The sequence below is a fragment of the Eleutherodactylus coqui genome, chromosome 12 (assembly GCF_035609145.1).
Source record: "Eleutherodactylus coqui strain aEleCoq1 chromosome 12, aEleCoq1.hap1, whole genome shotgun sequence".
NCBI lineage: Eukaryota > Metazoa > Chordata > Amphibia > Anura > Eleutherodactylidae > Eleutherodactylus > Eleutherodactylus coqui.
This window is the reverse complement of record NC_089848.1, coordinates 63026258-63314615: the sequence shown is the minus strand read 5'-3', so window position 1 is coordinate 63314615 and position 288358 is coordinate 63026258. Positions and strand designations below refer to the sequence as shown.

General features: G+C 44.3%; 2 protein-coding genes across 7 annotated transcripts in view; both read right to left on the bottom strand.

The window, feature by feature from the left end:
- Positions 1–88579, bottom strand: part of GSDME (gasdermin E) — a 111924-nt gene extending 23345 nt beyond the window's left edge. Inside the window, exons 1-8 of one of the 2 annotated variants that reach the window (XM_066585349.1) lie at positions 88508–88579; positions 82477–82711; positions 75510–75702; positions 48699–48864; positions 33751–33868; positions 14522–14710; positions 8063–8190; positions 4025–4211 (exon numbers count right to left, since the gene is read on the bottom strand). In XM_066585349.1, coding sequence (XP_066441446.1) covers positions 4025–4211; positions 8063–8190; positions 14522–14710; positions 33751–33868; positions 48699–48864; positions 75510–75702; positions 82477–82693 — 1198 coding nt within the window. In that variant the 5' untranslated portion in view covers positions 82694–82711; positions 88508–88579. The remainder of the gene's footprint in view (positions 1–4024; positions 4212–8062; positions 8191–14521; positions 14711–33750; positions 33869–48698; positions 48865–75509; positions 75703–82476; positions 82712–88507) is intronic. The other variant, XM_066585347.1, reaches the window with a different exon arrangement.
- A 12995-nt stretch (positions 88580–101574) lies between these two features.
- On the bottom strand, positions 101575–282567 carry OSBPL3 (oxysterol binding protein like 3). 5 transcript variants are annotated; one of them, XM_066585261.1, is made up of 24 exons: positions 282413–282567; positions 247274–247404; positions 202090–202316; positions 182181–182297; positions 178778–178831; positions 177579–177692; positions 171036–171203; positions 168020–168146; positions 165280–165383; positions 161520–161615; positions 157006–157159; positions 153559–153683; positions 148705–148806; positions 139354–139488; positions 132617–132710; positions 129405–129649; positions 127553–127690; positions 125315–125378; positions 118782–118860; positions 117210–117354; positions 112448–112592; positions 110567–110693; positions 109876–109998; positions 101575–105132 (listed from the first exon to the last, which is right to left on the bottom strand). In XM_066585261.1, exons 3-24 carry the CDS (start codon positions 202180–202182, stop codon positions 105036–105038), a joined length of 2646 nt encoding a protein of 881 aa, XP_066441358.1. In that variant the 5' UTR covers positions 202183–202316; positions 247274–247404; positions 282413–282567; the 3' UTR covers positions 101575–105035. The 5 variants fall into 5 exon arrangements, with proteins under 5 accessions (XP_066441358.1, XP_066441362.1, XP_066441359.1 ...); XM_066585265.1 differs by lacking the exon at positions 148705–148806; XM_066585262.1 differs by lacking the exons at positions 247274–247404; positions 282413–282567 and adding an exon at positions 231370–231479.
- Positions 282568–288358: the final 5791 nt, after the last annotated feature.

Below are 288358 nucleotides of genomic sequence, written 5' to 3'. Positions count from 1 at the left end.
CCTCGCCCAAAGAAGTTCAGGGTGCAAAAATAAGGTGATGGCGTCTGTGTTCTGGGATAAGGACTGTGTGCTGCTAGTGGACTACCTTCAAAATGGTTCCACCACCAATACAAAGTGTTACATTTAACTTTTGTACCAATTGAAGGCAGCTCTGAAAGCCAAAAGGTGCAGCAAGCTGTCCAAAGGAATCTTGTTCCTGCAAGACCACGCCTCTGCTCACACTGCACAAGCTACCACGGCAAAACTGGTGGAGCTAGGCTTCCAGCTGGTTGACCACCCACTTTATTCACCACATCTAGCTCCCTCCGGCTATCATCTGTTTCCAAACCTGAAGAAACACCTCAAGGGTACCAAATTTCACACCGTTTCTGATGCCATGGCTGCTACGGATGACTGCCTTGAGGCACAACCGAAATCCTTCTTTTTGCAAGGCTTACAGAACTTGGAATACCGATGTAAGAAGCATGTTGACATCAGTGGGGAGGATGTGGAATAAATGTAAAGTTTCATCTTCCTATCTCGTTTCTTTCTGGGTAAAGCCAAAGACTTATCAGCACCCCCACGTACAGGAGACGGATACCAGTGATCACCGGCCAAAGTGAACCTGTGATTGTCTAAAGCAATAACATGACATGGATAGTCCTAAGACGAGTTACAAAAATGGTGGAAAGTCTAAAGAACAAAACTTCTAAGGAAAGACTTAAAGAACTTAATTTGTATGGTCTGGAGGAATAAAGGGAGAGGGGGGACATGATGGAAACTTTTAAGTGTGTTAGAAATATAAATATGGTTCAACAGGGAGGGGTTTTTAATCAGGAAGCTAAAAACTAGAACAAGGGGGCACAATCTGAGATTAGTTGGGCGGAAATCAGAAGCAATGTCAGGAAATAAGATTTTACTGAAAGAGCACTAAATGTTTGGAACAAACGTCCAGCAGTCGTGGTTGGAAAAATCAACAATAAATGAATTGTGACTGAGGCAAGTACAGATCTACCCTAAGAGGGAAATAATATAAGGCAGACTGGATGTGGTCTTTTTCTGCCATCAATTTTTCCATGTCGCTGTGTCGGGACGCTGTTGCTGTAGAAAGCAGAAGGTAGAAGGAAGCAGATGATCAGACACCGTTGGCACACGAGTGACAGAGGATCGAGTGAGGAGAGTAAGCTTTCTTTTATGTATTTCTACAGAATACCGAGTACTTTTCAAATTCTTTTTTCCTCCAGACAACCCCCTGACGTCTACTTTTCACTATATTATGCTGGCTTATCATGGTCTTGAGTGCTGTAGAAGCCGTCGGCGTCCCACGGAAGCTGAACTCCAGTTGGGAAATACTGGTCTAAGAAACTTTCTGTGAGATAAGCTAGCTGAATTCTAGGCAGATCTGCATTAGATACATTAATGTACTGCAGCAAACTAGGAGGATGTGTGCTGCTGATGTATCAAGCTCACAGAGGATTGCTGCAATTATAGCCAGTGCAGACAAAATCAAAGCTGGGAAAAGCATTTAGTCTGTATATTTTCCGGCCTTTGGATGTAAACAAGAATGTTCTCATTAACAGACGGTGAACATTGATCTTGAAGAGGATCAGTAAGGGCGCATTCACATTCTCAGGCGAGACTCGCATTGCACACCACACATTCTGGCCGTATGCTGTGTGATTTGTGGCAGTCTGCACATCTACATTTTTCTACCCTTGTATGAAACGTACACAAAAAAAGAACGAGCTTCGAAAAGAAAAATTGCCCATATAAGTACACCCATTGCAAGTAATAGGTTGTATCCTTATGTGAGGTTTGTATTAGAAACTTTTATACCTTTTCATGAAACAATAAATTTAATTAAATAAGTGTTACGATCGTGTGGGCAAACTGAGCACGGGGCCCACTCAATTGTGACCAAGGAGGACTGGGTACGCACACGGGTTTCATGCAAACTGACCCTGTGCTACACGGGAGGAATGACATGGCCCTACCTAAGCGTGGACATTGCCCCAATAAGGGCAGTCCAGCGGTCTTCGGATCTCGGCCCTAGCTGATCCTAGGAGCCACGCACCAGAACAGGATGCATTCACATGCCACATGACAGGGACTGAACAACAGGATAGACAGAGCCAGAATACACAACATACAGCAGCCACAATGTAACCACTAGTAACAGATTGGAAGCTGAATATAAATACCAGGCATTAGTTGACATTTTGTACAAAACGTGAAAGCTAGCAGGCCACTTCACAGCTCCTCGTTATACCGCTAGTCCCTACATTAACCAGGAGTCCAGCAGAACCGGACACAGTTCACAAAGAACGCTGCAACAGGACAGGACACAGATAGCAGGTCACACAGCAAGCTAACGCAAAACTGACAGAATATAAACGTGCAAACGGACATAAACCAGCAAGACACAGATCACACAGCAAACTTCAACAGACAAGGATTCATGACTGCTCACCCTGAACACTAGACAGAGACTGACCAGGAGCTGGGTTTATATGTGAACACAGACCCAGGAGATTGCCTAGCAGGAAGTACCACACCCAGCCAGCTCAATCATTAACCCTGAGAGTGCTGTGCTGCTAGAAGCACAGTAGTACAACGTATCTAAGCAGCACACGTAACAATAAGCTTTATTGTCGGATAAGTTCCTTAATGTTTTTGCATGTTTAGGGGTTCAATACGCAAGCAAAAATCTGATGGAATAATGTGACTATATACATGTATGTATGTGTGTGTGTATATATATATATATATATATATATATGACAAACAAGGTGTTTTTTAAGTCCCAACACGTCACCTCTTCTGTTGGCCATAGACGTATTAAGTGCCCAATGCGGTCTTTAAATCCAAGGAAATCAGAAATGCGGGAGACAGAGGCTCGGCTCCTCCACAATGAAGTAAACATTTTAACAGCTCGTGTGTTTGTCATTTGTTCTTGTTTAGTGAAAGGTTACAGGTCAGATTTACTAATCTGTACAGACTTCTACTACAATAAGGCCCCCCTCACACAGGCGCTTTTTCTCTTAGATTTCTTCTAATCTCGGTACAATGCTCCCATTGTTTTCAATGGGATCGCTCATACAGCCGTTGTCAGCGCCGCGATTTTCGAGCGGTGCAGGTTCTATTTTTGGGCATTTCAGCGTTTTTAAACGCTGCATCGTCCACTGAAATGGATGGGCAGCATTTTCAGCGTTGCTGAAAGTGGCGTACAACATGGTACCGTGTTTTTGGCAGCGCTAAACGCCCTAGCTACACTATGTGGAAAAAAAGCAATACTCACCTAGGAGGCGCCGTTCGGGTCCATTCCACTGCTCCCTGGCATTCCAGCAGGCTTCCTGTGCACTTGTCAGCGCCGACAGAACATCTATTGCTAGCATGGAGGGTTGAAAACCCCACCTCCAGCAGGAGATTGCTCTGACTGGCTAAGCCAGCGCTTGATTTCCTGATTTGCTGCCAGCAAACAGCTGATTTTGCAAGGGGCAGCCATGGACAGCTAGGCATTTCCCCTGCTGTAGCTGCACAGATGAATGGTGGTCCATGTAATACGACGACATCTCAAGTCCACCAAAATAGGAATCGCTTGTACAAAGCGGCTGTCGGCACTGGATCAAAGAGGCAGGTAGACCCCCTTCTGTGATGTGCATATGCCCGGTTTGGGCATATTGACCAAGGTGAGATTGCCCCCTTAATGCCATTATGCCCTGTGGGTTATATTTTCAAATATTATAATATCAGTAAGGGACTTTGTATTGCTTAAAACTATTATCGCGATGCTAATATATATCCTGAAACTGCTGCATCAATGTGAAGCAGATTTATACCGGAGTGCCTACAGATATTTATAGACAACCATTACGTTCTTGTCAAGTGTAGAAGAAAATACGGTATGAAAAAAAAGGTGTTTATAGCCGACTGTAAAATGTTCTGCCGCCAAATGAAGGAAAAACATTTAATAAATCAATTTTTTTAAGTAGGAATCTTAAAATACACCGAAAAAAAATTAAACTAAAATAAAAACATGCGTTACCATCCAGCGCACTGGTGAGGATGTGGAAGGCTGCGATCAGGTCCTTGGTAGACGGTTCTGTTGGCTTCTCATCCTGCAGATCATATCCTATTAGGGACAGGATCCTCCGGGCACGCTCCTTATCAGGCAACTTTAATTCACTCAAAAACTTCAAACCGGGTTTAGATCCTAAGCAGATCCCTTCTACCTACCGGAGATACAAGAATCACGTACCAAGAATTAATCAGCGAAAAAGAGCCTAACATCTGATCTCTGTGTACATTTAGCTCCCTGCTTAGCGGAGCAGACGGGAACAAAATGAGCTGTATTTAAACAGTGGAAAAGCAATGATGCAAATGGAAAAACAAGCATGTTAATTATGCCCCTCAGCTAGATGTAAGCTGCTGAGTCTATAAAGTACAAAATCTGCTTTTGGTCTGGCTATGATTTTTGGTTAAGCAATTTGGATTTCCAACTTCATCGTAATTTACAGCACAGCGTTTTCTATCAATGTGCAATTTCTGAATTTATTAGATTGATATTCATGAATATAACTAATGTGGCTCCGTTCACACTGGCGTCATGGCCTCCGGTTTTACGGGATCCACGATTGATATAATCGGTCTGTTATGATCCGCTTATAGTCATTTTATATGCCCCTCCTCCCCACTGATATATATATCTGGGGTGGTCTAAAGTTATGAAGACACCTGGATAAATGTAAACCAGTGGTTGGGAACGTCATCCTGGGTGTGGCATGTGTTATTTTTGCAGCCATATCTGTCTGTAATAAAGAGAAAATTGATAATAGCTTTGGCAGGAATAAAAGGTACCGTACGTCACATTTAATATTTGGATTCTTCATCAAATTTTCTATCAGACACATATGTCACATGCAACCCTTCCCATTTTGACTTGGTTCCAAGATTGTTCAAAATGGCCACCATGTTGGACACCGCCCTTCTCAGATTTGCTCTCTTCCCCTTAGCATCATGCCACACACAGGATAAAGTTCCCAACCACCATTTTCCATTTATTCAGGTGTCTCCATATCAGTTTGGCGGGCTGCCCTTCATCCAAAAAGGTGGACCACATTGGTACTGTCACCCTGGGCTCCTCCGGCGTTTAAAAGCCACACTGCATGTGAATACCACCTGGTATCTTGGCTAAAATCCATCTAATACCTTGCAATTATTATATATTATTCACATGCTGTGCGGCCTTTAAACGCCGGGAGAGCCCGGGGTGACGGTACCAATGTGGTTCACCTTTTTGGAGCCCGCCAAACTGATATAGCATCATTAATAGGTTGATAGCCTGCATGGTGCACTATATGTACCAGAAAGTTGGACACCCTGTATTTACTACTCTGTGTCGGATTATACACCAAGCAGCCACTCCCTCTTTATTAGGAGGTTGTGCGAGTAGCTGTCTTATCGGTGTCCTCCACAGGTGTAACTGGCTCCCTCATTTGCTGTTTTGGCTGCCTGCATGTTGAGGTGGTGCACGTCTGCCCTCCTGTATCAGTAAGCATATGGCCATTTTCTTTGATTGATTGTTCGCAGTTCCAAGGCAATACTTGGTAAAAGCAGCATTTATTGTCTGTATGGATAGGTCTATATCTTTCATACGCTGTCTACCCCCGCTTTGTGATGCAGTTATTGGTATTGAGGTTTTTACATTTCTTTACTATGTTTAGTATGCATCCATAGAGAACAATAGGGCTCTATCACGCATAATATGTAGTATAAATAGAACGTGCTGAGTGTAACAGTGAAAATCTAAGTATTTGAATTGCTGCGATGTACCACGTGTTATACACGCGTACATCGTGTGCGTGTAAAACAAAATTCGAATATGCTTGTGTGAGCCGGCCTAATACACCACAAAACTTTGCAGCAATAACGTGTGTGACGTGTGGTATTTGAGTTGCACAAAAAAAAAAAAAGAATGCTTCTTCGCAAACTGTCATACGGGGTTTTTCGAATGTGTCCTCAGAACAGGTCATCAATATCGATCAATCTTTAAAAAGATTAAGTGCTCAAACCAACCTCTAATATATCTTCTTTCTCAGGCCTGTGACGTTAGGTTCATTCGTCTTGTAACATTTCCACAGCTCGGTCCTATTCAACTGAATGGGACTGAGCTGCTATATTAGGCACAGCCGCTATAAACTGTAGGGTGCTGTGCCTGGTATGCAGTGATGAGGGTAAAGCACTTGACCGGGTGCTGCAGTCTCTTCAAACATCAGATCAGTGCGAGTCGTAGATGCCGGACCACCCCAATCACATATTGATGACCTATCTTAAGGATCATACAATAAACAACCTTCTGCAGACGTTCATGGAAAACTTAACACCATTATAATAAATGAAGGAATCCACAACAAGCAAAATAGACTCAGCAATTAATAGTCAGTTTTTATTCACCATATGTGAATAGATCCAGAGCACTAAAAGGGTTGTTAGTAACGAAAAGCCTTATTTGTTGTGAAAAGTCCTGTGGGCTGAAACATCAAGCTTAGGCCGAAGGCACACGACTGGATCTGAATTGCGGAATCCGTGATTGTTACCCGCGCGGACGATCTGCGGTATTTCGCACCCATTTAAAGAATAGAATGCGATTTCTGTGGGCAGATTTAAAATCGCAGCATGTTCTATTTTTCAGCGGGACCCGCACGGACGGCTTCCATTGAATTCAGTGGAAGCTGTCCAACCCGCGTCCCATCAGCAATTGGCAGTCATTATTACCTGAATGCTTTTTATCTTACGTGGGTACTCGCATCATCATCTAGCGACGACACGGGGCAAACAAAGGTTTAACCCCTTAAGGACCAGGTTGTTTTGTTCCTTAAGGACCAGACACTTTTTAGGGATTTTACCCATGTGGCGGTTTTACTGCTCCATTTTTTTTCGTTTAGCTACTAAAATTATTTTTGCTGCGTTTTTTTTCCCGTGACATATAGGACTATTTTTTAATATCTTTTTCACTGACTTTTTTTCCAGTTTTTTAGTTTTATTGGGGGTAAAATGCTAATAAAAATGATTTTTTAAACATTTATAGTTTTTTTTTTTTAATTATTTTTATATTTACACTAAAATAAAGTACAGGAATGGGTTCCTCTATATTTCGGACGTTTTGATATATAGTATGTATGGTTTTGGTTTACAGGGCGCATACGGCAACGGTTTTTGTTGGCGTCTGCTTTGTGTTATTCTCTTTCTTTTGTATGTATTGTTGTTTTATTGTGTTATTTTGTCTTACTGATGTATGTAATTGTGTTTTTTTACTATCTACGTCCCCCATGATGTCATATAAGACCTCTGGGGGACATTCATTTTTTTTTTCTTTATTTGACACTTTCCCACTATAGCTAGGGCGTCCATAGGAGCCCTAGTTATAGGGGAAAGCAACCCCTGTGGTGACATTAGTCACCTGCAGAGCTGCCAGGGTCTAAGTCTGACCCTCCAGCTCTGCATAGCAGGGAATCCCAGGAGGTCACATGACCCCCCGAGGCTCCCGTAGTGAAAGTAAATGCTACTTTCAGTTTTCCCCATACAGTGCTCACTGAGCACTGTATATCGGGGAAGCAGAAGGCAGGAAGGGTTAAAAACCCCTCCTGCCTTCTGCTCCGGGTTATCAGCTGTCACTAACAGCTGATAACCCGTTCCTACCTCTGACTGATTGCAGAGGCAGGAGACTTAGAGCACCGCCGTATTTTTACTATCGGCAGTGCTCTAAGCCCAGGACCAGCCGCCGTAAATTTACCGTGGCTGGTCCTAAATGGGTTAAAAAAGAAAAACTGTATTGTGCATGACCCACGGCGAGCCGCTGAAGTCAAATACAGGAGAAATCAGGGTCGCCGGCCGCGGTCAGCGCAATTCAACTGGAATGCTTGAATCCACATTTAAGATTTAGATTGAGTGTTGCGATGTCCGGTAATAGGACTTGGTAACAGGCAATAATGACTGATATTAGTCACATCAGGAAAACAAAACCTTCAACAGACCCCATATTGATCATACAATACAGTTACTATACACATTCAGCTCCTCTTACCACAGCCTGTATTTGAGAGACTGTCTGCCCGTCATCTAATACTTCACAAAGCAGATTACACAGCTCTTCACGATTAGACCCGGGAAGTTGTTGGAATAAGGCAAACTGCTTTGTAAGCTCCAATATACCTTTCCAGGGAGAAAGGGGAGAAGAAAACAAATCAAAGTGCCATTTGCGCTGCTAGGAAACAGCCGTATAACATAAACATAGTAATAATATCTCACTAAACAGTCTTTTAGAAATTCACAAGTATTTAATATATTTTGCAACATAATGTTCTAACTTGTTTCATAAAGCTGCAGATATTGCTTAACCAGTTGTGTCCCCCCTTGCTTAGTTCTCCATTGGTATCCAATGGTTACGACTAGAGATGAGCGAACGTACTCATTTCGAGTAATTACTCGATCGAGCACCACGATTTTCGAGTACTTCCGTACTCGGGTGAAAAGATTCGGGGTGCGCCGGGGGGTGGGGGGAGACGTGGCGGAGCGGGGGGTAGCAGCGGGGAACAGGGGGGAGCCCTCTCTCTCCCTCCCTCTCCCCCCCACTCCCCGCTGCAACCCCCCACTCACCCACGACGCCCCCTGAATCTTTTCGCCTGAGTACGGAAGTACTCGAAAATCGCGGCGCTCGGGCGAAAAAGGGGCGTGGCCGAATAGGTTCGCTCATCTCTAGTTACGACCTGTGTGTTCATATGTTTTACTGGTCAGGCATTCTCAGTGCCTTAAAATTCTGCAATGCTAACAGTTTGGACCGTTCTGAATGCACACTTGTCAGTAACTGACAATGAGGCATTGTGGGGGATGTAGTTTTAGCACTCCCCAGTGGACAATTTAAAAAAAAATGTGGAAATCTCAGGCTGTCCGGAAAGCAGCAGTGGCGCAGGTAAAAAACTAAGTACTGAAGTTTAGTTTGAAGATTTAGATGACCATTTGGAACAATATTATTGCTCTCAGAGTCGTTCTAACTATTTTTTTCTGCTCTACCGCATATGTATTTTTACATATATTTTTGAGATGAAACTTTATATGTGATTAATAAAAGTTTACTTTTAGGGGGATCCACTCAGCGTTGTTGCTTTTGGCAAATATATTGGTTTTGGTACTGGAATTTTACTAAGTACTGCAGTGGGAGGTCTCTCCAGCAGGAAGGTCCTGAACCTTATTAGGGACCACATATATACTGCAGTGTGTACTACGGTGTTGTGTCGCTCAGAGAGAGGATGAGCGTGACGGTCTGCAGAACGAAAAAAAGGCTTGGTACCGTATTAGCCAGTAGAGTAAACGGTGATTGTTCTCAGCAAGAGAAACCAAGTAATCTTGTAGATATGAGACCTTTTATTGGCAAACAAAAATACATCATGGTAATGTGAGATTCTGAACCAACGCAGGGCGCTTCTTCAGGCTTAAATGTAATAGATCCAAAGAGGCGTGCATATATATACACACATACTTATGACAAGGCACAGACATGGATGTGATTGATTTACACTTAAAAGAATACTGCAACAGAAACACAAACATTTTTAAATAGTCACTGACAAGGGAGTGAAGGTTTTAAGTTCCCTGAATTAGTGTTGGGGGGAGGTGGAGGGGGTCACCAGGCCAGCAGTGTTATCTGTTCTATAGATTTCTCATACTTCCCACTCAGAATTGAATCTTGTATTGAAAATGTCAAATTATAAATTTATATTCCCACATTCTTCTATGGCTTTGGGACTTGAAACTTCCCTTCAGTATCATAACTTTCATATCCTCTATGTTGTGCCCATGACTAGAAAAGTGCTCCACCACAGGTAATACTGTCTGTGCCCTGTAATAAGTATGTGTGTATAAAAATGCATGCCTCTTCGGAGCTATGTCATTTAAAGGGGTTCTGACACGAATCAGATTTTTATGCTTTAGCAGGCATTGTTACTTGCTCTGCCTAATGGACACAGGGAACCCACGATCAATGGCTGCTAAAGCATAAAAATCTTACACTTACCTTTGTTCCTGATGTTGTTCTGTAGCGGGGGTCATCTCCCAGCAGGCTCCTCTTCATCCTCTGACGAGCCGCCCCCCTCCGGGAATCCGCGCAGGTGTCAGGACGGGACGCATCTCCACTGCGCATGCGCAGAACTCCGACTTCAGCCAGGACGGACGGGCCGCCCACAGCAAGCACTGCTTGTGACGTGCTTGCTGGGGGGGGGGGGGGGGGGGGGGCTGTCCGTTCACCTCGGAAGTGGCTGACGGACGGAGCAGAGCAGGAAGCGGTCGTTTTGACTGCTCCTGCTCTGCTTCTAGAAGCCACCAAAGAAGATGCCCGACGGAGGGGACATGCCTGGCGATCGGTCCTGGCCAGGCAAGGTGAGGTGAGTAAAATTATTTTTTTTCGTGTCAGAACCCTTTTAAGCCTGAAGAAGAACCCTGCGTTGGTTTGGAAGCTCATATTAACATCATGTATTTTGTTAGCCATTAAAAGGTATCATATCTACAAGACTAGAGACTTAATTCACACATGAGGTATCAAAGTCCTACCAGATAAGACTGAACTATGATAGGGGCCGAGACCAAAAAGTGCACGTGATGCGTACGTGCTTTTGGATAGTGCGACACACTGCGGAGTGTTCTGGTGTCAGGGACTGTGTGCGGAAATCCGCAGTTTAGTTATATATGGACTAGTGTTCAGAGCCAAGTTACTGTGATCGTATCATGAGTCACTAGTTGACATATAAGTATTGTGCATGGTTACATTGTGAATCATGCCATACGTGTATTGTAATTTTCCAGGGGCCTCGAATAGTGATAATTGTTAGTAATATTCAGGATTGCATAACCCTGTTCTTTTCTAGTTTCTTGTTTAAAATAAAAAGTTAGTATTTTGTAACTTTGTCGTCAGCATTGTATCCTGTGACTTGTGGAGCACATCCCCTCCCGCAACACAGGTAACCCCTTTATGAGAGTGGTCTGAGATCTGAAGTTTGACAACTCCTTTAATATTCTTGGGATTATCCCCCAAACTAAACATTCAGAAACGGTGAGAAAGAATGTACGGTTGTCTGGGTTTCAGGGATACAAGACAGTATGTAAGTAATGCTTCCAATGTGATAACCACATTCTAAAATGACTCGGGGTCAAGACCTGACATACCGACTGTAAAGCAGGACTCACTGGTATGTAGTCCTGCTTAGGTTAGCACGTAGTACATGGCACATACAAATGCTGCGTGCAAAGTCAAACCTGTTAAGTCAGATTTCTCTTCCCCGTTGCCCGATCCCGCATTTATTTATTTTCTGTTAATAATGTTTCCCTCTTTATATAGCGGGGCGTCCGGCTGACATCTTTTTAAAGCAACAATAATACCTAAGCTGATGTTCAAAAGCCTCAATTCATGGAAACTCTAACCCTGCCTCTTATCACCTTGGCAAGCCTCCAAAACTACTCCTAGTCATAAGCTGAAAATAATACAGTGTTCTCAGCTGGATGCCAAGACCTACAGGTAGTAACACAACTGAAATGTCTGAATTTGTCCCCAGCAACATTCCTTATGCCTCAACTTCATTCACTCAGGAAGTTACAAACAGCATCAAAACAATAGGAGCTTTGCCGATATATAGTGATTGCAAATAGTCAACTATAACAAGCGGAACACGTTGGCAAAACAAAGCATCTAAGGGGTTAAACAATACCGGACAGATTTTTTTCTTCTGCTTCATATTGGGTTTCTGGTTATGGGAACAAACTCCGCCTTCCCAAAGTTTGCATATGTACAAAAAAAAAAGTAGAAAACATGTTCTTTGTTGATAGTAGTGAACAGTGAAAAACAATCATTGAAGAAATGAGAAGGTTATGGCGGATCAATTGCATGAAAATAAAAAGCTTCTGCCAACTTTAACCCTTTGCAATCCAATTTTAGATTCAGGGTTTCCTAGGGGTTTTTCTCTTTCTGCCATTGTACAATAGCGCCATCTGCTGGCTAGAGCCAGTACTGCGGTATCGGACATGCTGGAGAGGCCCCCCGACAACAAAGTGGCCAATAATATACAGTAAGAAAACCCTGCCGGACGTCTTCTGACATCAGAGCTGTACAGGCTTCAATCGGAATGTCTTTAGATGTCAGACAGTGAGTGGATTGGAAAGGGTTAAAGGTGCATTCTAATTTCAGCAAATTAATGTTATTCTTTTTATATACTTTCTTCTTATTTCATTCCAGTTTCAGCAAATAAAAGGTTATTCTTTTCCTATATATTTTTTGCATTAATTTCTCATGGTTTGCAAGATCTCTGCTTTCGTGGTAAAGGAGTAAATGTCTATCTACAGTAAATGCAGAGTACCTGCTCTCCAGACTGAGTGTTCATTATTTTATTAAACCTTTACGCCAAACATTCGGCACAGGATGCTGTGAACAATTTCAGGCTTTTAGTGGAAACAGCAGTTAGAGAAATTGTACATTAACATGGCTTGTACTATTACATGCTGTGGTTCTGTGATGGGCTGGTGAGTAAGAAATGGCTATTGTAGAGCGCTTTACTTAAAGCAGCATAGGTCGCTTTAAAGGAAGTTTATGTTGCATATAAAATCGACATTATTTACCACTTAACTACTCAAGAGCTTCAGGGACCTCTGCACATCGGACACTTTGCAACTATTAATTATTACATTATCTATTTGTAATTAATCACCTCATTACCATTGAAAGCGCTCTTCTCAGCACCTGAAGACAAATGCAAAGTAGGACTGTAGAGAACTCGCTCTGATTTACTTTGCCAATAAAACAACTTTTGTTGTACTTGGCTTAAAACAGCTGGGTCAGCATGGAAAGAAATACAAAAACGTGAAGGACTGATCAATCCCCACGGGTGACCAGGCTGAATTGAACGGGTTTACAAGTGATGGAACTTAAATCCAGACAACACAATGGGGCTTATTTATCATTCAAAATACAACCGTTTTTGGTGCAAATTACACCAGAAAACTGCCTTACATGCTTAGACCAAATTTATCATGTGTTTTTTAGAACACTTTCGGAAAGTTTTTCCGACCTGTCCGACAAAGGAGCAGGGCCTACATCGCATCAAATTGAATTTTTGGCAAACTAAGCCAACTAATAGGGAGTCTAAACTTAGACTGCACAGTCTTAAAGTTTGGCATATGGCGCAAGTTAAGACTGTCTTGCCCAAGGGCAGGTTCATATGAGTGTAAATTAATAATGTATTATGTGCGTTTAATACATGGTGAATGGAGTCAATGAAAGTACATTAATTTTCATTGATCCATTCACACTTGCGTATATACTTTGCGTATAATAGGCATGTTAAAAAGAATGCAGCATGTTCTATAGCACTACGTATTATGCGTAACAGAACTCTATTATTCTTTATGGGTACGTAATAAACGCTGTACATATGCAATTGCATGGTGTATGTCCAGAGTTTATACACAATGTTGTGAGATACGCTGTCACACGCCGTCAAAGGTCGTGGCGATAGGCTGGGCTCACACAACAGTAAAACGCTGCGTTGTACAGGCATTTTACCACACGCTCGTATGAGCTTGGCCTAAGTTTGATGCCTAACTTTTAGACAGCTTAGTAAATAACCCCAAATGTTCTAAACATGCGGATACAGACTGTATGAAGCACATATCCAAGAAACATTTATGGGGTCCATTACTGCTCAATTTTCATACACATCAGTATATAGAATTATATGTGAACCCATATAAGGGGTGGGGAATGTAGGAGTCAATATGGTAACTTAACAAATAATAAAGATGACAATTAATGAGGCAGCAGGTTGTCATTTTCCCTTATTTAAACCCCAACATCTTAAATAAGAATAAATTAGGGCTGAAAGTTTACAGACAGTCTATATCCCAACACAAAGGACTGCAGTACTTACCTCCCTCAGCTTCATCAATCCAGTACTGCACTCCCGCTGTTCATCTGGTGTCTGATGACAGCAGAAGTCAGGTGATCACTACCTGCCAGTCTGGAACTCCTGGCATCATGGCACCTAGGATGTGAGCACTGATACCAGGAGAACAAGTGGCAATGTTGTAGCCTCTGATTAGCAGCTGTCATCAGAGGGTGAACAGTAAGTGGGCTCTGGGGAAAACAGTACTTTGCACTATCCTGTGTTTAGTTGCGATGCCGATTATCACTACTCTTCCAGATTTCGTTCATGTTTTGCATTGTGCTTCGCCCCAATGCTATCCTACGTTTTTATCTCCATTCCGGTCTTAGAATTTATAGCTATTTTTACTTTCTCATATATTAATTATTTTGTCCTATGACTAAAAGTAGACCAGATGTTTTTGGCCCACTTTCTCTCTTACTATCAGCAGTGGGTAAGGATAGTATTGTTCTGAAGTCTGGGAAACAAACAAACAAAAAAAAAGAAGGATTTCTATTGCAACTAGGTTTGTGCATGAAAATTGTGAGACATTTGAAATGCTGGCAGTGACCGTGAGAAAGTACCTGGATTTAATACAGATAGGGCAGCATTGCTTGGAACAGGTTTGCCATCCACAGGCACATCCGTGAACCCATCCACAACATCAAAATCACGTGGTGAAGGAGCGTCATATAGAACGGAGGTACAAGATTGGTACTTTATACTTGATTGCTTATCAAAGCCTCCTTGTTTCTCAGATAATAAACAGAATTCTGTAAGAAAAAAAAATAGACACCTGAGAGAACTGGTGATACGTGACAAGGCGGATTTAGTATTTTTTTTAATTTAAGAGTTTTCCGTTTTTTTCTTTAATCTGTCCTTGACCAAACATAATAACAGAGCCTATACCCACCTCTCTAAGGTTCGTACAGCTCCAGCACCGATGACGCTGTGTCTACAGATTGCAGTGATCCTATATAAGGGACATCACAGGCACCTGCAGCTTGTTACAGACCTCAGCAGTCGATCACCTGACTGGCTGCAGCAGCTTGTATGGTCTCATTCACAGAAGCCTCTGTAGCCTTCAAACAGACCCAGAATAGAGTACAGGGATATAGCGCTGGACATGCAGGGAGCCAGGATAGGAGAGTATAGGACCTTTTATTATGTTTGGCCATAGGGAGCAGGAATTTAAAAAAAAACAACTTGAAAACCACTTTATAAAATATTAATTTTGTTCTACATATCCCAAAAAATACAAATTTAGACAAGAAGGTCAAAATAATACAAAAACAGGAAACAATTTCACAAACCAGTCATTCCTAAGTAACAAAAGAAAATGAAGCGCAATGCAAGATACAGATCACAGTAAAGGGGATGGCCGTGAATTCAGCAAAATAAAAGCCAACTGTTTCAGCAGTGCAATGTAAGTACCATTCCTAAGTAACCAATAGCATTTTCAGTCTCCCTATCAGGATCCCCACCAAATTTCATTAAGAGTAAATGGAGGCACGAGGCCGGTCATGTCTACTACAGTGTAATAGTTCTCCAAAGAAATGCTCATTTTCTCTCTGTTTCTAAGCGTTCTAAGCTCAATAAAGTTTTCAATTGGTCTATTAAAAGTTTGGGTTGTGGGCATTGAGGCTCGGAGCCTGTGGTGTTGCGGCCCGCATCTTTTGAGTATCCACAATAGTACGGGCTAAACAGAGTAAGCTCTCTCTACTATTGCCAGTCCTTCATAACATAATGAAAAGTTTTGGGGCATCAACATTACCCAGAGATTATTAATCAGATCCCCTATTGGTGTCCCATAGGACCAACCTGCGTTTTCAACTGCCATGATAGGAGTCATTTTTACTTAGGACAGATCATTACTTCTCTTCCCATATGTACCAGGGCAGACAAAGTAGCGTTTAACTTGTGCATATCAAATACTTTATCTGCCTTTAGGCCATTTTTGGGGCGGATTTCTTTCCTAGTGTATCATCGTAATTTACCCTCGGCTTTCCAATCAAAAAAAAAAGCTTATTTTCTATACCCTGAGGGAATTCAAAGAGGTTCCATTAAGGCAAGTATTTATAAGCCCTTAAAGACAGATAAAGCTTCTTGCACACCGCGCCTTCCCCATCAGGATAGCATCTCTAAGCACTATTGACGTCTTCACCTTGGAAGGCAGGGAGCTCACAATGTCGTATGTATTAAAGTACACAGATCTTAGGAGTTACAGAAGTCAGAGTCTAAGGCCTCATGTCCACGGGGAAAATCAGGCCTGCCGCAGATTCTTCATGCAGAATCCCGCAGTGGGTCCCTCCTTTCCCACGGACATAAGGCCTGAAAAGAAGAATTACTTACCTGTCCGAACACTGCGGATCTTCTTTCCTCGGCCCGGCGGATGTGCTCGGCACGCCTGCACTCTCTGTTTTTTTTTTTAACTCCTGCTCTCCCGCTCTGGAGAGCAGGAATTCAGCTGCGGGTGTGCCGTGGATCCGGACGGCTTCCATAGGCTTCAATAGAAGCCTGCGGGAGCTGTCCCCGCAGTAGACCCGCACTAAAATGGAGCATGCTGCGGGTGTTTTCCCGCACACGCACTCCACGCCTCAAGGGAAAATGACATCCCTATGGGGCGCGGATCACGCGTGCGGGACACCCGCTGCGGATCTGTCCCCGTGGACATGAGGCCTAAGGCAAAATCTAAATATTGACTAGGAGGCTCTAATCCAATCACTCACACATATGATAAGATAAATTAAAACCACGGATTAGACAAATTTATTCTACCTTCTTCCATTACATACAATGTATAAGAAGTACTAGAGTAAAATGAAAAATGTGTGTTAAACACAACCATGATTACAAGAGCCCTACAAAACGAACACAAACCATTAATAAATGTATATAAACTTTATTAAAGTACATAAGCAACATTAAAAGAGCACATAGACTCATAAACGCCATATTCAGGTACACACTAACCATCAACCATCTATATAAAAGTGAAGATGTGTTTGTTCTTCATAGGCTCCTACATGCCTTCAGAGTTTTCAACCAAACTTGGTACACATATTCTTTATGATCAACATGGAAATACTGGGGGGGGGGGGGGGGGGGGAGCGGTTCACCAGTTCATTAGGCCGCCTGCAAACCAACGGATTTTTGCTGCGGTGCCCGTACCGCGGATCTGCAGCAAATATTGTCCATAGCATGCTATAGGAAATTGATTCTTCCTGCACACTTGCGGAAACCAATTGCGGTTTCCGCGAGTGGAGGAGAAATTGCAGCATGCTCTATTTTCGTGCGGTGTCTGCACGAACGGCTTCCATTGAAGTTGATGGAAGCCGTCCGGACCGCAATTGACATCGCAGAAAGGTGGCGAATTCCGCGTCATCGGGATGACATGGGAAAAGCAGAAGTTTAAAAAAAAAATTTTTAAATCTGTACTGTGCATGTTCGACGGCGACTCAACGTGACCATCCAGTACAAGAGAAACAGATACGCAGGGTCGCCGGCGGTGGTCACAGCCAGAATCCGCTATGGTAACCTGCAGGCGGCCTTACTAGAGCAACATAAGCAAAGACAATAGACTACGTGCAACAAGCATTTTCTTTGTTACAGTTTCAATAAATGAGGCTTATTGTATAATTTATGGTAAAATACGATGCTTTGCGATTCAGCGTAGGGAATAATTTAGTCGTGTAGTGGATCCTCCAAAAAAGGGGAAACCCATCAGACAAGTCCAACTAAAATTACTGTGAGCGAGTGAACGTGACCAACGACTTAAAAATAAGCATGAAAGAGCCAGGACGTCAAGGGCTGCAGAGACTCCGAAAAAGTATCAAGCCTGAATTCAAAAAGAGGGTGAAAGAGTCAGTGTCTTGAGGGCAGCGAGGCATTACAATTTGTTACTGGAAGATTCTCAATAGGATCCTCAGAAGGACTATGATCAACATCCGAATGTGATTACTGGATGAATGGACCAAATATGTAGCTACTGTCACGCCAAGAAATTTAAAACAGAGCCTCCTGGGATGTGTTGTAGGAGTGGAAACCCAGACGATGCTGGGTATAGAAGCTAGTAAAGTACAAATGCAATGTAGACATATCTAAGACATACGAGCAGTTTATAAATAAGAGAAAGGGCTAAATATATAACATATCCACTTTAGAGGTCACATATTACCGACCTGAATATAGCCGCACCCCAAAACGCTTTTCTCAGACGCTTTATCAAGGGGTTTTCAAGAAGGTAGTTGGATAAGATGTCGCCTGATCAAGTCCTTTACTGCTTTAAGGGATTAATTTGATATGCACTCACAGGTGCCCCTACCTTGAGGCAACCTGAGACTGCCGCAGACGTGTTGCAAGCAGGCTGGGCAGCAACTAGACAAGCAGTGCACTCACCCAGCCTGCAGCTCTGGTCCCCCAACGGCCGCCTGCTGTGACCCCTGACCTAACCACCTGGTGTCTGCGTTCTTGCACTACACGCAGCGCAAACAATGGGGGAGAGGTCAAGGGTCACAGGAGCTGCCGATGGACCGCAGCTACAAGCTAAGTGAGTGCACTGCTTGTCAGGTTGCTACTACTACTGGGGCGACTGTGGGGGTCACTTTTACTACTGGGGCAACTATGGGGGTCACTATTACTACTGGGGCCACTATGGGGGTCACTATTACTACTGGGGCCACTATGGGGGTCACTATTACTACTGGGACCACTATGGCGGTCAGTATTACTACTGGGGAGACTATGGGGGTCACTATTACTACTGGGGCGAATATGGAGGACACCATTACTAATGGGGGCACTATTACTACTGGGACGAATATGGGGGACACTATTACTACTGGGGCCACTTTAACTACTGGAGGCACTATCACTTCAGACAAGTCTCAATGGTTCAATTATGTGTTGGGTATCTTGTGTATCAATGCCTGTAAAATGAGAGGGGCGTTATTTCACAGTTCGGCTCAGGCAGAATGAAGACCTGTGGCACCCTTGTATACATTGCATTACTACGTGAAAGAATCCCCCCACCACCAGAATAGTATTATAGAGAGAAGTCAGAGATGTTGTTATCTGAAAGTTCAAGATCTGCTGAATTTCCTTTGCAGATATTGCATTATTATGAGCCATGTTATTTAGTTAAGGGTAATCCTATCTGAATACCTCTTCCCCCTACCTCGGTCCACTTAGCCTCCTGCATTTAAGGATTTGTGGTATTCACCCAAGATATCACTGATTTCCATCAGATCTGAACCAGTGGTACTATCCGGTCCCTTAAGTTAAGATATCACATGTAGGGTTTGTTTTCTCTTTGCAAGCTTGCAAGACTCTCCTGGTTGTGTTACTATATAAGAAAGGCTTGAGCCAGCTCATCTGTACATATTCAATGCCCACAGATGTTCCCAGGGCAAAGCTCCACAAAATGGCAAAGATAGAAGTAATCCAGCAGCAGGAAAAGTCATTAAAACCAGAAGTTTATTTCATCAGGTTAAAAGCCAACAAAAAGTTCACATGGAGACAAATGCAGTTCAGCAGATTCTGTCTCCATGTGAACGGGTTGTTGGTTTCTAACCTGATGAAATAAACACCTGCTTTTAATGAATTTTCCTGCTGCTCAATTACTTCTATCTTTGCCATATCTACTACATGAAACACTACCGCAGTCTTGTGTTCTAGTAAAGCTTTCTCACCCATCAGTCCACAAGTCAAAGTATCTCTAAGCAGAGAACCACATTTTCTTATGTTAAAGGGTCTGTGATGAAAGAAAGTCCATTTACGCCCTACACAACTCCAAACCAAGTATAGAATACTGGAGCCCAGTTGTCTTCTTCAAAACATGAACATGTTCTATTATATACCACTTTAAGGACCACTTTCATTATTCCCCAAAACAGCAAGGGATTCTCCATATGCGTAGGATTGGTAGCCATAGATTCTGCCCACCAACCTCTCAATAAGGCATCAAGAATGCCTTTTTTGCCAAAAATATTGGGAACTTCCTAAGGGAAATCAATAAGTGGACTCCCTGTATATCCCTGTGGGATGATACAAGCTAAATCATGGCATAACGCTACACAAAGATTGTAATCTCTTGTCTCGGACTTTTATGTGAAAACTTCAAATAAAGGCATAAGATTTGTTGCATGTTAAACTGGCTATATCTACTTAATTGAAAATAATATTTTCAGTTGTACGCCCTTACAGCAAGCCGGACCCAAGTAAAAAAAAATTCCAATCAAATAGCAGAAACAGGAATTTTTTTCTTTTTTCTCTATAACATTGCAGCAGACAAGTCACCACCTACTGTCTTGAGCAAGGGATAAAGCGGCATCTTCTATTCCAAGAAATCATAAAAAGGATGCTGTTCAACACTGGATGTATATATTATATAAGCTTAGATCACCATATGGGCCTGCAGCCATAAGAAGCAGATGCTTCCCCTCAGAATCTCTCCCTGGGGCACCACTGTATGTATGAATTACACAGGTCTGCAAAAAAAAAACTTTTTTAAAAATTGTTTTGATTTTGTTAAATCATCTTTATGTAGTTTTTTGCACAGATTTAAAAAATGACGTGGGTTTTTTTCTATCACGTAAGGCTTGCCTACAAAATAAAGTTGAAGTATTTGGAAAAAATACAAAAAACGGAAATTTTTTTGTTTTTATTATTTTAACATGAAGTAAAAGCAAAAAAACCCAACAACAATACCTAGCTAAAATAAGCATAATAGTGATACACTTGTGTTGCAAAGTTATTATAAGTCTTTGTAAAAACGTTTTCTTTTTCCATCAAAGCTTCTTTTGGTACTTTTTCGGCTGTGTTCTTGTGAATTTTCCCTTTTTAACATCCAACAGTAGTCTGCCATCATGTTGACATTCCATCGACCTTGGTATCTGCGCTCCATTTCTTTTAGATCTTGATGGAAACGTTCTCCTTGTTCCTCACTTACAGCCCCAAGATTTTCTGGAAAGTAGTCCAGATGTGAGTGAAGGAAATGGACTTTGACACTCATGTTGCAGCCCAAGATTTTGTAGTTTTGTAACAATTCAGCAACCAAAGTTTTGTAGTTTGGGTCTTTTTTATTTCCAAGAAAGCCTGTTACAACAAGTTTAAATGAATTCCAGGCATGTTTTTTCTTCCATTTCCATTTTAGTGACAAAGATTTCATCTTTTAAACGTTTTCTTATGTCAGGCCCAACAAAGACTCCCTCTATTAGCTTAGCATCTGATAGACCAGGAAACTGTTCACAAAGATACTTGAAACACTCTCCTTCTTTGTGTAATGCTTTCACAAACTGTTTCATTAGTCCCAATTTGATATGAAGTGGTGGAAGTAAGATCTTTTTAGGATCCACTAAACTTTGTCTTTCAACATTTTTAACTCCAGGAATAAGAGCCTTTCTGATTGGCCAGGTCTGCTTGACATAGTGTTGTTTCCTGTCACGGCTATCCCATTCACAGAGGAAACATGGAAACTTTGTGTAACCACTTCGTTGACCTAGTAACATGGAAATAACTTTCAAATCCCCACAAATGGTCCATTTATGGTCAGAGTAGCTGAGCTTATTAAGAACAAACCCAAGATTTTCGTAGCATTCTTTCAAATGGACTGAGTGTCCAACAGGCACAGAAGTATATTGGTTACCATTGTGAAGAAGTACGGCTGTCAAACTCCTTTTTGACGAATCTATGAAAAGTCTCCATTCCTCTGGGTCATACGTTATGTTGAACATTTCCATGATTCCAGGTACATTGTTGCAGAAAACTAGTTCACCCTCTTGTGTAAAAAAGGGGACAAATTCCTTTTCTCTAAGTCGGTACCATGAAAATGAAACACCGGAGGCTAACATATGTCTTTTTTTAAGTCTAGACCCTAACACTTCCGCTGAATCCTTTGGTAGGCCCAGATCTCATACTAAATCGTTCAAGTCTGATTGAGAGAAAAGTTCAGGGTCATTGGTACCTGGATCATAGCTGTCATCATTATCGCTGCTACTAAGTGACATTTGGTCTAAATCGTCTAAAATATTGTCCAGGGTATCCGGAGGTGAAGGAATAGGCAAGTCAGGTCCATGAGGAACAGGGCGAATAGCCGAACGCATGTTGGTTGGGTATGAAATGTCCTTCCTGTTTTTTAAATTGAAACCTTGCACTGAACAGGAACAAAAATAACAGTCATCACTGTGATTCTTAGGCTCTCTCTAAACCATGGGTACTCCAAAACGAAATGATTTCTTCTTACCTTGAAACCATTGTCTCAGTTCTTCAACACACACAGAACACACTATATGGGGAGCCCAACATTTATCTTGGTCCCCTAATTTCATACCAAAGTATGCAAAATACACCTTCTGAACAAAATTAGAAATGTTCCTTTGCTGCTTCTTGACGGTATAAGACCCACAAATATAACAGAAACAGTTAGGAGAGTTGACACATCTTCTAGCAGCCATTTCTTCTAAATACCGTATCACAAAACTGTTTGATGCGTACACCACAGTGGCTGGCTCCACACTGAGTCACTGACTGCAGTCAAGGTCACGCCTAGCAGACAGTTTAGATTCGTTGTCGTACGCGTACCGAACCTGAAAAACCCTGAAAATTTCAGGTGAAATTTGTGACTTATCTAGGGGTGATGGAATTTTTTCACTATTTTTACCGTAATCAGCACAAAAAATACTGTTAAACCCACTAATTAAATATGCTACAATTTTTTCATCGCAGACCTGTGTTATTTATGTATTAAAACAACCCTCCAGGCCTGTAGGAACAAAGATGGCCGGACCAGACTCTCTGACGCATTAGTATTAGAGATGAGCGAACATGCTCGTTTAGTGCAATTACTCGAACGAGTATCGCTATTTTCGAGTAACTGCCTACTCCGGCGAAAAGATTCAGGGGGCAGCGGAGTGGAGCGTGGGGTAGCTCACCCCTGAATCTTTTCACCCGATTAGGCAGTTACTCGAAAATAGCGATACTCGTTCGAGTAATTGCACTAAACGAGCACGTTCGCTCATCTCTAATCAGTATGCATCTTCAGTCTAAAACACTACACCTGCTTTGATTATCCAGTGTTGCGCATATATGAGCAGCACTGGCCAGTCGGAGCAGCATATAATCTCTGGCTACTTGATGCACACTGTGCATTAGTATGCACTGGTAGTCTAAGACAAGTGGTGTCCGGCTTGTTATGAAGGCTGCATTCCTCGCATTCTCTTCTGGCCGGGTCAGTGAAGGTCACGTCCCTGTGCTGTAGTGTTCACTGGCTAGGAAGGAATTCTGACCTATTGCCGAGACAGCAGGCATGAGCAGTCTCTGCAGTAGATCGGCATTCCCCTGCTGGCCTGTGAACTGTAATGTATATTGGCTGGCAGGTAGAAGACTGCTTGTGAATGTACGTAACCTCACAGAAAGCACACAAATCGGCCAGCTGAATGTGAGGTGACCCCCCAGACTGCAGAAGACAGGAGAAGATGTGTGAGGTGAAGATCTGGTAAGCAGACTGATGGGGGAGGAATAGGTAAGTATAGAATTTGTTTTTTTTCCTTAAAAGACAGAACCCCTTTAACCCTTTCCAATCCACTGTCTGACGTCTAAAGACATTCTGATTGAAGGCTGTACAGCTCCGATGTCGGAAGACGTCCGACAGGGTATTCTTACTGTATATTACTGGCCCCTCTGTTGTCGGGGGCCTCTCCAGCATGTCCCATACCGCAGTACTGGCTCTAGCCAGCAGATGGCGCCAATATAATGCCAAAAAGAGAAAGCCCCCTAGGAAACCCTGAATCAAAAATTGGATTGCAAAGGGTTAAGGTCAGGACTCTGGCCTTTCTATTGACCATCAGAGAACCATACACCACTCCGCCCATAACTTTTGCATTTTAGAAAAGTATGCCTTGGATAGATGGGCTGGCACCCTGAAGGCTAATGAAGCTCTCCCAAACAATGTGGCCCCTGTCCATCGATTTTACAGTTATTGCACCTTAAACGTTGGAAAGACAAATTAATAACCCACAAACCTAGAAAGAAGGAAAAAGGCTGGAAAAATGCAAATCCTTATATTGATGTGTTAAGGACTTCCTCTTGTTAAGGCCTGTCTTACATGAGTGTATAGTCATTGCGTAAATTACGCGTGCAAGAAAAACCACAGCACGTTCTATCTTAGCGGGTATGATGTGCACAAACACTCCAAGATAGTACATGGCGATGGGCGGTACTGGCTGCATGCCGCACCCTGCAAGATACGCCGGTGTGAGCCCGGCCTAAGGATGTGTTAAGGACTTCTGGTTCCACTCATTCGTACAGTTGTATGCGTGAGATGAAGAACAGGTGACAAAAGAGGAGGCTATCTCCTATCAGTGTCTAACCAGAGAGTTGATACATTTTACCAACGGCTATTGATGTGCACTTATACAGAAAACGATAATTCTTCATTACGGGTTTTAACTGGCAACTACAACAAGACATTGCTGCTTTAAAAATGTCTCAGCAGGAAGCAGCTACATTATTTCATAAACTATTATGCATTTCCAAATATAGAGGATGTTTTTGGATCAGTTTGTTGTTTCTTGCACTGGTAATGAAAATTCACCCGGAAAGGAAACCTTTCATTACCATCACACCCTGTCAGACATCACGCTGTTCTCACACAACCCTCACCGCAGGCAGAGGTATAAATGACACCATGCAGTATGACAGCCGCACAGCGTGGAGATGGCCCCCTTTATACAGACCACTTCAGAGATGACAAGTAGACTCCTCCCATCATCTCAAGGTCACTCGATATGTTTTCCACAGTAAGTGATAATCCTTTGTTTGCCCAAAACCAGTAGGATTTTAACCCGTACTGGGAAGATGCTACCGTTGTTATCTCGGATTTAGAATCTAAAGGAGAATTTAAAAAGATGTAGCAAGAAAAAAAAAAAGCAAACCTTGGAATCTTACTCATAAGGGTTAAAGGGGTCTTAGCGTAAAAAGGTTATAACTTATCCACAGGAAATGGGTTAACTTGCTGATTGGTGTGGGTCCAATGAATGAATGAACGGAGCAGCCGCTACACATCAATTTCGATGGGACTTCTCTATGGGAAGTGCTTGAACTCTATCTCCAGCAGTCCCACTGAAATGTATGGAGCAGCGCTGTGCATGTGCTACCACTGTTCCGTTCATTTGGGAATACTCCGGAGCCCCGTTCTTGGGATTGGTGGGAGTCCCCAGCAGTCTAAAGCCCCTTTTACACGGTTATTGTGCAAATTGCTTGATAGATCAAGCAGCCTACGTGTTAATTGGGCAGTGTAAATGCATGCAGTGAAAGATCCTTCGTGCAGAGCATAAAATCATTGCTCTCTGCCGCTGCATCGTTCAGTTTAAACAGGCATGGGTTCATGTATGAACGGTGGCCTGTTTACTGTAAATGGCAGTGAGCAGGCCGGAACGATATCCAACCACTCTGCCTCCATTCACTGAGAGATGATTGACCCTGTCTGTAAGCATAGAAGCATTCATCGGATGGTTGTCGGACGCTTTAATGCCTGCCAGTCGTCTTGTGTAAACAGCAAGTTATTCCATATCCTGTGGAGAGGGAGAATTAGTTTTTTGCGGTAAAACCTCTTTAATGCCCACCTGTTGTATTCCGCGCAGACAGAGCCCAACAAAGCGCAGCTGCTGAATAAAACAAATAATTGTAAATGCTATTGATTTTTTCTTATGCTCACTGTAACCCCTTAGTGACCAGCATATTTTCTGCCTTAAGGACCAACTGATTTTCACTGTCGTATTGGAAGAGCCATAACTTGTTGATATAGTCATGAAAATTGGCAAAATGTAACTGTTATTTTTTGGGGGTTGTTTCTACAGAGTTCACTATTCAGTAAAAATAACATTGTGATACCAAGGAGAGAAAAAAATTATATTATATATATATTTAATTTATTATACAGTAAAACCTCTACTAATGTTGGTAAACCGTCCGAAAGCAATCCGCTTTACCTGAAACCATTGCTACTCGAGGTAATTATTTCCATAGGTATCAATATAAATCCAATTAATTAGTTGTAGACATGCCAAAAAACACCCCAAACCACATTTAATAGAGAATAATAATTGTTTTTAATACCAAAAACAATAACAATAGTAAATGAATATAAAAGAATGCTGTAAAGAATAAATGAACATTTAACATGGTATTGAATATGTTATCACTGTGTTATCTGTGCTGTTACATAGGACTGGCGACATGATCTTTCCTCAGCGTTATCACTGTGTTCTCTGTGCCGTTACATTGGAGTGCAATTGTACAGTACTGTAGGTACTAGTGCATTACCTTTCGCCGATGATGGAGAAGGGTGGGTTGCATTAGCAGCAGGAGGAGATGCCGAGCAGGAGATCACATGGGTTCAGCAGCAAGGTCACGTGGGCCGGCACACACCAGTGTTATTAGAGGCAACCAATGTTACTAGAGACAAAATTTTGGCTAAAAAACCGGCCTTACACGAAAATTGGCCTTAGTAGATGTCAATGCTAGTAGAGGTTTTGCTGTATATCTTTTTTTTTATCACTTTAGCACATAAATAACACATCTTTAAAGAAAAGCAATTTAATCTACGTCGCTGCATAACCCATAACATTTTTATTTTTTCCAGCAAAGGAGCTATGTGAGGTGTTTTTTTTTTGTGGGAAGAGTTGTAGTTTTTATTGGTACCTTTTTTAGGGTAGATATATCCATTAGATTGATTTTTATTATGTTTTTTTTTTTTATTATTGCTTTCTTGCCCTTCAAGGGGACTTGAAGATGCGATTGTTTAAATTGCTAGAATAGTACACTGCATTACGTATGTAGTGCACTAGTAATTATTAAGAAACTATAGCACCAGTGTTTCTGGTGGAGCAATTCGCCACACAGCTCTGCTACATACACGTCACACACACAGACACACACACACACACACATACAGCTCTGCTACGTAGCTTTCGCATATTTCCTGCATGACATTTACAAACTTCAGCTGGTGGCTAAGGGAAAATCGTGGCTTGTTGCTGTGTGATGTAAGCTGCATTAGCTTCACAGCGGCGTCGTTCCAACATTGGACAACGATTGACGATTAGATGAAGACTGGACTGGTGTTGGCGGCATTAGCACTGGATTTGAGATGATATCATGTTTAGGAGATGTGTAGATAGTGGGTTAAGACTATGCTTCACTGTTGGTCAATATGCACCTCCAGCTATGTATGTGGACATTTGTGAGGATTCTGCACACAGGTGTCCAGTTACAAACTGCCATATTGAGTACTGCCATATCCATAGCAACTGAGGCCACGGAGGTTTGTGGGGGATGTAGTCCACCCATAATCCCTCATTCAGCTCAGAGACTATGTGACTGATCACATGAATGTGACATAATCACAGGACCGGTCAGCACACGAGCTATGCATGTGTAAATTTGTGTGGTATGATTTATTGGAGTCTCCACACAGGTGTGCAGCTGTCTCACAACCAAGTACAAAACTTCCAGACTGAATACTGCTATATCCATAGCAACTGAGGCCACAGGTGTTTGTGGGGGATGCAGTCCGCCGATAATCCCTAATTAACTGCACAAGGAGGATAAAGAACCTGTGATGACATCACCATCATGTGACCAGTAGATGGAGCTAAGAGCCGGTAGCCGACATCACAGGTGCGGTCAGGCTCTGCATGTAACTCACACATCACACACGGAATGACGGATAAGTGGTCGTTAGCACTTTGATTCTACTATGGCTATAAAATCAGACTATTGGGCTGTGCCTGAGGCCAGGCCCAATAGGCTGAGTTACATAGCAGACATGGAGGCCCTTATCAGGCCTCTGCCATGAGAACCCTTTGGTACTTCGCAATCGCATTGTGGGGTGTCAATGGATGACTGAAAAAGACCCCTTTTCCTGTCATCTACTTATATATATCAGTTGCTATTCATCTTGGCATGTAAAGAGTTAAACTGATAGGATTTGAGGATTTTCTGCTACTGGCAGTTAGAGCAGGATCCTGTCGGTAGTCAGCAAGACACCGACTTAAAGATATGTATGTGCAGGTTTAAAAGTCCATTAGTGAAAATCAGTAAAAAGTCGTCGTTATTGGCTGTACATCTCTCAATGTGAAAGGGGAATTTGCTGTTGCTAGTGAGGGCTTTGGCTTGATATGGGTCCAGGACTTCATTGGCGATTCTCGCTGTCCACGGCACACACAACAGTCTCCTCCAACACCACAACTTGAAGGCATTGATCCTTTATCTCGGTCTTCTTGATTACATCCAAGTCTAGGAGCTACAGGTAGCTATGGAGAAGACAAGTGTACCGACTAGCTTGGCTTTAGCTGCCGTGCGGATATCCTTACTTGTCCAGATGGCATTCATGCTCACCACTGCTTTCCATTCAAAGACCTACTCCTCTCTTATTTCAGGTGTCGAGTCCTCATTTCAATCTTTGAGCCAAGACAAATAAAGTCGGATTGTGTTGTTTTCTACATTGTGGCTCTTTCTGAGGCATTACTTCATCTTTGGAGGTCGTCTTCACCTTCATTTCCTTGATGTTCAGACGCAATCAATCAGTACAGGGAAGTAAAAGTGGGATGTGGTGCCTGTTGGAAAGCGACACCGCATAATGAATGCCGCCTGTGATGCAGCTATTACAAGACTGAACCCCTCATTTTCTTGGTACTACAACAGATTTTCACATAAAATTTTATTGCCACGGGTTCTCCACCTTTAATATAACGTAATGTGAGCCATAAATGTAGACGGCTCAATGTGCATGTTAATCATAAACTAATAGGACAGGGCGCTGTAACTACGTGTGATACCAATAAGAAAACATTATGTGAGAAAGCAATCCCATTTCCCAGAAGAGGCAACACAAAGCACTTAAGCCTTGTCCGTTGTCAGGCAGCGTAATTACACAAAAGCATCCGATTCACTTATAGGACTGTGTCCTTCGTAGCTACATTATACGGCACCTAACTAATTCCACTTTAACCCTTTCCAACCCCCTGTCTGACATCTAAAGACATTACGATTTAAGGCTGTTCAGCTCCGATGTTGAAAGACGTCTGTCGGGGTTCTATTACTGTATATTGCCAGCCTTTCTGCTGTCTGAGCCTATCCAACGTGTCACCTCATGCAGTACTGGCTTTAGCCAGCAGATAGCACCATTTTATAACGTCAGAAAAAGAGTAAGCCCCCTAGGAAAACCAGGATACAAATTGGATTGGAAAGGGTTAAATAGTATCACAGAGCCCATGAGTTAAAATTATAGTCACACTAAAAACGATTAATTTCTAATGTAACACTTTGTATTGTTTGATCCTGTTCTCTCTCATATTTCAGTGTGAAGGGTGGTAAAATAGATACATTTTGGGTGAAACAAACATTATTTATCTCCCTCACCTTTCCCCCATCCAGTCCTAATGCACGGGTTCACTACTGACAATGGATAATTTGCAAGTCGATAAGATGCACCTCTTTAGAGGAGCACAACCTGTTCAGAGATCCACAGCAGATGATGGAGGGATCAGGAGGAGTTGGAACCTATTTTCTCTACCTTATGTCTGCCGGACTGTAGTACGCAGCGCCTCTCACAAAGTGACAAATCAGTATTTTCTGTTTTCCTTTCTTTCTTGTTATTTTTAAGATTAGTGTCCCATCATACAATATCAGCTATTACTCTGCATGAAAATACCAAGGGACTCAATAAACAGAACTTCCTAATTCCTCCTTATTTTTCTAAATTTCTTCTCCTTATTAACTGTGACAAATTTTTTCTCGCCAAAAACTTGAACTACACTAAGCACAGACTTGGCCCACAACCTGTTGATAATAAATGTTCATGTACCCCGGCTGTTTTATCACCATCATAACACCTACTCTTACCACCCACTGTCACCCAGGCCCTGCCAACCACACAAATCAACATGCAGCGCCTTCTTATTAATACGGTTCCTACAATCTTACTATTCCAACACATTTTCATGAAGTTCTAAGTATGACAAATCGGCCAGCCCAATCCTTCGCAACAACCTTTTAAAGGGTCACTACTTTTATATGCAAACTGAGGTGATAATAGCTGCAAAAGACGTAGGCAAATGTAGAGGAATGCAACGGTCTGTACATAATGAGGGACATTTACTAAGGCCGGCATCGGAAATGCCGGGCTTAGTATAGCTTTCCATCAGCGCACAATGCGTTTAATACATGAGGAATTGTACGCCTTTTCATGTATTACCTGCATCCCGGCAGCTCCATGTGCCTTCAGAGAAATGTATGCCAGGTCCGACCTGCCGTACATTTCTGGTATAATTACTGCTATTTTTTGGCGTAAATTATACACAAATCCCCCTCCCCCCTCACCCCTTCGACAAGCATTGTTATCTTTAAAAAAAAATGTATCAGGGCAGCGCAGAAGGAAAAAAAGGTAAAAATGTTGTGCACATAACGATTTGCACAACAATTTACAACTTTTTAACCCTTTCCAATCCACTGTCTGACGTCTAAAGACATTGTAATTTAAGGCTGTACAGCTCCAAGGTTGGAAGACATTCGTCAGGGTTCTCTTACTGTATATTGCCAGCCTTTCTGCTGTCGGAGCCTATCCGATGTGTCACCTCATACAGTACTGGCTTTAGCCAGCAGATAGCGCCGTTTTATAATGGCAGAAAAAGAGTAAGCCCCCTAGGAAAACCAGGATACAAATAGGATTGGAAAGGGTTAATGCCAGAAACTGTCATAAAAAGGTTCACAGATGTCCCCCAATGACCCAAATTTGATTCTAGTAGTCTAAAGCAAATCTGTCATCAGAAAATTACTTCTTGTGTAAATTAAGTTTTTATGTTAAATACATTCTTTAGCCCCTCTGAGATCAAACCCATTTATGCATCAAAGGGGTTGTCCGGCTTTAAACGATTGATGGCCTATCCTCAGCACAGATCATTAACACTGGGTTCTCACATGCCGGAATCCCGGAGGAAATCCCGCGGCTTGGCTGCAGTGAAAAACAGCAAGATTTCCGCCGGGAAAGTGCTGCTTCAAAACCCGCGGCACTTAGACGGGGGTTGTGAAGCGGCCTGGCTGCACGCTTTTCTGTTGCGGCTGGGGCGTCCATAGAGGAGAGCGCGGCCGCAGCGGAGTTTAAAAAAAAAAAGGGGATATGCTGCTGTTGGAGTATCCGCAACGGATTTGCTGGCCCATGTGGACGAGATTTCTGAGAAATCTCGTCCACATGACTGGCCAATCCCGGGATTAGCGGCCGTAGGCATATTTGCACCGGCGAAATTCCGGACCGCAAATCCGCCCTGTGTGAACCCAGCCTAATAGTAGATTTGTGGGGGTATGCCTCCTGGTAACCTCGCTGATTAGTTGTTCGCTGTGGTGGAGCTTTTGTACTCTGATTCTGCAGGAAGCAGACAGCTCTGTCTTTACTGCAGTTGCCAAGCTCGGTATTGCAGGCCAAGTTCACAGTGAAATGAATAAGAACTTTACTTGCAATACCAAGTCTGACCATTGCAGTAAGAACAGAGCTGTCTGCTTCCTGCAGAAATCAGTTTAGTACACAAGCGAACAGCTGATCAGTCCAGAGTGACAGACCCCACCAATCTACTATTGATGACCTGTGCTGGGGATAGGCCATCAATAGTTTACAACTGGACAAACGCTTCATTAACCACTTTAAAAGAGAATAACTCTAAAAAGGTTTTACACCATCACATATTGTGATTTATCTAGGTAAAATTAGACAGATACAATTTGCATACATTAAAAAAAAAGTTGAGGAAAATTTATAAAAATTGTCTTAACAATTATCAACTGCAGTATGTCAAATATGCCTATTTGTAAACATACATATTATACTCATTTATTTGTATCAGATACAGATTTCCAATTGTTTATTCTGGAAGCACATTTGAAAAATGTTGCACATTTCTGAACAATTTAGGAGATGTACTACATTTTGAAATACATGGTTTTTATTTTAAGTTATAATTTTTTCATTTATGTAAATGGAACTGATGATTAAATGATGCAAGAATTCATATCAGAAATGTATTCAAGGTTACGCTCACGTAGCAGAACTGATGCAGATTTTCCATGTCAAATTTTCACATTACATTACTGTTGCAGATTTTGATGAGGGGTCGCAATACACTTCATAAGAAAGGGTTAAATAAATACACAATACCCCTTAATAAGAAAACGGTTAAATCAGCCTTAGATCTGCGTTACAAGGCGCATCAAAATCCACACCAAATGGTTTGGTTTAGAAACAGATTTGCACCAACATCTGCAGTGCAAAATAGGATATGGTTTTTGGTGCAAATACATGCGAAAATCCGCTGTGTGAACGAAGACTATTATTTTTAGATAAAAATTCTTAAAAAGGAACTCCACACAATCACTAACGAAATAGTATAGGTGATTATAATACAAGGGGTTAAATTGGGGTTATTGTGGCATTTCACAATACTTTGATTGGCAAAGGGTTGCCTTCTCCAATGAGACATTGACACATCGGGCAAGAAACACCAGAGAACAAAACACCCTGCAACCATTGTAGGAAGAACACAAGCCGTTAACCGCAGCGTTATGGTCTGAAGAATTTTTTGTGGCATTCTCTGGGCCGCTCTTCCATGTGGGGGGTACTCTGAACCGATTTGGTTATGAATCCATTATTGCAGATGACGTACACTCATACATGCTGCTTGTCTTCCCTGGGGCAGATGGGATCTTCCAGCAAGACAATATGACCAAGTCCAACAGTGGTTGGAAGGGCACGACCAAGACTTCCAAGTACTTCCCTGGCCCCCTAATTCCCCAAATTTGAACACAATTGAGTATTTGTGGGACCACCTTGATCATGGTGCTTGCTCCATGGATCCTCCTGCTAAATGAGGGGAATGGATGTCCTGAGGGAACAGGAATGTAATGCAGAGTTGGGAAATTTCTACAGCAGGTCACAGAACTGCAGGTTGACAGGCTGGTATACTTGTCTCAACGTGACTCATGTCCGCTGCAGCAGATGTCCGTTGGTGATGTGAAAGTATTGAATTATATTTTAGGCAGTAGTGCTGTGTGTATAGCAAGAAGTACATGTACAAGAAGACACGCACTGTAGTGAAAATTTTATGCGTACGTAAGTACGGAAAACTGCATTCGCGACCATACGAAATTCCATTCCCACAGTCATTTGCAGGTCTCCTGCTGCGGATATCCGCATGCAGAATCCGCCCCGCTCCTGTCAGCCCGGCCTTATTTTCATGAACTAAAAATAGTTGAAATACCACCAAGAGTATGTTAAACTGATTACAGCTTACTAAATCAGGGGTTCTAGGTCACACCACTACTTATTATGTGCTCGTTCTTTTTGGGTTTGCTTAAGCTGCTGTAGATATCCATATCCAACACAAGAGAATGTAAAGGTGGATTTACACTACAAAGATGATCGCTCAAAAGATGGCTTTTGGGCAATCATTTTGCATAAAGTACTACTTGGTACTAATGACTATCGCTTTGTTCTGCATCGGGGCTGACAGCTGAGACAAAGCAATCAGCTGTTATCAGCTCTTCACAGGCAGAGCACAGCATGGGGTCCTGCTTATCAGCTGTTCTGCCAAACTATGGTTTTCAGGCAGAACTGAATTCCATCATTCAGCCTAACAATGAAAGATGGGCACATTTACACACAACGATTATCGCTCAAAAGATGGCTTTTGAGCGAATTTTGATCGATAATCGTTGTGTCTAAATAGGCCTGAAGATATACATAATACAGACAAAACAATTAACTCACCAAAGTGGCCGTCTTGTTTTACAAGTAATTCCACTACACCATAAGCAATAGCCGTAGGAGCAGGGATTTCCAAGACTGTGTTCTCGTCCTTAAAATTTACATTTTCTGTTACAGATACCTGTAAATTAATCATAAATGAACATTTAAAAATGTGCTGACATTTTAATACAATTTGCATAAATCAATAGTACAAGCAAATAAAGCAAGTGTAAGAAACTTTGTATTGTATCTTAGTAGAGAAAAATGCCTTTCTCCACTAAAGAGTCATTTCTCTAATTTTCTGCACTGATCATTCACTCTGAAATACTCCTAAAAGTTAGGAAGTTCAGCTCATAGAGGATCAGTTTATATGCTACCCATAGAAATGAATGAAGCTACAGAGTGAGAGGCACTGCAGCTAAAAGCTCCAGCAAGTATTTTATCTTACACTAGTGCTAGATTTGCAGCTACACTGCTCGGTACTGCTGTATAATTTCCTCCATTATGTGGTGGCTTCAAAGATAGAGGACCAGGATCTTCTCTATGTGTATAAGAGACATCATAGCAGCTAGTCTACACCCACCAGCTTAGGGAAAACAGAATTCTAGATGGGGAATGCAGAGGAAATAAGTCTGATGAACACTCCCTTAGACCTCATGCACACAACAGGTCCGGAATCCGCTGGTGAAATCTGGCCCTGACCGTGGCAGGTGACTCTGCACACCTGTGTGTGCAGACAGTCTTCCTTGCCGGCGTCTCACCACTGGGCATGCGCGGTACAGATTTTGTTTTCTTTAAACTCCTGCTTTTCCTACGGAATCCGCAGCCCGTCTGCAATATCAATTACAGACGGGCCGCTGGTCGGATGGCTTCCATTGACTTCAATGGACGCCGTCCTTACAAGAACCACAGGAAAATGGAGCATGCTGCGATTTTTCATCTGCGAGCAGAAACCGCAAGTGCAGAGGATCATTTTTTCATAGCATGCTATGGAGGCTTATTGCTGCGGAACCTGGAGGCAGACAACCGCTCCGGATTCCGCAGCGAAAACTCGCCCGTGTGCATGAGGCCTTATGCAAGTCATATAATGACCAGAAATAGAGCTACTCCATATTTTTATATTATATATATATATATATATATATATATATATATATATATATAAACATACATATATATATATATATATATATATATATATATATATATATATATATATATATATATATATATATATATAAACATACATACATATGCCAGCCTATTCAGAAAGGTCATCTGAAATGACAGGTAATCTTTACAATGATCCAGGATTAGCAAAGAATAATGATTGATAATAATGATTTTTGATGCACAGAATAAAGGTTAACATGCAATTATACTGCATCATTGTGTAGAAGAAATCTACACAGTTGTAGATGCCAGGAGGCTGGGCGATAAGAGCTGCACACGGGAGGATTCACTTGCAGGAGCTGAAGTCAGCTGTGAATGCCGAGACGGTGAGCTACTCCGTATATACATTTTCTCTGTATACTACATCAAAATGAATAAAAGTCATACATTTTTGTAAGTGTAGGAGAAAAGCGGGGTTTAATAGTAAACCACAAATGAAAGAATAAAAGTCTGGCATCCCAGACCATAAGGGGGCTGACAGCCCCAGAATTAAATTTAAAAAAAACAACTTTAAATCTATACAGGTTAATAAAGTAAAGAGACCTTGTTCTCATTTAAATTCTTTTTTCTGACGGGCATATGAGTCCTTAGGGTGGTTCTATCAGTGACTGACAGCTATCTTTGTCTGAACACTCATACAGGAAAGACTGTTAATCACCGATAGGACCGCCCACTGGACTCCTAAGCTTAAAATGAGCAGAGCTTTAAATAATGAAATACAAGTTATTTTGAATCTTTCCCCATACAACTATATATCAATCTGCTCAGCTTCTCCTGCTCTATAACATCATGCCCACGGATCCAACTGCATTTACAACGTGACAAGTTCACATTAACCCTGTTGATTGACTGCACTGATAACATGAGAGTGCGGGTGAGTTGGGACTGGTGGAGGACTGTAACCTGTCAATTTTGTGAGTAAATCTCTGAAACTCACGTAAGTTTTGAAATGCAAATAATTGAAAACGGTATAAATGTTTTTGCAGTGCCATCTATTGGAAGATAAACTTCTCTACAAGTCAATTCCCAATCTTTCAACAGGCCTTGCAACATGACTAAGGATATGAGCTAAGCCAGACTAAAAAGACACCCATATACAGCCCGCCATTTAGGGGTTCAGTGATGTGTATAGGGAGGTTTATCCTTGTGTAGAGGGTCAAGTAGGCATAGGAAGACTTAAAGGCCATGCTTTGCCCCCTTGGGAAATTTGGTATGTAGATGGTATAAGCCTCATGTCCATGGCAAAATAACATTTAAAATCCGCAGCATTTCTCCCGCACACGTGTTCCGCGCCCCATAGGGATGCATTGGACACCCGCAGGTAGTTAAATACCTGCGGATGTCATTTTCCCATGAAGCTCGGATTGCGTGTACGGGAAAACACCCGCAGCATGCTCCATTTTAGTGCGGGTCTCCCGCAGGCTTCTATTAAAGCCTATGGAAGCTGTCTGGATCCGCGGCACACCCGCAGCTGAATTTCTGCTCTCTGGCGTGGAAGCGCAGGAGTTAAAAAAAAAAATAAAAAAAATAGAGTGAACGGCGCTAGCACATCTGCCGGGCCGAAAAAAGAAGATCCAAACGCGATGGAGGGCAGATCCGCAACATCCGGACAGGTAAGTAATTCTTCTTGTCCGCGGGAAAGGAGGGACCCGCTGCGGGATTCTGCATGGAGAATCTGCGGCGGGCCTGATTTTCCCCCGTGGACATGAGGCCATAAGGTTTTGAAACAGACTTGAAATGTCTTAGTCCTGCAATTACAGCTATCCATGTCTGCGTTGACCAGTTGTGTCCTAGGACATAAAGGTGACTGACATTCTGGAAAGCGCCGCTGTGTTGTGCCTTTGTGGCGACGCACACTGGAAGAGAATTTGTTATTATGAGATTTGCCCTGCTGACATCTTCTTACAATCTAAATTATAAGGGAGTTTGCAATTCCGAGAAGCACTGCCCTGCTGTCCTCGTGCCATGACCCGCTGTCCTCATGCCACGACCCGCTCGCATTATAGAGGAGCTTCTTGCTGTGAGAAAAGTGCCGCACTGTTCGGTCCCTGCTAAGACTCACACTATTTGGGAGCATGCTATTCTGGGAAGTGTTCTGTCCCTGCTGAGACATTATAAAGGGAGTTTTCTATTTTGAGACGAGTATCACAAGGGACCTACTGTAAACCGTAAGGGAACTACAATTCTGAGAACTGCTGTCAGGCTGGGTTTCCTTTTCCACTTCATAAAAGGGAAATTAAAAGGAATATAAAAGTTTAATCTGTGACGCGCGATGAAAAATCCTAAATAGGTTTGAAAGCTCGCTGTAACATCATCTCTCTTTGTTAGCCGTTATAAAGGTATCATATCTACAGGATTACTTGGTTTGTCTTACAGGAGAACAATCACACTCGGCTCTGCTGAATAGCACAGCACCAAACGCTTTTCTTTTTCGGAAATAGTAATGGGTGACGGCATATACTGTTCAAGCAAAGTCAAATGGGTTAGAGATTACTCCAAACTATTGTAATGTGGCTATTACATGCAATGTTTCTTCCTTGCAAAACGCAGATTTGTCCATTCAGGTACCTGCCGCAATCAATGGCGTTCTGTCTGCAGTAAGAAAAGCAAACAAACAAACAAAAAACATACAATGTTATCAAGGAACTTAAGTGGGTCGTCCAGTTGTAAACTACTGATGACAAATTTCAGAATAGGCCATCAATAGAAGATCGGCAAGGGTCTAATGCCTAGGACCCCTGCCAATCAGGTGTAAGCTGGGCTTTTATGCTCCTGCATAAAACAGATTTCTGCTGGAAGAAGATGGCTCTGTTCCGGGTGTAGTGGCCAGGCTTGGTATTACAGGCATTGAAGTGAATAGGAAGTTTGCCCACAATACCAAGCCTGGCCACTGCAATAAGGCGGGGCTCACATAAGTGTGTAGTGACAGCGTATTACGCTTGCAGGTTTTGCATGCATATTACTCTACAACAATCTCCTATAGGCAGCCATGTTACGACTCACGCAAATTGCGCTAAACATGCGCACAAGAAAAATCGCAGCCTGTTATATCTTGGGGCATATTACACACGCATATATACCAAGATAGTACATGGCAATGGGCGGTATGCAGCCAGTACGCAATGTTATTGCGTATTGGCTGCATGCGTATCTCTCGCAGCCAACACACAGCGAGATTTGCTTGTGTGAGCCTGGCCTAAGTAAGAACGCAAATGTCTACTCTCTGCAATAACCAACTTAGTGCAGGAGCACAAAGGTCCCGCTTACAGCTGATTGGTGCTAATCCCCGCCGATCTACTATTGATGGCTTATTCTGCCGATTGATCATCATTGGTTTACAACTGGACAACCCCTTTAAGTTACAAATGGGCAGTGTACTCACAAATATTACAATAAAGAGGTTTTCCCATTACTTAAAACGGTTTCACAAGCACTATGTACTTTCTAGTTGCAGCTGATCATGGCAAGTGACTGCTGCAGCCAATCACAGGCTATAGAAGGTCATTGCTGTGGCTAGTGATTGGCTGAAGTGATCACATGTCTTGGACAGCAGCAACCAGGAAGTACAGAGTGGCTGTGAAGTAATTTTAAGTAATGGGAAAACCCTTGTAACAAGGTAACTCTAACAAAAATAAGGGAGAGAATTGTGGCAGCAGAATGCAAGATAAGTGAAACCGAAGACATATTCATCATCACTAAAGAATTATAAGCATTACAGAAACGAAATAAATCACTGGCAGCCAAAGTCGTAGATTCATAAGATCGAGAAGATCTAATATTAGTAAATTGCATTTCACTGAGGGTTCTGGAGAACTAATTTGCAACAAAGAAAACTCACCAAAAGAGACTTAGCAGATATGTTTGTTTCGGAGTGTGCCTATAGGATACCTCTAAGGGTTATACACCAGGGAGGTATTCGTGTAGTAGGTCTCCACCGGAAGTATAGGTAAGCCGGCCTCAGTTGCAGGTAAAGCTCAGGTCATGCCCCCAAAAGCTCTCACACACACCTCCCCAGATTTCACAAGCTGACGCCCACACGGAGCCTTTGCAGCCGCCCCCCCTCCCAGTGCTCTGCTCCCCCCTGTCCGCCTGTGCAGCCGCCCTCGCCCCCCCAGTGCTCTGCTCCGTGCCGTTTGTGAGGAGCCACAGCTGCTAGGTGACCCTGGCCCTGGCTGGGGGCTGCTACGTGTAATGAAATGCAGCACTCTGGTACTGGCAGCTATGGGCGTGACCTGAGCGCTCCCTGCAGCTGAGCCCGGCCAACCCATACTTCTGGTGGAGACATACTATACTAATACACACCAGGGTATCATCGCAGGCTGATATTAGCAGAAGTGTTGTTTTCCTTAGATAGAGAGGCAATATTGAGGTTTGTAAGGAACTCTTCCCGTAATAGGCGCCCAATCAGAATCTTTCAAGATTTTTCACAGGAAGCACAAAGGAACAAAGACATCTGTATGGGAATGCAACAGACTGTCAAGAGATGTGCTTGACTGCCTTGCTTTATTCCACAGAGATTAATGGAGCATCTGCACGCAAGATCAAACGCTGCTACATTCATAGAGGGGAACACCGAATTCCTGTTCTCACAATTGGTGGGGATTCTACGATCAGGCACTTTTCTCCTATCCTCTGAAGAGATAACTTGGTACAACCCCTTTGAAGGGTTTGGCCAACCTGGCCCAGCCAATTAGCCGAGGGATGCAAACTTGGCATCTCAATCCCACAATGGTTTGGCCCAAATGAAGGAGTCACATACACTGAACAATCACTGCATTAGGAATAGATGGTACATGGCATCTTGTGATCAATAACAAGGTACCACGATGGTCGGGTCACGATCTTTGCTCTTAAATAATGTACCGACTTCTCTGCAGAACAGCAGAAGGCAACAGTTGGCAGTCAAGGGTGACTTCGACCACAAGCAGACTGTAGCTGCCCAAAGGTGTGGTGCTAGTATTCCTGGTACAGTTGCATTTATTGGCTGATCCTACACCATGGTATCAAGAGTCTACCAAGACTGGTTGAACAATGGACAGACATCTAAAAGAAGATCACACAGCAGCAGGCAATGTTTCTTGGATCCTAGAGGCGAGCTTTGGGTGACAGATCTCGTATCTCATTAATAATGTGCCACAGTGAACCAACTGACCAAACAGTGCAACAGTGAGGAAATTAGACAAATGTCCAGAATGACCATGCAGCGTACCTTGCATTAACTGGGGTTCAATATCAGAAGATTGACAATGAGACCCCTGATGACCCCACTTCATCAGCAACAATGCCTCACATGGGCATAGGAAAGAGGTCAAGGGACCTCCCAACGTCATCAGCAACGATGCCTCACATGGGCATAGGAAAGAGCTCAAGGGACCTTGGACACACGGCAGAAGGTTTTCTGGAGTGAGAAGTCCCATATCCTGCTGTAACATATGGCTGGCCAGGTCTACATCTGGCATGAACAGCATGAAGCCGTATCCCATGGGGGCATCGTTTGTATTAAACGACGGTGGTGACAATGTCAGGCTCTGGGGTGTATTTGCCTAGCATAGCCTGGGACCATTAGTCATACTACAATCCTTGAATAGTGAATGTTAAAGGAACCTGTTAGTTGACCATCTGCACACATAGCTTCAGGAAATCCTTCCCAACCAGGACAATACTCCATGTCATCAAGCTTGGATCACTAGGGAGTGGTTGGGGGACTACAGCAATGAATTCTCCACACTGCCTTGGCCCCTAAACTCACCAGACTGGAACGACATTAAACATGCTTGGGATATCCAGAAAAATGCTGTGAGATCTGCTCCCACTTATCTGCATAATGTGAACCAACTGAAGGAGATGCTGCAGCAAGTATAAGTAGAGTTCAGTATGGAGGATGTTTACCACCTTGTGGAATCTGTTCCCAGACATCTGCAAGCCGTGATCACCCAATAAGGTGGACCACCCACTTATTGAGTAGGTGTTCCTAATACAGTGATTGTTCAGCGCAGAATATGCTTTATTATCAGGTTGTGGTCATTTGCAGACGCATCTCTTTTTGGTTTATAGAAGGGAATCACCCCTCTATAACGTTTATATCCTGTAAGAGCATATGGACAGGGATTGTTCTAATAAGACGCATCTGAGAAGATGGTGACATGGCCTATTTTGGACTTGAGGAAGCAATGATTTTGGGGGGATTTTCATTTACACTTTTCAAAAGCCATACCTTTTTTTATTTCTCCGTTGACATGGCCATCTGAGGGCTTATTTTTTGTGTGGCGAGTTTTAGTTTTTATTGGTACAACTTATATACAATGTATTGTATAACTTTTAATTAATTCTTTTGGAGGACGGATGAGAAAATAAAAAATTCTGCCTTTTTTTTCTTTACATGACAAAATATTTTCTGCAGATTGACACGATTACAGCAATAGTCAGTTACATTTTTTTTGGTTTTTCAACTTTACACAATAAAAACCCTTTCTGGACATTTTGTTTTGCATCGCTGCATTCAAATATCCCATAACTTTTTTATTCTACCATCAATGGAGCTCTGTGAGGTTTTGTTTTTTGCACGATGAGCTGTAGTTTTTATTGGTACTATTTTAGGGTGCATATGTCTTTTTTTAAACTTTTTATTGAGTTTTCTGGGAGACAAAATGAACAAAGAAGTATTTTGCCTCCATTTCCTTGCCTTTTTTCATTGTGTTTAAAGAGCAGGATAAAAAGTCTGATCAATTCATTGTACAGATCATAATGGAAGCAACAATAGTTTAATTTCTTCAAACAAAGAGGGAAAATGCACAAACAAGGTTTTCAACTATTTAAACTTTTTTATTATTTATTTTACACTTTTTATGTCCCTGTAGGGGATATGAACCTGCGATTCTATGATTGCTCTGATAATACATTACTTCTGTACTGTAATGCATTATCACTTCTCATAGCATCACAGGCCATAGCAGACCAGGACACTATTGCTTGGTGTCCGGTTGGCAACCAATTGGCCTTCCGCAATTACAGGAAGGACTGCAATTAGAGAATGACCAATGACATCACGGAGGGTGCACCCTCCCTCTGTGAATACTTTAGGCAAAATGTGGTGGCCTGGACACAGCGCCTCTATATGCCTTGATCTGATGGACCTATAATGCTTCACAGATGGTGATAGTTGAAACAGAGTGGAAAAAGGAAACCCTGTCCCTTTGCAATGACATCAAATGAGAGCATGCATGGAATAAAGGCTGGAGAGCCAGATGGGCCCCCAGAGCAATTAACAGTGGAGATGGAGAGAAAGAGAAAAAAATCCCTGCGCTAAGGGTAACCTCAGGAGGGAACACCTTGTCAAAAGCCCATACGTGGGTATGGTCAAGTGCAATGACTTCTGAAATGAGGTGAACAGACTTGTCTCTGACGACTTGAAAAAGTCAAAGTAGTGCAACGCGTTTCGGAGCTCTCATGGCTCCTTTCTTAAGCACAATACGACCCGTTGGTCGCTGCTCCTGTGACACACGAGTAATCCCTAAAAAGTGTCTGGTCCTCTAGGACTAAAAAAACCCTGGTCCTTAAGGGGTTAAAAGACTATAAATTAATAAGATTATGAGTTCTAGTGTAGTTTAGATTATCTGTACATTCTCCTATGGGGAATGTACAGAACTTATGCTAAGATCCAAAAAGTGATTTCTGAACCAGCGTATTTTGTTTTTTCACCTTCATCCTGCAACATCGTAAAACCGGTCTTCGGATTCCAGGTGTCAAAGCTTCAGATATCAAAAGCATATTTAGTGACTTAGTCAGTATTGTGTTCTGGACAACATATCATTTACCATGCAATTTGCATTGTGTCTAATTAAGAATAGCTCTGCCGTTGCTAACGTGCAATCATTTTCTGGCTAATACAAGGACACGAAGACACAGGAGATGCTTGGAAGTGGAAGAGGACGGAACATCTGTTCCAATCACTGGGGTCTGACATAATTCCTCTATCATACTTCCATCATCCTGCTGTCTCTTCAACGCCAGCCATCGGGATTTAACAAAAAAACTGCAAAACAGAATTTTTATGTCCATCTGTAAAGTAAAACCTAGAGGGCTTATCACTATAATAAAAAGCTGTCATTTTATGGCCTACAGATTTAGGCATGTCAGAAAGCAGGGAGCACAGTATTAACCACTGTGGTGTAAAAACGAGAGCCAACATAGCAGTGTGTGTTCCATGAGCGCACACGCCTATTTCCTCGGTCCGTGAAGAAGAGAGTTCACTTTCAGCATTTGTTGGGGGATTTGCACCGAAATTCCTCAACAAAGTTCAATATAAAAACGACTGAATGGGATTTATTACCAAAAAGCCCCAAAAATCTGCAGCAGATTTTAGGCATTTCAGATCTCAGCACAGCATATTCTGTTGCAGTTTCACAGCACGGATTTCACCCATTGCAAATGGCTGTATAGTCTTATTCTATTGATAAATATGGGCCGAACTATGAGGCTACTTACCATGAGGAATCCAATTCTGAGTTACAACCGTTTCTGTAAAGACTGTGTGACAAGCTTTCCGGCCATCAATAAAGGCTATGGACGCCTTTTCATATTTTTAGTGCATAATATGTATTATGTGGAAGAAAACATTTCTGCATTTGGTTTTAACTAATTAAGCCTTTTTTTGTTAGCACTTTTTTCTGCAGCTTGCGTGTATTACAACACCGTGCAAGCTGTTGGGTTCCGCTAGTCCCAATCCCAACAGGCAGCTTCCTACAGTCAGTCTCTAGCTGCTGCACTTGTCTGGTGGATAGGCATCTAGCATCAAATCATATTAAAGGGCCACTCTAGTGATTTTTTTATTCATTATGTAACTATCCCCCAGTATATATATATATATATATATAGCTAGTATTACCTTGGTCCGTCATGCCCTTTATCAGATACTCCCTGGAGTCCTCCTCCTCAAGTGGTCATGTGATCTCCTTCTGACTACCTGAGATTTACCTGGCTTTATCTTTCTTTCAAGAAGTCAGTTTTTCAGTCAGCATCAACCCAATTCCTGTGTAATGATATTACATAGACTCTACCACACAAGCTCTTCATAGGGGGTCACAGAAACCACCATCACTGTTACTCCTGAAGATTAGAGGCTTCTATCACACAGTTATAATGAAAGAGAGAGATCGAAGTCAAGGAGAGCGCCAAGCACCTTTAAAAGGTGATCAGTGTAGTATAGTGTGATAACTCACCTGGTGCCAGACATGTCACCCTAAGTGATCATATCAGCACCCAATATCCTGGTAGGCTTATAGTAGTTACTTTATCCAGAAATCGACAAATCAATAGACCGACATAATCCAGAGTACTGGAGAGCTGCAGGTCCTAAAAATACTCCGTTCCTCGTAAGAGGTCGGATAGTACAAATAAATAGTGAAAAGAAAAAAACTATAGACCTGCGCTGCTTTACTTGTAAAAGACCAATTGTAAATCTCAAAAAATCAGTCTCAAATAGGAGACAAAGAAATTTATTTATACAAAAAAAAGAGGTCACAACCTCATAAAATGACAATAATACTTGCGGAATCCTTGCTGAACAGCACTTACACCGAGCTTTCAGGCATTTATAAGTGCCTGCCACCATGTTCAAAGGTATTGACCTCTGTTCGACACGATGGGGTTTATCCGGGTTTGAAGGGGCCAAGATATTTTTGTAGGGTCTTATTTTTACGGTAGATTATTTTTGGGATATCCAAAATGTTATCCTGAAGAAAAGGATCTTGCTTTAAGATAGACCAATGTTTTTTCATGATATTTTCAATCTCCTTATGTTGCACATTAAATTTGGTAATAAATAAAGGTTTTTTATTATTAAAATCCTTCTTTACTTCACTCTTGTTTATATCAATACTATCCTTCTTACTCATGGGTGGTTTCTCAGGAGGTGTATTGTGTAAGTTTCTTTCATATGCAGACATGACCAATTCCAAAAGGTAACCTTTTTCTCTAAATCTAGTTATAAGGACTTTTGATTGTTGTTCGTAATCCACTATTGAGGAGCAATTTCTTTTAATCCTTTTGAATTGCCCTTTGAATTTTACTAGCCATATCAGCAAAACAGAGGTAGTTTTTTTTAGATTTAGTCATATCATCTGAAAGAGGTTGTATAAGTACAAAAACACATTTTAAGCCAACAGATTGCAACAGCTACCTCAATTTTGGTAGCTGTCACCAAAAGAGTTGGAAATTTAATATACCCCAAGGGCAATTCAAAAGGATTAAAAGAAATAATGTGCAACATAAGGACATTGAAAATATCATGAAAAAACATTGGTCTATCTTAAAGCAAGATCCTTTTCTTCAGGATAACATTTTGGATATCCCAAAAATAATCTACCGTAAAAATAAGACCCTACAAAATATCTTGGCCCCTTCAAACCCGGATAAACCCCATCGTGTCGAACAGAGGTCAGTACCTTCGAACATGGTGGCAGGCACTTATAAATGCCTGAAAGCTCGGTGTAAGTGCTGTTCAGCAAGGATTCCGCAAGTATTATTGTCATTTTATGAGGTTGTGACCTCTTTTTTTGTATAAATAAATTTCTTTGTCTCCTATTTGAGACTGATTTTTTGAGAATTACAATTGCTCTTCTACAAGTAAAGCAGCGCAGGTCTATAGTTTTTTTCTTTTCACTATTTACAGTTATAATGAAGGAGATGATAGCTAATCCTCCCGGCTGTATAATTAGGGTCAGAGGCGTAACTTGAAGATTCAGGGCCCCAATGCAAAATCTGTAACAGGGCCCCCCAACTATAATGCTTTATTCATAGTACTAGGCTCCCTATATGGAAAAGATAGGTCTTATGGGGCCCCTAAGGGTCTAGGGCCCAGGTGCAACCACATCCCTTATAGTTACGCCCCTGATTTGGGTCTGTAGTTCATTCAGTTAAATACAGATGGTAATGAAAGTGTTCTCCCAGCAGGCCAAGATGGCACTTGCGTCTAGCTGGTCATGTGATGCTGTTCTAATGCATAATGGGAGTGTTAGCAGAGCACAGAGAAAGTGAGCAGGGAGAAATTTCAGCATCAAGATGGTGCCTGATAAGTATCAGGCAGGAGGCTGCACTGCAAGGAAGTCACTGTAATATACATAGGGGGCGTCCAGAGCCAGACAGGCAATCAGGATAGGGGGCCGGGGGGAAAAATGTGTTTTTGGCAGAGTGGTCCTTTAAGTTATGCAATTCACTGAAAAATATGCAAAGGCATCAATAGTCTTTATTAAAAGGGGTATTACTAACTTGGCTAAACATGACTACGATGGGAAAACCTCCTGGTACAAGGAAGCCAGGAGGATGGAAATGCTACACTGCTTGTGTATCTACCATCTACCTCCATCGGGCTTATGGAAAAAGCAGCCTATTTGGCTGTTTCCTTAAGCCTGACCACCCCATATAGCTGTAGGAGGCAAAACTAGAGATAAATGCAGGTTCTACAGGTGGGGCCTACAGCTATCACATTTGTACAGCATATAGAGTGGATATGCCATAACAGTCCATATAAGAATACCCCTTTAAAATTTCCAAAGGGATAAGATACCATGAGGAAAAACCTTTGTCTTTATGACATAAAAAGCACACAAAAGTACAGTATGGGCCTATACTAGTTGATACCTTATTACATCTGTAATGCACACATGTGTGTAAGGCATAAGCTAAAAAACTATGACATGATTAAGCCTTCAAACAAATATGAAAACCGAATTCCAGTGATCAAATAACACCCTTAGGCCGCCTGCAGACGAGCGGGTTGGATCCGGCAGCCTGCAGAGACGAGCGCATACTCACCCGCGCCCGGCGGCCCCGGCTCTTTCATGTGCCGGCTGCCGGCGCATGCGCAGACCGGAGCCGGCGGCCGGGTGAGTGACGTTTCTGTGCGAGGCTCTGCGAGCACCGCACAAAAATAGGAAAATAGGACATGCCGCGGTTTGTTTGCCGTGCGAGATTTTGCGCGGCCAAACCGCAGCCGTCTGCATAGGAGTGCGTATTGTAATGCACTCCTATGCAGGCTTTCAGTGGTAGAAATCCCGCGGGATTTCCGCCCGTGTGCAGGCGGCCTTAGCTACATACTTAACCCCATAGTGACCAAGCCTGTTTGCACCTTAATAACCAAGCCAAATCTTGGAAATCTGACATGTGTCACTTTAACATAGAATAACTCTGTAAAGGTTTTGCATATCCAAGTGATTCTGACGTTGTTTTTTTTCACCACATATTGTACTTCATTTAGGTGTTAAAAATAGACCCAATAGAATTTGTGTATATTTATTAAAAGCGCCAAAATTGTAAAAATGTTGAAAAAAAATTTGACGTTACAGTTGAAAATGTGAAAAAAATGACAAATCTGTGCATACATACTGTACACATTTTGGTAAGATCTGTAGTTACATCTCTTTACTTTATTCTGGAAGCACATTTAAAAAAAACTTAGTTTTTTTTAACCATTTAGGAGACGTACAAAATTAACATTGATCAACCCCTTAATGCTACACAGCGTACAGTTATGTTCTGCAACTTCGGGTTATGTATGGAGAGGGAACACGGATCGATCCTGCCAGCGAGATTTGACACCTCTGATATTTCTCACAGACACGTGGCTCAGAGATTCAAATCAGAAGAAAACCTCTTAATAAGGATTATTGGTTGTGCAAAGGTCCTAGCCCGACATGAATTAGATTTCCGGAATCGGACGGGTCAGCTGGTGAAAACGCATCTACACAGATTGAGGCGCGCACACCCCAAAACACCTCCAAATGGCATATCCACGGAGCTGGGTATAATTTACAGGTCATGCTTGGTATCGCTGAGTAAATAAAATCATGACTGGAAACATGCCAAGCATATATTCCCGATCGGAGGATCTCTTGCAGAGATATGGGGAATTATGTTTTTTTCACAGGTACCCTTTTCACAGGGGCCTCTACCCCCACCCCTGCCCGAATGACATCGGAGAGGGCGGGGGGAGTTCAGTTCTTGGGAAACCTTTAAGAATCAGGGGGTCACAGGAACAGATTGTCAGACCTTCAGAGATACACTGAGGCGTAAGGACTTTCCTGTTTCTTCCTGTGACTCGGCACAAAAAGAACCTTGGGCCGATACATCCCAAATCTGGTATCTTTCTGTTATTCCTTCCTTGTTTATCTTAAGTACTGGCTGTTATGTATACCTATAAACCTGGTCTCCACTGTTATATCTTTTTCTGTATATATTTGTACGTATGTAGATATGTAGCACTGCAAGTTTCTTTCTAGAATAACTCTGCAATTTATTAGTCGAACCTTGTGTTCATAACTCATAAACTGGATTCCAGCTTACCTGTGATAAAAGCTGGTGGTGTCAGCGGGTATTGTAGAGTGCAGGAGGCATTTAGACTGGATTAGGGGGCTATTTGAGCCTTCGTTCTGCATGCATACAGAAGCCCGGGAAAGCTGGGTACAAATCCACCTGTATTCTAAAGACTCCGCGCTTGCAACCCCGCTAGAGTGATCGATCGAGGCTATGCCGTGAAAAGCGTTCATAGCAGCAAGCGTGCTCAGAGTAGTCAATCCATGACAAATGTGAATGGACTTTGTGGACTCTTTACTTTTCTACACTGTCAAACAAACCCTCCATGAATCAGCCCTCTAAACTGTAAACCCTTTACTAGTCATAATTCTCTTTCACCCACAGATCTGTCTCTGGCACAAAGCATTTCAGGAACAATCATTTCTTCTGTGCAATCTAATATAAAACACAAGTCTTGCAAAAGCTCAGCATGTTCCCATCCCACTTACCTTCACCACTTTTGCTTTTCCGCCAAGTTGACATGTCTCCTCTATTTGTGAGTGTTGAGAAATTACACATTTCTGTGTGGTGACGATCTTCTCTTTGAGGACACACAGTATATCATTCCTGTATTCGTGCAGCTGCTGTATGAAGGCATGGCGCAAGTTTATTTTCCTGTATTCAAGAAAGAAGTGAATATACTGAATTAAATCCAGGTCATAATGATAAAGGCTGCAGAGATTACAGTCGTACTGGAGAAGTCTCTATCCTATATGAGGTGACCAGAACTAATTAAAGTGTGTGATAGTTTGTGGAGCCCGATATGGATTTTGCAATGAGGTCTAAGAGGTTTAAGTTACGCCACTGATTAAAGGGGTTGTCCAAGTATGGAATATTGTTTTTTAAATAGCTGCAAGTGTGTACAAACTATAAAAGAAGTTGTATTCACCTGCTTATTCCTTTGGCAATCCAGCGCTAAAGCTCCCGGTCTTTGTTTAGGAACGGCTACAGCAGTTATGAGAGTTCTTCTGGCACCATGGCTTGCAGTAATTGAGCAGCAATGCGTGGAGAATGGCACATGACCACTGTGGCCTCCGATTGGCTGCAGCAGTCAGGTGGTTGCCCTTTGTAAACAAAGACCAGGAGGACCACTGGCGCTGCAGCGCTGAATCGCCAGGGGAATGACCAGTTGACTAGTGCGTCTTTTATTGTTTTAACACAGTAAGGCTACATTCACACAGGTGAGTGGGATATCAAGCCGAGAAACGCCTTGCATCAGTTATGCGAGATTGCAAATCTAGGGTGCGCGTTTAACGCATGTCAGAGAATCACAAGTATTTCCATTGATTTCCCGGGAAATATCACATCGCACAGCATACAAGTGCCATGCGATGTCTTTTAAGGTCCCAATCAAAAGAATGGAGTTCATATTCGTGCATGTTGCAACGCACAAAATTCTCACCCGTGTGAATGTAGCTTTACACCAATTTTTTAAAAATGTTCCACACTTGGAAAACCCCTTAAAAGGAATCCGTTTTACTTAGGTAACTGACCAGGCCTCATCTCAATTATTAAACGTTAGACCTTTCCATCTAGGAAGCTTTACATCTAGTATGTTTTGTGTGCAGCTTGGTACTTAAGGACGGACAGTGCTCTATAAGAAATACTCAGCGGACTCAGATGATATTTTATCAGGAACTGCTTCATAAATTATAGCAAAATCCAGCCTATATTCTGGAGGCTTATTTATTGTGATTTTAATTTTATTTGGTTACCGTATATACTCGAGTATAAGCCGAGTTTTTCAGCACAAAAAATGTACTGAAAAAGCCCCCCTTGGCTTATACTCAAGTGAGGTATAAAAAAAAAAAAAAAACCTCAATGCTCACCTATCAGCCGGCGTCTGTGTCCCCGTCGGTGCGGACAGCTGCTGCAGTCTTTTCCCCGGCTTGTTTTTGAAATCCCCGCCGCCAGCGCTATGATTGGATTGAGTGCCGGCCAATCACAGCCGGCGCTAGATAAACCAATCACAGCCATTCAGAATGACATCACTGAATGGCTGTGATTGCTTTATCGAGCGCCGGCTGTGATTGGCCAGCGCTCAATACAATCACAGCGCTGACAGTGGGGATTTGAAAAGCAAGCCAGGGAGAAGACTGCAGTCGCCGGCTGATAGATGAGTATTGCTTTTTTTTTTTTTACCTACTATATACTTGAGTATAGCTCGGCTTATACTCGAGTCAATAAGTTTTACCAATTTTTTGTGGTAAAACTTACTGACTCTGCTTATACTATGGTCGGCTAATACTCCAGTATATACAGTATTTCAAACTACAAATATGAGAAATAATTAAATAATTGATCACAAGATGAACTACTGAAAAGTAATACGCAACTAAGAGCTATGGCTCCCTCTACTGGTAAACACGATGTACTACACTACATACAAAAGAGCACATCACATGACTTCTATAGATAAATAATATATAAAACAATGTAAAAGAAAAAACACAACCAAAGCTATTGACTTTTTGTATATCTGCAAATAAAAAAAATTATTAATTAGGAATCAGGAAAAGCTGCAGCGGTACAAGTATTATATGACAGTTCATCTCATTTTATCCCCAACACCTTGTGTACTTTCTAACCTCAAGCTGAGAAATGTTAACCTGCTGGAAATACAAGATTTGCAGAAGAACAGTACAAGAAAATCAATACAATCTACACTGGGTTTAACCACAATGAATGCAGTACAAAAAGAAATGTAAGCAATACCAAATCCAGAAAACGAGAAGTTCTGCAAAGAGCAGACCTGCCTCTACTGCCATCTGGTGGCTACTTCAAATTAATTCTGTGCTGGCAAATTGTAACTCCACTTTCATTGTACTCTATTCACACTCTGCAGTGTCTGGCACATACGTTGAATGTACCATAGAACCCCATTTGCTCGACAGATGTCAGAAGTGGCAAAACAAAGTTTAAACAATAAGAGTAATACAAGTATTGCAGTGTATTATAGAATCAATCATGCGATTTCATGTTCAAGTCCCCAGATTAGTGCCTTTCCAACTCCAGTCCTCAAAGTGAGAACACCTGTGGCAATGTCCGAGGCACTGACAATTGTATCACCTGCGCAATACTGAGGTAATCCTGAAAACGTGACCTGTTGTGCTGCCTTGATACTGGAGTTGGAAAAAAACTGCCCTAAATGCAAGAGAAGTCTGTAAAAGAATGAAAAAAAGCTCTACTTGTCTTACAAATGTCCCGCTGCTCCAGTCCTGGAAACATCTGCCACATTTATGTACATTCATTCTTCACATGCAACCAATCACTGACCTCAGAAGCCACAACATCAATGAACGGCACATGAAAACTGGGAAACCACAAACATAAAACTAATGCCAAAAAAGGAAAGTTACACAGCAAAACCAATTAGGAGTTGAATATATTCAGGATACCCATAGATATGCTTTACAGCAGCTTCATGGGCTGTTCACACAACAGACAGGAGCTGACCCATTGAATTCTAATGGCAGACTATTCTAGGCATGCTCTGTGACCTGTGCAGAGGTTATTGCGCAGGAAAGGGGAGGAGGTGAGCAGTGACATCGCCTATTGTGAATGGTGGATCCTGCATGATCAATACATAAGTGTTACTTTTCATTGTAATTCTGCCTGTTATAATAAGAAAGTTTCTGAAGTTTTCTCTACAGAACAGGAAGTGCCAGATTATAAGGTTTAGTGGTCAGCGTGAAAACGGCAGGATTTTTTTTTCGTTAAATAGGCTGATATTGAAAAAGAATTGCCGAAAATTTGTTATGTAAAAAAGTTCATATAAAAACTTGATTTGCAAGTATTCAGAACATTAGGTAAGAAATCTACAAAATACATACATTGCGGGGGAGTTGTTGTAGCAAGATCTGTCCCCTATATACAGGATAGAGATAACTTTATGATTGGTGGAGGTGCAAATGCTGTGATCCCTGCAGATCCTACGAATGAGGGTCTCGAAGTCCCCCGATGAATGGGCCAGAGGATGTGTAAGAACTCCGCCAATCCATCCATTTCAATAACAGTTTTGGAGATTGCCATTGTAGAGACTGACATGAATGGAGTACTGGTGCACCTACATGACCTCCGCTCTATTCATGCGGGGAGCACTTCTCAGGATTGGTGGGGATCCAAGCAGTCAGACCAGAGCTAATCATAAAGTTATCCCTTATCCTCTGGATAGGTAGATAACTTTAGATCTTGGTACAACCCTTTAATCACAGCCGAATTTCGGACCTAAAAAAGACATTATGTTAAAAGGGGGACATTCCCATTAAGAATACCAAGCATCCAAGTCTCCAGCTGAAACTCTGATAAAATGTAAAAAGCTATAATGTAACCCAGATCTACTTGCAACTACGTATCTAAAACACTGAACGCTGACAATCTGCATCCCCAGCTGTATGACTATAGACTGGAGAACGATACCCTTCATAGAATGGTTATTTATTAATGTGGGTTTGTAAGCTCTCTACAATTTATCTTTCTAATAATCATAATTTTAAGTCAGCGGTTATCAAATACATAACTTGCCAGAAGCAAACTCATCCCCTGACACCGTTAAAATAGCAATTTTTCAATTATTAAATGTCCATTATGAAGGATGTTCAGCAGAGCAGTTGCTGGCGGCATATGGCTTGTGCCCACACAATGACAACACACTAATATTTATACTGGGCATGTTTCCAGGACAGCAGTGTCCAAACATGTTCAAAATTTACTATGACAAACACATTAGTAGTCTAGCTTTGAAACGGGGTAATCCATTACAAAAGCAGAAGATAACAGATTTTAGATGCTTTGTATTCAAACACAAGCGCGCCTTTAATAGAAGACCAAATGATCGGCACCAACAAGGGGATTTATTACGGCCCAGGCAGAATTACCGTAAAGAAACGCCCGGATTGTTCATTCAACCACTATGTTGGGGAAATATATTATGAGTAATTATCTAATATTGTAGATTATTGTGATCATTCCCTTTTAGGAGCCATTCTGAAAAAAGAAGTTGCAGCTTCCCTACATCAGCAAAACTGCTGCAACGTCCAATGTGGCAAAGAACACCCTACCGGCTGCAATAATCAATGCCTTTGCTGATGGGGTCTGCAGAGAATATCAATACCAGGGAATTTTATTTTCCCTCCCCGGGTCGTATTGTTGGAAGCAAATCCGATAACGTCATCTCAACTTCTGTGACATTTCTTCAGTGTATACCATAAAACTTCGATAGGCGCGGGTCCCAATTCTAGGAGCTGCACCTATCTCGAAGTGGTGGCTAGCTATATACAGGATGCGGGAGTTATGAAAACAGACTAGCGGCCTTCACTACATTGTTTCCGTAACGCCTAAAGAAGTTACGCAAACAGCATAACGCAGCGAGTGACGCAATTTCTGCGACACTGCCGCTTGAGTAACTTGCATTGACTTCTACGGAACTTATGGAAACACTGTAGCTCAACCACGCTATTGGTCCATCCTATCCGTAGTCCTGACCAAAAATTGCACATGCACTGGAGCATTCAGTGAAGAGATATTAGGGTCTATCCACAAGCTACACAATCTATACATGCTTGTGTAAGATTTGGACGGGTCTTTGGAATGAGGCAGGAGACATCGTCCACGTCATTTGTCAATCACAGAGAGAATGGCCGGGTATAAGAGGGCACTGCGGGTAGCAGAGATGTCAGAGCCCTCCTACTGGACCGTTCGGAATTCATTACAAAACAGTGCAAGGAGGATTAAAGGTCACTTTTAAAAGCTTTCTGGGCATTGCGGTCTTTAATAAAATAACCATTGCCACACTCTCAAAGTTATTATTTCCTATCTCACACTGGTGACAGCTGGTAAAAGCAGGGTGAGGTAGGGAATAATAACTTTGAGAGTATAGCAATGGTTATTTTAAGGAATTGCCCATAAGCGGGTTCCAAACCAGATGCTCGTTTGAAATGCTTCTTGTCCGTCCTACTCACATAAAAAAATCCCCATGCTAATAACCCATTAATTTATAAGCTACCGTAGATGGCACTGCACGCAATGCCATTGGCAGGATCAGGGTGGCACACTGACAGCGCAGTCGTGAACTGTGACAGGGAACTAAAATAATCAGTTCTCTGTCACTGAGAGCCATGATCATAATACTCATGATAAAGCGTTGTTTCCAAAATGCAAACATTGCTGCTAGGGAACCCTCTGTAGTTATTGCTGCATAAACGACTAAATGTTATACATTGTAAAATTAAAAAAAGAGAAAATTAGATTGTTTTTTACTTAAAAGTTACAGAAAACAAGGCCCATGTACTAAAAAATAATAAAACTTATAATATATAATAATAATCTTTATTTGTATAGCGCCAACTTATTCCGCAGCGCTTTCAGGCATGGAAAAATGCAAAACAATACAACAATTGCAACAATTACAATGTGAGATACATTGGGTTAGACACAAATGGGTTGGGGGTGGTACAGGAGGTGCAGGGGGTGGGGGAACACAGGCAATAGGAAATTAGATGTACAGATCATTTATTAGAAGGCAAACAGGGTAGAGCACCATAGGGAGGGGCGAGGGACTAGGTCAGGAGATTTGGTATGCTTCCCTGCCTGAAATGGTGCGTTTTTAAGGCACGTCTGAAATTTCGTGCATGGGGAATTGTCCGGATGCCTTGGGGTAGAGCATTCCAGCGTTACACATACTATGTGACAAACATGTTCACACAGAATATATGTTACCTAAACATATAATTACCCCCGGCCACCAGAGCATCCCAGTTGTGCCTTCATTAACTAATTTTGCACCAGAAGGCGACCTACAGCACACCCTTCAGCGCCGACACAATGTATTTATTTGTGATGGTATTATGGCTTTTATACAATCTTTTTGAAAAAAGACTCAAGTCTGTGCAAATGGCAGGAAAAAAGGGCACAAAACAGTCACACAACGAGTGCATTCAGAGGGGGTAGAATTGTTTAAGGCCGAGGTTTCATACGCCGGTCTTGATTTGGTTGAATAGAATGGCCTAATATTATCCCAGCTCCCAACTAATCTCAGATTTTCATGAAATGTGGCAGGGTGGTAGAGGGCATAAAGTAACTTACAGATGTACCATTTTAGCTCTCAGTAATACACAGTATTCATACAGTAGAGTTAAAAAATACGAGAGAGGAGGAGCCTGACTGATGAAGAGCTAGGACGTGCAGAGCCTGCACTCCTGCTCCAACACGGCTAAAACCTTAAAAAAAAAAAAGGCATCCACACACCTTAAAGACAGCGGAGAGCAGAAATGGGGAAGAAGAAGGGAACCAACAGCTGCTGCAAGCCCCGGGAGGAAGATACCGGACCCCTGGACCGCTTCATGTCCACCGGAGGAGGCCGACACGGGCAAGGAGGAGAGAGTCAGAAACCGCCGTCCCGGGAACCGATGGCCACAAGAGGAGAAGGGAGACCTCGACCGGGAAACCCGACCGGCGCAGCGCCTGAGACAAACCCTGCACCAATGGACCGGAGTTCAGCGACACCCGCGGCAGTGGCGGGGAGGCCGGGAGAGACGCAAGATGGCAGCGGACGGGAGCCGGAGGACAGCGCGCGGCCGCCGAGGGCAGCAGACGTACAGCCGGAACCCCGCAGGGAGAGCCCCGGCCCCCCCTCGCTCCCAGAACGGCACTTACCAGCGGGGGACGGGCTACAGACACGGGCGCGGCAGCCGCGGGAACCACAAGGCGGACCGGAAGTGAAGATCCGGCCGCCATCTTCTTCAACGCAGGCACCGGAAGTGGAGGAGGCAGCAAGCCCACGGACACTGAGGGAGACTGAGGGGGCCCCAGCAGCGCTGGGGAATGAAGCAGAGGCAACAGGTACAGCGGAGGGGGGGTCAATACAGCCCCATCACCCCCAGGGATGCCAGGCCGAGACAGTTTAGGCCAGTGAGGGAGGCAGCAGGTTGGATGGGAGATTGCCATAAACCTCCACCACCCTTACCATGGGACATATCATCAGAGGGGGATGAGGAATGGGCTGCCACACCAGACCCCTCACCTAGACCCCTGAAAAGGGGAGAGGGGCAGAGATCAAATGGCCCCAGGAACAAAGAAATAAGACAGGGGACAAGCAGAGATACCCTGATCAGTGACACAGAAGGGGATAAAACGAATGCTTCATGGTCGCCAGCAAGCCACAAGAGAGCTGGCGGTAACACAATGGTTAAACCCACGCAGGCGGCACAGAAAACAAGTAAACAAGCCCCACAAGAGACACATGAACAAGGAGAATCTGGGAGCCCCAAGAATATTAAAGGGGTTGTCTCACGCCGAAACGGGTTTTTTTTTATTCAATAGGCCCCCCGTTCGGCGCGAGACAAACCCGATGCATGTGTTAAAAAAAAAAAACGGGTAGTACTTACCCGAATCCCCACGCTGCGGCGACTTCTTCCTTCTTCTTACTTACCTTAGTAAGATGGCCGCCGGGATCTTCACTGTGAGATCCATTGCCGATTCCAGCCTCCTGATTGGCTGGAATCGGCACACGTGACGGGGCGGAGCTACAAGGACCAGCTCTCCGGCACGAGCGGCCCCATTCAGAAGGCAGAAGACCGCACAGCGCAAGCGCGTCTAAAATCGCCAGAAGAGGCGATTTTAGACGGATCCATGGAGACGAGGACGCCAGCAACGGAACAGGTAAGTGAATAACTTCTGTATGGCTCATAATTAATGCACGATGTATATTACAAAGTGCATTAATATGGCCATACAGAAGTGCATAACCCCACATGCTTTCATGAGACAACCCCTTTAACAAAACCACAATGGAAAGCTGGGATTGGAAGAAACATCTTAGATCAATCCCCACTAAAGAAGATTTAGACAACCACTTTGCCCGATTCGCTTCATCACAAAAATCAGCGCTGGAATCCATACAGAAGGAAATCCAACAAATGGGGCATCGTCTCAGAGAGACAGAAGAGACACAGGACCTAATGCTGCAGCGTATGGATGAACATCACGATATCTTAAGCGAACACGCTGTCCAAATAGCAGAACTGGCTAATCACCTAGATGACATTGAGAACCGTCATAGACGGAACAACCTAAGAATTCGGGGCCTGGGAGAAGAAATAGAGAACAAGCACCTGGAGACATGGGCAGTGAAATGCTTTGGAGACCTGCTGGATAGATCTCCAGAAGATCCAATAGAGATAGACAGGATACATAGGGCCCTAGGTCCTAGATCTGCAGACCCGGAGAGACCAAGAGATCTGATATGTAGGATACATTTCTTTAAAGAAAAAGAGGAGATCCTTCGCCAGATAAGAACTAAGGGACCGATTAAATTTAGAGACAGAAATCTACTATTCCTTACAGATCTTTCCAGAAAGACACTTCAACAAAGACGAGCCCTCAAACCCCTGTTATCACTGTTGAAAGAGCGGGAGATCCCATACCGCTGGGGATATCCCTTCCAGTTAATAGCGGGCTCGGGGAGAGAGACTGCTATCTTTAGATCCTTAGGGGACCTCCCCAAATTCCTCACAACACTCAAACTACCAATGGTCTCCATACCGGAGTGGCAAAAAACAAGTACCCCATCACCAACCCCCCCAAGGGGACAATGGCAACCGGTGAACAACCATCACAAAAGACCAAACCCAAACAACAGAGACCATCCATAGAAGTCCCACACCCACCAAAAAGGAGAAGGAGCGCGGAGTAGTGCCCGAAACATGGACATGGACAATATGACCTGAGAAACTAGGGCCATTTCTTACAAAATGGAAAATTCCAAGTGTACAGGACTGGCGGTTAAGCCCAAACATCAGGATGCGTCGCAAGACCATCGCCGGAGTAGAGGATCTATCCGAGGAAAGGGAACCACCTCCACTGGAAATATACATCCTTACATCGCTCTACTCCAAACTGCTCCGCCCATTTTCATTCCCCCCCCCCCCCCCCTTTCCTTCATTTTTTTTTTTTTTTTTTTTCATTTTCTTTATCCTTCCTCTGCCTCCCTTTCAACTCCTTGGTCTGCCCCCCCCCCCCCCCAGCCGGGGGGATCCCTCGGGGTCTCCTATGTATCTCTCTGTGTTTCCCCTGCACTGCTTGACTTCTGACTTTTCATCGGTTATAAAGGTGTGGATGCCTAACATTTTGTTTTCAGCTGCCGTGTGGAGGAGGACGGGTCCTGGAACTGGACTCGACCGAACCCAGTCGCTCCCCCACTAGGGACTGCAGCCTAGCCAGGCTGTGCAGACATTAGTCAATAGTTAGTAGTTTACGAGAGTCCACATTTTAAACCATAGTTGATAGCACAACTGGTTAAATAAGTGGATATTTGTGGTCTTACCCCCCCTCCCTTTTCTACCCTTGTGTGTGACCCCTTTCCCCCTCCAATCCAGGTCCCCTCCCAAGGTGGAAAGTCACGACATAACGTCAGAGGGATGATATTACGATTCCTAGACACCATAAAATGGCCCGACTAAATGTATGCTCTTTCAATACAAAAGGGCTAAACTGCCCTAACAAGCGCAACCAGGTGCTGTATAGACTCCACAGGAAACGGGTGACAATTGCTTTGCTTCAAGAGACACATTTTCCGCGTTCCGGTCCTCCCAACTGCGGAAAGAACAAATTTTACCCCATGTGGTTTCACTCCACACACCCGGAAAATGAAACCTGTGGGGTCTCCATAGCATTTCATAAGTCTGTAACCCCCGTGATCCTGTCACAAGAAATAGGAGACGACGGGAGATTCATATTCCTTAAAATATCAATTGCCGAGAAGATACTTACAATCGCTAATATGTATTTTCCTAATCAGGGTCAGGTGGGCTTTGCCATAGAGGCTCTACGGGCCCTACGGGACTTCGCAGAAGGGACTCCAATCATCTTAGGAGGCGATTTTAATATGTGTATGGATCCGCGCTTAGACTCCTCCACGGGACGCTCCGCGCTCACAAGGGCAGCGATACGTAAGGTTCAGAGAATACTTGTGAGTATGGACCTGATAGATTTATGGCGCACCCTCCACCCAGGTAAACGTGATTATAGTTTTCACTCTATGGCACACAATTCTTATAGCAGAATTGATTATATATTCATATCACATAGTTTACTCGATGGGGAACCTCAATGCTCCCTAGATATATTGTTATGGTCAGACCACTCCCCGGTGTTTGCATCCATGGGCCCGGTGGGCGGGGTACGGGGAGTCCCTACATGGCGCCTCAACGACAATTTACTCAAAGACACAGTCTGCCTAAATGAGGTGAAAAAAAACATAGAATTTTTCAAAGTTGACCATGCTGTAGATCCCACACCCGACCCGATAAAATGGGAAACCCTTAAATGCGTTCTAAGGGGAGTGTTTATCTCCCATGGAGCTAGGGTTAAAAGGGAGCAGACAGCAAGACTCACGCAATTAATAAAAGACCTTAACATAAAAGAAACGTCAAATAAATTACAGGCAACCGCCAACTTACAAGTTGAAATATCCGACTTAAGACACAAGATACTAGAGATCCTTGACCAAAATACCATGGGTAGGAAAGATAAACTTAAGGCCGGATATTATGAATATGGCGATAAAAGCGGCAGATGGTTGGCTAGAGCGTTACATCCCAGGACATCCCACCCACATATACACTCTATCAACTCAGCCGAGGGGGGACGGGTACACTCCCCGAAAGAAATACTAGAAGAATTCCGATTATTTTATTCCAAATTGTATAATATCCCAGAAGGGCGGACTATACCCGAAACCCAACATAGACAGAAGATGGAGGAGTACCTCGACCTCCACGTCCCGAGACGTCTCTCCCCAGAGGAGTCTATGACCCTGGAGTGGGACTTCGAGGCAGAGGAGCTCACACAGGTAATTCAAGGAATCAAAAAGGGAAAGAGCCCGGGGCCGGATGGATTTTCTCTGGGGTTCTATAAGGCTTGTGGAAGTCTGATTTCTAACTTGCTTCTTCGGGCCTTTAATACAATATCCAGGGGTTGCCCCCTCCCACCCCAGGCTCTCCAGGCGCACATCGTATTGATCCCCAAACCAGGGAAGGATCCTATGGCGTGCGGCAATTACCGGCCGATTTCGCTTATTATATGTGACTTAAAAATTTTCTCAAAAATTATTGCAAACCGACTGAACGCATCGATACCCCGACTCATGCACGGTGATCAGGTCGGCTTTGTCCCGGGCAGGGAGGCTAGGGATAGTACAACCAGAACCCTGACCTTGATTGATTGGGCGAGGAGGAAAAAAAATCACCACTCTGTTTGCTCTCTGTCGATGCAGAAAAAGCATTCGACAGGATAAGTTGGAGATTTTTGGAAGCAACGCTGCAGAGAGTTGGCATAGGGCCCAGGGCTCTAGCTTGGATTATGGCATTATACAGAAACCCCTCGGCACAGGTCAGGGTTAACAGTACCTTGTCCACCCCGTTCGAGATCAAAAATGGAACGCGCCAAGGATGCCCCTTATCTCCTACCCTGTATATCATGGTGATGGAGACCCTGGCTAGCGCCATTAGAAACAAACCCTCAATAAAAGGGATACGGGTGGGAGAGGAGGAACACAAATGTGCACTCTATGCGGATGATTTGTTGGTTTACGTTACAGAGCCTCGGGTGGGACTCCCCAATATCATGAAAGAATTCACAGCCTTTGGCGAACTCAGCAACTATAAAATCAACGCACAAAAGTCGGTGATTCTTAACATTTCGATCCGAGGAAGAGAAGCGGGGGACCTCGCCGGGGCCTTCCCATTCCTTTGGAGGGCGACTCTTTCAGATATTTGGGATTACAGATCCCGACAGATCTATCCCGGATATTCGAACTCAATTACAAGCCAATATTATCAACATTCGATAGAGACTTAGAGAGATGGTCTGGGGCCACATTATCTTGGTTTGGGAGAATGAACGCAATTAAAATGGATGTTTTACCAAGAATACTATATATCTTCCAGACGGCCCCATGTAACCTCCCAAACACCTTCTTCGACAGATTATGTAGCCAAATACTAAAGTTTATATGGAAAGGAGGATCCAAAAGACTTTGTCATAAAAGTTTAACTAAGCCAAAAGAGAAGGTAGGAGTGGGACTTCCCGACTTTCACCTATACCATAAAGCAGCTATAGGATCCTTCATACTAGATTTATTTCATCATAGAGAGAACAAATCTTGTGTTCAAATAGAAAACAGAAATAACACCTTTGAGACTAGAGGGGCGTTCTGGATCCCGGGGAAAGTTAACTGGGAAAAAGAGGAGGCATCATTCATGATGAGCACATTACTGGGCACCTGGAAAGGGAGTTGTAAGACCACGGTCCCGGGACCTCTTACCCCACTGACGGGAAACCCACATCTTAAGGCAACTTTGCCGTTGCGCAACCTAGAGTTTATACCCCCAGGAATGGAGGCCAGGGTGGGGGAGGTGGTAGAATTGGGAGACATACGGGACATGGGGTCCCTGGGAGGGGACCGCAGGCAGGCGCCGGGCTCATGGATGCAATACCTACAAGTGCGTAGCTACCTGGGGAAGATAAAACCTACTCAAGGATGGGAAATCACATACACCCCCTTTGAGGAGCTATGTTGCGCTAGGGTGGCTCCCAGACATACCGTCTCAATACTCTACAACCATCTAATAGAGGAACAACTAGGAAGTCACCAACCTAGGTGGATGGGTGCGTGGGAGGAGGCACTGGGCCGGTCGTTCTCGAGGGAACTCTGGAGCAAAGCGTTTCAGCTTACTCATAAAATGTCGGTTTCCAGTAGGCTCCAAGAGTTAAATTTCAAGATTGTATCAAGATGGTACTTGACACCGGAAAGACTACACTCCTTCTTCCCCGCAACGCCGAATACATGCTGGCGTTGTGGAGCTGAGGTGGGTTCAATGCTCCACATTTGGTGGGATTGCTCCATGGTCGCAACCATATGGCAAGATATGAAACATCTATTCGAAAAGACGGGAAGAGAAACAATAACTCTGACACCGGAAATGGCACTCCTGTCCATCACTCACGAAAATGCACACCAACTCAGGAAAGGATTGCTAAAATTCTTCATTATAGCCACAAGGCAGGTAATTCCTAGGTTCTGGAAACAGAGTCTGGAAATTCCCAGAAGTGCATGGGTAGGGGTGATGGATGAGATTGAACGAATGGAGAGGATCAGATTAACGGAGGACCAGCTAGGTTATGATAAGTTTTATCAAACATCGGCACTATGGATAGATATACAAAACACCCCTATGTTTCAAAACTGGTTGCTTACGGGCAAATGTGAGTAAGACCGTAGATCAGACGTGACAAGGAAAGTAAAGAGGATAGCCTGGATATTACCGCTCCCCCCCACCCCCCATTCCCACCACCTTCCCTCTAATCCCTTTCCTTCCCCTCTTGTCGTGTAAACCCACCCCCCCTTAGGATGTTAACATCTACTATAGAAATAACAAGACCATGAAGAATGCTCAGTTTAAAGAGACTTATTGTTGTAATCCATTCAAGAAAATTTGAAGTTCTCTGTTATCTGGGCAACCAAACGGTATTAGCTCATTGTTATGTGTGACACTTTACAAGTATTGTGTATGTTAATGTAAAAGCAATAAAAATACCTTGAAAAAAATACGAAACAGTGAAATTTGCGCTTACCAGGTCAGAAAAAAAAAATCATAAATTTGCTTGTAATTATGGTAGACGTTTCATCTCTTGAAGCTGATGGAACACACTTTGCATAAAAATGGTTTTAGAATAGAATGTTACATTTTGCATTTCACGTTCACATGATGTAAAGTTTGACCTTGACTATCTGAAGCGCACCTTCAATTTTGGGGGGAATAAAGTATGTAATGCAGGTAAATGCGATCTCTCATTGGTGTAAGTTTCATTTTGGGAAGGCTTTAGGAACAGGAATAAAAAAAAAAAATTCCATGAAATACCTTAGCATGCGTTTAGGGAATAACCATATTCTAGAATGCAACAGAACATGCAAGATCAAATTTTAACCCTTTCCAATCCACCGTCTGACATCTGAAGACATTCTAAATGAAGGCTGTAGAGCTCTGATGTGCAAGGACGTCCAGGAGGGTAATCTTACTGTATATTAGTGTCCGTTCTGTTGTCTGGGGGCCTCTCCAGCATGTCCCATACAGCAGTACTGGCTCTAGCCAGCAGATGGCGCCATTGTATAATGGCGAAAAGAGAAAACCCCCGAGGAAACTCTGGTTCCAAAATTGGATTGCAAGGGGTTAAAAAGTTTTTAAAATTAAAGATTTTTTGTGGCATTTTCATGGGTCACCAAACCCAGAGCAACATGCTCTGGGTTTGGTGACTTTTCTGGCATTTTTCCAAATGGCTTCTCTATAGGACTTTAAAAAAAGCCTCCAAAATCTAAGTAAAAGAACATAAAGAAAACATGTTACAATTAAAAGATTTCAAATTCCCCAGGACAAAGTGAAACTCACTACTATAAATGTAAGTGCCAATTACAATTACTTTAGAAATGGGTCTCTGACACCCTGAAACGCGTCGCACAGACCCCCTTACATCCTGGTATATCTGTTTGTATTTGTTTTGTTATTTTATACCTTATTGTTCTTTGGACCAATTAACCCCTTGAGTGACACGCCCGGAAATTTTCCGGGACGAGCTCCACTGCTCATAGCAACATAGCCCGGAAGATTTCCGGGCTATGTATCACTATTGGAGCTGCAGAGCACAATGCCACAAGCTGTGACAGTGTGCTCTGCCTGCACAGACCCACAGAGAACAAAGCAAGGGCACTGAAAAACCAGCAGAAGATATTGCCAACATGCCGGCAATCTCCTGCACTGGTTTGTTTACAGGTTGCCATAGAGACCATCGGCTTGTCAGAAGCAAGCCGATGGTCTCTGTGGCAGGGAGAGCTGGTTGTTAGCTGTCAGAGGACAGCTAGGTACTAGCTCTTACAGCAGAGATCAGAGAAAACCTCCGATCTCTGCTGTGTTAACCCTTTACATGCTGCAGTCTATGTGACTGCAGCATGTAAAGGGCTCTCACTGCAGCATGTAAAGGGCTGTCACCATCGGACCCCTGGAATGTGATCAGGGGTCCTGATGGGTCCCTGTGGAAGTCCACTAAAGGGACAAAAGAAAAAAAAAGAAAAAAAAAAAAGTAAAAAAATTATTTAAAAAAATTATAAAAACACTTGTCTCCCTTTACTTTGTAAAAAATCAAAAATACAATCACACATGTGGTATCCATGCGTCGTAATGACCCAGAGAAGGAAGTTAATACATTATTTAACCCCTTAATGACATGGCCTCTTTTTTTCTTTTTTCCCCCATTTCTTTTTTTCCTCCCCCCTGTTTAAAAAAATCACAACTTGTCCCGCAAAAAACAAGCCCTTATATGGCCATGTCAATGGAAAAATGAAAAAGTTATGGCTCTTGAGACGCAACTGCAAAATTAGTTGAAATTCAATGATTAGACCATTTTAAAAAACCTGCCCTGGTGGGCACGACAGGGTGCTAGGAAACCCGCCACTCAAGGGGTTAAAAGTACTCTGATTCTACTTTGACTGGCTTTATACTCCACAATAGGGGAGACCTCACCCATAAGTAAGTCCATTTTTCTGGTTCTTTTTATCATTTATCCTTATGAGCACAGGACAACATATTCCTATCTTCCCGTTGTTTTCTATGGATTTCTAATTGTGATATCTGGTGTTGCTCCTGACTCTCTCCATTTTCTGTGGGTGTAAGCTGTACATTAGGATTGGAAACATTCTTTTGATTACTGGGACATTTCTTGGGCGTTGCGGTCAGCCTGAAACCTTGGGATTTGCCGCTAACACCAGGTAAGTCCCATTTTTAAAAGATATTTATCTATTACAGTTTTACTACTATTATTTTATTCCAAAGTGCTGTCCGTAAATGTTTTAACCAGTTTTTCATGCAGGTTACAACACCACAAATGCAAATAAACGCTCATCCAGGAGGAAGAAATCTAGCTCTCTAGTGCCATCTATTGGATAGCAACCCTATAAGTCAATGTTGGACCTTTAACAGGCGTTGCGACATGACTAAGGATATAATCCAAACTACAATGTTCTTCAAAAGGAAAAGACACCCGTCATGCAGACAGCCAACTTCAGGGTTTTAACAGCTGTCAGCATCATGGGTGTCTCTAGTCTTCTGGATAACATTCTGGTTCGGTTTATAGCCTTAGTCATGTTGCAAGGCCTGTTAAAGGGTCAGATATTGGCTTAATAAGGGTGCTATACACAAGGTAGCATTAGAGGACCTGCTTTCCTCCTTCTGGATGAGTTCTTACTTCCTCCCTCCCGACAGCATCGCCTGGTTTACAAACCTCTCTATACCATTTTGGCAGTCTTCACAAGGGTAAAGTTGTCCCCCTAGACAAATTCCAAACAAAGAAAAAAAAGGGTGAAGGATGTCTAACAGAATCAATCACATCCTACTGATAAGGAAACGCTCTGTCCAATCATAAGGCTAGCTTCACGTGAGCATATAGCAGGTGCATTTATGTGCCTGTAATACGGTTGAGTGTCCCGGCCCGTCCGCGGACTTGGAGCATAAGAGTGATCTATGATGCAGAGTCCTGCTCTGTAGCCCCCCATGGCAGGCACAGACACTCATCCATAGCACAGACACATAAATGTGCCCATAATACGTTTGTGTGAAACCGGCCTAATAATCGGTTTCCCGCTTTGCTGTCAATTGGTAATAGTCCTGCAAAAATCAGTCATACGAATATAACCTTTGGCAGCAATGGAGAGCAGCAGTGAATTCCTTATGAAGGTGAAACAAATAGCTTTGTAATTGTCTGTTGACAAATACTAATCAGACATTTCGGCACGCGCTCATTTACATTAACCAAGAGCTGCCTATTTATCTTCATTTAAATAACTGGCGGAAAACCTCGGCGCTGATTAATTTTCTACCAGTGACAAGGAAATTAAACACGGTGAAGATATGCAGCTAAATCAAGCTGTCACTAAAACACTAAATCTGCAATCAGCATTAATGTTGTTTCTTTGCGGTTTTTATTAACTATTTAAAGCGGCATCCCCATCTTATATTAGGTCCTTATGATCGGCGTGGGTCAAACTTCTACAACTCCCACCAATCCTGATAATAAGGGGGCTACAATGTTGATGTAGCGTTGCGTCCCCCTGTAAAGCGATGCAGCCAGCCACTGGCTGTACAGGGAACCGCAGACCCTCCCCATTTACTTGAATGAGCCCATACTGTAGCTCCCTGTATAGCCGCTGGCCAAGACTGTTGTGCAAGGAGAAAAAGTGAAGCTAGTGTTGTGGCCCCTTCATTCTCGTGCGGTCGGTGTGGGGTGGAGATGGGTTTGTGAGGTTGGGGGTTTAAGAGGCCAGACCTCCTCACGATCATTGAGTAATGGTATAACTAACCTTATATGCAGTTACTTTATATGACGGGAATAGGAGTCTTTCTACATGGGACACACAGTCACACATGCAATCATTAGTAACCGATACAGTATCGCCATTATAGGCAGCACACCCTCCGTACACACACACACACACACACACACAATACTGAAAACCAGGGCCCCCCTCCCGCACTGTAATCACATCTTCTGTACAAGAAGGAAGAAATGGTCAGGCGGGGTATCGTCTCTTCATAAGGAGATCACCCAAAAGGGGTGTGGGGACGCCTAGAAGGTGAGTGAGGAGAATTATAAAAGCCATGCATGCTCCTCTGGGTAATTTATGCAAATAAGGAAGATGGAACAATACCTCTGCAGCACCACCTATTGGATGGAAGCATTCCTGCAAGTCAATGTGACTTTCTAACAAGTCTTAACAATGAGAGGCCTGCGACGCGAGTTGTAGGTTTCTGACTTAGCTCAGCCATGTCACAGGCCTCTCACCAGCTAAGCTAGACTCTTACTGTTCACTGCTGAGCGGCAAACACTCTGAAACAGCTGTCTGTGCATGGTTCTCTGGCCTGGTCTCCTATTCCAAATTGTTAAGACTTGTTAGAAAAGCACATTGATTTGAAGGAATGCTGTCATCCAATAGGTGGCGTTGCAGTGGTATTTTTCCATCTTCCTTATTTGCATTTTTTTTAAGAGGGAAGACATGCACACTTTCTTTACATGCATCGAATAATTTCTACATGAATTTCAATTTGCCATGTAGTTAAATAAAAAAAAAAGATCAGAGAATTAGCCTTATTTATGACAATGCAGCTAATCTTTGTGCCGTTCCTCAGTGCACATTCGCAGCAGAATTCAGGTTGTCAGCCTTGGATTTCAGCTCCAGATATTTAAAGAAGAAAAAAATTATGTATATCAGATTCGTGCCTAGGGCTAATCAGCCATGTTTGAACATACCCTTAACTCATTAGTGACCAAGCCAGGCTTGGAAATCTGACATGTTTCACTTTAGCATAGAAAATCTCTTTAAATTTGCATATCCAATAATTCTGACAGTTTTTTCGACACATTTTGTATTTCGTTTAGGTGGCAAAAATAGACGGATAGAATTTGTACATATTTATTAAAGGCACCAAATATGGGAACATTTTGAAAGTGTCATTTTTCCACATTTTCAACTGCAATGTCAAATATGAGTAAACATCTGTTTACTTTATTCTGTAAATAAAGAAGATGGAAGGATACCTCTGCAGCGCCACCTATTGGATGGCAGCATTCCTGTAAATCAATGTCAGACCCTTTATACAGGGTCTTTAAAGCAATGATTGGGAATTGACAACCAAGCCAGAATCCATACACAGACAGCTGTTTCGGGGTGTTTGCACCTCATCAGTATGCAGCAGGATCCTGGCTTGGCGCATATATGTCCCAGAGGAACATGAATGGCCTTATAAGTCTTCTCACTCACCTTCTAAGTGCTCTCCTTAAGGAGTGATAACAACCCTCCCAGCTCACATCATAAACCTCTCACTAGCTAAGCTAGAATGCTACTGCAAACTGATGAGGGGCAAACACCCCGAGACAGCTGTCTGTGTATGGATCCTGGCTTGGCTTTCCTTTCCCAATCATTGTTCTAATGACCTGTATAAAGGGGTCGGACATTAATTCGCAGAAATGCTGCCATCCAATAGGTGGTGCTGCAGAGGTATTGTTCCATCTTCCTTATTTGCATATATTTCCCAGAGGAGCATGAATGGCCTTATAAGTCCCCTCGCTCACTTTCTAGGTGTTCTCCTTTAGGAAGGATGATATCCTTCTCAACTTTATTCTTGAAGCACATTTGAAAAACTTCAGTTTTTTTTTTAAAGCAATTTAGGAGACGTACAAATTTAACAATTGTTACAATTTTGAGGAACATTTTGTTTTCCTACACTGAGCCAAGATTGCAAAGGCTCTTAGGTGTCAGAATGATCGATTACCCCCCCCCCCTCCAAATGTTTCCATTTTAAAAAATACACTCTTTAATATATTCACTGAGGAGGGTCGTGAGTATTTTGACCCCACAGTTTTTTTATTTAGAAGTTATGTTCAAAAGATTTCTATTGAAACTTCAGGGTAATATAAGAAACATAAATGTGTTAAAACATCAAAGATATAACAAAGAAGTTGTAATAAAATAAATGATGTAACTTGTCATATTGTCTTTTGCTTTATAACAATTTAATCACATTTTCATATAGACCTAGAGGGAGTAATTCTGTTGGTGACATATGCAACCTCTCTGTATATCCCGCTTTTTTATTCAGAAATTAATACAATTTAGAGGAGAAAAATAAAACTTCATATATTTGCAAATGTCATTTTAAAGACAGATTGTGGCCCTAATCTTATGTCCGTATGCACAACGGGGCCCCAAAAAAAGAGCAGCCGGTGGCTTTCAGAACAGAACACTTAGCTTGAAGGTGTTTCAGGCCCCATTGCACACTTGTAGAGCCCTTGAGCTGCCAGAACTATAAAGAACCCCCATAAATGACCCGCTTTTTAAAAACTAGACCCTTTAACGCATTTATCTAGGGGTGTACTGCAAATTTTGATGCCAAAGTTTTTGAATGAATCTAAGCAAAGCAGAAGGAAAAAAAATATGACTTTCATTTTGTTTGGCAATTGTGTCTTTTTAAAAAGTTTTTTTTTGTACAGCAGACTTATGAATGAAGACTTGCACCCCAAAATGGATACCCCCATTTGTCCTGTGTTCAGAAACATATCCATTGTGGCCCCGATCTGCTTAGTGGACACATGGCTGGGCCTCTAATGGAGGGAACACCCTTTGGCTTTTAAGGCACAACTGAATAAATTCCAGGCCTAATTGCTCACTTGTAGAGCCATCAAGGTGCCAAAACAATAGATCGTTCGCCACAAGTGACTTAATTTTGAAATCTAGACTGCTTAGCCCACTTATATACGTGTGTACTAAGCATTCTGACCCCACCGATTTTTGCAAAAATTATTATAAAGCAGGTGAAAAATAAATAAAATTTCATTTTTTTCACAAATGTTACCATCATGTTTTCTTTGTTTCAGGGCTTATTTACACAAGCGTATATCAGCCGGCGCTTTCACAGCTGGCTAATGTAGGCTTCCATCTAAGCAGTGCCCCCCTACCCTCCCCCTCATGGCTCCCTGCCTCTCTCCCCTCCGAGCGGTTTGTAATGGGAGTGGGTGAGATGGGGTGGAGCTAGGCCTCTCTCCCGCCCCCTCTCCGACCCTTGTCCATAGCCAGCAATGGGAGTGGCAGGACAGAGCGGAGCCTAGCTCTGCCCCCATCATGCCCACTCCCGTTGCAAACGCTGAAGTGGAGAAGAGAGGCAGAGAGCCAGTGAGGGGGAGGGGGGACTGCTTAGATGGAAGCGTATATCAGCTGGCCATGAAAACGCAGGCCGATATACGCTCGTGTAAATAAGTCCTCAAGCAGTGAAAACTGGGGAGACGCAACCGAAAGTTTTTAGCACTAGCTCTTCTGTATTCAGCAATACCTCCATTGTGGCCCCAATCTGCTTAGAGGACACATGGCTAGGTCTGCAATAGAGGGAACACCCATTGGCTTTCAGGGCATAACTGAATTCCAGACCCCATTGCACAATTATGCAGAAGAAAATGAAAAGAAAAAAAAATTAACTCCCTAAAAAGATCACCTCCCCCCTTCCTTTTTGGCATTCCGTAGATATTAGATAAAATTAATAATGTAAAACTGTGTGGTATGTCTCAAAACAGGAGTAATTACAGAGGGCTGGTTGGAATAGGCACATGGGGCAATAAAACCAGGTATCTCTCCTCCTCCCATGCTTGCTAAAAACCCCACACTTTTTTTTGGGGGGGGGGGGGGGGGGGATTTCTTGACCTCAGTGGCACGTTGCTATAGAATAAAGCCCAGACACCCAGGACATGAAAATATATATGGGTGGTGCTTAAGGGGTTAAATCATTTGTCAATCAATTTACGGGATAGATTGGTACGCCCCATTAATATCTCCAGTGGGTGAGTCGGTACAACGCACGTTGCTGCCAATAAAGAAGGGTCATTTCCCATCAGGCAGGTTCATGCTGTAGTAATATCGTTAACCCCTTAGTGACCAAGCCTTTTGCGTCTCAGTGATGGAGTGGTTTTGCATATCCAGGTGATTCTGACCATGTTCCCTCACCACATATCGTACTTCATTTAGGTTGTAAAAATACACCGATAGAATTTGTGTATATTTATTAAAAGTACCAATATTGGAAAAATTTTGAAACAATTGTCATTTTTTCACATTTTCAACTGTAATATCACAAATATGTGCAAAGATACTGTACAATTTTTTGATAAGATATATATTTCCATCCGTTTACTTTATTTTGGATGCACATTAGAAAAACTTTCGTTTTGTTTTTTAACCATTAAGGAGACGTACAAATTTAACATTACTTTTCAGCATTTTGGAGGAACACTTTATTTTCCGGCACCAAGCCAAGATTGCAAAGACTCATAGCTGTCAGAATAATAGATACCCCCACAAATGACCCTTGTTTGAAAACTACACCCCTTAATGTATTCACTGAGGGGTGTCAGGAGTATTTTGACGCCAAAGTTTTTTTTAAGGAATAAATTCAATTTAGAGGAGAAAAAATAAAATATAATATTTTTGCAAATGTCATTTTAAAGACATATTTTTTCACTTAGTGCACATGAAAATGAGGATTGACACCCCAAAATGGATACCCCTGTTTCTCACATGTTCAGAGATATACCCACTGTGGCCCTAATCTTATGTCTGGATGCACAACGGGGCCTAAAATGAAAGGAGTAGTCGGTGGCTTTAAAAACAGAAATTTAGCATGAAGGTGATTTAGGCCCCATTGCCCACTTGTAGAGCCCTGGAGCGGCCAAAAAGACAGAGAACCCCACTAACTATTCTGTGGTCCTCTGTAGGTTTATGTGTATTTTACTATACATGGTTTTATCATACATGGCATTTTTCTTAATAAGGTATACTGTTTCTAATCTTTTTATCTATCTTTTAGGGAAGCATGATGTCCGGCTGTATCCACTATCTGCCATCATCCCTCATCGGACCCTTATGAATTGTTGTGCTATTTTGTCAGTCTTTATTTGCTGGGGATAAACAGAGAAATTGTTTTTTGCAAATATTTGTGAGGTCATTAATCTAAAACGGATTCCTGATATATTAATACTGTATATTTCTTGGGAGTAGTCCTTGATTACCACCCATATTAATTCAATTGTCCTGTATCTAGTCATGATTATGCTTAACAAGACTATTGAGATATATAACACTCTGTTCAATAATTCATGGGCCACTAATTTTAATTCTATGTGCTCTGATATATGGAGGGTTCATTTATCAAAATAGACTATAATATTCTGACCAATAATGTCTAGGATTGACCCTTAGATCAAGTGTCCTTATATTGTGGTATGATGGGAGACATATTGAGTTATTAAATTGCTGTTTAGCAAATATGTCAAATCCCTATTGCTGAGTCTACTCCTCGTGTGGTTTGAGGTTACCGCACTTTGTATGGCCACTTTTTTCTGTAACAGCTGCACCCTCTGGATGCTATATGCATCTGTGTATACATCTGACATATGTGAGACCATAGATTCTTTTGTCTGTTGCATAGAAACGTCTGCCCCATACTAACATTGAATTCTTGCGCGGTCCTGTATTACCGTAGTACCGCGTATGCGTGGCTATGTGATCAGTCTTGGAGTGCTGACGTCACTGGTACATCACTTCCTTTCATGCTAATCACGGGTGATGTAATGTGTATCTGTGTGTTCAGCTGTTTTGTATGTTTTGTAATAATGATGCTATATATACACTATGAGTGGCTAAGGTAGCGCATTATGCTTGACAAAGACCTAACCCATAGGTTGAAACGTTGCAGCTATCTTTTTTATGGAGAAATAACACTACGTTTGTTTGCATCTATTATGCTGCTGCGGACTTCATATGTTCTACAGAGGCCTGGTTGGGATGGGCACATGGGGCAATAAAACCAGGTATCCCTCCTCCTCCCATGCGTGCTACAAACCCCACATTTTTTAAGGGTGTTTCTTGACCTCAGAGGCACGCCGCTGTAAAATAAAGCCCAGACACCCAGGACATGAAAACATATATGGGTGGTCATTAAGGGGTTAAATCATTTTTGTTTAGCCTCTTAAGGGCCAAGCCAATTTTGGCCTTAAACAAGACTAGAGATGAGCGAGCATACTCGTCCGAGCTTGATACTCGTTCGAGTATTAGGGTGTTCGAGATGCTCGTTACTCGTAACGAGTACCACGCGGTGTTCGGGTTACTTTCATTTTCTTCCCTGAGAAATTTGCACGCTTTTCTGGCCAATAGAAAGACAGGGAAGGCATTACAACTTCCCCCTGCAACGTTCAAGCCCTATACCACCCCCCTGCAGTGAGTGGCTGGCGAGATTAGGTGTCACCCGAGTATTAAAATCTGCCCCTCCCGCGGCTCGCCACAGATGCATTCTGACAGAGATCAGGGACAGTGGTATCTTGGTGGAGCTGCTATAGGGAGAGTGTTAGGAGTATTTTAGGTTTCAAGAACCCCAACGGTCCTTCTTAAGGCCATAAATCTTCTCTATATGCGCTCAATGGGGCTGGCGGCAGCAGCGCCGACCCCATTGAGAACATATAGAAGACAAATCCTTCTTCTCTGCCACAGCTGTAACAGCTGTGGCAGAGAAGAACGATGTTTGCCCATTGAATTCAATGGAACCAGCAATACAGCAGGTTCCACTGAAAGCAATGGGCTGCCGGCGATCGCAGGATGAATTGTTGGGAAGGGCTTAAATATATAAGCCCTTCCCTGCAATTCATCCAGAAATGTGTAACAATAAAAATATATACCTGCGTATAAGGCGACGGGGCGTATAAGACGACCCCCCAACTGTCACCTTATACGCCGGCAATACAGTGGAGCAAAGAATAAAAATCATTACTTACTTCTTCTGACGTTCTGCGGCGCTGCTGCAGGCTGTCGCTCCCTCCTGGTTCCCGGCAGAGCATTGATTTCTCTACGAAGGGCTTTAAATCCCCGCCTCCAGAAACACACATGCCTTCAGCCAATCACAGCCAATGACAATGATGTCATTGAATGGCTGTGATTGGCTGTGTTTCTGGAGGCGGGGATTTTAAGCCCTGCGTCCAGAAAGCAATGCTCTGCCGGGAACCAGGAGGGAGCGACAGCCTGCAGCAGCACCGCAGAACGCCAGGAGGAGTAATGATTTTTATTCTTTGCTCCGCTGTACTCCCGGTGTATAAGGTGACAGTTGGGGGGTCGTCTTATACGCCCCGTCGCCTTATACGCCGGTATATATTTTTATTGTAACACATTTCTGGATGAATTGCAGGGAAGGGCTTATATATTTAACCCCTTCCCGACAATTCATCCTGCGATCGCCAGCAGCCCATTGCTTTCAGTGGAACCTGCTGTATTGCTGGCTCCATTGAATTCAATGCGCAAACATCGTTCTTCTCTGCCACAGCTGTTACAGCTATGGCAGAGGAGAACGATCTTTACGCTGACAGTGCGGGGGGGGGGGGGGGGGGACGCACTCTTGCCGCTATTGTGGCTTAATAGTGGGACCTGTGAACTTGAGATGCAGCCCAACATGTAGCCCCTCGCCTGCCCTATCCCTTGCTGTGTCGTTCCCATCACTTTCTTGAATTGCCCAGATTTTCACAGACGAAAACCTTAGCGAGCATCAGCGATATACAAAAATGCTCGGGTCGCCCATTGACTTCAATGGGGTTCGTTACTCGAAACGAACCCTCGAGCATTGCGAAAATTTCGTCCCGAGTAATGAGCACCCGAGCATTTTGGTGCTCGCTCATCTCTAAACAAGACCCATTACCAGCCTGACCCCATGTGTTTTATTTAAGAAATGTAGCCCTCAAAAACAGCCTTTTTTAAGTATATAATACCTTTTTAAAAAATGTTTAAAAAAAATGTGATCACAATGCTGGTGATATGATAAAGGGAGCAACACAATGATCTGCATTGATTTTAGTACAGAAAGGGTTAAACAGACAGAATTGAAGTTTTGTCTGTACCCAGCCATTAGGCCTGAAGGGCAGCTATCAATCACAACTGTACTATAGCAGAGAACTGCATAGGCACAGATTCTATGTCCCATGCAGTCACCATTATATACTGGTGCACTAAGACATGGAAAAATGGGCTTACCTGCAACATACCTGTGCATGATAATATGAGAAGTGTTTAAATGGAATAGGTCAGCTACTTTGAACCCTATAGGTAAAGCTTATAGGCTAAAAGAACCTGAACCGCTGAGTCTGGGGATGTACGTTTTACACTTGCCTTTCCTGTCATTCTCAGTGTCAATGCTCAAATCGGCTGCTGCATTGCATAGAGGGGTGTGCCAACTAGTCCTCCCATACTAAGTTTAGAATGGGAGGACTACTTAATGCGCAACAGTGGCCGGTTTGAGTGCCGATACTGGAGGAACGACAGGGAAGGCAAGATTTAAAAAAAAAAAAAACAGCTTACATTTCCAGACTCAGCGGTTCAGGTACTTTCAGCCCATAAGCTTAATTTATAGGGCTTAAAGTACAGGTAGGTGACAGTCCCTTTAAAGTTTGTTTTTGAGTTACAACTATGGATTATTACACTGGGTTAAGATTAATTATTGCTGTATTGTCACTTCAAGTGTAAATTCTTAAAGGAAATCACAAAGTATTAAAAAGTGCAAGAAAATATTAGAGGACAGTTACTGTACAAAACTAACTATATTTTCAGCCCCAAGCAGCTATAATTCTTATACGGTAATTACCTGTTTTGTACATCTTTCATAAGATGCTGCATATCAACCTCTTGCTTTCTTAGGATTCCAAAAGACGACTGACTTTCTGTTCTTTCAGACCCACCGATGTTGCCCTGAATTGCGACAAAATCACCACCGACATTACCCTGTATTGCGTCACCAGATTTTTCTTCATATTTCACAAATTCTGATTCAACTAAAACTAAAAACAGAACAGAAAAGACAGTAAGTTTATTTTAAGGAAACAGGCACAAAAAAGAAAGCAGACTATATCCTATAGAGTTTACTGGTAGAGAAGAAAATAATAATTCTGTCCTGTGCAGGTCCCACATTATACTCTATCTTGCACACCGAACTCAAGAGAAGACCCCATAGAAGATGGGATCTCACAGTAAAATGTATACAAGACCCTGCAGCTTCACTGATGTCTTGAAGGCCCAGATAGGCTGGTTCTTAAGGGGTTAACAGAATATTACAAAGAGAACTCAACAACTAAACATAATCTAAAATGTATCTGTATTTCATGTGTCCACACTCTGTATTTGGTCAGGCTCACATAAGCATATCTCGCTGCATGCCTCCCTCAAGAGAGACTCGCAGCATGTACGCAATGACACTGCGTACTTGCTGCGTGCCACCAATCGCCAGGTACTATCTTGGTATCTGTGCACCATAATATGCTACAAGGTAGAATTCGATACGATTTTTCTTGCACGCATATTTTGTGCAATTTGTGTAAATGGCAACACGGACGGCTTTAGGAGATTGGTATAGCGTATTAGGCGCACAAAACACACATATTCATGTGAGTCTGGCCTTTATCATGCTTTGTCAATTGTTGCTTGTTACATCGGGCTGAAAAAAGGGTGTTAAAGCACCCATAAGGCCGGCTGCACACGGGCGTCACGGCACCCCCCAGAGACCCCATACTTACCAGCGGATCCGGTGTCCTGGGTCCCGCATGACGCTTCGGCGTGACGCGCCGCAGCATCATGTGACACGCCGGCCACGTCACAAGACACGCCCACAGCGTCACATGACGCGGCGGCGGTGGGCGGAGAGGCAATTTCACGCTATCTTCCGCTGTGCTACAGCAGAAGATAGCGTTAGCGGACGGCTTCCATTGACTGCAATGGAAGCCGTCAGCGCGTACACCCGCAGCAAATAGAGCATGCCGCGGGTGAGGACAGGAGATTTTACGGTGCGGAATTCCGTGGTGGAATTCCGCACCGTGAGCATTGAGCTGTTAGGTTCAATAGAACCTAATAGCTGCGGGCAACGTGGCGGATTTTCGCCGCGTATTACGCGGCGGTAATCCGTTCGTGGAAAGGAGGCATAACTCCTCCCTGACAGCTCTACAGCTATATACATCCTAACTACATTTCCCCATGCAGTTAGGATGTATACAGATGTCCACAGCACATGCTGCGTATATAAGGCGGGCTCAGGAACAAAGCCTGCTCCATCCACTGCAGGTAACAGCCATGATTAGAGACATTGCAGATTAATCCCTTAAAGGGGTTGTCCCGCGCCGAAACGGTTTTTTTTTTTTTCAACCCCCCCACCCCCGTTCGGCGCGAGACAACCCCGATGCAGGGACGTACAGAAAGCTCACCGGAGCGCTTACCTTAATCCCCGCGCTCCGGTGACTTCTATACTTACCTGTGAAGATGGCCGTCGGGATCCTCTGCCTCCGTGGACCGCAGCTCTTCTGTGCGGTCCATTGCCGATTCCAGCCTCCTGATTGGCTGGAATCGGCACGTGACGGGGCGGAGCTACACGGAGCCCCATAGAGAACAGGAGAAGACCTGGACTGCGCAAGCGCGGCTAATTTGGCCATCGGAGGGCGAAAATTAGTCGGCACCATGGAGACGAGGACGCTAGCAACGGAGCAGGTAAGTATAAAACTTTTTATAACTTCTGTATGGCTCATAATTAATGCACAATGTATATTACAAAGTGCATTAATATGGCCATACAGAAGTGTATAGACCCACTTGCTGCCGCGGGACAACCCCTTTAAGGACATGGCCCTTTATTTTTTCCCCCCATTTTCTGTTTTTCCTCCCCCTTTTAAAAAATCATAACTCTTATTTATCAATTGCCGTCGCTGTCTGAGGGCTTGTTTTTTTGAAGGACAAGTTGTATTTTTTAATGGTACTATGTAACGTACCACAGAATGTACTGAAAACTTTTTACAAAATCTGAGTAGAGTGAAATGAAAAAAAAACAACAAAATTCCGCCATCTTCAAGTGCATCTAGTTATTACGGCGTACAAACTGCAACAAAAATGACATGATAACTTTATTCAATGGGTCAGTAGGATTACTACAATATCAAATTTGTATAGTTTTGTTTTCTGCTGTACTACTTTTATTTTTTTCAAAGATATTTAATTTTCTAAATTATTTTCTGCCACCATCTTCTGACCACAAAAACTTTTTTATTTTTCCATCGACATAGTTATGCAAGGGCTCATTTTGCATAGGATGTCCTGTAGTTTACATCGGTACTATTTTTGAATACATATGACTTTTTGATCGCATTTTATTACACTTTTTCTTGGAGAAGGGGGTGACCAAAAAAAAACAAAACAAAACCCAATTCTGGAGTTTTTTTCTGGCGCCATTCACTATGTGGGGTAAATAACGCATTACCTGGGTAGATCTGACTTTTACCAACGTAGCGATACCAAATATTTATTTTTGTTTTATTATTTAGATTTTATTATAAATATAGCAAAGGGGGTGGGGGGGGTTATACTTTTATTACTTTTTTTTTAATAATTAGTAAAACTTTTTAAAACTTATTCTTACTGTTTATTTTAGACCCCAGAGGGAACAAGAACTTGCGATGCTTTAATCGCTCCTGCAGTATGTTGTGTTGCCATAGCATTACATCATACTGCGATCTGACAGGCATCTATCAAGCCATGCCACAGGCACAGCTTGATAGGCAATCTGCTACGACGGCGCTGAGGCCTTTCAGAAGGCCCCAAGCTGCCATGATACCCGCACGGCAATCCAAAATCTCATTTTGGGAGGTATGGGGGAGGGGGCGTACGGGCCCCCTGAACATCGGTTTGGGGCATTTAAATGCTGCATCAGAATTGACGGCGGCATTTTAAAAGGTTAACAGCTCCGATGAGCGACGCAGCTTATCAGAGATAAGAAATAGAAATAAAAACGAAATTCCGCCATCTTTGGGTGCGTCTTGTTTCTACGGCGCACACAGTGCAACAAAAATGACATAACTTTATTTTATTGGTCAGTACAATTACTATAATACCAAATTTATATAGTTTTTTTTTTGCTGTGCTACTTTTATTTTATTTTCAAAGATATTTTTTTTATTATTTTCTTCCATCATCTTCTGAAAGCAATAACTTTTCAATTTTTTCGTCAATATAGTTGTGCGAGGCTCATTTTTTGCGGGACGTCTTCTAGTTTCCACTCTGGAATACATAAGACTTTTTGATCGCTTTTTATTGCATTTTTTCTTGGAGAACACATATTTAAGCTTTGTTGTATTTTTCTTTTACTTACATTGCTGTACCTATCATATTGATTACATATTTATATGTTTATCAATGTGCATACTACACATGCTGTTTTTTTTATTTTTAATCTTTTTGATACACTTTTAAATTTAAACTTTTATTCTGTATATGTATGCTTTTGTCAAATGTGTTTTGATAGCAGAGCCTTTCCGGGTACATTATTTTATATTTATAGAACAATTAAATCACATTCATTACCATTTTTCCCATTTGCTTCTGAGATTCAGTTGTTTGTCCTGCATGTCTACCCATAGTTCTATGAGATCACCGGGCTATCAATGGTACGCAGTGTGCATTCCACATCAAGCTATCATATGACAGACGTGCTCATCACGTGATCACATCATGAATAGCCACGTCCACAACGCCCTCTCATACATGATCCACTATGACTAGTCACATGATTGACTTGACGGTCACATGTGGTGACGTCAATGCCGGCTGCGCCTTTGGCCGCGTCCCCAACACTAGCGCCACAGCCTCGTAGCAGCCACGGTATCATCTGTAAGTTATGACTGTTTATTCTAAACTATATAAATATGTTTAATGTATGTTTAAATGTGTATACTGGCTTGAGAAATGTGCTTTTCAGTACCGAAACGCGTTGCCAGAATGAAACCCCCGAATGTTTCTGCAGCTCTCCTTTTGAAGATAAGAGGATTGGAGTGACCAAAGTGAAGATATTGCTATCACCATATCCCAGGAATACGCACTAATTGCATCTTTGTGACGTTAGACCCCTGAGGCGCTCTCTATATCTTGTTTTGATTTCTGGAATACATAACACTTTTTGATCACTTTTTATTGCGTTTTTTCTTTGAGATGAGGGCGACCAAACAGAAGCGCAATTCTGGCATTCTTTTTTTTTCTGACGACGTTCACCGTGCGGGGTAAATAACGCATTCTTTTGATGAATCGGACTTAATGGACGCAACAATACTATACGTGTTTTTGTTTTATTATTTATATTCTTTTATTATAAAAATGGAAAAAGGGTTTTCTTGTTAAACTAATTAGTAAAACTTTTAAAAACTTATTTTAACTTCTATTTTTCAATAAAACCCTAGAGGGTACAAGAACATGCGATGCTTTGATCGCTCCTACACAGCATGATGTAATGCTATAGCATAACATTATACTTCGATCAGATAGGCATTCTATCAAGCCATGCCTGTGGCGTGCTGAGCCGCATGGCTTATCGGAGATGTTGTGGGCGTGTGTTGGCAGAATGAAACAGCCGTCACCCGTGTTGCATGGTGCAAGATCGCCCTGCAATCTCCCTTCATACATACCCAGAACGCGCAGGTCTTTAAGGGGTTCTGTCATTACAAAATAAAAAGTAAATCAATACTTAATTATTCCTCCGCCGTCAATCTTCTTACCGTATTTTCTCCTCACAGATCTTCTCCTGGCTCCTGCAGTCCTCCAGGTCGCATCACTGCAAGCTGGCCGAGTCTTCTTGTCCCAGTGACGAAGTATCCATTCTCGCAAGTCTCCTTCCTTCAGGTCAACGTACGCTATGTCACTAGTGACTTGGCGTTCACTGCCTAGCAGGGAATGCCGAGCTATTGCCGAGACTGCGCAACATACACTGACCTGCAGGAAGGAGACTGCCGAGAATAGACGCTCCAAAACAAGTGGAAGAGAATCAGGTCGTCTTGCGATGAGGTGACCCAGGGGACTGCAGGAGCCAGGAGAAGATCGGGGAGGGGAAGATGCAGTAACAAGACTGACGGGGGAGGAAAAGGCAAGTATTGATTTTTTTTTTTCTAATGACAGAACCCCTTTAACTGTACATCCTATAGCATTAAGGGGTTAAGGTTTTCTTATTTACCAATTTTTTGAAACTTAAACACATATTATATGTAATATTACACTATGCAGAAAAAATAGAGCTCTCCTTTGCATAGTGTTAGCAACATGGAAGATATGCAGGGAAATCTCAATGTCAGACGAGGTCCAACACTGAATTGTAAAGTGTTAAATCAGCTCAAAATGCTTGAGGGAAAAACAAAAACAAAAACAAGCCATATTCACCTCATCTGATCATCTGCCGCTTTCGCTTTACCAGTTTACAGTCTAGTGCTACTCTCTACTTCTGGCTACAGCGAGCTCGTAATGATGTCATCAACAGTGTACATGTTACCTCTGCAGGTAATTACTAGCTGAAGCAAGCTGGTGATTAGCTGCAGCAGTCACACGTACATGGTGTTGATGACAATCACTGGCTCGCTATAGCCAGAAGTAGAAAGTAGCACTAGACTGCAGAAAAAGGAGAGCGGCAGGAGACCAGAAGCGTATGCTTTGTTTTTGTAATACTCTGAGCTAATTTTATTTTATTTTTTAATTGCCTGGATAATCCATTTTGATTGTATCGAGATGCTGTGGTCTGACCTAATGAGTGCTGTGCACACAAGGTGTTCCAGAAATGTTGATGAAAGAAACAAAACATCTTCAAGGAGGAATGGTCCAAAATGTTATGCAAATCTTATTTGCAGCTATAAGAAACGTTTGGGGGAAAGGGGATTGCTACTAAAGGGGATCTACAGGTAATCAAATTCAAGAGTTTACTTAAGGCCCATTCAGACGGGAAGAGTGTCAGGCAAACGATGCCCGACACTTCTCCCCGCACATACTCGCTCTCATGCTGCTGCACGGGAGCTAGTCTCAATTGCTAACAGCGCAAGGCTGGAGATTTCTTTCTTCTCGCTCCCCCGCCCCTCCCCGTTGACATAGCGTAGCGTCCATTCAGAACTGAAGAGCTGCAATTTACACGGAGTGATCAGCTCATCGTCCATCGTTTATGCAGCATGGATGATGAGCTGATCACTTAGTGTAAATTGCAGAGGGGCGGGGGAGCAAGGAGACAAATCTCCTCCAGCCTCCCCACTGTGAGCCAGCGATACTAGCTCCCATGCAGCAACATGAGAGCGAATATGTGCAGGGACGAGCGTCGGGCATCGTTTGCCCAAAACTCGCCCCATCTAAATGGGCCATTACTTTTACCCCTTCACTTTATTATTCAATGTGCTCAATATATAAAAAACACACAAATCGAACTACATTTCATTGGTAATCAATGCAGAAATCCAGGTGATTCCAAAGTGTTTACTACTACAATTGTCCTGTGAATAGGAATGAAATAATTATTTAATGATTGCCTAAAAAGATTGAAAACCGGCAGTTTAAAAATCAGTATGGTACTTATCTAAAGTTCAGCTGAGGTGTAGATAACATGAAATGTCTTATTTCATAGACAATAGAATTAAATTGACCTGAGGGATTAAAATACAACAGAATGTGTCATAGGTACATGACTATTGCATAAAGAGTACAAAGGTTGTGCAACTGTGTCATATAGTAACCTCATCAGATGGTAACATTGCACGTTGTAAATCGGCTTGTATGACGCATACCTGGTTTTATGGATATTTCTTCAGTCAGCACATCACCCAGCAGACAAGCACATGAAGAAAATTCATACTTCGGTTTCTGCCAGCACCAGAACCGCTTCTTCTTTGCCACCACACTAAGAAGCTGGGCTTTATCAGAGTCATTTAAACTGGAAATGGATATTAATTCACCACCAGCATCGATGTCTCTCAGGAAATTCTTAGTCGCTTTTGCAAACATTTTAGAGAATACTGTGACCTAAAACAGGAACAGAAAACACATAGTGGCATCAGAAAAAAGTAGAAACACATACTAAGAAAGTAGCACAATAAGGTCCTATGCAAGACAACAAGCAGCCAAGGAATGCCAATGTCAGAGAGTCAATGGTCGTCATACAAATTCATGACACAATGAGGAGCTTTACTGAAGGGAACCTGACAGCACTTTTGAGCCCCATAACTAAGTGAGGGAACTAACGTGATAGAACGGGGGGGGGGGTCCGGGGAGCTGCATTATATACACACATTGGGTTCCCCATCCCAGCACTATGCCCCAAAAAAACATTAGCGCACACAAAGCTTGACTTTTCAGGAGGCTGTGTGCATGCATTCTCCCATAGAAATCAATGACTCCTTCCCCAAAATGATGTTACAGTGAATGGAGCACTGGCCGAAAAATGAGTGGTTGGTGCATCATTCTTTTTAATGGGGCTGAATGTCTCCCCAATCCCATTGAAAATGAATGGAGCATCAGAGCGCTTGCACAACCAGCGCTCCATTCAATCTCATCACTGCAGGGGGTGCAGCAGTGAAGAGGACGGGCGACATGGGAACCCCATTCTCGAAATTGGTGAAGGTCTCAGCTGCAAGATCCCCACCGATCAGCAAGAAATCCCCTATTCAGTGGAAAAACTCGGCCTGATATTGCGTTTTACTCGCAGATGTCAGGCGATTTGCATACAAAATCACCTCTTCTCCCTTCTGGAAAATTCTGATCCTCTTGCAAGAGTTTCACGCACAATAGCGGATTGGAAGTCTTTGTGATGTGTTTAAGGTGCTTTGAAACTAATGGGTGATGCTCTCCGAGGAATGCGACACAATAGAGCCTGTCGCAGGGAGGGAAAACATCGCTCGTGTGTATGACTGCATTCAAAAGGATGGAGTTCATATTCATACGAGTTCTATGGGTCTCCCAGCGCACTAAACTTATGTGAGATTCTCAGGCCCGTGAAACCGGCCTAAGACTTGTGGAATTTGTCGCGGAATTCCGCAGTGGCGGATTTGGGTGCATCCTGTGTCCTAATTCCGGCCCGTGTGAAAGACACCGTAGGAGCCAGCTAGACCCTGTTAAGTAACAAGCTCTCAAAAACATTGATAGAAGTGAGAGAAGACAAAAAAAAAAGGCACCAGCAGTATATTCATATGTATACTGGCTTATTTGGCTTTTGAACATGCTTGGTTGATAGTCCCTCCCCCTTCCCGGCAGCTCCCATAGGCTGGGGAGAGAAAGGAGAGAGATCAGCATGGCAAGCGACGCTTAAGTCTCTCCCCGTCCCTTTGCCGGCAGCTCCCTTAGGCTTCTACAGAAGCTTCTTATTGCCACAATCAGCCGGCAAAGGGAGGGGGGAGTGATTTTAGCAGCGCTAAAGTCTCTTTCCCCGGCTGTCGGAATTCTGTTCTGCGGAGTTCACATGCGAGAAATCTCTTATTTGTCGGAGTCGCTTGGTTTTTCAGAACTAAAAACCCAGCGACTATCGGACCGTGGAAACAGGAGCCTCCATTCACTTGAACGACTATCTCTCCTGTGTGAAACACAGAACTGACAGTCGGACGGTAGTCCATGGGCGGGCTCTGCTTCTGCGCCCCACAGTCGTTTCGTATAAAGGGTACCATAAGGATGTATTCACATGGGCAATTTTCTCATGCGAGTTTACTGTGTTGCGAGATCCACAACACTTGCACAGAAATGAAACATAATTATTTGCAACGCATGTATTTACATGGGGACTTTTCTCTCACAGCGATGCTGCAAGATAGAAAGTTCTTCCTATTCTTTTAGGCGATATCACCCATTATTTGAAATGGTGAAAAAAATGCATTGCACTTGCATGAAGATGCGATTTTCATTCAAGTATGATGTGATTTATTTTTCCTATTAAAACGTGATTTTTAAGAATGTGAAAAAATACGCATGTGCAGTGGTAAAACATCTTTTTCTTGTAAAAACCCATCACAAACACAGGAAAAAAAATACACAGGTTTACAAGCATGATTTCGGTCTGAGTTTCTTGGACCAATGCGCTCGCCCGTGTGGATACACCCCAAGATTACGCACACACATTACTTTAACTGACCGCAGTGCAGCCAACCAGCCGTTCATGAGATGGTTTTGTATGAACTAGCAATTTTCCAACCTCAAAGATCACATTTTTTGCAGTCTAAAGACTTGTCAGCGGGTCGGCCATTGTGAACAGCTTCTTTTCCCCAAGCCACGGTCACCCGAAATAGTCGAAGTCAGCCATTCTGGGAGGTCAAAGTCTTCCTACTCCTTAACACGAGCAATTGCACGCGGCTCATCGTATTTGCGCTGTGAAGGAGTCTTGTTTACAAGCGTACCGGAATGTATTACAGCATGTGAGGCATTTGTAGGTAAAGTATTAACCCACAAAATGCCATGGGTGCATGCCAAAGGAATCTGTCATAAAGTCACGTGCCTAATGCCTTGTTAAGAAGGGACCAGCAAGGACAAGAACTAACTTGAGCTGTTTAGGAAAGTCCCCCCAGTGCATACAGCGAATGTATTCCTGGGCTCATTCAGGTTGTCTGGTACTTACTGGCCCGCTGCGTGTCAGCACACCTTTGTATGTGTAGAAATGTAAACACAGAAAACCTGCAGCATTTACAGTAGCAGCAACAATGTGGAGGGGATTTTCAAAAGCCCATCTATACAGTACAGAAATAAATCAGCACTAAATCCATGCGGAAACTGGCCTGCAACAGATTTGGTGCAGAAAACACGTGGATTTCTGCCATGTCCTTTTAACGGAGGAGCAGAAATCTGTACTAAAATCCACAAGGATAGCTGAAATTACCCTTGGACACGCTGCCGATTTCAGCACAGAAAATCCACGCCATTTAGTGCAGATTCTTTAATTCAAGTGGGTAAAATCGGCAGCAGATCCGCGTCGATATCCGCACCCAAAGTGTATGTGCACACAGGCTTTTTTTACCATTTGATTTTCAAACCCATGTGTATACGTTTATGCACATAGGTTTGCTTTTTTTATTAAGCCGCCTGTCCATGGCCGGGACGGAATATGGCTAGCAATATTCTGCCGCAGGGAAGAACTAAAAGGTCTCCATGATGAGCCTATCTAAGAGATAGGCTCACCGCGGAGAATCGCAGCAAATCACAGCATGCCGCGATTTTAATCCCGTGAGTGGAGAATCGCTATGATTCTACCCTCGTGGACGTTGGGCTGCCCTTTCTATAGTTATCCTATGGAAAGCGTGTCATGCAAGGCCCACGTGCGATTTATCGCCGCGGATCTCGCAATGACAACTCGCCCATGGCCAGGCAGCCTTGCTCAGACGGAGAGTCAGAGTAAAATTGCAGCATGTCCTAATTCTTCACTTATCGTTCCGTTTAAAAACAGCAATCGTTGAGTCATTCACTAATGTGAAAGACTGAACGATTCTATGATGTATTTGCCTCCCTTAACAGGCTGCAAGCGAGCGAACGAGCTAATAGTGACGTCGCCCCCTTGTGCAAAGGAGAATAGACTCTAGCTGGAGCCCGCGGCTGGGTCTACACGGGGCTGCTTCCCAGCGGAATGTCGGCAGCAGGCATTATTCGGCAGATCAGCCGCGGAATGCCGGCCTCCAGACAAGCATCATTTGGTATGGGTTTTATCTCGAATTCCTATACAGAATTCGCCCCCTCATTGAGAGGCGCTGATAAAATCGCCATGCTGCGAAATTGAATTCTGCACGGGTTTTATGCAGGTTATTTCCGCAGCTTGTGGATGAGATCTTTAAAATCTCATACACTTTGCTGCTACTCTAAATGCCGCGGAATGCGTGTGTGGAGGGTCCACACAGCAACTCCACCCCATGTGAATTCCCCTAAGGCCTCGTCCACCCAGCCCGCAGACATGAGGCCAGAAAACACAATTTACTTACCTGTCTGGACGCTGTGGGGCTCTCCACTGTGCAGGCCGGATCTTCTGTCTTCTGCCTGCCGGATGCACTCTGGACGCCAGTGGCGTGACGGGCGCATGCACCGTCTTTTTTTTTTAAAACTCCTGCTTTCCCACAGCATGGACGCAGTGACAGTTGCGTCTGTGTCACAGTGCGGATGGCTTCCAATGACTTTAAAAGAAGCTATGGAAGTCGTCCGTGCAGGAAAACCGCACAAAATGCAGCTTGCTGCGGGTGTTTTCCTCTGCGTGCGAGACGTGCGCCAGGGAAAAATGACATCCGTTGGTATTTAATTACCTGCAGGTGCCCAATGATTCCCTATGGGCGCGGATTACGCATGCAGGAGACCAGTGCAAATTTTTTCCCCCCGAACATGAGGCCTAAGTCTTCTCCTCTCCATGCCAGGTGAAGAACGCGGACTTCAGTAGTGCAGCCAGACTGTAAGCACTGCAAATGCTGGCAGAACGAGGAAAAGAAATGCAAGAGTGTAAGGCCGCCGTCTGCAGACGACCAGGTCGAATTCCGCATGAGGGAACCCACAGCAGAACCCGACCCTGTGCCCAGCCGCTGACCCCCGCTCACCGGTCCAGATTTCTTCTCAACCGCATGCGGATGTGCCGTCAGGCGCACATGCGCAGTACAGATTATGCTGCGCTGTCACTAGGCAATAATGTGGATTCAGCAGCCCGCCCTCAGTGCCAGCTGCCTACGGGCCGCAGATCGGACGGCTTCCATTGACTTCAAAGCTGGCTTAAGGGTGCATTGATATGGGAGAACGCAATATCTTTCCGAAAAAACAGATATTGCGCTTGTAAAATTGCTATTCTGGACGCAAGCGTGTTGCGTTTTTTGCTTACAACATGCATCGTCTCACATCTGTGTGTTTGCAATTTTCACATGCAGGAAAAAAAAAAATAGTACTTCTTAGGCTGGGTTCACACAGGGCGGGATTGCCGCGGAATTTCCGTTCAGAATTTCCGAACGGCAATTCCGCCCGCGGCTATTAATCCCGGGATTAGCCAGCAAAGTGGCCATCTCCCATGTTTCCCTATGGAGCCTCCTTTTTATCGCATCGTAATGCACAAATGTACGTTGCGATCTTAACATTACGAAGTCCTATTGACTTTCGCAATCCAAAAATCGCACGATTTTATCGCGGGCAGCAGCGATGCGAGGTTATCCTCAAAAATACATCGTTGACACCCAAAAATTGCGGGCACAAAGATGCGATTTTCTCGTATGGAAGTACCCTAATAGTTTTCAATGGCAAAAACCGCACTCGCATGTAAGTGCGATTTTGTTTTTACACCGCCGTAAGAATCGCCCCAAAATAGAAAACGCGTTTTTTTCAGCTTTGCAGCGTCGCTGTAAGAGAAGAATCGTTCATACGAACGGACAGATTGACATCAATGTGTTATGGCCGCGCTCCGCCCATATCGCTATCAGAGGGAAGTCCGGCGTGAAACTCGCCCGCGTGGATACACCTTTTAGTCTCCATTCACATGGGCCAGCACAAAATTGCGCTTACCAATGTACGTTTTTCACATGTATGTCTCACATCACTTCCGTGAAAATGCGCTCCTCGGGCACGTGCTCACGTGCGTCGCAAGCGTTGGGGAACATCACACAACACGCTACTTCCCATGCTCCGCGACAATAGAAGGGATAGGGAATATTCAGTTTTTACTCATTTTAAGCTCTTTTTAACCTTATTTCCCCAACCCCGGAAAGCCCCTTTAAACCCCCCCCCCCCCTCCCCCATCATGGATGACAGGAGCATTCATGCAGGATTACAAGTTATTGTCGTGTGACCGTTGTCTCTGTGACTCAGAGAGAAGTCTGCGCCATGTCTCACCTGCTGCCGGCACTTACCACAACAACCCCCTGTGCCCAGCTGGAGGCTCCTCTCCGCTGCCCGCACTGTCAGCCCTGCTTCCCCTTTCAGGGTTCCTCAGACTCATCTCCCCCGAACTTCTCATTTCTGATTGGTTGAGGGTTAGGCTGTGCTGCTCTGCTATTGGTCACAAGCGCTGTCACTCTAGGAAGACATCAGGAGGCGGGACTCTCGTTGCTGTGAGGAGTGTTGTGTGGAGATAGACGCTGCTGCGCGCCAAAACTGAGGGGGGGGGATTACCTCAGAGGAGTTTATCATGGAGGCGCAGGGCACAGCGAATGTACAGTCATTGACTAATGTACTAAACATATATTGTAGGGTAATGGAAAATAAAATAGCTACAATATGGCAAATACACTAGAGCCGGGCTCACATGGCCGTAAGCGCAAAACGCACGGGTTCCCGCAGTGTTTTACAGCTGTGAACCCATATATGACCCTGCGGACGGCGGCAAAAATTGTACTCCACATGACCGCGTACGCACACTGACATTTCGCACGACATCGCTTAGCGATATATACATGACAATACAGAACAATGGGCTCCAGCTCACGTCTATGCGCGGGAAAATAGAACATGCTGCATTCTATTTTGCGCTCGCATACTACGCTAATGTGAGCGGAACGGTGTAAGGCCATGTCATTAATTGCCCTCGAGCTACCGCGCAATTCCAATACAGTCGTGTGAGCCCGGCCTATCTATATTAATCCATAAAAGCTTAGTAAATTAAGCCCTAACATAAGCCTGACATCAAGGACGCCTTTCACACGGGACGGAATAGTCCGCACGGCGCACGGAATTACGAAGGCAACCGGTGGATTTAACCCTTTCCAATCCACTGTCTGACATTATGATTTAAGGCTCTGATGTTGGAAGACATCCGTCGAGGTTCTCTTACTATATATTGCCAGCCTCTCTGCTGTCGGAGCCTATCCAACGTGTCACCTCATGCAGTACTGGCTTTAGCCAGCAGATAGCGCTGTTGTATAACGGCAGAAAAAGAGTAAGCCCCCTAGGAAAACCAGGATACAAATTGGATTGGAAAGGGTTAATGCGGAATTGAAAATGGCTTAAAATCTGCTAGCAATTCGAAACTTAGGCCTGGATTTGACTAGCAGATTCCGTGCGGACTATCCGTACTAAAACGTGGCATATATTTTCCGATTTTCCTTCACACTCGCAGGTGGGGATTCCGCGAGCAGAAGAAAATCACAGCATCCTCTATTTTAGCGCGGATTCTGCATGGACGGCCTCCATTGATGACAATGGATGTGTGCGTCCCCGAAGCCCAGATGCAATTAACACTGTATATAAGCGGAGGAATCACTCCGAACTCGGTATGAGAATACATAGAAAATGCTACAGAGTGCTTACCAGCCAGGGAGGTGGTGCCTCCACTCGTGAACAGGGGGGCTGCGCTTTCCATAGCAACGCTATGGACAGCGTGTATTGTGTTCCCCGCGGCTGGATTATCACCGTGGGGAACGCAATGCAAAAACACCAGTGGACAGGCCGCCTAAATCGGGCTGTCTGGTCACCTTAGTCTCATGTTAGCATAAATTTTATGGCGTATTACGCGTGCGCAATACACGGTGAGTGAAGGCGATGAAAGTACATGGATTTTCATTGACCCATTCATACTAGCTGTGTTTTATTGCGTATAATATGCGCTTTAAAAAAAAAAAAAAAGACCATAGGATATTCTCTGCTCCAGCATATTACACACAATAGAACCATATAGTTCTCTATGGTTGCGCAATAAGCAGTGTACATATGCAATTACATAGCGTATGTGCGGTGTGTATGCACAACATCACAAAGCGACAGAGCGGGAAATCGAAACGAAAAAGTCAGACTGCGTAAGAGACGCTGTCATGCAAAAATCGCTGACCTATGCAGCGATATGCCTGCTCACAGCCGGCTCACACAGCGGTAAAACACTGCGTCATACGCGCAGCATTCTACGCATACGCTTCTGTGAGCCGATCCTTAGAGAGGAACAGTGACCTCTGCTGGTCAGCAGGTGCGGGGCGGCTGGAGAGACACTAGAGGAGGCAGGAGCAGAGGTGGTCAGATGCAAGCTAGCTGTGTCCACAGCCTGTCAACCTCCTGCAGCAAGGATGGAAGGAAGTGTCGCCGCCTGCTGTATTTCGCTTCTGTGTATGTATGCCCGTATATTCTGTATAAGGGCTGATTGACAGGAGTGTAAATACACAGCAAACAGAACCCGTGGATTTCAATGGGCTCATTCAGAGCTACAAATATTTCATGCGACCAAAAGTCATGTGAAAAAAAAACAAAAAAAACCCATTTCATATCCCATCTTGGTGAGTATTACACAGCGCGATAACCCATTGAAAGCAATGGATGTGCATAAATACATAGGAACCCTGCGTAGATGCTGCGTCTATACACACAAAATAAGTGTATTCATGGCCCGCAGTACGCTGTGTGACTAAGCCCTTAGACTGTATGTGTCCGTGTGCCTATGTGCATAAGTGCTCCCCTGTGTATACAGTATCAGCCTCCATAGGTATATACAGATTAAATAACTGGATACTAAAGTTTTGAGGAGGATGTCTTAGGCTGGGTTCACACTGGGCGGATTCCGGGCAGAAATCTCGCGGTTTGGCCGCAGCAAAAAAAACCCGTGAGATTTCCGCCGGGAAACTGCTGCTTCAAAACCCGTGACACTTAGCTGCAGGTTTTGAAGCGGCCTAGCCGCACGCTCTTCCGTCGCGGCCGGCGCTCCCATAGAGGAGAGTGCGGCCACAGCAGAAAAAAAAAAATGAACATGCTGCGGCCGGCGAATCTGTGCTGCAATGCTGGCTTTGCTGCGACGGATTTGCTGTCCCATGTGGACGAGATTTCTGAGAAATCTCGTCCACATGGCTGGCTAATCCCGGGATTTGCCGCTGCAAATCCGCCCCGTGTGAACCCAGCCTTAACTTTTTAGATGTTATTGCAGGTTTTACATGTACATTTAGAAAGAAAACGCATGTAGTATTGCGGTGCAGTTTTTGAACATAGAGTTCAGTCACACAAAGGAAAGTGGTGCGGGTTTTCTGCAGCAGAAAATCTGCATCAAAAACTAAATCACAAAAAAAAAAAATCAAACTCATTTAGCTGGAATTTCAAAGCGTTGTGGATTGTACATACATTCCGCAGCAGTTCGCACCCAAAATAGGTCAAAATCCGCATCATTGGTGTGAATTTTGGCTCAAAGTCAGCAGTGTATTCCCAGCCGATTTCAAAAGATGCAGCTCTCACCTCGGGCCGCCAGGTGCTGTGGAGCACTGACAGTGTGAAGACTTTAGAGGTGAAGTCAAAATCTGCACCAAGGGTGTGGATTTTGACTATTTTGGATGTGGAAACTGCTGCAGAAATTCTGCAGCATTTCCGCCATGGGTGAATGTACTCCAAGGCTGGGTTCACACAGGGCGGATTTGCCGCAGAAATTCCTTTCGGAGTTTCACTGTGTTAAATCCGCCTGTGGCCGCGAATCCTGCGTTTCGCCAGCCATGTGGACGAGATTTCTCAAAAATGTTGTCCACACGGGACGGCGAATCCGTTGCGGCAAAGTTGGCGCTGCGGCGTGGATTCCCTGGCCACAGCATGTCCATTATTCTTTTTTCCGTTGCGGCCGCACTCTCCTCTATGCTAGCGCTGGCCACAACGGAAAAGCGTGCAACCCAGCCACTTCAAAACCCGCTAAGGGCCGCGGGTTTTGAAGCAGCGCTTTCCCGGCGGAAATCTCACTGTTTTTCACTGCGGCCAAACCGCGAGATTTCCGCTGGGAATAGGCCGTGTGGGAACCCAGCCTTATACAGTTTTTTGGGAAACATGGACTCAGCATTGATCCCCACATTGGGACGATACCACGGAGTGTTCTTCCGTTTGCAAGCTTTTAAAGACCAGATGCTAAAGATAAGCTTCTCTTCAGAGAGATATGCACTTTGTGTCCCCCAAGCTGGTATATATAGTATATAGAGATATACGGAGATATCTTCTCTAGATATTTCGGAATAGTAGAATATATAAGTTTGCCTTTAATTCTTGATCAGTCTGCACACTGCACGGTACGTGTCTAGTACATCTTGTAAGCGGGATGTTAGCAGGAAACTGAAGCAAGGGTTAAAGGAACTTACATTTCAGTAAACTTAAAGGGGTTGTCTCGCGCCGAAACTGTTTGTTTTTTTTTCCATAGGCCCCCTGTTCGGCGCAGGACAACCCCAAGGGATGTGTTAAAAAAAAAAAAAACATATTACTTACCCGAATCCCCGCTCTGCGACATCTTCCTTCTTCCTTCACCAAGATGGCCACCGGGATCTTCATCCACGATGCACCGCGGGTCCTTTCCCATGGTGCACCGTGGGCTCTGTGCGGTCCATTGCAGATTCCAGACTCCTGATTGGCTGGAATCGGGACACGTGACAGGGCGGAGCTACGAAGACCAGCTCTCCGGCACGAGCGGCCCCATTCACCAGGGAGAAGACCGCACAGCGCAAGCGCGTCTAAAAAAGCAAGAAGACATCAGAATTAGACGGATCCATGGAGACGGGGACGCCAGCAACAGAGCAGGTAAGTGAATAACTTCTGTATGGCTCATATTTAATGCACGATGTACATTACAAAGTGCATTAATATGGCCATACAGAAGTGCTGAACCCCACTTGTTGCCGCGAGACAACCCCTTTAAATGTATCGCTGTAGCCACAGAACATAATTTATGTTTAGGACACATGCAGTGCAAACATATGTGAAAGCAGAACAAGCCTGTACACTCATCTGTGCAACTAAGCAACTGGTCATTTCTATTTCTACATTAGTAGTGGTTGAAATCCATGCTATAGTTGTTTCAAAATTCTTTCAATGGTCATTTAACCCTTTCCAATCCACTGTCTGACATCTTCCTACATTCTGATTGAAGCTTGTACAGCTCCAATGTCAGAAGACGTCCGGCAGGGTATTCTTACGGTCTTTTTCCAGCCACTCTGTTGGAGCCTCTCTGGCGCACACACACTGGCTTTAGCCAGCAGATGGCACTGTTGTATAACAGCAAAAAGAGAAAGCTTCTTAGGAAACCATGAATCCAAAATTGGATTGGAAAGGGTTAACTTTGAGACAACTTGTGGTTATCAGATAGGGTGAGAGGAGGAAGGAGAGAGACTCACAGAAACGTGACTGCAACCAATACAGGGTGGTCCAAAGTTATGAAAACACCTGAATAAATGGAAACCAATGATTGAGAACGTTATCCTGTGTGGCAGCTTGCTAAGGGGAAGAAGGCAAATCTGTGAGGAGTGGTGTCCAACATGGTGGCCATTTTTAAAGCCGCCATCTTGGAACCTAGCCGATATTTTCAAATAGGAAGGTATGCATGTGACATATTTATCTGTTAGGAGAATTTGATGAGGAATCCAAATCTGTGCTTAAATGTCACATACCTTTCTTCCCGCCAAAAGTTATTATCAGTTTCTCTTCTTGTTACAGACATGGCTGTGAGATTAACACACAAGGAGAGTACAGATTGTGCTGATCTCCGGGGAGCGCAGTACCCAAGTCATTGCAGTAGATTTCAATGGTCAGCACCCTAGCAGACCACCCATCTGCCACATAATAGGCAAAGTCCGCGAGTGTCGGAATCAGCAGTTTCTATAAAACTGGATTGGGCATCGCGACCCAGTAGAGTGGCCTCCATACTCACCAGATCTCACACCCTTGGACTTCTAACTGTGGCGTGATGTCAAGTCCAGGCTTCACATAGTAAAAACACATACAACAGCGGATCCTAGATGCCTGTGCAAGCATTTTTGCTGAGGTGTTGCTCTCCGTTCACCGTGAATGGGAGAAGAGGATCGCTTTGATGATTCGAAACAGGAAGCACATCGAGCACATACTAAAGCAGACCTGTGTTTGCCACGTCACTGAAAACGTAAGAACTTCGACAAGAATCAAGTTACATGTCATTTAAGCACAGATTTGGACTACTCATCACATTCTCTATCAGACACACATCACATGCACCCCATTTCAAAATACGGATTTGATTTCAAGATCGCAGCTTTCAAAAATGGCCAACATGTTGGACACTAATCCTCATATTTCACCCCTTCCCCATAGCAAGATGCCATACTTAGAACGGTGTTTTCAACCACGGTTTTCCATTTACTCAGGTGTCTCCATAACTTTCAGCCACACAGTAGTGAATGATTTACTATTCCTCAGCTATGCAAATCACATCTACACTGCTCAGTTCTTCTCTGGTGTCCTTCATATGGATATTATTTTGGCCTGTGTGCTACAGAGAACATAATATGCTGTTTACTCTGTGGACAGTGTATGGTAGATAGCATAACAGCAACCTCCTCCCTCTAGCTCATAGCTGAGAAATGGAGATGAGGCCTGTGGAGGGGAAAACTGGTGAAAAATGCATGATACAAGTCATGTAATAGTCAGAAATAGTGCTGCTCATGCACACACACAGCAGCTTATTCTGAAAATGTAGACGTGCTTTAAAAAAAAACTGAAAAAGTAGCCTGACCACGACATATGCTGTGGATGCTGCAAATAGGTCTGTCAACCCAAGAATGTCCTTGGTTCTCTCAGGGGCTGGAGAGGAGATATTCTGCTAGGGCGAAAAACATTCAATCTTTCACATTCATCAATTCATCTTATAAGTCTTGTGCATTGGGTCTTCCAGCAGCCCTGAAAAGTTGGTCACTTTGGTTCCGCTGCTTCTTAAGACAACATCCATGCCAAAGCCTAGTTTATAATTGATATGAAGCGAGTTGGGACCACTGTGCTATTCCTTAGCATAGATATATTTGCACAAAAAAGTAAAGGCAACAGTAAATGACTCCAAGTTAGAGAGACATTTGGTGATGGAACAAAACAATGATCCAAGACACCGTAAAGTAGATCAGCTAAAGAATTGTCCGAATCCTGACCTTAACCTTAGCAAGGCTTGAAGAGGGTTGTACTTGCAAAGCATACCAGAAATATTGATGAACTGAAATAGCAATAAATTTCCATGGAGTATTGGTCCAAAATTCCTCCTCAACATTGTGCAAATCTTATTTGCAGCTACAGGAATCTTTGGTGGAGGCAATTCTTGCTAAAGGGGATCTACAGTTTCTTAAAGTCAAGGCATCACTTACTTTTTCTCCCTGCACCAAGCATGACTACTCAATGTGCTCAATAAAAGGACGGTTAAGTGTGTTATTACCGTGTTTCCCCGAAAATAAGGCACCCCTGAAATTGGCAGAAGTCCCAAATATAAGGCACCCTCCGATAGTAAGGCATAGTAAAGTGTGCAGGCAAGTCAAGAGGCCTGTCCCCTGCTGCCATCCCGGTTGTCTCCTACCTCCAGATGTATAGGTAGATCTGCAGACAATCTGGTATTATCCTGTCCCTGCTGTGCTGTACGGGTGTGCTGTTGTGAGCTCCCCTTGCTGGCTGGAAAAGTCCATACTGTACGTTCTGTTCCTGCTGTACATGTCTGCTGTGATGAGCTCCCCCTGGTGGCCGGAAGCTGCAATACCATCCCTGCTTACAAGTGGTACAGGAACTTCTGTCTGCAGACAGGTACGTTACTTTACAGCCCTTATTTTTTATGGCTCTGTGTGTGAGTCAAGAAACCTGTGTGTGATTCTTAAGGCTGGGTTCTCACAGAGCGTATTTCCAGCGGAAATCTCGCAGTTTGGCCACAGCGATCAACAGCGAGATTTCCGCCGGGAAAGCGCTGCTTTAAAACCCACGGCACTCAGCCGCTTGTTTTAAAGCGACCTGGCTGCACGCTTTTCCGTTTCTGTAGCCGGTGAATCCGCACCACAACACCGGCTTCTCCCAGCTTTGCCGTGACAGATTTGCTGTCCCATGTGGATGAGATTTCTGAGAAATTTCGTCCACAAAGCTGGCCAATTGAGGGATTTGCAGCCACAGACGGATTTGCCGTGGCAAAATAAGACACCCCCTGAAAATAAGACGTAGCACATATTTGGGAGCAAAAATTAATATAAGACACGTCTTATTTTCGGGGAAACAGGGTAGTTGAGATTGTGTTTGTTATGCAATTCACAGTTAGACAATCAAACCGCATTTTGTTAGTAATCATTGCAGAAATTAAGGTAATTCCAAGGGGTTCACTTAAAGGGGTTGTCCTGCGCCGAAACTGTTTTTTTTTTTTTTTTCAATAGGCCCCCCGTTCGGCGCGAGGCAAACCCAATGCATGTGTTAAAAAAAAACGTTTAGCACTTACCCGAATCCCCGCGCTGCGGCGACTTCTTCCTTACCTTAGCAAGATGGCCGCCGGGATCTTCACCCACGATGCACCGCGGGTCTTCTCCCATGGTGCACCGTGGGCTCTGTGCGGTCCATTGCCGATTCTAGCCTCCTGATTGGCTGGAATCGGCACACGTGACGGGGCGGAGCTACGAGGACCAGCTTTCCGGCACGAGCAGCCCCATTCACCAGGGAGAAGACCGGACTGCGCAAGCGCGTCTAATCGGGCGATTAGACGCTGAAATTAGACGGCACCATGGAGACGAGGACGCCAGCAACGGAACAGGTAAGTAAATAACTTCTGTATGGCTCATAATTAATGCACGATGTATATTACAAAGTGCATTAATATGGCCATACAGAAGTGTATAACCCCACTTGCTTTCGCGGGACAACCCCTTTAATTATATACAATTGCAAAATAAAGTATCATCTAATCAGTCACCTGCAACATAAACTCCAACCTCTCTCAGGAGCTGGGCTAGAAACTCCTTCCCATGTGTTATCAGGTACTGACCATGCTGCATGCATTAATAGCATTGGTCAACTCCACTTGGGGCAATATGTAGATAGGAAGAGCTCTTCTCACATTCTAGAGCTGTACTGGTTTCGTAGATCATACCTTTAAAGTTCTATGTGAAATGTATTGTACAGCAGCTACCTAATGCTGCAAGAGCATATCTTTTTTTTAATTAGGTGTTTTGATTTTACACCTATTAGGCTACTTCCAACTGGCGCAACTCGCATTGCATGGCCAAGTGCTGTCCAACATGCTGAACATTGACATATGCTATTCTCGTCTGAAAATTGGACATGCTGAGATTTTTTTTTTTTAACTCGGACTATATGTGCACAGACCAATTCAAATGGGTGCCCATTCGGTCCAAAAAGCCAGTGTGCGTGTACCCCTTAAAGTAAACCAGTCTGAAAATGGATCATTATTTTTAAATGCATGCATATTAGATCCAGGGAGTATTGTAGGTAACATGTTATAAGAAAACGGGGGTTCTATAAAATGAATCACATAATACAAGGTGTGAAGAGGGAATCGGCTATTGATATTGGTTAATTACGTATTGTATTTTTCAATTTAAAATCCTATAAATCTTAGATATTTCTTATTGTTTAGTGAAATGTAAAGTTGCTTTCCAAAATCTAAAGTACCCCGCGTCATTTTGCTCATATAGGCTGTCGCATCTCCATGGGCTCACTTTTGTGCAATTCAACATAATCAAAGTGAAAAACCCCTGTATAGCAATATACAACTTAAACATGTATTGCATGTAGATTTACAAGAACTCCACTAGGTGGCAGCAGAAAGCTATAACTTTGGATAACACTGTTGGTTTTTATATACACTCGTTATTAAATAAAACCAAGGACTTACCGTAAAAGGAGTTGTCGGAAATGATTGCAACTTTCTCTGTGTGATTGTAATGTTGATATAAGTGAGCGATTACAATAGCAGAGCAAAAGGAGAATTTATTGTGGAAAACAACCATTGAAGGGAGGCTCTAGTACCCTGTTGTTCCACCTCTAGCTTGGATACCAGATGTGATACGGGGGGCATTTAGGCTCTAGCACCCCGTTGGGCTGCCTCTAGCTGGCATACAAGATGTGATACGGACAGGCATGGAGGCTCTAGTACCCTGTTGTACCACCTCTAGCTTGGATACCAGATGTGATACGGGGGGGGGGGGGGCGCATGGAGGCTCTAGTACCCTGTTGTACCACCTCTAACTGGCATACAAGATGTGATACGGACAGGCATGGAGGCTCTAGTACCCTCTTGCTCCGCCTCTAGCTTGGCTACAAGATGGGATACAGGCGGGCATGAAGGCTCTAGTACCCTGTTGGGCTGCCTCTAGCTTGGATGCAAGATGTGATATGGGCAGGCACGGAAGCTCTAATACCCTGTGTACCGCCTCTAGCTTGGATACAAGATGTGGTATGGGCGGACATGGGGACATACAGGTTCCATATGGTATCCTGCAGCATATCTGTCCACATTTGCTATAACTGAGCCTCTATCTCGTGCAAACTCGTAGGCTGTCAAAGTTGGCGTCCCAGATGTCCCAATACATGTCGCATTGGTGATAAATTTGGCGACCGGCCAGGCCACAGAAGTGTGACAATGTTGTGGAGACTTTCCTGTGACCCCCTTGCTTTTTGAGGCTTAGCGTTGTCCTGCTGGAAAAGGCCTCTTGGAAGCTGCCATGAGAGGAACACATATGGCTGCAGGATGTCCTGAACATATAGCTGAGCTGTCATTGTCCCTCGCACCACTACTAGGGGGGGACCGACCAGATGCCACCAGATCACACCAGCAGTGGGGGCAGTGTGCCGCTCTACAGCAAAGGCAGGATTGAGGCACTCACCCCGAGGTCTCCAGACACGAACACAGCCATAGTCAGTACCCAAACTAAACCTACTTTTAGGTCCTCAGGTGATGACTGTATCTAATCACCCCACACCTCTCATCATATACATATCTGCCTGAGATGTAACTGCATGCCGAGTTTTGCAGCAAAGCACCAACTTCTTGATTTATTTTTTTTTTTGACAGTGTATATTACATATCAGACAGATCTAGTTTGAGAAATTTCAGTGTGTCATTTTAAAACATTTCCACCAATATGACTGATAAGCAACTGGAAAATAGAACCTAGAAAAATCAGAATTAAATCCATTGAAATGCCTCCACGTATTGTGAAATAATTTTTATTTACATCATCATACAGAATAGTCATGCCGTACTCACAAATCATTATTTCTCTACAGTTAGAAGTTGTCATAGCAGCTGATTATATATTAGGTATATACATACTATATATGTGTCTTACTTTGTACAGCAGAACTAAGGCTTCTTTTATTTATGGAAGACATAATAGTTTTTGTTGTCATAGTTATTAAAAATATATTATCTGCTACATTCAGTTCAGGATAAGAAACTCGTAGCCTTCAACTAATACAAACAGAATTATATATAATGGGTCTGTGACAATTCATACCAGTTATTGCAGGAATATGATAGATTACAGTTAAAAGCAGCGCAATATTACATTATTTACATAATCAAAGGCAAAAGTGGACATTGGTTTAGCAAGGACCGGCGTGAACATAAGAATGGGCGAAAACATTCGCATAAAATGTAAATGACTAATAGAATATTGAAAGGTGAAAGCCAACTGTCACTTTCAGCCTCTGTTACACCATTAAATCATCTTGGTCTCACCGGTAAAAAAAAAAAAAAAAAAAAGGACATACTATACACATATAGTAAAAGGCAGCCATTTTTGTTTTCTAAATTAAAAAAAGTCATAAGATCGCCAAATAAATTGAAACTACTGAGGTAAGGGCATGCGTATGAATAGCTACTCTGAATTCTGGAAATGCCAACAGGTGTCCATTAATAGCAAGATGAAAAAAAACCCAGAAAAAACTCATCTTCATTAGGTCATGGGCTTTTCCGGATTTCGTAATTTAACTATTACTGTAGTTTTATGCGCTGTATGCAGCAGCAGGCTTCTACACTCCCTCTAATGTGGAGGTTCACAGCCTGGATGGCGTTCTGTGTAGTCCCTCCAACCATCTGAACGCAAATGCCGAGTGGCAGTTCAACTGTAGCATCCATGTAAGAGAGAATAGGAGTAGCACTCAGGAGGAGGGATGGTAAGTATCAACCCTTAGCAATTCAATTTTGGATTCAGGGTTTCCTAGGGGGCTTTTTTTCCCTGCCATTTTACAATGGCGCCATCTGCTGGCTAGAGCCAGTACTGCAGTATGTGACATTCCAGAGCGGCCAGTAACATACAGTAAGAATACCCTGCTAGACGTCTTCAGACATGGGAGCTGTACAGGCTTTAATCAGAATGTTGGAAGACGTCAGACAGTGGATTGGAAAGGGTTAAAGGTGCTCTGTAAAGGCATTTCTTGGTCCCCCATAAATCAGGAGAATGGGGTCTCTAGACCAGGAAAGGTTGTGCATCCCTGCTCTTGTGGCTCCTGCAGGCACACAGAAGTATATTGTGTATTCCCAAATCTAATTGGGGGATTTGAAAATTCAAATGAGAAAAATGGAACTGGTGCATTAAAAATTAACACAGAATGTTGGATCTATTGAAAAAAAAAACCACTTTAAAAAGAAAGGTGTATTTCACTTTGAAGAACTTCAGCAAGCAGACAATGGGGCGGATTGATCAGTATACGGTCTTAAACTTAGCTTCATCAAATTTACCTCAGTAGCGCATGCTGAGTGAGTAACCTGGTGCATCTTGCCAGACAAGTTAAGACACTTTTGTCTAACTTCATGTCACCACTCGGTTAACTTTAGGCCAATTTTTGCAACAATATTTTGGTGCAATTTTTTGCATTTAAGCCATCCTAAATTATACCCTGTTTTTCCTGATCATCTTTTTTTTGTCACACATTAAGCAAGAGCTCAGGCACATTTTGCTTAGCACACATCTCCCAATGTATCCTCTGTCAGTTCCACCAACGCTTCCTCCAGTCTTGCAACAGTAAGACACAATAGCAAAGCGACGTCTCAGGGGCCTCTCCCCCTTTTTTAGTCACACGTGTTGTGTGCCCACCGCCAACACATATAGCAAATGTTATAACCATATATTAAACACCTGTTCAGAACAATCATAGATTATACTTTGTCACATATATATATATTATATATATATATATATATATATATATATATATATATATATATATATATATATATATATATATATATATATATATATATATTCCATTTGCTATATTATATTAAATTTGCTATTATTGTCGGAAGGGGGGCATACAACGCGCATGTCTGAAGAAAGGGGAGGAGCCCCTGAAGCGTTGCTTGGTTTGTTAGAGGTGTGTTTACACTCTACTTTCTACCTTCAAGTTTTCTCAGCATGTTGGACACTTGTATTTGTGGGTAAATTTTGCTACATTGTCATATGAAATAAGCACAGTTTATTGAAATTTGCATGCGAGGATGGACTCAGACAACTGGCCCTATATAACTGGAGTGCTCCTTGATTCATTTGGTTTTACTGAATCGGAGGGAAGGTAGGGGAGGAAGCTGTCCGCTGAGGAAGGGTTCTGCAGACAGCTATTGAAGGTGTATGGCCACCTTACTTGAGTTTTCCCTTTAAAGGGAATCTGGGAGCTTGGATATGCTGTCCAAACTGCAGGCATCATGTGATGAAGCAGGAGGAGCAGAGCAGATTGATAATCTGATTAATATAGTTTTATGTGAAAATATAAAATATAACTTGTGTTTTATTCATTTATATCTCTGTTCATTCTAAGCTGATTGGTCCAATGGGTGGTCCTATCAGTGATTGGTAGCTACCTCTATCTACAGATATCTGTCAGTCACTGATTGGTCCAATGGGTGGTCCTATCAGTGATTGGTAGCTACCTCTATCTACAGATATCTGTCAGTCACTGATTGGTCCAATGGGTGGTCCTATCAGTGATTGGTAGCTACCTCTATCTACAGTTCTGTCAGTCACTGATAGGACCGCCTACTGGACCACTCAAGTTCAGAATGAGCGGAGATGTAAATGAATACACTACAAGTTCGACTGAATCTTTCCCCATAAAACTATATATCAATCTGCTCAGCTCCTCCGGCTCTATAATATCATGCCTGTAGTTTGGATAGCATATTTCAGCTGACCGACTCCCTTTAAACATCTGCTATACATCGTTACTTCTGTTTTATCACTCTACACAATTGTTGTGAATGTCAGCACCAACAAACTGTTCAGTCAGTTATAATCAGTCATCCTTTTTGTAATACAAGACAAAAAAATAGAAAACAATAGATGAAACAAGGGTCAGATTAGCGCTCCACACAGTATCGAATGAATGAAAAGTATAGAAAATAAGCAAAGGTGGTGGGACTTACCCGGTACTTAGTAGGGTTCCATATAAGGGCACCCCACTAGTACCTCCACGTCCTGGCAGACTTCTAATGGTGAATCAGTATTCCTCCACGATCCTCTTTCCCCAATCCTTCAAATCAGGAGAGCTGCTTAGGGTGCTTGGATCCCCCAATAAAACAGGGGGGCCCAATGATAAATAGCTGAGATGAAATAGAGGAAAAATACCCAGCGCTTCTAGGGATGGACCACAGAATTCTTCTTTCATATATGATATGAACTTTTATTGGATATGCGAATATTAAGAGAAGTTCATATGATATATGAAAGAAGAAGTCTGTGGTCCATCCCTAGAAGCGCTGGGTATTTTTCCTCTATTTCATCTCATGGAAAACAATAGGATGTGGTGGTTGAAATCTAAACAGCCCAATATTCATTTTCTGACACCCGCTACTTTGGGACACCTCAGCTGTCGCCACAGGTAAACATATAAAATCTTAGCAATTATATTGTATGTCCAGCTTTAAATTAGACAATGTAGAATGACAAAAAGAAAGCGTCTCGCTGCCACATAAAGGTGCTTTTAGACGGAACAGTTATCGTTCAAGTGAGCGAAAGTGAATGATAATCTTTCGGTCTAAACGCAGTCAACGACTGAACAAATGAGAATAGTTTGCAGGTGTAAAAATCATCGTAGGCTCATTTGCTTATAATTCGGTTTTAACAGCCATTGTTCGGTCCCTCTCATTCGCTTATACAGAGAATGAGAAAGACTGAACGATTCTCGTTTGAACATGAGCGAACGGGCTAGCGGTGACCTCACTCACTCGTTCAAATAATAATCGGCTCGTCTGAAAGGACCCTTGGGCTGGGTTCACACAGGGCGGAATTGCTGTGTTTTGCCGTTGCAGATCCGCAGGACGGACAAACTGCTGCAGTGCAAGCCAAAGTCAATGTGTTTGGGCAAAAAGCTGTTCTCACAGTGCTAAATTTTTCTGCTCTGCCGCAGTGCGGAAATGTTGTTGCGTCACGGTTTTTGAAGACGCAGCACGTCAATTCTTTGGACGTTTCCACAACGTTTTTTGTCCATAGGCCTCAATGTAAGTAGCAAAAACCTTGTCTGAAAACACTGGAAATACTGTAAAACGCTGCGGATTTCATAACCTGTGGAAATTCCGTGCAGCAAAAACGCACATAATATGCAACAATAAAACGCGATTAACTACGTCTGCCAGCGGTTTCGCTGTTTAATCAGAAATTCTGCGGAAGTTCCGCAAGACATTCTGCAGCAAATCCGCCCCGTGTGAACTCAGCCTCAGTGTAGCTTCTGAACGGCAATAATGAACTGACACACTGACATTCTAGAAGGTTGACATTTGTTTCTGCTCTTAGTAAAGGTTATTGATTAGGCGCCTTCAACTCCGCAGGACGGGACATTTAATTCCGCAAATCTGGAACTTTGTAATAAAATGATCTGTGCTGAATTCTGATCATTAACCCAATACATGATTCATTGACATCCGCTCCTGAAAGCGCCTGTGACCTTTCCAGGATGAGCTGATGCGGCTCTGTACTGTATTGCACTGTGTCGCCTGGCCTGGATTCTCGCTCCTCTTCACTTTGGATTCATTTAAAGTGCTTAAAAAAAAAAATCAGCGCCGTCTGGTGTTTATGGAGTGCTCAATAAACACATGATTTTAGAGCGCTCATCATTTCCTGTGGCTCTGTAAGCTAATGGCTTTAAGTGCTAAGGAAGCTGTTAGTCCCTCTGCAGAGACTCCGATTTAACATACTTTATATCACTGCAGACAGATACATTACATTTGCTGAAACAAAGCACAGATGTTACACGCCGGAGAAGTAACCGCCATGCTTGTTAGGGACCTGCTAAATAACCGCTTTACAGATGGAAGCTGAAATATGTTACTTGGTTGGACACGAAGATCCAACACAATCTACTGTAGTAGAGGTCAATGTATTCTAGTTCTAGATGTGTTGTGTATGCGTCGTCAGCTATGTAGTGGCAGCAGATGACATGGAGGTGCTGCGTACTGTAAGGTGGCGTTTACAGATAGGCGCCATGATTTTTACGGCTGTATGTTCCGTGTTCATGAAGCAGAAATAAGGTTATAGAGAAAAATACATGAAGATCTTGATTTGCTGTAGCGGATTGCATGATGCCTGCGGACAGATGTCTGATGAAGGACCGGCTCTACAAGTGTAAGTTCCAGCATCTTCTTTTAATAAATACGGTTTACTGCAAAGTGCGTCGGATCCTAAACAGCAGAAGTACAGAAAATTGTTCAGTTTTGTCATCACCACAATATGGGGCAGTCTAGTTTAGCAAATCCTGGATCTTTTCGGAGCTGCCAATACATGCCGTTCGTGATCCATGTGTCATCGCTGGACTTTCTGTGAATGCAGACACACAGTTATCAATACAAGCAATCAATCCTATTCTTCACAAAAATAGGCAAGAGATAAAGCATTTCACTTATGCTGCATAGAATACAATGCTCTAATCAACAGCAGTAAACTCATACTTTATGATAAAACACTGAAAATTAGCTCTGTTGCCAGCAGCACAGTGCTGGGGTCTTCCAGACTGGGTCCTATTGGGGTACTATATATACAGTATGTACCTTAGCCCCTTCACAACAGTCATACATATCTCTGTCTATTGCAGATGTGAGGGTTGTATATAGCAGGCTCAGGAAAGGAGTCCACTCCATACTGGTAGCCATTAGCTGTTTTGACAGCTGATTGCCGCTGGGTACTGCCACAATCGCAGGGTACTGATGAGCGAGCATGGCAGCCCAGAGCCTTGTAAAGGCTCCCAAGGCTGCCATGCACAGATGTCTATTAAGCTCTGCTCGTAGCAGGTCTTAAAAAAAAACAAACACTCGATTTTTGGGACAAAAGTTTGTCCCAAGACAGGTACCGAAAGGGATTTATTACCTGCAGTTGTTCTCTCCTGCCTCTACTAGTCCCAGATGGCAGCAGCAATTTTCTAACTGCCTAATGCATGCTGTGCACTGCTCTCTGATAGGCCAGTGCTGATCACATGACTGGCCAAGCACAAAGCAGGTATAGTGTATTGGTAGTCTAACACTACCAATGCACTGTGAGGAATTAGGTAGTCTGAAGATTTCATCATGGATAGCCAAAAACAGGACCCAGAGACAGTGGATTGGAGATAGGGCAGAAAATAAACTACTCCAGGCAATATACCCCCTGCTCCAGAGGTTCAGGGATAACATCGTCCTGAATCCTGAGTCATTTTAATATGAAACATTGAAAAATCACTATATACTGCAATACTGAAGTATTGCGGTATATAACACAGGAGATTACAAAGTTCAATTTACTCTATGGGGACTAAATAAGATTGTAGGAAAAGATTTGATAAAGTTTTTTTAAAACCTTAAAAAAATATTTAAAAAGTTTAAAACCTTCCCCATTGTCATGAACATGTAAACAATTAAAAATCCCCACATATTTGGCATGTTCAGAAAAGTCTGAAGCATTACAATATCACATTAATTTATCCCCCATTGTGAATGCCTTAAAAAAATGAATACAGAATGCCGGCTCCCCCAAAAAAATTAAAAAGTGATCAAAAATGTATGCACCCCAAAATGGAACTAGTAAAAACTAAATCTCACCCTTCAAAAAAAAAAAATGAACCTAATCTATGAAAAAATAAAAAAAAGTTATAGGTCTCAGAATATGGCAGCAGAGTTCCTTTTTTTAAAAGTAGTAAAACATAACAACCTATATAAACCTTCTATCATAATCTACAATAATCATAACGAACAAAAAAAAGTAGTTTTTGAAGAGTTCACAGTGCAGTAAAAATGACAAAATCCTGCAGAAAATGATGCAACTCTATTTTTTTTCATTTCACCCCATTTACATTTTGTTTAAAAGTTTTTCCGTACATTATAGGATACATTAAACGGTGCCATTAAAAAAACACAACTTAGGCCGCCTGCACACGAGCGGGTCGGATCCGGCAGCGAGAATTCTTGCCGCGGGACCTGACCCGAGAGCCTGCAGGGACGAGCGCATACTCTCCCGCGCCTGGCAGCCCCGGCTCTTTCATGTGCCGGCTGCGGCGCAGCCGGCGCATGCGCAGACTGGAGCCGGCGGCCGGGTGAGTGCGTGCCACGCACAAAAACAGGACATGCCGCGGTTTGTTTGCCGCGCGAGATTTCGCGCGGCCAAACCGCGGCCGTCTGCATAGGAGTGCGTATTGTAATGCACTCCTATGCAAACTTTCAGTGGCGGAAATCCCGCGGGAAAAACCGCCGCGGGATTTCCGCCCGTGTGCAGGCGGCCTTATCCTACAAAAAACAAGCCCTCCTACAGCTACGTTAAAGGGAAAATAATAAAGTTATGGAAAGTGGGGATGTAAAAACAAAAAATAAATCTCTGGTCCTGGCGGGGATAAGTAGAAAACGCACTGCAGATAAACGTGAGTGATGTCTCTAACAATCTGATCGCAGCTTTCATCTTCCACAAACAAAGAACCACCTTACTAGGATTTGCACTAGTTTTGATAAATCTGTTATCTGACTCCTGTTATGATTTGGGGTTTTGCTATTCTAGCTGTAATGTATTTGCAAACATTGTGTCCAATTACAAATGAAACCCATCCATACAATCTGTATCTGTTGTCCACGGACTTGCTACAATCACTGGCCTCCAAGTCCAGCCGATACGGCCCTTAGATCAAGGCGCGTGGGTTAAATAGCAGTACAAAGAACATTACAAAGCCGCTACAAACGCCTTGTATCGATTGTGATCTGAGAACACTTTCAAGATGTCTCTCTCTTCAGAAAGGCCAACGATGAGCGTCTCAGCACTCCGGCTTATCTCTGCGAAGAGAGATGATCATATTAAGAGTACTTCATGATCCGCTATCATCTGCTGCCCAGCTGAAATAGCTTTGTGGTGTGGAAGCAGGCAGCGGGTTGGAGCCATGTCTTTAGTTTCTAGGACAAGGTTTTCCGAGGAGCCTGCGGGCGATAGATGCATCTTATTTATTTGTACATTTTTTGTGTAGCTGATCTGCTTTTGTAGGTTTCTTCTAGAATCAGTCAAAAAGCACCAGCTCTATAACGGTGTATCATCTGTAGTTACACCGCAGGGGGAAGACATAAGCCATGTGGCCCATACCAGCCCAGTAATTTCCATGTTTCACGCCACGTATAAATTAAATCTTTCCTGATTAGTTATGGACATTAAGGCAATTTATACGACAGGAAGCTTCCCACTACTGTGTTTTAGTTCATTGATTAAGTTCCTTTTAAAGACGGCTGCACACAGACGTATGCACAATTGCGCACGCTTCAGCGCAACACATTTGTGCTATGAACAAGGTAGATTTGTGCGTGTACCGGCACCTTTTACTGTATTTTTGGCACACACAGGGCTGGGTTTCTTGTGCACAGGACACTACCAGGCCCTGATTTAAAGGGCTATTTAGCCTAATGAGGTCCTGTTTTTTTCTATAGAATCGCGCAGCGTATTTGCGCATGTATTGAGTATGTGTACCTCCCATAGACTTCCATGGAGACCTTTGGTGCACAAAAATAGAGCATGGTTGTTTTTCGCGCGGACAAAAAAAAGAGAAGTACGAACCGATTGAACTCAATAGGTTCTTTTCTCTGCATATTGCACGTGCAAATATTGTGCACGCAAATACGTCCATGTGAAGGAGCCCAGGGATAATCCTAGTCAGAGATCCCCTGTTCACATCAAAGCTCTCTGACAACTAACGGTTATCAGCAGGGATAGTATCCAGTAAGCCCAGTATTGCACATCGGTCATCGCTATTACACATGAATTGTAATTCATTCATGCAATACAAGGATGAGATGGGTATTCCTTCGGCTCTGTCATCTCTGGCTCCATCAGTGAAGTGAATGCAGCAGTGGTGCGCCTGCACTCCATTCATTCGGAGACCAACTGGCCCAAAACTCCGCCATTCTCAGGAATGTAGGGGGTCCCAGTGATCAGACTATCCTATGTATAGGGAATAACCTCATAACTTGGCACAACCATTTAAAATCCAAATGCCCTAATAGACAAGCCCTTTAACACAAAGTGCTGCATCACCAAAAAGTGGGCGATGGGTATGTTTGAGCAGGCTTCCTTATTACCCAAAAACAGGTGACAGTTTCCTTTACTCCAATAGGAAATATTTTTTTAGATATATACAAGATATTGGATAAAATCAATAAAATAAAATGTGGGCCTTGCAGGGAGCACAGTCCAAAAGTGTGGGGCACTCAATGGGTTAAAGGGAACCTGTTGTCACCTGTCAGCACCACAAACCTAGCTATGATGCTCATAGCGGGTTCCGAAGAGTCTGGGGATGTACTTTGCATGCTTTCATAACCCCTTGTTTGCAAGTTGTCAGCTGTGGTGGCCTGAATGCAAATAAGGCATCGGACTCATCTCTACAGGCACACACACGTTCTCCACGACTGTGATGAGTCCGATGCACTGTCCGTGTGCGGACTTTAATGGGCGACAGCGTGGGAAAGGGGAGCCAGGTAAGTATTTAAAGCCCCTCAGGACCTGTCCTATAAGCACCATATCTTAAAGGGGTTGTCTCGCGAAAGCAAGTGGGGTTAAGCACTTCTGTATGGCCATATTAATGCACTTTGTAATATACATCGTGCATTAATTATGAGCCATACAGAAGTTATTCACTTACCTTTCCTGTGCTGGCGTCCCCGTCTCCATGGCTCCGTCTAACTTCAGCGTCTAATCGCCCGATTAGACGCGCTTGCCCAGAAGGGTCTTCTGCCTTCGGGCCTGTTCGGCAGCAGCGTCGTTTTGGCTCCGCCCCCTTCTACGCGTCATCGCGTAGCTCCGCCCCATCATGTGTGCCGATTCCAGCCAATCAGGAGGGAAGGTAAGTGAATAACTTCTGTATGGCTCATATTTAATGCACGATGTATATTACAAAGTACATTAATATGGCCATACAGAAGTTCTTAACCCCACTTGCTTTCGCGAGACAACCCCTTTAAGTTCATGGTACGCACAGGTGATGGTAAGTTCCCCTTTAATTGTGAAAAATGTGTCTAGCTACATAGTACATAATGTAATGTAAAGAAATGAGCAACAAGCGACCTGCACCTGAAAAACCGAGGCTGGTGCTCCAAATTGTTCTCTTCCAAAACTCTTCTCCTCTCCCTCTGCAGCTGCTCTATCCTCTGTTTTTGTGCTTCTGCTCCCTCCACATTCCCTTCTTCAAGCAATCTGTCAAAAAAGAGCCGCAAACAGATTATTAGCAATGGAAATGAGCATACCCTTGAGATTGTCACATAGCTATGGCTGTTACAATGATGCAGTTCAGGTCGCCCTATTTAAAATTCGTCTTAGCATAAAATCACATTTTTTTTCGGATGACCTACAATTTAGGGCAGACAGGTTTAAATACAGAATATTTATTATTGTGTGTCTATTTATGCAGCCTGCTAACATATTCCAAAAGGATCACAAAACTTTTCCCCAAACTCTCCCTGCAAATGCACAATTACTGGACATGCAAAGTATCTGCTGTAGCTTATTAAATAAAGATGATGTCAAATGTTGCACTGAAGCAATTAGGAGAATGATGACAGATACGTCATCTGACTGTGCCAGGGCAGCATATTACAGGGACGGGTCTGCTCTCTTATTGTGTTATTTGGCTAATAGTTGGGATCAAAGAATGTAGCAAACTCCTAGCGAGGATTCTGTACTTCCATGATGGGAGAGCTGCTCCCTCCCATGTCATAGAGATCACTAGAAATAACAAAACAATACATCTAAAGTAAAACCTTACCTTTGGTCTGGTCTGAGCCTACTGTCAGTAGAAGGTAGCAGCGGCTTTGTCTTTGGCTCAATTTCATTTAATTGTAGTGCAAACTTTGTAAACCCATAGTAGAGCTCATAGTCCTTGGGCATAGGGTCTGTTGCAAAACAAAAACAGGTATCATCTATGTATAGAACGAGTCAACAAATAACACCATTCTGTTACCACGGCCCACTTAGGGTGGGTTCACACAGGGCGGAAAGCTCACGGTTCGGCCGCAGCAAAAACCGCGGGATTTCCGCCGGGAGAACCGGCGCGGTTTAAGCTGCGGCGGCTTTGAAGCGGCCCGGCCGCTTGCTATTCCGTTGCGGCCAGTGCTCCCATAGAGGAGAGCGCGGCCGCGATGTAAATAAACAAAAAAGGAAAGGTAAACAGACATGCTCAATCTTTGGAAACCGCGGCTGCGGCGGCCGCAGCTTCAACCGGATTTACCGCAGCGGATTAGCTGTCCTGTGTGGACGAGATTTCTGAGAAATCTCATCCACATGGCTGGCTAATCCCGAGATTAGCGGCCGCGGGCGGATCTGCTGCAGCAAAACCGCGGCAAATCTGCCCTGTGTGAACCCAGCCTTATGGTAAAGGAAGAAGGAATAGAGGATTAATCCTGCACGCTCAAATACACAGTCACATGTATGGATATACAAGGCAGACAGGGCTAGTGATGCCAGGTAGCATCACGCATTGGTACAAAAATATTCACTTTTGATAATAATGATCAGTTTTAATAGGTGTTTATTATTTACAAAAATATTGTTTCTAGTTGCATCCTGCCCACAATTATGAACATTTTGTGAATTTACACTCATCTCTACAGGCACGCATTAAAATAAATTAAAATAAAAATAAATGTTTCTAATCTCCAGATATTCCAGGACTAGTGTTAGAATGATGCCCCCTCCTGTGTCCACCTCAGTAAAAGTTTTGCGGTGGTCACACACGCCCAGTCTAGCACATGGTCGCACACGCTCAGTCTAGCACATGGTCGCACACGCTCAGTCTAGCACATGGTCGCACACGCTCAGTCTAGCACATGGTCGCACACGCTCAGTCTTGCTTCCTTGAGTATGTGGAGGGATCCTTGAGCAGCGGCTTCTGAATTTGCAGTATCTTCTTGGATATCGGAAGAGATGATGAGCAAGTGATGAGAACGAGAAAGTGTTACTGAAGAGAGGCAAGACTAAGTAGGTTTGATCATCTTGGAACATTTAGTGAGTTGGACTGGACAGAAAGGCTCTTCAAAAGAACCAGCAGGTGGCGCTATTCTAGCATTAGTACTGGCATATTTGGGGATAGTTTTTTTTTTCAATTAGTGTAAATACAAAGAAAAAAAAAAAAGTTAAATTATGGTCTGGATTTAGCTAGAAACAATGTTCTTCAAGGGACAACCCCTCTGAATTAAATCCCACCACCACCAACCAAGGGCCCCTTCTAAAGTCAGCCACTATTTCACTGCTCTTTCTCTGACCAGAATAAGATCACAGCAGGCTTCATTGTATTTGGGCCACGTCCGATACCGATCTCTGAAAATTAAAAGGATTCCATTTTGTCCAGTTCAACTTTTTTTTAAAAAGGAGCTCACAAAAGGTCAAGCTGTATTCTGTAATCAATACTCCTGACTCTCTACATCCCTCGATCATCTGGTCTGTCTACAAAGCAACCATTCAACGTAAAGTAATTTGAATGGTTTTAGGTTTGAAGAGAGATTATAGAGAGACTCTTCTTCAAATGAAGCAAGTGCGGACTTCTCTCCTGAGAGAACAGAAGTCTCGTCTTATATGAAGAATACGGTTTTCCACACAAATATGAATGCGACGTTGGCACAACTGCTTTATGACACTTTTATGGACTTACTTGTCCGCCATATGCAGATCGGTGATGAAGGTGAACCATAGAATAGGCTTTCATGCCATTTCCCAAATAGCCGATATACAACTTTACCATTCCTATCCATCACCGATCCTTCAATTTCGTGCACATTCGGATTCCAATACTTTGCCTACAAAAAAGGAGATGAAATGGATTTTCAATTGAAAAATTTGAGTCTACAACGGTTTAGCTGCCAGTTCATTAAAATACCTGTGTACTCAATACACAACAACGTAGGAGCAAAGTGAGACTAAACATGCCATTACAATCACCAACTCTACTTTTCTCCTTAGTAGTCATTTCATGAACTCTTTTAAAGAGCTTTAAAAGCCGGACCTTACGTTTTTCACGTTACGATGCAGAGCATAAATAGTCCTAGTACCGTAATAGCCAGAAAAATCTATGTGATGTTACTGCTCTTGTAAAAAGTATTATACAAGTGATCCTTATAGGCAAAACAGAAAAATTAGATTTGCAAGCTTATTTAGGCCTCTTCATCAGGCTGGTATAACAAAATATATCTCAAGAAACACACACACAGGGGCGGAGGCACGCTGTGATTAAGTAGCATTTAAAATAGCGAGAACAAATGAAGCCCGGAGAGGAAAAGCAGGGCATTTAAATAACCATAAACCAGTCATAGAACACAGATGAAAGGGAGAGAGCTGTTAACTAGGAAGTCACCCATCAGGCTGATGGGTGTGAAGTGTCCATATAATGAGCCATAAACCCGGGTGCTAAATTTAGTGCTTCTTAAAAGTTCTCATTAGTTTGATTTTTCACATTTTTTGTCTGTAGATGCAATTGTATGCCTGTTTCTACTGTTGGTTACGAGCGGTGTGCAGTCGTAATACTTAAATCTAGAGTTAAGCGAACATACTCTGCCGAGCTTGATGCTCGTTCGAGTATTAGCGTACTCGATGGTGCTCGTTACTCGAACGAGCATAAAGCCGTGTTCGACCCCGCTCCAGTTTTTGGCTCCTCCCCGCTGTGACGTGCCTGTTTTGGCCCCGCCACAACGCGCGTCATTGGCAAATTTTTTGTCTGGAGGGAGACCGGGAGACCGGGAGACCGGGAGACCGGGAGACCGGGAGACCGGGAGACCGGGAGACCGGGAGACCGGGAGACCGGGAGACCGGGAGACCGGGAGACCGGGAGACCGGGAGACCGGGAGACCGGGAGACCGGGAGACCGGGAGACCGGGAGACCGGGAGACCGGGAGACCGGGAGACCGGGAGACCGGGAGACCGGGAGACCGGGAGACCGGGAGACCGGGAGACCGGGAGACCGGGAGACCGGGAGACCGGGAGACCGGGAGACCGGGAGACCGGGAGACCGGGAGACCGGGAGACCGGGAGACCGGGAGACCGGGAGACCGGGAGACCGGGAGACCGGGAGACCGGGAGACCGGGAGACGAACCTAGGGGGGGAAAAAAAAGCTCGGCACCCGGCGTCCCACATACAAAAATGCTCAAGTCTCCCATTGTAGTCAATGGGGTTCGTTACTCGAGTAGAGCTCTCGAATTTTACGAAAAGCTCGACTCAAATAACGCGGACTCGAGCATTTGGGTGCTCGCTCGTCTCTACCTAAATCCACTGAATGGGGAGGGAGGAGGTTGTCAAGATTTGGGTGCATGTAGCAAAGTTTACAAAGTTTTTTTGTGTCTTTTTTTTAAGTTTTATTTATGCTTTATTAAAAACAAAATACAACAATTACTGGAAAAACAAAACCGGAAAAAAGAAAACCCCAAGTGTGACATAAAACAAGAGCAAGTAAATCCTACATATATTTATGCAAAGTCAAACAGGATAATCATAGCTTGAATATTATGTGCAGGTTGCCTATAGAAGATTTGTACAGATTTTGGATTTGTAACCATCTGGGAGTCAGATTATAGGAGGCTCTTTTACACGTAACAATATCGTTAAAAAAATAATTCAAACAATAAGTCGTTTGCTTTTCGTTTATCGCTCATTTTACACAGGAATAAAAATAATTGTTGGCTCGTTCACTAATCGTTCGGTTTCAATACCGATCGTTCAGTCGTTCTTAGTCGTTATACAGCAATTGTGAACAATTTTTCGTTTGAACGAACCAACAATGGATTTGCCGGTATAAACAGGCTGCAGGGGCGAACTCGGACATCATTCACTTGTTTAAATGAGAAATCAGTAGGTCTAAACGGCCCTAACGAAGCGTTACAAATAGAGATGAGCGAGCATACTCGCTAAGGGCAATTACTCGATCGAGCATTGCCCTTAGCGAGTACCTGCCTGCTCGGAAGAAAATATTCGGCTGCTGACGGCGGGCAGGAAGCAGTGGGGGAGAGCAGGGAGATCTCTCTCTCCCTCTCCCCCCCCCCCCCCCCCCCCGCCGCAACTCACCTCTCACCCGCAGCGAACCTTTTCTTCCGAGCGGGGAGATACTCGCTAAGGACAATGCTCGATCGAGTAATTGTCCTTAGCGAGTATGCTCGCTCATCTCTAGTAACAAATACTCAATTCTAATGACCCTCTACAATTAACAGTTGTAGAAATAAAATAAAAATCACACCTTAGATGAAGACTATGCAGATTCTCACACACAAATCGAAACCATCAGCTGTTGCCCCTCGCACCATCCTCATTACATACCAATCCCTTTTTAATACAAAACAAGCTGTGACTCCACACAATCAAGGTTAAAAAATCTGTTGTGTTGAGTTGATCCATTTCGTCCAAATCTTCTGAGGTTTTTGAGGACAATTCTTGTTTATATATAGAATTTCGTACAAATTTGTACCAATTAAGTGGAGCCAATGGAATAAAGCAGGAGAATCTGTGGATTTCCTGTCCACAATTATAACCTTGCTGGCACAAAAATGTTTTTAAAAAAGAGCTTGTCATGCGTGTTTAGTATATGCACACAATGGAGGGAATCCAAATTGCACTAACCCCAAGAGGGGATTAGTTTAGGGCAGGACCAAACTGATTGGAGGAAGAAAGCAATAAGCGCTTGACATAGATGCCAGAGAAAAGTCAACGGCGCTGTAACTTACCAGGTGTGTAGTAAATGCCATGCAAGCATTTTATCTGAATTAGGCCGCCTGCAGACGAGCGGAAATCCCGCCGCGGGATTTCCGCCGCTGAAAGTTTGCATAGGAGTGCATTAAAATATGCACTCCTATGCAGACGGCCGCGGTTTGGCCGCGTGAAATCTCGCGCGGCAAACAAACCGCGGCATGTTCTAATTTTCTGCGGGGCACGCACTCACCCGGCCGCCGGCTCCGGTCTGCGCATGCGCCGGCTGCGCGGCAGCCGGCACATGAAAGAGCGGGGGCCGCCAGGCGCGGGTGAGTACGCGCTCGTCCCTGCAGGCGCTCGGGTCGGATCGCGCGGCGAGAATTCTCACTGCCGGATCCGACCCGCTCGTCTGCAGGCGGCCTTAGGCTGCTGCTGGCCTCCTGCATGCAGAATGCGGTCTGACCGCGTGAGCATGGCCGGCGACCCAGAGTACCTTATTTTCCTGTATTGCGGATGGCTATGGCGGCTCGCCATTGGTCATGCGAGTACAGTTTTTTTTTTTTTAAAAATTTTAATATTTGTTTTTCCTGTGCCGTCGCTTAGCAATGGCGTAGGTACCCATAGACCATATGCAATGCTAATTACGTATGGGCTGCGGATCAACTGCCTCCATTGACTTCAATCAATGAAGGATGAGTCCGGGGCAAAATAGAGCATGCTTTAATTTTCCCACTAGTTGTGGAATATGCAATTCAAACACGAGTATGAGTGAAAAAGTACATGCTTTTCAATGCCTGCGTTATGCCGTGGATCCTCCACGCGGATGCCGATCTCGGATTCCGCAATTGGAATATGCCTGTGTGAGCCCTGCCTCAGAAGATCCCTAGCACTTACCACAGAGGAAAATAAGGAACATCTTCCCACTCCTCCTCAGACAGATCTGGAAAATCTACCTTCCATTTGTCATAAGCCTTAGGCCGCCTGCAGACGGGCGGGTCGGATCCGGCGGCGAGGATTCTCACTGCGGGACCCGACCCGAGCGTCTGCAGCGACCAGCGCGTACTCACCCGCGGCTCCGGCTGTTTGATGTGCCGGCTTGCCGGCGCATGCGCAGACCGGAGCCGGCGGCCGGTGAGTGACATTTCTGTGCAGGGCTCCGCGAGCCCCGCACAGAAATAGAACATGCCGCGGTTTCTTTGCCACGCGAGATTTCGCACGGCCAAACCGCGGCCATCTGCATAGGATTGCGTTTGTTAACGCAATCCTATGCAGGCTTCCAGCTGCGGAAATCCCGTGGGCAATCCCGCCGCGGAATTTCCGCTCGTGTGCAGGCGCCCTTAGGCCCCCTTCACACGAGCGCATGTGTATTTGCTCACGAGTGCAGCGGTTTTGTCGAACGAACAATATTTTTGTGCGCATATTGTCTGCGTAAATACGCCTGTGTTAAGGGTGCCTTACTAAAGAGCCACATAGTTGCTTGGAGGTAAAGTTTACAAAAAGTTTAACTTAAATGTGGTAACTTGATGCGGCAAGTCATCTTAATAGAACAAAAACCACCTAAAAAGCATTTCAAAAACTCAAACACATTAAGTGTCCAGTTAAACATCGCTCCATCTGTACTTTAGGCCACGTGGTGAATGTAAGCAACCAGTGCAAGAAGGGAAATCTTCTAAGGAACGGCTTATTATATAAACCACAAAAACTTTTAACTACTTCTATGCATACACACACTGCAACGATTTACCTTCATAAAGGTGACTTTGCAGTGACAGTTGTTATTTTTGTTGTTCTTGATGATGATTTCCCCATAATGTTCTATCCATCTCTGGCCACTTAAAATGTTGTGAATACAGGAGGTCACCTTGTTCCACTCATAATGGTCCCCATATCTTGAATGATAGAAAATACAAGATAAAATACAATAAGGAGGGTACAATATACAATTAGAATAGGGCGTCCTTCAACGGGCGACATGACATCGCAGCAAGAAAATCACATTAATATCGCATCGCTGGTCTGTGTGATATTGCTGCGGTTTCTCACGGTAATACCACGACTTTGTAGCGCTACAAAGTTGCATTTGGTGCTACAAAGTCGCGCAACTTTGTAGCACCACATGCGACGATTTTTTTGGAGGGTGGTGAAGGGGGCTTGAAATATAAGCCCTACCCCAAAAATCAGCCGTTGCTGAAGAAAGAAATTTTTTTTATGTATACAATCACCTAGAAGCGCTGTCTGTGGCTCCACTGCAGCTTCTCCTCGGGTCCTCTGCACTGGTCGTCGTCTTCTCTTCTGGTCGGGAATTGAAAAATTCCCGCCTCCTGGAAGCGCTGGCTGTGATTGGCTGACACTTATCCAATCAGAGCAAGCACTCAATGAATGGCTGCGATTGCTTCATCGAGCGCTGGCTGTGAGTGGCTAAGAGTCAGCCAATCACAGCCAGCGCTTCCAGGAGGCGGGAATTTTTCAATCCTGGGCCAGAAGATGAGAAACAGTGCTGGGACCTGGGGAGAAGATGCGGCCGAGCTGACAGCGCTTCTAAGGTGATGCATGTGTATTTTTTTTTTTTTACTTTTTCCTGCAGCTAGGGCTTAGGTTATAGTTTTGACAGTAGGATTTCCTACTGTCAAAAGTTGCAACGCACCGCACAAGAATTGCATTTTCGTGCGATGCGATGCTATAGAGAGGAAGGCTCCATAGGGAAACATGGGCTACAAAACCGTTGTGGGCATATCGCTGGACCTGCAAGGTTTTTCTATCAGGTTGTTGCATGCTACAAAACATCACATATGTGAAGTAACCCATAGGAAAGCATGGGCTTCACATACACGCGATTTGTAGCATTGTAGCAACGCGACAAAAACACGCAACTTTGTCGCCCGTGTGAAGGAGGCCTAAAGCAAACACAGCTCTTCTATTACTGGGTCCTGAATTAAGTTCTCATCAAGGACAACATCTGCATGGAGTTTCTAAGTTCACACAGTGTTTCAGTAGGACTCTACAGACTAATTCCCGTGTGATTAGGATATGTACTGCCCAGTAAAGTATGTTGGCACCTCATTTGCACATTACAAATAATGTATATAAACACTTTGGTTAATGATTAAGAAGCCATTCCTGGTAAGTTTTACTGGATCTGCTTATATGGGAACCGGTCATAGAACTACAGACCTGTAAAAGCTGATCACATTTTTCCAATTAAGTCAATTATGTTTTAGTGCAAATTAGTTAATGAAAGAAAACATCTGAAGTTGCCTGTCTGCTGAACTGTAATAGGACTGTGTATAAGATAACGCTAAGTGACCACGAGTCTTACCTTGGCAGAATCAAATGCGTTGTGCCAATTGGGACAATTTCCATAGATTTACCCCAAAACTTATTTTTCCACCGAATGTCTGAAATATAAAGAGAGAAATGGATTTGATGGAGAATTGGAAGTCAGACGGGAGTTAGGATATTATAGAAATTGTTAACCAGTGTTTTGAGGCCTTTAAAAAAAAAACTTCCTAACATTTGGAGTCCCTGGACAGACTAGATTTATAAAATGGTCTTAGTTTTCATTTTAGACAGTTTTATAAATGTCCCCCTATGTACTTTCCTTACAATAAGAGGTATAGTGACAAACAGGCCTCCTTCTACCCCACTGACCATCAAAAATCTTGAGATTTTTTTTTTTGCATTTCTTCCTTCTCCTTCCCAATTGCTCCCATTTAGAGGCTTGACTAGTCTCAGCCTTTTACCCCCGTTGGAACAATCAGAGGTATCGATACTCAAAGGTCAAATGTTACAAAGTAAAGCGCGTCCAATCCAAAGAGAGAGCGTTCTTTTCTCATTAAAAGAGTTGTAAAACAATTTTTTTCCCTTAAAAACACTTTCACCATACGATAAATTAATAGACAGTCATATACTCCCCTCTTCCTGCTCCCCAGCGCCATCCTCCCTGTCCGGGCTGTAATTACAAGCTGTAGTCAGCCTCAGTGCCGGGGTGTTGAGGTCTGCAGTTGAGGTTGCTGCAGCCTGTAAACATGACATCACAGGTGAGACTGGAGCTGTGCCATGGGAGATACATGGAGAGGTGAGTATATGACTGTTTATTACTTTATGGCATGGGGAACAGGTTAAAAAAAAAATATTATGTTGAACAACCCCTGTAAGAAAAAGTGCAGCATGTCTGGTGTTTGTGCTCTTCCTTTATGTAATGTTGGAGGGCTCACCCTTGTACCTTTATTAGTCTAATACAGGAGAAACTTAGAATCTACGGTAGTTATTTCAGCTTATTATACATCATGTAACCTAGGTTTAATTTGGAGATGTAATACCACTAGAGGGCAGAGTGAATCATTGGTAATGAGCATTCATTGTAAATAGTAGCAGCAATACTTTTTTCTTCAAGGAGTGCTCAATCTAAAGCACACGGATTATAAATTTACACCATAAACATAAAATAAATCTAATGTCTTCACATCCTATATGCACATGTATTACTGGAGGTTCTCATTACTTCACATATGTAAATAAAGCAGCGTTCATGGATGCAGATAATTTTCAGGATTTAAGCTGCCTGTAATGCTCATCTCAGCCAATCCTGCATGTGCTCTGTATGCAGGCAGCGGAGAGTCTCGCTGTCCGGCAGCGACTTATCTCCTGATAACAAAAGGAGCAGGTAGCTGAAATCCAGCTAGGATGGCCCTTATTCAAATGTTAGGATAAGCTTGTTACACCAAAATTGGCCATTCTAGAGCTAATATTTAAGCCACTCTTACTACAAGTCATCTAACAAGTAGCGGGTATACTACAGACAGCTTCTCCCTAGCCAGAAGTGACAGCTTATAGGGAACAATAGATCACAGGGTGCATACGGTGACTATTTTGGTTCGCGTTGGGTCATTTTCTTTTTTTATGTATAAAAGTATAACATTCTTTTTTTTTTCACCATCTATGACTCCCATGACGTTATACAAGACCTCTGGGGGTCATTCACATTGTCTTTTTTAAATTTCATACTTTTCCACTGCAGCTAGGGCATTCATAGGAGCCCCAGTAACAGGGAAAAACATCCCCCTGTGGCAACAACAGCCACTAACAGAGCTGATCAGGGTCTGCTAGGACCCTGCAGCTCTGCTGTGACATAGGGAACCTAGCGGTCACATGATCGCCAGATTGCACAGTGAGAGCAATACTTCCCCTTTCACTCTTTAGTACATAGCGAGCGCTAGCCTGGAAAGGAGAAGGGTCCTCAGCTGTGTCTGACAGCTAAAGACCCGACCTGCTCCTGCTTGATTGCAGAAGCAGAGGCTTTAATCCTGCACTGTATTTTTACTATTGGCTGTGATTAAAGCCCAAGAAAAAGCGCTGTACATTTATAGCGTGGTACTGGTGCAATACGTAGACACCGGAAGCTAGGGGTGGACTGGCCTTAAGCTGGAGGTAACGCCCTGGTCACGCCCCTAGCTGCCGATTGGCTACTGGTCTCTGCTGTCCCGTCCTCACTGTTACTGGCCAGCCAGCGTGGCTAAAGACAACAGCTGACTTCCCCATGGATCAATCTACAAGACAGCGGCGACTGACACCCAGCGGGGGACGGAGATGTGAGCCGGCTATCCATCAATTGGAGACTAGTTGGGGGAGAGCGACAGTAGGGACAGAAGTGGAGATGGGCCCCTGGCGGGGATGAGAGTGACAGCGGAACTGGGAGGCCGCCCCTGGTGGTGAAGAGAATCGCAACAGGGCTGTGAGTGCCCCTGAAGAGGAGAGCACTAGCGGGGACACTGACAGCGGGGTCGGGAGCGGAGATGGGACACTGACAGCGGGGTCGGGAGCGGAGATGGGACACTGACAGCGGGGTCGGGAGCGGAGATGGGACACTGACAGCGGGGTCGGGAGCGGAGATGGGACACTGACAGCGGGGTCGGGAGCGGAGATGGGACACTGACAGCGGGGTCGGGAGCGGAGATGGGACACTGACAGCGGGGTCGGGAGCGGAGATGGGACACTGACAGCGGGGTCGGGAGCGGAGATGGGACACTGACAGCGGGGTCGGGAGCGGAGATGGGACACTGACAGCGGGGTCGGGAGCGGAGATGGGACACTGACAGCGGGGTCGGGAGCGGAGATGGGACACTGACAGCGGGGTCGGGAGCGGAGATGGGACACTGACAGCGGGGTCGGGAGCGGAGATGGGACACTGACAGCGGGGTCGGGAGCGGAGATGGGACACTGACAGCGGGGTCGGGAGCGGAGATGGGACACTGACAGCGGGGTCGGGAGCGGAGATGGGACACTGACAGCGGGGTCGGGAGCGGAGATGGGACACTGACAGCGGGGTCGGGAGCGGAGATGGGACACTGACAGCGGGGTCGGGAGCGGAGATGGGACACTGACAGCGGGGTCGGGAGCGGAGATGGGACACTGACAGCGGGGTCGGGAGCGGAGATGGGACACTGACAGCGGGGTCGGGAGCGGAGATGGGACACTGACAGCGGGGTCGGGAGCGGAGATGGGACACTGACAGCGGGGTCGGGAGCGGAGATGGGACACTGACAGCGGGGTCGGGAGCGGAGATGGGACACTGACAGCGGGGTCGGGAGCGGAGATGGGACACTGACAGCGGGGTCGGGAGCGGAGATGGGACACTGACAGCGGGGTCGGGAGCGGAGATGGGACACTGACAGCGGGGTCGGGAGCGGAGATGGGACACTGACAGCGGGGTCGGGAGCGGAGATGGGACACTGACAGCGGGGTCGGGAGCGGAGATGGGACACTGACAGCGGGGTCGGGAGCGGAGATGGGACACTGACAGCGGGGTCGGGAGCGGAGATGGGACACTGACAGCGGGGTCGGGAGCGGAGATGGGACACTGACAGCGGGGTCGGGAGCGGAGATGGGACACTGACAGCGGGGTCGGGAGCGGAGATGGGACACTGACAGCGGGGTCGGGAGCGGAGATGGGACACTGACAGCGGGGTCGGGAGCGGAGATGGGACACTGACAGCGGGGTCGGGAGCGGAGATGGGACACTGACAGCGGGGTCGGGAGCGGAGATGGGACACTGACAGCGGGGTCGGGAGCGGAGATGGGACACTGACAGCGGGGTCGGGAGCGGAGATGGGACACTGACAGCGGGGTCGGGAGCGGAGATGGGACACTGACAGCGGGGTCGGGAGCGGAGATGGGACACTGACAGCGGGGTCGGGAGCGGAGATGGGACACTGACAGCGGGGTCGGGAGCGGAGATGGGACACTGACAGCGGGGTCGGGAGCGGAGATGGGACACTGACAGCGGGGTCGGGAGCGGAGATGGGACACTGACAGCGGGGTCGGGAGCGGAGATGGGACACTGACAGCGGGGTCGGGAGCGGAGATGGGACACTGACAGCGGGGTCGGGAGCGGAGATGGGACACTGACAGCGGGGTCGGGAGCGGAGATGGGACACTGACAGCGGGGTCGGGAGCGGAGATGGGACACTGACAGCGGGGTCGGGAGCGGAGATGGGACACTGACAGCGGGGTCGGGAGCGGAGATGGGACACTGACAGCGGGGTCGGGAGCGGAGATGGGACACTGACAGCGGGGTCGGGAGCGGAGATGGGACACTGACAGCGGGGTCGGGAGCGGAGATGGGACACTGACAGCGGGGTCGGGAGCGGAGATGGGACACTGACAGCGGGGTCGGGAGCGGAGATGGGACACTGACAGCGGGGTCGGGAGCGGAGATGGGACACTGACAGCGGGGTCGGGAGCGGAGATGGGACACTGACAGCGGGGTCGGGAGCGGAGATGGGACACTGACAGCGGGGTCGGGAGCGGAGATGGGACACTGACAGCGGGGTCGGGAGCGGAGATGGGACACTGACAGCGGGGTCGGGAGCGGAGATGGGACACTGACAGCGGGGTCGGGAGCGGAGATGGGACACTGACAGCGGGGTCGGGAGCGGAGATGGGACACTGACAGCGGGGTCGGGAGCGGAGATGGGACACTGACAGCGGGGTCGGGAGCGGAGATGGGACACTGACAGCGGGGTCGGGAGCGGAGATGGGACACTGACAGCGGGGTCGGGAGCGGAGATGGGAGCAGAGATAGGACACTGACAGCGGGCGGGTTCCGGAGAGGAGAGCCAAGCAGAAAAAGTGACAGCATGTATCAGCCAATCATCCCCCACACTTCCAGTGGAGACATAATGCACCAGTACCTTACAGTGCTTGGTCCTTAAGGGGTTAAAAGCCTTTGTCATGAATTCCATCAGTCTACTCTTTTAAACAATAGGCTCCATGACACATATCATTTTAAGTCAGTGGAGAACTCTGTGCGCCTGTGGTGTCCATTGTGTGAACATGACTCAATGCAAGAAAGTTTATAAAACTGTAATTAGGAATTTCTTTGAAATCTATGCATCAGCAGCATAAAAGGCAAACACAATTCTAGTATGTATTAAGAAAGTACAGAGTCTAGATCATGTGAGGTCATTATCCCCCTCTACTCTTCCTTAGTCAGACCCCATCTGGAATACTGTGTCCAGTTCTGGGCACCCCACTTTAAAAAAGACAGACAAACTGGAGCAAGTTCAGAGAAGATGGTGAGCGGTCTGCGAATCATGTCCTATGAGGAACGGTTAAAGGATCTGAGAATGTTTAGCTTGCAAAAAAGAAGGTTGAGAGGAGACTTAATAGCTGCCTACAAATATCTGAAGGGCTGTCACAGTGCAGAGGGATCAGCCCTATTCTCATTTGTACAAGGAAAGACTAGAAGCAATGGGATGAAACTGAAAGGGAGGAGACACAGATTACATATTAGACAGTGAAGGTGATCAATGAGTGGAACAGGTTGCCACAGGAGGCGGTGAGTTCTTCAATGGAAGTCTTCAAACAAATTGATGTGGTAGGATTTAATGAATCCTGCACTGAGCAGGGGGTTGGACCCGATGACCCTGAAGGTCCCTTCCAACTCTACCATTCTATGATAACCTTGTTATAGAGACTTAGGATATGGTCTAAATGAGGGATTGCAACATCATCTATATTATCTGGTAAATGGACCTAATGTGGAGTGTGTAATGTGCTCCTCTAATACAGCTCTTATTATAACTGATTGGCAGTGGGCACTTGAAACCCCATTTACAATCATCATTTGTTCATTAAATCCCAATTGTATTCGTCATTTCCAAACACACTAGATAGTTGATGCTATTTGGAGAACATCCTGCATCCCAAGATGATACATGACCTATTAAGAGCTGCCAGCAATTTCAGCCAAACAAGAAATATCGCTATAATTTGTGACGACAATTTATCATGTCTGAACCGGTTTTATATTCTGTTTAGCCATAGCAACAAGCGAATCTTAGATCGCTATATATTTATATTACTAAACTTTGCTGTTTCCATTAGTGGTCACACTTGATTCGTCATTCCTCACATGTGGGATATATGGGCAGAAGTCAGAAAGATCATAAGAATAAAAGAAACAGAATGATATTTGTAGCACTGAAGCTTCTACTCATCCAACAGAACTAGAAAACCTTTTGTGTTTTTTTTTTTTTAAACCTCCTTTCAGGTCTCCTAGCAACATGTGTAAAAAAACGTCACACATACGCAATTAATTACGTATGCACTGCGTTCCAAACGCACCTACAGAGAACAATAGGGATCTTCAAAACAGAACATGCTGCGCTTTTTTTTTCACCATCGTATTAATAAGCATACGCAAGTGTGAGTGGAACAATGAAAATCCATGAACCTTCGCTGACCCCATTTACCATGTATTATACGTGCGTACATTGCAGGCGCAACACACAATGCGAATACGTTTGTGCGAGTGCTGCCTAACTCTGCGTTCGTTGATTGAATAGTTACCTTGGTATAACACAAATTTGTCAGATTCGGCATGGCAGGCAGATATGGGCGGGTGATGACTCACCTGAGAAGAAATAGACATTACATTAACTTTTGCCCCAAAAGAGGTCTTATTATTTTTACCTAACAGACTCTGTCCAGGTCCCTCACGCTGCTCTTCAGAGCGCTGATGCACTTCTTGCAGTTCTCTGCGGCCCACAGATCACGTCCTGGTTAAGGAATTCAATAGTCCTGCCTCCAGGAAGCGATTGCTCTGATCACAGTGCTCGATTAACCAATGCAATGGCTGTGATTGGTTCATCGAGCTCTGCATTGATTGGCTGAGCAGCGGTCGAAGAAGTAATCACAGCTATAGCATTGTGGAGGCGGGATTTATGAATTGGCCGAGCCACAGCATTGATTGGCCAATTAATAAATCCAGCCTCCACAACGCGCTGGTTGTAAGTTGTTCTTCGGCTGCTGCTCAGCCAATCAATGCAGCGCTCGATGAACCAATCGCAGCCATCTCATTGGCTCAGAGTGCTGCACATTGATTGGTTCTCAACCGCTGCTCAGCCAATCAGAACCATCTCTTCCTGGCAATGGGATTTATGAATCCTCTAACCAGGAAGTGATCTTCTGTAGGCGGCCGCGGACTGCAGGATGCACGTTGGAGCTCCAGAAAGCAGCAAGAGGAACCTGGACCGCGCCTGCTAGGTAATATATTCCTTTTTTTCCCCCTTTTCATGTAATGCAGTTAGAGCTTATTTTTGGGGTAGGGCTTATATTTCAAGCCTCCCGAAAATCCCCCCAAAATCAGGGTAGGTCTTACTTTCAAGGAAAACCGGGTATTTTGAAACCTCTCTACTTACTCTCAGCGAGCGACATTCTTGTTTACACCCAGTGGCTAAAAACACAGGCGCAGGGTTTGTAAAATGGCATTACAATTTCATCAAATAAAGTGTATTCTTTGTACAATAAACCCTTTGCCAGTATATTTATGTACAAGATTCTCATTTTCAAAATCTCTGCTTGCTGTCATTAAATAAGAACCTTATTTCCAGTGGGTGAAAATCAATGCTGGTCATGTGATGATACAGACAGTAAGGACCGCTTACAGTTAAAAAGTGTAAAAGAAAGTTGTAGAACTTATTATACAACTGCTAAAGGTGTTTTTCACTGAGGTTTACCTAAAGGCATAGCATTTCCCCTGAGCCTTGCTTGCAAAACCCTAAGGCCTCCCTCTCACAGGCTCTTTTTTCCACGATTAATGTGGCGTTTTCAGAGCCGCGCTAATCGCGGTATAACGCTCCCATTCTTCTCAATGGAGCCTCTCAGACAGGCTGCTTTATTGTCCGGCGTTTAGAGCACCTCATCAATGATAAGGTATGAAATTATATAAAATATGTATGTATATATCATTATATACATACATATATATATATATATATATATATATACACACACACGCTTTTTGTGATGGGATATCACTTCATGGGTCTTGCATAATCCGCTATTCCATACTTTTGCAGCGCTGATGTACACCAGCCAGACCGAGGTCAAGAGGGGCACCATTACTAAACCCACTAAATTAGCAAAAGCACTGAAACAACACTGACTATTCCTGTTCTACACGGCACACTTACTAGATTCGCCTCAGAAAAGTGTCAAAGGCATCAAGCTAACGTTAGTCTTGACAATATACGTGGCCCTCGGGACTGCTGCAGACTAGACCCAAATAAAAACCTTGTCTGCTTCTTGACAGCACACAAGGTATAAATCCTCTTAGTGGAAGTAAATCAGAATACATAACTCAAACAGTCGTGGTGTTAAATGAATGCACTTCTGCATTCTATGGACAGTTTGCTAAATAAAACTGGCAAAAAAGGACAATTAAACACTTTATATATATAATGGTTCAATAAAAAAAAAAAAAAATACAATAAAAAACCCCACATAAGATGCTTGAGGCCGCATATAATTTTCTGACACCAAAACGATAGAAAGGCCAATTACCAACCTAATCCCATGCTGTCTAAGGTCCTTGAGTGTCTAGTTGTCAGTCCAGGGCAGGGCCCTTCTTCATATGAGTACAGATATCTTGAGGGAGAATAAGATGCTAAGGAACAGGACTGACTAAATCTCCTGTAGATCAATATTCTCTATTTATACTTCTTGGCATAAGGGTGAACTCTATGCACTGTAAGAACCTTTACTAACTTCTGCCCTTCAGGAAACAAACGTTCGGAAACAAAGTACCTGCTCTGCAATAAACCGGAATCCTTTGTCTTCGTTTACACATTCATAGGTTTCTCCGAGAACAGGATTAAATGGCTTGCTTCCAGCCCTATAGAAACTGGGGGCATATGCTGTGACTGCAAATGTGGCAATGTAAACCTAGGATGTACAAGAAATGTAATTCAGCACAAGGAAACCATCACATTATAGATAGATGCATGAGAAACATCTGACTGGTTGGGCAATAAGCCTGCAACTTCATAAACAATTACCTTAGATCAATTCTGGGTAACGATCATAAGCCCCAGGCATAGGATGCTAAGGAAAGCACTAAGAACTTTGTGCCCTCGGAAATGTTTTCCTCATCAAAAGAGTTTGTTTGTATAATATATCTATATATAGATATATTTATATATATATATCATACACATCTATATCTATCTATATCTATACATACATACATACATATATACATACACACTAATATATATATATATATATATATATATACACACATAATATATATATATATACACACATAATATATATATATATATATATATATATATATACACACACACACACACATACTATATATATATATATATATATATATATATATATATATATATATATACACACACACATACTATATATATATATATATATATATATATATACACACATACTATATATATATATATATATATATATATATATATATATATATATATATATATATATATATATATATATATATATATATATATACATACACACATACAATATATATATATATACACACACACTGCGAATATTTTGGTGCATTACAGATACATTACTACCAGTTGCCAACACATCCATTTAAATTCAGTATGGAGAGCGATATCAACATGGGAGAAGAGTTCGGATTCGGAATGGAGTGAGTGCACAATAATTTCTAAGCAAGTGAATTCATCCATAAAGGGGTTTGTCCGAGACGAGACTTTACTACTGATGGCCTATCCAGAGTGTAGGTCACCAATAGTTGAACGGCAGGAATTTGCCACTTGGGATCCCCACCAATCAGCTGATATTGGGCCGGCTGACAGTGCAGACAGTCTGAGGCAGTACACAGCCTACCTTGGTAATACAGATGGAGCTCCCACTGAATCCAGTGGCAGCTGTACCAGCAATACCATCCCAAGCTGCTGCACTACGGACAGAGCAGTCTCCAATAACATCAGGCCTGACGAACAGCTGGACTGCTGTGATCCCAAGCGTTGGTAAGTAAAGGGGATTGTCCAAAGTAGACAACCCCTTTAAAAGCCACTCTCCACTTTGGACATTATTTGTAGTATATTTTTGCATGTGTATCTAATGCATCTACTTCTGCTATTTAACCCTTTCCAATCCACTGTCTGACGTCTAAAGACATTCTGATTGAAGGCTGTACAGCTCTGATGTCTGAAGACGTCCGGCAGGGTATTCTTACTGTATATTACTGGCTGCTCTGTTGTCGGGGGCCTTTCCAGCATGTCCAATATCGCAGTACTGGCTCTAGCCAGCAGATGGCGCCATTGTATAATGGCAGAAAGAGAAAGCCCCCTAGGAAACCCTGAATCCAAAATTAGATTGCAAGTAAAGGGTTAAAGTGGTTGCATGACTTAATTTTTATTTTATATAGTTTTGGGCACCCGTACTGAAAACAATACAAAAGCAATATGCTCACTGGCATCTGATAGGTGATGTCACTGGGTCTTCTGCTCTGGTGATGCCCTGTAAACCTGTCATGTGGGCTTCCAATGAAGAAGCCCCTGACAATTTATTTCGTCCCCCCAATGATTTTTATATTGGAGAATGCTTTTAAAATCATTATTAGTTAAAGTTATACCATTCTTTCAAATGGGTCCTCAGTCTCCGCTGCTTTGTCTAGAAGTTCGCTGTATTCCAGTTCTTCACATAACCGCTGCAGCATGTTGAGTGGTTCATTAAGCTGCACTGGCATGGACACCTTGGATAAGTCCTTCCCAATGTTGTTCCTAAGAATGTTCCATAAACTGATATTACTTGTGTTTGGACAAGTAGATGGAAGACTCGTTCTGTGCTTTGGAAAACCATCTACTTCTGAAATGCCATCTGTGATATCAGGAATATGGAAGAAGACAAAAAATAGATTAATATACAAGTCATCGATGCCCTTTGTAAACTCTACGAGGTCTATGCTTTCTACTTAATACAAGGTCTACAACGCGTATTGTAACTGGGAAGCCCACAGAGACTGATGATGTTAGGCAAGGTTAGTATAAAGTTCCTAGTCATCTTTTCCATAAACTTTTAAGCACTGATGTGCATGGTTTTACTACGATTTTTGACACAATTTATATTCTTTATCTCCTGCCCGCACAATATGGACATTAAAAAAGTAAGTAAAAACAATGGTTACATTTAACCTCTTAAAATGGTATTACAGGACTAAGTACATATACGTATATAGCACTATAGGCATACCAGGCATAATAGTGTTATAGGACAGAGGTCCCCAACTCCAGTCCTCAGGGACCACCAACAGGTCATGTTTTTAGGATACCCTATAGTAAGAACCCGTGTGGCAATGTCTGAGGCACCGACAATAATTACATCACCTGTGCAATACTGAGGAAATCCTGAAAACATGACCTGTTGGCGGTCCCTGAGGACTGAAGTTGGGGAACATTGTTACAGGGTACTCCATCCAGGTGGAGGAAACAAGCATTGTAGCAAGACTTTGGGCACAAAAAACCCCCTAGACACATATCACACCGTAAATATACCCCGAGAAAGTACCCAACGCGTTTCAACTCTACCAAGTCTCATCATGGATCTATCTTCAGAGAAAATAAGGTTTGGTATTTGGTGGATATAGAACACTTTATTATATGATCTTTATAGGAGATATGTTTCAAAGAGATTGCACTATCCCTGTGGTTTTGAGAACCATTCGTACAGAACGGGATTCTTAGGGCTCATGTCCACGGGCAAAATATGATTTAAGATCCGCAGCGGATCCGCATCCCATAGGGATGCATTGACCACCCGCGGGTAGATAAATACCCGCGGATCGTCAATAAAAGGGATTTTAAAAAAAATGGAGCATGGAAAAATCTGGACCATGCTCCATTTTCGTGCGGGTCTCCCGCGGGGACGGCTCCCGCGGGCTTCTATTGAAGCCTATGGAAGCCGTCCGGATCCGCGGGAGACCTAAAATAGGAATTTAAAGTATTTACCATCCGTAGCGGACCGGGAAGGTCTCCTCTTCCTCACGGCCGCATCTTCCTTGCTTCGGCTCGGCGGATGTGCCCGGCGCATGCGCGCGGCACGTCGACGACGTGCCGGCGACGTGCCGCCGGCGTCAGGAATTCATCCGCCGGCCGAAAAAGAAGATCCGGCCGTGAGGAACAGCTGACCTTCCCCGCCCGCGCCGGATAGGTAAATGCTTTTAAATTCTTATTTTCGGCGCTCATGTCCGCGGGGCAGGAGGGACCCGCTGCAGATTCTACATGGAGAATCTGCAGCGGATCTTATTTTCCCCGTGGACATGAGGCCTTAGGGTCTATAGTAGATCAAGTGATCCCTCAAGTCTGGGGAGATCACTATATTACTATTCAATATGACAGTTTATCCACTACCCCTTTTGCTTGCAGATGACAGTGCAGAAAACAGATTTATAATGGCCCCCATCCAGTTATGGAGGAAAGTAAAGCCCTTATGCTACCGGTCACCTGCTACATAAATCACTGCCTGTAATCACAAGCCAGCTGTCTATTTATCAATTAGGCTCCCATAACATGAAGGGAGCTGAGGACCTTCAATAGCTTGTCACTATTTATCAATGTGTCCCCAACATCTCATCAGCACGTCTCCCATTCGTCCTACAGTGCAATCACTGGCATCAGCTAGCAATAGAGTAGATACAGCACATCTACACTCCTAACTACAAAGATAACTGCCTATATCAGCAGCACCAAATGCCTATCTTAGCGTCTCAGATCAGGAGGGGTATCATCACTCCTTAAGGAGAGCACCAAGAAGGCGAGTCAGGAGGCTTAGAAGGCCATCCATGCCCCTCTGGGTAATATGCAAATAAGGGAGATGGAACAATACCTCTGCAGCGCCACTTATAGATGGCAGCATTCCTTCAAATCCCCTTCCGACCCACATCACAGGCCTCTCACTAGCCAAGCCAGGATCCTACTGCACACTGATGAGGGGCAAAGAACACGAAACAGCTGTCTGTGTATGGAATCTGGCTAGGTTTTCAACTCCCAATCATTGCTCTAAAGACCTGTTTAAAGAGTCAGGCATTGATTTGCAGAAATGCTGACATCCAATAGGTGGCGCTGCAGAGATATTGTTCCATTTCCCTTATTAGCGTCTCTGGCAGCCCCAGTAGGTATACCAGTGGACTAAGGTTAATGACCAGATACCGGTCACATGACACAAAGTCATCAGGTTACCTGACTGACTATCCGTCTCTTCCTCATTGTTTCCCAGGCAACAGATATGCAAACAGATTCTGTACTTCAGAATAAAACCTACATGGGTACAGCATACATATCAGACCCGGGTTCATGCTGTCCGTAGTTCGAACCTGGTGAAAGGTTTCCTTTAAGGTTGGCTACAGACACAAAGATTTAGAAAAATTTAGGGGATTTGCATTTCCTGTAAGCCTTGCTCATGTCAACACCCCCCCCCCCCCCCCCCCTTCCCGTCAGTGTTCAAGAAAATAGAATTCCTATTCAGTGGTCTTCAGGTCAACAGATGCCAAACAGCAAAATGACATAAATCAAAACCACATTAGATAAATCGCCTTCAGTCATGTCTGTAGTCAAGTCCGCATCAGAGTCTATCAGAGATTCCGTCATCTATAAAGAATAGCAACAGTGGTGTCCGTTACATTACGGCACCACCATTACGTGTCCATTCTAAAGGGAAGCTACAATGCAGATGTGAACAGAGCGCTGCCAGTGGAGTAATTTGGTCATAATGAATTAATTTACAAAAAGTTTTAGGCAAACAGATCTGATCTGAACATTGATGATCCGCTTCAGCATAGGAGTGACATACCTAGAGATTGTCTTTCATGGTCAATGTCATTACTCAGATTGTCCTCCGATATGTTATCACTTATATCACTGACATACGAGTCATCATCCGATACCTAGGAAACAGACAAAACACATGCATTAATGACCAAGTGCAATGGATAGCAAAGACCGCTGTATATCTGATAAAGAGGACGCTGCATATATATCAGGGTCACATTTCCAGGATGCACCAACAAGGCACCTCTTGCTTTCACCAATAATACCATCTGCAATCCCTGAGCAAACGAATGCTGAAATTTATACCGCAGATGTTCAAACTGGATATTAGTTTACAGAAAAAAAAATCATAAATGCGCAAATTAGGAATTGTACGCGCTATAAATTATATTACCTACATGAAATCGGCCTCAAGCTTTCTGAACAGCAAAGCAAACAAGAGTTCTATTGGCATGTGGCACGCTAGTGATATCGGCAGGGCTCAATCTCCGGTTAACCCTTTGCAATCCAATTTTAAATTCAGGATTTCCTAGAGGGCTCACTCTTTCTGCCATTATACAATGGCGCCATCTGCTGACTAGAGCCAGTACTGAGGTATGGGACATGCTGGAGAGGCCCCCAACAACAGAGCGGCCAGTAATATACAGTAAGAATACCCTGCCGGACATCTTCCGACATCGGAGCTGTACAGCCTTCAATCAGAATGTCTTCAGATGTCAGACACTGGATTGGAAAGGGTTAATACAACATTGGGGGTATAACCTAGCAATGTGCCATCAATGTTAGTGGTCAGCCAGACCCTTTAAAAGGGATATTCCTATCTACAGAATATACCATAAATACATGCTAGACACAGACCCTACCTCTGGGACCCTCGGCTATTAGAAAAATAAGGATCTAGTGACCTTCGTTCGTCGATTCTCGGCTGCAGCATTCTCCATGCGCTGCTATGTAAATGTGTGAGCGCTGATGTATATGGAAGTTATAGAAAAAGCCAAGGACATTTCTTGTAAAAGGTCATCATCAAGTATAGAAATGGATCCCTTTTCAGTATTCATTAGAGTTACTAGGCTTCTTGATTTCCCCTGCACTGTATATGGGTTTCTAGGAAGCTGGCCGGGACAATGCTTGTAAGTAAAGGGCAGGCCCCAGAACACGGATGGAGCAAAAGTAAAGCATAATTCAGTTTCAACAGTCCACAATTTAAAGGAGTTGTGCCAAGATACAAAAACCCCTTTGGGAATATGGGGGTAGGAGAGATCAGCTGATCACCCCAATTCCTGCTCTTAGCACCCCGGCAAACAGCTGATTCTGCAGAAGGAAGCCGTCATTTCCTCTACAGTGGCCGAAGGTGGGTAATTGTAGCGTTATAGCGCAGTAGAAGGTCCGTCAGGACAGGAGCCGCTCTTACTGAGCTTCTCTCTGCTCTGGGTTATCAGCAGGGAACCCTGCTCTAATAATCCCTGCCGGGGATGTCATTTTGGTACTCTTTAACCCTTTCCAATCCAATTTTGTATCCTGGTTTTCCTAGGGGGCTTATTCTTTTTCTGCCGTTATACAACGGCGCTATATGCTGGCTAAAGCCAGTACTGCATGAGGTGACACGTTGGATAGGCTCCGACAGCAGAGAGGCTGGCAATATACAGTAAGAGAACCCCGACGGACGTCTTCCAACATCAGAGCTGTACAGCCTTAAATCATAATGTCTTCACAGGTCAGACAGTGGATTGGAAAGGGTTAAAACTAAAAAGTTTAATAACTTAGCAAATCTGATGCTTTACTTTCATGTTCATTCATATAAATACCAGCTTTTAATATCCCGCTGATTACAAAGAATGGCTCTGCTGTTAAGTCCTTAGAGTTTAGCTCTTACTGTCATCCAAACTCCCACAATGCACTGCTCTCTGGTAACGGTAAACCAGCTGAATCATAAATATAGACATAAACCTGAAACTGCAATTTAATGATGCATATTTTAACGGTGCGGCGCTGTGAAGTGCTGCTCACCAGGGAATTTCTCCTTTAACTCCTTAAAGACCAGAATGTCTCAGTCCTAAAAAAAAGGACCAGACACATTGAAGCAACTTTATGCATGTGGTTGATTTATAGCCCTACTTTTGTTTTTCTTGGGCTACCAAAATTAATTTTGCTGAATTTTTTTCGGGACGTTTTAAATGAAATTTGTTTCAATAAAAGTTTTTCCTTTTTTGTTTTGATTAGAGGTAATAAACTATAAGTTTGAAAAACGTTTTTTTTTTTAAAACGATTATTTTTAAAATTAGCACATTAAGGTTAAAATGAAGTCTATAAAAACCTTCTATAGCCCCGGATTACAGGGCAACAATGGCAATGATTAACTTCGTCGTGAGCATTTTTTTTCTTTGTCTTTTTAGTTTTGTTTTTCTTCAACACATTTGTATTTATTCTATAATTTTTCACTTCTTTTTGTATGTATTGTTTCTAACATCTATGTCCCCCGTAATGTCATATAAGACCTTCAGAGGACATTCACAATGTCATTTATCAAGTATAACAAAGGCATCGGTAGGAGATGCAGTTACTGGGTAAAACATCTCCCTACGCTGGCATTTACTAGCAGATTGGAGCCGGCTGGATTGATGGGGGGGATTGCCATTGATCATGTGATCGCCAGGTCCAGCAGAGGAAACGGCACTGCTGCTCGCTCTATTCATTACAAGACATATGTAGGTTGGATGAGAGCGGGCAGAAGTGGTTATAAACCGCTCCGGTCTCCCTGCCCTATATGGGATGGTTATAAAATAAGTGCTACATTTATAAATAAACATTCCCACAATTCTACAAAGTGTTCCCATGGTAACAGGGTTTGCCTGGACAATATGGGATTTACAGGAAAGGGAAAACGCGACAGGCTGTGGGGAGTCCGTTCCGATTACAGAACACAATAGACGACGTGATTATTTCTATTCGCACTAAGGAATAGGATTTTGATATATTTGGCACTATTAGTGCGACCGGCTCCGCACGCCAAATTGTCTCCTTAACCACCACAAACTTATATTCGTTTACAACTTCTGGGAGGAGAAACTTTTTATGGTCTGAATACAAAGAAAAGGTTACACAGAAGCCCGGCTGATAACAGAAACAACCGCCGTTTCTGCGCGAAACTAAATATTTAAACCTTTCACATGGAGCATTGCTCCTTACATGCTAGCACCATATAGAGCAACTGTCAGTCTTTAACCCCTTAACCCTTTCCAATCCACTGTCTGACATCTAAAGACATTCTGATTGAAGGCTGTACAGCTCCGATGTCGGAAGACGTCCAACAGGGTATTCTTACTGTATTATATTGTCCGCTCTGTTGTTAGGGGGGCCTCTCCAGCATGTCACACACCGCAGTACTGGCTCTAGCCAGCAGATGGCACCATTGTATAATGGCAGAAAGAGAAATCCCCCTAGGAAACCCTGAATCCAAAATTGGATTGCAAAGGGTTAATGGCCTATTTTGGCTATAAGGATGCAATGATTTTTGAGAGATTTTGATCTACACTATTCAAAAGCCATACATTTTTCCGCTGACATGGTTATATGACAGTTTGTTTTTTGCGTGGCGAGCTGTAGCTTTTATTGGTACTGCTTTTGGGTACATATAATGCATTGTAAGATTTATAGTAATATATATTATATTTTTTTTTTCTACAGTGTTAGGCCTCATGCACAAAGGCAGATTTGATTTGTGGCACCCGCGCGGAAGATCCACAAATCAAGCCGCCCATAGGGACACATGGGTGCCCGCAGAGCAGCTAAAAGCATGCGGATGTGATTTTTTTTTTTCCCCCGGTTTGCAGATTGCACGGGCGGGAAGAAATTAGAGCATGTTCTGTTTTCCTGCAGATCCCGCAGGGATAGCTTCCATTGAAGTCAATAGAAGCCGTCTGACCCGCAGCACACTCGCAGCTGTGGCTGCGGACGTGCTGCGGATCTGCAGAAAAGCAGGAGATAAAAAAAAAAAGCAATGTGCATGTGCCAGGTGAGTCAGGTGGCGTGCCCAGACACATCCACCGTGCTGAAGAAAGAAGAATCGGCCACGACGGAGGAGACCCGCGCTGGATCCGGAGAGGTAAGAACCTGTCTTTTAATGCCCATGTCTGCGGGCACGCATGGATTTCACTGCGGGATCTTGCAGCATAGATGACATGATACATTATTTCTGCAGGTTGGTACAATTATGACAATACCAAATCTTATTTGTTTTTCCTCAATAAACCCCCTTTTTATATTGTTGCATTCAAAGTCCTATAACTTATTTTTCCATGGAGGGAGTTCAGTAAGGGCTTACTTTTTTGCGTGAGGAGCTATAGTTTTTTATTTTGGGGTAAATACGCCTTTTTAATCACTTTTATTGTTTGTTTTTTTTAAGAGGCAAAATGAACAAGATAAGCATTTTGCCTTTTTTTAGTTTTTATTCCTACATTCTTTGCAGTGCAGAATAAATAGTGTGTTCAATTTATTGTACAGGTCGTTTCTGATACAATGATTCCAAATATGCATTTGTTTTGGTTTTTTTTACGGAAAGAGGGAAAAGGCTTTTTTACGCGTTTCCTTTTACACCATTTAAATTTTTTTTTACATTTTTTATGTCCATGTAGAGAACTTGAAGCAGAAAAGCTTTCAGCGCTATGATAATGCATTATCACTCACAATAGCGATCACAGGTCATGGCAGGCCTAGAAGTCATTGGCGTCTGGTTGCTACGGCAACCCATTAACCGGCCGCGAATACATAGTCCCTCTGTAAACCTTTTACATGTCTTGATCTACACTGATCATGGCATGTAAGGGGTTAACTTCAGGGATCGGTCTTCTCACCAATCTGTCATAGCCGACTGTCACTGCAGGATGGCGCGGGCTCACATCTGAGCCTGCACCAACCACAGCACATAAGTTTAAGTCTTATTGTGTTAAAATAGTTGTCCAACTCTGAACTACTGATAACTTATATTCAGGATAGGCCATTAATAGCTGATTGGAAATGGTCCACCATTCGGGACCCCCGGCCAAGCCACTATGACAGTGCACCGAGCCAGAAGCACCCAGCTCATACACGTCGCAGTGGCCCGGGTTGGTATTGTAAGCACTGTTCCTATTGAATTCAATATAGGTCATCCATAGTTCAAAGGTGGACAATGCCTTTAAAACCCTTCTAATAGCATTTGGGTCCTCCTTTGGCTTTAATGACTTTGGATACTCTCCGTGACATTATTTCTACTAACGTCTTATACATGTCAGCTGGCATTTCCCTCCATTCATTCTGCAAATGTCTGGCAACTTCTTTCAAAGATGAAGTCCTAAAGCCTTAAATTGCATACCAATTGAGATATGTATTCCCTGTCAAAAACATGTTACACAAACACTGTTCAACCAGAGGCTTAAATAAAATGCAAAAAAGTGCACTAAATTCTACCAAAATAAAATCTCACTCGACCATAGAACTAAGGCACAATTACATAATATATCTCTTGGCAAAAATGGGCTGGACACAATCAATGACAAGTGGAAAAGGTTTCCTTTATCTCCCACCTTTTTAGCAAGCAATATATACACAACTAGTACAAGCGAACTAATAAACCAAAATGACACAGTGACCGGTTGCAGCTGTCAAATGTATCTATACGGAAAGTCACCGCTGCAGTCAAGTAAACGCAGACTGGTAATGACCATAGGATCGTGCACTGGACCAGCAGGGGAACGGAGCAGTGAGTATGACCTACATTATGCTGCCAAAATTAATCGTACACCTGACAGAGAATCAAATATCAAATGTACACCTGACAGAGAATCAAATATCAAATGTACACCTGACAGAGAATCAAAAGTAGTACTTATTTACATATGTTAATACTTAGTGGGGGCTCCATTGGCCCTAATATAGAAGATACTCTCCGTGGGATACTTTCTACTACAGTCTGATACACTTCCACTGGTATTTCCCTCCATTCATCCTGCAAACGTCTGGCGAGTTCTCTCAAAGGGGATGGAGCAGATCCATGTTTCCTGAACAGACATTCCAGTTTGCCCTAAAGATGTTCAGTAGGGTTCAGGTCAGGGCTCTTTGCAGCCAGTCCTTGTGGAACATCCATATCCTCAAATCAACATAAAACAGCGTTGGATTTGTGACAAGGTGCATTGTCTTAGTGGAAGTATTGTTGACCATTCCCAGAGTATTGACACATTATTGTCTAGAATGTCAAGGTACTTTCCAGTGTTCATGGTTCTTGCCACTACAACCAATAAACGGAGACAGACCATGGCACGTAAAGCATCCCCAGACCATAACGGAATTTGTGCCGTACTTAACTTTTGGGAACAATACACTCAGGCAAAAGGCGTTCATCTGGCATCTTCCACACCCAGGTACATCCATTTGATTTGAAGATGCAGAAGCCTAATTCGTCACTCCACAGAACGTTTTTCCATTGCTCAACTATCCAGCAACGACGCTCCCTTTACCACTGCACATGGGCCAACGCGCTTCGTAAAGGATGGCTTGTGTGCAGCAGATTAACCTGTATAGCCGATAGCGTGCAGTTTCTGTCTGAAACTCTGTCTGACACCTCCAAGGGTCTACATCTTAGGATGCATTATTTAAGACACATGACCTTCTAATAAGACACAATCCATTCAACTGATAGGGATATGCAGATACTTTTGGTAGGATCGTGTATCTACCCCAGAACCAGCCAGGACATGATTTAGAAACCAGAAATAAACCACCAACCTCATTCTCAGATGAGCTAGAAGACAGCAGAACTTCCTGAGCATCAAAGAACTCTGTAAGAGAATCTGTGATAGACAGGCGGCTTTCATTGGACATCTGATGAACCAGGGGTCTGCTCTCCACACACGGGGTCTCCTAATACAGTTATAGGGTAAAAAAAAAATATTAGTTCATTGTTATAAATATTGTCAGTCTTGTAAATATCAGACTGGAAAAAACAGAAAACCAGACAAAAATGAAAGCACATGTTTATCTGGTATAGTAACCCCCTGCAGAGAAAGGATCGGTCATTAAAAACAATCACGCTGATGCTGGCAATATAGCCAGAAAGTGTAACCCTAGAATCCTTGTAATACAGCATTATCAGCTGCAGTGAAAAAAATCCCTATCATCTAAAAATAGTCAGCAAGCAAACTAGTAAGCTGATGACTTACTACTGTATTTGTATTTTGTTTACTTTGGTGAAGCTGCACAAGAATATACTATTCTGCATAGGCTGTAGGTGCGATCCTGGCCTAATACCCCCTTTCGCTCTAGTTATAACCTTACTACTGGGCTGCAATTGAATGTCAATTATTAAAGCCTATGGAAACCTTTGTACATGGAAAATCAGTACACGCAAATCTTACTAAGTCCCTACAGAAAAAATGATGCACTTCTCTTTTTTTTTTTTTTGCACTGAGTTTTCCTTCTCTGGCATTTAAAAAGCCTCATACTTTGTTACAGGCTCTTCTACTTTCAAATTGCTGACTGGGGTGGGCTAATTTTCATGACAAAATTATCTCACGACCCTCACCGATTTGTATGGGACAGTAAAACCATTCCAGTACACTACCTCTTTGAAAAGACCTTACTAGATCTAAACCATATTTTTTCAATTCCCTTATATCAGGGGCGCGCAGCCTTTTCTGGTCCAAGTTTCAACTTGTTATATTGAACCACTCCAGTGCCACAATAAAATTGAAAGATGTATCACCATTTGAGATATTTATGGCGTATCAAGCATATGCATCATAAAGATTTGAGAGATATCAGATTCGGCTTACAGGACTCCAACCCACAAAGAGAATGGGGATCCTCTTCGCCACTCCAGGGAGGAGACAACCATGCATACATTTGGCTCTCTGCATTGTAGATTATGAGTATTGTGGTAATAGACTAACATTTCAGAGCTAACATAAACTACAATGGAGCAAACCGCATAAATAGATGGCCACCTCTGTAAGAGTGATAGGAGGGTCCCAGAGATACACAAAGTGCGCTACTAGTACCTGCCAGCCTCGGTGCTGCTACACCTGTAGCTCAGGAGCAGATTTAGTAATACGTGGTGTGCTAGCGGTGTTAGTTAGGAGCGGCACAGAATGGCATTAAAGACTGCATGTGGCCCCCAGACAGCAGACTGTGCACCCCTGCATTATATTCCATGCACTGTATATTTGCTTCCTTGAGAGGACCACCATTCTAGAAGGCCATTTGCTACACGCATTATGGGTGAACTTCTCAAAGTAGTATTTCCATCAGAATTGAAAAAAAAACGCACAAAATCAATGTCTTTACCAAAAAATTGGTAAAACTTATTGACTCGAGTATAAGCCGAGCTATACTCGAGTATATAGTAGGTAAAAAAAAAAATTCAAATGACAATCCGTGCCACCATATAGTAATCAATGAGATTGACTCACCTGGTGCACAGCGGGATTCCCATGCAGCGCTAGGAACAACCCGCCTGCACCCGTAGTCCGAGTAGGCCCGTAGTAAATCAAGAAACTCCAGAAATCCTTCAATGAAGAAGGAGAGCCGCCGGAATGAAAGATCCCAGAGAGAGGCACTTCTCTCAATGGGTTAAGTAAATAGGTTTTCAAGAAAGCAAAAAGTTTCTTTCCGCGCTCGTCCTGTGGATCTTCTTGTGTGGAATAAAATAAACTGTCAGAGAGGACAGTTTTTTATAATAGTATATTTATTCCCAAAATACAAAATAAAAAGATTTACATGCAAGAAGTAACTTGCTGTAATAGATGGACAACGCGTTTCGGCGTTCTCAGACGCCTTTCTCAAGTGTACCAATACATTAAAAATACATCTTTTAAATAGTAGGTCTTACCTTATGGAGGTGGGAGTTACAAGTGCTCGGCGTGCGCTCTCGTGGCGGGTCGCTCTTGGCGCAATGTATGAGCGTCATGGCTCTGTAGTGGAGAGGGTGTTTCAGCGCAAGTGTGCGCTGCTCTTGAACGTAAAATCCGTAATATGGAACGGTGAATGCGTATCCAAGCTCTGTGTAGGTGTACCGTTTGGTCTTAATGAGGTTTTAGAGAAATTTTGATATTTTTAAATATAATATTAATTGTCATTTTTGTTGAGAATATTTTTATGTTGAGACTATATTGTTTATATAAGATCTTTTCTTTATTCATATTGGGTCGTTTTAAAGGGATATTCCCTATTACGTATATCTATTTCTGGTTCATTTATATATATATTTTTTTATAACATTTTATCCTATTATATTATTATCACGCCTTGCATGTAATTAGTTTTTAGACATAAGCAGTGATGTCATAATAGGTCCGTAGTTTTTTAATTACATATCTGTTTAAATGTATTTTCTCTGTATAGTATAGTTCATAATTACGATTGTCATTTTTTATTTGAAGAAATAATATTATTTAGCTTCCTTTGGAGGTCGGAGCGATCCTTAATATAGCGCTACAACGGGAGCCTTGCAGTGTCCCGTTCTCAGTAAATTACCAGTGCAGGTTTGCACAGATACACCTACACAGAGCTTGGATACGCATTCACCGTTCCATATTACGGATTTTACGTTCAAGAGCAGCGCACACTTGCGCTGAAACACCCTCTCCGCTACAGAGCCATGACGCTCATACATTGCGCCGGAGCGACCCGCCACGAGAGCGCACGCCGAGCACTTGTAACTGCCACCTCCATAAGGTAAGACCTACTATTTAAAAGATGTATTTTTAATGTATTGGTACTGTGAGGGATTAGCGTTTAGGATCGGTAGCAACCTGGGCATCAGCAGTCAGAGACAGTGACACTTGCGATAAAGTCTTTAGTCCAGGCTTTGCCTGGGTTTATTTCCAAGCAAACAAAGCAAAATACAGGCCTTAACATCAGGCAAACATAAAGGAAATCCTGCTCGTCTGAGCACTTACTAAACATGTAGCGTTCCTGTCTACACACTGGTAATCCAAAATGGCTCCTGCACACAGCCAGCCAGGACTCTCAGACCTGCAGAGGTCTCAGCTCTCCCCTAGGCCCTGTAGGCCCAGGCTTTATATGGCCCGGTACCAGCCCCACCTGGTACGTGGGAGTGACCATCCCACCCTTCACTTTGGTCACTCCAGAAAAGCCGGCCCGGATTATGCGGCTTGGAGCCACTTACTTGCTACAACGTGTCAGTAACTTAAAGGGGTTGTCCCGAGGCAGCAAGTGGGTCTGTACACTTCTGCATGGCCATAATAATGCACTTTGTAATGTACATTGTGCATTAATTATGAGCCATGCAGAAGTTATAAAAAGTTTTATACTTACCTGTTCCGTTGCTGGCGTCCTCGTCTCCATGGTGCCGACTAATTTTCGCCCTCCGATGGCCAAATTAGCCGCGCTTGCGCAGTCCGGGTCTTCTGCAGTCTTCTATGGGGCTCCGTGTAGCTCCGCCCCGTCACGTGCCGATTCCAGCCAATCAGGAGGCTGGAATCGGCAGTGGACCGCACAGAAGAGCTGCGGTCCACGGAGGAAGAGGCCATCTTCAGCGGTGAGTAGAGAAGTCACCGGAGCGCGGGGATTCAGGTAAGCGCTCCGGTGAGCTTTCTTTACCTCCCTGCATCGGGGTTGTCTCGCGCCGAACGGGGGGGGGGTTGAAAAAAAAAAAAACCCGTTTCGGCGCGGGACAACCCCTTTAATGTTACTGACACCATACTGCCGGCTTCCTCCACCGAGCCCAGGCTGCTCGGTGGCACGTACCTGGCCAAGTGCTCCCCAAAGCCGCATGAGAGAGCATCCTAGGTGAAATGTATATGCCCTCCAGCACTTTGCCGGTCACCTTCTCACAGTACACTTGAGAAAGGCGTCTGAGAACGCCAAAACGCGTTGTCCATCTATTACAGCAAGTTACTTCTTGCATGTAAATCTTTTTATTTTGTATTTTGGGAATAAATATACTATTATAAAAAACTGTCCTCTATGACAGTTTATTTTATTCCACACAAGAAGATCCACAGGACGAGCGCGGAAATAAACTTTTTGCTTTCTTGAAAACCTAGGTAAAAAAAAAAAGCAATACTCACCTATCAGCCGGCGTCTGTGTCCCCGGCGCGATGCTCTCCCGGGCGATGCGGCCAGCTGCTGCAGTCTTCTCCTTGCTCTCTTCTCCCTGACTTGCTTTTAAAATCCCCGCCGTCAGCGCTGTTATTGGATCGAGCGCCGGCCAATCACAGCCGGCGCTCGATAAACCAATCACAGCCATTCAGAATGACATCACTGGCTGTGATTGGTTTATCGAGCACCGCCTGTGATTGGCCGGCGCTTGATCCAATCACAGCGCTGACGGCGGGGATTTTAAAAGCAAGCCAGGGAGAAGACAGCAGAGAGAAGAATGCAGTAGCTGGCCGCACCGCCAGGGGGAGCATCGCGTCGGGGACACAGACACCGGCTGATAGGTGAGTATTGAGTTTTTTGGGTTTTTTTTACCTCACTCGAGTATAAGCTGAGGGGATGGTGGGGGTTCAGCACATTTTTTTGTGCTCAAAAACTCGGCTTATACTCGAGATTGAGATTTTTTGCTCGCGGAGGGGGAAAAAAAAAAAACCACAGCATGTTCTATTCCAGTGTGGATGGCATTGCGGAAAGGCGCGGGATCTCAGTCATCGCAGCATTATCTGTACTGCGCATGTGTGTCGGCCAGCACGTCCACAGCACAGATGGCAAGCATTCGGCCAGGTACGCAGGGGTCACCGGTTCAGATCCCGAATGCGGAATACGACCGGGTCGCGTGCATTCGGCCTAATGCAACAGCCCTCTGAAAAGAGTCAAGCTGGCTATGTGTGCGCTGACTTTGCCGTAGGACACCGCAGGAACAGGGGGCTTGGTGTCTATGAAAAAAGGCTCCTTGGACTCAGTCTTCTAAACAATTACAATGTTTCCCCAAAAATAAGCCCCTGTCTTATATTAATTTTTACCCCAAATCACTTCCTGGCTCTTATTTTCGAGGTAGGTCTTATACTCTTACCTAACAGGCTCGGTCCAGGTCCCTCCCTCTGCTCTCCACAGCTCCGAAGTGCTTCCCGCAGTTCTCGGCCGCTCATACAACATCACTTCCTGGTTATGGCATTCATAAATCCCGTCTCCAGGTAGCGAAGACTGTGATTGTTTCTTTGACCGCTGCTCAGCCAATCAATGCCTCGCTGGATGAGCCAATGCGATGGCTGTGATTGGTTTATCCAGCGTTGCATTGAGTGGCTAAGCAGCGCTGAACCTCTAGAGAGCAGCGGGAGGGACCTGGACCGAGCCTGCTATGTAATGTATTTTTCTTTTAATGTAGTGTAACTAGGGCTTATTTTTAGGTTAGGGCTATATTTCAAGTCCCTCCCCAGATTAGGCTAGGGCTTATTTTGGGGGGTAGGCCTTATTTTGGGGGGAAACTGGGTAGCACCATAACAGATTATGGTTCTTATAGTTGATGACCGGTTCCCTTTAAGTGCTGTCACTGAGGCTTTAACAGTCAATGTTAACATGGACACGTGTAATATAAATGGAAAGCGATTTCTATCACTGTGAAGTGGCCATTAAACTATACACAATATTAATGGGACTAGATCAATAATATTCTATTAACAGTTACATTAAATTGGGCTCAGACAACTGCCAGGGTGAGATCTATCCCTTTCCGATGACAGAAGCTGTATGTAGGTCACGATTCCATCATGTAGACGCAGCCAGCTCTACCACTTCTACTTTCCTGTTATCGTTCTTTATCCTCCCCACCATACACCTGAGGGAAATTTAGTCTCCTGACACAGGGAAAGGAAATCCTAATGCTTTTAGTGGTTGCATAAGAATGATGGTGGATCTAACGTAACACTAATCTTCAGGCCATCCCTCTATGGGACTTGGCTCTACACAAACGATTGATTGAATGTGACAAGCCGGCTCACTACATAATAAAGCCTAGGTTCTCATTTGCCGCATGAACAGAATCAGTCTTCAAAACTGTAACAAATTGGAAATGTTTTTTTAAGCTTAAATTGCAAAATAATAAGCGAGTTTAGGTTTCTTCTAATAAAATATAGTAAATTACTTCCATAGTATAATGTGATTAGCGGAATCACTCCACTTAGCTGCAAGAACATACGTCTAATATCCATGAAGGGAAACATCTTACTCTAGCAATAAACTGAAGTCTGTAACTATTGCAATGCAGCATAAATCGAATTTGCATGACCCCATCAGGTAAGGGTCCTAATGATAAGCGGTGCGATTCTCTTATACAATGTATGCCCTCGTTGACCGAGCTCGCTGTTATTGTACCAATTTGTATTTCATGTGTCTTCGAAATCGACGGACCTATCTGCAGGATAGGTCACCACCAGTAGTTGATCAAGAAAGGGACCCAGGCCGATCAGCTGTTACCCAGTAAGGAGCAAGAAGCAAACAGCTCCTTACGTTATATAGTGGCTAGGAGTGGTATTGCAGGCACAGATTCCATTGAAGTGAATGGGAGCTGTACCTGCAATGCCACTATACACTGTACTGAGTTATCTGCTTCCTCCTCCATACAGGATAAAAGCTGGTCTGGCAAATAGCCGATTAGCCAGCATACCAGTTTGTGAACCCCTGCTGATCAGATGTGGATAGGCCATCAACTGTTAGGAGCTGGAAAACCTCTTTAAGATATAGCAACTGATCAACAAGGCAAAAACAGACAGAAGCTTAGGTTTAATGACGATTACCCTTTTTGAATTTGGGTAGGCATAATTAAAGTTTATTTACACGCAAAGATGATCGCTCTAAATTTGTCAGAAACTGACAGTTTTGAGCGATCATTTTGCATTAGTTACTAATGGGCTAATCAGTCCATTAGTAGCTAACTAGCTTCATTTGCATGTATTTAGAGAACAGCCGATGGTCTGTTCTCTAAATACAGCACTATTCTGCTGCAGGCAAAAGGCTGCATACAATGCTATCAGCGCTGCCAGCGGAGAACACCGCATGTTGTCCCTCTTATCAGGGACGACGGCTTATATGCTGAGCTGAACTAATTTTGAGCGATAATCATTGCGTGTGAATCCGCCTATAGTTCCACAAAGAACCCCACCTACTATACAGCCCTTCCATACTATGATGAAAGATAGAATAGTGACCAGCAAGCTGACATTCCATGCGCAAGAAAAGGTTTTATAGTGCAGACATATATAAGGCTCAGCAGGTCAACGTAAAGAGACCTTCTGGTCCTCGACAAAGATGGCCACATCGCTTCTCTGTCTATCTGATGCACACTGTGCATTAGTATATATTGATAGTTTAAGACTAGAGATGAGCGAGCGTACTCGGAAAAGCACTACTCGCTCGAGTAATTGGCTTTATCCGAGTATCGCTGTGCTCGGGGCTAAAGATTCGGGTGCCGCTGCGGCTGACAGGTGAGTCGCAGCGGGGAGCAGGGGAGAGCGGGCGGGAGAGAGGGAGAGAAAGATCTTACCTCCGTTCCTCCTCGCTCTCCCCTGCAGCTCCCCGCTCCGTGCCGGCACCCGAATCTTTAGCCCCGAGCACAGCGATACTCGGATAAAGCCAATTACTCGAGCGAGTAGTGCTTATCCGAGTACGCTCGCTCATCTCTATTTAAGACGCTACATGATGCTTTTTACACACATTGTTGTGGATTTCTCACATACAGGAGGTGTAATTTCGCAAAATTACATCTCCTTTAGGTTAGAAATCCACAACAATTCGGTGGACTATTTGCCTCCCTTGTGAAAGGTCAGAGAAGCGTTTCGGCCATCTTTGTCTTTCCAGGCTCAGAACATCACTTTAACTTCTAAGTGTAAGCAGACACAGAAACTTTTGATGCATGTCTAAAGCTTAAGGCCCAATGTCCACGGGCGGATTTGAATTGCGGGATCCGCAGGTCAAGCCACCCATTGGGAACCATAGGCTTCCGCCGTCCGACCTGCAGCCCGTCTGCAGTTCACATTGCGGACAGGCCATGGATTCTGCAGGAAAGCAGGAGTTTGTAAAAAATAAATAAAATGTACTGCGTGTGCGCCGGACATCACTTCCGCGCACATCCACAGTACAGAAAAAAGAAGACCCGGACGGGTAAGCAGGTTCTTCGGCCGCAGGCAGAATCTAATTCCGCTGCGGGTTCCCGGAATCCGACATGCCCTGGGACATGAGGCCTTAAATGTATTATTAACCCTTTCCAATCCACTGTCTGACCTCTGCAGACATTATGATTTAAGGCTGTACAGCTCCGATGTTGGAAGACATCCGTCTGGGTTCTCTTACTGTATATTGCCAGCCTCTCTGCTGTCGCAGCCTATCCAACGTGTCACCTCATGCAGTACTGGCTTTAGCCAGCAAATAGTACTCTTGTATAACGGCAGAAAAAGGCCTCATGTCCACAGGGAAAATCAGGCCCGCCACGGATTCTCCATGTAGAATCCGTAGCGGGTCCCTCCTGCCCCGCAGACATGAGGCCTGAAAATAAGAATAAACTCACCTGTCCTTGACGCTGCGTGTCTCCCCTCCGTCGCGCTCAGATCTTCTTTCTTCGGCCCAGCGGATGTGCTCGGCACGCCTACAGCGTGCCGCACGCATGCGCCAGGCACATCCGCTGGGCCGAAAAAAGAGGAAGATCCAGCCGCAACGGAAGGGAGATCTGCAGCGTCCAGGACAGGCGAGTTTAATTATGGTATGGGTGTTCCACGGATCCGGACGGCTTTCATAGGCTTCAACAGAAGCCTGCGGGAGCCATCCCCGTGGGAGACCCGCACTAAAATGGGGCATGTCCATTTTTTTCCCGCACGCGCATCCGCGCCTGAAGGGAAAAATGACATCCGCAGGTATTTTACTACCAATGCATCCCTATGGGGCGCGGATCCGCATGCGGGAAAAACGCTGTGGATTTTAACCCCGTGGACATGAGGCCAAAGAGTATTCCCCCTAGGAAAACCTGGATACAAATTGGATTGGAAAGGGTTAAATATAATTGCTGAAGCAAAACGAGTTCTACCCCATGGCTCACACACACCTATGTACACTTTGATACAAGTTACCATAAAGCTTTTTTTGGCTGCAGAGTTGTTGTTTTCTTTCCCCAAGAGGGAGGTCTCCACCCACCTTTACAGGACTGCACTTTGCACTAGGGGCCGAATCATGGAGCAAAGAATCAGCATGAATTCTGTGTAAGCGGTCTCTAAGTTCAGCATTTTGTTTTACAGCCTGAAATAGTTGAAAGAAAGAATATAGACAATAATAGGAAAGATCAAGACTGGGTAAAATTTGGGTTGTGCCCATAGGAAATTATGTAACCATGCATTTTGAATAATCAGTAGAGATGAGCGAACGTACTCGGTAAAGCACTACTCGTCCGAGTAATGTGCTTTATCCGAGTACCTGCCCGCTCGTCCTGAAAGATTCGGGGAGCGCCGCGGAGCGGGGAGCTGCGGGGGAGAGCAGGGAGGAACGGAGGGGAGATCTCTCTCTCCTTCTCTCCCGCCCGCTCTCCCCTGCTCCCCGCCGCAACTCACCTGTCAGCAGCGGCGCTCCCCGAATCTTTCAGGACGAGCGGGGAGGTACTCGGATAAAGCCAATTACTCGGACGAGTAGTGCTTATCCGAGTACATTCGCTCATCTCTAATAATCAGCAAATGATTAATGTCATGGAGGGCCAGTATATTCACTCTTCATATAAGCGGTGCAAGTGTACATAGTATTGTGCCTATTGTGCAACATGGAAAGCATCAAGTAGCAAAAGCAGAAGACATTGCGGCCTCAGACATACAGACTGTACAGATGCAGAGTCAGTGATGCCACTTAATTAGGCTTTCGATTCTCCAGTAGAAATGATTTCTTGCTTGCACTAGTTCTTTGGTCAGTAGGAAAGGATGGCTGACCGTTCACATAATGCAAGGACGTGCCAGGTCCAGCATAGTGGTAGAGCAGGATCCAAAGTGCAGAACAACCCTCCTGCCATAACGAAGGGTTCTGCTGGTAAGAGAACCCCTTTTAAGTCCATAATCCTGTCAAAACCCAAGTAGTTTGTAAGGATATATTTGATTGCTTCCTGGGAACTCCACAAGGAGATTTTTTGAAAAAAAAAAGCTGATAGAAGGGATATTAACTCTTTATTGTATTATTTTTTTTTTTACATGGCCTCAAATGCAGCCATCGACTCCATCAGATTTGTTACCCGGTTTGCAGCAGAGCATTGACTGTACATGTATATGTCCAGCAGGGAAGCAGACTAATTGCATGGAATATGTACTCTACATGGACTACGTTCTATACATGCATGGAACTATATACGATATACACTGTCAAGTTGACAGAAGAGGCAGGGGTCGCAAGGTGAGCTCACAAGGTTCTTATACACCCCTTGATTCACAAAAGGTGGAGCATCACTTTAACCACAACTCAACTACATACGAGATATAGGGAAAATAGACCCTGGCAGGTTTTATTCAGCCTCTGTTAAAAAAAACATAAAACTAGTAAATGGATTTTTAAAAAAGATATTATTTTGAATTGTCAACAAAACACGAATGTCATTCTTTGTGGATACACGGCTGATTTCCACTCACAATCCGCACCAATGGTATAGATTTTGATGTTATGGATGCAGAAATGCTGCGGAAATTTCTACTGTGAACATGCCGCAGCATTTCCGCCACGTGTAAACATATCCCAAGTCAGCTTGAGGTATGGTGCCCCCCTCCCAGTGGCCTCCGCAGCAATCGTGCCCCCCCCCCAGTGGCCTCCGCAGCAATCGTGGCCCCCCCACAGTGGCCTCCGCAGCAATCGTGGCCCCCCCACAGTGGCCTCCGCAGCAATCGTGCCCCCCCCCCACAGTGGCCTCCGCAGCAATCGTGCCCGCCCCCCCCACAGTGGCCTCCGCAGCAATCGTGCCCCCCCCCCCACAGTGGCCTCCGCAGCAATCGTGCCCCCCCCCCCACAGTGGCCTCCGCAGCAATCGTGCCCCCCCCCCCACAGTGGCCTCCGCAGCAATCGTGCCCCCCCCCACAGTGGCCTCCGCAGCAATCGTGCCCCCCCCCCACAGTGGCCTCCGCAGCAATCGTGCCCCCCCCCCACAGTGGCCTCCGCAGCTATCGTGCCCCCCCCCCCACAGTGGCCTCCGCAGCAATCGTGCCCCCCCCCCCACAGTGGCCTCCGCAGCAATCGTGCCCCCCCCCCACAGTGGCCTCCGCAGCAATCGTGCCCCCCCCCACAGTGGCCTCCGCAGCAATCGTGCCCCCCACAGTGGCCTCCGCAGCAATCGTGCCCCCCCCCCCACAGTGGCCTCCGCAGCAATCGTGCCCCCCCTCACAGTAGCCTCCGCAGCAATCGTGCCCCCCCCCCACAGTAGCCTCCGCAGCAATCGTGCCCCCCCCTCACAGTAGCCTCCGCAGCAATCGTGCCCCCCCTCACAGTAGCCTCCGCAGCAATCGTGCCCCCCCCCCACAGTAGCCTCCGCAGCAATCTTGCCCCCCCTCACAGTAGCCTCCGCAGCAATCGTGCCCCCCCTTCACAGTAGCCTCCGCAGCAATCGTGCCCCCCCCCACAGTAGCCTCCGCAGCAATCGTGCCCCCCTCCCACAGTGGCCTCCGCAGCAATCGTGCCCCCCCCACAGTGGCCTCCGCAGCAATCGTGCCCCCCTCCACTGTAGCCTCCGCAGCAATCGTGCCCCCCCCAGTAGCCTCCGCAGCAATCGTGCCCCCCCACAGTAGCCTCCGCAGCAATCGTGCCCCCCCCCTCACAGTAGCCTCCGCAGCAATCGTGCCCCCCCCTCACAGTAGCCTCCGCAGCAATCGTGCCCCCCCCCACAGTAGCCTCCGCAGCAATCGTGCCCCCCCTTCACAGTAGCCTCCGCAGCAATCGTGCCCCCCCCCTCACAGTAGCCTCCGCAGCAATCGTGCCCCCCCCCCCCCACAGTAGCCTCCGGAGCAATCGTGCCCTCCCCCACAGTAGCCTCCGGAGCAATCGTGCCCTCCCCCACAGTAGCCTCAGCAGCAATCGTGCCCCCCCACAGTAGCCTCAGCAGCAATCGTGCCCCCCCCACAGTAGCCTCAGCAGCAATCGTGCCCCCCCACAGTAGCCTCAGCAGCAATCGTGCCCCCCCACAGTAGCCTCAGCAGCAATCGTGCCCCTCCCACAATAGCCTCAGCAGCAATCGTGCCCCCCCCCACAGTAGCCTCAGCAGCAATCGTGCCCCCCCCACAGTAGCCTCAGCAGCAATCGTGCCCCCCCCCCCACAGTAGCCTCAGCAGCAATCGTGCCCCCCCCCACAGTAGCCTCAGCAGCAATCGTGCCCCCCCCCACAGTAGCCTCAGCAGCAATCGTGCCCCCCCCCACAGCAGCCTCAGCAGCAATCGTGCCCCCCCACAGTAGCCTCAGCAGCAATCGTGCCCCCCCACAGTAGCCTCAGCAGCAATCGTGCCCCCCACAGTAGCCTCAGCAGCAATCGTGCCCCCCCACAGTAGCCTCAGCAGCAATCGTGCCCCCCCACAGTAGCCTCAGCAGCAATAGTGACCCCCACAGTAGCCTCAGTACTAATACTATTACTACTGGGGCTAATATAGAGGACACCATTACTAATAGTGTCCCCTATATCTACCCCAGTAGTAACAATGACTCCCCACAGTAGCCCGAGTAGTAATAGAACCTACCCTGAAACCCATACATCTACCCCTCTCCTGGTCTTTAAAGTCCTGCTGCGGTGGAAGTGTGTGCGCCTGCAGCTGCGTCTCTTCCCCTGTCCTTTTCTCCTGCAGAACTAAGGAGAAGAGGTCAAAGGAGGAAGATCCCAGATGCATATACAGACATCAATGTGTGCATAAGGCCACGTTGTTCTATAGTGGTTAACAGCTGGGGAGCTGCGTCGCCCCGGCTCCTAATCACTTTAATGGTGACCAGACGTTTCAAAAGCGCGACAAATGGATATCCCGCTGTGGTCCCCACGGACAGCGGGACTGTCCCGCCTCAAACGGGACATTTGGTCACCTTAATGTAACAGCATCACACAAACAGAATCTGACTAGAAAATGAACACAATTCTCCAGTAGATCTGAGCTGGTCAGAATTGAAATTACATGACTATCTGAGAAAGAGGCCAGAAGCTTTAGAAAGAAAAAAAAAGAACTAACCAAGGTAACACTAGCTCACCTGTACATATTGGGGAAATAGCCACATAATTAATAAAATAAAAAAAAAACCGAGGGTCCCTTTAAATAATTTTTTTTTTATAAGTAAAAAATGAGAAGCATAACCCAGGGGTCTCGTTAAAAACATAAATCACACCATAAAATAAACATGAGCACAGAAAATGATCCATCTTGGTAATGTAGACACATATTGTAACCCCTTACTGCTGCTAAGGTTCTTCAAACCCAACATTTGAGGGGTCAGAGTCGAGTCTTGCTCTAATAGCTGCCTCTGTGGAGATCAGCAGGAGGGACTGATAGGTAAGTAAAATAAGACACCCCCCAAAATAAGACCTATTGCCTTTTTTGACTCAAACACTAATATAACACTGGATCTTATTTTCAGGGAAACAGAGATACCTCTGGCAGCGGCTTATCTCCCTCGAGAAGAAAAAAAAAAAAAAAAGGTCAGAGATCAGGCATATTGAAATCCAACAGCCCGATCATTCTTCTTCCTCTAACACTTGCCATCTGGGAACAGTTGGGACACCCTAATGCCCCGTCAACTATTTGATGTGTAAGCTGACTTTCATCTAATCAGTATTGACAATGTAATATATATAAGTAACAGTAAGATAGTATTCAGTGTGTCTTTTCCCACCTTTGTGCGCAATACGGAGTGTCCCTTTAAATAAAAGGTGGTTTTTTTTATAAGTAGAAAATGAGCAGCATAACCCAGGGGTCTCGTTATAAACCTAAAATCACACCATAGAATAAACATGAGCACAGAAAATGATCCATCTTGGTAATGTAGACACATATTGTAACCCCTTACCGCTGCTAAGGCATTCTTCAAACCCAACATTTGAGGGGTCAGAGTAGAGTCTTGCTCTAATAGCTGCCTAAGCTTCTCTTGCTCAGCAAAGACTGTGCTATAAGCAGACTTTAAAGTGAAATAAGCTGCAGAAAAAAAAAGGAGAAATCATTAATGTCAACTTCTTTATAAGAGCATGACCACAAAAAGACAGCGAGGCACATTCAGGAGTGGCAGAGCAATTAATTTAACTGGTACAAATTGTTCCAAGTTTATCAGAGTGGAGCATGCAACAGAATACATCTGGCACAACTGTTTACTAGACGGAATTTATCTTTCTTATGCCACCTCTAAGCGGTTGTACATGGATGGCAGTACTTTTTATATATTTTTTTTAAACAAAAATTAGTGCTAGTCAATAATAATTGCAGATCGTGGTGACACAGAATATTGTTTAACTCTGTGGACTACCAAACAAGGTTAAAAATGGCGCGTGAACATGGTGAGTTGCAATGTGAAATCCATCTCTTGGTAAGACCTATAGATGTAGTAGACATTTAAAGGACCACTGTGGTAAGTTTGTTTTTACTCGATGGACCCAATGTTCGGAAAAATGGTTGTAAGGCCTCTTTCCCATGGGCAATAGCGATATCACCTAAAAAAAAAACGCAGCAAGGTCGCACGACTTCGTGGCGCTCTTTTGACGTGGGGTTTGAAATATAAGCCCTACCCCCAAAATAAGCCCTAGGTACATTTAAAAAAAAAAAACAACAATACGTTAACAAGCACCGTCAGCTCTGCCGCACTTCTCAGTCAGTTCCATAGCACTTGTTTGTAGTCTTCAGCTACCGCTTCTTGGTCAGGGGGTTCAAACATTCCGCCTCCAGGAAGCGCTGGCTCTGACTGCTTCTCGAGTGCTGTGGCTCAGCCAATCAATGCAGTGATGTGATGAACCAATTACAGCCCTTGCAGCGAAATCCGACCCTGTGCTGGGCAGTGGCCCCAGCGTACCTGTCTCGGATGTGCCGCCTGGCGTGCCGACGCACATTCGCAGTGCAGAGAATGATGTGTCGGCAATGCAATGGAAGCTGCCCGTTCAAGTCTCTCACAAAAATAGAGCATGCTGCAATTCTTCCTCCGTGAGTGGAAATCGCAAGTGATTTACGCTCTTGCACGTGGAAGAATTATTTTACATTGCATGTTATGGATAGATTGCTGTGGAACTCGCAATGGGCGTCTGGCCCCGAATCCCGCAGCAAAAATCCATCCGTGTGTATTTGGCCTTATAATAGATGAGATCCCAGCTTATCCTCCTAACTGTATAATTATGGTCTCTAGCTTATTGAAGTGAATATAGGTAATAATTAAACTGTCCCACCTGCAGGCAAAAATGGTACAGCCTTAACTAATGCTGATGCATCATAGGATAGATATGAAAGTGAAAGTAAAAAATTTCAGCATCAAGATGATGCCTAATAAGCATCAGACAGGAGGCTGCGCTGCATGGAAGTGGCTGCAATACACAGAGGAGACCTCCAGAGTGTTTTGATAAGCAATCAGGTGAGGGGGGCAGGCATGGAAAAATGTGTTTTCACCAGAGTAGCCCTTTAATAATAACGTAACTACAATGTACTACAATGCTATAAATCGAGTTATTACAATGAGCCAGTCATGTTAACGACCGCTACATCTGTATGCTGAAAATACCAATGACCGCAGCACATTTTCCACACGGAAGAGCCTTAATGTTCTGATTCATTGCCCTTTAATTGAACTGTGTGACAGCACAGTAAAATAAAATTGATCTTTCATATTACACGATCACCTAAGAACTGGATATTGTTAATACACATCTATAGGGAGCTAACCAGCGCACAATACAGAAGCGCTAGTCCTTCAGAGTCAGCTTCCATGTGCTACACATAGACAGAGCTGGAATATTAATATGGGAGCACAATAAAGTCAGAAGGATTTGTATCTTCAGTCTTGAGTCTACAAAGGCAAGGTGAACTTTAAGAGAGAAAATTGATTAAATTGCAGCGATCAGTGTTATGGCAGCGGTCCAGCAGCACAGGGCATGATTGTATGTCTGCAACGTGACACACGGGACAATAAAATTATGTCATCGCAAATGAGACAATAACTTGACCTCCAAATATGAGGCTTCTCAAGTCAACCCATCATGGCACATCCAAGAAAATATCAAGTAGCAGCACATTTCTCCTGAATATTGATTCATTTCTATTAAAAGGGGATGCACCACAATCAACTTTATTCATCTATCCAGGGGATACATGTAGGTGAAAGTCTAATCAGTGGTGGTCTCACTGTTGAGACCCAAGAGAATGAGGGTTCTGTGTCTCCGACTCCTCCTCACTGTGGAGCTTGAATTTAGTGGTTGTCGCATACGTGTAGCGCCACTATTTATTTCAATGGGGTTGACAGAAATAGGCAGATTCACTTGGCTATCTGAACTCAAAATTAATGGAGCAACACAATACAATAAGCTCTTTCAAGTAATAGTTGCAGTGGATTTGGGGCACAATAAAACTAAATTGAACCTGTAGCTTCTTATATTAAAGAGATATTAAAGAGATTAATCAACAGACTAATACGCTACAGCCGTGTTTCCCCCAAAATTAGACCCATCCCAAAAATAAGGCCTGGCTGGATTTTTCAGGATTTTCGAGGAGGCTTGAAATATAAGCCCTACCCCAAAAATAAACCCTAGTGACATTACATTCTTAAATCCCACCTCCAGGAAGCAATGGCTGTGATTTATTTTTTGAGCGTTGCATTGATTGGCTGAGCCGTGGCGCTTAAAGAACCAATTCTAGCCACCACGGCTCAGCCGATTCATAAATCCCTCCTCCACAACGAGATACCTGTGATTGGTTCTTTGAGCGCTGCTTAGCCAATCACTGCAGTGCTCGATAAACTAATCGCAGCCATCGCATTTGTTCATCGAGCGCTGCATTGATTGGCTGAGCAGTGCTCAAAGAACCAATTACAGCCATCGCTTGGTGAAGGTGAGATTTATGAATCCCGTAACCAGGAAGTGATCCTATGTGGGCGGACGAGGACTGCGGGAAACACGCCAGAGCTCTGCGGAGATCAGCAGGAGGGACTGATAGGTGAGTAAAATAAGACATCCCCCAAAATAAGACCTATTGCTTCTTTTGGCTCAAAAGTTAATACAACACTGGATCTTCTTTTCAGAGAAACACGGGAGATACCTCTGGCAGCGGCTTATCTCCCTCGAGGGAAAAAAAAGGGCAGAGATCAGGCATATTGAAATCCAACAGCCCGATCATTCTTCTTCCTCTAACACTTGCCATCTGGGAACAGTCGGGACACCCTAATGACCGGTCAACTATTTGATGTGTAAGCTGACGTTCATCTAATGAGTATTGACAATCTAATAAATATAAGTAACAGTAAGATAGTATGCAGTGTGTCGTTTCCCACCTTTGTGCGCAATATGACACAAATCATCCTGCATCTTGGAGAACTCGGAGCTGTCCGACCCGCTGGAGTATTGCTTCTCCTCTGTATAATCTATAGTGGACAGGTTTGGGTTGGAGGCATGTAATCTCACATTCCCAGCAAAGGTTGGTGGTACCTGAAATAAAAAATGGGTGACCAATAAAACACAGCGTTATATGTTGGTAGAGATGGTTTACTGCTTGGACAGAAAGTACAGAGATTAATGGAAGTCTGGACTGAACGGAAAGCTGGAGGATAGACGGGTGTGAAGAAACATCACCTCGGTTTTATGTAACAGTTTAATTGTGTGTACGACCCGACATTAGGAACAATGGAAAAATATACACAGAGGGATCCGAAGAGAAACGAGCGGTATTTATAATATAACGCTATATAACCGCTAACAATGCCAGCGAAAGGCTAGTTTATATGCCGAACATAAACTATGCCGCAGGGAGCTGCAAACTGTGGATCCGCAGCTGTTTAGTCCTCCAAGTTAGGTAGAATTTGTCAAAACAACGTTGCCGCCTAATCCGCAAGCACCAGGGGCAGTTTTAAGAAATGGCAAACTTGGCTATTGCCCAGCGCCTATCTTCAGTAGGGGGCACCCGCCAATGGGCAGACCAGGAGCAAAATAAAACTACCTAGTATTTGACCCCTTAACGCCACAGGAATCACCTTTATGTCCTAACTGGGGGTACTTAACGTAACAGGACCTAAACTTACATCCTGTGGATGGAGTCGGCTAAGAAGGGAGTCTGCTCCAACATGCAACGGGAGCAAGCGGCGTCTGATGGTCGGCCACCCGCTGCAACAGCAGAGATCGATGACAACATTGATCCCTGCTCTTAACCCTTTACATGCCATACTCCATACACAATGTGATTGTTCTCAGCAAGAGAAACGACGTAATCTTGTAGATATGATACCTTTTAATGGCTAACAAAAATACATGATGTAATAATAGCGAGCTTCCGAACCAACGCAGGGTTCTTCTTCAGGCTTAAATGGATTGGATCTGAAGAGGCATGCATATTTATACACACTTATAACATACATACTTATGACAAGGCACAGATATGGATGTGATTGGTTCACACTTAAAAGGAATTCTGCAACAGCAAACAAACTTTTTTTGTCTAGGCACTGATAGCGGAGTGAAAGTTTTATGGTCCCTAAATTACTGTTGGAGGGGAGGAGGTCAGCAGGCTTGAATTGCTACAAGATATACACAAACATTTTAAGCTAAACACTGATAAGGGAGTGAAAGTTTATGGTCCCTGAATTACTGTTGATGGGGGTCTTATCTGTGCAATCAAGTCTCACACTTCCCATTCACGCATAAATCCTGGGGAATACTTTTACCCAGTATTCAGTGTGTCAAAGGTTGTTATCAATTTATATTCCCAAATTCTTCTGTGGTTTTGTGACTTGAAACCACCCTTCAATATCAAAACTCTCATATGTCCTATGTCATGTCCATGGTTATAGAAGTGCTCGGCCACAGGTAATTCTCTTCTTCTGTGTTCAATCGTGTGGCGATGAGATCTCATCCTGGCTTTCAGTTTTTGTCCTGTTTCCCCAACATAAAGACCCCCAACAGTACATTTACTGCACAGGATCAGGTACACAACATTGGACGAGGAACATGTAAATGTCCCTGGGATCTTATAGTCCTGCTGTGTGTTGGGGATCCATATCCTGTCCGCAGTCAGTATATGTGAGCAGGTCTTACAGCTCCTTACATTACAGGGATAAGTTCCTTTTTGTGTGTCAGAGGGTAATGCACTCCTGATTATAAAGTTCCTCAAGTTAGGAGGTTGCCTGCAACACAGAAGCGGAGGGTCCGGGAATATGGTTTTCAGACGGTCATCCTTGTGCAGGGTATGGTGGAGTTTTCTTGCGGTTTTCCTTAGTACCTCTAGTTGCGGATTGTAGGTCACTACTAGAGGCACACGATTGTTTCTTTCCTTCTCCTTGTATTGGAGTAGTTGATTTCTGGGTATCCTATCTGCGATTTCTGTTCGCTTCTGTATATGCGCTCAATGGGGCCGGCGGCAGCAGCGCCGACCCCATTGAGAACATATAGAAGACAAATCATTCTTCTCTGCCACAGCTGTAACAGCTGTGGCAGAGAAGAACGATGTTTGCCCATTGAATTCAATGGAGCGGCAATACAGCCGCTCCATTGAAAGCAATGGGCTGCCGGCGTGCGCGGGGTGAATTGTCGGGAAGGGGTTAAATATATAAACCCTTCCCTGCAATTCATGCTAAAATGTGTTAAAATAAAAAAAAAATGTATACTCACCTTTCCGCTGCAGCCGGAGTCCAGCCGCGGCCGCTGTCAGTTCTCCTGAACTGCTTCTCGGCACTATTCAGCCGGTGGGGCTTTAAAATCCCCGCCTGCTGAATGATCTGCATCTGATTGGTCACAGCCTGACCAATCAGAGGCCGGTTTCACTCACACACCCATTCATGAATTCATGAATGGGTGAGTGACTGCTGCCTCTCAGCGCTGAGCCAATCAGGGGCAGGTCTGACTCACATCCATTCATGAATTCATGAATGGGTGTGAGTGAGGCATGCCTCTGATTGGCTCAGCGCTGAGCCAATCAGGGGGCAGGTCTGACTCACACCCCCTTCACACCCACTGCAGGACGGCCGCTCGGAGCTGCCGGCAGAAGGTGAGAATGCAATTTTTTTTTATTTTAACACATTTTAGGATGAATTGCAGGTAAGGGCTTATATATTTAAGCCCTTACCGACAATTCATCCCGGGCTCGCCCGCAGCGCATTGCTTTCAATGGAGACGGCTGTATTGCCGTCTCCATTGAATGCAATGCGCTGGACAGCTCAGGCCCGTTTCTAATGAAACGCGGCTAGGAGCAGATTTTCGGGCGATTTGCGGGCGACTTGCGCACACCGGTCACGCGATTTGCGGATGCGCATCCGTCATGCGATCCGCAAATCGCGGCAAAAAACGCCCGTCTGACTAAGCCCTAACACGGTACCAGATCTTTGTTTTCATTACTCCATACACAGTACAGCATGTAAAGGGTTCACAGGGGAAGAGCGCTCCCTCTGATGTCGTCGGCACTTTGCAGTGTAATCGTGGAGGGTTGATGGGTTGCCATGGCAACTGAACGACATGCAATGGTGCACAAGGCCTGTGCAGTGAGGGATAATGTACTGCAGTATAGAAGTACTGTAATGCATTATCTAAGCGACTATAGCTTTGATAGTTTAAAGTTCCCAACCTGGAATTAAAAAGAAAAAAAAAAAAGGTTAAAAGAAAACCCCAAAAAACAAAAAGCCTTTTTTTGTGCACTTTCAAGTACATATGATTTTTTTTCTTTTTTTTTTTTTTTAAAAACACACATTTTGTATCTTCGCATCTGTACAATAAATTGAACACACTATTTATCCCGTATGGCAAAAAAGGTTTAAAAACAAAAACAAAATAAAAGGAGGCAAAATTACAATGCAATAAAAGTTATCTGCATATACTCCAGAATGGTACCAATAAACGCTACCATCACACAAAAAACATGTGCACGGCAAAAAATAAAAGCATGGAACTTTGAATACAGAAAAAAAAGGGGGGGGGGGGTTAACTGACTGAGCAGAAGCGGAAAAACATTTTTAAAATTGGCATAGTCGTAATTGTAGCAGCCTGTAGGAAAAAAAATGTATTCTGTCAGTTATATTGCATGATTAAGGCCGTCTGAACACGTACGGGTTGGATCCAACCTTGTGTCCCGGCGGTGACCCTCGCATACCTGTTCGCTGTGTTCCTGTGCAGACGGCCTCTGTACTGCGGATGTGCCAGCCGTCGCACATGAGCAGTACAGAGAGGGACGTGCCGACGCTAGGCGATGACGCAGATCCAATGGCCCGTGTGCACTGCTCACTGCGGAAGGGCAGCGGGACAGTCGGCTTCTATTGGCTTCTATGGGAGACGCCTGTGTGACTCCCACTCCAAAATAGAACATGCTGCGCTTTTCACCAAATGAGCAGAAAATCGCAGTTCATTTCCGCTCGTGGGCAGGGAAAAGCGATTTTACATAGCATGTCTATGGGCGGTATTTGCTGCAGGATCCGGAGGCGAACTTTAAACCAAAATAGGCTGTGTCCTTAAGGGGTTAAAAGCTTATTATTTGCTTCTTGAATTGTAGTATTGTGGGAATTATATGGCATTTGGATTGTGCATTTTATTGGTGCACCAAAAGGAATTATTTGGACCGTACTTGGAAGTCGTATCTTGGGACTATATAGCTATAACATGTGGGCTGACATAAGGGGGGAAAAAAAGTCTAAAATAGCAGGTGGGGGAGCCTTCCTTATATGCTGTCCAGAGCCCCATTGCAGATAAAAGTAAACCTGGAAAGAACATGCTCCTAGAAGTTGTAGTTATCAACCGAAAGCAAATCAGCATTTGTTTCTCTTTGAAGGACTATAGCAGCCGGCAGACCAATAACCAGAATATGAACTGCTACCTGTAAGGAGCCTTTGGAATCTTGTTTACCACCTTTTGTCCTCCACTTCTTCCTGTGTATTCCTTTCTCTTTCTTGGGACTTTCCAGAGCACCAATCTTCCAAAACACATTAAGAACAGTCATTACAAGAACAGCTTCCTGGAATTCTGGACAATGCTGCATGCTAGAAAGCTACAAACCAAAACCTCAGACATCCAAGTCATTATCATTGTGCGTAGAGAGCATGCTTAAAAGCTATGGACACCTTCAGGGGAGGCAGGGTGGATTTTTCCCCTTACTTAAGCTCTATTCACATCTGTGTCGGACGCTCCATTCAGAGCCTCCAGCTCAGATCCGGCATAAACAGTGGATGAAAAAGTCCTGCTCACAGACTTTTTTAGCCTGGTGAAAATGCTAGACAGGAACTGAGCGAAACCCATTATAGTCAATAGGGTCCATTCAGCATAGTTTAATTCCGTTAGGAGATGGATCCGTTCATCCTGCTCCCTAGCGTAGGTGTAAATTTAGCCTTACAAGAATGTACTCTGGTCTAAAAAGTATTGCATGTAAATGAGCCTCCAGCTGCTGTTTGCAGATCCCAGCATGTGGTCTGGACTTTGCACTCCGCTGCATTGTCTTAGCATGGGCTGCCACGGGCAGTCAGCTGAATACAATGTAATCAGCTGCTCCCCGGAGAACACCGCATGCGGTCCCTGCTATCTCTCTCCGGCTGAAAGATGGATTTTATGCTGACCTAAAAATCATCGTTCAGCCAAAGAGTGAAGGATGGAAGCATTTACAGGCAAAGATTATTGATTACCATCTTTATCATTTGAATGAATTTTGAGTGATAATCGTTGCGTGTAAATGGGGCTTTAGTTTCCCTTTCCTTTCCTGAGTGTTCTTATAAGCCGATTTACAACCACAACAAAGTTTACCTATGTTGTAGTCCTAAATTAACTGATAAGACAACTCAGCAGAGAGATGAAGACTGAAAACCAAACTGTCAGTGCAGCACACTGATGAATGCAAAGGGAGATGGTGCCAATATCCAGTGATAAATAGAAGCTGCACGAGCCAAGCAGGGCTAAAGTTTAATTAAACCCTAATGCAATAACGATTTTCAGCCCAAAATACATTCATTTAAAGTAAAAATAGACTCTCAAAAGGTGTCCATAACCTTTACAGAGAATGTATTGCCGATAATTTTTTTTACTAATTAAAACCAGAAACTGACACATTCTTCTTCTTTTTATTTTCTTATAGATGAATATTGGGGTGGGGGGTGGGGCAATCTTGTTTGAGCTGCTGTACAATATTCAGAGATATACGCTACAGTAGCAACCTCTAGACTGGAGAGGTTTATTGACTTCTATAGGAGTGTGTTTGGTGACCCCTGCCAAGATAACTGTGCAGGGAGGTGGAGAAGATGTGACAATCACCTATTGTGAATGGTGGAATGTGTGCCATCTATATGTAGATGTTAGCAGTCATTGTAAGGGGAGGCTCTTCACATAACAGCCACTGTGTATCTGAGCTGCAGCCAAAAGGCCCATGCCAGTGAGGAATGCAGATTAATTAAAAAGGTGTTGTCCGGGACACTGGGCATTTCTTCTATTTATAATCTATCCTCAGGATAGATCTACAGATGATCGTCAAGAGTCCAACGCTCAGCTGGTTCCCAGCATCGCTGGCAGTACAGACAGTTGAGCGATCACCTTGTGCTCCCCGCTTGTCTTCTGCATCCAGCTGTTCTCTGCTCGGAGCGCCCAGCTGTTATACAGCTGAGCGCTCCGAGCGGGGTATGAAGAACACAGCTGGACCGCTCTGTTCTTCATACCAAGCCTGTCTTCAGGAAGCGGGATACAGCTGAAACAATAGTATCAGCTGTATCCCGCTGTGAATTCCTGATAAGGCTGATCATTGGCTTCCAGCATGCTGATAGATCAGTGATGGCTTAACGAAAACTGTATGTCAGTGCAGTTAGACATAACGATGATCGCTCAAAAGATACCTTTGAGTGATTTTTGAGCGAAAATCATCGTGTCTAAAAGGGCCTTTAAGTGTTAAATGGTTGGTTTTTTTTAAACAACCGCATAGTTTGCCTATAACCACAGGGCCATTAATCTGACAGTTAAAACCACATTCACACATCCTTTTACTATCTGCTACTTCCATTGTTTGGTTCAGTTATAGGAGGTGAACAACGAAAATACTGGAAGCACTGGATACAGCGCAAGCCGTACCTGAACGGTAACAGACGGACCTCATTGACTATAATAGGGTCTATACATCTTCTGGCTGTAACACATCTAGTGTTCCCATTTTAGGGAACAGTAACTCTCCCCGAGGGGGAACAACTTAGATTTCATGTCAACATAAAGAAGTTAAGACTACACAAATGAAACGGGGGAGACTTCTGAAAACCTTGAGCACGGCTCTGAATGCTACCAGCCTGTAGGGTGTGCCCCATTCCCTGAAAGGTTAATGCACATGAATATGGTGCCGCAACTGAATGACTCCAGGCTGCGAATACAGTTAAATATGCTAATCAATATGGACACCATTAATTTTGTAACGTTCTTATGACAAAAGAATCAACAGCATCTCTCCTAACAGGTCTGTTTTAGCAATTACTTGCATCTTCAATAAAATATTTCTGCTACATCTTCTAACACTTTATGGTGCCGTTCCCCTGTTCTTCCTTCTGAAACATACCTTGAAAACAGTTACCATTTCCTTTGGCAATACATGAGTGCAGACTGCACAGGCCATATTTTATGGACAAGGGGAATTAGCAGCCCTTCGTTATCAGTATATTAATACATTTCCCATAGGAATAAGAGAAAAACACAATAGTACAGAATTCTAAGACACGCTCTAGTGATGATTTCACAGAGAATACGTGCATTTACCAAAGGCCCATTTACACGCAAAGACAATCTTTCAAACGATTGAAAGATTGTCAGTTTTAGCGATCATCTTGCATAAAGTATTAAAGGATACTAATGCCCATTAACACTTTATTACCTTCGTTTGCATGTAAATGGGGATCCGGGAGCTGCTTGCAAAGCCCAGCATGTGGTCTGAGCTCTGCACACAGCTGCATTGTTCTCACAGGATCTGTCAGCAGAATACAATGTAATCTCCCGACTCCCGCTGAGAACACAGCATGCAGTCTGTGATATTTCTCTCCAGCTGAATGATTGGTTTTAGGCTCACCTTAAAATCATTGTTCGGATGAAGAGTGAACGATGGCCACATTTACACACAACGATTATTGCTCATTTGCCATCGTTTGAATGAATTTTAAGCGATAATCGTTGCGTGTAAATGGGCCTTTACATGTCAGGAGAGTTGAAAGGGTCTTTTTAATAAATTTGCTGCATGGTTTGAGAGTTATTGAGCTATTAATTGCCATAAGTGATGCTTTAAAGGGATCCTGTCATCAGGTTCATGAAGTTTGGCTCTGAGCTTAGCTCCGAGTCATGGATGCGGGCCATGCCGGCTTCTTCCCACCTGCATTATACAAAGCTTTTCTGCCCTTTTGTGTATAAGGAGAGAGTTGTCACTGTGCATGCTGTGAGACGGAGAGGCCAGCGTGGCTTGTCTCCGTGACTCGGAGCTCAGCTCCAAGCCAAACTTCATCAACCTGCTGACTAAATCCCTTTAAACCAAGTTGCTGTATTTCTGCTCAATAAGGATGGTCAACTGAGTATAAGAAGCAGTAACAGTTTAGTGCTTAAATTGTAACTATCATCTGAAAAGTTTCTCAAGATACCTGGAAGGCATTTATTGCAGGTGCAGAATACGTCCTGTGAAGAACCTCCATGTTTTGGAGCAGTTGACTCATTTCCACCAGATAGCTGTGACACTGTGAAAGGTCTGCGGGAGCAAAGAACAGCACCGCTGTAAAATGCTATGCTGCCAAGTTATTTAGGACCGAACCCAACAGCCCTAAACCTTAAATTGCTTACTTGCTGAGATATGTATTCCCTGCCAAAAACATGATACACACAGTTCAACCAGAAGCTTAAATAAAATGCAAAGAGACCGCATTCAATAAGATCTCACTCAACCGTAGAATGAAGGCACAATGACATAACATTTCTTGCACAAAATGGTCGGGCCACCATCAATGACAAGTGGGAAAGGTTTCCTTTATGGCAGGGGTCCCCAACTCCAGTCCTCAGGGACCACCAACAGGTCATGTTTTCAGGATCTCCTATAGTAAGAACACCTGTGGCAATGTCTGAGGCACCAGCAATAATTACATCACCTGTGTAACACTGAGGAAATCCTGAAAACATGACCTGTTGGCGGTCCCTGAGGACTGGAGTTGGGGAACACTGCTTTATGGCACAGAAATATAAACACCAAGTACAAACTGGAACTAATAAACCAAAATGACACAGTGACCGGCTGCAGCTGTCAAATGTATCTATACGGAACGTCAAAGCTGCAGTCAAGTAAAAACAGGCAGGCAATGATAACCCGAGTGGTAGCGCTGGATGGGCAGGAGAATGGAGCAGAGAGTATGGCTTACACTATCCTACCAAAAGTACTTGGACACCTAAGCAAGAATCAAGAGTAGTTTTTATTTACATATGTCATTAGTGGATCTCCTCTGGCCCCAACGACATTGGTCACTCTCCGCGGCATACTTTCTACTAATGTCTGATACACTTCAGCTGATATTTCCCTCCACTCATACTGCAAACATCTGGCAAGTGCTCTCAGAGAAGACGGAAGCTGTTCATATTTTCTGACCGGACATTCCATTGCATCCCAACGATGTTCCGATCGAGACCCGATGTAGGACAGTCCAATCGGTAAACATGCGTACCCTCAAACCAATGCAAAATAAAGTTGAATTTGTAACAAGGCGCGTTATCTTGTCGGAGGTATGGCTGACCATTCCCAGAGTATTGACACATTGTCGGCAGCACATTATTATCCAGAATGTTAAGGTACATCTCCGTGTTCATGGTTCTTGGCTCTGCAACCAACCGACCAAGACCGTGCCATGTAAAACATCTTCAGACCATAACAGAACCTTAACTGTTGGCACAACACACTGCTTCCCAGGCATCCTCCAAGTACGTCTATTGGATTTGAAGATGGAGTAGCGCAATTCATCACTTGTTCTTCCATTGCTCAATGGTCTAATGATGAAGCTCCTTGCCCCATTGTAGATTGGCCGATAAGAGTTATATGTTTGCAGGAGAATACCAGCTGAAGTTTACCAGATGTTAGTAGGAAGTATGCCATGGAGGGTATCTGATGCCATTACCATCAAAGAAGGCATATGGAAATAAACACTTTGCAATCTTGCTAAAAAGTTGCCAAATTACTTTTGTTAGGATGGTGTAGTTTGTCATTTTTAACCATTACCTGCAATCTGTACATTATTTTGGAACTAGGAAGACCCCTTCAAGCTGGAAAAAAAGTTTGGTACCATTTTAGACTCTGCATTAGGATTTCAGTCATAATTCTGCTCCATTTTGGGGGCAGGAAAACAAAATTAAAAGGGAAATAAATAGTTTTTCCGCAATTAATTTCAATGGAGTTTTCAAAAAACGGAAAGCTTCCGTTTAGCTGGATTTCAGTCTCTGAAGAGCAAAAAATGTAACTAAAAGATTTTTTTATTTTTATTTTTAAAAACCCATTAAAATCAATTCGGGAAAAAACAGATCAGTTTAGTTCCATTTTAATGCTGCGGATGGATTTAGCCCCATTAACAAGCAAAATGCATGTTCAGAGTTTCTGACGTTTTTCGTGTGGATCATGTGGATCCAGGCACAATTGTGGTAAAAACTCCGCACACGGATTTCACCACTGACAGGGCTAAATCCATGTGTGGATCACTGCCAAAATACGCATCAGAAATATGCCGCATAGCCGCCGATTTTGAGGCAAAATAAGCATTTAAAAAACTTCACGGCGGATGTTACAATTATTGTCATCAATGGGGCGTGTCTTTACATAGCTTTCGATTGTGCAAGAGAGTCTTGGTTACCAGTTTATTTATCTAATGTCCAGAGCTCCAAGTAAAGATGCTCCGGCATCAGAATTTCATAGGGCATACAACTATCCACTAAAAACATATGGAGGGCCGACATGTGAATAGAATAGCTCGCTAATGATATGCGGATGGTGGGGATAACTCCGATCACAGATGGAGCATGTAGCAGTACATGGGGTCCAAAAATAACAAATTAGGTTATAACATCTGATTCATTCAGGCTATTCAAAACCACTAGAAAAATAAACCCGCATGTTCAAGCATAAAGGATTAAATGCCGTGGCGTCACGGTCTCGGCTATTTACTCTACTCCATCTGTCATACAATACATAAACACGTTAACAATTGTAATACAATGAAGTGAGGAGAAATGCTGCAGAGGCAGCTTCTAAATACACAACCCAGTGAAAAAGAACTCTACCATTATCATCCGGATGAATTATTTATTATGCTTTATTGTGATGGCGCCAAAAACAGCCACAATGTATGAAGGTACCTTTAGCACATTTATCCATATCGTCATTAGACTGGAGCCAGGCTGGGACTTTGCTGTCATTATTCAAACAGGAAAAGTTGAGGCCGCCCGCCAGCTTCATTGAGTTCTGCCGGGTGAACTGAGTTTCCTGTGACAGTAAGCAAGAAATTACTTGTTAATACACGGCTGTCGAAAGCTCTAACTTCCCGATATCTGTTAGATTACTTGGCACATTTCAGATGACCGATAAAATAAATCATAAAAGTATGAATTATTAACCCTTTCATGACTAAGGGTCAATGATGCTCCCGTGTCCAGGTCAAGTTCTGGGGGGGGGGGGGGGGGGGGAATTCACAACTTTTTACATTTTCTGCCGATAGGGCTGTGTAAGGTCTCATTTTCTGTGGGGGCGACCTGTAGTTTTTATTGGTACTATTTTGTGGTTCCTTTTTTTTTTTTTTTTTTAAATTGGATACAGGGCGACAAAAAAAAAAAAAAGGTGCAATTCTGGCATTGCCTTTTTTTGACGATGGTCATTATCAGAGATTAATGTGATTGTAATAAAATCGGACTATTATGGACCCAGTGATACCAATTACTACATTTTTATTATGCAACTGGGAAAAGGGGTTTATTTTTCTAAGCTTTTAATATTTAGATTTGTTGTATAAATAATTGAAAAGTCTTTATTTTAGTAATCTTTTTTTTCCGGCCCCACAGGCGACTTGAACTTGCAATACCTTGATCACTTATACAGTATATTGCAATATTATGGTATTTCAGTACATTGTAATATAGCCTGCCTATTAAAAACATGCCACAGGCACATTCTAATAAGCAAACAGTCATGGCAACCCTGGGAAAACCCTCTGGATGCCATGACCCCTGGACAGCATCCCCACGATCTTATTGCAGTAGGACTGTTGGGGACAGTTCAATGCTGCGGTGAGAAATGACAGCGGCGAGAAATGACAGCGGCATTTGAAAGATTAACAGCCGCCTCCTGAGCCCGTTGCATACGCAGTATATTCCATGGATGTCTATACAAGTTCTAATTGTATAGGGTGGGACATATATAGCCGTATGTGTGACGGGAAGGGGTTAAGGCATATCCAAACTCTTACTACCCTGTAGCAACAACAGAGCCGCTGCTAGAAGGATTGTATAACCCCTTACTGACCATCTACTTTAGGCCCAATGACCAAGCAATATTTTTTTTTGCTTTTTTTTTACAGTGTCACATTCCAAGAAGCATAATTTTGTAAGTTATCCCTTGTGAGTTTTTTTGGGCAAGTTGTATTGTTAATGCCATCTTTTGTGCTATGTACATCCTTTTGAATAACTTTGTACTAATTCTGTGGAAATAAGAAAAATAGTAATACCTCCCCCCTCCCCCCCTCTACTGTTTACCCCAAGCTTTGTTCGTTCTACAGAAGGACGACCCTTACAGTTTTGGACAAACAGAGCTTATTCCATTTCAAACGGATCCATCAGAGCTACCAACAGGCTTTATTTATCCGATTGCCACATGTTTGAGGGTCTTTTTTCTTCAGAAAAAAATTGTGTAGATGAGCGCTTACTTATTTATTCACTTCCCTATTCTGTTTAATCCAGCAGATGTTGCAGTCACTACTGACCACAGTATCTAAGTGATCCCAGAAAAAAAAAAAGAAAATCTACACATAATTGTGTTGACACATCCGCAAGAACCCAAACTATAAGATATTTATCGGGGGCTGCAAATTCCATTAAAAAAATAGAGGGAATGCAAAAATAGCTGTTCTCTATTCATTGTGCTACTCAAAAGCAGGGATAAAAAGCAAGCAAAAAGTCGTATGTACCTCAAAGTGGTGCCAATAAAAACTAAAAGTCACCCTGCAAACAACAAGCCCTCAAACAGTTCTGTCCACAGAATACAAATGCTCTGGCTATAAAATGAAGTGACACTTTTTTTGTAAAAAAGAAATTAAATGAAAATTGTACATATTGTGCATTAGGAGCAAAATATATCAAACACTCTAAATTTGGTGTCATAAACGTAATGACTAGAGATGAGCAAGCGTACTCGGATAAAGCAAATTACTCGAGCGAGTAGTGCTTTTCCGAGTACGCTCGCTCATCTCTAGTAATGACCCATAGATTACAGTTATAATATTTATACCACATGGTGAACCCGTACAAACAAATCCTAGAAAAACATGGTGAATTTTGATTTTGCCCTACATGTAAAAAATATAAGTTATATCATATGTTGTATGTACCAGAGACGGGTTCCTATTAATACTAGAAATTGTCCGGCACAATGTAAGGTCTCATACAGCTACAATGACAAAAAAATGTAAAAAGTTATGATCGCTGAAACACAAAAGAGGAAATGATTCACTGGTGCTTAAATCTAAAATTAGTTCTGTCATTAAGGGATTAAGAACGGGCTGAAGACGATAGTTATGTGCCAAATATTATTACATGAGACTAATTCAGGATCTATTTAGCATGTGGTGTAAACAAGATAACTTTATTCTCTCGGTGAGCACGACTAAGTTTTTTTGTTTTTTTTTAACGAAGTTTTTTTTTTTTTTCCGAACTTTTGCACAATATATTTTTTTATATAGATTTTTGAATCCCTGCATTCCAAGAACCCCAAACTTCTTGTCTGTTGCTTGAACTGTGCTAGGGCTTATGTTTTCCAGGATTTTTGCTCTCATTGGTGCCATTTCGGTTTACATACGCCTTTTTTTAACCATGAAAAATTCCAGTATAGATTTTTTAACAGCATGTATTTTCTGACCATATGTACTTGCTACAACATTCACGGCAATGATATTACAGACACCTATCTGACCCCAGTATATACTGATAATACAGCATGAGACAGGAATAAGCTACACACTAATAACAGAGTTACAACACCAAATGACATCAATTACCATTTATTAAGTAAATGATTTCGGTCTAACACCACTGAAAAAAATAGATAAGAGGCAAATAATAAATTAAACATTCTTAATTATACTTATAGGTCAATTTATTTACTTACTTGTGAAGTAGCAATGGGATCAAAACTGGAAGCCGATTCTGGACTAGAGAGCAGTGGGAAAAACTGAGTATTTATATCATGTGGAAACACAGAAATCTCATTCTGACGGTAAAGACGGTGGTCACGGAGCTTCAGTATCCAGTCCTCAAACACCTCCGGAGGTTTGACCTGGGGCAGACCATGAAAAATTGTTAGTTAAAGGGTTTTCCAAGCCTAACAAATTGCCAGAGGAAAGATAATGGTGTAAAAGCAAACAAATAAAAAAAAAAAAAACAGCACTCACCTTTTAACTAGCCATAGTCAAATGCCTTCTAGTCCTTTAAGCTGCTGCAGTGGTCACGTGTCATTCACCATTACCATGACTGCTCAACCAATCACTGGCCCCAGCAGTCACTTGTGCATAAACGGCACGTGACCGCTGCAGCAGTCTCCGGTACTGGAATAGCAGTGCTGCACTGCGGGTGCGGAGGCATTTCAAGGCAGTACCTTTTTGTTTTACACTTGCCCCCTGGCCAATTTAGAAACAAAAACTTGGACAATCCAATAATGAGGCAGTCCAACCTTGTAAATAAAATGTGATTACCTAATGTTCCAGGCTCCTAATGGTCAAATTTTCCTAAATATATAACTACAGGGAGTAAAGGATGTATGGCCAAATGATCTATGGGGGTCCTAACAGTCAGAAAATTTGGGTATATCTTAGCACTTAAACTTTAAGTCGTTTTCCTTTTAATCAACGCATCTAATATATCAGTTATTCATTTTCGTATAATTAGGGTGAGAAGTGCTTTGGATTGGGCCAAAATGGTCACAGTTTCCCTAATGCTACTTACACATTGTAATTTCACATCCAGCATTGGTTTTGTTTCAGATTTCAGTCTTCTATGCGAAAAACTGTATATGGACAGAATATGGAAAGGGACCAAAGTGTCTAATGTCTGAAACCCATCTCCCATTTCAAATGGTCTCTGTCTCAATCTATTTTTTTGTCCAAAAGTCTGACTAAGGGCTCCTGCACAGTGGTGAGAGCGATTGGGCTGTGATTCACGGCCCGATACCGCTCTCGCAAACCTTCTAAAAACCCCTGGATGCGAGACGTATCATGTGAAAACAGCCTCGCATCACTGCGAAGGTTCCCTTTATCCCATTGCTTTCAACGGTGCGGCAGCAGCACCAGCCCCAATGAAAGCAATTGGAGAAGATAGGAATCTCCCGTCACTGCTTTGACAGCAGTGGCAGAGAATTCATTCACCCCCGTGAGGAGGCCCCTTATCGCTGAACATCCTGCTGCTGCTGTCACAGTGTTCAGGGATGAGGAGACTCCCCGTGGGGATGAAAGAATCCCCTACTGCTGCTGCTGTAACAGCAGCGGTAGGAGATCACAATGTTCCCCCTATGTTTTCAATGGGGCTAGCGCTGCTGCTGCCAGCCCCATTGAGAGCAGGGTTAAACCCCTGCATGTTACAGCCTCACATCTCTGCGGGGCTGAAGGAATGCCCTGCTGCAGCTGTCACAGCTGCATTAGGGGATCGTGATCTTCTCCCATTGCTTTCAATTTGGCTGGGGCTGGGGCCATCGGCCCCATTAGAGACAATGGGCGATATCGCAAAAAGAATAGGCCTGCTGCGTGGGGAAAAAAAAGCATCGCAGGAGTGAAACCCTCGCAAATGAGAATGAAACCATTTAAAATTCCTTGGTTTCATAATCATGAGTTTTCACTCACTCACTCACAGCACAAGAAAAATCGCCCGATTTTCTCGCCAGTGTGAAGGTGCCTAAAGACGCAAAAGACTGGCGGTTGCAAGAAATCTGACTTGGGAACCCTGTGAGCTTAACATCACTGATAAAATGTAATATTCAGGGTGGGTTCACATACAGGGTTTTCCAAAAGAAATTCCGAAATATCCAGCAGGACCAGAAGTAAAAGTCTCTCCCATAAACTTCTCATCACTTCTGAATCTACTTCTGGCTTTGGGTAAAAAAACTGCCACAAAAATTGCAGCGTTTTTCTTCAAGTAAGCATAAATACTGCGCACCTAAGACTGCCTGCAGACGGCTGGGTCTGATCCGGCTGCGAGAATTCTTGCAGCGGGACTCGACCCGAGCGCCTGCAGAGAGCAGCGCAGCACTCACCTGCTCCCGCAGCTGCGGCTCTTTCATGCACCGCACAGAATTAGAGCGTGCCGCGGTTTGTTTTCTGCACAGGATTTCGCACAGACATACCACGGCCATCTGCATAGGATTGCAGTATTGTAATGCAATCCTATGCAGGCGTGTACAGGTGGAAATTCAGCGTGGAATCCCACCGCGGAATTTCCGCCCGTCTGCAGGCGGCCTAAATAAGATATTATTGATGGAGCACTGATTTGTATGCACTTTGCTCTTTATTATTTAATACATAAGTTATTTGTTGTATTGATACATTCTGGAGTAGTTTACGTATTTATATATTGCTGTGGTACAGCCCATCTTATATACACACAAACACCTAGATAAGTTCTCGGTTGCTGCAAAACTCGTTCTGCAATTACATTTCAGGCAGATAGGCCCCCTACACACAGGCGGAAATTCCACGGCGGGATTTCCCGCAGAATTTCCGCCCGTGGCCGCTGCCATAGGATTGCATTAGAAAACGCAATCCGAGGCAGCTGGCCGCAATTTGTCCGCGTGAAATCACGCGCGGAAAACAAATCGCAGCATGTCCTATTTCTATGCAGGTCTCACAGAGGCCCGCACAGTAACAGCAGTGGTAACGGGCCGGCGGCCGGCACACAGCGCAGAGAGAGGCCGCCGGGAGCGGGTGAGCTGCAAGCCCTGCAGGGGCACGGGACCGCATCCTGCTGCAAGAATTCTCGAAGCAGGATCCGACCTGGCCGTCTGCAGGCGTCCATATACAAATGATTGGAGTTCTGGTGTGACTAGATGAATGGACTTACCACCTGAAGCACATCTTGTATCCAATCTGAAGGCAGTACAGCAGGTTACTAGAGCCTCCATTCCTGCCCGTATCACATCTTGTATCCAAGCTAGAGGCGGTACAACAGGGTACTAGAGCCTCCATGCCCGCCCGTATCACATCTTGTATCCAAGCTAGAGGCGGTACAACAGGGTACTAGAGCCTCCATGCCCGCCCGTATCACATCTTGTATCCAAGCTAGATGTGGTACAACAGGGTACTAGAGCCTCCATGCCTGCCCATATCACATCTTGTATCCAAGCTAGAGGTAGTACATCAGGGTACTAGAGCCTCCATGCCTGCATCACATCTTGTATCCAAGCTAGAGGAGGTACAACAGGGTACTATAACCTCCTTACAAGGGTTCAGTTTTATGCCATAAATGATCCTTTTGCTCTGCTATTGTATCACTTACTTCTATCAGCATTACAATCACACAAAGTTTCATTTCATTCTGACAACTGCTCGGTCCTTTATTTTTCTGACGAGTACATTTTATTGTCGGCATTTATACTGGTTTTCAATTTGTTGGTTTAATAAAAAGATCTACTTTTCTGCGTATTATTACATGATAAAGCACTTTATATTGATATTTGGTGATGGCAAAATCTATAGAGGAGTTTAAAAGGGGATTTGATGTCTTTCTAGAGGGGAAGAATATTACAGGGTATAAATCTTAGGTTAATTGTTAATCCGGGTATACAGGCAGGTAGGAACTATTAGGGGTTGATTCAGGGATTAGTCTGATTGCCATTAGGGAGTCGGGAAGGAATTTTTCCCCCAAAAGGGCTAATTGGCTTCTGCCCTTGGGGTTTTTTGGCTTCTGCTCTTGGGGTTTTTTGCCTTCCTCTGGATCAACAACACAGGAGGGTAGACAGGCTGAACTAGATGGACATTGTCTTCATTCGGCCTTACATACTATGTTACTATGTTATTAGGGGTTATTAAGTACATTTTGTGAGTTTGGATTGAGTGTCTCCAATGTTCATTTGAAAAGAGCAGCACTTTTTGTTTGCTACGATCCCCCTTAGAAGCCATCTGGGTAAATCCAGTGAAGGGTAATCATGGAGACTAACTCGCTGTGCTCCCACCTGCTCAGGCTCATAATCAGAGAGAATTTATAAATTTGTTTACTAGCCGAGAGTGACAGTGAATGAAATCAGACACAAATGTGTGCACATGATCATCTGTTAGCGGACAGATGCCAACTTCACCGAGATCAATCTAGCCTGAAAAAAACTGCCGAAACTCTAGTTGCTATGAGAAATCTGATGACATATGTTAAAACTTCAACTATTTTATTAATGAAGATAAAATGTTCATTCAAATATACCCAAAATCGGTAAAACCGAGATGAGAACTACCGCCAAACCCAAGTCCCTCTCAAGTCAGTTTGTCAAGAGAAACACATAAGGGTAACGTTTCCACATAGCGGATTTTGTTGCGGATCAGCACCAGATTTCACTCTCAATTGAAAAGATGAATTCTGCTGCAGATCCACATTGAAATCCACACGGGAAGTGACGGGAGATGAAACTTTTCACTTTTGAAACTTTTCCCCCCCCCCACTTTTAGCTGATAATAGCGATCTCGCGCCCAGGGACTGCAAACCGCAGCCACTGGTGTCTTCTCCCTGATACTGCGCATTGCCCGCCACAGGCCCTTTAGCACCTGCACTACAGGACCTGTGATGATGTCACAGTCATGTGATCAGTTAAAAATTTTTTGAAATTCCAACTTTTTTACTAGAGTATTCGGCATCTGAAGTCGTCCTTCGGACAGTGACTTCATATAGGCTATATATTCGGGAGGAGAACACACGGCTCTTTTCTTAAGTATAGCATCAAGTATCAATGGCAAATAAGTGGATGAGGAAAGTAATGCACAAAATCTATGGATTGGCCGAAAAAAAATCAGCACCAAAATCAGAGTAATTCCGCTACATGTGAACGTATCCCAGGGGTATACCTACATGTAACGGATTTCATGAAGATTTTTTCCACTGTGGAAAAATGAACATACATGAGAACATAAGGCTTCCTTCAAGGAGTCTTTTTAATGTCATTTAGTCCTTTTTAATCCTACAGAGTATCCTCTGGGAAAATGTCCCCCACCCCCCAAAAGTAAAAAACTATACTCAGACAAGCTGTGATTTTGAAAAGTGCCCATAGACCCCAAAGAAAAAATAGGAATAAATAAAACTACAAAAATTCACCATTTTGATACAATTCATAATTCTCTGGCCTATAGGCAACGTCTTGATGTGATGTTTTTGACACACACAAAAAAAGCCAAAAACTAGTGCTTTCTACAAGAAACACTATCGTGTGACACCAGGCTTTTAAAGGGGTTATCGCACATCCAGCGATTAGGGAATAACTTTAGATTTTGGCATTTCCTTACAACCTATTTAAGCCCGGGGTCCACAGTTTTTCCTTTTTTTTTTAAAGCCACAATTTTTCATGAATTTTTTTGAGCCAAAGACAGGAATGGATTCAAAAGATATGGGAAATATAAAGGAAGGACTTCTACCTCCCGCTGCATTCACTTTGGCTCAAAAAAGTGCATGAAAAACTGGGTGAATGTAAAATAAAAAATTATTCAAACTATACTTGGAAGCTGTAAAGAAAATATTCATTTAGGAGTAGATGTCGTCATAAGTCTTACCTGCTGACAGACATTAACGACTGACATTTGTCTGTGGTTTCAGACCCCTTTGACCAATGTGGCTACCATAATGTGCAGCCAGTAAATCGTAGTTGGGGGAGAAAGAACTTAAATTCTTCATTTGTGATTGCTGACCTGTCACTTTTTTATGAAACGCTGCATTCTGGTTAATGTAAGATTATTAGGAGGTTAAAGGGGTTTTCCCACAAAGACATTTCTCCCCAATATTGGACATTTAGTCCAACATCGGAAGGAGGGAGACAGCTGGGCACATCAATCTCCACCCATCCCATAGAAGAGAATAGAGCGTTGGTCATGCATACACACCACTACTCCATTCACATGGTACAAGCAAGATGAGACATTCTCGGGATCACTAGGGGTTGTCTCAGCGGTCGGAGCCCCTGTAATCAGAGATCTATCCCTAAGTTTATGGACAGGAGATACAAGTCTTTACTGGGAAAACCCATTATGGTAAAATCCAGCTAGAAGTCCCCAAGTAAAGCATAGGGTATATGGACATCATAGAGGTTTGTCCTCACTCAGGTCTACTGGCCAGAGGAAGGAGCAGCTAGCATCTGAAGCTCTAGCAGACCTGACCTATCCATGCACTAAAAGGACAGCCATTCATTTGAGTGGTCACAAACAACACTAAATTTAGGCCCAGCCAAAACTTTTCCCAACAGTAACATTTGATTGTCAGAGTTATCTGAAGTTGAACCCATGGCAGTGAGCTGCCAACCATTCCAGGTTCAATCTTATTAATAATAATAATAAGCGTTATATTCGCAAGATCACCCCTTTAACCCTCCAGACTCCTAGAAGAACTGTATCTAGAAATAAAATAATCCAATAACCCCAAGGGAATATTGTTAACCTATTCCGTATTCATCGTGTGAGGCTGTAGTCGAGAAGATTACCTTGAGGTGGTATATATGTTCCTCTGTATCCAGATCAATGCACTTAGTTGATTTCTTCACCGACATCACAGAGAGGCCAACATCAATACAGCCATGCAGTTTACCTTTCTCCATCTGCAAAGATATAGAACCCATTTAGAGAAATCATGCAAACATTCATCTAACGGAGCAGGACTACCTGTGCAACCTGATTGGGCTCAGGTTCACCTTATGCTACCAGTAGTGACAAGGAGGTTGTCTTGCTGTTGCCTCTCCAATGTACTTGTCCCTTTTACTGGTATCAAAGGAGGTGACATTGATTCACAATCACTTCTATATCACTGGACAGACTGATACGGAGTCTGATACTGAAGGCCAAGTAGGCAAGTAACTCGCTGTTCCTGGAACCAAATGGCATGGAGCATTGTTCCCTTTAGTGTCCTTCTGCCAAAAGGTAACAGCTGCTACGAAGTGATAACTTATTCAGCCTACTGTTCCAGCATTCATTCACCGGTATCAGAGGACCAAGATAACATTCCCCACACCCCACCTTTACATGAAGGGTTCATCAGTTGGTGTTGCTTGCACCAAATTCTGACCTTCCCATCTGCATGGAGCAACAGTAAACTGGAAGAATCTGACCAGGTGAGGTTTTTCCAGCGTTCAGTAATTCAATTTTTGCTCTATTTAGCCCACCTTTCAGTTTCTCTTAGACTGTAATGGCACTTAGACTGGTCATATGCCGGACCAGCGTGTTGCGCGATTGGAGATCAGTTTTATTCTACTGCAACTTCCTTGACTGTACGCTGCCCGTGTGCCACAATAATCCCTGTCCTCCTCCTCAGACTCTTTCGCAAGGAGTAGTTTCCATCTACTGGATCCCCTTCGCTGGATCATATTTTATCACTCCATTCTCTGTTATACTCTTGATACCATTGCAAGAGAAAACCCCACAAGATTCGCAAGGTTCATATGAAGTTGCTTAGATCACTTGATTTTCCCATTGTTGAATGAAATCACATTGAAACTAATCTGCCGAAAACCTGTTCACTTCATTTCATGCAGCCCTCTGAGGTTGTGTGTTTAATTTCTATACAAGGAAGTTCTCATCGTGATTGGGCCGGTGTTTCTAATAAAGTGGCCAGCGTGCAGTGTAATGCAGATATATAAAGTTTGAGATATAATATTTTTTAAAATCTATTTGAATCATGCAAACTTACTTCAGTCGGACCCTTGGCATACTTCAATATCCCTTTGTCCAAGTAGAAGTACCTCTAATAGACAAGAAGCAATAATTAAAGCCTAATTTCTATAATGTACAGTACGTTGAGTGCATGTTAAACCATTTTACATACAGATTTAAGGTACATCAAAAGTTGAGCAACTTTAGTGTAATGTGTGAGTTGCATATCGAGCTTCTACTGATAGTCAATTACAAATCTCGAAGCAACATTTTTCGCATTGCTATTGGAAACAGTCAAGCAGCTTGTTGACAGAAACCACCTCCAAACAGCCTGACTACTTCTCCAACTATAATTCCCAAAATAAACGGACAGGGCTAAATCCGCACTCAGACCTGCGCCAAAAAACGGAGTGGAATGCCACAGAATTTGGTGCATTTTTTGACTGGAAGAAGCCACCATGGTAAATTCTGTTGCTATTCCGCTGCCAAAACCTACCTAAAGGGTGCATTCACATGTAGCCGATTTTTCGCAGTTGACAATCCACACCAAAATCCGAATCAGATGCCATGTCTGCACAACTTGGCATGGACTTTATGTGGATCTGCAGCCGATTTCACCCCTACAGTTGAAAGGGTAAAATCCGCTGTGGTCCCCTGTCAAAACCCGCTCCAAAATGTGTGACTTTTGACAAGATTTTTTGTGCGGATCTGCACCAAAAAAAGATGCTTTTGATTTCGGTGCGGATCTGCACAAAAAGTTGCTACATGTGAACGCACCCAAGTGTATTGCTGCATATAGGTAAAAGTGTATGTGAAGAACGTATTCAGAAGTTTAGAACGTGTTTACTAACTATGTGAGGTTCTTTAGACTGTTCCTGTGCCTCCATCCCTACGCTCCATCCAGGGTGTCCGATTTTATATACCGAAAGAGGTGTTGAGACACAAACCCCGACAGAACTATAGCTTTTAATGTATGACACAGAGCTTATCTTGGTCTTCACATGTTAAAAGTCATGATTTCATTCAAACTTCTATTTCAATGCTGCTTATGGCATAAAAATCAGAGAACCTGAGATGGAGAGCTGGATGGAGGCGAAAACAGAACGTGAGAAGTGCCTAAAAGATATCTTTACATGGGTCAAGGGGCCAAAAGTTGTCCCAACACCTATCACTACCCTACTTTCACACAGAAGCAGGAGTCATTCAATGAACGGAGGCGGACCGCACCAGAGATCTCTTCCAGCCGTCCGCCCCCATTCACATTGAACAGGCAGTCATTCAAAAATTGGCCACCAGACTACCAGCAGAACTCAATGCATCTTTGATAGTGAAGATTACATTATGCATGTTAGAATAAAAAAACAAAGTAGTATACAAAAAGTTGCTTCGAGTATACAGTGAACTGAAGAACAATGTTCAAAGGTAGAGGTATGTTCTAACTACAACAAAAGCCAAAGTTTTGCTGCATCTGTAATAAATAAAACATACTTTTTTTTAGTTTAGTTGTCAACATAAAAATATGAGCTACAAACTTAAAAGCGTAATACATTTAGATGGAAAATTCTCTTTGATATCATCTTGGCTAATGAGCTCGGCGTGAGACTGAGGCAGCAAATTACCATAGCGTATTTAAGGGGGCCTACATCTACTGTGGGATATTAGGAGAATGAACAGCAAAGAAACAAAGGCTTCTCATTTCAGCAAACATCCGTGGTGTTCTAGTAATTATCATGCCATCAAATAACACCTCACAATGGGGTTAAGATGTATATCCTTCTTATACCTCCAAGTACTAATGGTTTTCACCAAGCTAGACAGTTATGGACTCTACTATGGGCAAGGTCTGTTTGGCAACGTTCACAATGTGCGATTTTGCTATGGAAGAACCGGCCTTAAAAACTGCAAAAAAAAGTTTACAAGATTGTCATGATGATTTTGATGCTTATTTTTGCTGCAGATTTCATCTACTGTAATGCTTCCCCCACTTCACACAAATGTGATTTGCATTACCACTGTACGGGGCACAACAGTGGGTATCATTACTTTGTGGGGCCTAAGCCTCATGCGCACAGCTGGGTCAGATTCCGGCTACGAGATTCACACCGCGGGATTCGACCCGAGCCCCGGCATTGACCTCCCGCTTACCTGTTCGGAGACTTCGCTCTCCACTTACAGAGCAGAACCGGGGTGTCAACGGTGACATTTCTGTGCGAGCCTCTGCGATGCTCTCATAGAAATAGGACATGCCACAATTTTAATACGGTGCGAGGTTTCACGCGGTCAAATCGCGGCTGTCAAAGATTGCATAAACTAATGCATTCCTACGGCAGCATGCAATGGCGGAAATTCTGCGCGGAATCTCGCTGCAGAATTTCTGTCGGTGGGCATTGGGAATAAAAGGAGCGCTATTACGGTTTGTAGGCACTGACAGATAACCATCATTGAGTAGGGACATTGACTGTATGGAGCACAGAAGATGGCAGGTTTACTGTGTGGCATTCCCTTACCATCTGGGGCACAATAGGGGGCATTAGTTATGAGAACATTATATCTGAAGCACAGTATCTAGGAGGCGCCATGTAATACAGCAGGTGAAGTAACAGGGACAAACGGCGCAGCAACAGGGTAGCAGCAGAGGAGATTATGTTGATGAAAAATTGGTAAAGAGAGTGTTGCAAAAGTTGGGAGCCAAAGATGTTTGGACAGCATTCTCTGCAGACACAAGTCATGGCTGTTAGAATTCATCATGGTGGTCTGGCCAGTTGGAAAAGAAAGGGAAAACGGAACTACTACAATTAGTGAAGCCATCAGATCTGCACAGCTGATGTGTAGAACTGGTATCTACCTCCGCTAGCGCTTATACTCAGTTTAGGCCGGCCCATTGAAACAACTGGAGCGGTAGTATGCATACATGACAACTGCTCCATTCATTTGGGAAACTTAGGTCATCATTAGTGGGGTAATCCATTAGTCAAACACTTTAGATATCTACTTTCTTATCGTGAAACAACCCTCTTTAAAAGGGGTTCTTCAGGACTTAAATACTAATGACCCAACCTTAGGATAGGTCATCAGTGAATAGGATGAAGCTCATACAAGCCATGTGGCACTACAACTCAGATCCCCACCGATCGGATATCGATGACCTATCCTAAGAATGGGTCAGCATAAACAAAACATAGGACTATTTTGGAGGGTTTGTGAAAATTTCCCTCCGGAGCTTAATTTTCAATCCATTCCTAAACTCATCTGCCCCGTTAACCTCCTATGCGCTTCGATAGCACCTCTGTATAGCACACCATCTAGTGTCTATAGGGGGTTATGAAATTTAATGGTATTCATTTTACATATCCTGGATCTAGCAATAATGGCTAAGATCGGTCACATCAAGCTGTATATAAAACAAAGCAGATGCTACCGCTTCCATATATAAGACAAACCTTGTGCCAGCCTTTCAATGGCCATTTTCGTTTCTTAAGCAAGAAACCTTCCTTTTTCTGTGGTTCTTGTATACAACTTGTGCTTCCCCGGAGGCCTTCGACAATTTCCCAGCTATCCTGTTGAAAGCAAACAGGAGTTAAGAGAGCGGTCAGTGCCACCATTAAATGCAATAAATATTTATAGGAAAAAAGATATTCCGGCGCTTCCGTAGATCCAGAATAAAAACAGATTTCATGGACAAAAAAGAAAAAGAAAAAAAAAAAAAATCTTCAAAAACTGTGCTTACACGTTTCAAACAAAGTTCTTATTCATATAAATATTCTTTTACAGAACCACCATTCTATAAATACACAAAAGAACCAATGAGGTAACAAAGTCGCAGTCAATAACAGAATGCCATTCATTATATTACATCTGTAAACAGCAGGGCATCTAAAAAGCAATAGAGGTTTAAAGAGTGACGTCACCACATTAATACCGATATGACAAATTGGACCTTGTGATTCAAGCCTGCTAGACATCCAGTTCGCAAAGTGAATACCCAAAAGGCCTCTCGTTTCAGTAAAAGTCTTCTTTTTCTGGTAACTTAACCCTTTGCAATTCAATTTTGGATTCAGGGTTTCCTAGGGGGCTTTCTCTGTCTGCCATTATACAATGGCGCCATCTGCTGGCTAGAGCCAGTACTGCGGTGTGTGACATGCTGGAGAGGCCCCTGACAACAGAGCGGCCAATAATCTACAGTAAGAATACCCTTCTGGACGTCCTCTGACATCGGAGCTGTACAGCCTTCAATCAGAAGGTCTTTAGACGTCAGACAGTGGATTGGAAAGGGTTAACCCTGTCTATACCATATTACTTGGCAAGCTGATGGATCTCCCTTGTGCACCTCTCCTGATAAAAGCTTAGACACTGCTAATGCATTACCTGCACCGGTGTGAACACTGACAGATGCCTACCGTTCCGGGCCTTCAGAGGACGTGTTGTGCCACCCACGTATTTTATCTTACATATCCCACATGTAATTAAATAAACGACAAACGTGGGGTTACAATTAATAGAAGATGTTATTTTATATCTTTTTTTTTTTGTTCTGTAGTGATGGTAAAAGTGTCAGTTTTTGAATTCTGCACACTTTACAAAATGTTATATCGACACTTATAGCATCCTTTCACCGATAATCACGTTTTATGTCCTTTGTTCTCAGAATACAAACTTCGAGTCAACTTCTGGCACACCTCTCATTCCATCCTTAATCAAAATATACAGGATTCTGTCCTGGCGCAAAATTGGTAAACCTTTCAAAATATATATATATTTTTTTTAATACGGCCAAATTCTGAACTATATGCAGTTGAATAAAACTAACCCCCCTTTTTTTCCCGCTCAAACACAAACTCTATAGTCCAGCAAGGAATTGCTCTCTCGTTGTGGCCTTAAATTCTGCTTGTTCTATTAACCCCTTAGGGTGTCCTCGTTCTCTTAAAGGATTGCTCACTATTTCCCTTTCTTTATTCTACGCAATTCCATTTGAACTCGCTCTCCTTGCTCTTACAAATTCCCCTAAGGGTAACGCTCTTCACATGCATCGGATGACAGGACTACGCATGGTAAGCGAGTGGAAGAAAACCCTACACCCTTAAGCCACATCCACCACGAGACACAAATCCGAAAAAAGCTACCTCCTGTTTTTACACCTTTACTGAAAACAATTGAGATTTAAAATTATCACGTTTTAGGTCTTCAATGAAATCCGGTATGACCGTCTCATCGCCGTCCCAAATTATAACGAGGCTGTGAGAGAAGCCATAATGTTCTCTTAACTGAAAAATAGCCGACTCAACACCTACTTGGGCTAAACTTTAACTAGTATGTTACCATATGGCAGAGGCAATAAACTCTGAAGTTGGACTTAAAATATAAACTAGATACTAAACTTTTAAAATCCCATATCAACCACTGTGGGACGGGGTGCGACAAACATTTGCCTGCATGTGTCCACAGATCAATAAGGACAGGGTAAAGGAGCCAAAACCACCTTCCCTATAAAGTACAAGGCTGCATAGAATTGGTCAAGCCCATTGGTGAAAAACTCTACGGTCAGTTGCGGACCAAGCGGGATGCCAGCAATCCCTATCTAGTCAGCTTATACTGATCCAGATCACCAATTAGTCACTATTATGGACATACGGAAGTAGCCGAGCGTCTACAATTTCAGTTGCTCAGAGTGGGAAATATGGTTTTCCCCCCTCACATAATAACTGAGCAGCTAAAATGCAGTGATGGATATGAATTTAAAAGATAAAGAATACCAACCCCCCCCCCCCCCCCCAATCTTTCCCCAGACAGACTGACGTCCTCAGGGGTAACAACTGGTTTAAAGGTGAAACCGCCACAGACCGACAACTCTTAGGCCTCTCTTACACTGGTGCTCTTTTACAGAGTCTAGCGGGAGTTTCCAACCAAATACATAACCTTACGCTGGTTCGCCCACATTTGCGTGTAAAAATTGCACACAAAAAAAAGAATGCAGAATGACATAAGATATAAGAACTCTTGAAGTTTTTTACTCCACCTTACAGGTGTTGGATGTTGGCGCTGCTGGTGACGTTGGACGACCTAAAGCCATGAATCTCGGCTACAGTGGAATCGATAACAGAGGATATGCCGGGACGTGTCTGGGTAGAACTGGACTACCAACTTGACATCTGCCGTGTCACCAGCGGCGCCCACATCCAACATCTGTAAGGGGCAGAAAAACTGAGTTTGTCTATATTTTCATGTCATTCTGGCTGTTGTATGTCCCTTCATGTATTAACAAATCAGCTTTATTTTTGCACCATTCCTTTTCAATCATACTTTATATAGGATCATAACTTAGAGCTCCTATGGTGAGCCAGAAAGCAGAGGTTCCTGAGCTGCTAGATGGAGAACACTTCAGCCATCTGCAATAATATCAATAAGATAAGTCAAGCATTGATGTCTAAGGACTCATGTCCACGAACATATCGGTGAAACGTTGCAAGTGTTTTACCAAGGTTTGTAAACACGGAGAGCCGGCAGAGACTATGTATGGATGCGAGCGCACTGCACATGCCCACGTACATGCGCAGTGTGATAGATAGATATTATACACACACACTATATATATATATATATATATATATATATATATACATACACACACACACACACACTACCGTTCAAAAGTTTGGGGTCACCCAAACAATTTTGTGTTTTCCATGAAAAGTCACACTTATTCACCACCATGCGTTGTGAAATGAATAGAAAATAGAGTCAAGACATTGACAAGGTTAGAAATAATGATTTGTATTTGAAATAACATTGTTTTTACATCAAACTTTGCTTTCGTCAAAGAATCCTCCTTTTGCAGCAATTACAGCATTGCACACCTTTGACATTCTAGCTGTTAATTTGTTGAGGTAAGCTTGTGAAATTGCACCCCACGCTTCTCGAAGCATCTCCCACAAGTTGGATTGGTTGGATGGGCACTTCTGGCGTACCATACGGTCAAGCTGCTCCCACAACAGCTCAATGGGGTTCAGATCTGGTGACTGCGCTGGCCACTCCATTACCGATAGAATACCAGCTGCCTGCTTCTGCTGTAAATAGTTCTTGCACAATTTGGAGGTGTGTTTAGGGTCATTGTCCTGTTGTAGGATGAAATTGGTTCCAATCAAGCGCTGTCCACTGGGTATGGCATGGCGTTGCAAAATGGAGTGATAGCCTTCCTTATTCAGAATCCCTTTTACCCTGTACAAATCTCCCACCTTACCAGCACCAAAGCAACCCCAGACCATCACATTACCTCCACCATGCTTAACAGATGGCGTCAGGCATTCTTCCAGCATCTTTTCATTTGTTCTGCGTCTCACAAACGTTCTTCTTTGTGATCCAAACACCTCAAACTTGGATTCATCCGTCCACAGCACTTTTTTCCAGTCTTCCTCTGTCCAATGTCTGTGTTCTTTTGCCCATCTTAATCTTTTTCTTTTATTGGCCAGTCTCAGATATGGCTTTTTCTTTGCCACTCTGCCCTGAAGCCCAAAATCCCGCAGCCGCCTCTTCACTGTAGATGTTGACACTGGTGTTTTGCGGGTACTATTTAATGAAGATGCCAGTTGGGTACCTGTGAGGCGTCTGTTTCTCAAACTAGAGACTCTAATGTGCTTATCTTCTTGCTTAGTTGTGCAACGCGGCCTCCCACTTCTTTTTCTACTCTGGTTAGAGCCTGTTTGTGCTGTCCTCTGAAGGGAGTAGTACACACCGTTGTAGGAAATCTTCAATTTCTTAGCAATTTCTCGCATGGAATAGCCTTCATTTCTAAGAACAAGAATAGACTGTCGAGTTTCAGATGAAAGTTCTCTTTTTCTGGTCATTTTGAGCGTTTAATTGACCCCACAAATGTGATGCTCCAGAAACTCAATCTGCTCACAGGAAGGTCAGTTTTGTAGCTTCTGTAACGAACTAGACTGTTTTCAGATGTGTGAACATGATTGCACAAGGGTTTTCTAATCATCAATTAGCCTTCTGAGCCAATGAGCAAACACATTGTACCATTAGAACACTGGAGTGATAGTTGCTGGAAATGGGCCTCTATACACCTTTGTAGATTTTGCACAAAAAACCAGGCATTTGCAGCTAGAATAGTCATTTACCACATTAGCAATGTATAGAGTGCATTTGTTTAAAGTTAGGACTAGTTTAAAGTTATCTTCATTGAAAAGTACAGTGCTTTTCCTTCAAAAATAAGGACATTTCAATGTGACCCCAAACTTTTGAACGGTAGTGTATATATATATACATATATACACACACACACAAACACACACTTATTTATTTTTTCATTCCTCGCACTTTACCAAACAAACAAAGAAAATCAAGGTACATTGTTTTTCTCGCTATCAGTATTGATGACTTTTCCAACATCGAAAATGATTTGTGGGCTCATTTCTTGTAGAACTACACATTTATCAAAACAAGATATTCCTCTGCCGCACGCTGAAGAAACAACATCCAATGATTTATTACAGCGGGCTGACATATTTACACGTCACCCGAGCTCCACAATTAAGAAGAGACATCAATTTTGTTTTACATTACAGCGAACCTGCTGTCTGCAAAGTAGTGAGTTCTTGAGACGTACAGGGGGTCATCATCTTTTAAAGCCGTCTTCAGACAGTTGGCCCTAAAATACGCACTACAAAATTAGCAGAACCTTTTTTAAGCCCTTCAAAGAGCAGAAAGATTGCCACTCTTCCCTACAGGCTGTGGCTGGTATTGCAGGTCATCCTATGTTACTCGATTGAGGTTGTAATACCAGACTCAGTCCAAATACAAAAGTGACATTTGCTCTGGGAAAAAAAGAAAACCGCAGACCATTTTTTCCTAATGGTCACCACCATCCTCAACATGATATTTATACTATCTGCACTAATGAGCACGTCATCCCATAGACATTACACAGTATATATTATACGCGCACACAGGATTCCTCATCTCATTAGGAAAGGCTTAATTAGGGGTTGTGACTACAGAACAGCTAGGCTTGTTCCTTCCTGTGTTAGATATCTACAGTGTGATAAGTTGAAGATATCAGCGTTGAGGCCAAAGGTCTTCTAAGTTGCACATCTCGTGGCATTTACAAGTCTGATCTTAACTGATGAATATCAGAGTGCAGCTGATCATAAGAAATGGGACATTTGACCTTTGTTAAAAAGGGGGGGAAAATATGCTTCCTTCTACATAAAGTACTTAAAAAGCAAAAACAGCAGTAACTACAGTATACAAAGACTATGTTACTAGACTATCTGATGTGACAAGGCGTTTGGATATTTGCCCTCTCTATAATCTTACCTGCGCCTTAAGGGCTCCTTCCCACGGACGGATTTCCGCCGCGTTGCCCGCAGCTATTAGTTTCTATTGAACCTAATAGCTCAATGCTCACGGTGCGGAATTCCACCACGGAATTCCGCACCGTGAAATCTCCCGTCCTCACCCGCTGCATGCTCTATTTGCCGTGGGTGTACGCGCGGACGGCTTCCATTGCAGTCAATGGAAGCCCATCCGTCACGCTATCTTCCACTGTAGCACAGTGGAAGATAGCGTGAAACCTCTTCGCCGCCAGCTCATATAACGCTGTGGGCGTGTCATATGACGCGGCCGGCGCGTTACGTGACGCAGCGGCGCATGCTCGCCGAAGCGTCATGCGGGACGGAAGACGCCGAATCCGCAGATAAGTATGGGGTCTCTGAGGGGTGCCGTGACGGGCTCCGCCGCGGAATTCAACTTATACTTGAGGTAAAAAAAACCAAAACTCAATACTCACCTATCAGCCGGCATCTGTTTCCCCGGAGCGATGCTCCCCCCAGCGGTGCAGCCAGCTGCTGCATTCTTCTCCTTGCTGTCTTCTCAGTGGCTTGCTTCTAGAATCCCCGCCGTCAGCGCTGTGATTGGATCGAGTGTCAGCCAATCACTGCCAGCGCTTGATAAACCAATCACAGCCAGTGATGTCATTCTGAATGGCTGTGATTAGTTTAGTGAGCGCCGGCTGTAATTGGCCGGCGCTCGATCTAATCACAGCGCTGACAGCGGGGATTTTAAAAGCAGGCCAGGGAGAAGACAGCGGGGAGAAGAATGCAGCAGCTGGCCGCACCAACGGGGGAGCATCGTGCCGGGACACAGACGCCGGCAGATAGGGGAGTATTGCTTTTTTTTTACCTACTATATACTCGAGTATAGTTCGGCTTATACTCAAGTCAATAAGTTTTACCAATTTTTTGTGGTAAAAATAAATGACTCAGCTTATACTCGGGTCGGTTAATACTCGAGTATATACGGTACTTATGTTGTAGCCCCGATTTCACACGGATAGAGATTTTATCATGAATTCTTTTCTTTCTGTACAGTCATTTTAGTTAACCCCTTAGTGATGACCTATTTTTTTGCTATAAGGACCAATCGATTGTCATAGTCACAATTCAAGAGCCATAACTTGTTGACATAGCCCTATAAGGGCTTGTTTTTTGCGGGTCAAGTTGTATTTTTTTAATGGCACCACTGTGGGGGGGTACATGTATTGTATAACTTTTGTAAATTGTTCCCATCCCTTGGTTGAACTTGTTGGACCAATTTGTTTTTTTCATCCACATTGTGTAATATCCACTATGTAATAACTAAGGAGCCAGATAAGCCAGATAAGCCCTTTAATTATTACATAGTGGATATTATACAATACGGTTGAAAAAAACCAAAACATCTGTCCACCACGTTTAACCAAGAGAAGGGAAAGGACGTGAATGGCAGTAAGTGATGTGGGCAAACTCTAGGTGGGGGAAAAGCCTGGTCTCCTGGGACACAAAACATTTAAAAAGGAATTGCTTAAATCTTAACCCTTTCCAATCCAATTTGTATCCTGGTTTTCCTAGGGGGGCCTACTCTTTTTCTGCTGTTATACAACGGCGCTATCTGCTGGCTAAAGCCAGCACTGCATGAGGTGACACGTTGGATAGGCTTCGACAGCAGAGAGGCTGGCAATATACAATAAGAGAACCCCGACAGACGTCTTCCAACATCGGAGCTGTACAGCCTTAAATCATAATGTCTTCAGAGGTCAGACAGTGGATTGGAAAGGGTTAATATTACAAAACCTCTAACCAGCAAAGAATTCAAGCAGATAAGAAAATGAACCAATATAAAAAGTCTACATGAAATAAAGGTTTTACAGACAGTAGTAGCAACTAATCTTAAAAATCAAAGCAGCTGGGAAAGTAGATCAGATCTCAATACATCCAAGAGCCTGAAAATGGACTGTTCATTGCTCAAACAAAAAGGCGAAAAAAATATGATCGAAGAATGATAAGCGATTGTGTGGAATAGACATTAAAACAAGGAATCCTTATAGAAGACTGATTTATTCTAAAGTATTATAAAAATGTTTGAAGTTCAACTAGAAAGCTATTTTGGATATATGAAAAATCCTGTAAGTTAGAGCATACCTGACTTTTCAGATAACTTTTTCAGAATAGGCTGCGGTATGTACACTACCGTTCAAAAGTTTGGGGTCACCCAAACAATTTTGTGTTTTCCATGAAAAGTCACACTTATTCACCACCATGCGTTGTGAAATGAATAGAAAATAGAGTCAAGACATTGACAAGGTTAGAAATAATGATTTGTATTTGAAATAACATTGTTTTTACATCAAACTTTGCTTTCGTCAAAGAATCCTCCTTTTGCAGCAATTACAGCATTGCACACCTTTGACATTCTAGCTGTTAATTTGTTGAGGTAAGCTTGTGAAATTTCACCCCACGCTTCTAGAAGCATCTGCCACAAGTTGGATTGGTTGGATGGGCACTTCTGGCGTACCATACGGTCAAGCTGCTCCCACAACAGCTCAATGGGGTTCAGATCTGGTGACTGCGCTGGCCACTCCATTACCGATAGAATACCAGCTGCCTGCTTCTGCTGTAAATAGTTCTTGCACAATTTGGAGGTGTGTTTAGGGTCATTGTCCTGTTGTAGGATGAAATTGGTTCCAATCAAGCGCTGTCCACTGGGTATGGCATGGCGTTGCAAAATGGAGTGATAGCCTTCCTTATTCAGAATCCCTTTTACCCTGTACAAATCTCCCACCTTACCAGCACCAAAGCAACCCCAGACCATCACATTACCTCCACCATGCTTAACAGATGGCGTCAGGCATTCTTCCAGCATCTTTTCATTTGTTCTGCGTCTCACAAAAGTTCTTCTTTGTGATCCAAACACCTCAAACTTGGATTCATCCGTCCACAACACTTTTTTCCAGTCTTCCTCTGTCCAATGTCTGTGTTCTTTTGCCCATCTTAATATTTTTCTTTTATTGGCCAGTCTCAGATATGGCTCTTTCTTTGCCACTCTGCCCTGAAGCCCAAAATCCCGCAGCCGCCTCTTCACTGTAGATGTTGACACTGGTGTTTTGCGGGTACTATTTAATGAAGATGCCAGTTGGGTACCTGTGAGGCGTCTGTTTCTCAAACTAGAGACTCTAATGTGCTTATCTTCTTGCTTAGTTGTGCAACGCGGCCTCCCACTTCTTTTTCTACTCTGGTTAGAGCCTGTTTGTGCTGTCCTCTGAAGGGAGTAGTACACACCGTTGTAGGAAATCTTCAATTTCTTAGCAATTTCTCGCATGGAATAGCCTTCATTTCTAAGAACAAGAATAGACTGTCGAGTTTCAGATGAAAGTTCTCTTTTTCTGGCCATTTTGAGCATTTAATTGACCCCACAAATGTGATGCTCCAGAAACTCAATCTGCTCACAGGAAGGTCAGTTTTGTAGCTTCTGTAACGAGCTAGACTGTTTTCAGATGTGTGAACATGATTGCACAAGGGTTTTCTAATCATCAATTAGCCTTCTGAGCCAATGAGCAAACACATTGTACCATTAGAACACTGGAGTGATAGTTGCTGGAAATGGGCCTCTATTCACCTTTGTAGATTTTGCACAAAAAACCAGGCATTTGCAGCTAGAATAGTCATTTACCACATTAGCAATGTATAGAGTGCATTTGTTTAAAGTTAGGACTAGTTTAAAGTTATCTTCATTGAAAAGTACAGTGCTTTTCCTTCAAAAATAAGGACATTTCAATGTGACCCCAAACTTTTGAACGGTAGTGTATACGTGAGGAACCCTACTAGATCTTGTTAATACATTGAATGATTACTGCATTAGGAACAGCTGGCGCATGACATCTTGTGATCAGTGACCTCTCTGCGCAGCAAAAGGCAACAGTTGGCAGTCATAGGTAAACGTTGTGACTTGAGACTTTGACCGAATGCAGACTATTGGTGCCCTGAGGTGTGGGTACAGTATTTCTGAAACAGTCGCACTTTGTTGGCTGTTCCTGAAGCCCGGTATCAAAGAGTGTACCAAGACTGGTTGAAGCACAGACAGACATCCAACCAAAGATCACAAAGTGGCAGGCCACGTGGTTGATACTAGAGGTGAACGGGTGGCACGTTCAGTATCTCAGCAGCAACATGCCACAATGGACCACCTGACCCTGAAGTACAACCGCGGGGAAGTTAAACAAGTTTCCACAATGACCATGCGGTGTAACTTGTATCGTCTAGGATTCAAGAGTCTAAGACAGACAAGAGTGCCCGTAATGACATCGTGTCATTGCCAATAATGCCAATCGGATAACGAAAGGCGGCCACAGACATTGGACGCATGGCAGACGTTGTCCCATTTCCTGATGAACTAATATGGATAGCCAGGTCCACATATGGCATAAACAGCATGATGCAGTATCCCATGGGTGCATTGTTGGGATTCAATATGCTAGTGGCGGTGGGGTCATGGACTTGGGAGCATTTTTCTGACATGGTCTAAAACCGTTGGTGGTCATACCACAATCCTTGAATGGTGAATGCTACAGGTATCCGTTACCTGAATATCTGCACCCAGGAAGTTTTCCCCAACTACACTGCCATTTTTCATTAGGACAACGGTCAAAGTCATCAAGCTCGGATCCCTAGAGAGCGGTTGGAAGAACACAACAATGAATTCTCCACACTCCCATGGCCTTCAAACTCACCAGACTGTAACCCCATTGAACATGTTTGGGGTATGCTGGAAAGGGCTGTGATATCTGCTTCCACTTATCCACAAAGCATACACCAAATGACTAGGGATGCTGCAGCAGGCACAAGTCGAATTGAGTATAGAGATGGTTTGCCACCTATTCCCCATAGTCTGAAAGCCATGTTCATTCAAAAAGGTTTACACACCAATTAAAAAGTAGGTGTACCTAATGCTACACTTACATGAACCTTTACATGGGGCTAGTAAAAAGCAATGCTCGAGAGGAGTACTCTATTCAAAATGTTGCTATGGGATCTATTATTTTCTACTTCCACTCCTGTAGAGATGACCATCACTTAATAATCAGGCAGTAGACAGCAAATTAGTGATTTTTCAGCTCAAAAACTTTATTTTAGGTAAACAAAAGGTTAATAGAAGGGTATCAGCTACACTTATTGTCAAAAAATATCAAGCACGTAGAAGGAGCTCTTGCAATTGAATGAAACTGTGTGTGATTATAATGTTGAGATACGCAAATAATTACAATATTAGAGAAAACACTTGAATGGAGGCTGTAGAACCCTTTTGGACCACCTCCAACTTGGATGCAAAATGTGCAACAGGCGGTCATGGAGGCTTACAGGTTCCATATGGTATCTTGCAGTGTATTGGATCCACATTTGCTGTATCTGAGATCATGCAAACTTGTAGGCTGCCACAATTGGCATCTCAGATGGTCCCACGCATGCTCTACTGGCGATAAATCTGGTAACTGGGCAGCCATGGAAGTTTGATACTGTTGTGGAGTCATTCCTCTGACACCCTTGCATGTGGCTGCACGATGTCCTGAACATATTGCCTAACGGTCATTGTTCCTCATATCACTGCTAGAGGTGACCAACTGTTTTATGCAGACTGTTGACTGCTCTACAACAAAGGCAGGATTGATTGAGGTGCCCACACCTAGGTCTCCAGACACACGAACACAGCCATCTTCAGTGTCCAAACTAGATCTGGATTTCTCATTGAAGATACCCCAAATCCACTCCGCAGAGGTCCAGTTATATCGTTCACGACAGCACTGCAAACGGAGGTGATGGTGGGTGTCAAAGGCAGTATACATAATGGGCACCACGAGATCAAATGTCCTTCAGCCAAGCTCTTGGAGATGGTTCTGACAAAGACAAGAGTGGTGCCGCCGAACAATGAAGCAGTTGGAGCTGGTCTTGCTTGTCAGATGATCCTCTACGGGTGGTTTGTCGAAGGTGCATCCACTGGTCCCAACATCTCTTAACAGTCTGGTCAAAACAGCCCAAGTGGTGGGCAATTTGTCAATATAACCATCTAGCTTCTTGCATTCCAATAATGAGTCTCCTCTCAGACTCTGTTAACTGGTCGAAATCTTAGATTGCGTCATAAAAGGCACGTCTGTATACTTTTTACAATATAATGGAAATATAAAGAATTGTAAATGTATATTGAATAGGTTTAGCTGTTTGTGTGGTCAATTCATCAACTTTCTTTTTGTCTCATGGTTGGCTGTTCTCCTGATCCGACATGGTCTGCAACAGCACATACCAGTCTAGAAGGCCCAACAGTGAATTTACTTTAAGAGTTTTGATGTTTAACAAAAGATGAAATGTGAACTTTGGCTGCAGCGGGTTACAAGACTCTCTCAGACGGTTCTGATATGTCTTTGTACAGCACAACGATTAGTAAAACCCTGCATCACTGTTCTGCCTTGTTACCTGCCTAACACAGTGACCTTTTCCTATTTCGGCTTTCTAACCGTCTGATATTAATTCCTTTGAATAATAACAAAGTCCTCTGGAGAACTATTAAGGAAAAGAAGGAAGCATTTGGCAGCACAGTTTGGTCTGGTGAGCCTGGAATAACTGAACAACCTATTAGTCCTAGAGAGGTTTTCCTGGCTTCATGTACCCTTCAGGGAGTCATGTACAATGTGCGGTCTAGAACTTTGGCAGTCACTGAAGTACTTCTTGACAGTAATAAAAAGAGAACCACATAGAGGCAATTCACACTCTAAAGACACTTAAATACTGGATTTTGGTCATTTTAGTACTGTATTTACCCAAAAATAAGACCTACCCTGACTTTCAGGGAGGAGGGCCTAAAAAATAAGCCCTAGCTACACTACATGAAAAAAAGAAAAGAAAAAACAATACTCAACCTAGCAGCCACCGTCCGGGTCCCTCCCGCTGGTCTCCTGCAGGCTTCAGTGTAGTCCTTAGTACCGACAGAGCATCTATTGTTGGTAACAGGGCTTGAATACCTCACCTCCAGCAAGAGATCGATGTGATTGGTTCGCGAGCACCGCCTCAGCCAATCAGAGCTGGCACTCGATGAACCAATCAGAGCCATTCAATGAAAAATAAGATTCTGTGCCTCTTTTGGGCAAAAATTAATATAAAAGACAGGGTCTTATTTTTGAGGAAACATGGTATCATAAGAAGAATGTTCGGACAAAAAGACAATGTGTAAGCAAAAAAAAAGAGAATGATCCATCTAATTTTCTGGCTTAAATTATACATGCAGTTGCTGGTCCCGCAGTCCACGCCCCTCCTGACATGCCACTACTTTTTTAAAAAAAACAAGAGATGCGTACGTGGAACAAGCAGCTTAAAAGGTCACAAAAGTTTTGACAGATCCCTTCTTATGCAAAAATGTACAATGTTAAGCCAGTTTAAGATTTTATTGAATGTCCTCCTTTGTAGTTTATGTTGGTGGTGAATTCTGGTTGATGTATTCTGTGTTTATAAATCGGATCTGCCCCGCTTTTTAAAAATAGTCAATGGAGTCCATCTAACATCACTCGCTTCAGTCATAGGAAAGATCCAAGATGGAACGCAAAAAGAGAAAGCCAAATGGTGGCGTCAACCCAGCTTTACAATTCCCACGCCATCCTGGCAGTCTCCAGAGAATCAACCCCCCTTCTCACCCACAAGGTGTTTTGTTTTCAAATGTGTGTTCGAAGCATTTAATTTATACTAAGCAATCACCGTTGTTACAATTGTTTTCACCAATTTTTATTTTTTACTTTTTATTTCAATTAATTGCAATTTTTCACCTTCATTTTAATCTTACAATTACCATACTTCAATATGCTAAGACATTCGGATCTGCGATTATGACACCGGCTGTTGCTAGGCAACACATAGCCTGTTTTTTAGAGCAAGCTACGTGTAGTGATAGCTCCTCGGTCCTTTCCCTGTGAAGCCCATTGACCCAATCACGGAGAATGATCCCTTTCTGGTCATGCCATGGTCAATACTGAGTAAGAGACAACCTGTGTTCTCCGTTCAGAGCGCTCCTGCTTCGTCGGGCGTTATAGCCTCCTTCCGGCAGCTGAAGATGGCCCCATATTGCACTAGATGGAATAGTCCTCGGCTGGCGGTAGGAGCAGGGGCGCTCCGAAAGTGACAAGTGCAGGTACTCTTTAAATTGAGCCAAAGAGTTAAATTGCCAAGGTGCGACTCATATGGATGAGTTTAATGCTGAATGCCTTCCCCCAGTAATAAAGGCATGTGATTTAATATAGATAGTGCTAGAAATAACTTTCACAATCCAAAGTCATTGAGAAACATTATGCAAATCTGAACTTCATTTCACCGACATAATTAGCTTTAATTATATTTGTAAAGTAGTGAATACCATCACCCCGTGACCACAGATGACAACATAGAGATTAAACCACTAGATAAACACATTCCAGGAGCCAAAATGTGCTCATCTGTGACCTCCGCCCCAAGTAAAATAACAAAACTAATCATAGCGGAGGTGACAGCTACATGCAGAAGAGCAAGCTAGACCGGAGAGCCAAGAATGGCAGATTAGGCAAATACTAGGTACATTCCTGCCTTAAGCAGCCTTGAGGGTATGGCCACTTACGGTGGATCTGCTGCAGATCTGCAGTGCTGTGTCACGTCTGGGCCCGACATTAATGGTAGAGACCTTACAGTAATCACATCATGGGGCAGTACAAAGGTATATTCTTGCTCGCTGCGACAATTTAGTTGTTGAGAGATTGCAAGTATTAAAATAATTTCTCAACAGTTCATGATAGACTATTTTATAAAGTATGTTATATACAACAGAGACACAAGCTACTAAAAAAGATGGCTGAGGGGCGACCTAACAACTATGGATAAATATATCAGGGGACAATACAGAGGTCTCTCCCATCATTTATTATACCCAGGACTCAGTGGCGTAACTATAGGGGATGCGGGAGATGCAGTTGCATCTGGGCCCAGCAGCCTTAGGCCTCATGTCCACAGGGACAGATAAGCAGTGGGTGTCCAACATGCGTGATCCGCACCCCATAGGGATGCATTGGACACCCCCTGCGGATGTCCTTTTCCCTTGAGGCGCGGATTGAGTGTGCGGGAAACCACCTGCAGCGTGCTCCATTTTAGTGCGGGTCTCCCGCTGGGACGGCTCCCGCAGGCTTCTATTGCAGCCTATGGAAGCCGTCCGCATCCGCGGCACACACGCAGCTGAATTCCTGCTCTCCGGCGCGGGAGAGCAGGTGTTCAAAAAAAGAAAAAAAAAGATGCACAGCGCATGCACGTGGTACAGTGCTGGCATGCCGAGCACATCCGCCGGGCCGAAGAAAGAAGATCCAGCCGCGACGGAGAGCAGATCTGCAGCGTCCGGACAGGTAAGTAATTCTTAGTTTTAGGCCTCATGGCCGCGGGAAAGAAGGGACCCGCTGTGGGATTCTGCATGAAGAATCCGCGGCGGGCCTGATTTACCCCGTGGACATGAGGCCTCAGGGGCCTATAAGACCTCACTTCTCCGTGGACAGTCTAACAATGTGGCTGGCAGCGTTACTGCTGGTTGAACACTCAGGAGCCTGGGAAAGCTTGGTGTCAACAAAGCTGTAATAGCAGTCTCATTGGTAATAATCTCTTTCTTGGTAGGCCTAAGGCCCAATGTCCATGGGCAGATCTGAATTGCAGATGATCCACAAATCAAGCCGCCCATAGGGAAACATGAGCGTCCGCACATGAATTAAAGCCCGCAGATTTGTTTTGCGAACCTTCTGGAATTTGTGGGCAAACAATGTAGGACATAGTCTGGGGAGCCACATAACCATCCAGCCTGTCTGCAACCTCCACTTATTCTTCTGGGCTCTTCCTCCACAAGTAGTGCATTTTTATTTTTCTTTAAAGTAGTTTCTACTACTGTCAAGAAAAGTAGTATAAAACCAGCCAAGCCTAGAGAGCAGCATCCTGTCCTGAAGGCTATCAGAACAGCCCTCACCACGACAGCACAAGGAAATGTCACCTGGGCGATAGAAGGGTGTTTCCAGGGGGGTTGCGCTACTTTCTGATATCATTCCTTGCTTGCGTTTGGTCTTCCGCATTGACAATACAGAAAAACCGCACGCATACGCGGTCATACGCAATTCACTTCCGCGATCAAACGCAGGTCTTCCGCGGCACATATCCGCTCAAGGAATCTGACCCGCTTGTGTCAACCGGGCGTTAGACAAGTTTATACGGAGCCAGGTGATGTATTTTTTATACGCGCTCGCTCCCTAGATGCTGCAGTGCCTGCCGAAGTCAGCACAAGACACAAATCAGACTCTTTTCTGAGTCCCATGCACACGCACTCCCATACAAGTCAAGGAAGAGTGCGTGTGCGGCAATCTGAAGGACGTCAGATTTCCATGTGCCACACAGACCTCACAGCGGGACACAGTGGGAACAAAAGAGCAGGGAAGTATAAAAAAAAACAAAACCTCATCGGCTGCTTGTAACCTTCGCCTAACAGAACCATAATTAGTTTATGGTGCTTTAGGCAGGTGACAGATTCCCTTTTAGACTAATGCCTAATTTAGACAACGATTATCGCTCAAAATTCGCTCAAAAGACATCTTTTGAATGATAATCGTTGTGTGCATTTACACGGCAAGAGGATCACTCAAAATTTGCTCTAACAGCAGTTTGTGTGATAGTTTTGAGCATTCACTTTGCATAAGTGTGTAAATGAAGGCTCAAGCTGTATGCAGAAAACAAGCGGGACCACTATCTTCTGCATACAGCCGTTTTCTTCTCGGAGCGCTCAGCTGGTATCCAGCTAAGCGCTCTGAGCGGGGTATGCAGAACACAGGCAATCCCGCAGTGATTTTCACGGAAGGGCTTTAAATAAATTATAATTATATACACACACAAAATCCCCGCCTGCTAAAAGAGCTGTATCTGATTGGCTAAGTGCTCAGCCACTCACAGGCAGCGCTTGGGCATTCATTGAATTCAATTAATGTCCGAGCGCTGCCTGTGAATAGCTGAGTGGTGTGACCATTCACAGGCAGTGCTTAGCTGTCATTCATTGAATGGCTGAGCGCTCAGAAAATCAGATACAGCTCTTTCAGCAGGTGGGGATTTTAAATCAGCAGGTGGAGAGGTGACTGTGTGTGTATGTATGTGTATAATATATAATTATTTTTTTTTACACTTGATGGGGATGATTTTCAGGGAAGGGCTTATATTTAAAGCCCTTCCCTGAAATCACTGCGGGGCCGCTCCGTGCGGGATATGCAGAAGACAGCTGGACCGCTGTCTTCCTCATACTCTGGTTGTGTTCATGGAGCGAGATACCAGCTGAAACAATAGAATCAGCTGTATCCCACTGAGAACTCAGCGCATGGCACTGAGAAGGCTCATCGTTCTCTTTCAGCTTGCTGAAAGAGAATGATGAGCAACTCATTAACGAAAACTCCACGATGTCTGTGCAGTTAGACCCAACGATTCTTGCTCAAAAGACGGCTTTAAGCGATTTTTGAGCGAGAATCGCTGGGTCTAAATGGGCCTTAAGGCGGACACAAAGGTCTATAGACCTCCAGGAGTCAGTTTTCAGCTGCCGAGAAGAGCCAGCAAGCAATGAAGACAGCCGAAGGGGAACAGCACATGAGTGAGTGCTGCAGACCCATCATTGCAGCGATCAGCAACACAACCCCCACTAATCAAAACTTTTGATATGCTGCTCTAGCATGTCAAAAGTTCGTAAAAAGCGCAGTTACTCTTTGGGCTCCTGTCCACAGGCTTACACATAAAATGCTGCGGGTCCCCCTACAGTGCTTTACCGATTTTGTAAACATCGGCTTTGCCGGCAGAGACCGGGTACAGCTGTGAGTGCACTGTGTGTGGCTGCATACCACACAGACATGCCCAGTGGGATTTTTTTTTTTAATTCCCAGCTCTGTTTCAGAGCAGAGGTGTGCATGGAAAAGGCTGCCCATACGTAATGTATTGCATATGGACAGCGTTTCACACATGCTGCAATCTATTTCGCATGCATATCGATACAGTATCTCCTTGCACGTGTCCACTGACTTTCATTGACTCCATTCACCGCGTATCATGCAGCCGTACAACGCACACGTAACGCATGGTGAAAACCCGGTCGTGAACATGAGCCCTTTAAGGAACAGCAGATTGCAATTTTTAGCAAGTCCACTGAAAGAAGCCGGACTGTAACAAGTAATCATGGAGACTTTCACAGTCAGCAGGAAGTGAATTCAGAACATAAAAGATTTCTTTGCTCTCCAATCAGTGATAAATGTATTTTCTGCATGCACATACATAATACAGCGCCAAGTCACAGTACTGGCATAATGTATAAAGCGAGTTTACAGCATCGGCACAATGCCTAGTGATGTCACCGTACAGCGATGATGCACACAATGCCTAGTGATGTCACCGTACAGCGATGATGCACACAATGCCTAGTGATGTCACCGTACAGCGATGATGCACACAATGCCTAGTGATGTCACCGTACAGCGATGATGCACACAATGCCGTCACAGAAGCAGGATTACGCATTGTCACATTACAGGGGTGATCCAATCAACTCAAAGCTACAGTTTATAAATCATAAACAGTCATATCACAGGAGATTACAAGATGGTGTCATAATACAGGAGTAACACAATGCCACTTTGTAGGGCCTTATCTACACAGTGTGGTGGGATTTTGTAGGGCTTAATCCACAGTGTGGTGAGATTTTGTCGGGCCTAATCCACAGTGTGATTTTTGGAGGAGCGGCATTTTTAAACTTTGACCCTTTCATGAAATTGGACATAAACTTACATCACATGCAAATAAGGGAGATGGAATAAATCCTCCACAGCGCCACCTATTGAAAGGCAGCATTCCTTCAAGCCAAAGTCAGACTTTTTATACAAGCCTTGTTACAATGATTGGGAATTAAAAGCAAAGCCAGACTCCATGTACATACAGCTGTTTCAGGGTTTTTGCCCCTCATCAGTGTACAGTAGGAGTCTGGCTTTCCTAGTGAGAGGCCTGGGATGGGGGGCAGAAACGTTATCTTTTCTCCTTAGGGAGAGCAACTATATACTATAAACTCATTGAGGAGATTCAAATGGCCATGCACGCTCCTCTGGGTAATATGCAAATAAAGGAGATGAAATAAATCCTCCACAGTGCCACCTATTGGAAGGCAGCTTCCCTTCAAGCCAAAGTCAGACTTTTTATACAAGCCTTGTTACAATGACCGGAAATTAAAAATTTGTATTAAGAATTTTATACAAGGCTTGTATAAAAAGTCTGACTTTGGCTTGAAGGAATGCTGCCTTTCAATAGGTGGTGCTGTGTAGGATTTATTCCATCTCCCTTATTTGCATATTACCCAGAGCAGCAACTTACATCACATGTGGCGGGGGATTGTATGGAGCTGGCTCAGAAGCGGAGATTACTCCAAAAGCAGTGGACGCCGGTTGTGTTATATAGCTGACAGCCACCTGCAATGGCCAGGATGGGAAACAGATGCCACAGTCAATAGGCATGGCATCTACACATTAGACAGAGCGGTGGACTCCCCTCCGTTATGTGCACAAGAGTGTGCGTGGCCCAAAACTCTCACTGGCTGCTGGGACGGTGGCTCCTACGTCCCCCTCACTGCTCCCGAACCCTCGGATGGAGAAGGAGCTCCAATAGAGAAGCGGCCAAGCATGTGCGCTGCTGCTCCATTCATTTCCATGGGACTGCAAGAGATACAAGCACTTAACCACTTCAAGGCAAGAATTAAATGGCTGTGAAAGGAAGGGGTTAATTCAGGTGTACATTTAATAACCTTCTTGGTTTTCCTGAAGCAGCAATTACTGTGCTACAGAAATCCTGATGTACATCATTGGCTGGCAATTAGTCTTGACATGGAGACTAAACGGCAGGCAGCCGGGGTGGATTTCGCACTATTGTGTGCGCAGATGTCTGTTAAAGCTCAACAAATTATACTCTTCCGGCGGTAAATTCTAGAAATTGGCAAACTGACCTGGCGGCTCCCCAGCTTTGAGGAGCAACTGCTTGTACTCCGAGATGGGGACAACATCTTCTGGGACACACCAAGGTTCCTTTCTTCCCCCATATTTATATTCCGTTCTTGACTCAGGAAATGTAGCTGAGACTCCCGGTGATTTTCTTATGTATGGGCCGGAGAACACTTGACAGATACAACCGCTTATTCATCTTCTGTTTGGTGCGCAGACATTCCTTCAGCTCCTACGGAGAAAGTACAAGTCACAAACTGCTCCAACTTTGGTTTCTTACCTAGAATGTCCTTATAAAGTACAATAAAGCAACGCTAACATCACAAGGTCCTTCTTTCATCATGTAAGCCTATATACTAAACACCATTTAAAGCTTTTACCCACTATGCCTTTGCATGCCAAACAACCCTATGCATTGTAAAAAGGGGAAAACACACTTTTAACCCTTTCCAATCCACTGTGACCTCTGAAGAGATTATGATTTAAGGCTGTACAGCTCTGATGTTGGAAGACATCTGTCGGGGTTCTCTTTCTGTATGTTGCCAGCCTCTCTGCTGTCGGAGCCTATCCAACGTGTCACCTCATGCAGTACTGGCTTTAGCCAGCAGATAGCGCCATTGTATAACGGCAGAAAAAGAGTAAGCCCCCTAGGAAAACCAGAATACAAATTGGAATGGAAAGGGTTAAAATAGGTTGACTGGTTAAAAAAAAAAGCAATCATCTCCAAATGAAGTTATGAAATCTACTAAATTTTTTTTATTCTTTACATCACATTTCAAAACCATCCAGAAAGCCCCTATTGATTGACCTAGGTAGAGTCACTGATTGTAATAGGATGACGCCTAGCGCGGTCTCATCTGCTTGTCGACCCCATATAATATTCTGCCAGTGTATAAATAGCCATGATAAACAGCGCCTAATTACAGGTACTGGTTAGCAGCGCCACACAATGGTTAAAGCGGTATTCCAATGCCAATTTAACTCAGGTAGAAGTGAATGGGAGATATGGAAACAGTGTACCAAGGTGAGCTACATGGTATCCGTAACTTGGGATCTATAGAAGCCGTGCAGAACAGCCCGCGATTCTACTTACTCCGCCCTCGCCCCGCACATCCATCTAACTAGGCCAGGGGCCTAATTATTCAGATCGGTATATTCCAAGGATTGGTCGTACAATTTTATCAGACTCATGTGGATATAGCATAAAAGGCTAAAGGTCTCTTTACACGGGATGATTGCCAGGCGAGGTTCGGGCACCTTCCAATTCATGTTAAGATTTGTGGTGGTGGTCACAAGTTCCTTTAATGCGCCCCCTTCAGTAGAGACGGCTGATACGCACAGGGTTGCACACCCTTAGCCCCTTTAGTGGCATGCCCGGAAAATCTCCAGGGCTTGTTGCACTGAAATGTGCTGAAGACTACCTAAACCTGCCACTGAAGGGGTTAAGAGCTCGTACCCACTGGTGATACCGGTAGACTTTTCTGCAATGCGCGAGTGAAAGAAAATGCATGATTATGAAACCAATGATTTTCAATGGTTTCATCCTGATTTACGATGTCTTCAGTCAAGGCTCGCAGCGCTAAGAAAAATCTGCGCTATCGCTCCTTGTCTTCAATGGAGCTGGCAGCGTCAGCCCCACTGAAAACATAGGAGCACATCGCTCTCCCGTGACACAGCTGTGACAGCTATGGACCGCAGGGATGAAGGAATCCTCTGCCAAAGCTGTCACAGCTGTGGCAGAGGTCCGCGATGCTATTCCATTGCTTTCAATGGGGTTGGCGCAGCAATGGGATGAAGGCATTCCTTGCAGCGATGATTTTTTGGCGGTGGGGGTGCTTGAAATATAAGTCGTAACCTGAAAATCATCCCTAGCAGTAAAAAAAAAAAAAAATTAACTCACCTAGGAGTGCTGTCTGGCTCTTCTCTCCATCCCAGTTAGTCTTCATCTGTCTTCTGGTGGCCGGGGATTGAGAAATCTCCTCCTCCAGAAAGCGCTGTGAACAAATCAGAGGCAGCGCTCAGCAGTCATTGAATGACAGCTGAGCGCTGCCTGTGATTGGTCACAGCACTCAGCCAATCAGAGGCAGCGCTCAGGAAATCATTGAATTCAATGAATTCCTGAGCGCTGCCTCTGATTGGCTGAGTGCTGTGACCAATCAGAAGCAGCACTTTCTGGAGGCGGGGATTTTTCAATCCCCAGCCACCAGAAGACAGACGGGACAGAGAGAAGAGCTGGAAAGCTCTTACAGGTGAGTAAATTTTCCTTTTTTTTACTGCTAGGGATGCCTGCAGGGAATGCCTTCATCCCATTGCTGTGAATGGGGCGGCAGCAGAACCGGCCCCATTGAAAGCAATGAGATAGCATCGCACTCCCCTGACACAGCTGTGACAGCTATGGCAGGAAATTCCTTCATCCCCGCGGAGATGAAGGAATTCATAAGAGTGTGGTGCCCGTAGCAACCAATCACAGCACAGCTTTCCCTTTACATCAGCAGTGTAAAGAAATGAAAGCTGTGCTGTGATTGGTTGCTGTGGGCAACAGAGACAGATTTAGACAGCTGTCATAACAGTGTGGTGCCGACTTACTTTTCCATGGCAGGTCCTGAATAACCTGCTAACACGGATATGTAATCGTTAAGAGAGTGCGAGAGAGAGTGCACGTGTATGTATGTGTATATATATATATATATCTATATATGTAGCCACAGTAAAAACAGTCGATTACAACCAGCTATCACACCCCCTGAAATCGGATTAATAGTAACAATGGATGACAGCGGTCTCACCGTCCCGATGAATTAGCTGAGCCTATAATATCGCCAGTGACGATCCGCAGGATATTTAAAGATCTGCATGCCTAAGGTTGACTGAAGAAAAAACCAGAAGTAGCACAACTATAAATAGTAGCAGCCGGGGGAAATATTAATAGAATTTTAAATGGAAAGCCAAAAGGCAGAAGCTGAAGAAAAAGCCCGAGCCATGGGATTTCAGTGTGGGAACCCATTGCCATGGAGATTAAACACGGTGTGTAAAGCAAGGATACAGAAATAGACGAGTACCTGGAAGGTGAACAGCCAGCGCCGAGGCAGTCAGACAAGTAGTGGCAGGCAATGAGGAGTAGCAGGAAATCCCAAAGATAAGACACAAGGTTCTCTTTCAAAATATGACACCAATTAATATGCAATTCTATCAGAAATTCTGCAAATAGTTGCAAGACCTCATCTGATCACAAAGCAGTGAGCTGGGCTGGATAAGAGGTTACAGGATGAGAGAGCCACGGGCGCTTCTTTAACGGGTTATAGCGATATTGAATGGCGGCCGCAGTGACTTCATTACTAGCTATATCACTAGACACGTGCCGTGGACTCATGTGGACAGGTTTTTCTGACCCGGCACGACTACTTAGGGCGATTTTACATACACTGTGCAGACAGGCTCAATAAACGTCAATGGGTGCAGACGATCCGCAGCGCATCCGCAAATACAATTGCGGATGCACTGTGGATTTGAAGGTTATCTTCAATTAGGGAGGTGGGGAAAAAGGCTAGGAGGTAGGGTGGTGGATTTTTCTTTTCCATGTGGATGGTCCGCAGTACATCTGGGTACATCTACACAGAAAAACCATTGCATCTGCGATCTCCCGCAAGCATTTAAGGCCATCCGCTGCGGCGTCTGATCCGCCCGTGGACATGAGGCCTCATATGCCCACGACCGGGTTTTTACCGTGTTACATTGTGGATTTTAAACGCACAGCATGTCAATTTTGTGCAAAAACGTTTTCACTTTGTGCGGTTGAGGGTTTTTTTTTTTTTTTTTTTTTTTTAAATCTCATCCACATGGCTTGCAAGTGTAGATGCTATGTATTTTTACACACACTGTGTGACCATACCCTTGAAAGGGTTGTCCAGTTGTATATTATCCGCCTACCCTTACAATTGGCCATTAGTAGATCAGCAGGGGCCCGTCGTCCAGGACCCTTGCTGATCAGCTGTTTATTATGCTGCTGCTCTCACACTCAGAGTTGATTTCTGCAGGAAACAGACAGCTCCACTCCTACTGTAGTGGCCATCCATGGTTTTGCACATAAAGTTCCAAATCACTTCAAATGAAAACTTTTTAACACCAAGCCTGGCCCCTGCAATGAGAACTGAGCTCTCTGCTTTCTGTAGAAATCAGCTCAGTGCATGAAGGCGCTGATCCAGAGAACAGGATCCATGGTCACAGAACCCCACCGTTCTACTATTGATGGCTCATCCCAAGGGTAGGCCATCACTAGTTTACAACCTCTTTAAGGCCATCTTCACACGATCGCAATATTTACAGTACAAGCCATGTGGAAGAGTTTGCAAAAATCTCCTTTGTAGAGTATGGCAATTTTCTGTAGGAGTTTTTGAAAAACCTTGCGGATCCCAAATCCACAGCATGACTATTAATGCTGCGGATGTCAACCTTTGGAATACAATGGTGTGGATTTTCAGCATGTCTGCTGCGGAAAGCCAGCAACAGAAGTGCGACGTGTGAAGGCGATCTAAAGGAGTTCTATAATTGTGGGCAAAAACACCACCGGAAGAACAAAAAATAGGAAGTAATGGTTTTGCAGTATTTAACTCTTATTTTCCATAGTTTGCAGGGGCCATTCAGATTTTACATTGTGATACCAAAACCAAGTCCACAAGTTGCGTTATACTGCAGCCTCCTTGGTCACGGCTAACTGTGTTCCTCACCGACTTCTGCGCTTTCAGCTTTTTCCTACACGTGGCATCACCTTTTTTCATAGAAGTCGATCTAGGACCAATTCTAAGAACACTTTCTTTAGCAGGAAACAAATGTGGCGCCATCACAACAGCATGTGCTGAGCGGTGTGATAAGAGTCGGGCCAGATTACAGTAGAACGGGGCGAGAAGTCTACATTACTAATCTACTCAATCACATTGCAAATACACATAAAAGTTGAACAAATTTATACATACTTCGCTTCGGCAATTTTGTACAGAGTCATTTCCTGTCACTTTTGTCCATTCATACAAACTGCTTTTAAGTCGACCATGGAAGACACGTCAGACATGAGACCTAGTAGCCTAAAAATGTGCAACCACAATTCACTGCTCTAGCTCAAAAGAAACATGCAGAATTCTGAATTTAGCTCATAATGCAAGACACGAAAACAATGCTCAAAACTCAAACTATCTACTAAAGATTTCCAATGTATATAAACATTTTAGCATGGCTACCCCTCTAGGTTGCTCCGACATAGCAGCTCCGAGTGTTGGTCCTGCTGATCATGGCTTTAAGGCCTCCTTCACACGGGCGACACAGCATCGCCGCGAGAAAATCGCAGCGATATTGCATCGCTGGTCCGTGTGATATCGCTGCGTCTTCTTGCGGCAATACCACAATTTTGCAGCGCTACAAAGTCGCATGTGACGCTACAATGTCGTGTGATTGTGCAGCATTGCATGCAAGGTTGTTTTTTGTTTTTTTTTGGGGGGGGGGGGGGGGGTGTCTTGAAATACAAGCCCTACCCTGAAAATAAGCCGTAGCTGAAGAAGAAAAAAAATACATACACATCACACCCCTCCTGTGTTGTCAGCCCGGCCGCATCCTTTCCCCGGATGGCTGTTAGCCAATCACAGTCAGCACTCGAGAAATGGCTGTGATTGGTTCAAGCGTCAGCCAATCACAGCCAGTGCTTCCAGGAGGCGGGGATTTTTGAATCCCCGGCCACAAGAAAAGATGAGGATTAGTGCCGGGGGACCCAGGGAGAAGATGCTGCCAGGCTGACAGCGTGGGACAGGTAATGTATGCCTATTTTTTTAAACATTTTGCCAGCAGTTAGGGCTTAAGTTATTGCTATGACAGTAGGATTTCCTACTGTCAAAGTTGCATTGTACCGCCCGAAAAACATGTTTTCGTGCAATGCAACAGAGAGGAAGCCTCCATAGAGAAACATGGGCTACAAAACCTCACGTGTCGCGGGCATATCGCCGGACCCGTGAGGTTTTTGTGTCGGGTTGTTGCTGCGTGCTACAAAACGTCGCATGTGTGAAGAAACTCATAGGAAAGCATGGGCTTCTCATACATGCGATTTGTAGCATTGTTGCCACGCTACAAAATAGTGCGACTTTGTCGCCCGTGTGGAGGAAGCCTAAGGGGAATGCATCATCTATAGGTTTTCCAATTAAACATGGATAATGAAAGACATTTTCTCTATTCTGTTAATTTCTGTACAAGTTTACAGGGACAGTCATCATGCCTGAGCTACGATTAACAGAGATACACTTTACAGCAACCGTATAGACTACAGAAAGCTGCAGGCTGAACTGGATGGACATTTGTCTTATCTACCTAGCATAGTATTAAAGTCAACGGGTCCATCTACTGTCTGTATGCAGCGCATTGCTGAACGGACAAAATACACAGATGTGTGAATAAGCCCCAAGGAAGATTAGTTTACATGCAGACCTGTTAGGACAAGATACATGGGGGGTTCACACCACATATAGACCAATGTACATCCCTGCAGAATCAGAAAACCCTACACATTACGCTTTCACACAGCTGAAAAATACACGCAAAATTCATGCATTGCACGAATATGAACTCCATTCTTTTGAATGGAGTCCTATACCTGAGGGATGTTTTCCCGTCCTGCGTCATGAGGGAAAACCGTGTCATGCTATATCTTTTTTTGCGTTCCATGGAACGCATCATCCATTGATTTCAATGGGACCTTTAATGCGTCGCATGACATGCAATGTGCATGCGAGTCCAATGCGAGGTTTCCCATTGAAATCAATGGGAAATACTTCTGATTCTTCATTGCGTGTGATACTCACAGGAGAGGAACGAAACTTCACAGATGGGATGCAAGGTGTTTTTGCCTGTGTCCATTTAACATAAAAGTGCTGGGTGCCAACAAGAACTGATAATGCTGTATATTACATTGTGTCAAATTAGTCCATTACTAACACTTCTGCTATGTATCCCCGTCCGATAAAAGCCATGTATTTGGTCAGCGGTGTGCAGATAACTACATATCACCACCTCCGACAAACTGTTAAATATAAATGGGAGTTAAATGGGATCAGCAGGTCTCTTACTGCCTCCCCTGCGAGTTCATCCTCAAGCTGCGGATCACAATAATTGCCGACCATATAAGAAACCTGAACCGGTAACCACTGCGGGAGAAAGCCGGAGCTTTGAAAGGAACACAACGGCTTACTGAGACTTATATATTCCCCTTAGGGAAGATTTGGTGTGTCATACACAGTTCTTGTAAAAAAATAGGGCTGATCCTATCAGAGGAAAATATGAAGAAATAAGGATATAAATGGTGTAAAATACACATGAAGGTGCATATAAATGGATCGAGACTGAACAATTGTGTGGCAGCCATGTGGATTGTCATCCAATCAAAGCGGTAAGTGTTATATTAAAGACCAGCAGGGACTGTTCAATCGAGGATCACTCAGGAGTATTTATGTGGTTTGGGTAACCAATGAGCATTGAGTGGGAGGGCAAAACGTTAAAAAAAAAGGCAGGAGCCAATCAGCATTCGGTGGGATGCACATGCTGAACAAGTACACCCCTCCCTGCTAAGTTGCTGGCCAGTCGTTGAAACACAACAATTATCTGTTTATACCAATCAACCAGACACTACTTTAAGGTGAGCCGAAACAAAGTGATTACAATTCTCCCTCAACTCACGGTTGGTGGCCATGCTTACCAGGAATGGTTGATGCTTACATTTGCTCTATTGAGCGACTGTTCAGACGTTATTTGTCCCGTGTAAAGCCAACCTAACGCTTTTAAAAGTCACAATGCCTGCTATAGAATACTATACTGGCATAACTGATAATACAAGTTACTTAAATCCGATCAGGAACTTGGAGGCAGCTAATCAGTAGCCTCCCAGAATAACTAGTTCTTCCTATGCCAATTCCTGCAGGCAGAGATCAGCACTGAAGTAGTCCGCCAGGCAAAAGCAATCTATCGTAGATTACTCATCAAGACAGATGTGTGGAATTTCAGAATGCCTGAGTGACTGCTGGATACTTGTTGGCCATGTGGTTGGAGATTTCGGAGCTACATAAAAAGAGGCCGATAAACTACTTTTTGGCCATCATGGATCCAGAGGCGTAACTCGAAGATTCGGGGCCCCAATGCAAAATCTGTAACAGGGCACCCAACTATAATGCTTTATTCATACTACTAGGCACCCTAAGGGTCCTGGTCCTGGGTGCAACTGCATCCCCTAGAGTTACGCCCCTGCATAGATCTATGGGGCAGCAGAGCTCCTAAACAGTAATATGTCCCATCTTGACTAGTGACGCTTCAATTTAGTGGTTGGTCTTGTGGATACTTTAGTAAGAGTCATTGGCTTTAAATGGCTATTTCTATCTCAGACGCTTCCACAGGAGATGCCATAAAAGTCTGATTTGTATAAGTCGTAGATATACACAAGATATGAGTCATCGGCAAATATCTAAATCCACTTGTGAATGTTGATTGCATCTCCTAATCAAATGCAAATTTGTTATGCATGACAACACTTCTAGTCACATGGCGAATTATCTAGTTAAATTTAGAAAAGGCTCCGCCCTGGGCACGGCGATAAAAATGGAATTAAAGAGATCACCTGGCTCTTCTGTACTAAACACAACACCTGGGAATAGTTAAAGCAAGTTATAGAAGAGTCATCACTTTTCATTAGCCCGTAGTCACCAACGCATCGTTCTTTACTCATGGCAGTGACACGTTCAGTTGGATCATCATTTACATTCACCTTCTTTCTGTACCCATCCTGCTAGATTCTATGTTATTCAGCATTACAACCCCTGGGGGGACCAAAAGCAAAGTAGATAATACCAGAAGGCTTTGGATCTGTGTAGAGCTGACGGATTACTACTACAAGCAGCTAATATACTATAGGAGTTCTCACTTTAGGCCTCCCTGTTTTAGTACAAGACTTGGTCACGATGGGGTCATTTCTACAATATGATCTCCTACCCCTTCCGTTTCCTTTTTACTTCCTTCTCGTCAACCAAGTTCGATTGCATTCCTCATAGGGAAGAACATCGCCATAAGCATTGAGTCCGACGGAGCCTGTACAGCCTGAAGAGTACGCCGGCCCCTTAAGTATGAAAGTAGTAACTTCTGAGTTATCTGTGAATCATTTCTGAACCTAAATTTGCATTTCCTAAGCATCAAATGACCAACAGCGGAGTGCAGCCGTACGGATGACGCATGTGGCTGGTTGCAGGGCAACAAATGACAACTAGCTTGCTCAACCCCTCAAAGAGAATGTTCTAAAGTAACTTGTACAGAGAAGTCGAGTGTGGAGACCGGGTCAAGTCGCTACCCGAATCCCTAGAGTGTGGAGACCGGGTCTAGTCGCTACCCGAATCCCTAGAAGTTCGTACTATGGAGTTGGAGTACTGTGCAGTTTTGTGGGACCGGGATAAAACGTATTCTCCCCTTGAAGCAGTGCAATAGAAAATGACACCATTTTTTTGTATCAAGAAAAAGGTCTAGCTCATCCAGTAGACCATTTTTTATGGTGCATATTCTATATTTGGTTGAACGTGCCCGTGCGCTGTCCTTACGTTTTGGATGTTACGAAATTGTCTAAAAGAAGAACTGTCTAAGTTACTCGTAACCAATCACAGCACAGCTTTCATTCTGTAAAATTCTTTGGTAACATGAAAGCTGAGCTGTGATTGGTTGCAACTCGGCTGACTGCACACGGTCGGGTCGGATTCTGCAGCTGAATCCGGCCTTGGCAGTAGTGGCATCCGCACGTACCTGCTTTATCTTTTTTTCATCTATACTGTGGATGGTCCGCACGGCTCGCCATCAAACATGTGCAATACAGATATTTTTTTTAAACTCTTGCTTTTCCCGCGTCATCAAATTCACGACCTTTCAGTAATGTCATTGCAGAACGGCCGTGGATCGGACAGCTTCTATTGACTGCAATGTAAGCCATCCGTGCAAAAATAGAACATGCCGCAAAAAAAAAATCGCAATAGACGGTTTTCCAATAGCACGTTATGGGCGCTATATGTTGCGGAAACAGAAGGCGGACGCCTGCTCCGGATTCCACAATGCAAATCCACCCGTGTGCAGCCGCCTTAGTTATTTCTTTTAGATTGTTCATAAATCTGTCTTTGTGCTTAACCTTTAATAGCCCAACATGCTTTACATGTAAAGTTTTTGAGTCTTTTTTCTTCTGTTGACCCTAACGAGGGACAAAAGCCACATTAGTACTGCAGCCAATCCTGAACATATAGACGGCTGTCACAGAAAGAATCATCGGAACCTTCCCTAACCTCAGTTCTGGCAGAGTATTGTCACTTCTACTCCCCCCATCACCATGAGTGTACGGTAACCTACTTCCAGCAGTACTGGGCTACTGTAGATTGAAATGAGTCCAAAGCATACTAGTAAGACATAACGAGCCTACAGAAACTCACCGGTGATGAGCGGAGCGTGTGTAACACCCAGAGCAGACTTTTTACTCCAACTTGTATGCTGTTGCCTAGCAATATGTAAATGCACAAAGGTATACAAGCTATATATGCTGCAATGTGTCAGAAGCGGCATCGTGTTACGTACAGCACTGGTGACAATACCGGCTTCCTGGATTCTGCCCGATCGCGCAATCTCATATTATACTGCAAGAATTAGAATAAAAGGAACAATGATTATTGGCTGCCAGAGATCAAAGGATTGCAAGCAGAACTAAGCAGCCATACTGCCCTACATAACACTGCTTGCTCAACTCCTTTGTACCGACATTGTAATAAGGATTTACTAAGGTCCTAATTAATAAGCTTTTTTTTTTCTTTTTAAATCAAAACTTGACTTTTCCCCACTTCTATTTAAAGTGAACTTCCAGTTCTTTATCTCACATTGGATTCCACACAAATCTCCTTGGACACAGAACAGAGAGATTTGACAAAGGCTGCCTTCCTCTTTTTGCTTAGCCCGTGTCAGTCTTTACTGCAACTCTCACATTCTATTACGGAACTTAGAATAAATTGAGAGCTTCTGCTCAGGCTTTGAAACAAAAAGGACACAGAATGGTGTGGACAGATAAAATCTGAATCGGATGGTATATAAAGTGATCACCATCAGCACTGCTGCGGTCATGATTACAATCTCAGAGTCCCTGATGGAATAGCTTCTAGCAGGTCCTTTAACGATTGTGGGATTCTAGCAATTCCATCATAAATGTGCTCCTTGTACCAGCCTGAAGCTCCATCATCATCACAAGGCTGTATTCACATAGGCGATTCAAACGCAACTTTTGTCCTGCACGGAAAAAGCCATTTAAATGGGTTCAGTTACATGCGCAATTTTTTACTTGGACCAATAATCTAAGTTTGGGGGGGGGGGGGGAATAAAAAAAAATTTAAAAAAAATTGCATTTTACAGGCCACAATCGTTCTGCAGACTCCAAATATAACATTCTGTGATCACTAAAGAATTGCTTATCATTTTGTTGAAATTATTTTGCAATTTTACGTTCATAGGCATCTGTATGCCCTATCAAGCACTGTCACAGCAGAATAGAGGTGAACGATGGCGATTGCATCATGGGGGCTACAAGGCGAATGAAATTAAGTGCTCATGCCCTTAGTATGGCTGTCAATCGCAGCCAACATCAATAGAGAACGGTGGAATAAAACCAAAGATAATCCTGTATGTCCAAATGCAGCAATTTAGTCATCCATTGAAATGCAGGAAAGGGTTAACAAGGATGTGTTTTCTGCCATTCTTGGTATATTTGGTACAGTACTGCCTAGGGTTTACCTACATTTTTTCTGTCCCATTATTCCAGTATGTTTACCTGCATAGAATATGCACATTTTTCTTTAATAATTTATATAAAGCCTCAAGAAAACCGTCACAGCGCAGAAGAGACGTGTAAGCGATAAGCAGTCTACTCGCTATAGGGGGCTGAAGTAAAAGTGTGTCACCGTCACATTGCTTCTCACTCGTTGGCTGATGAATTGTAACCCAACACCCCATTAACAGCAAAACCTGGATTCTAAACACAATCTATTCTAAGTTTGTGATAAACACTCTTTGCAAAAAAAAAATAAAAAATTTGCACCCCTAGAAGAAGTTGTCATTTTGGTACAAAACTCGTCCTACAGTTACATCTCAGGCAGATATACAAATGCTTAGAGTTGTGGGGTGATTAGATGAACGGTCTTGTCAACTGAGGCCCTAAAAGTGGTTCCCCCCTTGGCCTATAAAAGGCTCTCGGAGGCTCCTTGTGTGTAGTGACCTCTTCTTCCGCTTGTGTAGAGCTTGTTGACCACTAGACGCCTCTACGATGCAATCACATGCATTATTGGGATGTGAGAAGCTGGATGGTCATATAGATAACTTGCCGCCACCTGGGCCGTTCTGACCAGACCATTAGGTGTTGGGACCAGTGGATGCATGAGGGCACACAAGGTGACCGGGCTCAGGATACCCTTGACAAACCACCAGTAGAGAGGATCATCTGACAAGCCCGAGCAGCTCCAACTGTTTCATTGCCCACAAACCAGAGACATGTGGTTGGCACTATTGTTACAAGCCACTGTATGTCGGAAGCATTTCCAGGCGCTTGGCTGGAGGACACTTGGTCTTGTGCTCACCCATTACTTGTACTGCGCCTTTGAACGTTGTGAACGATGAAACTGGGCTGCTACGGAGTGGAAACAGGTTGTCGTCAGTGACTATTCCAGGTTTAGTTTGGCCACGGACGGACAGCCATGTTTGTGTCTGGAGACCTAGGGGGAGTGTTTCAATCCTCCCTATGCTGTGGAGCAGCACACTGCCCCTGCTGGTGTGATGGTCTGGGGGGCATCGCATCCAACAGTAGGGTCACCCCTAGTACGAGGGACAATGACAGCTCAGCCATATGTTCAGGACATTCTGCAGCCACATGTGTTGTCTCTCATGGTGGCTTCCAAGAACCATTTCCCAGCAGGAGTGTCACAGGAACGCCTCCACAACTTTTGTCTGATTTGTAGTAGTACCCTTAGTGAAATCTAAGGGGAGACTCAAGACAAATGTGTTAAGAGTCAAAAGCTCTTTAATACATTTTAAACATCTTTGAGAGGGCACAGGGCAGGCAGCAGGCTAACGGAGGCACGCCATGACAGTTTTAAATTGCGACAGGAGGCTAAGGGGATTAGGTAAGGGAAGGGTTAATTTCAAAAGTACAGGAAGGTGCTAGAATATAGGTAGGAAGTTAGAAAGAAGGAGTTAGATAAGGATTCTTACCAAGTTAAAGGGGTGGTGGGATGCTGGGAGTTCTGTCGGATCAGCGACAGCCCACTCGCCCACCCATTTGAGCTGGTGGCTGGAAGGGGACTGGTTCATTGGGTTGTAGGTCCATTGTCACCACAGCCAAGAGAGGTCTTGTACAACACTTTTAGTTATTATTTGGAATGGGGGGCCATCTGATGTAAGGTACTCCTGGTACATGTTGGATTGTAAGCTCAATAGAGCAGTGTATTGCCAAACTGGATTAGGTCCCAAAGAACAGGGAGTGTGGTATACGGTACCACTACCTGTAACCTAGTTTTCACCCCCTGAGTCAGCACACAGCCTCTGGGAGGATCAAATTGGCACTACCAATAGAAGCCTCGCTAGACTTCCCTGGGGTTCTAGTTCTCTAATGTCATGCAAAATGTTTTTGTACATACTAGTAATTATTAGGAAATTCTATAAAACCAGTGTTTCTGGTGGCACAAGTCTGCTACATACAATCTTCATATAACAGGGATGAAAAGCAGCACAGCGGAGTCCTGCACACACTGATTACCCCCTGGTCATGTCGCCCAGACTGCTTTCACAGAGGTGACTGATCACCTGACAGTGACATCATGACAGGTCCTGTTAGCACACGGCTGCTGTAGGTGTTCGTTAGTAGTCCATCCCCTACAAACCCCCCACGGCCTCAATTGCTATGGAATACTAACAAACATATAGGCGGATAGCAGCCATGTGCCTACAGGACCTGTGTTGATGTCACGGTCATGTGATCAGGGGCGGATCATGTAACGCACTCACTATTGCTCTGCCCCTGATCATCCAGAGTAAGCTACATGCTCCGCCCCTAGTCACATGACGGTGACATCACAGGTCTTTGATCCCGAGTAAGTTGTGCATCCCTACAAACCCCCACAGCCTCTGTTGCTATGGAATAGGACCTGTGATGACATCAGTGTCATGTGATCAGGGGGCGAAGAATGTAACTCACGCACAGACTGATTAATAACTTTGTATTAATAAAGATACTGTTGTCCATACAGAGTAATTTCTGATCTACAGGTGATAAGGGCAGGGTGAACAATTGAAGAATTTTGTGGGGCTTCACAGCTGAAACGGACTCTGCTATATCCTAGTCAAGTCCATAGACCAAAAATTGAAATCTGCGTGAGTTATGAGCTATTGTGCAATACTGTCAGTGATAATGAGACTTCGCACCAGGGTCAGAACATCATCACAGATTGAGGACACTAGGCTAAAATCCACTTGTCTCCTGTATTAGAAATATACTGTATAACAGCTACTTGGCACTAAAGCAGGCATGTCAAATGGACTTGGCACCATTCTAACTGTATTATCGAATGGCATTTATTACTTTGAGTTTTTTGTTGTAGCAGTAGTATTTATTTCAGACCTTTACTAATGGAATTTATTTTTATTAATACTCAATATGTCTTTATTACTGAATGTGACCACCAAACTTAAGAGGTATTCCCATCTCACCCAAACATGGTTGCAATGGGAATACCAGCCCATTCACCATAGGCAGAGGTGGCCAAGATTACAAAAACTGCCTAGCTGGCTGTTCTACATGGTTCCCGTAATTCCCATAAAAGTGAATGAGAGTTAAAGAAACAGCATAGCCAGCCTCCCATTCACTTCCAGCCACCAGTATCGGGTAGTGAGCTAGGATGGGGGATCCCTGTTCTGGTGATAGGTTGGTTCGATCTACCAGACAAGCATGGCATATTCTGTGATATGCCATCAATATACAATACAGGATTTAACACCTAGGACCTTGTTGCATACACATATATTTGCTAGATGATGCCAATGGGAATAATTCCTGAGATAACCTTGCATTCTTCTGGACATGGAAGCATTACAATCTTTTCCATAGCCTACTACAGGAGAATGAAAGTATACCTATTGCTATAGCATATTGCAAAGATACGTCATACATGTGAAAATTTGTAATACTGCATATCTTCTGAGGGTAAAAAGGGGCAGCCTCACGTTTCAGCAACCTGTAGTCTGTATTAGTGTGGTATGTCTCCACTGGAAGTATGGGTTGGCTGGGCTCACCTACAGGCAACGCCCAGGAGGCTACACCCACGCCCACACAGGCTCCAAGCTGACAAGCGATCAGCCGCTGAGGCTACAGCCATGGCCACTTCTGAGCTCCCGACCGTCTAGCATACATTTTCTTCGCTGCTGAAACTAGGCCTGCTGCGAATCCAATTGTTCCAAGAAAAAGGCATCATGAAAGCTGCTGAGCAAAAAACAGTAGTGCACAGGAGCTCGGAGGTGGGTGTGGTGGCCACTTGGGAGCTCGGAGGTTGGCGGGGCCGATTGTTCGCTGTGCAGCTCAGCTAAGAGCTCGGGCCACTCGGGAGCTCGGAGGTTGGCGTGGCTGTAGCCTCGGGACTGATCGTTTGCTCGGCAGCTAAGCTTGGACCTCGGGAATCTTTGAAGGTGTGTGTGCAGGAGCCAATAGGGAGCTTTAAGCAGCTTTGGATGTGACCTGGGCATTACCTGTAGCTGAGCCCGGTCAACCCATACTTCTGGTGGAGACATACTACACTAATACCCCTGTAATCACCCTTTTCTTTTTAGCACACCTTCTGTAAATGTTCAGAAAAGGTCTCCCAAAAATCTCTCTAGAGCAATATAATAAATTGAAGATGATGAAAAAGAGGGAGATGCAGCTGCAGTTTCACTGTCTTACAATGTCTGTGAAACAGCATGCTGTGAGAAGGGAGCAGGAGTGGGGAAATCTGCTTCAGAACCCACACTTAACTGTTCAGAAGGCAGGGAGAGTGATGGCTACACTATACCTCGTCACATATAAATCTATTGCTGTCAAAGCAGTGACGAGGATTTCTGTCTTGATTAATTAGTATAATGAATCTGCTGTCTACTTTCATGACATTGAAGTAGTGAAGTCATAATACAATAAAAAAAAAAAAGGATCAGAAACCGCCAAGAGAAGACAGAGTCAGTCACAGCGCGACAGCTGCAGATTACTTAATTTATAAGCTTTAATAACATTTACATTTTTGGTTTTCTTCACATTCATTTATAGTGATGGGTTCATCTTACAGTATAAACCATTTGTACGAGTTTGCAGCAACGCACATCTAAGCGGTCATAATAAATAGGACGGCGAAAATAAAAGGTCGCGTTAATCAGTGTCCTCATCGTTATTTCTGAGAAGTCGGACACCAAGTGTCTACTGCTTACCATTTTAATTACAGCCATTTTCCAGTTAAAAAAAACCATCACTACTTTGAACAGAAGAATAAATAATGTAGCGCAAAGCAAGTAACGAAGAACGGCTTTTTGTTCTTGTTCTGTCAACTCAGAAGAGGTGAAAGATCGCGGCTAAAGCCTTGTAACACGGCAGATTTCCCACTCCTGCCCACGGAGTCACTCAATCGCATGAACACTTTTCTCTAGACTTTCTGCAGTTGATAAATTATATATGTAAGACTTGGCAATGGCAAGTGTATTCTCAGAATAGAGCGTGGTTTACTCCAAGGACACGCATGAAATTATTTATATAGACAGAAGTAAGCTGCCACTTGGGTTCCCGAGTTGGTTCACATTTTATCAGTTCAACCCAAAGTTTATTACAGACAGGGGTAGGTACTTTGGGGAAAAAGCAGCATACAAAACTGCATGGAAAACCTGCCATCACTGTAGCACAATTTTCCTCAAAGGTAATTCTTGGAGCATTACCTAAAATGATTTTTTTAACCCTTTTCAATCCACTGTCGGACGTCTGAAGACATTATGATTTAAGGCTGTACACCTCCGATATTGGAAGACGTCCGTCGGGGTTCTCTTACTGTATATTGCCAGCCTCTCTGCTGTCGGAGTCTATCTAACGTGTCACCTCATGCAGTACTGGCTTTAGCCAGCATATAGCGCTGTTGTATAATGGCAGAAAAAGAGTAAGCCCCCTAGGAAAACCAGGATACAAAATAGATTGGAAAGGGGTCAATCACCCCGAGTCAAATCACAGGTTTCAGCAGCGATTCTGCCGTGAGTAGCTAGTTACCACTGAAGCATGTGGCTGAGTGGTCACATGCACAATGAACGACACGTGACTGTTACAGCAAGTCCCTGAGGGTGAAGTGGCTGCAGTGGGTTCAGGGGACATCTGACCAGTAAGTATGCCTCCATTTATTATGTGACCTCCCCAACCCATTTTTTCAGACTATCATGAAGACCGGAACTTTCCACATGCCCCATTAGAGCAGAAAACAGACTTATGTGGACTAACTTGTCTATATATTGCATAGTACAATTTACTTGTATGGCCAGTATATAATACTACAAGGGGAAATATATATATATCGCTACGAATGACCATGATAACCAGAGATTGTGGGGTTTTAGGGAAGCAGCCGTGATCAAACGTCTATCTAATAAGGTGTTGCCTTTATGAGATAACCCCTTTACAAAACTGATAAGTATATGAGCTCTGGTCTGGTACACAAGTTTGCATTAAACTTCACTTTAAGAGAGGATTCGCACAATCGTATGGTTATTTGCACGTGCATGAGCATAGTGTTCTTGCGCAACAATTTTTTCAGCATGAACAACATTTTACTGTAATTTCCACGCACAAAGGCGTTGTGCATTTGCATGTGGAATAAAAACTTTTTTTTTTTTTTAATTATCCAATTAGTCTAATGAGTTCTAGATCTGTTCTTTTCCCTGTGCAAATCCGCAGAGTTCCAAGCCTCTACTAGCGTATTTTGCATGCATTTGTGCATCTCCACTGACTTCTATGGAGACTTTTGCGGGTTTTTTGCGCGATTAAAATGTGCAGGAAAAATATGCGCATTTGAACAAACCCAAATAAATCAATGGGTTCTATTCTCTGTGCATTGCGTGTGCAAATACAGACATGTGAATCCAGATTTACTATGAAGAAAACGTGATCCCACCATTAATCTTTGACAAAGACCACGGAGTTTGTCCGCCTGCAGACGGCCGGGTTGGATCCGGCTGCGAGTATTCTCGCAGCCGGACCCGTCCAGCGCCCCTGCAGGGACTAGCGCGTACTCACCTGCTTCCGCGGCTACAGCTGTTTGATGTGCTGGCTGCCGGGCAGCTGGCGCATGCGCAGACCGGAGACGGCAGCCGGGGAGTGAGATTTCTGTGCGGGGCTCTGCGAGACCCGCACAGAAATAGAGCATGCCGCGATTTGTTTGCCGAGCGAGACTTCACGCAGACAAAACGCGGCCGTCTGCCAAGGATTGCGTTTGCTAACGCAATCCTATGGCAGCTTCCACGGGCGGAAATTCTGCGGGAAATCCCACCGCGGAATTTCCGCCCATGTGCAGGAGGCCTTTCTTAGATATTCTTAACAAAGGCTTGGTACCGTGTTAGCCAGAAGAGCAAAATGTGTTTGTTCTCAGCAAGCGAAACCAAGTAATCTTGTAGATATGATACCTTCTAATGTCTAACAAAAATACATGGTGTAATAGCGAGCTTCCGAACCTCTCAGAGTCCTTCGTCAGGCTTAAATATAATCGAAGAGGCGTGCATATTTATACACACTTATGACACACATACTTATGACAAGGCACAGACATGGATGGGATTGGTTTGCACGTATACTGAAATACTAAAGGAATACTAGTTAAAAATGTTTAGGTCTCTGTTACCGTATTCGTTTTAAGTGCAAACTAATCACATCCATGTCTGTGCCTTGTCATATGTATAAATATTCATGCCTCTTCAGATCTATTCAATTTAAAGGGGTTGTCTCGCGAAAGCAAGTGGGGTTAAGCACTTCTGTATGGCCATATTAATGCACTTTGTAATATACATCGTGCATTAAATATAAGCCATACAGAAGTTATTCACTTACCCCCTCCGGTGCTGGCGTCCCTGTCTCCATGGAGCCGTCTAATTTCAGTGTCTTCTTGCTTCTTTAGACGCGCTTGCGCAGTCCGGTCTTCTGCTGTGTGCTCGCGCCGGAGAGCTGGTCTGCGCGTAGTCATCGTAGCTCCGCCCCGTCACGTGGTGCCGATCAGCCAATTAGGTGGCTGTAATCAGCAGTGGAACGCAAGGAAGGAGAAGACAATCCATGGTGCACCATGGGAGAAGACCTGCGGTGCACCATGGGAGAAAACCGCGGTGCACCATGGGAGAAAACCGCGGTGCACCATGGGAGAAAACCGCGGTGCACCATGGGAGAAAACCGCGGTGCACCATGGGAGAAAACCGCGGTGCACCATGGGAGAAAACCGCGGTGCACCATGGGAGAAAACCGCGGTGCACCATGGGAGAAAACCGCGGTGCACCATGGGAGAAAACCGCGGTGCACCATGGGAAAGGACCGGCGGCCATCTTTAAAAGAAGAAAAGAAGATGCTGCGCGAACGGGGATGCAGGTAAGTGATTTTTTTTTTTAAATAACTAACGGAATTGATTTTAACGGGGCAGAATGCCGGGGTAAGTTAAAAAAAAATTTGGATTTCGCTGCAGGACAACCCCTTTAAGCCTGAAAAAGAACCAGAGAGGTTCACAAGCTTACTATATCATTATGTATTTTTGTTAGCCATTAAAAGGTATCATACCCACAAGATTACGTGGTTTCTCTTGCTGAGAATCCCATTCAGATATTCTTGTAATTACTGCCAGTCCACAGCGGTATCTTGAAAACCCAACAAATTACAATTTCCCATGTGGGCCAACCCAAAAAGGTTAATTTTCAGTCCAACTAGATTTTCATTCTAAAAGAATTTTGAACAAAGCAAAATATTCAGAGGGTCCAATGCGAAAAAAAAAAAGACCCTCCACCATTCATGTGCATTGTCTTAACGCGCCACAGAGTGGCCTTTAGGCCCATCTAGCAATAGGGCGCCTTGTGACTGCTACATACTCTACATTAACATCCGGAAACTATCTATACACACGCTAGGATTAGACCGATGTCAAGATGCTCATCTAATGAAAGATACATCATATCTCTCTAACATATATACAAATGTTCTATGTTACAAGAGGTCGCCGCACCTATGTTGTTCCCAAAAATCAAAAGTGCCCTTTAGAAAATATCCGCATCCAAACACAGTAGTGATGATGACGAACCATCACTACATTAAGAAGCCCATTTGTATCAGTCGGGCTCCGTCCCACAGATGACGATCAGCTTCTCTGCCACCATTAATGGATGATTTGCAATATCAGCACTGGAAGTGAATGAAAGGTGAAGTCATTTCCTCCCACCATAATCACTCTTCCTCGCAAATCCCTTGAATTACTTGATCCTCGCAGCTCATTAACCCTTTCCAGTCCAATTTGTATTCTGGTTTTCCTAGGGGGCTTACTCTTTTTCTGCCCTTATACAACGACGCTATATACTGGTTAAAGCCAGTACTGCATGAGGTGACACATGCTCCATGAGGTGATAGGCTCCAACAGCAGAGAGGCTGGCAATATACAGTAAGAGAAGCCCAAAGGATGTCTACCAACATCGGAGTTGTACAGCCTTAAATCATAATGTCTTCACAGGTCAGACAGTGGATTGGAAAGGGTTAAATGCAGGAGCAGCAACCTCGGGGTCGCCCATCTCCCATACATGCATGCAAGCAGTGTGCACGCAGAAGGTTCATGCGATACTTGATTTATCAGGACCGCGCCAATGTTTGTTAATCCTTACATTACAATTAGTGACTCCGTGATGAACTGAACGCCAGCAATTCAATAAGAAATAATTCAGTTGGGGCTGCCAAGCTCCCCTGTACAGTGCCTAATGTGTTCAACAAGGTCACCATTGTGCCGTTATTGCGCCATGACTGGCATAACGAGCCAACGTGTCAATCTGTACAATCCTTCGAGTAAATGGTTACGTTCACATACAATGTTAAGACCATTAATAATGTTTATATTACCAACAGAAAATTAATAAATTTTCAACATTTTAGATTGTATAACTAAGGCCTCATTCACACGAACGTATGCGTAAAACCGGTCTGTGTGATGCTGGCTTTGGCGGCAGAAACAGCATATGGCAAAGAGTGTACTACTGCGTATCTCACGGTTATGCGCAGTGTTACTGACTTTTTTTTTTTAATTCCTTGTTGCGTATGAATAAGCTGTGTCCCCCAGTGATATGTAAAAGGAAACAAGATGTTTGTACTTCACGTAAAATTTTTGTCATCTTGTTCATTGGGGGACACAGCTTAAAGACCGTGAGTATGGCTACTGCCACTAGAAGGTGGACACTAAGCAGAAAAAAAAAAGTTGGCTCCGCCTACTTTACTATACTCTCCCCTGCAGGGACTAAGCAAATCCATTTGTATGCAAGTAGTCCGAGCAGCCAAGCAGGAATGTGAAAATAACACAATAATGCTGGCGGAAGTATAGATCAAAATGGCACCATGTACAACAACAAAGGGAATACTCCAACCAGGTGGGAAAATGTAAAGAAAGTACTAGAAAGTGCCATAATACGGGATGGTAGCGCCCTGGCACGATAGGCTTCTACCACCATGGACTGAATCCAGCAGGAAATGACGACCTTGGACGCCAGGAGGCCTACTCTCAGGCCACCCGGAACTCCGAAAAGCAAATCCGAGCGCAAAAAAAAAGGGTCTGTCTGCGAGAGATCGGTCCGCAAGGCTTGGACTTCATCCAGTGTGTGAAGGGCATGTTCCCTTGGATGAACCGTGGCAGGGCAGAAAGATGGTAGGACGGTAACCCCGTTAAAGTGAAAAGCTGACACCACCTTTGGGTGTGGGGGGGGGGGGGGAGATGCGACCGGATGAACCACCACCACCTTGTCTTGATGAAAGACAGTAAACGGAGGTGACATGACTGATATTATTGATGGCGGTTACTTCAATAGGTGGTCACTATGTAATCAGTTCTTCTTTCTCTTTGTATCTCATTTTTGTTTCCCATTTCTGCTCCTTGAATCGCTTTATGGAAGGGACTATTAAGAGTTCGTTAAGAGTGATCTTCCCGTCTTATTCTAACAACATGATTTTGCGGTGTACTTTAGTACATCACAAAAAGCAAATAAAACAGGTATTAAATACCCTAGTAGTCTGCAGTGGACTACTGAAAAAAGTACGTTCCAACTTTTTGTGTTTCTAACATGGTAACCTGTGGATGAAGGATGCCGCTGCATGGCATCTGTCACAGGCATCTGTTATCTGGATCATCTTTTAAAGAATCATCCATTAAATGGATGCCATATAAACTTATGGGTGATGAATAACTTGCATGGATGACTAAGTGACATTAGTAACCCACGTGCTACAATTTTCATCCCTGTAATGGATAGGTCATGAAAAGCTACTGAAAAGCTCAAGATAAATCTGTTGTGCAGACACCAATAGTCTATGGTTGATGGATGTCACTGTTAGCCTCACGTAAGCGTATTATCAGTGCGCATGCGCAACAGGCAAAGCTGATGGCCCATTGGTTTGGATTGGGCCACTCGAACATATGATTTTTCACGTGCGTATTACTCGCACAAAAAAAATTGTGGCATGCACAATATCATCAAAAATATACTTAATTTCAGAAATATAGGAAAAACATACAAAATACAGCAAAGAACATCCACTGAAAATAGAAGCACCAATATGGTAGGTGTGCAAATGTATAACCCCAGTACAACCAGTGTTTAACATTTAACGGGGAGCTTTCCCCATCACACACATTATAGCTAGAATTCCGCGTGAGGGACACGTGAAGCAATGTGCCAACCATACAAGGGTAAGGTCTCTAATGACACAAAGGTTGTGTTGGTACAGCTTATCTTCATGTCACATTCCAGTATAATAGGGCCGTTATCAGAAATATAACACTACGGGGAAGATTTATCGTCTGCACAGGTTTGTTGCAATTATTTGGTGTGACTTTTCGGCTATGCCTAAAATTAACCTAATTCTTCAAAAATGTTGCACGCACAGTGGTAAAAAAAAGTGCAAAAACCTTTTTTTTTCTCTGCAGAAGCTGTGCCACCTTTTATGCAGGTTTTTTTTTTTAAGTTGCACATTCTAAATCAAGTTTAACATCGGCATCATCTATACCAAACTTTTAGAAAATGAGGTAAAAAGGTGCAAATAAAAATACGCATACAACTTTCAAAAACTGCAAAAAAAAGTGGCATTAAAGACCAAAATCTAGGCGCATGAGCCTTCATAAACCTCCCACTATGTATTGTTTAGTGGAAAATTTAAACCTCAGGTGAACTTGTAGATGTTGGACACCACAAACCATTTGGAGTCGTAGGGCAATTTTAGAGTTAACCCTTTCCAATCCACTGTCTGAGGTCTGAAGACATTCTATTAGAAGGCTGTACAGCTCTGATGTCGGAAGACGTCCGGCAGGGTATTCTTACTGTATATTACTGGCCCGCTCTGTCGGGGGGTCTCTCAAGCATGTCCAATACCGCAGTACTGGCTCTCCATTGTATAATGGCAGAAAGAGAGCTCCCTAGAAAAACCCTGAATCCAAAATTGGATTGCAAAGGGTCAATCTTGCAAAAAACAAAACAAACAAAAAAAACCCTCTTTGTAATGTGCAGCAGTCACTCCGCTTAGCACTGCGATGCAAAGGGTCTAATTCGCAACAATTCTGCATCATAATTTTCCACAGAATTGGTAGCAGATTTGTCTGTGGCATAAGGTTACCCCAATATACACAACTGCACTAAATAAGACTAACTGTAAGGCCATCTGAACACGGGCCGATTTGCATTGTGGAACCCAGAGCGGGCTTCCGCCTCCGGGTTCTGCAGCCAATACAACCCATAGGATGCTATGGCAAAAATCGAGATTTCATCTCTAGAAGTGTCCGTGCGGAAGTCATTTTGCTGTACTGCGGATGGGCCACACGGCGAGCCGTTGGACATGTGCAGTACAGATTTATTTTTTTAACCCTTTGCAATCCAATTTTGGATTCAGGGTTTCCTAGGGGCTTTCTTTTTCTGCCATTATACAATGGCGCCATCTGCTGGCTAGAGCCAATACTGAGGTATGTGACATGCTGGAGAGGCCACTGACAACAAAGCGGCCAGTAATATACAGTAAGAATACCCTGCCGGACGTCTTCCAACATCGGAGCTGTACAGCCTTTAATCAGAATGTCTTTAGATGTCAGACAGTGGATTGGAAAGGGTTAAATCATTGCTTCTCCCTCGTCATCGTGTAATGGCCGCAGATCGGACGTCTTCTATTGACTTCAATGTGGAGTCCGCACAGAATCGTAACATGCTGCGATTTTTTTCTCTGCAAGCGGAGATGAAATCTCCATTTGCCATAGCATGCTATGAGCTGTATTTGCTGCAGAATCCGAAGGTGGACGCCCGATCCAAATTCCGCAATGCAAATCCGCCCGTGGGCAGGCAGCCCTCCATTGAAGTCAACAGAAGCCGTTCAATCTGCGGGATGACGTGGGTAAAACTGCGATTTAAAACAACAAAAAAAAACCACGAGCGAGGAATGCAGGACTCAGTGTCCTACTCCGGATCCTGGCAGCATGTATATGCAACTATTTACAAGCCGATATGCAATCTAGTCACAGATAATCCATGTTCCCGAGCTTGGCATCTTCTTTCCTTCTTGTCCTCATATATAGATGTAGCGATCATCAACCTGGTACTTGACACGTGAAATACAATTGCAGTAAACTTTAATTTGACTTTGTTAATGGCTTTAGTTCTGCCAAGTGTCAGCTTAACTTTCCTCTTTGGTACAAATGAGACCAGTGATTGGGCAAGAGTCTAGACGGAATGAGACCACTCTACCCAGTAGTACGCCGTGGCCAGAGGGGTCGGAGTAACCGATTGCTGGGGATGGGGGTCAGGCGAGTATAGCGCTCTTTTTACAACTGTGTCAGCCCTTAGGGGTAAAAAAATAAATAAATAAAATCTGTGTAAACAACTCTCTTTACAGTTTGCTGCAACTGTATGTAAAAGGGCTGTCCAGCAGCTTGCCCACGGACGGAGTGGGATACGCCCACGTTTTGCTCCACGGGAATCCTGCAGGGTAAACTAAAAAGTCCCCGCTGGCGATCACAGAAAAACGCACTTTTTTTTTTGCGGTCTCCATTAATACTGTATTACTGGGGACTAGAGATGAGCGAGCGTACTCGCTAAGGCAAATTACTCGAGTGAGTAGTGCCTTTTGTGAGTACCTGCCCGCTCGTCTCAAAAGATTCGGGTGCCGGCGGGAGGTGGGGGAGGGATCTCTCTCTCTCCCTCTCCTCCCCCCCACCCCACCCCCGCAACTTACCACTCTCCCCCGCCAGCACCCGAATCTTGTAAGACGAGTGGGCAGGTACTCGCAAAAGGCAATACTCACTCGAGTAATTTGCCTTGGCGAGTACGCTCGCTCACCTCTACTGGGGACCTCAAGCCCCGGAAAAACACATGAAATAGAACATGCCGCGATTTTTGTCCGGCTGCAGAATCCCGCATGTGAGGACTGAGCCATTAGGTTCAATAGAATCTAATAGCTGCGTTCTTCCGCCGCGGTGAATGCGGCAGAAATCAGTCCGTGGGAATTAGCCCAAAATCTGTTACTATGGCAAAAAAATAAACCTACAAGCTAAACTCAACTGCCTGCTGCTCCGATGCCTCCCTTCCCTCCCCCTGGTCTCCACTCACTTTGGGGTTGTGTGATCACGTGTCATCTCAGCACATGAGCCACAGAGAACCACAGGCCGTAGCGTTGGTACAGCGAATAGTGATTGGTCACGGTGATCAAGTACTTAGAAGGCCCATGACCGCGCAGCCTGGAAGTGAGCAAAGACCGGAGAAACAGATGGTTTTTATTTAACTTTTTTTTTTTTTTTTTTGCTTCAGTCACTCATCTTTAAAAAAGTTAAGAAACTTTGGACCGGACAACCCCTTTCACGCATTAAGTCTCAAAGATGTTGCCCGATATAAGCAAGCTATCCCCTATCCACATGTCCAATCACTGGGACCCCCACCGATCGAAAGAATGAAGTTACTAGATCTGTAGATTAGCAAAGGAGACCAAAAAGACCCTCTTTAAAACCAGGCTTCTATGTACAACCTGCAGAATTGGTGACCAAAAACTGTTCTTTCCCCACTGGCCCCACCACTTACAACTTCCCGTCAACAATGCAGAAAAGTTACAGAGCACAAACTGCGTATGTAACATGAGAATGAGGGCGAGCAGGTTTTACCGTACGGATGGAGGGGCTTCCAATGGTTTTAATCTCCTCATAGACAACATAACGTTGCCAAATAATGAAGTGTTCAGCCATTCACTTCTAAAAGCCACAGTTATGCCGGGCCCACACGAGTATCTCACGCACGCTGTTGTGCGCAGTCTCCTGGTTTCATTCTTTTTTTTTTTATTTCCAGCTCTGTCACTTAGCAGCGTTGCGTGTATTTGCTCCACATACGCAACGTAATTGTGCATGTGCAGTGTTTAGCATGCACCCATAGAGAGCAACGGGGCTCTATCGATTGTAACATGAGGTAGAACAGAACATGTATGAGCCTTGCCGTAAAGCAGGAGAAGGGAAGGGGCAGGGGTGCTGTCGAATAAAGGGAGGATGTTACAATATTACCCCTTTCCAATCCACTGTCTGACATCTGAAAACATTCTGATTGAAGGCTGTACAGCTTCGATGTAAGAAGACGACCAGCAGGCTATTCTTACTGTATATTACTGGCCGCTCTGTTGTTAGGGGCCTCTCCAGCATGTCACATACTGCAGTACTGACTCTAGCCAGCAGATGGCGCCATTGTAAAATGGCAGAAAGAGAAAGCCCCCTAGGAAACCTTGAATCCAAAATTGGATTACAAAGGGTTCAAGAGCATCAGAGGACCAGAAATGTGAGAACAGGATAACCTCTCTGTACCACGCAATAACGTCAAATCAACATCCTACTTAATTCACAAGGGATTTTTTCCCCCCTTGAGACAATATTGAATCCAAGATATAAGCGTACTGTGCAATATTTCCAGAGCAGCTCTTAGCTTATTTTAGAGGTGAAATTAAAATACTATTGCTACATCTACGTTGTTCACTGCCTTCTAACAATCTAAAGCATCTATTTTTTGGAAAAACACACCAAATCATGACACGTTCTCTATAAATGGAAATTTTCAATTGCTTTGCGCATTCCAAGATCTCTAACATGTGAACGACTACGCAGGCCAAGATGAGGCATCGCAGGACATTAGTGGGGACTTGTGCACACTTCTACACACTAAATGCATTTCTTTCAAAAAGCAAAAACTCTTACTACCACCCGTGGGCAAACCGACACACTGGATGTACTACTGAACGACATTTTATACCGCCGGTAAAGACAAGTGTCAGACGTTTCTGTATACAGTTGAATGAAGAATGCCTGTGCATACTCAACAAGCTCCGAGGGGAAGGAGGGCCGGCTGTAGTCCGGATCGATAAAAATCCTGTAAGATGACCAATACTGGGGTCATCACTGCTCAGTCAGAAGATTTATAGATCAACTGTCAGGAATTTAAGAAAACTGAGTGACAGACAATATTCTTGTCAGATCGGTCGCTCACAGAAACTAATATACTTTTTTTTTTTTAGAACAGAAATAAAGCCAAAACGATCATATTGTACATGTGGGATAAATATTAGGGATGAGCGAGCGTACTCGGAAAAGCACTACTCGCTCGAGTAATTTGCTTTATCCGAGTATCGCTGTGCTCGGGTCTGAAGATTCGGGTGCCGGCACGGAGCGGGGAGCTGCAGGGGAGAGCGGGGAGGAACGGAGGGGAGATCTTTCTCTCCCTCTCTCCCGCCCGCTCTCCCCTGCGACTCACCTGTCAGCCGCAGCGGCACCCGAATCTTCAGGGACGAGCACAGCGATACTCGGATAAAGCAAATTACTCGAGCGAGTAGTGCTTTTCCGAGTACGCTCGCTCATCTCTAATAAATATGTGTGGGAGAAATAAAAAAATATCACATTGGACCTCCTATAACCAGAAATAAAAGGAATTAATAGCAGAAATGCAGTCCTAAGCTCTCGCTCGCGACCAGAAGGTTGCAAGTTCAATCCCCGCTTGGTTCAGGTTGTCGGCTCAAGGTTGCCTCAACTTTCCATCCTACAGAGGTTGGTAAAATGAGTACCCAGCTTGGAGGGGGGTAATAACCTGAAAGCGCTGCAGAATAAGTTGGCGCTATACTAAATAAATAAATCTTATTTGTTACAAAAGAAATCTCCAAACAGCACCCAAAGGGTCAACCAAGAACGAGCATTTATGCAGTGGATAGATAAAGGTCTAATAACTGGAGGCCCCACCAATAACAACAGGGGTCATATGTCTATTCAACTCCATGGAACTAATAGATTGCAGAGTGCTAAATGAAGTACTAGTGCACATGCATGGCCACCATTACATTTAAGCTCCTCTTCACTGGGGGGGGGGGGGGGGGGGGGGTAAGGTGAGGTACAGTCAGAAGGAAAGCGGACACAGGATCCCAGTTTTCATAATTAGAGAACATTGGGACTTCCAGCGATCAGAAATTTCTCATCTGTCCTCAGCATTGGCGACCAAATCTTACAATTACAAAAAAAGTGCTGCTGTTGCCCTATGAAAATTACATTTTTCCATTTCTTCGTTATAAAACGTTGGATGTCAACTACGTCCTTTCTACCATAAGCAACCAGGATTTGCCAAGTATTCACGGGATAGCCAAGAGTCCAAAAGAGTCACTTCAGAAATAAATGAATTGAAATAGTTTGATAAACACTACTTAATTAAAACTGGAAAAGTCAGGACATAAAACAGTACAATAAACCGCAGTAACAGAACATCGTAAACCAGGCATCTCAAGAAACAAATATCACATGATCACTTAATATATACCAGTAAATGTCTGGGAACCACAAAAAATGGCCATTAGAGCAATCCATTAGACCTATAAATCCCCGAAACATGAAAACAAGCTCACTCATACATCAACCCTCTATTGAGCCTCCACAAGACTATTTCACATTCTCAGAAAGACTTACCAGAAATTCGTCCAAACATATTTGGCTCTAAGTGGCAGATAAGTCCATATAAAATTATTTCATGCTTCATATAAAATATCCCTCATGTACATACACACTCCGTCTCTGGCATCACCAAATAAAAGAAATTTCAGCAAGACAAAAGCATGACCGTCCTAGGACCTAGAAACCAGATGGACAGGTTAAGCCAGATGGGGTTATTCAGTGTACATGGGTGTGCGAATAGGCAAAAAATAGATGTAAACACTATGACTACAGAATTGTAATGGGGAGATTCCACTGAGAAGATAGTGAAGATACCTCACTGACCAAACATTCTCTCACACCACATCCTCGCCGTGTCTCTGTTGGTGGCCCCTAAAGCTCTGTCCTAGCCCCCAACTCTTCTCCATCTACACCTTTGGCCTAGAACAGGTTATAGATTCCAATAGCATTCAGTAACACCTTTATGCTCAACTTTACCTGTCTAATCAGGATGTTACCTCTCTACTATCCAATCCCAAAGCATCGATCTGCCATATCCTCCTCAATCTCTTCCCAATTTCTAAATTTCGACATGGAGAAAACTGAATACGTCATCTGTCCGTCTCACTCAAAACCCCTACCAGACCAATCACAATCAATGGCTCTATACTTTGCCCAGTCTCACAGGCCTTCTTTCTTGGTGTAACCTTTGATTATGCCCTGTCCTTCAAACTGCATATATACAAGGCCTTACCAGCTCCAACTCAAAAACATCTCTCAGATACGATCTTTCCTCAAACTACAATCCTAGTAATAAAAATCCTAATGCTTGCCCTCATCATCTCCCTCCTGGACTACTGCAAAACACCTTTTTTCTACACTCTAATCCATTCTCAACTCTGCTGCCTAAGTAATCCACCTCTCCCCACATTACTCCCCTGTTATTCCCTTCCCGGGCACCTCAGTTTTCCAGAGAATCCAGTACAAATCATCATCAATGACATACAAGGTTGTCCACAACCAGTCCCCTCCATACATCTCTCACCTAGCATCCAGTTATCTCCCCACATGTAATATCTGCTCCTTGCAAAACCTCCTTCCCTATTCTCCTCTAGTTTGTTCCTCACACAACTGTCCCCAGGATTTCAAGATAGCCAATCATCCTGAAGACCATTTTCCACTGAGGATTTGCCATTTAGGACTCTGGGCAAGCTGGGTGACAACCACTAAGGCCTCCTTCCCACGAACGGATTTACGCCGCGAAAATCCGCTGCGTTGCCCGCAGCTATTAGGTTCTATTGAACCTAATAGCGCAGTGCTCACGATGTGGAATTCCACCGCGGAATTCCGCACCGTGAAATCTCCCGTCCTCACCCGCGGCATGCTCTATTTGCCGCGGGTGTACGCGCTGACGGCTTCCATTGCAGTCAATGGAAGCCGTCCGTTCACGCTATCTCCCGCTGTAACACAGCGGAAGATAGCGTGAAAACGCTTTCCCGCCTACCGCCGCCGCGTCACGTGACACGGCTGGCCGCGTCATGTGACTCGGTGGGCGTGTCACATGACGCGGCGGCGGTGGGCGGGGAAGTGTCTTCACGCTATCTTCCGCTGGTAAGTATGGGGTCTCTGTGGGGCGCCGTGACGGGCTTCGCCGCGGAATATTCCGCGGCGGAGCCCGTCACGCTCGCGTGAAGCCGGCCTTACACTTTAGGGTGTAAATTTGAAGGGGCTGTCCAGTTACAAATTGACATTTTAAAATTAGATCTAATGAGTTAAAACTACGTATGTACCCGCCCTAAGCCCCAACAATCCAGTGCTGTAGCCCCGCAATTCTCCTGGTCTGTGTTGACAGCAAAAGTCAGGTGACCACTGCCTGCCAATCAGAGGCAGTGGGGTCACCATCCGTTCTGGGAGCAATGATGCCAGGATTTCGGAACCGTAATAGTAATCGAATTACCCCTTTAATGCAGATTCTATGCCAAAGTCCAAATGTTTTCCACATCTCACTGTTTGCAATAGGAATCCACTCCATAGGTCATATGGCTCAGACTAGATATCCGAGTCACACAGCAAAAATAAGTGACATGTCACTTATTCACAAAGCTATAGCGCGTGGATGCGCTGGAGTGCAAACTGCAAATACAAGGCAGACATCCAAGAGTAAGCTTCAAATTTGAACTACGAACTCGTAATACATGTTAGGTTTTTCGGTGTGAACCGGGGATTCCAGGCCAGAAGTACCGGGTAGGTGATAAATGCTGCATCGGTAAGGGTCCAACCACTGGGCTACATTGGTTGTTTCTCGAGTTGAGCGAACGTACTCTGCTGAGCTTGATGCTTGTTCGAGTATTAGCGTACTCAAGAGCGAGAGAGTACACGAACCAAGAAAGAAAAAAAAAAAAGCTCGGCACCCGGCGTCCCACATAAAAAACGTTCGAGTCTCCCATTGTAGTCAATGGGGTTCGTTACTTGAGTAGAGCTCTCGAATTTTACGAAAAGCTCGACTCGAATAACGCGGACCGAGCATTTGGGTGCTCGCTCATCTCTAGTTGTTTCCATCAGTGCCACATTCTTCTATTTGTGGTCTTGTGACTGGGCAGAATGAGGAGGCCAGAACCTTATCTTCTGATGATCAGAACCCCACAGTTCTAGTATATGTCCCCTATCCAGTGCATAGGGAATGAATGCTAACACGGCTTTAACTGCTTCCCCCAAAATACAACCAGAGGCAGTTCAGTGCAGACATTGAAGGAACAAGGAATGCTGGAAGATTTCAGCTCTGAAATAGTTACATTGTGTATACAGCTCTATCTTACTATACACACTGTAACTCAAACAGGACAAGATTAAGTCCAGCAATGTATTTGTAAGGTTACTCCATTTTTTATACAGATTCTATTATTTGTAAGCTAAACAATTGTGCTGAAGGTGAACATACACCGTGCGCAAAATTATAGTTTCAAACTCGCAGTGTATGCACAATAAAGCCAAAGACAACACCAACAAATCCCAACCCTATGTTTAAATAGTAGTGTGTTGGGGAAACAAAATGCATCTGCAAGCTCTCAAAGGAGTTTTCTGAGTGTGTGGTTTTTTTTTGTTTTGTTTTTTTTCAATAGCTGGCAAAAGCAAAAAATTAAAATTACTTACTGTCCTCGGACCCTTGCCACTTTATCTCAGGTCCCAATTACCGGCTCTGCTTTCATCATGCAGATGGTGAGGTTCCGTATACTGGCCGACCACTGCAGCCAATCACTGTGCACTGTGGTTGGCTGCAACGGTCAGCTTGCATATGGGATGTCACCGTCTGCAAGATGTAACCAAAGTCGATGGGCAAGAAGGGAGATACAACGCTGGAGCCGTGGGGTCCAGAGCCGGCGAGTTTAGGTTCGGTTATTACAAGTGATTCTCCTGACTAGAAACACTAAGAACTCATTTAATGACACTCAGATACATAATCTTGATAGCAATGGAAACAGAAACTCAACGTTTTGTTGCGCAACATCTAAAATGCTCTCCACATCAGAAGTGATCAGTGTGGCCCCCTTTGTCACTCGACACACATCGGGCCCGTAGTCAAGTTCCTGCAGTACACGTTGTAGCGGATCACGACTGAGCAATGGCTTCTGCTATATGTCCTCACAGATCATACATGGCGGGTGATAAGGGAGGCATGTAGACCCTAACCCACCCAGAGAAAAACATCACAAGGCGTAAGGTCCGGGGAACGTGGAGGCCAAGGAAGAGGTTCACTATCCTCACAACCTGCACGGCCGATCCATCTGTTTGGTATTTGCCTATTCAGCTCCCTTCTAACTTCATTGTGGAAATGGGTGAGGTGGTCTGTCCTGTTGGAAGATGAAACCTGGGATTCCCTGTCCCAGCTGCGGCAGAAGCCATATCTGTAGCGTCCAGATACGAAATCCCCGGGATTGTTTCCTCATGGAAAAGGGGTCGTACAGGTTATAGCGCAAAACACATTCACCTTTGAGGAATCGTACATATGCGCCACATAAGCAGGTAAGATGGCACTAATTGCCCATAGTAGCCAATCACAGCTTCAATTTTATCTCTTCAGTTTGAGAAATGAAAGCTTGCGCTGTGATTGGCTGCTATGGGCAAAAAGGACGGCCTTACTTACAGTTTTGCTAGATGAAAATTTTTGATTTGCTTCCATTGATATCCAATTTACGTATCAGAGTGTCACCAAATGTGAGTTATGAGAAGAGCATTTGTAATAACTGTATTTTTTGCCATTGTCAGCCGTTTAAGAAAAAAATAAGAGCACCAAGATCTTGGAAAGCCCCTTAAACTGCTTCTTGCAATCGTATGACTCAAAAGACCCAAGGAAAGTCTGTCATGGAAAAGCATTTGAATACTTATCCCAGGGATATTCTACTAGATCATGACTAATTCTGACTGGTTGGTAAAAATGTTTCATGACAGCCAAAAGGTTCCAGACATAATTTGTGAGTCTTGTGATATGGATGTAGATACTGAAGTTATATTTCCTGACAGCTTACAAAGAACTCTATCTATACCCTGCTATACGCTGATATATTTAACATGTTTTCAACATATTACTCAAGATCAGAAGCGGCGTGAGTCATACATGCTCATTTCCTGGAACTTTTTCTTGCTGGGTACAAGGTATCAGCTCACGACCAACCAAAGAGAGACATCCCCCATTGATGTAAGTAAAATAACTAGTTGCTACATCGTTGTAGAATATCGAAAGATCAGCTCCGTGACTTATAGGGGTTTTCTAATGACAACCTGCTTTTTTTTTTTTACTTTTATACACTGTCAGTTAAAAAAGTATGACAGTCAATTAGAAATGTCTAGCAGCACTGGAACTCAAGCAACCTCAGCTTATTCTAGAAGCGCTTTTAAATGGACCTTTAAGAGTACAAATCGTTCAAGAAAGTGAACGATAGTCATTGCCGCCGGCCTCCCTGCAATATGACATACAGTCTTCGCGCCCCAGGAAGGTGGCTCTGCTCTCGGGTTTTAGCGCAGCTGCCGGAGAGGAGACTGACAGCGGGTGGCAGCCGGGAGCACGGCACCATCACATAGCACGGCGCGGGGGACACAGTGACAGAGGGGCCATGAGCAGAGGAGCAAAGTGAGAGCAAAGATGCAAGCGGGGACGCCAGGGCAGAGGGAGCCGATAGACAGCCGATAGTCACAGCGGCCCAGGGAGCACAGCAGTGGGTTCGGTATGGGAGACTCACAGCAGCAGGGTGATGCGGGGTCGGCATGGCAGATGGGAGGCGAGACACTCACAGCAACATCTTCGACAGGGGAGATGGGAGCGCTATTGTGGACGTCAACAAGCCTTCCCCTACAACTCTACCAGGCCAACCCATGTCTCCACCCATTCTTCCGGTGGAGACAAGATACACCAGTACCCGTTCTCAATACACCTATACACCGAATGTGAAAGACTAAACGGCACTGAACAATGCTCTTTTGAACGAGCCAGCGATGCCTCTGCCTGTCTAAACAGGCAGAACAAGAGCGAACGAGCTAGCGGTGACATCACTCGCTCGTTCAATTGACTCATTTAAAAGGATCCTAGGGCTACCTCCACAACCAACTTATTCACTAGATAATACAGTGAAGATTGCCAATAAATAATACAAGACACTCTCCTTTTTCTTACCAGTGACCCTTGTAAAGCCATATTTAAACCAAAGATGATCACTCAAAATTCTTTCAAAAGATAAGGAGAACGACAGTTTTGAGCGATCATTTTACATAAACTACTGAGTATCTACTTAGTAGCTTATTAGCTTCATTTGCATGCAAATGAGCCTTCCTTTGCTGTAAGCAGATAACAGCGGGTGGTCTGTTATCTATATACAGATCCATTGTTCTCCAGCAGGACTGCAGCTGAAACAATGTTATCAGTGCTCCAGCAGATAATCACAGTGTGCATTCCCTGCTATCAGCTGCCCGAAGGATGGTTTTTATGCTGAACCAAAAATCATCGTTCGGCAGAAAAGCAAACGATGGTAGCATTTACACGCAACGATTATCACTCATAAGCCATTGTTTGAACGAATTTTGAGTGATAATCATTGTATGTAAATGGGCCTTAAGGCCGAGATCACACGATGTATGTGGTAAATCCTGACAATTCAAATACATTGATTTTCGCTATTCCACTCACATTTGCGTATATTCATTGCATAGAATAGAAGCTTAAAAAAGAAAAAAAAAAAAAAGGAAGAAGCGCCAGTCACAACGTGCAGCATAAGATACGCTGTCATGCAGTGTCAAAAACTGCGACTATACTTGGCACACCACAGTAAGACGCTGCGTTTTGTCATATATTAGTGTGAGCCCGGTCTATGTAAATTCTTCACTTGCCAGTCTGAAGAATCTAAGGACATGAAAGCTGTGCAGTTATTTAACTATAAGACTAGTGCCTACAAGAACGTCCGTTCATCTTGATAGACATCATCCCTGCCAGGGTTGCCAAACTGAATTTTTCTTTTTTCTTGACAACTTATCCAGGAATCAGACGGCCAACATTTTTTACGGACACATTAGAAAACCATAATGATAAAGATTATAAGTGATACATGTCTACAGGTCCGATATGGACATGAACTCATTACTAGCATTTACTGTGAGATGTAAAATGATGAGAATTAAAAGATAATGACCTGTTCAAGTACAACCAGCCTTAAAAAATTTAATTTTTTTTTTCATGGTCAACAGAAGAGTGCTCTCATTTAACGGACTGTGCAGGAATCTCTGTGATGGTTACATGGCAAGGAAGAAAAAAAACAACAAAAAAAACTAAAAACAGCATGATGCACAAAATCCCCGTCCTGTAGAGTTGACTATATTTTAGTAGATGCCCTCTATAGTAATGGATAGGGGCACTCATGTTGTAACCACTTCTGATACTTTATTTCTATTGAGTAGCCGTGTAAAACATTGGTGACCTTCTACTCTACATTGCATATGCATATGACTGGCCTGTTTAGACAGGCAGATACATTTTTGGCTTGTTCAAATGAGAAGTTGTTCAGTCCTTCACATTCGCTGTATAAGTGACTGAGAGGTACTGAACGAGGGCTGTTTAAACCGAACGATAAGTGAACGAGTCAACAATGATTTTTATGACTGCAGAAAATGGACAAGCAAAAAGTGAACGATTCTCGTCAGGCCGTTGGCTCGCGTTTAGACTAAGCGATTATCATTCACCTTTGTTCGTTTGAACAATCATCGTTCCATCTAAAAGTGCCCCAAGATTTGCCTGCAGTCAGTGAATAACCAGACCTGTGCACTTAGCTGAGGGCTTGGTGCAGGAGAGCTCCAGCATTGCACTGCACTGGCACAAGGTCAGGACAGAGTAAAGGCCCATTTACACGCAACGATTATCGTTCAAAATTCATCCAAATGACGGCTTTTGAGCGATAGCCATTGCGTGTAAATGCACGTCCACTGGGCACTTACCGTGAACTGTTTGTTCATCGCTGACTTCAGGTCAGCATGAACTCAGTCGTCCCTGATAGCAGGGACCGTACGCCGAGTTCTCCGTGGGCAGCACTGATAACACTGTATGCAGCCCACGGCAGAAGAATGGACATGTATTTACCTGCTGTTCTCTAAATACTTGCGAATGAAGCTAGTAAGCTACTAATGGGCTAATTAACCCATTAGTAGCTAATGCAAAATGAGTGCTCAAAACGGTCAGAAACTGACGACTTTTGAGCGATCCTCTTTGTAAATAGGGCTTTAGCCTCTCGATGCATATTCACTGACTGCAAACAGAGATATCCAAAACCTGCACAGCATTTATGAATAAGCATTACATAAGACTGGAAAACTTCTGCGAACTGTAGCTAGACCCTGTCTATTAGTCTTAACTTCAGTGTTAAGTGGCCCGAAAACAAAAATGGAAATTGCTGACAAAACTTAGACGACATACAAAGTAGATCAGGTACAGGAGTGCAAGGAAGCCGAGCTTGTTGGAGGAGAATTGGTTCACTGAACACATCTGAAGATAAGTGACACACAGGGTAACGTACTCCATTAAATACTGCATGTATTCATGCCTGGGTAATCCACTTTAATTATGGGAAGGAGCCTAGTGGAGACTTCAACATCAACCTGAACTTCAGTTCATGCATAGTTGGAATTAAATATATCACTGTGCCACGACTGAAGAATCACTTTCATAAGTTACTGTCATTGCTCCAATTTACAGAAAAAATATAGTTTTTCCTATAAAAAGACATAAATGGAGCTTCAACATTACACTGCACATAACTTCCATGATCACGTACTGTACATACTACAGATAATGGTGGGGATACAGAAGGTAAAGGGGCTGGAGATGTGCACAGTATAGCGAGGTGGAGAGTGAGGGATGCTATACACCCAGACAATGGTCAGGCCTTATAGTGGTGGAATCGTGACGACTGCAGGAGGCGGTTGGTTACAGCTAGCAGGGATTGCAGTCACTAGGTCAGGGAGCATGTTATCAGGCGGAGTACAGAGGGGTCTGGTTTAGGGTATGTGGTATGCCTCCCTGAAGAGGTGCGTTTTTAGAGCACGCCTGAAGTTTAGTGTGTACCCAGATATTTTCTGGTAGCGCGTTCCAGAGGACCGGTGCTGCTCTGGAGAAGTCTTGGAGGCAGGAATGGGAGATTCGAATTAGAGGGGCACTTAAGTCTGATTTCGGCAGCAGAGCTGATGTTGCGTAGGCTGGGTAGTGAATTGAGATGAGGGAAGCAATGTAGGGCGAGGCAGTGCTATGGAGAGCTTTGTGGATGAGGGTAGCGAGTTTAAATTGTATTCTGTATTTGACGGGCAGCCAGTGCAGTGACCGGCACAGGGCAGAGGTATCCGATTAGAGGCTGGGCAGGGAGAGGAGCCTAGCTGCCACATCCAAAGATGGATTGGAGGGGGTAGAGTCTGGAGCAGGGAAGGCCGATCAGCATCGACCCAAGAGTGGATGAGGGCAACAGTGAGTGTTTTAATGTCTCCACAGTGAGAAAAGAGCGGATTCTTGCAATGTTCTTGAGATTCAGCTGACATGTTCGGGCGAGAGATTGGATGTAGGGGGTGAAGGAGAGATCGGAGTCGAATATGACCCCAAGACAGTGGGTGTGTTATCTGAGAGTTATGGTGGTGCCACACAATATGATGGAGATGTCAGGATGAGGTCGGTTAGTGGAGGGTGGAAACAGGAAAAGGTCAGTTTTTGAGTGGTTCAGTTTTAATTGCCATTCTATTCCACAGGAAGGGTGCAACACGCGAACGTGTAAACAGGCATTTTGATCGCGAAAAAAAACAAACAACCAATCTGCTAGCACGGACCCATCAGCCTGCTTCTTGCCATTTCCCAACGCATACCCTCGTCTGAATAATCCCTTAGGTTTATAGCACTCATGGGGAAATATAATGGGGTTGAGGTAACCTGTTTCTTTAAGAAAATCCTGCTGTCCATACATTTCATTTCCATAGGTTATTTCTATGTCATTGCTGCAGCAGCCTATCAACTTTTAAAAGAAAATCTCAGAGTCCGTTCATTAGCGGATGTGATAAAAAGCTTTTCATGCTCTAATTACCTCTCTGCCTGTTGCAAGAAGTGGCAGCGGCCCCTGTTGCACCGTGCAATCAGCACATCCGCCACCTCCCGCTCCCCAGACACGCTCCTCTATACAAGAACGTCTCCGAGCCCCGGATTACTCATCTGCAACATTTATGAATCAAGACATTTTTTTTTTAATGGGCAATGACAGCCTGCCTAGTATCCTTCTGGAGACGAGACTGAAATCCTCCTCAACCTCCTTACAAATGAAGATAACAAGCCGCATGTTCCACTTCTCCATCAAGACAGACTATTACTCTTGTAAACCGGCCTCTGTCTCCAGAATCCAGCTTAATTGTGTAAGAAAACCAATCCCTCCAGCAGAGGCGATCAATATGATTAGGTTTGCTTTTTATGGCTTACGAGATGAGAAAGCCTGACCTACGCGCACAAACGGTACACAATTCCCCAAGGTAGCATAGAAGCTCATGAGCCTTTCTTGGAAGCCCAAAATCTTAACAGTAAGTGGGCGATCCAATATTTATGCGCTCTTAATGCAGCACTTAGAGGAAAATCTTTCAATACTCTAATGTTAAGCCCAATGAGCTAAATTGTAGACAAGACAACAGATAAAATGAATGTACGCGGTATAAAATGGGAATTAAATTAACCACAGAAAGCATTCCTCACATCAGAGATCCATTTTATTTAGCCACCTATGTAATAAGCGCATTCAAACTATAATGCATTTACTGTAGCTGTTTACTAACTCTTAATACAGTTTCCATTACTGTGGAAGCATGCATAATACATATATTGTGTGGACCTTTAAAAGGGATTGTCCAGGGTTTGAAAACATGGCTGCTTTTTTCTAAAAAACAGCGCCACATCTGTCCACAGGTTGTATGTGGTATTGCAGCTCAGTCTCATTCACTTTAATTGAGATGAGATACAAGCACCAATGGATAGAGATGGTTGGTGTTTAAAAGAGTGGCCATGTTTTTTGAATCCTGGACAACCTCTTTAAAAAGGGGAAATCCACATAAAACGACCCTCTGGGCTTGGGCGAACAAAGATGGCCGTACCAGCTTCTGTGACTACCTGCTGCACACTGTGTAGTAATAAGCATCATTAGGCTAAGGCACTACACCTGCTATGATTGACCAATACTGCCCACATGAGTAGTACTGGCAGGTCAGAGGAACATGTAGTGTCTTAGACTACCGATGCATACTATGTAAGTCTGCAACAGGTAGTCTGAGAAGCGGTTTGGCAATCTTAACTTCTCTAGGCCTGGAGGGGTGCTTTAAATTGAACCTCCAGTTAGAACTAAGTTTAAAGGGTTGTACACGACTTTTACAAGTGATGACCTATCCTCAGGATAGTTGATTGGCAGGAGTCTGCTGGTCAGGATCCTTGCTGATCAGTTGATCTTAAGGGCCCGCTGAAAGCGCGGATAGCATTAGAAGCAGATCGTGCTGTTTATACTGCAGTGGTCTGGTTTGGTACTGCAGGCACAACTCCCATTAAAATCAATAGATGCTGTCCTTGTAGTACCAAACCGGGCCGCTGAAATGTTAACAGCTCTATCTGCTTCCAACTTTGTTTCCACACTTACAGCGGGCCTGGTGATCAGCTGATCGTGGGGATCCTGAGTAGTGGACACCTATCAACTTTTGATGACTTATCCTGAGGATAGCCTGGCACCCGCTCAGGTAGTTCTGTCACTCCTATTGAAATGAATGGCGCGCTTACCGCACATGCTCAGTCAGTACTCCATTCATAAAGACATAACTGCTGGGGAAGAAGCAAGACCGCGCAGAGTAACAGGAGAGCGAGCCACAGGAGTCTTGTTCTTGAGAGCAGCGGAGGCTTCGGCGGCGAGTACCGCACCAATCAGCAAGGTATTCCCTATTGTGTGCATGGGGGATAACTAGTTATTCTGGTTAAATCCCTTTAAGGAGGCAAGAAGCAGCCAGCAGGCTTCAAAGAATGGAATGACCTGCACAGTCTCCAAACTTAAACCTTATTAAGCTTGCTTGGGATGACCTGGCTGAAGGGTGGAAGCAAAGCAACCTACAAGTGCAGCACATTTGTGGGAACTTCTGCAACAATGTTGGGAAGAAATTTCTGAATATCTGAATGCAATTGTAAAAAGTATGGCTCGATTAGATCAGCTAGAGGGGGCCATTTTGAAGAGCCAAAAAAATCTAGATTTAATTTGGTGAAACAAAGTAAATCCATTATTTTTGTTCATTTTAACTTGTTTTTTAGTTTCTAAGCTTTTCATTAAACTGAGTAAATATCAATAAAAACTGGAAAAATTGAGGTATTGTATTCTAAAACGTTTGACAGGTAATGTATACAACATGGAATACTTAAAGGGGTTGTCCCGAGAAAGCAAGTGGGGGTAAGCACTTCTGTATGGCCATATTAATGCACTTTGTAATATACATCGTGCATTAAATATGAGCCATACAGAAGTTATTCACTTACCTGTTCCGTTGCTAGCGTCCCCGTCGCCATGGTGCCGTCTAATTTCAGCGTCTAATCGCCCGATTAGACGCGCTTGCGCAGTCCGGTCTTCTCCCTGGTGAATGGGGCCGCTCGTGCCGGAGAGCTGGTCCTCGTAGCTCCGCCCCGTCACGTGTGCCGATTCCAGCCAATCAGGAGGCTGGAATCGGCAATGGACCGCACAGAGCCCACGGTGCACCATGGGAGAAGACCCGCGGTGCATCGTGGGTGAAGATCCCAGCGGCCATCTTGCTAAGGTAAGAAAGAAGTCGCCGCAGAGCGGGGATTCGGGTAAGTACTAAACTGTTTTGTTTTTTTTTTAACCCATCCCTTGTGTTTGTCTCGCGCCGAACGGGGGGCCTATTGAAAAAAAACACAAACCCGTTTCGGCGCGGGACAACCCCTTTAATACTTTGCTAAATCGGATCAATGGCTTAAAACAGGCCCGCAACGCCATTCTATGCAGCCACCAACCATCTAGTCACAGACATGCTTCTCTGTGATTGGTGGTTGCTTATATGTATCTTCCATATCAGAGAGAAGAAAATGGCACGGAAGCAGGACAAATTAGTATTAATGATGCACTGTGTGGCCATCTCAGAGACCTCCACATATCGGCAGAATGGGGGTCTCCTGACCCCTGGGTCGCACTCTATATGGAATAGATGAAGTGGCAAGGTGGCATTGCACAAGTGCGGCTATCTTCTTCGTAAGTTTATGAAAATGGTGAAACATTCAGAAATTTCAGTATTCCACAAACTACCATAGAGATGCATGTATGGGGTCTTACTTTCTGGGGTATAAACAGGGAAAAAAGGGACCCCCATATTTAATATAGGTGGGAGTCCTAGAAGTGCAACTGGCACCCATCAAACATTTAAGGCATATACATTTGAAACGCCGCACATCTCTTGCATAGAAGTAACCCTTAAAGATTTATTACAGCCACTGGAATTTGTCCATTGTGACAATGTGTCCCTCAGACCAGAAAAAGTTGTGCATCCTTGTTTTAAAGTGAAGCGGTCACCTCAGACGACTCACAACCAAATGATGGTTTAATTGTAAGAACACCACAAAGCTCAAATCCCTAATTTGTATTCTTAAAGAGATTGTCACCTACTTTTTAGCCCTATATGCTAAGCTTATGGGCTGAAAGTAGGCGACCTACTGAGTCCGGGGATGTAAGTGTTATACTTGCATACCCAGTCGTTCCGCCTATGTGAGCCCAAAAGTCGCCGCTGAATGCATTGAGCGGTGCTGCCAAGTAGTCCGGCCATCATAAAATTAGGACGGGCGTACTACTTGGTGTACCGCTCAATGCTTTGAGTGGTGGCTTCAGCGCTGACACCAGGGGAGGCAAGTATAACACTTACCTCCCCGGACTCAGCACGCCACCTACTTTTAGCCATAAGCTTAGCTTATATGGCTAAAAGTGGGTGACAAGTTCCCTTTAAACTCACTCCTGTTCCCCCACGAACTGGTTGTTCGCTACATAGAGAACTAAGCAAGTGCATATAATAGAAAGGACTAAACTTCTACACTGTAGATTGCCGAGAACAGCCAACTTGTATGTGCAGAGTGGGAACAGGGAGTGAGTGCAAGGACAAAATTACAGATTTGAACTTTGTGTACTTCATACTATTCATTCATTACTTTCAGTAATGGGGGTGGTCCGAGGTGAGAGTCACTAACGATCTTGAGACGTGATAACCACTCTAGCGAGTCAATTCCGCCAAGAGCAGGACTGGTATTAGAGCGAGGTTTGAGGCAATGGTGGAATCTCTAGATCTTATCCTTCGGAGCTGAAATAGACTACAAGTTCTGAATATTTCTTTACTCTATCCTACAGCCCTGACTCTCCGAAAGAATTTCTAAAATCCTTCATTAGTGATGACCACATTCAAGCAAGCCTGAATTCATATGATGTTCTAGTTACATAAAAGCATTTAACAAGGCTCCAGCATGGAAGACTTTTCTTTGGCTCCCAAGCTCAAAAATGTAAGTGCTGAAACAAATTTTTTTAGCCAAATACAATGACAATTTTTGTCATTTTTTGGAGCCATGCTAAAGGGGTTACCCAGCACTTTTTTTTTTTTTTTCAAACTGATGACTTGTTCTCAGGACTGGTCATCAAAAGACTGTCAGGAGTCCGCTGCTCGGATCGCCGCTGATCATTTGATTGCTGATGCGACTGCCATTATGGAAAGCACAGGAAGCAGATTGTGCCGACCATAATGAAGTGGCCTGGTTAGGTATTGCAAGCATGGCTCCTAATGAATTCAATGGGAGCTATGCCTGCAATACCAATCTAGGCCACTAAGATCAGCTTCCTGCGCTGTCAGTAGTGAAGGCACCACTGAGAATGAGGTGACCAATGGAGATCTCGAGTGGCAGACCTTCGCTGTTCATCTATCGATCACCATTCTGAGGGCAAGTCATCAACAAAAAAAAAATTCAAAAGCTCCTGGTCAACCTCTTGTAAGGCGCTCAAAAATTCGCAGAATACTTTATCATTCTAAGGAAGAAAAATAAATCAAAAAGGTCTACCAACGCATGGAACATGGTTTGGTTCCCATCAATTTTAATGGTTCCTGCAACTCATTTTAAATGGACCTTCACCATCCGTAGACATCTGTCCAAGGAGATGAATTAATCTTCAGTGGCAGGTTTATTATTACCATGTCAGCGCAGCAAGCCCCGGAGATTTTCCTGAGGTAATTCGAAGTGGCAAAAATGTATAGTGGCACAATAACTGTTCCTGGCCAGCATTTCAGCACTAGAGTTGTCCACGGAAATCTTCCGGGGTTTAACTGCCTGGTCAGTGCAGCAAGCCCCGGAGATTTTCCGGGTGTGCGACTAAAGGGGTTATGCCAACATTGACTTAACACCCATCTACAGGATAGGCGATAAAAGTCCAATCAAATGAACGTGGCTCACATTACTGAGAACCCGCCGATCCTGAGAACGGAGCTCCCATGTCCTCCTGCAGGGGTGGAGTGTGGAGGAGCTTGAATTGACCGACGGCCAAGCATGCATGCATCTCCATTCATTTCAATAAGACCACATAGTAGAATCCAAGTGCTTGGCCATCTCTGGTGCCACCATGGAAAGGAATGGAGTGGCAGCAGTGTATGTTTGGCCCCCAGTCGATTCAAGCTCCTCCTGACTACAAAGGTGCAGCGAGGAGGAAAGAGGGACAGGGGACCCATGTTCTCAGGATAAGTAGGGTCCTCAGTAATTAGACATTTATTAGCTATCCTGCTGATAGGTCTCAATTGTGGCAAAACCCTTTTAAACGTGTAGATGGTCCAAACAATATTAAAAATGAAATGACCGATATGCTGCAATGTAATACTTAAAGCCACATTCAGGATGGAGCCATCAGACCACAGTAGAGAAAAAGGAGTCTCCAGTTTGCAATTCTTTTTTTATGTCCTTCTCAGTAGTGTTGTATGTAAATAATGCTAAATAGTTTTAGCCCCTGCAATATCAGATCAAGCAAACACTAAAAACTTGCAGATGTGCTGCAGTGATGATGCCGAGAGTCTCCTACTAGTTACATTCTTACAAGTGAACTCGCTTGCTGCAATGCCCAACTGAAATAGGATTTTGATTAATGCATTCAGATGGCTCAAATGTAGCTTTAATTGCCAGTATGAACTAAAGCATTAGAGTAATGCTTCATATTAGAACTGTAGAGATGGGGGATTTCAAACTTCAATGCATTGGTCCATAGAGCCGATGTCAGGATGGGCACATCCTTGTCCCGATTTCATCTGAGACACCAAACAGCAAACAACTAAGTTCCAAGTACATGAAGGCCACTGATAAACCACAGAGAATCGGTTTAATACTGAAGGACAAACTCACCGGAATAAAAAAAAACAGCAGCTATATTGCACCAGCATCAAAGCTCCACCGACATGAAGAGCAGTTGTAGCATTACACGGAGCAGTCCTCACGTGACGTCCTGCGATACGATGGTTGGAACTTCCTTAACCCTGCAAAAACAAAAAGTGAGGGTTTTCATTATGGAGTCAGAACCTAAATAAACTAAGAAGGGGAAAAAAATAGTAGACGGGCTAATCAAGGTCTGAAAAGTCAATATACAAAACAGTAAAAAAAAAACTTTTGGTTTTAAGGGCTTTCTCCACATGGAGAGCTATTTCCTCCGCAAAAGTTTTTGTGCGAGTTGATAAAAAAAAAGTTTTTTAAAGTAACAGAAATTGCAGGAAAATGCATGGGCTTTTTATAAATCCCATGCACTACTCTTTTTTTTTTTTTTCTTTTTTTTTACACAACATGCACCCCATCAATTGCGACTACTTGCTTTACGATTACTCTTAAACTCACCAGGTTGGCAGGAAATAAGCACACCACATGTATATTGGATCTTTCTCCCACACTGAGCCCTTATAAATGTCAATTGCCACTTTGTCGAATGTCCCCAACTTTCAGATTTTAATAAATATATACACACCTATATACATACACCCATATACGCTTCTTTAGATATATCACATTATGCCTGATGAAGAATCTTAAGTAGAATCGAAAGCTTGTTGCTACATCATATTTTTGTTAGTCACTAAAAGACATCACATCTGCAAGATAACCGTTTCTCTTAGGGCTCAGTCACACGGGTGCATCCGGCCGTCGATGCGCCCGTGTTACTGCAAGAAGACGACGGACGCACTGCAGGTGGGGACGACTCTCCGTACCGCCGGAAGAAAGAACACATGACTGGCAATGGAGCCGGTTATGTGTTCTTTCTTCTGGCGGTCAGGAGAGACGTCGCACCTGCAGTGCGGCCGTCTTATCCTGCAGGAACACGGGCGCATCGGCACCTGGATGCGCCTGTGTGACTAAGCCCTTAAGCAGGAGTCACACTGGTGTAATTGCGTGCGCAAAATCTGCAAGTGCAATGTTCACATTCGCGCACAGAGGAAAAAAAAACGCTGTACACTACTGTTGTAGTGTCCTCAAGGAAGTATACGGTGGGTGTGCAAATATGCGTGCAACATGCAAGAGGATGCGCAATACATTGTGCGATTCCGCAGGAAGAACACCACAGCTGGAACTGGTTAGGTTACATAGACATTTAAATCAGGAAGTGGTTGTGTTCCATGTGCAAAAAACCATGCCCTGTGAGAGCAAAAAAATACAGTAAAACGCGCAGATGTATGCATAAAAACGCATAGGCTCATGTAAATGAGCCCTTACAGAAAACAACCAAAGTAAAGACCTCATGCACCTGTATGGCCGCAGCCTTATTAAGGCTCTATGCAAAATGAAGCCGTAATTTGAAGGGGTTGTTTGGTTACCGGATAACATCCCTTAAATAGCATCCACTGTAGTAAAAGAATGAGCAGCACTTACCTCCCCCCCTGCAGCTGGGATCCAACGTTGCAGCCCCTCCGTGGTCCCGATGCCTGCTGTGACAGCTGTAGTCAGGTGACCGATTCAGACAGTCAGAGGCTGCGGCATCACTGTTCGGTTCTCCTGGCATCACGATGCCCAGGATGTGAGTGCCGATGCCAGGAGAACAGGAGGTAAAACTGCAGCCTCTGATGCCACTGCAGCGCTGGATCCTGTTGGCGGCGGCGGCGGGTTACGCACTGCTCAGCATGTTATTTTGCTACAGCGAACGCTTGACCTGATATAATGGAGTTGTCTGCTGCAACCTTTTGAACCCACCATCTTATCTAAAATAACCACTGACAACTTCTCTTTGGATTAATTTTTGACCAAAGCAGCCAATTTATTATAAACATAAATATTACTTTCAACCCTATTCTGAAACTATTTTAGGAGAGATCCTTGGAGCCCCAAAAAGAAACTGTCGCCTCACCAACCAAGGAAAAAATAGGTGTAACTGTCTCCCGTCTCATAAGGCCCGACTCAGGAGACCCTATTTTTTCCAAAACCAGGCCTCCTGTCTCTAATCACCTGACTCGGGAGACTCACCACTTCGCCTCAAGTCGCCTACCTCCTGACCCCGAGGCTATCTAGCCATACCCAGGCTAGCCACATCAACCATCTTTGCGGGAACCTCCCTGTCAAAGCCAAGAGGCGACAGACCCACCAACTACTTAATCAGAACCGAGAGGGGGGGGGGGAGGTAACTATCCCGCCCCTGCCTTCCCCACCACCACCACCACCGTTTTACGTTGACTCCAAGGACCCCTCCCTAACTGCTGCTATGGCAATATGTACCCTCCCCCTTTTCTCTTTTCCCTTTGGGCGGGTGGGTGGGACTCTTCTCTGTTCAGCTCCAGGTCCTCCTCCTTCCTCTGCTCCTGGACTGGCTCCTCCACCTGTTTGAGCACTTTCTACTTCAGAATCCCCCTCACCCTTTTACCCATCATGCCTTTGCTTTAAAATTCTTAACCCTTTCCCTCCCCGTTAACCCCGTCATGTCTGCCTCCCCTTACAGCCCTGCGAGCCTCAGTTCCGGCCTCTCTATTGAAGCGATGTTAAAGTGGTTACCGGACAACTTAGGAAGTGTAGCGTAAAGTATTTCCCACTCACGAGGACAGAATTTTGCCCACTAATTGACAGTTGATGCACCAATCTGAATTTAGACGTTGTCCCCCAATAACACTTTCTACACAGTTAGAACCATGCAATGGATCCGATGGCACTGGATTGGCCGATCCTTGGATTTAGTGCGCTTTTCCCACAGAACTTTCCCTAATCATCGTATTCCTGAAAGTGCAGAGAGTGCAAGAGATGAAACGATTTCACAATTCAAGCAACACCCCTGTGCAAACACTAATAATTTGTTTCAAGGTTATAGTTATTACGAAATTAATCTTTGAACTTCAGAACCTTGCCAAGGACCAATGTCCTGCCAGTCGCATGTGATAACTCCTTTATACAACGCCAAGCACCTGTGTGCCAATGTAGGGAACACACTTCACCTCTACACTAACATATTACACATGTAAAGCCAAAGGGCTCCATAAATCATAAAAGGAGCCTTCGGAACTCCAAATATGACAAACCACAGGAACAAAAGGTTCCACTTACAGACAGAACGGGTCAACTTGTCCCTGATCTGACCAGTTTTCTGATACTTGCTATGAGGCACATTTTTTCCCCAGAGTAATAACTTGAAGTATTGCAGTGCATAAATATAGATTGGAAAGATTTCTCAGTAGGGGGATACATATGTGCTGGGGAAAAAGGTGCCAAGCATGAAAAGGTATGAAGACAGCAAGCCAAGATACTTTCTTCTCATACTCGCGCTACTTCATGGCTGACGTACTTTAGATATGTAAAGAACAAAAATTCCCATTTTAAAAAGTCCTTTAACCGTTTCCAATCCAATTTGTATTCTGGTTTTCCTAGGGGGCTTAGTCTTTTCCTATCGTTATACAACCGCACCATATGCTGGCTAAAGCCAGTACTGCATGAGGTGACACGCTGAATAGGCCGCGACAGCAGAGAGGCTGGCAATATATAGTAAGAGAACCCCGACGGACGTCTTCAAACATTGGAGCTGTAGAGCCTTAAATCATAATGTCTTCAGACGTCAGACAGTGGATTGGAAAGGGTTAAAGGAGTATTCTCATCTCGGGAACCTAATTCTAATGAATTCAAATATAAAGCACTCACCATGTTACACGTGTGTCAAAAATGCCCCATTAGCGATGCTGGGAGGAAAAAGGAGGGGGTGGGGGGTGGAACGCAGTATGTTCTACTTTTGGGCTCCTTCAGAACGTATCGCTGACCGTTTTCAAAGGGACCTTGAAATAAATCACATGGCACTCACATGCCACACGAGTGCCATGTGATCTTTCCCACTGAAGGCTTTAGGAAGCGGTGGCTATCTTTTCATGCACAGCGATACAAATTGTAATCAACACCACATTGTCACATAGCAAAAAATAAATAAACAAACAAGTTGCACATTCGCACGCTCGATATGGTGATCGCTCAATGTGAATGTAGTCTAACGTCTATATCTATCTCTATATATCTAAGGCCCCATGTCCACGGGGAAAATCAGGTCCGCTGCGGATATGTAACGTGGATTTCTGCTGCGGATGAGCTTAAATTCCTTTTTTTCCCCTCATGCGGGAGATCAATTGAGCTATGAGCCCCCGCACGCGTGATCCGCACTTAAATGGAACATGTCACTTTTTTTTTTTCACGCGAATGAAATTTTTAAATCACTTTAAAATACCATCCGTGGCTATTTATCTACCCGCGGGTGGTCAATGCATTCCAATGGGAAATATTAGGTGCGGATGATCCACTGCGGATTTTAAATTTTATTTTCCCTGTGGACATGAGGCCTAAGGCCACTTGCAGGCAGCCGGGTCGGATCTGGCTGGGAGAATTCTCGCAGCGGGACCCGACCCGAGCGTCTGCAGAGAGCAGCGTGACACTCACCTGCTCCCACGGCCCCAGCTCCTTCATGTGCTGGCGCATGCGCAGAGCGGAGGCGGCGGCCGGTGGGTGACGTTTCTGTGCGGGGCTCTGCGAGCTCCGCACAGAAATAGAAGATGCCGCGATTTGTTTGCCGCGCGAGATTTCGCACAGCCTTCTTCATAGGATTGCGCTTGCTAAACACAATCCTATAGCAGCTTCCAGGGGCGGAAATTCCGCCACGGAATTTCCGCCCATCTGCAGGCGGCCCAAGGGTCCTTTTAGACGAGCCGATTCTTGCTTGAACGAGCGAGTGATGTCACCGCTAACTCGATCGCACTCGTGCAGCCTGTTTAGACAGACAATCGTTCAGTCCCCGTATAAGCAAATGAGAAGGACTGAACGATTGCTGTTTAATTTTATATTATATATGATCCCTATAGAATATATAATATCCCTATCCTCTCTAAGCTATCTACCCTACTGCTACAGTAGCAGAACATGTGAAGATGAACACTGTGAACGTTCCTACAATCTATGGCTTTATATAGTAAACGCACAGCTGAAGTTCCAGATGACTGGTTACTCATGAAGGGTAATTACCCATAAAACAATTTATTCAAACTAAAATAATTCAACTGAGAACCAAATCTCAATAGACCATCCATGGATGCTGAAGACGTCTGTCTAAGAGAACCTGCTGATGACATGTGGCAGACGGGTGTTGCTGCTGTTGATTGTTCATCATTTAAGAATATCATTGTGCCTTTATTTTGCATATCCAAAAATTTGTCATCAGGTATAAGGCATTTTGGTTACATTTGGTATATGCACTCAGGATGCATCTATAGGGCCTCATTAACCCGACATATGACTGGAGTATCCATCGCTGTATTGAAACGCATACTGAACTATCATCAATATGGAGGCAACCTCTAAAAAAAATCTAAACTGCACTGTACATAGTTTGTTAACTTAGAAGCCTCGGGGTAACGCGTGGAACTGTTGAAATGAGGTATTGCTTTGTGAACAGAGCCTAAGAGTGTTGGTGCAACGTGCAGCATTGTGACTGCCGAGTCTGGTGACCGGCTGCAGTGGTCACATGAGCGATTAATGGAATGAGACAGGAGTGGTGGAAAATTTAGAGGACGGGTACATCCTCCACAAACCCCCGTGGCCTCAGTTGCTCAGTCGTCCAGTCATCAGTTTGTATGTTGTGAGACTGCTGCACACCTGTGTGGAGAGTCCAATAAATGACACCTCACAAATGTGCACATACATAACTGGCGATGCATATTGACAAACAACATTGAAGCATAGTCCTTCACCGCTATACTCACATCTCCTGAACGTGATATCATGTCATCTCAAGTGCGAATGCCGTCACCACCAGTCCAGCCTTCATCTAATCGTCAACCATTGTCCAGTCATGAAACAAACCGTCGCTGTTGGGCAAACATGTCACCACTGAGGGTTCAACACCGCTGTGAATCTAATGCAGATTACATGACACAGTGACAAGTGATGATTTCACCTCAGCCACCAGCTGAAGTTTGTCAAACACCTGCAGCTCATATGCGAAAGCTACGTAGCAGAGCTGTGTGTGTGACGTGCATGTAGCAGAGCTGTGTGGAGCATTGCGCCACCAGAAACACTGGTGCTATAATTTCCTAATAATTACTAGTAATAATCTAATGGTCAGGCTTATTTTATAGCCATGGTCACAGTAATAGTCACAATGTCATTTCCAGATCACAGTGGCATTCAGTTCACGGACACCTATTTCCTTACTCTTGCAGTAACATTTATATCACACTGAAGTCTATTTATGCACGGTTCTCTTTACTGGAACCACACAAAAGGGCAATTCAAGAACTGACAAGAACAAAGGGAATTCCACTTGTAATTCCTCTATCAGCTTGAGCGAGATGTTTGTCAACAGTGTCAAGCGATATGGCTGACTGCTTTAATCAGTGGTTTAAAGGGAAAAGTAGTCCGAAAACAACAAAATACCCCTCTAGTCACACTGTCAATGATCTTCTGATAAGAGAAATATAAGGAAGCAGATTTGTTAATTTTTGCTGCTCAGATCCGGCACAGGGTCATTAATTTAGGGGTTCTATTAGAAACTTATTAAAGGGCTAATCTGGATTTATTTTTTTTATTCATGATGTAGCTATCCCCCAGTATATATAAGTGGGCTAGTGTTACCTTGGTCCATATTACTCCTTTCTTGGTCTTTTTTTTTTCCTTAGATGGTCATGTGATCTCAATTCCAAACAGCTCAGATTGACTTGGTGTCATTATGCTGGCGTTTTTTTACCTGCGTTTTGCGTTTTTCCTGCACAGGCATAGAGATAACATGTGTTCCTGTCCACTGGCGTTTTTTTTGCGTTGCGTTTGCGTTTTTAACATAGGAACTGTCAGTTGCATATGTGTCCTTATTTTTCTCCTAATGCACCCATGAAAGTCAATGGAAATTAATGGAAAAGCCGCGAAAACGCGCGGAAAAATCGCGGGAAACACGGCGAAAACGCTGCGTTTTTTTCCCGCGGAAAACGCAAACGCCAGTGGGTGCTCGCCCTTATACTAGAGGAGATCACAGCTCATTCTCCTGACTGTATACTTAATGTCATAGCTTATTTAGGCGACTATAGAAGGTAAAGATAATGCTCAGTGCTCATTCACTAGGGCGAACAATTATCGCTATATGTAAATGTACGTTTCGATGGCAGTAAGTTGATAGTTGAATAACTATTAAAACAAACAAGTGTCTGGTGAACAGTTGCTATGCCTACAGTACACAGCCACACATTGTAGATCATATTAGTTGATACAATCTTAAAATTGGCCATACATTTCAGTGACACCGTGTGAAGGATGGACACCGTTTCTGGAAATGTACTTTCAAGAAAAGAGTTTGTAGAAAAAAGATCTTTCATCCAACTACACCATGAAGATATCCAAGGTGGATTCATTACCAGTCAATGATGGTGCGCCATGGTTCAACTAAAACCATTGGTCATTGCTTTTAAAAAAAAAGCCCATTATTTCCGTTCAATTTTCTGACCGATTTTTCGGTCCGAACGTCGGACGGAAAAAAAAGCCTGTGTGACTGTGCCCTTTATCAATTTTAATCTAAAATGCATGACCACCTTAAAAGGGGTTGTCCAGGTGTAAAGTATTGTTGGCCTATTGTCAGAGTAGGTCATCAATAGATGATCAACGGAGGTTCATTGCAAGGGACCCCCGCCAACCAGATGTTTGCTGGACCTGTGCACTGTGTTGATTTCTGCAGGAAGCACGCAGCCCCATTCTCACTGCAGTGACCAGGCTTGGTATTGCAGGCCCAGCTCACATTGAAGTGAATAGGAACTTGGGATGTAATACCAAGCTTGGCCACTGCAGTGGGAATGGAGCTGTCCGCATCCTGAAGAAATCAGCTCATTATATGAGCATACTGACCCAGTAAACAACTGATCGGCAGGGCTCCCAGGTGGCAGACCCCGCTGATCTTTTATTGATGACCCATCTGCTGGATAGGCCATCAGTTGTTTACATCTGAGCAAAACACCCTAAAAACCCCTAAGAGTAACTTTAAAAATGGAAAAAGCCTCCAGAAAATGTCATTTTTATTGTAGATTTTGAATTTAGGTCTCATTTAAATATATTTGACACATAACTTAGTCACCTTAAAAGTATTTTTAACCTCTCAGTGACATAACTAATTTTAGCCTAAGGCCTTATGTCTACGACACGTGCCAATTCCGTGCAGGCAATCCCGCACAGAATCCAGTACTGCCTGTGGCCAGTGGAGCCCTGCTTACCTGCAATGCCCGGCAGCAGCATCCGCACAGATCCCGCGATTTTCAGGTTTGCTGTACTGCGCATGTTCACCATCGGACATGCTCAGTACAGTTTTTGTAATCTCATGATCTCCCACGGATCCGCAGCACGTCCGCAGTGTCGGCTGCAGCTCGGACGGCTTCCATTGACTTCTATGGAAGCAGTCAGTGTGGGAACACACACGAAAATGGAGCATGCAACGATTTTATTTTCCAGACCAAAAAGTCCGCAAATCAAATCCAAATGTTTTAATCCATTTGCGGACGCCCATGCATCTCTATGGGCGGCCTGAGTATTCAAATCAATAGTCCAATTCACATGAATGTTCTTCTGCAGAAATTCATGCATAGCTGGACACCGTAAAAATAAAATCCCAACATGCATCATGGGATGACGATCTGCAACTGAGAACTGCCCAGAGAAGTCAACGGAAATGCAAAACAATTGCATCTGTAATACGAATCTGAAAAACCATGCCATATAAATTTGCACTACGGTTACAATGCACCAGAAAGATTTAAAAACTTTTTTTTAAACTTTTGCAAATGTAAAAAAAAATGAGTCTAGTATGGACGAAATATGGACACTCTTCCGAAACTCGTTTTTCCGGGATGCAGTATGGCAGTTTTTTTTTTATCTTAGCCCTTAACCAGATCCTGCCATAAAAACACATCAGACCGCTGACCTTTCTGTAACATTCACTTAAGCCTTGAGAAGTACAGTATATGACAACTATGTAAATGTGCATTGCTCTTCTGCACGGCATCTGAACCATGAAACAAAGCACCACAGGGCGGTGATAAGAAGAAAGCCAATACTCACATCTGGTGCTGGAGATTATCCCTTGGCTCAAGGTACTTATGGTTCAGAGGAAGTGCTGGCTGAGCTCCCCTGGAAGCCCAGTGAACGCCTGCTTATTAATTATTGATTGTATCTATGCCTCTCTGTACCATTAGTAGATAAAAGAACTGCAAAGAGACAGCTCTATACTTACGAATGGCGCTGTAAATACTCCAGAAATAGAAGACGAACTGGATATCTTGTTGTAGAGAGAACAAGGAATATGGTGCGCTCACTGATAATCCCCGCTAGCCAAACAGCTAGCCTCTAATATGTCAGCCAACAAATAGTTAATCATGTGAGCCTAATAGTTTACTGATCACAATTATAGAGGACGTTCGTTTGGGTCATTTGAAGCCACAATGGAGCCGCTTCAATGTGGCCACATTATGGCCATCTGATTGACACCTTTGGGCACTGTGCAAATGATGCTACCATACAATGGTAGATGATAACTGGTGGTTTAAGGGTTAAAGTGGTTGCACCAAGATAGATTTATCTATCCATATAAAAGTCTGATCAGTGGGGGTCTTACGCTGAGACCCCCACCAAACCCAAGACCGAGAGTCCCGTGTTCCTCTTCCTCCTCACTGTGGGCTTGCTGGACCCCCCATAGGGAGGACGTCATTGAATGGAATGATAGGCATGCATGCGCGATGCCGCACCGTTCATTTTCAATGGGGCTGCTAGAGACAGCCAAGCACAAGCGTTCGGCTATTTCCATCAGCCTCATTGAAATAAACGGATCAGTGGAAGAGTACGCGTGGCCATCGTTGCATTCAATCTGACGTCACTGTGGGTGGGAGAGGAGTCCCTGCAGAGACAGAAGAGAGGGACACAAGACCTTTGTTCTCTGGAACAGTGGAGGTCTCAGAGCGGAGATAGCCACCGATCAGACTATCACCTATCCAATGGAAAGACAAGTCCATCAAGACTCAACCCCTTTAATTGCAATATCCATTTTATAGGCTTATAAGTACTAAGTGGAAATACTAGGGTGGTAAAAAAAGAGTAGTCTAGGATTGTGGAGAGCTTAAGGGCTCATGTCCACGGGGAAAACAAGAATTAAAATCCGCAGCGGATTTTAACGCTTCTCCCGCGTGCGGATCCGCACCCCATAGGGATGCATTGACCACCCGCGGGTAGATAAATACCCGCGGATCGTCAATAAAAGTGATTTTAAAAAAAATGGAGCATGAAAAAATCTGGACCATGCTCCATTTTCATGCGGGTCTCCCGCGGGGACGGCTCCCGCAGGCTTCTATTGAAGCCTATGGAAGCCGTCCGGATCCGCGGGACACAAAAATCACATTTTACTTACCCGCTCCGGTTCTTCTCTTCGGCGCCGCGTCATCTTCTCTCAGCCGCGGCCGGATCATTTTGCTTCGGCCCGGCGCATGCGCGGGGCACATCACCGACGTCATCGTGCACATCCGCCGAGCCGAAGAATGAAGATCCGGCCGCGACGAGAGAAGATGACGCCGCCGCGAAGAGAAGAAACGGAGCGGATCGGAGGTAAGTTTATTCTCATTTATTTGCATTTTCAGCCCTCATGTCCGCGGGGCAGGAGGGACCCGCTGCAGATTCTACATGTAGAATCCGTAGCGGGCCCGATTTTCCCCGTGGACATGAGGCCTAAAATTGTTACTTCACTATGGAAAACCCCTTTAATATGGGGTCTCGCTCCTGGCACACAGGCAATTTTGCTTGGGGATGCCACAGTCACTGCAAGTGAAATCTTGGATTACATCCATAAAATACAGGGTTGTTCCTGTTAGGTTGGAGATTGGCTACTTGGGGATACAGGAACTGTTCCAACATGTCAAGATATATGGGGCCAATTTCTGTTTGTTCACAGAAAAAATTCTATCCTTCATTACACCAAAAATTCAATTTTGGGCTTAGACATGTCTTCCGTAGGCATAAGGATTTTCGGTTCCCCATATCCACGTATTCTGCCGATTGGCATATCCCGGCATGATGTGGCCTCATACGAGAGCAAGAGGTTTCCAGTAAAAGTGACTGTCAAAGTTGATGCGATCAAGAACTTTGTCTACGGGGCTTGTTGTTTGGCTTCAATTGTTGGACAATTTGCACTTCATACGGACACATAGGAAGCTCCTTATGTAGTACTTGAGGAGCTGTTGGTGTGTTTCACTGTCTTGATGCTTGGCAAATTGAATAGCATGGACTTCTCTTAAACCTCACTTGAATTTCTTCCACTTTCTTACTGGAAACACTTTGATGAGAGTTTTAGAACACTTCCAGTCAAGACTCTGGAACCACATCTTAATCACCGTTTCCCCAGGTGCATTTCCTCTGTACATTTGTCAGTAATTACTTCGCACTGAAACGGATTGTGTTTCGGTATACCGCACTACTATGTGCGCAGAATGTTGCAGAGTCGGCACTTTGCTTCATGTAACCATGATGCTGCGTAGCAGGAGAAGAGCTCCACTGGGCTCCACTAGAGCTGTTCCTGTTCCGTTTTTGGAATACAGAAACTGAAGTTAAACTGAATTACAACTGATCCTTTTTTCCCCTTGAAATCAATGATAGAAAAACATAGAATGGTAGGTTTCTTTTAGAAAAAAAAAAATGGACGTCAAATGGAACGGACATTTGACGTTTTTCCATTTTTTTTCTATCATGGATTTCAATGGAAAAAAAAAGACAAGAATTATTCTTACCGTTAATTCCTTTTCCATGAGTCCATCATGACAGCACACATGGAGGTTGCTCCGCCTGTGATCCTTGGGACAGGAAGAAGGAGTTCTTTAAAAGCCACCTCCCACCGCTTGACTCCAGTGACTTCCAAATTATCACAACGGATACGAGGTCCAACAGTTTTATTATTAGCACTGAAAGACATCATATGTACAGACATTATATACATCAATTAAGGGTGGGAAAGCATGTGCTGTCATGATGGACTCATGGAAAAGGAATTAACGGTAAGAATAATTCTTGTCTTTCCATAGCGTCCATCATGACAGCACACATGGAGGTATACCAAATCATAAGACGTTTCTTTAGGGGGGGGACAACTGCCTGGAGTACTTTCCGTCCAAATGCCAACTCAGTGTTTGAGTGGAGATCTAGTCTATAATGTCTTGCGAATGTATTTATACTAGACCATGTCGCTGCCTTGCAGATCTGATCTATTGAGGCTCCCCTGCGTTCCGCCCAGGTGGCGGCGAGAGCCCTGGTGGAGTGGGCCCTCGTCCCCTCCGGAGCTGCCAAACCTCTGGTCTTGTAGGTCTCCTGGATCGCTAACCTGATCTATCTAGCTATAGTGTCCTTTGAAGCTGGTCTGCCCCTATTGGCCCCTTGGTATTGTAGGAAAAACTTTCGAAAGGTTTGAGTAACGTCTAGGTAGGTTTTTACTACTCTACGGACGTCTAGGTTATGAAGACGTTCTTTTTTCGCGTTACCAAAATTTTGACAGAGTGATGGCAGTGTTATTTCTTGATTTAGATGGAAATGCGACACGACTTTTGGTAAAAAGTCAGGGGTGTGTTGGAATATTACCCGGTCATCTAAGACCCTCAAGTAGGGCTCTCTACTAGATAAGGCTTGTAACTCGCCAATTCTTCTAGCCGATGTGATGGCGATCAGAAAGGCGACTTTTATGGATAGATTTCTCACCGTAATCTGGTTAATAGGCTCGAATGGCGGGTCGCAGAGGCCCTCCAGGACTATATTAAGATCCCATGAGGGTGATGGCTCCCTCACGAAGGGTTTTAATCTATTGGCCCCCTTCAGGAATCTTTTAATCCATTTGTTTTCCGAAAGTTTAGCATCAAACAGGGCACTAAGAGCTTCTGTCTGAACCCGCAGGGTTCGGGGACTAAGACCCTTGTCTAGCCCCGCTTGCAGAAAATCTAGAATTTTAATAATGTCCGGACAATCTAGGTTAGGGCTCTCTGGTTTATACCATGTACAAAACACTTCCCAAATTCTATAATAAATTTTCGAGGTGGTTAATTTCCGACTCTTGAATAGAGTATTAATTACCTTGTCGGAAAGCCCCTGTTTTTTTAAGCTCTGCCTCTCAGCAGCCAGGCTGTCAGTTTTAGCCAGTGGATTCTCTGGAACAAAACTGGGCCCTGGGATAGGAGATCCTCTCTGAGGGGTAGTGCTATCAGAGATTGTATTGCCAACCATTTCAGCATTGGATACCATGGTCTTTTTGGCCATGCCGGGGCGATGAATATGACAGTGGTGTGACTGCGTGCGATTTTTTTGCAGACATCTGGCTATTAGCGGTAAGGGAGGGAACGCATAAGCCAGGGGCATTTCCCATTCTTGGGATAGTGCATCTAGTGCTAGTGGTTGGTCTGCTGGATCTAGGGAGAAGAAGTCCCGGCATTTTGCGTTTTTTCTTGAGGCAAACAGGTCCACTTGTGGTAGCCCCCACTGGTGCGTAAGATGTTGGAATACTTCCGGGTTGAGGGAACAGTTTCCCAGATCCAGTTTTTTCCTGCTCAAAAAGTCCGCCACCAGATTTTGAGTCCCTTTTAAATGGACCGCCGAGAGGGATGCCATGTTGACCTCTGCCCAGGATAGTATTTTGCTTGTCATATACTGCAGGCGAGGATAGCGGGTACCTCCCTGGTGACGTAGAAAGGAAACCGTAGTCATATTATCTGATAATACTTTCACATGTCTACCTCGTAATACATCCTCTGATCTAATCAGGGCCTCCCAGACCGCCCTTAGTTCCCTATAATTGGATGAGTGGGTACTGGTGGACCTAGACCAGGATCCCTGCAAGGCTTCACCTGCCACTTGGGCACCCCATCCTATACCGCTGGCGTCCGTATTTATAGTGACGCACGGAGAGAGTGCCCACTGGACTCCTTTCCTCAGGTTTGATGGGGCCAGCCACCAATCTAGGGATTTTTTTACCCATAGTGGTAATTTGAATTTTTCCTCCAGGGATTCCTGGGAACGACCCCAGGTCGTCAACAATTTTTGTTGTAGACTCCTGGAGTGAAACTGAAACCAGGGAACTGCCAGAAGACAGGACGTCATTAGGCCCAGAATATGCATTGTGTCCCTTACTGACATCTCTTTTCTTCCGGAAATTTCGTATCTCTTTCAAGATGTGGGAAATTTTTGATTCGGGTAAAAAAGACGAATTTTTATTTGAACCCAGAAGGATCCCTAAAAAAATCTTTTTGGTTTCTGGGACTAGGCTAGATTTTTCATAATTAATGATCCAGCCTAGTTTCCCGAGTAGCTGTAGCATCTCTTCTAACTGAGCCCTCATGGTTTTAGCGTCGCTTGCCATCAGTAGAAGGTAGTCTAAATAAGGGACGATTTTAATATTGCGCTCCCGCAGGAACCTAACTGCTTCAATCATGATTTTTGTGAACACTCTAGGGACTGAGGAGATGCCGAACGGTAGACAGATAAATTGAAAATGTCGTATGGTATTATCCATATAAACTGAAAATCTTAAGAATTTTTGAGATGTAACATGGATGGGGATGTGGAAATACGCATCTTTTAGGTCTATACTACACATAACGTTACCCTGACCTATTAATGGGACCGTTTCCATTTTAAACGTATAATTATTTACATAAGCATTTAACTTTTTGAGATTCAAAATAACTCTATATTTGCCGTTTGGCTTTGGGACCAAAAATAAACAGGAATAATAACCCTGGCCTTGTGCCGCCGCAGGGGCAGGAATAACTGCTCCTATATTAATCAAATTAAATACACCCTCCTCCAATTTTGCTTGGAGTTTGGGGGGCTGCAGTGGTGTTATGCAGAAATTATCGGGGGGATTCGAGTTTAGCCTAATTTTATAGCCTGTAGAGACTATCTCCAGAACCCAGGGGCTTTTTGAGATCTGAAGCCAGTTTTCTGAGTATTGGAGGAGTCTCCCCCCCACCGTGACTTTTTTATCTCAGGTCAAATCTAGAGGGAAACCCCGAAGTTCTCCCTCTACCCCCTTTCGGGTAGGACCACCTACCCGTCTTCCCTTTGCTTTTTCCCCTTGGGATATATTCTTTCTGAAAGGGAATGGTTTTCTTGGGCAGGTAGTCTGTAGGGGAGCCTGTTTTTTATCTGCCGCTTTCTCCAAGATTTTGTCCAATGTTGGCCCAAAAAGATATTCGCCCATCAAAGGGATCGTGCATAGCCTGGACTTGGACGTCTGGTCTCCTGCCCATAATCTGAGCCATAAGGCCCTTCTGGCCGCATTTCCTAGGGCTGCATTTCTTGCCGCGAACCTCACGGACTCCCCTGATGCGTCCGCTAAAAAAGCTGTCGCTTTTTAAATTAGGGGTAGGCATTTGACAAGCTCTTCCCTAGGGGTTTTTAAATGTAGGTGGGAATCCAACTGATCCAGCCACAGGTGCAGGGATCTTGCCACCGATGTGGCCGCTATGTTGGTCTCTCTGACCGTAGAGGCCGATTCCCATACGCCTTTCAGGAACCCCACCATTTTACGCTCCATCGGATCTTTCAACTGGGAGCAGTCTTCAAAGGGGAGCGCCGTTTTTTTTTGTCAGTTTTGCGACTGGAACATCAACTTTGGGGATTATACGCCAAGGAGAGGAATCCTCCGCTGTAAAAGAGTCTCTCTCTGAACTCTTTTTGGATGCTGGACCCTCGTGTGGGTTTGTGCCACTCATCCAAGATCATGTTTCGCAGGTTTTCGTTAACTGGGAAGCATTTCTTGTAGCGAGTTCTGAGGCCCCCAAACATTTCATCTTGCACTGATCTGACCTGCGGTGTATCAGTGAGCTCCATGGTGTTACGGACTGCGGAGATTAGTTCCTTCAGGTCTATGTTTGAGAAAAAGAACTTTTTATCCCCTTCTAGTATGGGGGTTGACACTTCCGAGGAGTTGTCCGAAAACTCTCCCTCGGAATGTTCAGGTGAAGAGATCCCATAAATTTCGGTGCGGGCCCTTTTCCGGGAGGGTCCCGGCTGGGCATCGAGGGTTTGCCCTTTTAATGCCTGTACCTCTTCCCGCACCATTTCACGAATACCCTGTAATAGGTTATGTTGCTCGTCATTAACTATTTTTGAAGTACAATCCGAGCATATGGGTCTCTTGGCGTTATCGTCCATTTTTTTTGCGCATAACGCACACCTCTTGATCCTTTTTTTCTCCTGCTTAGTTTTTAATGCTTCCTCCTATAAGGAGAAGCCATTACTAATACCAGGTGTGAAAAACTTCATTACTCACAAAACATGTCCCCAATGTTTGTCCAAGTGGACTACTTACAGTTGGCACAATCTTATCCCCTTCAGCGCTATCCATACTTGCTCAGCCAGGAAGGAAAAGCCGCCTTAGGACAGGAAGAGGATCGTTGTATTTGAATTTGGCGCCTTTAAGCGCCTGCGCTACGTCTGACGTCATCCCGCCGACGTCTGACGTCATCGCGCACGACGCGGCGCCACCCCATACCCGGAAGCCGGCCGCCGCTAGACGCCGGGGAGTAGGAGCGCAGAGCAGTCACCCCGCACCTGCCGCTCCTTCCCCACTGAAGATGCTGATCTCCGGACGGAGCTAGGAAGCTGCCTCCCCTGGCCGGATACCCCACGCCCCGGTGAGTAGCGCTCGCAGCTCCCCCTGCCTCCAACCTCAGCACGGAGAACTCCTCCTGTGTCCGTTTTGCACAGGAAGACACTGGAGTCAAGCGGTGGGAGGTGGCTTTTAAAGAACTCCTTCTTCCTGTCCCAAAGATCACAGGCGGAGCAACCTCCATGTGTGCTGTCATGATGGACGCTATGGAAAAACAGATTTAAATTCAGTTAAACTTCAGTTTTTCTGTTACACAACCGGAACAGAGAAATGGAAAACCCTAACAGAGCCCAAACAGAGACGTGCAAGCTAAAAGTCCAAAGGCCTCTATCAAATCCATCCAGCAGTAAAACGGTCTTCGTTGGGCAACAAAGGCAGTTTTACTTTTAGACAGGTTTGATAAATGAGGCTCAGAATTCTCAGAGTTTTTCTTTCATCTAGCGCTAATTGCAATCTACTATTAGTCATAATTTTTTATATTGATTTATTGAAATGTGGGAGGTTTGACAAGAACACTCTACATTTATGTATTCGGTCCACCAACGCGTGAACTTGTTTAACAAGATTAAAGTGCACAGGTGGTCATTCAAACTTTTACTTTCTCTCAGTGGAAATGCCCTTTAAGATGCATAGCTGATGGCAATCTCCAGGCCCTGGCAGTTGGTTCGTATTACTGGTCCGTGGGGCTGGAGGAATGTACTCCTTTTACCATCTCCCAGGTTTTAATTTCCTCTTTATCAGATGTTCTTCTCACATCAAACAGCTCCCCATATCACATGCAGCACGGTCCTCTTGTTGCAGGTTGCTCTTCTTGTATTGACTTCTGCACACTAGATTCTATCTGAATGGAAGTCTCTTAACCCAACATAATATTTTTATTACCGGATGACGTGAAGAAAAAAAAAAAGACCATCAAGAAAGAATGTACAAACAAAGCAGAGTACTACGGTACTGGTGTATCTTGACGCCACCAGGAAGTACTGGTGGAGTCAAGATTGACAGGGAGAGTGGGGGGTGGAAAAGGGGTGCGTCACACCATTTGTACGCGATTAGCTGCAGAGTGGGATGGGCTGCAGGCCCTGCCAGCCCACTAAGAAAGGATTTTGGCCCCAGCTGCAAGGTCCCTCCCCGCAGGCCGGCCCAAACATATACCGCGGCCCCTGCTGCAGGCAGGCAGCCCAGCACGGTGAAGCTCGTTCCCCGGACGTGCCCCATTCACCGCAGAGGGGGGCGTCAACAGCGACACCACAGCGACGTGAAGCTCCTTCCCTGCAGCACGGAGCCCAGAGCGCCATGGGACAGAGACTGAAACCCGATGGCCGCAGCGTACCACAGTAGGAGGGGCAGACCTAGGAGCGCGGGGGGACAGTGACTCACTTCTTGTGCCACCGGCCGCTGAGTACTGGCAGAGGACAGCAGGGAGCCACAACACAGTGACAGCCGATGCCGGCAGAGTATCACAGGAGGATGACAGCAGGAAGCCCATAGAGCGCAGGGGGACAGTTACTCACTGCTGCAGGGAAGCCATAGCGGTGGGGGGCGCTAACTGACAGCCGGCGCACGAACGCACAGCACAGCCAACTTAAACAGAGGGCGGGGAGGGGAGTCACACAGCTGGGAACAAATTCATCCTAGGACCTTCAATTCTTGCACCAATTGGGAGCTAGGGGTGTGACGGGGGCGTTCCTCCATGGAAGCCCTGTCAAACCCCTAGCTTCCAGTGGTGTCAAGATACATCAGTACCAAGTACTACAACTGGTCTCCCTAAAAGCATCCATAGTTTAAAAAAATTGTTCGGGATTTAAAGGGGTTTTTATCCTCAGTATAGGACATAAACAGATCATGGGGGGTGGGGGTGTGGGGCAGTTCTCAGACTCCTGCTGATCAATTGATGTGAAGGCACTGCAGCCGGCTGGTAGATTCCAAATATCATCCACAGTGGGCCAGTATGGCAATGCTACCGTCAGCCATTCACTTCAATGGAACATAGCTGCAATAACATCCCGGGCCACTACCCAGTGGACGGTATTTGGAGTTTTCCAGACAGTTGCAGCCCCTCCTACACATCAGCTGATTGGTAGGGGTGCTGGTTGTCAGACCTCTGCTATAGAGGACCTATTCTGAGGATAGCTCATCGGGTTTTGTCCTGGAAAACGCCTTTGAAAAAAAATACAATACATGGGCCAAGAAAAGAAAAAAAAATGACTGTAGCCAATCGCTGGCCTCCGTGGTGATGCTTGCATGTATGGTATGTGACCAGTGATCACATGAATAATGTATGCGACAATCGCTGCAGGACAGGCATGGTTCATCGAAGCAGCAGGGCATATAACAAGTAATGCTTATTTTAATCATTTCAACACATTCCCCGCTCTTAACTTTTTAAAAATCCTGGACAACTGCTTTATAAAAAGGGGAAAAAAAGTTATGAAAAAGCAACAATTGCCATAATCATGTGCCAAAACCAAAAAAGGAAGTGGCACTGCTGCTGTCTCAAGCATATACATTTCTCAACAGTCGACGTGTGTACTGTTCAACTTAGAAGGCAAATGCAAAAAAAAAACAAAAAAAAACGGACCCATGCTCATTTTTTCTCCAAGTCTCTTTATGCCAAGTATTACAAGTTAAAGGGGTTGTCCCGCGGCAGCAAGTGGGGTTATACACTTCTGTATGGCCATATTAATGCACTTTGTAATATACATCGTGCATTAAATATGAGCCATAAAGAAGTTATTCACTTACCTGCTCCGTTGCTGGCGTCCCCGTCGCCATGGTGCCGTCTAATTTCAGCGTCTAATTGCCCGATTAGACGCACTTGCGCAGATGGGTCTTTTCCTTTCGGCTCGGTCCGGCAGCAGTGGCGTTCTGGCTCCGCCCCCTTGTACGCGTCATCGTGTAGCTCCGCCTCGTCACGTGTGCCGATTCCAGCCAATCAGGAGGCTGGAATCGGCACATGTGATGGGGCGGAGCTACGCAATGACGCGCACAAGGGTGCGGAGCCAGAACGCCGCTGCTGCCGGACCGAGCCGAAGGGAAAAGACCCATCTGCGCAAGCGCGTCTAATTGGGCGATTAGACGCTGAAATTAGACGGCACCATGGCGACGGGGATGCCAGCGCAGGGAAGGTAAGTGAATAACTTCTGTATGGCTCATATTTAATGCACGATGTATATTACAAAGTGCATTAATATGGCCATACAGAAGTGTATAACCCCACTTGCTATCGCGGGACAACCCCTTTAAACTATGTCCACTTTGGCATTTGAGGATCTATCAGATTTTGAACGCTTTATGCGCTGTTGCTCTCGTGACTTAAAAACAATCGCGGGCAAAACTGTCTCATGGTTATTATAGACGATGATCTCATATTTCACAGAATACATTAAACGCAGGTCAAGGTTTTCAAAATGGGAAGGGGGTGATGTTCTAGATCAATCTTGGCTAGAATTTACTGGAAGTGTTAGTTCTGTCTTGTCTAGGAGTTAAAAACAACATGTTCGAGGTGTTCATCATTCTGCTGCAAGCACATGAACGCTTCAAAGAACTGCAGGTGAGATTTCTTCACAGCTCTGTAGGGTTCGCCGTTTCAGGTGAGACACATTGCATATTTTTTCCACATGCACAAGGGACTTTACATGGCCAGAGATAAAAAAAACCAAAGGCGTCAAGTCCAGGGACCTTGGCATCCATTCTACTGAAATTGTATGCCCAATCATTGCCGAAGATGGGAATGTGGCAAGCCTTCCCAACCTTGGGTTCCGTATGAATAGCCAGAAACGGTCTTCAAATGGAATCCATAGAGGAACTATTGAATTTAACGAGTCAAAAAGAAACTAAGCCTGCAACCGTTGGTCTACATTTCATCTGGTTTCCATCTTTTTTTGGAGGACATCATAGTGTAGTTAAGTGGAAATAGAAAAACTAATTAAGATCAGGGCGTAAACCTTAAATTTAACTTCTCTATTTTATGACGCGTTTCGGGGTAAAACGAAAATTCATCCACTTTTCTCAAATTGGTACATAGCTAGGAGGACTCTTGACATTAGCTGTGTACTTTACCCAGAAAGCTGAGGAAGGGGTTTCTTTATCCCGAAACGTGTTATAAAACAAAGAAGTTGGATTTACAAGGTTTATCTTCAAGTTTTACTTCAATCGAGGAGTGTGTGCCATGACCAAAGTTTTTCTCTTTTCCAGATCAGTACCCACCTTCTATAAATTTGGCGTACTGCTGGATTGGTAGCACCCCCGTAGACATTTCTAGGACCATTTTTTGACTAGCTTTTTGGGCTATACACATTTACCTTTAAGGGAGTGCAACAGAAACTTTTCTCTCTACACCTTTACTACAATGGTGTAGCTGACCAAGAGATGCATTGAGTCACGGCACCAAAGTTGCAGTCAAAGGGTTTCTACAGAGTCTTCTGTTGATAGCAACAGAGTCTGGTAAACATACTGTCAAGGCAGAGTCCTGAGATGTTAATTTTAATTTCTTGAGCCAGGATGTTCTAAGAAGTCTGGAGTTCTAGCAATTTTTTTTAACTCCCCCCCCCCCCCTTTTTTTTTTAATTGGGAAGGGGGCGGTCAAACACCGGAACGTTTCTGAAATAAACTGCTATTGATTGCAGAGGAAATGGTCGCTGCTCTTAAGTATAGTTAGCTATAACTACAATTAAACTTTCTAGCAGTAAAGGTTAGCGCAAGGAAATGTAATAGACACAATGTGACACCATTTCTCAGACATAACCTCACTGTATTCAGGCTACTATTTAAGAGAAAAGGGAAAAAGAAAAAAGTTGTGCTGACACCGTCTTGCACAACGCTCTCACCCCATGGCATGCAACCCAGCTGTGGCCTTTAGCCTCCTTGACAACTTCAAAGCCAACATCCCCTGACATGTTAAATAGGACGCATCGTTAAATTAGCCTTAAACATAGTTCAGCACATGCGATTAACTCCAGAAACAAACAATTCCATAGCGCTGCAAGGGAGACCCGGACTTTCACATCTTGCGGATGACAAACACTAAGCAGATGTAACCTCTGTCGAGACGATGCCAAGACATCAGGTCACCAGCTGGAACATGCAGTGGTCCAAAGTGAGCAAGACGACAATATTCATATATTAGTACATGCTGGTTTTGCTTTTTCTCTGCTAGACCACAACCGCCAAGTTCTTGGTTCGGCTGACTGCTCTTCCGTACCGCATACCCATCCCTGCTCGAAATTCATTACCAGAATTTGGCTTTCTCCGCTAACGTCTCACCCTTGTATAGAATATCTATCTGCTTGAATCCCGATGCCAACTTTGGGAGTGCCTGAAGGCAGTTCAGTTGCTCATATCTAAGAGGCTGTTCCTATTAGGATTCTTGTGTACGTTTAACATATATAATAAACGTACATGAAATAACGTACATCGCTTTAAGTATACTGTACTAGTACATTTTAAAAACTGATAGCCGTACTTTTCTATGGGTTTGTGTTCGTTTTGACATTAAGATTTACACAGTTTGACTCTAAACTTGGTCTTAAAGTTTTGTAGTTGAGTACTTTTTTTTGTATTGAAGCCTTTTATTTTAAGCCTTGGAGGAAGGAATATAGAGCATCTTGCTGAAAGTTGGCGTTTTTCTTATCTTTACAAATAATTAAAGATCGGACTGTTTGATAAAACTTGAAAAATGTCAAAATTCAAACACTGAGCTGGAATTGAGTAGCTGCATAAGAAAGGTTTATCACCAAAAGACATCCATAGTAACATGGTGGCAAGATTTGTGGACCATTTGTGAGAAAATATGAAGAAAATCCACAAGATTTACTGTAAAGCAGCTTGCCAAGATTGTGGGCTTGCCCAAGACCACCATTAATAGCGTTTTCGACGACATCCTGGGGATGAAGGTGGTTTCAGAAACTATCGACTGTTGACTAGAAGATGGTGAGATGCAACACATCAATAGAGAATCTTGAGCTGTTCGGAGCTGACCCAGACGTGTTCTCAAGATGGTTCATAACAGTCGTTGAGACCTGAATCCCCCACTTCCAGCTGGAGTCCTAACAGAGATTCGTGCAATGGAAACACCCCTCATCCCCTTCACCAAAGGCACCCAAGTCAGTGCCCTCAGCTGGGATGGTCATGGAAATGGATTTTTTGGGACTCGGAAGGTGTGTTGGTGATGGACTACCTTCCAAAGGCGGCAAACTGACGGTGGCATACTACACCAACCTACTAAAGCATCCTCTTCCACCAGGACAACATACCGAGCCACAAAGCAGTCATTGCTTCCATTCATAAGTCTGGAGATGAAATTATGCTACACCCACCCATCTGTTCCGATTTGGCACCCTCAGATTTTCATCTCTTACCAAATCAAGAAGAAAAAAAAAGAAAGCTGGGAGGGATACATTTCAAGAAAGAGGAGAAGGGTTTGCAATGCTTCAATATAGACTTCTAAGCCTCCAGTATCTTAGGTTTGGAGCACCGGTGGGTCAAGTGTTTCGACATGTCAGGTAACGATTAGAGATGAGTGAGTATACTCGCTAAGGCACATTACTCGAGCGAGTAGTGCCTTAGCCGAGCATTTCCCCGCTCGTCTCTATAGATTTGTGATCCGGCGGGGGGGCGGGGAGCGGCGGGGGAGAGCGGGGAGATCTCTCTCTCCCTCTCTCCCCCCCGCAACTCACCTGTCACCCGCGCCGGCCCCGAATCTTTAGAGACGAGCGGGGAGATACTCGGCTAAGGCACTACTCGCTCGAGTAATGTGCCTTAGCGAGTATACTCGCTCATCTCTAGTGATGATGTTTTGAAATGAAAAGGAAAAAGCAAAAATATTTCTTTCATAGTTAGGCTAAGAACTTTTGGGACAACCCTAATACATTGATTGCAGTCACCATCCCAGGGTGGGCTTTCTACTAGTCTCAACAATAGCCTTCTGATACATTTAGGAACTTTTTACATCAGTCCTTACCCATAGTTACCATACAGTACTTCCAGCCAATAGCACTTTGCCTGATTTCTCTTCTACAAGACATTATCTGGGTAAAAAACAACCACCAGACCAAGAAAAAAAAAAGAAGCAAAATGGGGGAGTTCTTTGTGCATTACTGGAATCAGACTGTTACACATCCTCAATTTGACAGTTTATACACCAAATTAATCCGATTACCGCTGAGAGATGTTATAAACCTATTGTATCATGAATCTTGCATATAATCACTACCATAACAATAACTGTGTCCATGGCAGCAAGACAATTGAATCCAAGCAAACAAAACCACTTGAATTAGTAGAAAAAAAGAGTCACATTTTACCATCTGTCTCGGTCTCTTACATTAATGTGAATTTGTGGCAACGTTTCATATACATTAATGTACATGAAGCTTAACCTGTGAACTGAAGTCATGGAAGCAGGAAACGGTTTTTCTAGGGAGGATCAAAAACATACCTCAAAGTCTAAAATCTCCCTCATGCGTGACTGAACCAAGAATCCAGTGAGCAGTTCTTAAGAACTTGTCCAAAATACGGTCAAATCAAGGAGTCAGAATTCTAGATGTCTAGGTTTTCGATAAGGAATGCACTCTAAATGACAGAGAGGATGGAAATGAAGAATTTAATCTCCACTACTCAAAAGGATGAAAACAATACAGGCACCCGTCTCCACACACTTTGGGTGCTCTCCTTAAGGAGACACGACACCCCGCTTGACCACGTCACAGGTCTCTCACTAGCCAAGCCAGAAGCCTACTGCAAACTGAGGAGCAAACACCCCGAAACAGCTGTCTGTGTATGATTTTCACTTGGTTTCCTATTCCCAATCATTGTTTTACAGACTTGTTAAAAAGGCGTACATTGATTTGCAGAAATGCTGCCATCCACAATAGGTGGTGCCGCAGAGGTATTGTTCCATCTTGCTTATTTGCAGAGACCCTAAAGTGACAGTGTCAAGGAGGAGGTAAAAGCAAAAGAAATTTCCTGTCGAGGATGCTGTGCTTTTGCGTACTCATCTGCGTATTTTACAGTACAGTTTGCGTCCGCAGTGCATGTTCGTTTGTGCGTGACAAACAAAAACACAACGATTTACACGGCTAATTAGTTGTATTGAGTTCCAGGTGTGTTCGTTTTCCAGCAGAATTCTGAAGTGTTTCACGCATGTTCTTGCCTATTGTTGGACCATTAGCACACCTCTCATTGACTTCTATGGGGACCTTTGGTGCAGAAATGCGCAGAAAAATAGAGAATGCGGCATTTTTTATTTTTCACGACCAAAATGTGTGCGCAATACACGGAAATTAATGGGTTGTATTTCCTGTGTTTTGTGGCGTAAATTATGCAAATACATCTGTGTGTAGTGGGAGAGCTCTTCTCACCAAGACATTAAATGAGAAGCGGTATACATGTATACAACTGACCTTTACAAGGTGCGCGGCGTACAGACTATCCACATCCGTGCTGGTAAAGTAGTCAGGTGATAGTCACAACAAGAACTCAACCTGGTAATTACGGCGTTCTTCTGTAACCAATACGTGTTTGCAAGTCTTCCATTAGTGTTAAGGAGAGTCCCCGAAGAGCTGCTTACTACACTATGAGATTACATGGGTGGGTTCCATCACAGCCGCCGAAAACATTGTGACGGGACCCCTGAACAGAAAGAAGACACTCTCTTGCTTTCATAAAATGGACACCACTCTGATGTTGGTTTTACAAGGGTTCCGTTCGCTCCTTTACATTTGACGTCTAGAATAATGTAGTCGACCATACTATGCTATATCCCAAATATAATGGAAACAAACACCAATGTGACGTCCGTTTCATTGACAGTGAATGGTTCCGTTCAGGGTTTCCTTCACATTACGGTTTTCTACAGCCGGGATGGAATCCCATGATGCAAACCCACAGTGCCGTAGACAAAAAAATTAACAAAATATAGATTTATAAAAATTTCATATAATATTTCATGCAACACTTCCACAATGCTCAATGCAGAAGTGCCGCGGCAGGGATGGCTTTGATGGACTTCAAAGCTTTAGGATATGTTACCATTTGGTGGATTTGCTGCACTTGAAAAATCCATATTAAAAGTCTGCACCATTTGGTGGCATTTTGATGACTATCCACAGCAGATTTCACCCCTTCAACTGAACTAAATTGAAGTTGTGAAATGTACTGGGGATCCACAGAAACAAAAATCCGTGGATTTCAACACAAATTTTGGAAAATCCACCGCAAACCTGCCATGAGAATATACTCTAAGGCCTCATGTCCACGGGGAAAATCAGATCCGCTGCAGATTCTACATGTAGAATCTGCAGCGGGTCCCTCCTGCCCCGCGGACATGAGGGCTGAAAATAGGAATTTAAAAGCATTTACCTTTCCGTAGCGGCCGGCGAAGATCAGCTGTTCCTCACGGCCGGATCTTCATTTTCGGCCGGCGGATGAATTCCTGACGCCGGCGGCACATCGCCGGCACGTCGTCGACGTGCCGCGCGCATGCGCCGGGCACATCCGCCGAGCCGAAGCAAGGGAGATGCAGCCGTGAGGAAGAGCAGAGCTTCGCGGCCCGCTGCGGGTGAGTAAATGCTTTAAATTCCTATTTTAGGTCTCCCGCGGATCCGGACGGCTTCCATAGGCTTCAATAGAAGCCCGCGGGAGCCGTCCCCGCGGGAGACCCGCATGAAAATGGAGCATGGTCCAGATTTTTTCATGCTCCATTTTTTTTAAAATCACTTTTATTGACGATCCGCGGGTATTTATGTACCCGCGGGTGGTCAATGCATCCCTATGGGGTGCGGATCCGCATGCAGGAAATCCGCTGCGGATCCTAAATCCTATTTTCCCCGTGGACATGAGCCCTAAGGCTCTATTCACATGGGTATTGGTCACTGACATATTCAGCGATCTCACTGTCACTATGTGCATTTTACATCAGTTTTTGTGTAATTTCTCTAACTCCATACGCCCGTGTGATTGAGCCCTTAGTTTCTTGTTTCTCGTTTTTTGTGGCAGTTTTTCATGCAATTTTTGAAACAAACCCAGAAGTGCATCCAGTAATTAAAAGTCCTTCATTTATATAAGGGCCTTGTGTGACGCAGAGTGTTAAGGCAATAGTACGCAGTCCTAAGCTCTCGCTCACAACCTGAAGGTTGCAGGTTCATTCTCCGCTTGGTTCAGGTAGCCGGCTCAATGTTGACTCAGGCCTCCTTCCCACGAGCGTGACGGGCTCCGCCGCGTAATATTACGCTGTGAAGCCCGTCACGGCGCCCCCCAGAGCCCCTATACTTACCTGCGGGAGATAGCGTGAAATCGCTTCCCCGCCCACCGCCGCCGCGTCACCGCCCGTCACCGCCCACCACCGCCGCGTCACCGGCCGTGTCACGTGACACGGCCGGCCGCGTCATATGGCGTCATATGACGCGTGGCGGTGGGCGGGAAAGCGTTTTTTCACGCTATCTCCCGCTGGTTACAGCGGGAGATAGCGTGAACGGACGGCTTCCATTGACTGCAATGGAAGCCGTCAGTGCGTACAGCCCGTCCTCACCCGCAGAAAATAGAGCATGCTGCGGGTGAGGACGGGAGAAATCGCAGTGCGTAATTCCGCGGTGGAATTACGCATCGTGAGCATTGTGCTATTAGGTTCAATAGAACCTAATAGCTGCGGGCAACGCAGCGGATTTTCGCCGCGAATTACGCAGCGGAAATTCGTTCGTGGGAAGGAGGCCTCAGAGGTCGGTAAAATTAGGGTAATTACCTGCAGAATAAGTTGGCGCTATACAAATAACAAGTCCCTTTTCCCTTACTATGATTGTTCTCTGTGATTGCTCCGTTACACAAGCATATTCATTTTTGCACGTATATACGTTAATTTTACTGTAGTTTTTGCTCACCGGGCATGCTATTTAGCACACTGAACACAACCACACCCCGATTTAAATGGCTATTTAGCCTAATGAGTTCCAGGGCACCCACGGAATCGGGCAGCGTATTGTGTATCAGGGGAAATAAATTACCTGAAAGCGCTGTGGAATAAGTTGGCGCTATACAAACAAGCCCTTTTCCCCCTTATATTGCCCACTCCCAAAATTTGCTGTTTTTCCACAAAAAAAATCCTGTGTGTGAACCCACCCATTTAGGGGCATAAGGATTAAAATTAAGCAAAAAAATGGATACATTCAAATAAAACACAAATCGTGTATGTGATTGGATTAATCCCTGCCAGACGCAGCTTGTCTCTACTGTAAGGGATGAGTCAGGAGGAGAAACCGCGTGGCAATTATACTGGGTGATAGAAAGTACAGCAAGAACGTTGGAATGTCTGCAATGCCAGAACTGCAGGAAGCTCATACTTCCCATCTCATTTCAGTGAGTGTAATGTATGCAAGGACAGATGTGCACATCATGGAAGCGTGGCGTTACACGGGACAACCAGCGCCTGCTTTTACATGGAGGGATAGTTCACTTCCACAACTTCACGATCGCTGAATAAACTGTTGTGAAGATTTACAAGGACGGACGTATCATCTGTAAAAATAGTCCGGGGATGTGCGGTTCCTTGGCAGGCGCATACTTGAAGATTCAACCACTTCCTATTGCACGCTCATTGGTTGCAGAGTCCACTGAATGCACAGAAACACTCTTTGTACAGAATTAGGAAAAAAAATTTAAAAACATTCCAGCACCGAGAAGTTTTGCTGTACAACTCGTCCTGCAGTTCCATCTCAGGCAGATATGCAAATGATAAGAGTTGTGGGGTGATTAGATGAACGGTCTTGTCACCTGAGGTCCTAAAAGTGGTTCCCCCCTATAAAAGGCTCTCGGAGGCTCCTTGTAACCTCTTCTTCCGCTTGTGTAGAGTTTGTTGACCACTAGACGTCTCTACGACGCAGAGAAGAGATGTCACCCCCGTTACCAGAGTCTGAGAGGGGCGCATTATTGGGATGTGAGAAGCTGGATGGTCGTATCAACGAACTGCCCCCCGCCTGAGCTGTTCTGACCAGACTGTTAGGAGGTGTTGGGACCAGTGGATGTGTGAGGGCACACAAGGTGACCGGGCTCAGGACCGCCAACAGACCACCAGTGATGAGGAGCGCCTGATCGTTCGACAAACATGAGCAGCTGCAACTGCTTCGTTGTCCACCATCCAAAGACAGGTGGCACCATCGTTACAGCCCCCACGTCTGTCGGAACCATTTCCAGGCACTTGGCTGCAGGACATTTGGTCTCATGGTGCCCATTACATGTACAACCTCTGAAACCCACCGTCACAACTGTTTGCAGTGTGTCGTGAACGGCAAAACTGGATGTTACGGAGTGAAACCAGGTTGTCTTCAGAAACTAATCCAGGCTTAGTTTGGGTGCGACAGCTATGTACGTGTCTGGAGACCTCGGGGTGAGCGCCTCAATCCTATCACTGCTGTGGAGTGGCACACTGCCACCTCTACTGGTGTGATAGTCTAGGGGTCATTGCATGCGACAGTCTGTCACCCCTTGTATCACATCTTGTATCCAAGCTAGAGGTGGTACAACAGGGTCCTAGAGCCTCCATGCCCACCCATATCACATCTTGTATACAAGCTAGAGGTTGTACAACAGGGTACTAGAGCCTCCATGCCTGCCTGTATCACATCTAGTATCCAAGCTAGAGGTGGTACAACAGGGTACTAGAGCCTTCATGCCCCCCCGTATCACATTTTGTATCCAAGCTAGAGGCGGTACAACAGGGTACTAGAGCCTCCATGCCCACCTGTATCACATCTTGTATCCAAGCTAGAGGTGGTACAACAGGGTACTAGAGCCTCCATGCACACCTGTATCACATTTTGTATCCAAGCAAGAGGCGGTACAACAAGTTACAAGAGCCTCCATGCCCCCCTGTATCACATCTTGCATCCAAGCTGGAGGCGGTACAACAGGGTACTAGACCCTCCATGCCCACTTGTATCACATCTTGTATCCAAGCTAGAGGCGGTACAACAAGGTATTAGAGCCTCCATGCAAGTCCTCAGTTCTCCACAATAAATTCCCCTTTTGCTCTGATATTGTAATCTCTTACTTATATCAACGTTACAATCACACATGAAAAGTTTCATTCACTTCTGTGAACTTCTAGGTGCTTGACTTCTTTTTACAAAGAGTGAACACTCATCGGTGCGGTTTTTCACTGGTCCGTCTGAACAGTCAGTGCTGCAGCTTTTTGCTCTTCTCTCAAAAATTAACTTTTTACAATTAGCTCCGAATGATTTACACCACTAAAACAAGCTGTACTTTCCCTCCTCAACCCCAGCGTTCCAGCCCCGTGACACTCCCGGCTCTGGGTTGACAGGGAAGTCAGGTGACCGCAACCTACCAATCAGAGGCAGCAACGTCGCGACTCGTTCTCCTGGCACCAACTCTCACATCCTGGATGCCATGATGCCAGGAGTTTGGAATGGTGACACTGTGGCCTCTAATTGGCAGGCAGCGATCATATGACTTCCACCATCAACACAGAACGTGAGAATTGTGGGGCTGCAGTGCTGGAGCCACAAATTGTTTGAATCAAATTGAAAGAGGTTAATTTTTATCCGTAAATCAACTTTAGAAAAAAGTAGCTCCAAAATTGTTCTTCATCTGGCCCTGCTGACATACTGATCATATACGCGGCCCGCGGCATATATGTGGCATGAGACAACGAGGTAAGTGACTCAGCTTGTTCATTAAGTTCCTGACATAGCAAACTGAGAAAACGTTGACCCGGCAATGCTCTGTGCGTAGAGTCATAAATATTCCATCTAGTTTCCATCCACTAAGTGCTCACCAACCAATTAGCCATTCAGGTAACGGCAGAGGACAGGTAACCAAGGCTTCTCGAAAAGGTCTACTTGTGACAAGCCAAGTCTTCACCAGCAAGTGTCACCCTGAATCTTAGCAAATAGGAGCCACAGCAGCAAAGGAACAAGCAAGGGTAAAATATTCATGACGGGTAACATGGCTCCGTTACAAATCGCTCTACACCGAAAATCCACTCCGGTTACCAATGTAGTTACCTATACTGGACTGATGGGTTATTGAGAAGGGAGAACTCCGGGAGACAGGAAGTCCCTACTGGACACCCTACCCTTATCGCACAACATCAAGACAAACTTACCTCTTCTTGCTTGAGCTCTGGGGATCGGGCCATCACATTCTTCTAGTAGCATTTATCAAAACCCACCAGAAGGAGGGGCCCTTAAGGCCGCTTACACACGGGCGATAAAATTGTGCGATTTTCTAACGATGCTTTCCCATGGGTTCCGTCACTTTAGCGATATTTTGTAGGCTGCTACATTGCGTGAGAAAAAAAATCGTGGTATGCTCTATAGTCACAAATTGTGATGTTTTGTAGCCCATGTTTCCCTATGAAGCCTTCCATTGGGTTGCATTCCATGAAATCGTAGTTTTTGTGCGGTGCAACTTTAACTGTAGGAAGTCCTGTTTCCCCTAAAATAAGCCCTAGTTGCATGTAAATAGAAATATCATACATTACCTAACAGGCGCTGCCCGCTCCACCGCACTTCTAACCCAGGAGTTCCGCTGCCGCTTCCTGGTTAGGAGGTAAATAAATCCCGCCTTCAGGAAGTGCTGCCTCTGACTGCTCAGCCAATCAATGCAGTGTTTGATGAACCAATCACAGCCATTCAATTCAATGGCTGTGATTGATTCATCGAGCGCTGCATTGATTAATTCTCGAGCACCGTGGCTCAGCCAATCACAGCCATTGCATTGAACCAATCACAGTCATCAAATTGAAAGGCTGGGATTGGTTCTCGTGCGCAACGGCTCAGCCAATCAGCTGCCACTTCCTGGTTAGGGGGGCATAAATCCCGCCTTCAGGAAGCGCTGGCTGATTGGCTGAGCCGTGACACACAAGAACCAAATCACAACCATTCAATTTGATTGCTGCGATTAGTCCATCGAGCGCTACAACTCAGCCAATCACAGGCACTGCATTAAACCAATCACAGCCATCGAACTGAATAGCTGTGATTGGTTCTCGTGTGCCACGGCTCAGCCAATCATAGCCATTCAATTTAATGGCTGTAATTGGTTCAATGCAATGGCTGAGATTTGTTCTCGAGCACCACAGCTCAGCCAATCACAGCCATCGAATTGAACGGCTGTGATTGGGTCTCGTGCGCCATGGGTCAACCAATCAGTCAGCGCTTCCTGGAAGTGAGATTTATGAAACCCCTAACCAGGAAGTGACGGCTGATGACTGCCAACAAGTGTGCCAACAAGTGTGCCAGAGATTCGGGAGAAGTGCAGCGGAGCAGACAGCGCCAGTTAGGTAATTTTTATTTTATTTTTTTAATGCAGCTAGGGGTTATTTTTGGGGTAGGCTTATATTTCAAGCATCCCCCGAAAATGCCGATGAGAGCGCTACAAAACCGTGATATCGCCGCAAGGAAACAGTGATATCGCACAGAAATCATGGGAACACAGCTGTGATAGAGCTGTCACTCGCGTGAAAGAGGCCTTAAGGAGATAAACACTAACAGGGCCCAGTTTAAGAGAGTACTTATGTATGGCAAAAGACTCACCGACGTGCCAATTACATGGAAAAAAACAGCTAACTACATTGGCTCCTCCCTCTTTAAGGTGTGTCGGCTATGGGCAATCCCTACTTCCTAAAGAGTCCCAGAACATAAGCGGATTACAAGGTGTCCTCCTCCTGGGATCTGCAGGGATCAACAGTAGTCTATGGGGAAATCCGGCCAGAAGGGTCTTTCTTCACCAGTCGTTAAAATGTCCTTAAGGAACAAAGATAAAGCACGGTAACTGGCGTGTGTTTAAAGGGGATGTCCAGGATGTTCACTACTGATTGGTAGGCGTCCACCGCTCAGGTTTCACCCATTGATCAGCTCTTTGCCGGCCACCATCAGTGCAGATAGCGCTGGAAGCTGATAGCGCTGTCAAAATAGCAGTAACCTGGATTGGTACTGCGGGTACAGTTCCAGTTAAATTCAATCAGAGCTGCGCCTGCAGTACCAACCCTGGCCACTACAATAAGGACAGCGCTATCTGCTTCTAGCTTAGTCCACACTGATAATGGAGCCGGCAAGCAGCTGATCGGTGGGCTTCCGGAGCGGCAGGCATGCACTGACCCACTAATGATCACCTATCCTGGAGTAACGTTTCTTTTTTTTCCATTTTCCATTTCCTGCAGTCATTCATTTCCTAGGGCTCCTTCCCACGCGCGCGTGGCGACAGCGTACTGCGTGCCGTACCTAATCTGCCATAGGCTCCCATGTTGCCGTTCACACATATTGAGCGAAATACATGTGCAATAAAAGTTGGTAACATGGTCTATCTTGGCGCGTATTACGCACGCATGACAAGATAGGGCATGGCGTTTGGCGACATGCAGCAAGCACATAACATCATTGCGTACCGCGCACATGTCCCTCGCGGGTGACACGCAGTGAATTACCCTCAAGTGAAGCCGCCCTTAAAAGGGATTTACCAGATACATTTTTTTTTTGGGGTGGGTGGGGGGTTAATGAAATGCGCGGGACTATACACAAATATGCCCGTATGAAGGAGGACCTAAAAGTATTTTTTTTAAAGCATACGCTACTTAAATGTCCCGCTGTTCCAGCACATTCAGTCCGGTCTGATGCCGCGGTCACGTCCGCATAAAACAGCACATGTTAAAAGTGGCAGCGCCGAAGCAGTAGGACACACAAGAGGAGAGGACACTTTTTTTTAACTTTGGGTAATTCTGTATTTTTTGTGAATGCCAATTATCTCCATGTTTAATTCATTTTGCCTGGAATAGCAGGGCCGCACGGCGAGCTGACAGCTGTCCTCGCCGGCACACAAGCCTCTTATTCCCAGTAGGTGACTGCTCCCTTGTGCTGATCTACAGTCCGGCTTTGTAGTATTTCCTACCGCGGCGTCCAGCGCCAGCATTTCCTCCGAGACGACTGAAGATGTGCAGGCGAGTCCAGCGAGCTGCCATCACATCTCTGGTGCGAAGCGGCCAAAAATAACAGATTCTGCCCCAAATTCCCTCCATGACTGACAGAGGGGAATTGCGCGGGGCCGTTATCTTCTACGGATACAAACGCAAGTCGGAATTAGAAGAATCCTGACGATTTTGGTCTATGATCGGGACAACCTGCGCCCCTCGCCGTCTGCCTGCAAAACCCAAAACGCTTCTTTGTAGTCGTTAACTCATTCCTTGCCAGTGCAAACACGCCCATGGCGTTCGCAACGTATTAAGCTGGATTCACGCGCGGCGTATTTAGACTTTCTGCAACGACGTACGGTACGCCACATGTCAACGGCGTTTACAAACCCCCATTCATGCTGTATGGGGGGTCTGCACGTTGTCCTATATAGTGGATTTAACCGACAGTATTGCGAGCGGCGAATACGATAGCGAAAGCTGCACACTATAACAAGCGTGCATTTAGGCCGGCGTCACACGGGCGTATTTGCAAGCACAAAATTTGCGTGCGCAGAGAATAGCGCCTATTGATTTCTATGGGTTTGTTCACCTTTCCGTATTTTACGCACGCATTCTGATCGCGCAAGAATAATTATTAAAAAACGCATGCTGTTTTTCGCACCAAAAATACCCCTAAAAAAGGGCATTTCCCACGCGCAAATGAACATGCCCTGCGGACGCAAAAAGTACCGTATAATACGCCATTCTACAAAAACATAGCGCTCAGGCACGCGCAAATGCCCTTGTGCCTGTGTGAAGACGGCATTACCATCGTTTTTTTTTTTTAAATACACAATGTACCGTAACGAGCGCGGTCTTCTTGCGTCACTTATGTACCTGATCAGAATTCCGTACTCACGGAGAACAAAACATTAAAAGTGAGAAGTGACCCCTCCACCCTGTTCGACAGTCAATACCCCCCCCCCCCCCCTCTATTAGGCTGCGTTCACATATGGCGTTCTTCGTTACCGTTTTCACATCTACTTAAAGAAAAAAAAACGCAGCCTTTGCCGGACCGCGCCATTTTAATAGATTGGCTTGCCAGGTTTAGTAGCCATTTGTTCCGTGCCATTAAAAACTGGGCAACGGTCTTCCAGCCCCTGCGGGCACCAGCGACAAAACTACAGACGGCGGAGAGCTGAATGCATATAACGTATCGTAACGATCGCCAAATCAGTGATCGCTGGAAGAACAATCCCAAACTGTCAGTCCATAGAATTGTGCAAAAGTATCCAGTGCTTCAATCATCAGTGCACAGATCATACCTGCAGGGGGCGCAGCAATGATGGGAGTACTACTCCAAGGAAACCGTCCGCTAATCCGTAAGTATATGCACACCTCCCAATACTCCGGGTGATAATCCCCGACCTGAGATTAGGTCACCCATCCCTCTTAGTCCCCGATCCGCTGTCTAGCCCCGAGGAAGGAATGATCGTCTTACCTGTCTGTGATCAGGCGTCATGTAATCTCCCTTTCCGGCCGCGGAGTTAGAGAAGCGGCTCGGGGCGCCTCTCATCACCGGGACGGACGCCGCGCAGCTGCCGCACTTTGCCCGCTGCCGCCGCCGCTGCTGCACATTGAACTTCTTCCCGTACAGCCAGGTTCGGCGCGGAGGCTCCTCCCCCTGCTGTGTATCTGAGCCGCCAGGGGGCGTGGCCTCCACGTGATTGGCAGGCTGCTCCAGAGCAGGCCGCGCCTCGTTTCCGACACGTCACGTGGGTGCGGCGGCGGCAGGTGTAGCGGGCGCTGCATGTCACTGTCACAGGATGTCCCTCGTTCTCCGTGACATGTGCAGCTCGGAGACGCGGGAGGGGGCAGAAACTTACAGGAGCCGACAGGACGGGACAGCACTTGGCTCCGGCAGAGTCTAGTAGGCATTGTAGAATGCATTACATAAGTAATGCAGTGTACTATCCCAGCCAATCGCAGCTTCAGATCCCCTTGAGCGACTAAAAAATTGCATTAAAAAAAAAGTTCAATAAAGTTTATTTGAAAAGAAAATGCAGTTTGAGGGCTTATTCAGGCGACCATATATCGGCCGGGTATTCACACCAGCCAATATACATCGTCTCTCTCTGCAGGGGGAGGAGGCTGGAAGAGACGAGAGCAGTGCACTGAGCTCCCGCCCCCTCTCCGCCCCTCAGCACTATTTGCAATGGGAGGGGGCGGGACGGGAACGGATCGCTATTGATTTCCACTCGCGGGCACAGGAAAGCGATTTTGCATTCCATGCTGTGGCAGGCATTTGATATGGAATCCGGGGGCAGACGCTGGCCTCAGCCGTGGGCATTGGCCCTCAGAATACAGCGATGCGGATTCAATTAGTTTTGCTTAAAAACATGTTTTTATTTTGCAAAAGTTGTAAAAAATATAAACTAGGTATTCTGCCGATTCAGATAGGAAAACGATCATGTTAGTCTTACTAAATAGTGAACCGCGTGAGAATAAAAGCTAAACACAGTAGTGACATTTCTGGGGATGGGGTCCATCGCCCCCCATAAGTACCCCAGAATAGTGGCATTAAAAATACAACTTGTTCCCCCCCCCCCCCCCCCCCCCCCCCCAAAAAAAAGCCCTTATACGGCTATGTCAACAAATTATAGCTCTTGCAATGCAACAATAAAAATGGTGCAACACCCCAAAGGGATGACCCCGGACACTTGACTACTGTGCAGAGCTGGGAGGGATATGTGTTGGCTTGTCAGGGCGGCACTTACCAGGCTCTGGTCCCTGAGGGATGACACGTAGCCAAGGCCAGAGCAGGATAGCAGGTCAGCTTCAACACAACTAGGATAAGAAGTGCCAATAAATGTATTGATGGGGTAGTAGTACTTATCACTCGTGACGCCACCGTTCCCACACACGGGTATGCTACCTGGCGGAGAAAAGAACACAGATACTTGTGTATAGTACCTCAGGTCCCCAGGAAAGGTTGAGGTCCGGTATAACTTTAAGATTTAACTTTACAAAACAGGTATTCAAAGTAAGGCAGGTACAATTCACTTTCAACGCCAGCAGGCTAGAGCTCAGAGGTCAAGGAGGATACACAGGATGAATACGGTCCTACAGTCCATGTTATCTGTACAGCACCACTCCTGGACTGTGAGTACTACAGAGGAGGGAGGGGTCACTCCACAGACTCTTTGGCAGACAATTATTGACAGGAAGGCTTAAACAAGTATCACCCCGCATGGCAGGCGAGTGGGTGTGTGAGTAGCGTACCTCTGTGCGGTGATCCGGACTTCAGACGGTCGCACAGGAAAAACCCGACGTATGAACTGGTACCTGTGCAATGGGTTCCTCTATACAGAACTAATTTTGATTGCTCTCTCTCTGATGGTGGGACTCACTCTATTCACATCCAGACTTCACTCGCTACAGGATATCGCTCCTCTTCCTCCATCTTCACCTACATGGAAGCTGAAGGTGCTGCCATGTGGCTCTGTGTTTGCACTTTCTCAGGACTCCTGAAGATTGACCCTTTCCTGCTCTCAAGCACTCCTATTTATACCTTCACTTACACCACATGACATGACAAACTGATACCTCTACATGCAGGCAATCATTTTATTAGGCTGGGTTCACACACGGCGGATTCCCGTCGGAAATCTCGCGGTTTGGCCGCAGCAAAAACAGCGAGATTTCCGCCGGGAGAACCGCCGCGGTTTAAGCCACGGCGGCTTTGAAGCGGCCCGGCCGCTCGCTCTTTCGCTGCGGCTGGCGCTCCCATAGAGGAGTGCGCGGCCGCAGCGGAATGAAAAAAAGAATGGACATGCTGCTTCTTTTGAAACCGCGGCTGCGGTCGCCGCAGCCGCGGTTTCAACCGGATTTACCGCAGCGGATTAGCCGTCCCGTGTGGACAAGATTTCTGAGAAATCTCATCCACATGGCTGGCTAATCCCGGGATTAGCGGCCGCGGGCGGATCTGCTGCGGCAAAACCGCGGCAAATCTGCCCTGTGTGACCCTAGGCTTAGAGTTAACTCTCAAGCGCTGCAGCTGGGCAACACACACACTGGATATGACAAGACAAGCCTTGCACAGGGCATCTACATAGGACAAAATATGTATGATATTTATTGTGGGCCACCACAATGGCTTCATCCTTAGGCTACATTCACACGGGCGAGCGCGATATCAGACCCAGCAACCCTGCCCGATCTCGTGCTTGTCAAAGTGCATTTCACATAAAGTTGCCGCATACACACAGCAAGATTCTTTTCAGCCCATTCTGTGTGCGCTCTCCCATAGAGATGAATCAGAGACCACGCACACAGAGCCGGCCGTAAAGAATGGGGCCCCCTGTATGACACGCAGCTCCCTGGATTCCCCGTTCCATCACCTTTGAGCCTGGTAACATAGTTTAACCGCAGACGGATAACTTGCCAATTGGTGGGGGTCTCACTTTTATACTGAACAGAACGTAGCATAGATGACTAGGAAAGTTTAAAGCCGTGGCACACTATGGTATTTCGGCCACCGTTTTGCGTCCATAATACGGAATTGCATTTCACCTGACCACGGGCCAACAGAATCTAACTCAGAGAGTCATACATTCCTATGATGGTCAGAGTTCGGGTCAGGAGACTCATGGTCAGGCTGGGATACACTTCTGAACTACGGATGCAAATCGGCGGCCGAAGTACCGTATGGTGTCACCGGCCTAATACTGTGTGAGCACAACCTTAGACAACCATCAGAACACATTTTATGAGTGATCAATGCAGAAGTCCAAAGGCTTCATTTACTTCTTTCTGCATTTGTACATCCTGCAGAAACCACACTGGATTTGCATCTCACTCACCCAAGTATCACAGCTACATTCTTTATTCAAATAACACGCTTTCAGTTAATACAAATGATGTAGATAATTTATAGATAGGGAAATATACTGAGATTTGCCAACCGGAGTGTATTATAGTGTGGTATTAATGCCGCTGTACACTACTCACATTATAGTGCTATACAATGCTCACCTAGTACCACCATACAGCATCCAAGTTACCAGCGGTTCCCACATAACAGGGCTGTGCGGTACCTGCATTATATATCATGCCCATAACCTATGTATTATATAGCGCGTGCCTACACAACTATCCATATCATGGTAGAGAGGCTAGAACAAGTTATAGAAGTTGTTTCCATTGACACAACCGATGTCAAAAATGTGTGTTTTAGGCCTCGCTCTCACGGACAACAAAGTCGCGTTGCGGCAAAGCTACAAATCGCATGTATGTGAAGCCCATGCTTTCCTATGGGTTAATTCACATGTCCAATGTTTTGTAGCATGCGAAAACCCGACACAAAAACCTTGTGGGTCCGGCGATATGCACGCGATTCATGAGGTTTTGTAGCCCATGTTTCCCTATGGAGCCTTCCTCTCTGTTGCATCGCATGAAAACGCGGAAATCGTACTGTCAAAGCCATAACCTAAGCCCTAACTGCAGGAAACATTTTTAAAAAAAGTATACATCCCCTTAGAAGCACTGTCATCTCCGACGCATCTTCTCCCCGGGTCCCCGGCACTATTCTTGTTCTTCTCTTCTGGACGGGGATTGAAAGATTCCCGCCTCCTACAAGCTCTGCCTCTGATTGGCTGACACTTAGCCAATCACAGCCATTCATCAGAGCGTTGCCTCTGATTGGATAAGCGTCAGCCAATCGCAGCCAACGCTTTCAGGAGTTGGAGATTTTTGAATCTTTGGCCAGAAGAGATGAAGAACAGTGTCGGGGACCGGGAAGAAGCTGCAGCAGAGCCCCAGGCAACACTTCTAAAGTGATGTATACTTTTTAAAATTTCTTTCTGCAGCTAGGTTTGTAGCACCACATGCGACTTTGTAGTGCTATTTTCTCGCGGTGATGATGTGTCGCCTGTGTGAACGAGGCCTTAGGCATATGTTCAGGTGGCATCTGTTAGCAAACATTTGGCAATGCTGGGGCATGCTAAAAATAAATGTATAACATGGTATATTTATTTTTTAACATGGGTGCATATGGGCTATGATTGTATATACACTGAATGGAAAGCATAACTGTGATATGAACATAACTCTACCGTTACTTATCCATAGTTCCTGCCATTGGTGTTCATAGGTGATAATAGTAATGGATCAGCTAGGGCTGTCTGCTATTTGTAGAACTACAAGTCCCAATGCTCCCAGCAATACAAATTAGCAGATTCACTGCGACTGTTATGTATATTGCAGTCACTTCCAAGCAGTGCAGCCTCCTGTCTGATGCTTATCAGGCACCATACTGATGTTGAATTGTCCCTTCTTTTTCTTTCACTATTCTGTGCTATCAATCCCATGATACATGAACACAACATCACATTACTGGTGGAGCCTGTACCATCTCTGCCTGTTGGGAGGACTCTTTAATTATAATTACCTTTTATACCCACCTAAATAAGCTACAGACCATAAGTATACAGCTGTGATCTCCTCTATTATAGCTGTGTGAGAGGAGTTTCTGTGTTCCCCTCTAAAGAGCTTGTATGGCAGGGTACTTCACACAGGAATTATGCTGACTGACTTTCTGAGAGAACATAAAGTCAAGTAATTGTCAGAATGAGATCACATGACCCACTCGAGGCGAAGAATTTCGGGAAGTTTCAGATAGAAAGGAATAACTAAACAAGGTAACACTAGCCGATTTATAAATTTCACTGAAGTGTCTCTTTAATATTCACTCCCTGTGAACTTTATATCCATGGGATTATTTAGAGAGTAGTTACTGTGTGTACAAAGGTTTACATTATCTCATATATTATGCAAGGACTTCCACTTACTGCAAAAGAGTTGGTAAAGCAGTTGGAAAGTTTCCATTTTCTGGGCACTGATTCCAGATAGTCACTCCCATTATGTAATCTTGCTCTTTGTAAGCCACATTCCCTTTCAGCTGCTCCCTAAAGTGCAAAGAGCAATTATATCTAGAGCCAGGAACCACATCAGCATTCCCAACTTGGAAAAGAACTGTGTTCACATTTATTTATCTTCTTATCGATGTATTTATGTCCCATGCAGATGTGATTTTGGAGTGTCACTATGAAAGCAGCACTCCAAGAGACAGCACTTCGGAAATAGCAAATGAAAAGACTCAACGGGTGTAAGCAGCTCAGCCTATGGAAAGGCCAGCTGCTATACCTGTCGTCCCTATAACCCTGCATGCGAATACGTTTACCACTTCCTATGCTTACAAGAACATCCACAAAATAGAGGGAGCGTCCGAGAGGAGTCAGATATCACGCAGGGATATTCGGAACAGTAAAACAAAGTGAGATTTAAAAAATCCCTCACTCATACGCAAGTGGTAAGTAAATGAAAAGTGATATACACTTACTCTGAAGGGTGGCCTTGCGTCCTCGAGGCCCCCTTAAGTAGAAACCAA

Bases quoted from the DNA above. Each gene is read 5' to 3' on its own strand.
- OSBPL3 (XM_066585261.1), bottom strand. From the start codon at position 202,182: ATGGGGGAAGAAAGGAACCTTGGTGTGTCCCAGAAGATGTTGTCCCCA. The intron at 132,711-139,353 runs GTTGGTGGTTTA...TCTGTTTCCTAG, and splicing joins CTAGCTCATCTGAGAATGAG to GTATCGGATGATGACTCGTA. The intron at 109,999-110,566 runs GTAAGGTTTTAC...CTTTTTTGACAG, and splicing joins AGGCTCAGACCAGACCAAAG to ATTGCTTGAAGAAGGGAATG.